General features: G+C 47.9%; 1 protein-coding gene and 2 long non-coding RNA genes across 3 annotated transcripts; 2 read left to right on the forward strand and 1 right to left on the reverse strand.

Moving 5' to 3' along the window:
• Nucleotides 1-13,487: 13,487 nt before the first annotated feature.
• Nucleotides 13,488-15,697, forward strand: LOC148109713 (uncharacterized). The gene is made up of 3 exons (XR_015725091.1): nucleotides 13,488-13,663; nucleotides 15,397-15,467; nucleotides 15,626-15,697. It is a non-coding gene; the product is annotated as an uncharacterized LOC148109713 (long non-coding RNA).
• Nucleotides 15,698-24,097: 8,400 nt separating this feature from the next.
• On the forward strand, nucleotides 24,098-26,719 carry LOC148109714 (uncharacterized). Its single transcript, XR_015725092.1, has 3 exons — nucleotides 24,098-24,293; nucleotides 25,733-25,911; nucleotides 26,612-26,719. It is a non-coding gene; the product is annotated as an uncharacterized LOC148109714 (long non-coding RNA).
• Nucleotides 26,720-97,138: 70,419 nt separating this feature from the next.
• Nucleotides 97,139-236,461, reverse strand: PLB1 (phospholipase B1). The gene is made up of 59 exons (XM_087863204.1): nucleotides 236,297-236,461; nucleotides 233,733-233,940; nucleotides 195,454-195,521; nucleotides 194,105-194,177; nucleotides 192,935-192,993; nucleotides 189,892-189,932; nucleotides 189,259-189,302; nucleotides 186,283-186,373; nucleotides 185,896-185,947; nucleotides 184,068-184,151; nucleotides 181,257-181,319; nucleotides 180,403-180,482; nucleotides 180,061-180,136; nucleotides 179,068-179,163; nucleotides 177,920-177,976; nucleotides 172,560-172,631; nucleotides 171,683-171,757; nucleotides 169,615-169,678; nucleotides 162,555-162,613; nucleotides 160,813-160,886; nucleotides 159,267-159,310; nucleotides 153,658-153,766; nucleotides 150,919-150,970; nucleotides 150,519-150,599; nucleotides 147,668-147,733; nucleotides 147,237-147,337; nucleotides 145,177-145,258; nucleotides 142,608-142,712; nucleotides 142,414-142,509; nucleotides 142,130-142,201; nucleotides 141,049-141,087; nucleotides 140,439-140,499; nucleotides 139,457-139,515; nucleotides 138,461-138,534; nucleotides 135,863-135,906; nucleotides 135,128-135,236; nucleotides 133,627-133,678; nucleotides 133,151-133,231; nucleotides 132,594-132,659; nucleotides 131,724-131,824; nucleotides 130,406-130,487; nucleotides 129,637-129,741; nucleotides 128,434-128,529; nucleotides 127,863-127,934; nucleotides 121,961-122,026; nucleotides 118,407-118,467; nucleotides 117,813-117,871; nucleotides 116,482-116,549; nucleotides 116,197-116,240; nucleotides 115,892-115,991; nucleotides 112,338-112,389; nucleotides 111,088-111,168; nucleotides 109,664-109,729; nucleotides 109,058-109,152; nucleotides 107,751-107,832; nucleotides 106,685-106,789; nucleotides 106,206-106,301; nucleotides 99,739-99,813; nucleotides 97,139-98,365 (listed from the first exon to the last, which is right to left on the reverse strand). The coding sequence occupies exons 1-59, from the start codon at nucleotides 236,459-236,461 to the stop codon at nucleotides 98,162-98,164; spliced, it is 4,704 nt and encodes a 1,567-aa protein (XP_087719330.1). The 3' UTR covers nucleotides 97,139-98,161.
• Between the last annotated feature and the right edge of the window lie 51,897 nt (nucleotides 236,462-288,358).

A 288,358-nucleotide genomic window follows, 5' to 3' on the forward strand; every position in this document is an offset into this window, starting at 1 on the left:
GGTAATGTTGAGATTCCTGTATGTGCTCTGGCCCTGTTTTAAGTGTTTAAACATTATCTTTTTAATCCTTAAACCAGCTGTATGAGGTAGGTACCATTCTCTTTACTTTGCAGATGGAATTAATTGAGGTATAGAATGATTAGATACGCAGCCCCAAATCACACAAGCAACTAACAGATCTGGGATTCAAACCCAGGCATCTAGTGCCAGAGTTTGCACTAACAATTGTGATATACTCCCTCTCAGTATATGTAAGCTGAGATGCTTAAATATGCATGTGCTATCTCACAAACTTGGAAAGTAGAAACCATAGGGGTTTTGTTTTTGTTTTTGTTTTTTGGAGGGTCAGGGAGGAAGCGTTGTCCAATCAAGTGCTTTATAATGGCCCAGGTGACTTACAGAGCTAGGATTTCCTTACGCCTTTTTTTTCCCCTTCTAACTTTTTCTCCATTTTGGGATTTAGCTTGTACATTGATGGTGAGCATAGAACAGGTGACAGTTATAATGGTGATCCTGTCTGGAGTAGTTTTCACAGACTCTTATTGTCAGTTCATCTTGGGGCTTTTAGGGGTGAAGAAATGGCTCATCACATTCTTGTTCTATTAAAGTATATTTTTTATACCCTGTTTTATTCCAAAAGAAGGGATTTAGGGTAGCTTATGAAAATACATACAGTAGGATAAATTAAAAAATAAGTACAGAGAAACATAGGACAAAAGAAAACAAAGTGGGAAAGATAAAATAATGCCAGCAGTTTTGTATGCAAAGTGCATGGTGTAAGGTACTATTGGTTTGCTAGGGATAAGCCACAAATATAATTCTAAGCTTTTTAGCAACCAGGGAAAAGATCAGTTGCAAGTGGAGTCAGTATTCTAGCTGAGCTGTAACTGCGACTTGAATACACCAGCTGTGGAGTCGGATGCCACTTTGCCAGATCTGTTCCATGAACCTCTTAAAGAGTAACAGGATCCTTGGGAACAATTAAATAAGTGACTGCTTATCTTCCAATTTTCATGGGGCTTATGAATCCCATGAAAAAGAACTTTGAACCCTGTCCACAATTAGGGTTTAAATATGTACAGATATATTTAATGGACATAGGACACCCAAAGGAAACTGTTGCACAAAGAGAAAGTAAGCATCTGAAGAGAAATCACAAATGGGGCAGAGAGAGGCCAGTCTCAGCAGAGTTGTGGAGGTCAGAAGGGATTGAAGAGTGGTCCTGAGTACTGCTTGCAGACATCCCCTTCTCCAGGTTTTCTGGTGCTTTGGAATCCTGGGAAAGAAAGGACGAGTATAAAAAATGAAAGAGCTATATCCTTAGAGGCCCAGCCAACTTTTCTGTGGGATCTCCTTCCAAAAGAATTATATAAGAATTCAGATTCAGAATTCCTCAGATTTTGAAGTTTAACTGGTGCATATACTATATATTACTTAACACCCCAGCAGCTTCTGGGGCAGCTCACTATAATCTGAAACATTTTTTTTTTTAAAGAAAATCATATGAATATTCACATCATGTAAGATAAATAAAACTACATTATGTCTCGTATCAGTACAGGTCAGATTTACCATTAAAGTAGTCCCCCCCCCCCCGCCAAATAAAATGTATTTATTGAAGGAAATTTGGAAAGCAAAGATAAAATATATAAAAATCACATATAATTTCACCAGCTAGAGATAACCACTTTCCTGTCTTATACCTGAATATAATCCTATGTTATAAAATTGGAAAAATAAAATAAAATTGGGGTCATGCCTCACTTCCATTTCATCCTACTTTGTTAAATGAGTTTTGGTGCCACATTTGTGTGAAATTCAGGTTTTGAAGTCTATTTGGATTTTCAAATGTGGATAAGAGGGACTTCTAGGTGATTTGGTTGATTAAGCATCTGACTCTTGATTTCGGCCCTGGTCATGATCTTGGGGTCATGGGATGGAGCCCCACATAGGACTTCGTGCTCAGTGGGGAGTCTGTTTGAGATTCTTTCTCTCTCTCCCTCTGCCCCTCTCCCCATTTGCTCCCTCCCTCTCTCTCTCTCTTTCAAATAAATAAATCTTTAAAAAATGTGGATAAGAGATTGAGGACAGAGGAAGAGGTAAGAAGTAGAGATTTGGAGGCTGGAGTAGCAACAGAGGCAGTTGGAGCCACCATGAGGTTCAAGGGTAGGTGGGTACCAAGTAGAGAGAAACCCCATGTGGCAGATATTGACACAAGGGAGACTCTTGGCCTGAATGTGAGCAGTGTCCTGTTGGCAGAATGGGCATGATTGGTTAGGGAAGCCAGCAGCTTGGAAGCAGACGCATGAGAAGGCTGCCAGTGGTGTAACAGACATTGGTTGGACCAGGCACTGTGGTGGGCAGCAGCCATTTGAGCACCCACACCTGGAAACCAGAAGACTTTAGAACAGGGAACGGACAGGTAATGGTTCTGATTGCATGTAGGAAATCGCCTCTTGGTCTTTTTGAACATGTGGCAACACTCAGGAGAGGGATCACGGTAATTGTTAGATCAGGATTGTTAATCTCACAGACCAAAGGGCAAACTGTTAGCTGGGACTCCCAACCCAGTGGGGCTTTAGATAGTGGTGTGCTGGAGCCTGCTTACACTCGCTCATGAGAGTCAGTTGTTAAACTTTCAGGGATTCTGCAAGCCAGTTGTTAAACAGAGCCATTATTTAAAAATTGAATTATATAGACTTACAAATAAGTTATGCTAAAAACAAAGGTAATGATTACTCAAAACTCATAATGTCCCATTTATTTTGCTATGTTTAACTATTATGTATATTCTAGTGGTTGTTTAAATTTTATTGTATCTGTATGGGGGAAATAATAAACAATGATATGCTACTATGTATCTCTTTCCAACTCCATGTTCAGCGACATCGCGTTGGTCATGGTAGGAATATTTACACCAAGGAAATTATCAAATGCTGGGAATCTATAGGTATTTCTGCCACATAGCTTTTTGTTAAACATTTACCAGTACACCACTGGGCTTAGGGAGACATTTGGGTTATACATGCCAAAATCCTTGGGTAATTCCAGGAATGTCTATGGAGGGAAATGAGACTTCGTGAAACAAGGGATTGGGAAATCATAATTTGGGGTATTAATAACATTATGATCGTATATGTACTTACTAACAGAAAATGCCTGGGACCCATCAGGGCCCATTAGACAAAGGCAGACCAGTGCTCAGAGAACCCCAACCATCATTATGCTGAGACCAGAGAGATGTCCCTACGAATTGTCCTCAAAGAAGGACATAGTGAACAGCAGCCTCATTATTCCTTTTAGTAAACACAGCACAGACTTTCATAAGGATGTTTTATATGCCTTTCAAAATTGGCCAATAGCCAATAAGGTGTGAAAGTAAGTAGGTTTCAGGAGCAAAATGTGGAGCCTATGATAGTGATGTATGGCTCTTTGCTGCCCTGACGAATCCACAACAGCTTTATAAATGAATGAATTGACAGTCATTGGACTTCCTTCCATAAATACGATTCTTCTTAATCAGGTCCTTAATAAGTCTAAAGTGGCAGCAAGTTCTAAATTTTACTGGATATGGCTTGAGGGCAACCATTCTGTATATCAAATATTATAGGCTTTTGTAGTCAGCTCAATCCAAGGATATTGAGAAACCATACAAGGACACATGCATCAGGAGAGGAGCCACCCCTTGCAATATGGAGCCAGGCTGAGGTGGTACACCAGGTCAGGGCCGAGATTTTTTCTTAAGATTTAGTTTTGGTTTCATTTCAATACACATATGAGAGAATAACCAAGTACCAAAGTTATCAGCCAAGTCATAAGGCGTGTCCTCAGTCATTTTAGCCCCCCAAATTATAAAGCCAGATATAACCAAGTGGTTCTTCCTCTGCCCTTAGCCAATAACTGCTCTCCCTCCCAACTCTGACCCCTCAACACACACATACAAACTCTCGGTGGAGCATTGTCTCTTAAGCTAAGTTTCTGGTATAACATTCATGATAAAATGATTGAAAATAAATCCCTAGTAATTGAAGGAGTTAACTGGCTATACAGAACCGTTAACTATAAGACAATGAGAGTTGGATTGTCAGCTACCACAAGCAAAGACTATTTAATTTTTGAAGAATTGATCTGTGGTCCTTATTTTTCTCTTGTAATTAGATTACAGGGCCAGCTGTCTATTTAGGTCACTCCTACTTTGTTACAATAAAACCATGTCATCTGCCCGTATGAAACTGTTTCTCTTTAGGTGTTCTCCCCTCCTGCTCACTCAATATACCAGGAAATAACTAAATGTGTTTGTAGGTGAAGAAAAATATACAAAACATGTGAAAGTTTGTTTCAAGTAAAACAATTTAAATGTGTTTTTTTTTGTTTGTTTTTTGTTTTAGATTTTATTTATTTGACAGAGAGAGAGAGAGAGAGAGAGACAGCCAGCGAGAGAGGGAACACAAGCAGGGGGAGAAGGAGACGCAGGCTTCCCGCTGAGCAGGGAGCCTGATCCGATGCGGTGCTCGATCCCAGGGTCCTGGGATCCTGGGATCATGACCCAGGCCGAAGGCAGACGCCTATCGACTGGGCCATCCAGGCGCCCCCAATTTAAATGTTTTATTTCTAGTGATGGCTGCTCTCCTCATACAGCAAATCCAAGTTATGTATGAGTCACCTTTTCAGTTGGAGAAAGTTTACTTCTGAATGGTTTCACAAGTCTGTTTCAGTTGGTTTTGGTAAATAAAACAAAGCATTATTAAGTTTTCTAATGTAGGTATAAAATGAGTAGCTCTCTCCTAAAACTATGTTAAAATTAATGGCATGTATCTCTTAAAACTAAACCCAGATGTGTCTGTGAGCTGTAAAAAATATTTATTGATCCAACACTAACAGGTCCTGTTACACAGGAAATGCTGGTTAAATAGAATATTTATGAATTATTCAAATCTTGATTGAAACCAAATCTGATCTCTTATAAATACTGTAAATTCTTAATTGAAATGTCCTGATGGTACTTGTTATTTAAGGAAATCTTATAGTGAGTGGATCTCTAAAGCAAAGTGAATAATGAACCAATTAAGTATTTATGAATCATTTAGTATATTTGATTCTCTGCTGAAGACATGATCTTCCCAACTATGAAGTAGTTTACTGACTATGTGGGGAAATGACCACAAAATGATTTGGATAGTGGGAAAAGCATTGGCTGGGAGGTGGGAGACCAAAGTAGCTGAATAACCTGAGACAAATCTTTCTCTTTCTGAATCTTGGCTTTATTACCTACAAAATTAGTTCATTAACAAATGATCAGCAACATTTCTTCTAGCTCTAACAAGTCTTTGATTCTAAGACACACAAATGAAACGGAAAATGTAACATAATATTGTACAGGCCGTCCCCAACTTAGGAACTGGATCAACTCCAAAAGGTCAATTGTTTGGAACACAGAATATATTTTCCCACAGAGACTGTGGTACAAATGGTGGTTAAATTCCCAGATCAGTCTGCAAAATCAATTTAATCCTTAATGTAACTGTAGGAAAGTATCCATGGTAATACAGACTCTAACCACCAATTATAACAAAGATTATGGGGAAAAGCCATTGAGGATTCTAATTTGGCATGGCAGAAAACATCTATCAGTGTTTTCCACCACCCTGTGCAATAGGCACAAAGAGAGTTCCTGTGTAATTCACAGACAGACCTGGGCCCTAAATGTGAGATTGACAGCGTGGAGAGTGAAGGAGCCTCAGATACCTGTGATCCCATAGTGGGGGGTGGTCTGAGGACAGTTCATGGTGTCTAGGGGTTTGGTTGCCAGGAAGGATTTGTTTCCAAACCAAAGGACAGGGAATGTAAGGGGAAAAGGGAGTGAACGTATGTGCTGGGAACTTTTTAAAAAAGAATATTACTTTTGATCTCACTCACTTTGTGGTTGAGGAAGTTGAGCTCTGGGAAGGTTAAATTGCATTGTCTTAATAATGAAACTAAAACTCGAATCTGAAACTTATGATTCTTAGCCCAGATAGCTATCTACCTCTCTCTCCCTCCCTCCCTCCCTCCCTCCCTTTCTCCCTCTCCCCATCTCTTTCCTTCTCTCTCTTTCTCTCTACCTCCTTCTCTCTACCTCTCTCTCTCTCTCTCTGATTTTTACTTGAAAACAGTGGCCTTGTGCAAGGACCTGCTCTTTTCATCCCCTCTTTCCTGTGCAGGAATTGCCTAGAACCCTGCACCTTCGTGCCCATTCTCATTTAAGTGTTCATCCTCTGGTCTTCCAGGGCACCCTGGCCAACAATCAGCACAGCAGTTTTCGGTTTTGCCCCAATGTGTTTTTTTTTTTTTTAAGATTTTATTTATTCATTCGACAGAGAGAGACAGCCAGAGAGAGAGGGAACACAAGCAGGGGGAGTGGGAGAGGAAGAAGCAGGCTCCCAGCGGAAGAGCCTGACGTGGGGCTTGATCCCAGAATGCCGGGACCATGCCCTGAGCCGAAGGCAGACGCTTAACAACTGAGCCACCCAGGCACCCCTGCCCCTATGTGTTTTAAATAGTGCCACCAGCTCAAAGAATGACTTTCTAGTTGCTAAACAAAACAAAACAAAACAAATTGTTGCTCTGACCCCTAATATTCCAGTCCAAGAATGTGATTGTGTAAACCTAAATCCTAAATTCCAGTAACATTAGGATACTTCTAATAGTGCTACTTCTGCTAAGACAGAACCCAGACTGGCTGGGAGAGCCAGGGTCCCAATGCTTAGGTGACAGGCATGGCTCCTTTGTCAGAAAGAAGGCTTCTGGCCAGCAGTTCCTAAGTGTACCATGTGCTGGGAATTTTTACTGGCGTTATCGTATTTAGTCTCTCTGAAAATCCTGTGAAGTAAGTATTTTCCTTTAGAGATGTGGGGATGATGTCTCAGAGGCTTTGAACAACCAGGCAGCGGGACTTAGAGGTTGGGGCTATTTAGGGACCAGCTTCGGGACACTTGTGACAGGAAGTGGGAAGACATGAATGGAGGGGTGGGCTTGCTCAGTGGCTGCCATCTGCTCTGACGGCAGGGTGAGTTAGCTCACGGCAGACTAGGAGTGAGCAGAAGGTGGGTGATTTCACAATGGGTGGTAGTCTTCACGGATGAGAAGAAAGGTGGGGTCATTCTCAGCCAGGGGAAGGCTGGAGTGCCTGTCCTGCACACCTGAGAGTGCCCCCATAAGCGACCCTAATGTGTCCATATTCTTATGGTAGGCCTGCAGGCCTAGGGCTCAGGAGAGTGGTCCAGATCCTAAGCCTTCTGGAATTCCAAAGAGGGAGAGCAATGAGGTCAGGTAAGATCTTTATAGAGGTGATGCAACCAAGGGACATGAACCGGGTGTGAAGTATTATGGGGTTAACTTCAGTGTCTTTCAAACAAAGTGGCTATGTGCTTATTGTCAGGATCATCTGGGAAGCTTTTTCAAAACACCACTGCTGTTTGATCCCCCTCCTCCTACCAAGGAAGTCCTATTTCATTCTCAGCATTGGGAGTGGAGGGGTACGTATTTTGAAATGATGCCCCGGGGGTATTCTGATAGGAACCCATGTGTAACTCCTCCATTTGTATTGATCTCAAAAAATTAAAACAAAACATATCAAAGAGACTGACTCAGTTACAAGAACCAAGGGAGGGCTCTTCAGGCAAAGGGATGATTTCTACTGAAGCTTGTGGAAGTATAGGGAGACTGGCGTGCCCAGAGCAGAGGGGTTGTAGTAGTAGGAAAGGTAGTAGTGGGAAACAGCATGGGGTAATTAAGATGGGCCAGCAGGAAGGAACTGGAATGCTGGGCCAGAGAGTTTAAACCTGAAGCTGTTTGAAAAAGGAAATGGTTTATGTATTCACATGTATAATAAATATCTATTTAGCACCTTCTCTGTACCAGGCACTATGTTATATAGGCTGGCTGTACAGCAGAGAACAAAATAGTCTTTTCCTCATCAAGTTTATATTCTGGTAGGAGAGCTCTAGGGTGATCGATCCATCCTAGTTTTCCTGGAACTTTTTGGATTTTAGCACTGAGAGTCCCTTGGCCCAGGAATCCCCTGGGCAAACCAGGATGGTTGGTTCCCTAGGAGATGGACTGTGTGTGCATGTGGTGACAAGGGTCAGAATGAAAAACAAAGCAGGGAAAGAGACTGGGGATAAAGGAGAATATACTTTAGATAAGGCGGCCAGGGAGGATCTCTCTGTAGATGTGACAAATAAGCAGTGATCTGAACAGAATGAGAGAGAGAACCATGTGCCCATCTCAGGGTGGGTTGTAGAGGGGTGATTATTTCTCGCAGAAAGAAGCACCATGTAAGGGCCCTGCGGTGGGATGTGCTGAGCATAGATGAAGAACAGCAATTTTGGCAGAGGGATTGAGAAGAGTCAGAAGCAGAGAAGGGCCAGATAGAGTGAGCCATGTGTAGGACCTAAGATTATATTCCGAATGTATTGGGAGCCACTGGAGAGTTGAGAGCAGAGGCATGACCTAATCACTCAGAAGGTGGGGATACAAGAGTGGAAACAGGAGGAGCATTTAGGAAGCAACTTCATTCAGAAGTCTTGAAGAGTTCCTTCTCAAAATGTTTGATCAGACAAGGAGCAGGATATGGTGCCATTCAAGTAAATGAGCCTGCTTTCATAAGACCAGCCTGGGCAGGATTGGGCTGACCCTGGCTATACTACAGTGATGGCACCAGGAGTGAAGAGGAGGAAGCATCTAGAGTTACTTTGGAGGTGGGATTAGCAGAAGTTGGTGGTGCAGGATTTACAGGGGGATGAAGGAGAGTGGTGGATCAAAGATGATTCCTAGCCAATCATTCCCATGCTAGTTTTCCAGGTTTGAATTTCTCCCTCAGTTGTCCAGATCCAAACTTCATGGAAGAATGTGTTATACTCTTTTCTTCCAGAATGAGGAAGGCTCTATGATAGAGTAGCAAGAGTGGGAACTTGGGATCATACAGACCAGGGCTCACAACCCAGCTCCACCACACACAAGTCTCACCCCTCAGGCAGCTCATCTAAGTTCTGGGGACCTCAGTGTCCCTGCCAGTAAAATAGGAATAATGATGCCTGCCTGGCAGAGCTAGTTAGGAGCACTGAATGATGTCACACTCATAAAGAACCTAGTTCAGGACATGGCGAGCCCTCAATCTGGGTTCATTCTCTCCCCTTGTTTGCACCCTTGGAGTTGAGTATGTACACCCACCCACTTTCAGAGGTGATCAATATTTTATAAGCCATTTTGTGCTCTTTGCCCCCTTGCCTCTCCCCAGCCCACTTATTCCATAAACACATTTCTGTGTATTGGCAGGGCCCAGCCCGTCATCATTTGGTCTCCCTTCTTCATCCTCACTGATACTGTCTCTGTGCAAATTTGCCTCTCTTTTCACTTGGGCAGCTGCAGAAACCTCCCTGGTCTCACCCTCCCATCCACACCCTCCCATCCTTCAGGCCCTGCACAGCATCTTCAGGGTAAAAACTAAACACTGAGCAGCACCTTGCACAATCCACTTGCCTCTGCCCACTTTGCCATATTCTGTCCTCCCTGATTTGCCCCCGCCTTTGGCCTGCCCTCCATCCTCCATCCCTGCCAAGTGCACATGTTCATTCTCAGTGCTCCCGTGGTACTTTGCACCTACTGCTACTTATCTCTCCATTATTTCTATATAAAAGGGTGGTGATATTTTGTGCAGGGGTTCAGAGTTCGTGCTCTGCAGCCATCCAATCTCCATTTCATTCCCAGCCCTGTTACTTATCAGCTGCCCCTAAGGAGTAGGGATTAATTTAAAAGATGATGATATTTCCCTATACTGGAATACTTGAGCAAGGTATTTCATCAGTGTGCTTCAGGGATAATGATAATACCCACCTCACAGGTTGTTGTGAATAGTAAGAGTTAATACATCTAAAGCACTTAAATAGTACCTCCTACATAGTAAGCCCTCAAGACACGTTGCCTATAATTATTACATCTATCTCCCTGAATTTGAGTTCCATGAAGGATGAGACTAGATATATCTCTCCTTAAAAAATCCTCTGTCTCCTCTTAATAGTCATTCAAATGTTTGTTGAACAAAGACCTAAGCAAATCTTTTTTGAAAGACTTTGTTCCCCCTTTACTTAGCTGTTTCTTGACTGCAACATTTGGGCTATGTCCAAACTTTTGTTAATAAAAATGAAGTTATTAATAATTGTAAACTTTTATTTTTCATTTCTATTATTTCCCTGTAGTATGTTTCCCAAAGTGGAATTTTCCTTTAATGAAAGGAACAATTTTATATCTCTTACATGTATTTACAGAGTGTTCTTTGGTAAGACTTCTTCACTGACAACTTAAATAGGAAACTAGTGAAACAATGGTTTTATTTTTCTGTACAGAATACTATGCAGCCATCAAATAACATGTTTCTCCACAATTTAACCTCACTGGTTAAATTCATTTCCATTTCCATTTATTTTTTGCTAGTTTAATAGGTAGTGATACATTAATGTCATTTTAATTTGCATTTTTAATAAGCCTCTTCATTTTTCCAGATGGTGACTTATTACAACTATAATCAAATGTGCAAACTTTTGATTCATTCCCCTAGATTTCTTATGGAATATAATTAGATACTGGTCATACATATTTGAATCTATATATTTGCATTAATTACTATCAATATCTTTTGGATGGTCAGATCCTATTGTTTACATTTAGCATAGATATTTTTCTTCATTCATACTTTAAATATATATTTTATGTTCTGATGTATTTTGTTTGTTTAACTTCATCTATTTTGTCTCTATCAATGGCATCCATTAAGTAAAACAGTAGAATGTTAGGGCTTGGAGGAGCTTTACTGTCATGGTTCTTATTCTTTATATGGATGAGGGTTCTGAGGGCCCAAGAATCTGACTTTCTTATGCCACAAAATTGTCACTTTTTTAGTAGATGAAACCTAATTTTCTTCAGTAGCTGGGGTCAATAGAATGTTTTCTAGTTTTAAATAAAATCCCAGATACTCCTGTATAGAATGGGATTTGCTTGAGCCATGAGAAATGTAAATGTAATGTTTAAACTACTCAGAGCATGAGAAGAAACATTTGTTTAACACCTTCAGTCAACTATGTATTGTAATGTGTGTGTGTGTGTGCACGCACGCACAAGCGTGCATACCCCACATGTGTTGATGGATATCTGCAAGTGGTAAGGAAAAAAGCAAAAGAGAGAGAGAGAGAGAGAAGAAAACCTTTGACTCTTCTCCTCAAAGGTCTTCCTAAACAGTGATTCATTTGTTCTGATAGGTGTCTACAATGATGATTATCACAGGTTTTTTTCATACAGTGAAAAATTAGAAATAACTTAATGCCTAATGATTAAGAGTTAGTTTAACTATGGTGCTTTCATAGCGTGGAGTACTATGGAGCATTACAAATCACATTGTAAAAGAATATTTAGTGACAGTCTTAGATATACATAATCAATTGTTAAATTTTTAGAAAGTGAACAATAATTAAAGAAGTTAAGTAAATGAAGTTATATATCATGTTCATGAATTGGAAAATTCTGTATTAAGATATCGATCTTCTCCAAATTAACCTATAGATTCAATGGGCTCCTAATAAAGATCTCAACTACTTTTTGCTTGGTGGGGGGCATTATGGTGGTCAAAGTTGACAAGCTGTCCCTAAAATGTATATGGAAATGCGAAGAATTCAAAATAGACAAGAAAATCTTGAAGAGAAAGAACAAATTTGGTGGGTTTTACTGTCAGATTAAAAGACGTAACATAAAATTACAGTAATTAAGATATTGTGATACTGGTGCAAAAATGGACAAACTAGTAGAAGAGGGTACAGAGCCCAGGAACAGACTCACACATATGTGGTGGAGGAAAATTGTCTTTTCAATAAATGATTATGGAGCAATTAGATATTTTAATGAAAAAATAATGAGCTTTGACCTCTACTTCATGCTGTGCCCAAAGGGTTAACTGGAGATGGATCACAGACCTAAATGGTAAGACAATAAAGCTTCTGGAGAAAGCAATAGGAGACTATTTTCATGACCTTAGGGCAGTCAAAGACTTCTTAAACAGGATACAAAAAAATAAAGGAAAGATCGATTAAGTTGGACTTCATTAAAATTAAAAAGTTTTGTGAAAGCGTAAGTCACAGACTGAGAGAAGATATATATTTATAGATATTATATATATGTATGTGTGTATATAATATACAAATATATATGTATCCAACAAAGAACTTGAATTCTATAGACCACTAAGAAAAAGACAAACAAGCCAATTTAAAGATGGGCAAAAGACTTGAACAGGCATTTCATGGAAGAGGATGTCCCATAACGTCTGAAAAATTGTTCAACATATTAGTCACCAGAGAAATGCAAGTGAAAACCACAATAAGCTATCAACTCATACTCTTCAGAATGGCTAAAATTAAAAAGACTAAGAATGTCAGTTGTTGGGAAGGGTATATACTGGAACTCTCACACGTTGCTGATTGGGACTGTAAAATGGTACAGCCAGTTTGGAAAACTGGCCCATCTACAAAAGCCAGATCTGACTACCCTATGACTTAGCAATTCCACCCCTAGGTGTATACCCAACAGAAGTGAGTGCACAGGATCATTAAAAAACATGGACAAAATGCTCACAGCAGTCTTATTTTTAATAATCAAAAATTGGAAACAAGCTAAATATCCTTCAACAAGGGAACTGATCGATAAATTGTAGAGTATTAACTTTGTGGAATTTTAGACAGCAAAAACAAACAAAAGCCAGTCCACTGCTACATGTAACAATATGGATCAACCTCACAGACATCATAATGAGTGAAAAGAGGAAGACATGAAAAGTGTTTACTGTATGATTCCATTTCTATGAAATTCAAAAACAGATAAAACTAATTAAAAGTAATACAAGTCAATATAGAATTTACCTGTGGGGTACAGGGATACTGACCAGGAAGTGGCAAGTAAGAATTTTCTGGAGTGCTGAAGTGTCCTTTATGACATCTAGGTGGTGGTTAAACAAGAATATACTTAAATAAAAATGTATCGGTATGTATAATAAGATTAGTACGCCTCATTCCCTCTCTCTATATATTATGCTTCAATAAAGAGTATTACAGGACGTTGAAACTTTCTTCTTTTTGCTCTGTGTTCTAAATGCTCTCACCTTTTTGTCGCTATATTTTCCAAAAAATCAAAAGTGAAGACACGATAAATTGTAACGAGAAAAATAGAAGTTATTTTTAAAAGCTAGAACTGAATCTCAGCTACCTATCCAGATTTGGTGCCTTGAGCCCTGAACCCAGCTAAAAATAGCTCAGGGCCTTGCCAGCCTGTGACCCGACAGCCGGGCAATGTTTAGCAGACCCAGCAGGGCAGTAAAATGGGGTGCGGCCAGGCGGAGCCTTGTGGGTCTGGTAGGTGTGGTTCTCAGCAGGCCGTTTAGGTCACACCTGCCATCAGTAACTGGCTGTTTCTTCCACTGCAGACCAAGAGCGTAGGCTCCCAGGTTACTGCAAAGAGGAAATGAGAGGGAGGAACAAGAATCCATGCTGATTAGAAGGGGAGAGGTCCAGCACTGTAAGCAGATTGGACATGAAGGAAGTCAGAGTAGCTAACCCAGGGTATACCTTCCTTTGCTCTTTGCCAGGTTAGACTTTTAATTTTTATTTTTGCAAATATGCTTTCATTTTTCTAAGTTCTAAGTATTTCTCAGTTCTAAATATTATGCTTGAGTTGAGGAAATGAGTTGCAGAACTATTTAGATTGCAATGATGAGAGAAGCTCCCTGAGTGGTTTTGCTGCTGAAGCAACTTACCCTGGAGAATTTACATCATTTAACCTCTTCCTTTAATGTGCCCATTTCAAATGCAGGAACGACTAGTAATTATCTGTGTCACAGGGTTGTTTTGAGGTTTAATTAATGTTTATAACCTGCTCTAAAGTATTCAGATGAAGAGAGAGTTGATAGGAATGGTGCTGTTCTAAGTTCCATTTATAAACTCTGACAAGTGGCAAAAATGGTGTGTGGTGCTGTGCTTCCAAGTGAGCCAGCGTGGTGGCTCCAAGATTCCACCTTGTTTAGTAAGAATCACTATCACTCGGCCCATATGACTCAGGAGGACTCTGTTTCTATATTTTGTTCATTTGTTAAAGGAAAGTGTAAATATGAGGGTAATTCATAACAAGTGACAACATTTAGGGAGATGACTTTAAACAAGTTGGTATGTTGCTATTGTCAGTAGGCAGAGAAATTTTAGCCCCAAAGTAAGAAGTAAGATGCAATCTTTCTTTCTTTCTTTCTTTCTTTCTTTCTTTCTTTCTTTCTTTCTTTCTTTCTTTCTTTCTTTCTTTCTTTCTTTCTTTCTTCCTCTTTCTTTTCTTTCTTTCTTTCTTTCTTTCTTTCTTTCTTTCTTTCTTTCTTTCTTTCTTTCACAATCAATCACATAAAAGCTTTAAGTCAAACACTGTAGGTGCCATTGGAAGCCTTTCCCAAAATAAATCCATCCTGCTGCATGATTTGAAATGGCTTAGGATACTACCTTTTTCATCCTTAAGAGGCAGACACCCTGAAATCTCATCTATGAAAAACAATCTGAGAGAGGCTACTAAGACTCCGTCAAGAGCACACTCTTCCTTAATACAGTAGCCGGTAAACTTGGCTTTGCTTGATAAAAAAAAATTTAAATCTGTGATCAAACAGGAATGTAGTGGCTGAATAAGGACAGTGAAGAAGGAAACAATAATGTTTGGGAATAATCATAGCAAGCATGTATTGAGGGCTTACCAGGTGCCAGACATTGTTCTAAGAGCTTTGCTTGTCTTGACTCACTTGATCCTGACAATAATCGTACAAGATAAGACCTATTATCATCTCTATTTTACAGACAAATAAACTGAGGCTTGGAGAAGGTAAGTTACTAACTTGCTTGAATTATATAGCTTAGCAGCTAGCAGTATTTTCAAAACATCAGTGTGCTTACAGTTCCCCAGAAAACTAGTTAACATTAATGTTCCCAGCCCAAGACCAGAGATTTTGATTCAGAAGTGTGGGATGGGGCCTAGAAAAATGCATTTCTAGTGAACACCCAAAGCAAATTTACTGTAGGTGGCCTTTTGACCACCCTTTGGGAAACAGTGGTCCAGACTTAGAGAAGTGAGAGTCTGGGAGTCAAATTTGCCAGTGTTTCTCCAGCACTGGCCTTCCTTGTTCCGCTGAATAGATCATTCGCCCAGCTGGGACTGTATGTCCTCATAGTGAAAAAAAGGCTGTATCAGGCTGCCATTGGTTAATGAAAATAGCCCTTCGACACATCTAACTTGATTTGATCAGCTTCCATATTTAACATTTAACCTTCTGACTTTAATTTGATTTCTTAATAGATTTTCCTACCAGGAAGAGTATGTGCCAACCAACAGACATGAATTTCAGCAGGCAGTTATAGCTCTCACAGGTAATAAATAAATGGAGTTATGCTTTATTAATCAATCTATTATAACTCTGGTTAATGTGAATCAGTTCTCTCCTGAATGAATTGAGAACAATGAGTTTATGAACCTGCAAACCTCAGAGCCAACATACATTTTGAGGCCTGATTTATCCTTTCCTTAGCACACATGCATGACTGAGCTGGAAGATACATTTTGAGACTGAGACTGTTGATACCCACACCTCTCCAAAAGGGTAAGTTTATCAAGTTTAATAAAACGATTCACAAAAAGTCATTCACGTGGCTTGCATCTTGCAATTCATCAAAAATAATTCACGTATCCTTCTATCCTTGGCTTTTAAACACCTGACCACTGAGATATTGAAGGGTGTGATGATAAATATTCCACATCCTTGCCCTTTTGCTCTTCTCAAATGTCATTTGTCTGAGTTGGGACACTTATCACCTGGTAAATTTGGAAAAGACACACAAATGAGCTTGGCCCGAGACAATGCTGTGGAGACGGAACCAACCTATATTACATACCCACTTTTCCTTATGATGTATTTTTAAAATAGAGCAAAAACATGGGAATAACAAGATCTTTGCCTCTCCCTACATTCCACATCCTATGCTCTGGATAAGACATATTGCCACCCTCCTCCTTGCTGGCCACACTCCAGCTGCACTGCCCTTCTCTTCCTGCACTCACCAAACCCGCTCCACCCCTTTGTCCCAGGCCTCTTCTACCTGTAATGTCCCCCCGTCTTGTTATGATTGGCTCCTCTGACTTTCAGGTCTCAGCTTAAATGTTGCCCTTCGGAGAGGCCTTCACCGACGTCCCATCTAAAGCAGTCACTGTTGCACTATTCAGTCTTATTCTCTGTACAGCACTTAGCAGTTGCTAATATTTTTCTTGTTTATTCATTTTTTGTTTTTTAAATAGTCTGTCTCCCTCAACTAGAATGTAAGCCCCATTGGGTCAAGAATCTTCTATTAGGGGCACCTGGGTGGCTCAGTCGGTTAAGCATCAGACTCTTGATTTTGGCTCAGGTCACGATCTTAGGGTCATGGGATCAAGCCCTGAGTCAGGCTCCGGACTCAGTGCAGAGTCTGCTTGTCCCTCTCCCTCTGCTTCTTCCCCTGCTCTCTGTCTCTCTCTCAAATAAACAAATAAATAAGATCTTTTTTTAAAAAAGAATCCCCTATTAGATCATTTTTTCATTCTTGTATCTACAGTGCCCAAAACTATGCCTAACACAGGAGAGCTGTTTGGGGAGGAAACAAAGGAAGAGAATGGGGAAAGCCATTTCTTTTTCTTTCTTTCTTTCTTTTTTTTTTTTTAAAGATTTTATTTATTTATTTTGACAGAGAGAGACAGCCAGCGAGAGAGGGAACACAAGCGGGGGGAGTGGGAGAGGAAGAAGCAGGCTCCTAGCGGAGGAGCCTGACGTGGGGCTCGATCCCAGAACCCCAGGATCACACCCTGAGCCGAAGGCAGATGCTTAACGACTGAGCCACCCAGGCGCCCTGGGAAAGCCATTTCTGATCTGAGGCTGATTCCAATTGTCACAGGCATCCAATGGCTATTTCTTTGCTTAAGAGTAAAATATTTTTATCTACCTCCTTTGGAAACAAATCAGAGATCTTAAAGATGTGTTGACTTTATTGCAGAAGGCCTTTTAACAGAAGTTAAAAAAACATGAGTTACACTGAGAGTCTTTGCTAGATATTTGTCAACATTAGATTTGTCTCAGTAGTTATTGCAATATGAGATCAGGTGCTTGAATTCGGGTAGTTAAGTGTCAAAGTATAATAAAAAGTGTTGTACTAAAAGGCTTTCTTTCTAAAGAACTCAAAGATACCTTGTTGGCAATCAGTGGGGTAATAGTAAAGTGTCTTCCCATAGAAATAGGAAATTAGGGTGCCTTCTAAGAGTTAAATTAGTAACACACACACACACACACACACACACACTCACACACTCAAACAGATTATAAGTTGACTGGAGGAGTAAACTGACAGGTAACCCATGTGTAACTGAAGACTTTGGGAACACCCATAACTTCAGCCAAGGTGACCTGGGGGTAATTTTAGGTTGGCAAGCACCAGAATGTGACTGTTAATTTAAAAAGTGTAAAGCTAATCAATTGTTTGGAGAAACCATGGATGAATGGAGCAGAGGTGCTGTCAGCCTACAGCATGGAAGACCTAAGCCTACGAAGCCAGAAGTTGAGAGCACCTTCCCAAATACTGTTTGGGGAGAAGGGGCCTTGGCCCAAGGACTTGAGCTCTCAGGTCTCTGTGGCAAATGATAACTCATCTACCTATGTCTCCTTACTCAAATTTCATGCTTAACTCCTGTCTACAGGGAGCAAATGCCCCCTCGATATGCTGCTATGAGGGTCAATCTGCTAACTGGTTGCATTTATCATTAAAATGGAATACACCTTATTTATTTATTTATTTATTTATTTATTTATTTATTTATTTATTTATTTATTTATTTATTTATATCATTTTTTAAGTAAGCTTTAGGCCCAATGTGGGGCTGGAACTCATGACCTTGAGATCAAGGGTCCCATGCTCTACTGACTGAGCTAGCCAGGCACCCCCAAAATGGAATATACTTTAATTTTGGCTATCCAGCATTCTCTGTGAGCTTGGGTTAGTGAGATGCTACCCCTGAGATAGAGCTTGAGAGAGAGGGACTTGTGTTGGCTCCATACAACATGACAGAGAATGGACCAGAATTTATATTGCCCGTGATGGGCTGGCTCTGAGAAGATGAGGGCTGACTTAAGCTCAGTTCTTTTTCTCAAGGTCACCAATTTTATATCTCACATGACTTCTTGAGGAGATACTGAGTGAGGGAACGATGACAGGCCAGGAGTGTATTCCAGGGGGACGCATCCCTAAGAACTGCACGTTCTCAGTGGAGGAGCCACAAGTACTCTAGTCTATGGGGTAACAAACTTTTTCTGTAAAGGACCAGATAATGAACACATTAGGCTTTGCTCCTTGAGGAGACAGGTGAGCCCAGAAAAGGTAACACAGATTGGAGGGGCTGGACAAGAGCTATTGCCTCCTAGAACACTTGGGAGAACTAGGGTTATCAGAACTCAAGTTGGGGGTGGGGTAGGGCAAGATGAGGCTTTCTAGAAAACGCTAAGGAGAAAATACCCCTCGGCCAGGAATGAGATGAGCTCAGGTAATTAACTGGTGGAAAGTAGCAAATCCAAGGGGTCTCTGAGACATCTCATAAAGGTCTTCAAGCTACACACTCACCCTTCTATGTTTCTGTAACTGACTGGTTCTGTTGGGTTCTGTCAGTACTCTCCCATTTATCTGGGCAAAGGGATCTTCCCCAAAATTGGGTAATGCACCTAAATTGCACCCCAATGAATGAATGGACATCATTTTTAAACAGGATCCTCCATCTACAAATGACTATCTGTTTCCTTGAGAAGGGACCAAGACTTAATTAACCAGCTTTGCTGTTTGGGGTAAGTTTAGAGACAGTCTAAATATATATTTTTTCCATGATAGCTTTTTCATTATGTGTTTTATTCTTTGGAATTTAAATCACTTAAAAAATTCTCTATGCTGTACTTTTTATCCCTGTGACTTATTCATTCCATAACTGGAGGCCTGTACCTCCTACTCCCCTTCACCCATTTTGCCCATGTCCCTACCCACCTCCCCTCTGGAATCTATAAATACATTCTGCAGTTAGAGCATGAAATCTGAGTAAGAAGAGGTAGGTAGATGATTTATCAAATTCAAAATATGCAGATGAACATATAAGTGTAATTGACCGGAGGGGAAACCAGGATCACAGAGCAGTTGGGGAGTTGGTGGCGGCAATGTAAATGGAGCCTGGGTTCCAGGTTCTAATCTTCTATCGTCACTCTACTCAAAAACTGCAATGGACAAGGATGGGTGCAAGCAGTTTTTCAAGCCTTGTGGTTTGAAAAAGCTCTTATCCCTCCTTACCCCCAGTTGACATTCGCTGATCTACAATTCATCTTATGTTGCTTTGGATCTTGAAACCTCTTCAAATAAAATTTAAAAAGCCAAACCAAACCAAAACAAACATGAGTTTTATAACTCAAGCTGGAGAATGGTGCCCCTTATTTAGAAGCAGCCAACAGAAGAGCTATAAAGAACAGAATGGTTCCTGAATCAGCAAACCCCACAAGCTTGGATGATGCAAAACCAAGAGACTGTGGCTGGGATCAGCCTCATTCACTGGCAAGAAGCCGCCCAATAAATCACAAGATAGAACCATTTTAAGGCCTCGCTCTTCTAAAATAGAAGAGGGGAGTGTGTCAGACTTGTATTTATTCCGAAAGGAATAAAGACAAGTAAATTCTTTTAGAATTTCAGTCTGTGGCAAGGAAGTAACTTGAGTAAAATGACGAAACCATTCTTCCCCAAATGAGGGTGAATTGAAGGTGTACTGCACCTGCAAAACACACCCGTATTAACACCCCTCCCACCAAGTGTAAGGGGTAGCTGCCGGGCTTTCGGTAGGGTAATAACATCAGGAAAACATGAAGAGGAGCCTGGAGTACACAAGGGCTGATCCTGACATCAGCATTATAGGAGTATGGTGGCTGAACGAGTATAGCTATTAAACACCTTATTTGAAATAATATGAAACCTAGAGGCACCAAGTAGAATCATGTACGTTTTGAGTTTGAAGGGACCCCAGAGATGTTATCCAGATGGAAAAACTGAGTCCCTCCTCAACTCAAAGTGTTACCCTTGAGTAGCCCCATTGTCTGAATCCTCTAGATTGGGCTCCTGGACCGCAGCGACTATATTTTTTATCTTTGAATTCCTAACCCCTAGCACAGTATCTAGCACTTCGTAAGTGTCCAATAATGTTTGTCAAACCAATCAGAAGACACAAAGGTGTAAATCCTAGGGCAACAGGAAATAAAAATGTAGAGGGAAAAATCCTTCTCTGATTTCCTAGGGCATGGCAGGGCAAAATCATCCCAAAAAACAAAAGTGAGCTTGACCTCGGTGTGTCTTTTTTTAGGTGAACACCCCAAGTCACACGAGCATTTGCTAGATTTCCCAGAGCTATCACTTCTATCATTGCTACTAACAACAGGGCTTGGTGATTTTGTCTTATTTGAGTATCAGGATGTGTTCATTCACAATGAAGTGCCCTGCTTTAATTACGGCAGAAATTAAAGTTGGGCAGACTAGTGATTTCCATTCAAGGATCTCAGAAATGTTTCACTCTTGAAACCTGAAGTATTAAGGGAACATCGACACAACAGTGTCTGAAGTTCAAAGTACAGGTTACCTCCTCATGGAAAAAGATTAAATGTAATTTTTTTTAAAGATTTTATTTATTTATTTGACAGAGAGACAACCAGTGAGAGAGGGAACACAAGGAGGGGGAGTGGGAGATGAAGAAGCAGGCTCCCAGCAGAGCAGGGAGCCCGATGTGGGGCTCGATCCCAGGACCCTGGGATCATGCCCTGGGCTGAAGGCAGATGCTTAATGACTGAGCCACCCAGACGCCCCAGATTAAAAGTAATTCTATCCACCTTATGATTATAATCGTTTGTCAGATTTAGTAACTGTTGGGAAACAATCATGTCTTTTCTGTATCTAAAGTATTGGTTCTTTTCTCTGAAAAGACTGAAAATACTATGAGCCCTTAATTTCAATAGCACAAAGAATTGTGCATTGCCATATGTCGGCCACAGGACAAAGGGAAGCCAGAAAGAATTAAACATTACATTCTCTTAAGAAATACTTTTTTTTAGTATTACATAAATATCTTTGCGCTTTTCCATTTTCTCTTTGAAACCAAGTAACCCTGTGACATTTCAAACTGAAATAACTACACATGCAATTTTCATATAGAGGCTAGGATGACTTTTTTTAGAACCAAGTGTAATTAACCACACACAGCATATTATTCATTGTCCTATGACCTTTGTTATTTAATTTCATATTCTGAAAATGTTTGTTTCTAAATTTAGTCAGGAAAACGAGGGAATGTCATGGTTGCTTTGTCGGCTGTACATTACAGGGATTCTACGTAGAATTTTCAAATGTGGATGTTTAGAAAATATATACTGTTTGCCTGCTTTGGCATGTGAAAGGTTTAATAAAGCCTGGTAATTTGGATTTACAGAGGGACTCCCCAGCCAAGGTCCAAAAAAATTCCAAGTAACTGTAAAGAGCAGTGCCTGGTAAGGTTGAGAGGAGGGGCACGTCTGTTGCCATGGGGGCCAAGAGCCAGGAGCTGTTGATGTCCCCCGAAAGCACCACTGCACCCCCTCAAAGTCCCTCCTCTCCCATTGTCTCCAGAGACCATGATGTGGCTGGTCCAGATCTGGAGTTTGAAAAAAAAAATTTTTTTTTAAGTTGTACAATCCCTTCTTTCAAACAAAAACAAAACCAAGAGCACAGCCTACACTATACATCAGGTGACGGGGGGGAGCTGCTGTGGCTGATATGTGGTTTGTGGGGGGGGGGTCAGACACACCTCAGTGGAACCTAGGGGTGCATGGAATGGCATTTTGGAATCACTGCTGCAGGGTGCCACCACCAGAAGTCAGCTCACCTTCCCTGCTCTAGGGTGGCTGCCAGTGGCCAGGCCAGAGGTGCGTGAATGGTGGGACAAGTTGTGCCCTGTCCTTGGTACCCGGACAAGGGGACTGCTGGGGCCTATGGTGCAGCCCGGATCCTCCTGCCATATCCAGTTCCTTGGTTCAGGGCGGCTTCGACAAGGAGGAGAGGGTACGTTTCGTGTTTCATTTGCCTGAAGAGGATATGGTTTTCTTCCTAGCACGAAAGTCTTAGGAGCTGGCAAGGCCCAGGCCCAAGGGTGCAGATGTTCTTGAGAGAGCTTCTGACTCCACTCCCGTCCTGATATTTCTGGCCTGCCTGTCCTTGGGATGGTAGTGCTCCCACGAGGGTGAGGGGCCACCAGATCAGCACCAATGAGCAATATCTCCTTGGCTGTCAGGTCCTGAGCGGGAGACTGTCTCTCAGCTCGGCAGCTTGGCTTCTACCCACTTCCCCTCAGGCTCACTGTGGAGTGGGATGGGAGGCTCTTAATGGGCCCCGCCACAAGCACAGGGAAGTGTGAGTGCCTGGGGTCCTTTTCTGCTTTGGGCTCGTTCCTGCATCTCTTCTCCCTCTTCCTCCCTTCTCTCCACTCCTTCACTCCAACGGAAAAGACTCCTAAAACTTTCCCTTCTCCAAGGGTGTAGGGGCATGGTTCATTTTCCTTTTTAGGTAAATTTTAAGTGTGCTCAGAGAATTATGACCACCCAGAGGAATTCCTGAAATTTTTATTTTTATTTTTGGAGAGAAAGGCATAGATTTGGGCCATCCCTCAAATTCCCCAACTCACCTGTTATATTTGCCTGGATAACCTGGACCGCTCAGGAAGAAGGCCAGGTAAGGGCACAGACGGAGGCCCACATGCCCTATGTCTACAAATTGAAAATTTGTTAAGAATGCTAAAAGATGTTAGCTAAAATGTGTCATATCTTTCTGTCTTCACAAATCAATGATGAAATCCCAAAACATTTACAAAGCTATGGTCTTTATATGATGGAAGTTGGCAATAGACCAAAGATGAGTACATTTAGTTATTTTGCACATGTTTGAATGAGCTAGCAACGTTTTGTATGAGTAACAAAAGACGTAAATAATTCACAAATCATCTATTTATACATCTCTTTTATTTTCTTCATTTCAGCAAAACCACTAAATGTGTTGTTACGTAGAGATTTTCGTGTCATTTGTGTTCAACTGGTAGTAATAACAGATTAAAAATAAAGTGTAATTGTTTTCACAGTGTTTAAAAATTGAGAAGGGGCGCCTGGGTAGCGCAGTCGTTAAAGCGTCTGCCTTCGGCTCAGGGCGTGATCCCGGCGTTCCGGGATCGAGTCCCACATCGGGCTCCTCTGTTGGGAGCCTGCTTCTTCCTCTCTCACTCGCCTGCTGTGTTCCCTCTCTCGCTGGCTGTCTCTCTGTCACATAAATAAATAAAAATCTTAAAAAAAAAATAAAAAAAAATAAAAATTGAGTATACTTTCATCAAATTGTCAAAGCAAATGCCCACTTTGAAGTTATAACTACTTCGTATATTTTCAAGTTATTATTTAAAGATATTCTTACTATCTATTGCAATTAAAAGACAAAATAAAAAAAGAATACATGAATACACCAACGTTTTAAGTAAAAATTATTTAAATATGGCTGCACTTTTAAATTTAACTCTGTGAATATTTGGTGGAATCTTATGAAATACATCTATATACAAATTAAATTCTCACCATCCTAGTGTTGAATAGCCATCTGGTTGTCAATATAAAGAATCAGCCTTATGTTTCATGCATGATATGACTACATTTATATGTTTATATCTGAAGAGTAATATAAATTGTTTGCTATTGCAAAATATCCTGTCACTGTGTACACATGTTGCGAATGCCATCTATTGTCCCATACCTGCAAGAATGTGAGCTAGAACACAAAAAGAAGCAAGAACAGGGTTGCTCAGCACCCCTAGGTAGTGGTACTTTGTTATGCAAGAGTGTATTACATTCACTCTCTTTGAGAGAAAGGATTTGACAGCTCGATTAATTTTCTTCTCTTACCTTCTCTTCTGCCACTCAAATCTTTCCAAAGCAGTTTTTATTTCTAATATCACCAGCAACACAGCCCATGAACCTTCTTTTGCTTTGAAGACATAGGGCAAGAGGGAGATGCAGCAGTGTTTCTGTTGAGTCCTGGATGGTGTTCTCTAGGGTCCTGGGGCGCACTGGGCCAGCGTGGCGTCATGGATCCCAAGGGCCAGAGGTATGTAGAGATGTCCCTCAGTCAATCTAGAGTGTGTGTGGTAAACATGCAGTGCAGAGCAGGGGTCTCTGTGGTCTGGCATCAGGGTGGTACTGTCTGGAAGTTTGGGAGAAATTATCCTGAAAACATCCTCCAATGTCAGATTCAGAAGTAGATATACTTCCATGGTAGAGATCCTGCTGTCACAAGGAAATTGCAGGGGTCCCTGCGTGGCTCAGTCAGTTAAACATTCAACTCTTGATTTTGGCTCAGGTCATGATCTCAGGGTAGTGAGATGGAGCCCCACTGCAGGCTCCATGCCCAGCATGAAGCCTACTTAGGATTCTCTCTCTCCCTCTTCCTCTGCTCCTCCCCCCACCCTAATTCACACACACATGTGCATGCACACACACCCTCCCTCTATTGGAAAAAAAAAGCAGATTACACATAACAGTTACGCTAAAATTATACTTTGCATTTTGCTGTGAGCGTAGTTCTTTTTTTTCTTGTTCCTTTCTTTTCCTTTTCTTTTTTGAATCTTTTCTTCCCTTCCTTTCCCTTTCATTCTTTCTCTCTCCCCTCAACTCCCCCCCTCCCCACATTGCCAGCACAAATCTAAACTTCTCTGGGATCTACCAGTCAATTTGCATTCTGACTTTGGTACCAGATTCCTTCCCTTCCCTTCCCTTCCCTCCCCTCCCCTTCCCTCCCCTTCCCTTCCCTTCCCTTCCCTTCCCTTCCCTTCCCTTCCCTTCCCTTCCCTTCCCTTCCCTTCGTCCTTTCCTTCCTTCCCTTCCTTCCCTTCCCTTCGTCCTTTCCTTCCTTCCCTTCCCTTCCTCCCTTCCTTCCTTCCTTCCTTCCTTCCTTCCTTCCTTCTCCTTTCCTTTCCTTTCCTTTCTTTCTTTTTTCTTTTCAGTTAACAGTCCTGTTGAGATATAATTCACATACTATACACTTTATACATTTCAAGTATACACATCAATTCTTTTGTATGTTCACAGAGTTGTGCAACTGTCATCACAATCAACTTTAGAACATTTTCACCATCCCAAAAGAATGATAGTCATAGTCATTAGTAGACACTCTATTTCCCCTTGAGCACCTCCCTGCTCTTTCCCCTCCCTTCCTTGACCTCAGACAATCCCTAATCTTTCATCTTTATAGATTTGACTGTTATGGACATTTCATATAACTGGCATCCTACAATATGTAGTCTTTTGTGACTGGCTGCTTTCACTTATAATATTTTCAAGGTTCACGCATGTTATAGCAGGTGTCAGGACTCCATTCCTTTTTGCTGCTGAGTAATAATCCACTGTGTGTGGTTAGACCACATTTTATTTATCCATTCTTCAGTTGATGGACATCTGAATTGTTTCCACTTTTTGGCTATTGTGCAAAATGCTGCTATGAACATTCTTTTTTTTTTTTTTAAAGATTTTTATTTATTTATTTGACAGAGAGAGACACAGCCAGCAAGAGAGGAACACAAGCAGGGGGAGCGGGAGAGGAAGAAGCAGGCTCCGAGCAGACAGCCCAATGTGGGGCTCGATCCCAAGACCCTGGGATCATGTCCTGGGCCAAAGGCAGACACTTAACGACTGAGCCACCCAGGTGCCCCTGCTATGAACATTCTCGTGTAAGTTTTATGTGGACATATGTTTTCGTTTCTTTTGGGTGTATACCTAGGAGTAGAATTGGTAGGTCATATGGTAACTCTATGTTTAACTTTCGAGGAATTACCAACACTGTTTTCCAAAGAGGCTGTGCCATTTTACATTCCCACCAGAAATGCATGAAGGTTCCAATTTCTCTATATCCTTGCTAACACTTGTTATTATCTGTCTTTTTTATTTTAGCCAGCCTAGTTGGTGGAAAGTGGTATCTCATTTATATTTCTCTAATGGCTAATGACGTTGATAGTTCTTTTTAAGTGACTATTCCTGATGAGAGAGAACAAAAGTCTTTGCGAATGCCCTCACTCAGTGCCTTGCTTATGATATTTAGAAATAGATCAGCTCTTAAGACAAACGTACTGGAAGGGACCTGGGACCCAGGGCGGGCTCCTGCTTTGCCACACAGCTCACTTGCAGTGCGGGCTGTTTATTTCTTCCACTGTCAGAAAGTCCTGATCTTTAGTGAGAACTTTTTTTTTTTTAAATCTGAAACGTTTAATCACTGGGTCTAGCTTTGCTGTCTCCAGCAAGCCAAGCTTTCTCTTCACCCTAGCACCCTTCTCCTTCACTTGACTAAATCCATCTACATAATTGTAAAGACAAGTGTTGGCTGTCCACTAAGCTGTTAACTTTTTCCTTTCCCTTTTGGGTTCCTGAATGCAGCTGGGGGCTGGTATGCAGACCCGTCCACCGTGCCAGGCTGTGTGGCAACTTCTGAAGGGAAGTCCCGCAAGTCAGAGGGTATAGAACAAATGGGAAGAGGGAGTGGAAGTAAGTTGAAGAAACATTCTGAAATCGCCTTGCTTTTGGTTTTCATGACTATATTGATTTTGAAATTCCAAAGAACTTTAAAAGAGGGTATGTGAATTTTATGTTTACTGAAAGGGACACATGTTAAGAAGGTGTTAGAATGCAGTCTATAAAAACAGGGTTGGTCATCCTGTTTCCTGCATAAAAAAAGACACAGTTAGCTCATTTCCCTCAACCTGGCACACTGAAAAGGCAGCTGCCGCGGTTGTGCTTGTGTGTGTGTGTGTGTGCGTGTGTGTCTGTGTTCGTGAGTGCCAGTCCACCCGACTCCCCTACCCCTCTGTAAACCTGATGTTCCCATTCCTCTTCCTGTCCAGTTCTTTGTTCTCCCTCCTCAGACCTCTGATGAGGATTCTCTCTCCTGCAAAATGCAAAATTCTCTCTCCTATTTCCCATTTCTGAACCCCCATACTTCCTCATCTAAACTGATGATTTTCTCTTGAAGGCTCTGTGTCCCATTCCCCCATCTTAGAGAGACCCCATCCTCCTCTTGCTCTCTGCCACCAGAGAGTCTGGACTGTTGTGTGGGTCTCTTTTCCCGTCTCCTCAAGCTCCAGTCTCTTTCTGCTCTGTGCCATGGCTGCCATGTTGATTTTCTGGAATCACATACCCTCTCTCCCTATGGAATTAGAAGGCTTTTTATAATCTGAACCTCTTACCTTTGGCAGGGGCACTTCTTGGCGTGGTTCTAGCCCAGCGACCTAGTAGCTACAAGTTGCCTTCGTGTGTGGGTGACTAGACCCTAGGAATGGCTCACTAAGTTCCTTCCTTTTCCTTGGAATGCACAGAGCTAATGCTCCTCTCACAGCCTTTGCACGGGGCTGTTCCTTCTGGCTGGAACACCCTTCCAGGTGTTTTCCTTGGGCTCGCTCCTTCCAGGACTCAGATCGCAGCTCAGATACCAATTCCTCTGAGGCCCTTCCCTGATGGCCTTCAAGTGTAGCTCAGTGACAGAGGGATTTCTGTCTGCTTTGCTCCTTATTGTATTCCTAGCACCTAGAACGGTGCTGGCACACGGCAGGCGCTTGATAAATACCTGCTGAGTTATTAGAACAAAGCAGCTTCTACAAAAAGTACGGGGTTGCGTAAGTTCTGCCATTCTGTGGGCAAGAAAGACAAGAACTGAGGAATGAACAAAGAAGGGAGGAGCAAAGAAGATGAGAGAGGATATGAGCTCTTGCAGTGTGGAGGACAAACGTGGCTAGCTGGAGGCAAAATAGGGCACAGGGTTTTGGACCTTTTCTCCACCTTCTCTGATGTGGAAAATAATCTCTGTTGTGATTAAAACCAAATGCAGGTTTCACTTAGAGACAAGGACATTTTTGAAGACATCAGAAAAGGAGACAATCTCTCCCCCAGCCCTCCAGCCGCTCTTCCTCAGTTTCCAGGTTTAATCACCAAAATAAAAAACGGGCAGATAAGCATTGATTCCCACTGCATTTTAGGTGATTCCCTCGCTAAAAATATCAGCAAAAATGGGATCCAAATTCAAAGGACACACATTGTCTAACTGGTCTGAAATTTTGAAAAGTAGTTTCTTCTAAAGTGCATGTTATTTCCTAAGACTGTTTGGCTACTCAGTAAAGTGTTTTTGTTCACGACCGAGCAAATTACCTGTCATGGTAGAAACTTACAATATATAAAGACGCTCCCACCTCAGAACCCCATTGTGCAATCGTGCTTGATCTCTTTGGTCAAACTGGATCTTCTGCTTCCTTTGCCAGCTGAAATCAAATGGATGCATTAAGTCATGGCATTAATATGAAAGTTTTCACACTTGTTTTTCTTTCTCCTTTCTTACCCCCTTTTTGTTACGTGGCACAGGTCAGATCCTAATTATGAAAGTGAGGAACTCCAGCAGCTTGTTAGCACACGGAGGCTGAGCAATGTGGCCCATCTTGTTTCGGCCTCTCTGGGTGAGAGCCCAGGGGTGTTAGTCACATGATTGTTCAGGATGTGCAACCAACCAAGGCTCAAATGACATCATCGGAGTGAATTACTCTGGGACTTTGCAAATCTACAATGAAGGATTTGCCAGGGAAAATGAAACCATCATCTTTTATTTAATGCTTCCATCCCCACTGCCCCCGCCCCACAGGCATGCAGTCTTTTTTTTCTAGGGGCTTTGCTTTTATGCCGAAGAGGAACTTAGTCTAGTTTTTCTTTCTGGTACAGGAAAGTGTCGTAGAAACTAAGGCTTCATAGATGTGCTATTGTTGCCACTTCAAATGTTTCAATTTTTGTTTCTCAATATAATTATCCAGTGCTTTAGACATCTGTTTGTGCTGTTTTCCCATGTCTCTGGATTTTGGTGTGTGATGTCCTCTGTCTCTCATGAACTTCTCCCTGGCTTTCATTTCAAATGACTCTAGTCACGTGAATTTTATTTATTTATTTATTTATTTATTCATTTAGATTTTATTATTAAGTAATCTCTACACCAAAAGTGGGGCTCGAACTCACAACCCTGAGATCAAGAGTCCCATGCTCCACCAACTGAGCCATCCAGGCATCCCTCCTCCTATGTGAATTTTAAATACCTATGTTTAGAGTTGTTACATATCCCTGATGAATTAAAACCTTTATCAAAATGTAGTGACTCACTTTATCTCTAATAGTCCTATTTTTGTCTTAAGGTCATTTGTTTGATATTAATAATAGCCACATTAACTTTTTTTCTGTTGTTTGCCAGCTCTGTCTTTTTACATTACTTCTATTTTCTGTCCTTTTGCATCCTTAGAGTTCAGCAAGTCTCTTATAAAAAGAATATCTGGATTTATAACGTTTTTCAATCCAACATTTTCTGTATTTTTAATAGGCCAGTTTTGTCCATTTACACTTATTGTGATTATTGATCTTAATAATCCAATTGATTATTTGGATTTATTGCTATAATCTCATATTTTGTGCTTTCTATTTGTACTGCTCTTTCTCTGCTTTCTGATGTCCCACTTTTTCTAATGTTGTAAAAACTTCAACTCTGTGATTCTTTCATTTTCGTGAACAAGTTGGATGTTCTACCCATAGGGGAGGATTGAACTAGCAGTTTTCTGTCTTCTTGATTCTTAGAATTTCTCCTTTTAACTAGGCAAATGAGAAAATTCTAGAGGATGTGTATGACTACTCATTGTATTTTCAAGAAAGAAGAATAGCTAACAGAAGACTCAGAGAAAAACTTTATTTCTTAACAATTCTCACTGGGGTCTAAAGCAGTTTAATAGCCAGGTAGCTGGTTCTCAAAATGATGTGTCAACATGGTGTGTAATGCTGGATACAGAAAGATGGGATCTGTGTAATGTGTCTTCTTCCAATGTGAGAACGGTAGGTAAGGGCAATCCTTGAGAGTTTGCCGTGCCTGTCCTATCTGCTGTGTGACTGCATGAAGAAGCAATTCTCCCATGATACGGCTCTGTTGAATCTACTGCAAAAACCTTCATTCTTTCAGTGTGCCATAGTGGTATTTGGCCTTCTCTTGGCTAGAAATCCATCATAAACAAACAGAAAAGGGAGCTATTAAATTGTGACAGGACTTCATTATAACTGGACTGCTCAATCATCCAGGATATGCTTACATCACTTTTTAAGATTATCATTTAAATATAAATACATATTTTTAACATGCTTATGTTAAGCTTTTCTTTGTGGTATCTTTTTTCTTGGATATTTTTTTCTGGAAAAACAAGTATATCATAACATTTTAATAGCCTAGAATCTAGGGTTTGAATCCCGATTCTTCCACAGACTTGTCATGTGATCTAAGGCAAGTGACTTGATCACGCTAAACTTCATTGTTCTTGTATTCCCTGTGAAGCTAATAATAAATCTACACATAGGGTTGTTGTGAGAATTTGATAAATTAAAACATGGTAAATTATGAGGGCTTTGGCATAAAGTTAGTACTAAAAATAGTAGCTATTATGATTTAAAAAAAAATAAATACGGAACTTCTTGGCGTCACTCCTTCTTCAACCCCCTGTCTCTCAGCATGGAATAATACGTCTTGGGTTGGAGCTGGAACTAAGGGATGATTGATCTCTTACCTTCAGGGATTTACTAGGCTGAGTATGGTGGAAATCCCTTTGAAGTTTAAGATGCTCTGAAGGAGGTCAAGAGTGTGACTTATACCCTCATGTGTGCTCTCCTGAGCCAACAGATATCAGGGGTGTTGGTAAACTCTCTGTTACAGCAGATGTGTCTTCCTTGATAAGGCTGGTATGACCTTATGCCCTCAAATCTTGATTTCCTCTCCAAAATCACTTAAAAGATTATCAGGTACCATAGTGACCAACCTTCTCATTCTCAGGAATCCCTATTTCAAGGACTAGAGGGAGTCCTGTCCTAGCATGCTGAGTTAGAATTGGGAATTAGTTTTCCTATAGCATGTAATTATTTGCAGGTGATCTGTACTATCAGACTCAGTATCATTAATAATGGGTAGAAAAAGACCTTTAAGACCTACCTGAGAGTCTAACCTCTTTAAATAACATGTTTCCTTACAGGAAATGTGTTTTCAGTTCCAAATAACTGATTTACAAATAAAATATTGAAACATAAGGCATTAGGAAAATGCGGCTGCAATCCTACACATCTTTTTTTTTTTTTAAGATTTTATTTATTTATTTGAGAGAGAGAGAGTGTGCACTGGGGGAGGGGCAGAGGGAGAGAGAGAAGCAGGCTCCCTTGCTGAGCAGGTAGCCCAAAGTGGGGTTCGACCCCAGGACCCTGGGATCATGACCTGAGCCAAAGGCAGACGTTTAACTGACTGAGCTAGGTACCCAGGCTCTCCAATCCTACACATCTTTAGTGCAGGAAAAGGAAGGGAAAATTATGCCAATCACATGAAGTGTAGGAAAGTTGAGCATTGTGCATTTCTCTAAGCTGGAATTCAGACAGGACAGCAGATGAGCAGTTTCTTGCAAAGAGCAACACTGGCTTCTTAGTGGCCACCAGTGATGGGGACATTGAGTTAGGTTTGATCCCATAGCCAAGTCTGTGGTCTTGCTGTATCTGGATGCCTCGTTATTCCTTGGAGAGTCTTCCTCGGAGGAGAGAAGACCTCCTTCCCTCTCAAGGCTTTCTGGAAGTTTCTGAGTATTTCCTAGAGAGGGCCATGGTGTCTATACTCCTTTACCTAAAATTGCACTGGCTCTAAGCAGCTCCCTAAACTCTCTTTGCAAGATCGTTCTGTGTCCTTCTGTCATTCTTATCTTTGGTGTTTGACTGCGCGGGGCATGGATCTCTCACCAATCTCAGTTAGCAGGTAGATGCCAAGAGTCCACTATTGCTCAGGATTCCTCTAAGCTCTGTGAGAGTACAGAAGAGAAAAAGACAGGGTCTCTGCTCATAAGGAACTCACAAACTAATTCAGGAAGCAGAATATCCTAGGGCTTAAAACACAGGATACAAATCAGGCAGCCCTGATCTGTGTCCTGGGTCCACAATTTCTTAGCTGTGTACTTAGGGTCTCAGTTTTTTCACTTGTACAATGAAGATGATAAAAGTAGCTATCCCATAGTGTTGTCATGAGGATTGTGCTGCAAGATAAAGCACTTAGCAATGCCTGCATAGAGTAAGTACTCAATGAATGTCAGCTGTCATCACTGTTATCATTATTCAGAAAGTCTGAGATGTGGTATAGACTAGTCTGGGCTATGGAGGAACCTAATAGCACTTTCCTCAGAGCCCTCCTTAGTCTTCCCAGACCTGGGGGAGGGAGTGCTGCCTTGTGGCTCACAGAAGTGGACGGGGATGGATTGGTGGGAGAGGGGCCTTGTGGGCACAGTGAAGAGCTGCTGTTGACTTCCTGGCGAAGGCAGTCTTCCTGTCTTGGCTCATTTCGGCACTGGGCATCTTGTTGGGCTTGGAAACCAAGCAGGTGGAACTTCCTCTGCCTTTGAAGAACTTGCCAGCCAGGTAGGGATTCAAGATGTATATGCAAGATGCAGACTTAACATAATAATGGAGCAGCATCTTAATTAACAATATCTTAATTAAGGCAAGAAATTGCTTATTGGTGAGTCCAAATTCTGGGCTTCTGGGTAAAATTTTCCAAACACATGTTAATAGCACCCATAGCTCTGTGGCAAGCACAGCAGAGACAACCTTTTCTTCTTGTCCTCTCCCCCCAGAACCTTGCCTCTTTGTCCCCCTGTGTATGTTTGTGTTTCTCTCCCCAAACTATAGTCTGGACCAGCCATGAAACACAATTCCAAGTCTTGCCCACAGCTGTGGTGATTTTGGATGGGAGTGGGAGTGATCTGCTAGGGGACCCCTGTGTCTGTTTTCATTTTGAAAGCAGGGACTGGCAGAGTTTTGACCCATGCAAGCTCTCCCTTTCAAGGAGTACCGTTGACTTTAGGTGACTGCTAACTCCAGCCTTTGCAGAGGAGAATGTTTACTTTGCAGGTTTAAGGACAGGGCTGGCTTTCTGGGAGTGTTGCAGCAAAGAGATAGAGACAGAGGCCTCTGCGGACCTCCTCCCTAGCAAAGCTGCTCCAGCCGACACTGTAGTGAGGGTAGTTCCACGGAGTTTAGGATTTGGGTGTGAGACAGAGCTCTTGTCTGAAGGTTTTTAGCCAAATGTCTGTGTGGTTTTGCCTTCTGGAGAAATGGGTGTGTTCAGCAGCAACCCTATCTCCTGAACTCATTCCCTTAGTTGTTTATGAGACTGTGAGAAGAAAAGCAAAACCAAACTAAAAACCACGGTCATGATTCTATGGTAGTTAAAAATGTCCTTATGGAATTTGAAGGCACCACAGAAATCATCTGCAGGCAGGAAAAACTGAAGCCCAGAGAAGGGAAGTGGCTTCTTCAAAGTCACACAGCAGTTGAGGCAAGAGCAAACCCTGAAACCCAGGTTTTCGGCCACTGGTCCTGTTCTCTTATTATTATCCTACTTCTGTTGACAGCCATGGAGAGTTCTTCCTTTTGTTGGACTCTTCTTCCTTCCCAAACCCCTCAAAGAGTCAAGATGATCCAGGAAATCCTAACTCACTTCCAAAGGCACGTTGTTTTCTGTTGGCGAGGCTGCATGGCTTGCTGTTTCAATTAAGTTTTTCGACATTTCATAAGAAAGTATGCAAATTACCACTGACTCTAAATAAATCAGAGTTTATTCAGGGTTTATAAATATGGGCAATCTCGCTTCCCTCTCATTCTCTCTTTTTCCTTGGCTTTATTCCCTCCACTCGCCTCCATGAAGATACTTTCTTTTTTCAAGGCTTTACTTGGGATACATATTTTATTGTAATCCTTAACATTTTCCTTCCATCCCATCTTTCCATTACCATCATTAATAATGACCAATGTTATCACAATTTATATTGCAGAATTTTTTAGTATATTAATTTTGTGGTGTAACTCTCAACTTTTCTAATGAGGAGGAGGGTGCAGATAGGACTAGGTAGAGAGACTTTTGAAGATGTGGGCAGGGTGTTTGTGAATGTCTGGGCAGTGGAATATTTTTGCGGCATGGTGGGTGTTTTGAACTCTCTGGAAACTAACAAGCAAGCTCCACACATACGCTTGATGGAAGTCCTCCAGGCTTTGGATAACACAGGAGCCTTTCAGAAGTCTGAACCGAGTCCAAGTCAAATTACAGCCCAGTGTGCTTGTGCGAATGGGAGGCAGAGCAGATCAGAGGGAATGACACTGATCTGGGACCCCCAGGAGCCCGGTGCTGGGTCTACCACTAGCACTAGCTTCCCTGTCTATACAAAGGGATAAGAATAGCTCTTACCTCATGGAGTTCCTTTGACAATAAAAATATAATAACGTCTGTAAAGTGCTGAGCACAATGCCTGGCACGTAATAAGCATTTGTTATTTGTATGACATGCCGATAGGCTTCTGGGGGAACTGAGCGTCAGCTAGAGAAGGCCTCTATTTAGGCAGTGAGGCACCAGGGCTACGGCCAGAGGCTTTGAAGTTAGACAGCTGGGTGGAGATCTCAGCTCCAGCATTTTCCAGCTGTGTTATCCTGGACAAGTTACCTAACTTCTTTGGGCCTTACTGCCCATCTCCTAGTGTTATCGCATTGAGTAGTGACAGCCCATGAAGCTCTTGGTTTAGTGCTTGCCACATAGAAGATGCTGAATAAATGGTGGTTTTGTTCCCGGTCCTTTGAGAAAGGGGCCATGAGAAACTGAAGGCATGAGGCAAATGAGACAGTTGTTAAAGTGGGAGAGGGGAGGGGTTAAAAGAAACTAGGAGAGCAAGATCAGCTTCTTTGGGGCCTATATTAGTCTCCTGTGGCTGCTGTAACGAATTTCCACAAACTTGGTGCCTTTAAACAACAGAAGTGTGTTTTCTCCTAGCTCTGGGGGCCAGAAGTCCGAAATCAGTCTCCCCGGGCTGAAGTCAAGGTGTTGGCTGCAGGGGTTCTAGGGGAGAATCCTTCCTTGCCTCTTCCGGCTTCTGTTGCCTCTTGACATTCCCTCCTTTGTGGCTGCATCGCTCCAATCTTTGCCTCTGGCTTCACATGACGCTCTCTCTCTCTCTCTCTGAAATCTCCCTCTGCTGCTCTCTTACAGGGACACCACAGTGGCATTTAGGGCCCACCTGCAGAATCCAGGATAATCTCTCCATCACCAGATCCTTAATTGAATCACACCTGCAAAGACCCTTATTTTTCCTTAGAAGGTGACATTAAGTTCTCGGGATTAGGACCTGATATCTCTGTGGAGCCATTATTCTGCCTTCACAGAGTCTAAAGCACCCATGGCTGGGTGAGGATTCCAGCTGGCCTTCCCCTGGAGTGATGGAGCAGGGACTGCAGCATGATGAGGAGGGGAGGGGAGCTGTCACCAGGGCAGAGGCAAGACGAAACAGGGCAGAGCAGGGACCTGGAAGAGGCTGGCGGGGATCGCATGGCCCCGGGCAGGCTGACGTCAGCGAAGCCATGGGGCAGAGTGGAGCTCAGCACCAGCATCTGGGCAGGGGCATGTTCATAGCCTCCAGGAAAAGGCATGAGTCATTTGGACTCCCGGCCAAGGGAAGGAGGAGGCCAAGGCCTGCCTGATGGCACTGGTGGGTTCAGAGCCATGGTGGATGGGCCGAGGGCCCTTGTCCCACCTCCCTCAACTGGGCCCAGCTGGGCCACACCGACGAAGACACAGTCCTGCCCTTGACGAGCTCACATCCTGGTGGGGGAGGCAGGCCTATCTCCCTTGTCATAGGACTTCACAGCTCTTCCCCTGTATTTTCTCTGTCTTCTTCCATGCGTACCTCTTACATGGACACTTCTTGGATTTAGAGCCCATTCGAATAATCCAGGATGATCTCATCTTTGGATCCTTGACTTGATTACATTTGCAGGGACTCTTGTTCCAAAGAAGTCATATTCACAGGTTCTGGATGTGAGTATATCTTTTGGAGGTCATCATTCAAGCCACTACACTTCCCCTGTCAAAGTTCACCTGCTCTCTGCTTCATTCCTTCAGGTTCTGAGATGTTAAATATTTGGAGCAACAACGTTAATGACTTCATTTTTGCCTCTCTGCTTTATCAGAGAGCTCCTACAGATTGAATGCCAAGAGAATTGCTTTCTAGGAGCTGGAATATCAGGTTCCACTTGAGCCTCTGAAAAAGATGGATCTAGGAAAAGTCTCTTGTACTACCCGCCTTCCCAGGAGATCACAACTCACTGGATTTGCCCCTGTGCCCCAATTACGGGAAATCATGGCAGAGTGGGAAGTGTGGTTTCACCATCCCATCTCCTCCTGGCTTTCTAAGTATTTGCTTCTTTCTGTTCCTAACCCTACCCTTTCAGCCCAGTTAACAGTAGCCCTGCACTGTGCTCAGTAATTTACAAGTGTCTTTGGGGGCGGGGGGTGTTCTCATTTATTTATTTATTTTTTATTAATTAATTACTGATTGATTAATTTATTTATGGAGAGTATGAGCGAGGACAAGCTGGGCAGCGGGGTGGGTAGAGCAGGGGCAGAGGGAGAGAGAGAATCTTAAGCAGGCTCCACGCTCAGCATGGAGCCTGACGCAGGGCTCAGTCTCACGACCCTGAGATCATGACCTGAGCTGAAATCAAGATTTGGAAGCTCAACCAACTGAGTCACCCAGATGCCCCAATTTATCAATATCTTATTTACTCCTTTAAAAATTCCTGTGAGTGTTCCTGTGAGTATCAGTATTGCACTTTACGGAAGATACTGAGGTTTCGAGGTTCAATGGCTGAGCCAAGACATAAACCCAGGCTCTCTCTTGCTCCAAATCCCATGCTCTTAGCTACCGCCCTGAGGAAGCTCCTGCAGATCTTTTCATGGCGTTGCTCTTGGAACTGGGCTGTCAGAAGCATGATGGAGGTGGTCAAGGGGGCCACGGTGGAGGGCACTGGCCCTGCTTCCAGAAAGTCAGGGTGACGGAGTGTGATCGTTGATCCTTGAGGTCAAGAGTGTGTGTGTTTATTTATTAATGCCACCATGACAGAGAGACACCCTTCTTTTTAGGGGTGAGAGGGACGAATGTGTGAAAGGACCAAGCAGAATCCTCCCCAGTGGTTTCCTGTGAGCATGGGTAAAGGCAAGAACAAGGAAGAACGTACCATTGAGAAAACAAGTCCGAGTTTATGGTAAGGTGGGATGTCTTCAATGTCCATAAAGGTATTAAGTAACCCCATTGTTCCAGGCCAACCAGGAAGAACGTTTGCCCCGGTGATGGTCTGTTGGGCTTAACTGCCTTACCTCTCAGGAGGGAAGGAAACCAACATTTATTGGATTTTCAGACTATTTCCCTTGTGTTATTTTACTTAATCCTGAAATGATCCCCTGAGGAAGATGTTACTGCCCTCATCTTACAGATAATGCAATGGGCCTCAGAGGGCGTTTGTGGTTTGCCCAAGGTCACTGGATGAGTCAATGGCAAAACCACGATTTGAACTTATGCCTTCTCACTCCAATTTCAGAGTTCTGTTTTATATTGCAGCTCCACGGTGATTTTAAAACCCTGGCGATGCTCGATTGCCTGTTCAGATGTGAGGAAGAGCCACTTGTCTAATAGTAAGGTGAAATCAGGAAACATGCAAAGTCATGACTGGTTTCCCCAACTGCCGTGTGCCTCCTTATCCCCTACTGGACTTTGTCCACCTCTGCCTAGAAGACTCCTTCTGGAACTCTAAGACCCATCTTAAATGTTTCATCTCTTCAAAACTTTCTAGGTCTACCACTCTTTGGCCCCAAGTAGAATAACTGTTCTTTTTACATACATTCCCTCAGACCCATATAGATATGTGTGCATTACTAATAGGGCACTTCTAATATGCCTGCTTCCCCCACCAGGATGTGAGCTCGTCAAGGGCAGGACTGTGTCTTCGTCGGTGTGGCCCAGCTGGGCCCAGTTGAGGGAGGTGGGACAAGGGCCCTCGGCCCATCCACCATGGCTCTGAACCCACCAGTGCCATCAGGCAGGCCTTGGCCTCCTCCTTCCCTTGGCCGGGAGTCCAAATGACTCATGCCTTTTCCTGGAGGCTATGAACATGCCCCTGCCCAGATGCTGGTGCTGAGCTCCACTCTGCCCCATGGCTTCGCTGACGTCAGCCTGCCCGGGGCCATGCGATCCCCGCCAGCCTCTTCCAGGTCCCTGCTCTGCCCTGTTTCGTCTTGCCTCTGCCCTGGTGACAGCTCCCCTCCCCTCCTCATCACGCTGCAGTCCCTGCTCCATCACTCCAGGGGAAGTCCAGCTGGAATCCTCACCCAGCCACAGGTGCTTTAGACTCTGTGAAGGCAGAATAATGGCTCCACAGAGATATCAGGTCCTAATCCCGAGAACTTAATGTCACCTTCTAAGGAAAAATAAGGGTCTTTGCAGGTGTGATTCAATTAAGGATCTGGTGATGGAGAGATTATCCTGGATTCTGCAGGTGGGCCCTAAATGCCACTGTGGTGTCCCTATAAGAGAGCAGCAGAGGGAGATTCCAGACAGAGAGAGAGAGCGTCATGTGAAGCCAGAGCAAAGATTGGAGCGATGCAGCCACAAAGGAGGGAATGTCAAGAGGCAACAGAAGCCGGAAGAGGCAAGGAAGGGTTCTCCCCTAGAGCCCCTGCAGCCAACACCTTGACTTCAGCCCGGGGAGACTGATTTCGGACTTCTGGCCTCCAGAGCTGGGAGAGAACAAATTTCAACTGTTTAAGCCTCCAAATATGTCGAAATTCGTATGACAACCGCAGGAAACAAAGCAAGTACATGGAAAACACAGGGCAGCCCAGAGGCAAGGTCCGAGGCCTGTCCAACTACAGGTGTTGAGCACCAGTCCCTGGCGACCGGGAGAGGCGCTCCTGGAGAAGGGGCCGCTTTCAGATGCTGTGGCCTCAGTTTACTGCATCTCTGAGCTCTCTCACCTTGTTCATCCAGGAGCTTCTGCCAGGGCTGGCAATGGCAAGGACAAGGAGCGTTTATGTAGCCCTTACTGGGTGCCTGCCAAAGGCTCTGAGCTGCAGGCCGTGAACCAGGCAGGCGGGATCCCTGCTCTTGCAGCGTTCCCAGCCCGGTAGGAGTGCACTGGCCGTGGGCCCGAGTCATGGCCTCTGTTCTTGCTGTGGCTTAATTTGGCAGTGGGGTTGTAAATGTGCAGTTCTGACCTTAACCTGTTGCTCTACTTGTTTTCAGCTTCTGCTACTTCCTGGCCCCTGCCCCTCTTCCATCGGCTCCTTTCCCTTCCCAGGGTTGGCCCTGGGCTCCCGCTGTGTGCCTGGCCCTGCCTGGCACTTCCGGATCAGATGACGCTGACTGCTCTCTCCAGCCAGCACCCCATCGTGGACCCATCCACAGTTTGTGAGTCTGTTTTCTGGCCTGGTCTCCTAACTTCCTGCTTCGCCTCCTGAATGTAGCTTCACATTCGGTCTTTGGATTAAGTCACTGCTCTTGCTCTCCTGATTTCCGACCCCGAATCAAAAGGGTGGTAGCAATGTGCAGTTATGGGCCTGCCCCACCTACCTGGACCCAGGATGCTGGAGCAGCCAGAGCAGGTTAAAGAAGGTCAAAACGAACTGAACAAGATTTCTGTGTTGTGATCTTGAGATGAAGGCCAACTGCGCCAAAAGGACAGTTAAATTGTCACAGTGCTTCCCAAGGAGGGAACACTTGGCTGTTTCTTCCTTATGTATTACAGTGTAGCTCATGTTAATAGCTTTGCTGTGTAGACAGTAAGTGATCTCTTTGTTCAAGGCAATCTGTTTATTTTGGCGGTGTCTACCACAATGACCAGCACATTCAGCTCTCCCCAGCTTTCTCTTCTGTTCATGCTTTACTCTTTTTTCTCTCTCTCTTTTTAAAAAAGATTTATTTATTTGAGAGAGAGAGAGAGAGAGCAGGAGGGAGGGGCAGAGGGAGAGAGAAAGAGAGAGAGAGAGAGAGAATCCCAAGCAGACGCTCCACACTAAGCATGGAGCCCAATGCGGGTCTCAATCTCACCACCCTGAGATCAGGGCTCTGAGATCATGCCCTGAGCCACAAGCAAGAGTCAGAGGCTTAACTAGCTGTGCCACCCAGGCGCCCCTCCCTCTTCTCTTTCTTAGCAAAGGCCAAGAAAGGGTGAAGGTGAACATTTGAAGTCTTTCAACAAAAGGAGTGTGTGTCTGAGGGTTTTTTTTTTTTAAGATTTATTTATTTATTTATTTGACAGAGAGAGAACCAGCGAGAGAGGGAACACAAGAGTGGGAGAGGAAGAAGCAGGCTCCCAGCAGAGGAGCCCGATGTGGGACTCGATTCTGGAACGCCAGGATCACGCCCTGAGCCGAAGGCAGACGCCTAACGACTGCACTACCCAGGCGCCCCAAGAGGTTTTTAATAATCAAACTGCACTTCTTTTTTAGAACACATGGTTCTGAATGTATCTTTTTGTTTATTTCCTGCAGCCAATGTGGCAATGGAGTGGGAATGTGGGGAGGGAGGGGGAAGGGAACTGACTTTTACTGGGTGCCTCTAAGTACCAGGCACCTAGGTAGGTACTTTGTAGATATTATCTGACCCAAGGCTTACAACAATCTCCAGAGAGGAGGTCTATTATCTCCTTTTATAGAGAAGGAAATCGAGGCAGGAAGCCCACAAGACTTGCCGAAGGTCATACAGTTGAGATTGGGAGCTGGAACTTGAACCCACGGATGGACGTAGGTGCCCTCACACGAAAGGAGTCATAATAACAAAATGATTTTTAGAAATCAGCTGGGAACATAACTCAAACTGTAGTCCAAAACACTCGGGGGCCTGTTATCTCTTTGCTGGAAGGAGGACTGACATGGGTTTTCGAAACCTTGAATTTCTTTCTTAATGGAGGCTTGTAAGTATAAAAGGAACCGCGGTTGTAGCTGAGGTTGCCGTCTGCAAGTCTGCTTTTTTAGACTCTGTCTTGCATTAATTAACATTCCGAGAACTCTTTCAGATCCAAAGATAAGAGATGTCATAGACATGACAAGTATGACTGCAATACTGCCCTCAAAGCGAGGAAACATTCCAGAGACATCGCCAGGGCCCGGCCGATGTGTAGGTGGGCCCCAGTGGCCTGCATGGGAGGGGAAGGCCCTGTGCTTGGAATCAAACATCTTCTCTTTGGAGATGCATGAGAGGTGAACTTCTGCAGGGAGAAGTTCAGTGCTTGGGCAGAGGGTTCTGACCCTCCCGAATGTATTAATGCTCTGTGGGAGGTATTAGTGCTTATCTGTTACTTTCACCTGAGTGGGAAGGAATTTCAGATTCGGTCCAGACATCAGGTTAAGTTAGGAGAGAAGAGCCAAGGACCTCATGCCAGGGTCTGGGAGGAGGAAGTCTGCAGTGGGTCGAGTGGACAAAACTGAAGTCGAAGACCAGCTCTACCCAATCCTGCATTTTGCTTGGGGTTGGTCCTTCGAAGGAGGCAGTTAAGGGCCTGGGTATCAGCCCACATCTACTTACTAACTGCAAACAAAGATTAGAACCTCTGAAGTAGTTGGAAACTGCAAGAGAAAGAAAATAAAAGCAGAGTGAGTGAGTCAAGGACAGAAAGGTATTTCAGAACTTGAGGTCACAAGGGGGCAGAGGGTGAAGACAGGGACCCAGAAAAAGCAACGAGAGATCCACATGTGGTGGGAAGAAGATTTGGAACCATCTAACATGTCTTGATTATCTTTGACAAGACACAGAAAATGCTCTGTGTTGCTGTGTTCGCCACGATAGCTTGACCCTCCTGACAACACCCCTCAGAGATAGTACTGTCATCCATTTTACCTGGGGAAGCCGAGGTCCAGAGAGGAGAAGTAATGTGTGCCAGGTCACCCAGGTAGGGTAGGACCCTGGATCCCGGTGTTCTCTCTCCATGGCCGTGCTCTCCCCGCCAGGCTGCTTCTCCCCACTGCTTCCCGCAAAGGTCACTAACAAGGATGTGAGGAACCAAGAGACATGAGGGGACACGATGTAAGGAAGCCGAGCTGCAGAGCCAGCTCGTCTGAGTTTGCCCTTGGCTCCAACACTCACTTGTTGCGTGGCCTTAGCGAGCACTTGACCTCTGCCTTATTTTCCCTAGTTGTTGAATGGGCTGGGAGCTCCTGCCTCTTAGATTTTTAGCGCCCCATTCATCTCACACTGAAAATAAAATGCAGGTGGTGATGAAAAGCGTTGCAGTCCACACACTGAGTAATTACTATGTGCCAGCCACTGTTGGAAGCAGGATCCGTATATTAACTGCTTTAACCCTTCCCATGCTCCGTGAGATGGGGATTACCTCGGTCCCCATTTTGCAGGTGAGGACACCGACGCACACGGAGGTTACGTTGCAGAAGGCCCCTGGGGAGTAAGTGCAAAAGTTCAGTAAGAAAGGCACAGATAAACCCCTGGGACTGGAGATAAGGAGATCTGTGAGGACCGAGGAAGTGGCGGCCTTGTGCCAGCTTTGTGCCCCTCACAGGCTTTGCTCAAGTGGCAGCTCAGTGGGTAACGCCCTCAGGGATCCATTTCTTCTTCCAGGTGCTCCCTGCCCATGTCATTTCCCCCAGTGGTGACTATCTCCAGCCTATTTCCTCCATGCTGTCAGCTGCAGACCTTGTGACTCAGTTTACCTCTCCTGTTAGGCTTTGTCTCTTGCATCAGGTCTTGATGCCATCATCCATCACAATCCCCACCCTTCCACTGGCCTCAGCTCCCTAAACCTTTACCTCCAGGAGCACCACCTTCCCGCCACCCCTCCTCTACCGCCATCAGAGGCTCTAGGGAGTCTGTATGCCAGAGTAGAGGAGGGAGGTGGATGTGATTGACCTTTCAGAGTACTCTGCCTCCAGGCAGTTGTTATTATAAAGGGGCCCAGAGCTGGCACATGCTGCGCCTGGCCCAGGGAAGCAGAGTCCAAGCGCTGCGCCCCTGGAGCTCCTGGTCACACGCTGCCCCCAGACCCAATAAGGCAGGTGGCTTCAAGGTTGAATTCCAGGGGCAAAGCCGTCAATCCAAGGCCTTGCAAAGTAAACTGAGCCCTCATTGCTGCCCTTCTTGTTCCCATGCAGCTCTCTCCACTCCACCCCTACCCCCGGCTCAGAATTTGTTTAAGAAGTTACAGGTGGTGGTCGTCAAGTCATTGGATGATGGAGTTAAAAAAAAAAAAGCCACTTCGATTACAGGGGGCAAACCTGGAAGAGGAGAGATCCCGAAAGCCCAGAAGCCACGCCCTTAGGACAGGTGAAAGAGTGATTGGAGCTCTGCGCACTGCACCGCGAAACAGCGCGATGCTTCCAGCTTCCTGGCCTCCGAGCGCGGGCACTGGCGCCCTGCGCGCTGCCGCCGCCGTGACTAACGAAAGGTGCCCTCCCAGCTCCGCCTCAGAAGTGGCCGAGGCCCTGAGGCTTCCCTCCTGGCGTCGCTGCTGCCCTGGGACCCCCGGGGCCTTCCTGGAGGTGGAGCAGCGCGCCTGCTCGCCTTCCCCGCAGAGGCCAGGCAGGGCGGGCAAAGGCTCCGCGTTCTGAGCGGGAGGAGGGAGCGACCTGCCTGATCACACCCACGTCCCCCAAGGCTCCTTTTAGTGCGGGCTGTTCCACTTTCCCTGTAGCTTAGCAACCTGAGCCCCTGACAACTGATTTACTGAAAAACAGCTTGACTTTCTTGGAGCAGGTTTTCTCTTTTCTTTTCTCTTCCTCTCTTCTCCCCTCTCCTCTCTTTTCCTCCCTCCCTCTTCCTTCCTTCCTTGGTTCTTTTTTTCAAATCATCAAAACCTTGACTATAGCAAGGTCCATGTGAATTCCTCCTAGGGATGCTGATTTCACTCTTTCCCTTTCTTTCTTTCTTTCTTTCTTTCTTTCTTTGTTCTTTGTTGCGTTCGTGGTCTCCTGCACGTGGTCTCCAGCTTTCTCCCTGGACTTCCAACCTCACATCTCACCCCAGTCCTTTCTCCACACTACAGCCAGATTGATCTTTCTAAAACTCAGTTCTGACAAGCTTCCTCTCTTACTTAAAAGCGTTCCATAGCTCCCAGGAGAAATATTCTCGCATGGCGCTCCAGCAGCCCGCCCTGTCTATCCATTCGATGTCACCACATCCCCTCACTGTCACACCCTCTCTGCCCCACTAGATTATAATTCTTTTTCTTGCCTCCGTGTCTTTGCATATGCTGTTCCCTCTGCCTGGAAAGCCTTATGTGGGCTTTCTTAGCTGTGAGATGTTCAAGATTCAGCTTAAACATAGGCTCCTCTGTGAGCCTTTCCTGACCACCCCCAGGCAACACTAACCATCTCTTCCTCTACTTTCATGGGTTACATACGGACCTGCACTAAAAATGTCTTTTTTTGCGGAATTGTCACCATCCTGTGAGCTCCTGGATGGTGGGGAGTATTTCCCATCCACCAACATGTCCCCAGTGCCCAGGCCAGGGCCTGACACATAGCCAGTTATCTATACGTGATCGGATGAATGAGTGAGGAAGGAAGGAAGGATGCAGGGGAAGATGGAGAGAAGGAAGGAGGGAAGGACGGTGGGAGGAAGGACAGTATGTTGGAAACAAATGACTGAGAATCCAGAAGCACCATCCAAGGGGGTGGAGGAATGAAGCCCAGGGTGGCATCTGGCCACTAGGATGAAAAACCCACCAGGCGACTTCTCTTTGATTCCCAGGCTCCAACCCTGCGGATCAAAGGCGAAGCAAAGTGGGCTTCTGGAGGCCTGGCTGAGGTACATGGTAGGAGGAACTGAAAAGCCAAACCAGCCTGTTTGCTCCTGGATCCATTCCTTGCCTGTCTCTCACTTTGCTCTGAGTCACCAGGAGCCTGACCACAGAGGCTTCGTGTCAGTGGCTATTGGCTGGGCTTGGCCACTGGACATGTTGGTGGAAAACTGGAGGGCAAGAGGAGGGGAAGTGACGGTATCTCTCAGCCTCGTGGCATTTCTTGCAGTGACCTTTTGAGTCTCTGGTTCTTGCTGGATAGGCCTGCTCCTATTCTGCCTTTGGGAAGGTGGCCCTGGCCCCTGGGCTCAGGTAACACTGGCACTCCATCTTTTTGTCCCTCTGGTCCTCAGGGATGACAGTCACTTCCAGCTGCTGGAGGATGCGTCATCGCCCTGTGGCAGAGCCTCAGCTCCTGTCATTCATGTGACTAACTCCCTGCGCTGCACCCCTTGTAGATGTTCACAGTGGTTTCTCTTGCTTGGACCCTGATACACCAGTTTTGTTTAGTGACCACCCTAGGGGGTAAGGTCACCGATAGTGCGTTGGAGGAGGCGGTGTATTTATTTTTGTCTTTTTCTAGTTGATTATGGGGGTAAGGTTGTATGCTGTATCTGTTTAAACCAGATGGGCAGAATTGAGCCGGCCAGACCACATTGCTGCAGAGTTCGAGCTCTGAGGGCCCTCTGTGTAAGTTCTGTATAGGTAACAGGCCCTTGGACTTCAGCGACTCTGCGGGAGCCCTGTCCCCAGCACCCTGCCCCTGGGGAGAAGATAGGGGTGGGGCCTCAGCTCCTGAGTTCCCTTTGGAAAAGTGTCATAAAGGGGGATGTCAGGGAAGCAAGGAGTTGGTGAAGGAAAGAGGGGTGTGGAGAAGGCAGGAAAGGAAAGGGCAAGATGGGGGAAGAGAGAGAGGAACAGGTGTATTTGTTCAGCAGTGTCTTATGTCGTAGGGCTCAACTGATGTTTGTTGAATGAATGAAAGAATAGGGGCAGGGGAAGAACAGGTGGAGAGTGTGTGGGTAGTACTGGCAAAGATCCTTGGACCTCTGTCTCCATTCCCACTGCTGTCACCTTGCTTCAGGGCTATGACATGTGACAACAGCCTCCCTATGACAACAGCCTCCCGACCGGCCTCCTGGCCTCCAGGCTTCCTGACCACTGCTTCAGGGGACTTTTCCAAAATCACAATCTCAGTTGCTTGAGCCAAATGCTTTAGTGGCTCCTAGACAGGCAGTAATGAAATTCTGTTGAATCCTTCCAAGCCCTCACCATCTAGTACCTACTTTCAGTCTGGACTCTTCATACCATTCCCTGCTCCTAGCACATGTGGGGGAGGTGGTTTCCCTATAAGGGATGGTCCTTACTCTCAGCCCTGTTCCCTAAGCTTGCTTCCTTGGTTTCTATTTTTGTCCTTTAAAAAAAAAAAGATTTATTTATTCATTTGGGAGAGAGAGAGAAAGAGAGGGAGAGAGAAGAGCCCAACGCGGGGCTCAGTCTCACAACCCATGAGACCATGACCTGAGCTGAAACCAAGAGTCAGATGCTCAGCCGACTGAGCCACCCAGGCACCCCATTGTCTTTGTTCTTTTAAGGCCTGGGATCCAACTGTGATTTGAGACAGGGTTGGAGAAAGGCAAGTTGGTAACTGAGCTCAGATCTGGCCCTTGATCCCACCGTCTGCTCTTCTTCCTCCTATAAATTCCTTTTGGCTCTGGAAAAGTCTGGAATGGTGACCCCCAAGCCAGCAGCCTGGAGGTCACTCACAGTGTTTCCTACTCTGGCTCCTGAGAGAGAGTGCACGGGGAGCCAGGTGCACAAAAGGGGCAAGCCCCCTTCCCTCCCCAGCCCCCCTCCCCCCGGCCCTGGGCAGGCTTTGCTCATGTTCAGAGCAGTCTCAGGATGCCTGCTGCCAAGCTGTGTGTGCCAGACCAGACCTGAGGTCTGGCTCCGGGCAAGTGAGGAGGAGACAAATGAGCTCCATGCGCTTCCCCGCTCCCAGGTGAGGTAGCTTGTGACTGCACGGGAAGCCACGTTAGGACTTGAAGATCCTTTTGCTGGCTTTGCTGGAAGAGCTAGAAGATACCTAATTCAACCATACCACTCAAATTCAATCCAATTAATGTTTGCATGGGGGTTTTGCTTTGCACAGACCTGGGTGTGAATCTCTGCTCTCCTACTTACCAGCTATGCAGACGAACTACTTAATCCCTCATTTTCTTCATCTGTGAAACAGAATGATAAATACCCACCTTATAGAGTTCTGAGTATTTTGCATCTAATAGGACTTCAATCAAAGGATACTGTTATTATAACTGCTATTTATTAGTTTATTAATTATTTGGGACCTCTTGGGGCTGGACTCTGAGCTTGGCCTCAAGGCCACAAGTGAAGGCCAGGGATAAATAGGATCTTGTTAGTATTTTAGGAAGCTGACAGTGTAGAGCAGGGATGGGCAAACTATGGCCTGTGGGTCAATTCTGGCCTAGTGTCTGTTTTTGTAAATAAAGTTTTATTAGAACACAGCCATGTCCATTGAGTTTCATATTGTCTATGACTGCTTTCATGCTACAAAAGCAGAATCAAGTAGTTGCAACAGAGACCAGATGACCCACAGAGCCCAAAATAGTTATTTTTAAAAATGTTTATTTATTAGAGAGAGAGTGCATGTGCATGAGTGGGGGGGCGGCGCTGAGGGAAAGGGAGAGAGAGAGAATCCCAAGCTGACTCAGCACTGAGTATGGAGCCCAGTGAAGGGCTCGATCTCACGACCCTGAAATCAGGACCTGCGCCAAAACCAAGAGTCGTCCGCTCAACAGACTGAGCCACCCAGACACCCCCCAAATTGTTATTATCTGAACCTTTATAGAAAAAGATTGCTGACCCTTGGCCTGGAGGAGAAGATAGATATATAATCAGGAAGAAGCCAATTGCAGGAACGGTGTGAATCGTCTAAACTGATGACTCAGAAAAAGAAAGAATCCATTCTGCCTTGGGTAGGCATCAGGATTCTTAAGCCAGGCTTTGAAGGCTGAGAAGGAAATTGATCCTCAGAGCCTCGGAGTGGGGAGGAGTGGGAAAGCATGTCAAGTTGGACCACAGAAATTTTACAGGAAGATCATGCATATGAGGATGGAAGAGACTAGAGAGTAAATGGCTAGCCCAAAGTCAGACAACTTGGGAGTCAGAACTTGAACCTGGTTCAGTGCCTTGCAGAGTTTACATTACCTTCTATTTGTTTATTTATTTTGATTATTTATTTATTTATTTGACAGAGAGGCAGCGAGAGAGGGAACACAAGTAGGGGGAGTGGGAGAGGGAGAAGCAGGCTTCCTGCTGAGCCCGGAGCCCGACGCAGGCCTCGATCCCAGGACCCCGGGATCATGACCTGAGCCGAAGGCAGACGCTTAACGCCCGAGCCACCCAGGTGCCCCTACATTGCCTTATATTTAGATAGCATTTCATAAAATACAAAATACATTTACACATATTGTCTTATTAATTCTCACCCCATTAAGAGTAGGCATTACTAGTTGGATTTTACAGTTGAGGGATACTTAAAGGGATCAAGAATCACTCAGCCAAGAAGTGACATTGCTCAGCCTTGAACCCAGGGAAGGGGTCTATGACTGCGGCAAGGGTACAAAGCTCGTGCAGGTTGGAACTCTGTCACAGCAATATGTCCTGGTTAGCTGGTGTATGATGTGAACGACAGACCTAAAAATACAGGCAAGGTAACCTTAGCCCTGCACGCCCTGCAGGTTATTCAGAATTCAGTGTCTTTAGTAAAGATCTCTTGTGAGCGTGTATGGAGCTAGATGTTGGAGAGAAGCCCAGAGAGGTAGAAGACAAGACCGTTTTGGCCTCCAGGGGCTGTGGGTTTAGTTGAGGGCACACCCTCAAAATGCCACAATATTATGAGGCTGTGTACGCCAAGTGCCCGATGTGTGGTGAAACAAGGGCACGGGAGCTAGAGGCTGTATCAGGAAGGCTCTGGAAAGGGTGTGGGGCCAGAGCTGGGGTTTGGCTGCTCCTATGCCATGCGTTTATTCAGGCAGCTATCTTCTCACGTCGCAGAATCCTCATAAAACCATGGAACTTCAGAGCTGGAGGGGACCCCAGTTCTACCAATTTACAGATGGGAAAACTGAGTCCCCAAGAAAGGATCGAGTTGCCTCAATCAGTACTGAGATAGAATTCAAACCCGGTTTTCCTTGGAAGTCCAGGGCTCTTTCTCACCATTGTTTTGCCCTTTGCCTCTGAATTTACTCCATAGACTTTGGTCTTCCTTTTCAAATCTATCCTTGGAGTGCTCGTAGAAGAACACGCCAAACCTCTGATGGGTCTGTGACGCCCTTTTTTCTCTCCTCTTCCTGCTCGCCCATTTTTAATATCCCCGTGCTTCAGTCAGGATAAAGACCAAGTCTTATCATCCTGAGAGGCCTTTGAGGATAACAGATAAGAGCGTGAGATCTGGCCTCAAACTCTCTGGGTTTGAACTCCTGCTCTACCACTTAATCACTGTGTGACCCTGGCAAGTAATATTCTCTGCCTTTGTTTCCTCATCTATATAATGGGTATCATCACAGAAATCACCTCAGAAGGTTGTAAGGAATGAATGAGATAATTCACGAACAAAACAGAAATTAGCACCTAGTATCTAGTAAGTACTCAATAAAAGTTAGCTAAATTATTGTTATCAGCCTGGTATTCATCTGCCCCTGCGGTTGGACTCCAGCCCATTTCTCCATCCTGGCCTCCCCAAACAGGTCTACTTACTGTCTTTTATTAGCCTTGTGCCATTTGCCTCCTGAACTCTCCTCTCTATTCCCCTTCTCTTCTCTGCATTAACTTCATACTTTTTCTCCTTAACCATTTTACTGGATGCCTCTGAAGCCCCAGCCTCTGGCTGCCTCTTCTATCTTAGAAGTCCTCCAGCACTCAGTCTGGAATTCTCCCGTGGTGTCCGGCTGCTCTCCCGCATCTTGTAGGTCCATATTCAGCCATCCCAAGAGGACAGGCGTCCTGGGTTCACCTGGTACTTCACACCTAACTTTGCACATGGAGGAGGGCAGGCAGTCATTCAATATGTCTTCATGAATTGAGCACCTGTGATATGAAGAGACCTTTACCGAACACTCGGGACACAGGATCTTCAGCCGGCAGACATACCCATGCCCGAAGCTGGGACCCAGCAAGCAGACTGACAGCCAGAGCAGAGGGGCGTCTGTGCCCAGTGCTGGAGGACGTGGCCCGAAGAAGAGCGATGGGTGGCAGCATCCAGGCCAGAGGGGACACAGGCACCTAGGGGGAAAGGGTGGCTCCAGAATGGATTCTGAGAGTGCCCACTTCTGAGAGGGCTCTGGGCACTGGAGGACGGGAGTGGGGATTTGAAGGCCCCGCTCACACTGGGCAGTTTCATTGGTGGAACAGGGCGGTACAGGAGGAGGAGAGGGGGTTCATTTTCGGACTGAGGTACTTTGGGGCAATAGGAATCTGAGTCTGAGATGCTATCGCAGGTGCAAGCACCAATGCCCAGAAGGCTGTTGGGAGACAGGAACTTGAGTTTTGGAGGTTTGGGGGTCAACAACTTTGAAGAGGTGGCTGACGCTGAGGGTGTGGGTCTATCCTCTGAGGGAGAGGCCATCAGGGAGGGAATAGGGCTGAGGACAAAGGGACTTGGGGGCTGGAGGAAGAGGCCTCCGGAGAGAAGTCGGAGTGGAGGATAAGAACCAGAAGAGGTATCTCGAAAGAAAAGCCAGGGTTAGACAAAGCTTCCTTGATTCGGGAGTGGGCTTATTTCCTGTGGCAGTTCTGAGCGGGAAGTCCACATTGGAGGAATGCCCACACAGGCGCCCTAGTCCATTCACTTTATACCAAATGATAAACCAAGCTTTTCAAGGTAAGGAGGGGTGGGAAGGGCCTGCTAGGACTTCATAGCAATTTAATTTTGTGCGAATGTCGGAACTGACTGACAACACCACCATTAAGAAAGAATCTCCCCAGCGTCTTCCAGTGGCCCTGACCCCTCGCCTTGTGAGAGGGAGCAGATGCAGATCGTGGAGGAGAGCACAGACAGCGAGAGACTCCGAGGGAATGACAGCACAGTGAGCACCTTTAATGTGTGTGGGGGGTGTCTGGGGATGGGAGATACAGAGAGACTGGCCTCAGGGAGCTTCCAAGAGAATGCAGTGAGTAAGGAAGGCCCAACACCAGGTGGAATGGGACAGGTGACACTGGACGGGTATAAAATACCGGGTTGTTCCAGGAGGCAGGGTGGGGTGGGAGGTCGTGGGTGGGCCAGGGAAGCCCCTCTGAGGGCAGGATTTTCACAGCTGCAGCCAGGGGAGGGCGTTGTAGGTGGGGGACCAGCACGAGTAGGGGGGTGACACCAGAAAGGTAAACTGCACTCAGACGGGAAAGGGTACCAGACGCGGGGCGGAGGAATTCAATAGGAACTTGGCAGTGGGAAGCAGCCACAGAAGGTTTAGGGCAGGGGACACACTGACAAGGACATGATTCAGACTGGCTTTTAGAACTCAGAATGAAGTCCTATCTACCGTGGACTGAGGTAGGGAGCACCTGGCGCCAGGGAGCCTTCTAGAAGGCTGCCGCTACAGTCTAGTGATAGCCTGAGCTTAATCATTTTCCTGAAAAGGACCTGGAGCCACCTTGCCACCCTCCTCGCCGTGCTGACCCTTACTTGCTGTGGCAGACAGGGCTGCTGATAAGGTGGCCAGGTTACATAGGCCGGCCGGGCCACAACTGCGGTGGGGTGGACATGTCACAGATAAGCCGGATCCTCTCTCCTGCCCTGACCTTATCCACTGTGGATCAGATAGCTGCCCCTGGCTTGTCCCTTTCCAGTTAGCCCTCTGCTTCAAACCTCGGGCTTTTTTTTTTTTTTTTAAAGATTTTATTTATTTATTCGACAGAGATAGAGACAGCCAGCGAGAGAGGGAACACAAGCAGGGGGAGTGGGAGAGGAAGAAGCAGGCTCATAGCAGAGGAGCCTGATGTGGGGCTCGATCCCACAACGCCAGGATCACGCCCTGAGCCGAAGGCAGATGCTTAACCGCTGTGCCACCCAGGCGCCCCTTAAACCTCGGGCTTTTTATGAGTGCCTGATGGTCGAGGGGTCACCTTCCTTGCAGATGACTTATTTCTCTTTTCTAAAGCCCGTGATGTTTACAAAGTGACTTGTGTTTTTTTATTCACCAGTATTTGTTTACTTTCTTGTGTGAGGAACTACCTGGAACTCAAGAATTTCGTCTTTTCCGCAACCTTGTATACCTCACACCATGTTTTGTACATAGGAGGCGTGCAACATTCTTGTCAACTGAAAACCCGACGAATCAAACTCTCCTTAATGACCCCCAGATCCTTTAGTCCTGTCCCCAAATGCTCAGACGGATCCCCCCGCCCTGGCTAACTAGTGCCACAGGACCTCAGCAAGAGGAGACGGGATACGAATCAGATAAAACCTTCTCTTGGCCTCAGCATTTTCTGAGGATAGTGGAGGAATTGTTCTCCCTTATGGGTTTTTTTGTCAAGGTATGTAAAGAGTTAATTACAGCTCTGCCCACCGGACCTGGCCATATAAAGGCATTCCACCCAGAAGGAATGTGGGAGTCCTGCTGGGAAGCAGGTTTCTCTTTAGGCTCCAGGGCCTGGAGTGTTTGAGCCAAGGTTAATGTCTGGGGCCCTGGGGCCACAGACGCAGGGAGACCGCGGGTGCCTGGGGCCACTGAGAGGGTGAGCGTGCCCGGTTTCCTGGGCCTGGCCTCTGCCCACAGCAGAGGTGCCCGTGTGAGCCCAAACAGTGACGCGGCTGCTGAGTGAGGAAGACTCAGAATAGGGGTCATCATTACAGCAGCCGCCGTTTGCCCCACCGTGAGCCAGCACACTGCCAGGAGCTCTTCCCGTGTGACCTCACGGCCACCCCTCAATCTGGGAGCTGCTGGCTTCGAGGACAGATGGCCATGGCATCCACCTGGAATGCTGGCCTTCTTGGCCTGTCACCTGTCCTGGGCCTGCTGCTCACCTTCTGTGTCTGTGTTGTTCTCCGCTGAATCCCCGGCACCTAGTAGGTACTCAGGAATGACTCATGTTAGGGTCTTGTCTTTGCTCCAATTTGAGCATACAGGACACAGCCCCTCAACTTCTCTGGCTCCGTGAGGACTGGTATCCAGTGGCTTGCCAGGGAGAAATGTTTGTCTTTCTTTTCCTCTCCAGTGATGGATGTTTAATTGCTTTAAGACCGCCCTCAAAAACATTTATTCTGTGAAGTCTTCCTAAATTCACTCTCTCAGATCTCCTTCAATATGTATTTTTTGTGTGTGACTCCAAGTTCTTTGTTTTTGGTTTTCCCCTCTCCAGCGATTTCCCTCTCCTGCTCTAGCGCTCACTCCCCGCAAGCAGCCTGGCTTTCTGAACCTGTCACCTCAGGGAGGGATGTGGCAGGGCGAAGGAAGAAACAAAGGTCTCTTCTTGTTTTGGGGACACCATAAACTTCAGGATCCCTGAGGGGACTCTGGGCACAGAGGGTTTGGGAGAAATACCCGCATAAGTGCAAGAGAACTGAGCTGGGGGGTGAGAAAGAGGAGCCCTGGGCGGGTGGCAAGTCCTCCTAAGGGGGACAACCTCATGGTGAACCTTGGCCAGTGAGGCTTTGAATGGCCTCACGGAACTTCCTAGGCCCAGGGTGGCACAGAATAGGGCAATGAGCCCCCTGCCCTAAGCATGGTATGACAGGAGCAGAGAACAGCTCGGGGAGCCTGCATAAGGCATGTCGACTGAGGTCTAGATGTGTCAATGAAACCCAGATTAACCTGTGGTTAAACCCCCCAGAACTTCTGGACTCCTCAGAGAAAGGCAAGGGGACTCATGAAGTGACAGAACTTAGGTTTCTTGCTTCCCCAGGGAGAAGACTTGGTGTAGAAATTAAGTTCTTACAGGGAAGAGAGTAGTGGTTAAGCCTCTGGAACCGGACTGTGTGGGTTCAAATCCCAGCTGGCTGTGTGACCTTGGGCAAGCCATTCCACTTCATTTCTCTGTGCCTCAGTGTTTTGTTTTTATTTTTTAATCTGTAACTTGGCTGACTCTAAAATGGTGTTTCCTATAATTTGTGAGACAGACATGGGTTCGCGTCCTGACTCAGCCACTAACTAGCTGTGGGACTCAGGGATAGTCACTTAACTACTCTGTGACCACGTTTCCTCCTTGTAATCCCTGTTGAACTCATACGCTTGTCACGAAGATCACACGAGATGTATGATATTCCTTTGTTGGCGCTCCGTTGTGGAGTTAATGTCTAAATTCGCATGCGTTTTATAAACACTGATTATTATGATGGTTCCTATGACTTGTAAGTGGATTATGAATAATTCGAGGGCAATACTGATTTTCAGCTGTGCTAAGAAATGGACGGGCCACTCCTACGTCCCGTCCTGCCCTGGCCTAGCTCAGGGCCTCATCACAGGGCAGTTCAGTAAATGTCTATTATTAAGGGGGATTTTTAAGAAATAGATGTCATTTTGTTGGCAAAGGAGCCGAACATAAGGTTTGGTTCTGAGGGTCCGAAGAGGGGATGTGGGCAAGGACGGCTTGGCGGGGGCCAGTACAACTTACAGTGTTGGCTTTGCTCGTGCTGTGGCTAGTTTTCTAAGTGGGCCTGACCCCAGGCAGTGGTCCCAGGAACCCACTGGGGGTGTGGGGATTTCTCCCCTTTCTTAGCTCTTATAACCTGAGCGGTGTCGGCAGAAGCCCGTGGCTTTTAGACGCAGATGTAAGTCTCAGCAGCAGCCTGGACAGGTGTCGTGATCTGGGGCTACCTACTTCACCCCCTTCATCTCTAAACTGTAGCCGGCACCGCCCACTTGATGGGGTTCCTGTGGGGATGGAGCCTGATCACACAGGCCAGGCCCTTTGCTGGTGCCACGCGCAGAGAAGGGGCTTCCAACATTCCTTTTCATCTCCTCTGCCCTTCCTGGGCAGCTGGGTTAGCAGGCAAAACCTAAAAGGCAGCGGAGCTTTCGTCCTGCCCTGAAAGGGGAGGCGCGCGTGATGTTGGCCCCTGACGATTTACTAGACGTGTAGCCGCTTAAGGGATGTAAAAAGCCATCCCCCTCCTCTGGGGTCAGCGAAGGTCAGGCTTCTGTTTGCCAAGCAGTGTATTGGGTTCGGAAGACAGTATACGCTGCGTCAATATTTGATGAGGCCTCAGGACCCGCTTGGCTGGCTGACTGCTGTGTGACCGCCTGCTGTCCTGTGCCGGACGTGGCATGCCCAGGACCTCCAGCCACGGGGAGGAGTGGCCCCTTTGTCCTTCAGGGAAGGGAGCAGGGCTGATCTGGCTCCCCACTGGCCCTTTCATTTTCTTGCTCCCATTTGAGAGGAAAATAATGGTAATACCTCCCAATTACTGACTGCCTCTGTCAGGCACTAATAAGTCTTCTCCCCTTTAGTCCTCAGGAGGGCTCATTTTACAGTTGAGAAAACTAAGGCCTGGACAAGTAAGAAACCTGGTCAAGATCAAGTAGTGAGCCGTGATCCGAGGAGGGCCAGCTAACCAAGGAGAAGTGGTATACGGGTCAGCTCGCCCTCAAGAACGGGGGGCCGTCCGAAGGGCTGGGGCTGGGAGGGCACTAGAAGCTGAGGGAAACAGAAATAGGGTTGAGAAGCCTTGTTCCCAGACACCCGCAGGCCTGCCTCAGTCTTCCCACGGATCGTGGGATCAACCTTTATGACTCCTTCCGTTTTAGCTTCCCTTTCCCCACTACTGCTCTTGGCCTGGCCCAGAACTTTCCCTTCAGCAGCAAATACGACCCAGGAATTTCCAGTTGCTTCTCGTGAGCTTGGGATAGTGTTGGAACTGCAGGCCTAAACAGCTCCTCCCTGCCTGTAGCCTCGGCTGGAGGCACCCACCGTCCCCTGGGTCTCTCACGCAGCCTCCACCACTCCTCCCTGCCCCTCAGGACGGCTGCTGCCGGTGGACTGCGGGTCTCCTCGGATCACGGAGGCTCCCCCTGGATGTGCATACACTTGGCGTTGCACCATGTTCAGTCTGGCCATCTTTGGGATCTCCAGCCTGGGCACAGCCCTTGTCTGACTGGGAAGGGGGTGTGGAGTGTGGGAATCACGGATTAAACAAGATCACGGGTGCAGAAGCACTCGCCACCATGCCTGGCCTATGGTACGCACTCCAACCGTGTTACTAGAATTCACTTTAGAGTGGAAGCATAGGTCGTTCTGTAAAGGAACTTAATTTTTGACTCAAACCCCACGTTTTACAGATGAAGAAACGGGGCCCCAGATGGTTGAAGCAGCCTGCCCAAAGTCATATGGGGAGTGACCTGCGCGAGCACCTGAGTTCCAGGATTAAGGCTTTACATAACATAACAATAACGTCAGCCTTTTTCAACTGAGGTATAATCGACATACATTATATTAGTTCCAAGTGTATAATGTAATAACAAGCAGCTGCGTATGTTCCTAGCGATGACCACGAAAACTCTAGTTACATCCTCTGTCGCCACACACAATCATAGAATATTTTTCCTGATGAGAACTTTTAAGATTTATGCTCTTCGCAACTTTCAGACAGGCAATGCCGTGTTATTTACGACAGTCACCGTGCTGTACGTTCCGTCCGCGTGACTGACTTATTTTATGGCTGGAAGTTTGCAACCTTCTGACTCCCTTCACCCATTTCACCCACCTTGCTCCCCACTGTCAGTCTGTTCTCTGTGTCCATGAGCCTGTTTGTATTGTTGTCTTTTTCTAGATCCCACATATACGTGAGATCATAGGGTATTTGTCTTTCTCTGTCTGACTTATCTCACTTAGCATAATGCCCTCAAGGTCCATTCATGTTGTCACAAATGGCAGGATTTCCTTCTTTATCATTGCTGAGTAATAGCCCACTGTGTCTACGTGTGTGTGTGTGTGTGTGTGTGTGTGTGTGTGTGTGTGACATCTTCTTTATCCACTCATCTGTTGATAAACACTGAGGTTGTTTCCATGTCTTAGCTATTGTAAATAATGCTGCAGTGAACATGGGTGTGCAGGTATCTTTTGAGCTCATGTTTTCACTTTCTTCGGATACACACCCGGAAGTGGGATTGCTGGATCGTATGCTAGTTCTATTTTTATATTCTTGAGGAAACTCCCTACTGTTTTCTGTAGTGGCTGCCCCAATTTATCCTCCCACCAACAGTGCGCAAGGGTTCTCTTTCCTCCACATTCTTGCCAATGTTTATCATTTCTTGTCTTTTTGTTACTAGCCATTCTGACAGGTGCGAGGTGATAGTTCATTGTTGTTTTGATTTGCATTTTTCTGATGCTTGGTGATGTTTTCCTGTCCCTGTTGGCCATCTGTATGACTTCTTTGGAAAAAGATCTATCCAGATCCTCTGCCCATTTTTCAATTGGATTTTTTTGTTGTTGTTGCTATTGCTTTTATGAGTTCTTTATTTATTTTGAACATTAACTCCTTATCTGACATATAATTTACAAATATTTTCCCAATCAGCAGGTTGCCTTTTCATTTTCTTGATGGTTTCTTTTGCTGTACAGAATCTTTTTAGTTTGAGGTAGTCCCATTTGTTGATTTTTGCTTTTGTTGCCTTTGTTTTTTCTGTCAAATCTAAAAAAAAAAATCATCACCGAGGCCAATGTCAAGGAGCTTACTGCCTATGTGTTCTTCTGGGAGTTTTATGGCTTCAGGTCTTATGTTCAAGTCTTTAATCCATTTTGAGTTCGTTTTTATGTGTAGTGTCAGAAAGTGGTTCAGTTTCATTCTTTTGCATGTAGTTGTCCAGTTTTCCCAACAGTATTTATTGAAGAGACTGACTTTCCCCATTGTGTATTTTTGGCTCCTTTGTCGTAAAATAATTGACCGTATATGGTGGGTTTACTTCTGGGCTCTCTATTCTGTCCATTTCTCTATGTGTCTGTTTTAATGCCAATATCATACTTTTTAAAATATTTTTTATTTTGAGAGAGAGAGAAAGGGAGAGAACATGAGTGGGGTGGGGGGAGCAGCAGAGGGAGAGGGAGAGAGAGAATCTTAAGTAGGCTCCATGCTTAAGGCTCCAGGGCATGGAGCCTGACACAGGGCTCGATCTCATGACCCTGAGATCATAACCTGAGCTGAAATCAAGAGTCGGATGCTTAACCTACTGAATCACCCTGGTGCCCCAATACCATACTGTTTTAATTACTATAGCTTTGTAATATAGTTTGAAATCAGAGAGCATGGTGCCTCCAGCTTTGTTCTCTCTCAAGATTGCTTTGGCTTTTGGGTTTTTTTGTGTGTGTGGTTCCATACAAATATTAGAATCAATTTTTCTATTTCTGTGAAAAATGTCATTGGAGTTTTGATGGGGATTGTGTTGAATCTGTGGATTGCTTTTGGTAGTATGGGCATTTTAACAATGCAATAATGCCCTTAGGTGCCCTCTCCTACCCTTGGCTCTGGAATTTAGAGGACCCCCACTACAACCCTCCTCCAGCCATGCCTCTCTTTATGAGTAAGGAGTCCGCAGGCCCAAGAAGATGGGACTAACTAGAATCCATGCCCCTTTTTGAGAATGCATTCTCTAGATATCTAGGGAATCTTTAGGGATCTCTCCAAAGGCAGAGATCAAAGCCAGTATGGCCAGTCTGTGCACCCCTAGGGTCAAAGAGTGGAAAACTGGATGGCTGTTAGTAAGGTGTGTGGATGGAGCTTGGACATGTGGTTTGGGACATGGCAGGTGGAATGGGGATAGGAAGAGGAGTCCATGAGCCCAGGGCTGAGCGTTTGGGGGCAGGCTCTCTCTGTACAGCAGAATTCCAAGGAGGATAAGATTTCTACATTTGAACCTGGACTTCTAAGTCATTGTGAATATGTATCTGTCAAGATAGGATGGTATAATGTATTTTATTTGTTAGCTTGATCTAAAGTTTTCAATATTAGACCTATGTATATGGGCCTCCATTTGAACTCTTGTGCTGGGCCCCACAAATGTTAGGGGGCCCGCAAATGCATCCTGGTGATGTGTACTGAGAGCCTCAGAACAGATTAAAAAGCCAGAGAATCACTCAGATGACTGGAAGAACATGGCTGAGTGTTTCTTTTTCCTAATACCTTGTGGGTGTTCAAACATATCAAAAAGCACAGATACTAGTATGAGAAATGTGAACAGGCTGTAAGTAGGACTGGAAGAATCATCTGCACTGTTGTGTTAACATAATATCTGTTCTTGAAAACAGCTGACTCTTTGGTCTTCAGATCAATTTTGCTTTAAATTAAAAAATTTTTTTATTAATTTTAGAGAGAGAAAACCCACAAGGGGGGTGGAGGGAGGGAGGGAGGGAAGGAGAGAGGGAGAGAGAGAAAGAGAATCCCAAGACGGCTCCACACTGAGTGATGCGAAGCTTGATCTCATGACCCTGAGATCATGACCTGAGCCGAAGTCAAGAGTCAGGTGCTTAACTGACTGAGCCACCCAGGCGCCCCAAGACCAATTTTGCTTTAAAATTGAAGGAACATTTGAAACTGCTGTAAAGGTTTCACTTCTAGGCCTTCATCCAGACCAACAAGGCCTTTTATAATAAATAGCCCTTTATTCCCCATTCCTCAAAACCAGGGGTTCAGGGAGGGTGTGCAGGTTGCCCTATACCTCTCTCCTTCCTTTGTCTTCTCTCCATGGATAGGTTTCTCAGACTCCAAAGGTGAGGGGATGGACACCACAGGGCAGCGTGAGGTTAAAGCCCTTTCCTGTGTCCCATCAGCTTGTCTAGAAAGCTGGAGAAGCTTCCTGGCCGCAGACCCGCCCTCTTGCTGTGAGGTGAGTGTGCCCTTGGCGGTGAGGCCGCACTGCCAAGGTCTGTAGGAAGCTACGCCCTGGGCTATTGTGCTGCTAACCCTGAAGGAAAAGCTCCTTCCCTCCCCCGATGGCATGTTCTCTGTCTCTGTTTATTGCCCAGCATCCAGTTCCCAGAACTCCCTGGAGGATTCGTAAGCCTCAGACAATGAGGTGTCTCATCTGGAGAGAAAGGAGGGGCACGGAAGTCACCAGAATCCACATGGACACTTTGACCTTGGAGTGGCTATAGCGGCTTATTCCTGTTGAATAAGGAATAGGGTAGCTGAAGCTACCCAGCTCAGGGTCTGACCGTGTTGCCAAAATGGGGGTGGGGTGGGGGCGGGTAGTGCTCTAGCAAGCAGTTTGGAGGAAAGCTGAGGGCTCATCTCAGAGGTCAGAGGTGGAGCCCTGTGACTCCTCATGTAATATCACACACCGTAGTTATTCCCGTAGCCTGAGCCGGAAGGCCTGACCTTCAGCAAGAGCTTGAGGTCAGCCAAGTTTGTGTTGGTCCAGTTACTCTTCACTGCCTCTTCCCCCTGGAAGCCAGACGAGTGCCTGCTCTGCCCTCTCATCCAGCACGTGCCCATGCCCCTCTGCTCCCGGGGCTAATGCCAGGCTTCCTGGTACGACCAGGAACGACCCTGGTCCGACCCTCTCCGGGATGACGGTTTCTACCCTTGAGGATGAAGGTTTGCACATACCCACAGACAGAAGTCCCCGGTTGGCATTTTCTCTTCCCAGAGCTCTAGTTACTAATGGGAGGCAGGGGAAGAGTGACCCTCCCGTTCCGGGGAACAGTTGTTCATTCAAACCCTGATCTCTTGTTTCCTAACCTCCAGGTGAGGTACGGGCTGGTCCATATGGCAGGCTGTCCATGAGAATTCGAGAATACTCCAGGCAGGCATAGGCCCTGCTGGGTGGAGTTGAGGTGGGATTCCAGCCTTTCCTTGCCCGTTGCCTGGACGCCTTTGTGCTCTGAGTTATCTCTTAACTGAATGCGCCCACAGGAGTGATTCTAACAGGAAGGGTTCCAGACCCGGGGGGAGAGGAGAGTTTTAGGTGCAGATGAGACGGTAGAGTTGTCCACAGATCCTCTCACGAAGGTGTCTGTTTCAACGACTCCGAGGCTGAAGGCTGATGTGTCTCACTGGCTCAGTCTCTGCTAAGTACCCGACACCGCGCAGTGTGTGTGCCCCTTTACCGCAGGCCACATTTTTAGGAACATGACCTCATTTGATCCAGTGACAACTTTGGGCAGTAGGAAGGGTAAGAATATTACACCCATTTTATAGATGAGGAAACTGAGACTGAAGCGATGTGTACAGAGTCACTTGGCTAGTAAATGGCAAAGTTGGAACTGCGATCTTCCCATGTCACTGGTTCAACAAGCACGCCATGTTGTTTCTTACCAGACGGGCACACAAAGACAAGCTTTCTTCTTAATTTTCTAGAATGTACGAGTGTTTCAGAAGTCCTTCGTGTGTCTATGACTATGGCCCATTTGCCCCCCATTTTCTCATGTCCTTCTGGCCATTTTGACTGGAGTGTCCTCACAGCATTATGCACCTGTTTAGCCCTTAATGTCTTGGAGAGGCCTTTTCCCAACAGTCTCAGGAGGTGGGCAGGGCAGGTTCTCTGTGCAGTACAGACGAGCAAATGGAGACACCACGCTCACACGCCTGGCTTAGCACCAACATCCAGGTCTTCTCATTTTCCAGCCCAGTGAGTTTCGGCTTCGTCATGCTGCCTTTTCTCCAGAGGGCCAAGGAAGCATAAGCAACTGCCTACAGGAAATATGCTTCCCTTCCTCCACAGACACAGCGTTCCGGGAGAACCAGACTCCATGGAAACAGATCAGAGAGGGTGTGTATATGGCATTTCTTCTAGGCCCACTCCACTTCTCCTTAGAAGCTGGCGAGCCGCCGCCTATCTTCCTGGCGGGTCAATCCTCATCTGTAGCCTCCTTCACAACAGACCAGAATCACTGAATCACGGAATTATCAGGAAAAAAAGAGAACCGCAGAGTCTTCTTTCCGGTCTACTGCCTCCCTTCTACAGAAGAGGAAATTGTTTTTTAGTTTAGTTTTTTTCGGCTTTCCTGGCAACATAAAAATGGTGAAGTATCTAAAGTTACAGTGTGGTACTTTGATATAGGGATACACTGCGAAAGGCTTTCCCCCATTGAGTTAATTAGCATAGTCTTCATCTCATGTATTTATTTATTTTTGTAAGAACGTTGGAGTTCTGCTCTCAGCAAATTTCGCTCATACAGGACAGTGTCATCTATGTCACCGTGTTATGCATTAGGTCCTCAGACCTTATTCATCTGATAGCTGAAAACTCTTACCCTTTTACCAACCTCTCCTTATCTCTCCCACCTCCAGTCCCTGCCAACTACATTTCCACCCTCCCTTTCTAGGGGGCTCGTCTTTAAAAAAAAATTTTTTTTTAGTTCCCACATATAAGTGGTATTATGCACTATTAGTCTTTCTCTGTCTGTTTTATTTAAACTAGCATGACTCCCTCTAGGTGAATCCATGTTGTTGCAAAAGACAGAATTTCCTTTTATTCTTTTTGAAGGCTGGATAATATTCTGCTGTGGATATCAACCACATTTTCTTGATCCATTTATCTACTGACAGACGCTTAGGTCGTTTCCATAACTTGGCTATTGTGAGTAATGCTGCAGTGAGCATGGGAGTGCAGACATCCCTTTGAGATAGTAGTTTCATTTCCTTTAGATATACACCCAGAAGTGGGAACCAGAGGGTAGTTCTATTTTTAACTTCTTGAGGGACCTCCATACTGTTTTCCATAGTGGCTGCACCCATTTACGTTCCCACCAACAGTGGACAAGTGTTCCCTTTTCTCCACATTCCTGCTAGCAATTGTTATCTGTTTGTGTTTGAGACTAGCCATTCTGACTGGTGTGAGATGTTATCTCACTGTGGTTTTGATTTATTTGCATTTCCTTGATGATGAATGATGTCAAGCACCTTTTCATGCACCTGTTGGCCATTTCTATGTCTTCTTTGGAAAACTGTCTATTCAGATCCTTCCCTCATTTTTAAATTGGGTTTGTTTTTTTTTTTTTTTTTTTTTGCTTTTGAATTGTGTGAGTTCCTTGTATACTTTGGATATGAACCCCTTATCTGATATATGGTTTGCAAATATTTTCTCCTATGCTACAGGTTGCCTTTTCATATTGTTGATGGTTTTCTTTAGATATTCTGTGTTCATGGACAGGAAGAATTAATACTGTTAAAATGTCATGTGACCCAAAGCAATCTACAGAGTCAATGCAATCTTTATCAAAATTCTGATGGCATTTCCCACAGAAATAGAAAAAGCAATCCTAAAATTTGTATGAAACCACAAAAGCTCCCAAATACCCGAAGTGATTTCAAGCCACCTCTCAAACCCATGGTAATTAAAACCATATGGTACTGGTATAAAAACAGACACATAGACCAGTGGAATAGACCAGAGCTCAGAAATAAACCCATGCATATATGGTCAATTAATTTTCAACAAAGGAACCAAGAATATACAATGGGGAAAGGATAGTTTCTTCAATAAATGGTGTTGGGAACACGGGACAGCCACATGCAAAAGAATGAAACTGGATCCCTAGCTTACGCTATACACAAAACCCAACTGGAAATAGATTAACACTTGAACGTAAGACTGTTAACAGCCTCTAATGATGAAGGAAACATCAGGGGTAAGCTCCTTGACATCGGTCTTGGCAATGACTTTTTGGATTTGACACCAAAAGCACAGGCAACAAAGGCAAAAGTCAACAAGTGGAACTACATCAAACTAAAAAGCTTCTGCCTGGTACAGATGAGGAAGAAATGTGAGGCTATAAGAGGTTAAGTGACTTGCTCAAGGCCACCCACCTAGCTGTGGGTAGAGGAAATATTTCACAGTCTCATGTTGAAGTTGCTAGCTTGGGTTCTGCCTACACATATCCGCAATCTGGAGATCAGTCCCTGGGAAAGGTGCATGGCTGCTGTCGTCTGAAGGAGACCCAGGAGAGACAGGGTGAGGAATGTGACGATAGAAGGTTGCTCGCTCTCAGTCTGAAGTCCGGGCTCGGTTGGCTTGCCCTGATTCCTTTCCACCTGGAAGAAGAACATTTCTACTTTTGTATTGACTCATGCCTTTTGTGTCCTAGACCTGTACTCTACCCCCTGCAGATTCCCACTTTTTTTCTGGGAAAAGTGGTTTCCTCAACACACATTTACAGGGCACTTATTTCATACAAGGCCTTGTGCTAGAATGGGATACCCAATAAGCAAGACAAATCTGGATCCAGTCCTCAGCCTAGCAGAAGCAGAAAGGCTGCTTCAAATGATTAATCCTAGAATTACTAGAAGAATCTAGAAGAATCTAGAAGAGCTGGCTGTAGTCTGATAATATGTTCCGAGAATACCTCGTTTACTCCTATGCTTCTCTGTGCTCTTGAAGTTTAAAAGAAAGCAAAGAGAGTCTCATGGTGGGTGTGAGTCAGGGGGAGATGAGAAATTCTTCATCCAGAACTTGTGTCTCTAGAGAAAGCTGGAAGCCTCAAGCCCAGCCACCTGGGGGGCCTTGACAGCTCCAGATATTGGAGGTGTGGAACACAGGTGCTGCCTGTTACTGGCTCATCGGGGGAGTATTTTCTTCCCCTCCACGCTTCCTCAGAACAGGTCTGCCCACACAGAAAGCAGAAACAAAGCTGACCTGTGAGCTGCTTTGTTTTCTTTGAATGCCTTTTTAGAGTTTTGCATGGGCCGTTCCTCTGGATTAGAAAGCTTTGTTGGCATTCGTGAACTTTCTTCATACCCACGCAAGGTAGATGCAGACAACTTGCGTGGGCACCAGAGCTAACGCCCTATGAAGCAGATTACCGGGCCTCTGCTGAGGGGCAGCCGTTGGCAATTTTTTTGTGTCATCTGGCTCAGTTCAGCCACTGGGTCACTAACGAGCCTATTCTAGTCCCTGCTTAAAGTGAGCTTGGAACTTCTCCCAAATTCTGTTTCTCTTTTATTGATTTCACCCCCAGGGTGAAAGAAAGATTTTCCCTTCTATCTGAGAGAGTGGTTGAGCCCTTATATCGTGATAGGCAGCCTCCAAGGTGGCCTCCCATGATCCCCATCTCCTAGTATTCATACACTTACGTAATCCCCTCCCTTTGAATGAGGACTGGACTTACCTGTTCAAAGAATCAGAGTCTCCCCTCTCCATCACTTCTTTTTTCTCCTCTCCCTCTTGAATCATTCACATTGGGGGAAGCAAACTGCCATGTTGTGAGCAGCTCTATGGAAAAGCCCACGTGGTGTGGTGCAGACCTGAGACCCTCAGCCCAGCAGCCCGTGAGGAACTGAAGCCTGGCAACTTCCCATGAATGAGCTTAGAATTGGGTCCTTCAGCCCCAGCTGACAGCTTCACTGCAGCATTATGAGAGACCCTGAGCCAGAATCACTCCCCGAAACTCCTGGATTCCTGGTTCACAGAACTATGAGTGAGGACACGTTTGTTGTTGTTGTTGTTGTTGTTGTTTAAAGATTTTATTTATTTATGTGACAGCCAGCCAGCAAGAGAGGGAACACAGCAGGGGAGTGGGAGAGGAAGAAGGCTCCCAGCAGAGGAGCCCGATGTGGGGCTCGATTCTGGAACGCCAAGATCATGCCCTGAGCCAAAGGCAGACGCTTAATGACTGCGCCACCCAGGCGCCCCCACGTTTGTTGTTTTAAGCTGCTAAGTTTTGGAGTCATTTGTGATGCAGCAATAGATAAATAACATGCATCTCTGTACAGGAGCTCCAAATACAGGGCTTTCATACAGCAACTCCTTCATAACCTTCTTGCCACCTGCTGCCTCTGTCCCCACCAAGGCTGCTGCTAGCCCACCAGGCACCTTTGTGCCACTTAAGAAGAGGGAACCATTCCTCAAGATACTTTTCTCTCTTTGGCTGGACAATTGTCATGAACGTCCACTCTGTGATGCCTGGGAAGAGAGCCGTGCCCCGCAGATGGGCTGCCTATGTGCAAAGCCACGTCGGCATTATTACCGGTGGTGAGCCTGCTGAAAATCCTCTTTCCAGGGTCGTCAGTGCCTTGCTCTTTTGCATATCTGATGACCTTTCCTGAGTTCTCCTTTTCCTTGATCTCTCAGTTTTACGTGACATGGTGAGCCGCTCCCTCATCCTCACAACTTGTTATGTAAGCTGGGAGGAGACAGGACCGGACAGAATAAGGATGGATACAAGTGGTTTATTGACAAAGAGACTGATTGGGTACTGTGACAAATCCAAGCCCCCCCCTCCACAGCTGTTCCCAGAGTCAGTCCTCGCTGGTAATTCACCCCAGATGTTGCCTGGGGGTCTTCCTGCTCTCATCCTCTTGGTTACTTCCGGTTCCAACTTCCTGTCTCCAGTGAGACCTCATTCTCTGCTCCGGCTGTGGGCCTCTCCCTTTGTGGCTACCCTGGTGTGCCAACATGGACTTCACCCTCTGTTCCTCACTTCTTACTCAAACCTCCCTACCTTAATGTTTGAGGAGACAGAAGGAGTGCGTCTTCCTTATAGAGTTGCAAACAACAGACTGGCAGAACCCTCTATGCTTAGAAGTTCCTTGGTGATTCTGTAGTCCTGGTTCTCCAGCTCTGTCCTCTCCCCGGGCATCGATGTAGCTACACTTAACTTTCTCTTTTGTTAGCTTGTCTCCTGCTAACCTGTGCCTCCAGTCATACCCGCCACCTGAAGTTTTATAAATGTACTTTCCTATGGAAAACGGATCCCCCTCACCAGGGGGAATTTTGTTCCTGGAAATAAAGCTAAGGGTTTCTGTTTGTTTGTTTTGTTTTTCTTCATGTGCCTCAGTTAGTTCTTAAAATGACCACAGATGAATCAAGTGTTAAAGGTCATCTCCCCAGACTGACTCAAAGTCGAGTGAGCAGTTTTAAGACAGTGAAGATCCTTTTCTAGAATTTTCTGCCCTCTGGGACCATTTATAGCCCCTTCTTCCTTGGCATCCCCCATGCCCCCAGCATGCTGGAGGTACTTTTTACTCTGCATTTCTGAGTTTCCACAGTAGCCCAGGAACTGCCTTCTGATTTGATGGATTCTCCATTGTACCCACACAGGCAGCCTTTTACTCGGAAATGATTACAGTGGAACGGGGGCCTGGGTTCTTCACTCAGGCTTGGTCTTGTAGGACATGACACCTGCTTTGAGCAGCTTGGAAATACCCAGTTTAGATGGTGGCCACCTGCAGCTTCAGGCTCGCACTCCGTGCTCACTCAGAGACTCCCATGTTATCAGAACAATCGGGCTAGACGTCGTTGAACAATCTCTCTCCGGCATTGCCATTCTCCAGAAGTGCCGCTCGTGTTGCAAATTCTCTCCCTCTTTCCCGCTTGTGACATCAAGTCCTTCCTTCTCTTCCCGCCTCTCAAGGCAACGGTCTCTTTCTTTAGACCAGCTTCCTTCTTCTGTTCCTCAAAGGTAAGCCCTTCTGGCTCACTTTTTCCTCTTTCTCGGGAAACCTCGCCTACTCTGGGGGTTTCGGCTATTACTCTTATGAGTTACTAGAAATTTCCTTCCTTCCTGTATTTATGTATGTATTTGGTTCTCACCGTCCTCACCATCTGTATGTGAACAGCTCAGTGGTGTCGAGCACTTTCATGCTGTTGTGCAACCATCACCACCACCCATCTCTAGAACTCTTTTCCTCTTCTCTTTTTTTTAAGATTTGACTTTTTTTTTTTTTTTTTGAGAGAGCACAAGCACATGAGTTGGGGGGTGGGTCAGAGGGAGAAGCAGGATCCCGAGCCCAATGCGGGACTCGATCCCAGGACTCTGGGATCATAACCTGAGCCTAAGGTAGCTGCTTGACCAACTGAGCCACCCAGGCGCCCCTCTTTTCCTCTTTTTAAAGCTGAAACTCTGTCCCCATTAAATCCTGACTCCCCATCCTTCCCTCCCTCAGCCCTGGCAGCCACTGTTTCCCTTCCAGTTTCTATGAAGTTGACTACTCCAGGTCCCTCATCTACATGGAATTATTCAGTTTTTGTCCTTTTGTGCCTGGCTTATCTCACTTAGCATAAGGTCTTTGTTGGGGAATGTTATCAAGAAGATGTGGCCGCCGATTGACCTGTGAGCTGGACCCAGGCACTGGCAGGCTCCTCACCCCTTCCCCTGTCCTCGGAATGTGAGTTTCACTCGCCTTTCCCACTTCCAGAGGCTGCTCCAGGGACACGGCCTTGACACAGTGACGTGGTGTTGAAAACACGTGCACCGTATACGTGACTGAGCCCAGTTAGAGCCTCTCTGTCAACTTCTAAAATGTGGAGGGTGGGTGCAGGGATCCATTCATCTTGCTGCTGCCCAAGCCAAACCTCGTAAGTTCCCTTTGCTGCTACTAAGATCGCCACCTACCCACACGGAGTGGCCTCTTTCTTCGGTCTCTCCCTGCCCTCTGTATACAGGGGTCAGTTTCAGATTACACCGGGGAAATTCCTGAGAGGTTTCTGAACCGACAGTCCTCAAGGTTGGTCCATGCGGTGCATGTCAGCTATTACTTCTATGCAAGTGAGTCCAGATCTATAGTTCCAGGCCTTATTTCTCTCTCAAGGTTCGCTCCTCCAGCTCCAGCTCCCTTTTGGATTTTTAAATCATCACTGTCACCTCAAAGTCCACACATCTAACACGGTGCTCATCTGCCTTCTCTTCAAATCAGGGCTCCTCATTTCTAGCGATAGAAATAAGCCTCGACGGTCTCCTTAGTTCTTGGGTCATTTCTTTGGCTTCTTCCTCTGTTTCTCCACATCAAGTTACTTCACAGTAAACCGTCTATAGCTCCTTCTTGCCCATATAATGAAGTCCATAGTCCTCAGGCCACTCATGATCTGGCTTTGAATAAGTGGGGATTAGGTTCAGTTGTATGTGTCTGAAAACCCAGAATAGTAGTGGCTTAAAAATGATATAAAAAGTTTACTTTCTCTCATGTGAATGAATTCTGGAGATAGGCAGCCCAGGACTAGTATATAAAGTGGTCAGAGATCCAGACCCCTTACAGTGCACTGCTCTGTCATCCCAAGAACATCCCCATCCTCATGGTTTAAGATGCAGCTGGGGCTCCAGCCATCACATCTGCATTCCAGGCAACAGGATGGAGGCAGAGGAAAGGGCACATGCCAATTGCTGTTTAAGGAGGTCTCCTAGAAGTATCCTCACACCATTCCCAGTTATATCTCCTTTCCTAGAACTTAGTCACATGGTCACATCAAGCTGCCCAGAAGGATGGAAAATATACATAGTCTTTATTCTGTGTGGCCCTACATCAGACTGAAAATTGGGAGTTCTGTTACTAAGGAAGAAGGAAGACTATTGGGTAGGGGCTGTCACAGGCACTGTCTCTGCTTCAGAGTACCCTCTGCACACTCTTGTGTCAGCACAACCTGCTGGGATGGAATCCTTTGACACCTGCTATCACTCCCACTAGGCTGAGAGCTCTTAAAGGCAGAGGGGCTCAACAAGTGTTTGATGACTATAGCTGCCAGTGGGAAAAAATATAGGAGGAAGGAGGGGCTCAGGAAAGTGTCCTCAAGGGGGGCGGAAGCTGCTTGTGGGTAAATAATCCTGTCCTAGAAAACATAAAAGTAAATGTTAATGAATAATGTCATAAATAATGTCATCCTACATCATCGTGCCATTGGTGATAACCTTATGAATTAGGACAGGATTTTTTTCCCGCTTTAACAGAAGAAGCAACCGATTCAGTGATGTGGAGACACTGCTGAGGTCACATAGGCAGTGAGTGACTCGTATTCCTTCACTCCAAGCCCAGCGTCCTCTTCCATAGAATGTGGAGGGTCAGCGTTGCTGGCCCAGCCAGGCTGCCTCCAGTGCATAAAGCTCCATGGGTTTTTTGCTTTGTAAATGTCTGAGATACTGAGGTCCACTTCAGGCAGAACAGCAACTCTGGAGGAGGTCCGAAGAGGAACTTCAGAGAGCGCCACCCCCCCCCCCCCCGCCGTGGGGCCGCCCCCATCAGGCGGCCTCACCCCCGTCAATCGCCAGCCTTGTAAATACATGCGGGGCTAAGCACCTGGGATCTGTGGCTGCCTGGATTTCATGAAGGAGTGTGTCTTGCATCCGTGGTTTGCTGTTTTCAGAGTACAGGTGTTCTACCTCTTTGGTTAGGTTTACACCTATGTATCTTATTATTTTGGTAATAATTGTAAATGGGATTGTTTTCTTAATTTCTCTTTCTGTGGCTTCATTATTAGCATGTGGAAATGCAGATTTCTACACATGGATTTTGTATCCTGCAACCTTACTGAATTCATTGATTAGTAGTTTTCTGGTGGAGTCTTTAGGATTTTCTATATATAGTATCACATCGTCTGCAAATAGTGAGAGTTTTACTTCTTCCTTACCAATTTGGATGCCTTTTATTTCTTTTTGTGGTCTGATGACTGTGGCTAGGACTTCCGGTACTATGTTGAATAAAAGTGGTCAGAGTGGACATCCTTGTCGGGTTCCTTACTTTAGGGGTAAAGCTCTCGGTTTTTCCCCATTGAGTATGATGTTCACCGTGGGTTTTTCATATATGAGATCTTGCCATTCACAACAACATGGATGGAGCTAGAGAGTATAATGCTAAGCGAAATAAGCCAGAGAAAGACAGATATCATATGATTTCACTCCTATGTGGAATTTAAAAACAAACAAAGAAAAATAAGCAAAGGAAAAGAGAGAGAGACCAAGAAACAGACTCTTAACTACAGAGAGTGAACTGATGGTCACTGGAGGGGAGAAGGGTAGGGTAGGGGTGAAACGGGTGATGGGGATGAGGGAGGGCACTTGTGATGAGCACCGGGTATGTATGGAATTGTTGAATCACTATATTGTATACCTGAAACTAATATCACACTATGCTAACTACAGTGGGATTTTTAAAATAAATAAATCAATCCAAAGGCAAGAAAAACAAAAAACAAAGAGAAGTTTGTCTTAGGGCCCATCCTACATGGTATGTTCTTGAAGTGCCATAAGGTCTCATCAATTCTCAATGGTCCCAAAATAGTACCCCAAGGACACTATTAGAGCCAGATCTTTGGGGTGGGCAGTGTCTTGTATCGGACAAGAGCCTAGAGCTGTTGGTGTTTTCCTGTCTAGCTGCATCTCGGCTCAGGAGCGGCTGGTTGTGCAGCTGGGGGCACGCGGGCTGTGTCTTGCACGGATTCCAAGCACTTGGGCACTTGCGAGCACAGCGCTTCTCGGAGGTAGTCCTGGGGCCAGCAGCAGCAGCATCACCTGGGAACTTACTAGAAAGGCAAAGTCTTAGCGTCCCTCCAGGCTCACTAATTCAAGTGGATCCCAGCAGTCCGTGACTTAACAAGCTCTCCAGGTGATTCTGTGAAGCACTGTGCTGATGCGTGGCCAGGTGAGAGTTAAAAAGGGCAGAAAGCACGAGCTGGCCGTCTCTCTGGGTTGCGGGGAGGCTGGTGTGTCCTGGCCTGTCTGCACTGTCGGCTTTGAGGAGGCATCAGGGGTGTCCGTCTGCTGCATGCTGATTCCTGGGAGCAGGAGGTCCAGCCCGAAGGAGGGAGCCGGGGCCAGCCGGGGCCAACAGGTAAGGACGCCGGCGGGGCCCCACGGAGGAGCAGAGCAGAGCGGCCGGTTGGGACGGACCGGCCTCTTTAGGTAGCCAAGGCCTAAGGAGCAGGCCGGGCCAGAGCAGATGCCGGTCTCTTGGCCAGCACGCACTTGCGCTCTTGAGCGTGGGCCAGACATTCTAGGCTGCCCGGCTGTCAGTGTTACTGTTTCCTGCCCTGTTCCTTGGCCGTGTCCTTCATAGCTGCCTTGCCGAGCAAACACTGCCAATGAGCAATGCAATTCTCCCTCTTTCCCGGTAGGCCTGATACCTCTTCTACTTCTCGTCAGGCCACCACCCCGCACCGGGGGACGCGGCTGGATGTCCGGTCACAGGCACTGTCTGCTTGATTGGGCTTCTGGGCTTTCGTTCGCCCCCCAGGGCTTTGTCATTCTGGGGATGGGAAGATGAGTAGGCTTTCACTGGGACATGTGTTAGAGGCGTCCTGTTAAAATCAATAAATCATTTTATGACGAGGTATTGGTGAAAAACCCTAAATTGTCCTAGTGCGGTAATTAAATCCCATAACTGTTTACCGTTGGGCAGTGAGGCTCTGTCCTGTGTGTTTTACTCGTCGACCCTAGAGAATGCCTCTGTCCTCACAGCCCCATCACCACCGGCGTCTGCTGCACCTGTGAGTGGTTCTGGCTCGGGTGCACTGGCCTAGGGGGCACGTGGGGACCTCAGTGGAGGAAGTGGGCACCGGAGAGGGAAGGGTGACCCACTTGTGGGGTTGGATTCTGAGGGAGGTGGCCAAACACTTGCTGTGCCCACGTTAGTGCATTTGACGACTGAGGAGGGTCCGCAGGGCCCACGTGTGGGCCGCACAAAGGGGAATCTCTGCACTGGTGAGCGGAAAGGGTAGGCGGGTAGCCACGGGGAAATCCATCAGGTTTGGAACTGGGTGCGGCCAGGCCAGGGCGTCGCAGCTAGGACGGCTGTAAGGATAGGGGCTCCAGGCCTAGGAGCTAGGGTGGTGACTGGCCGGCTTAAAGAAGACCGGTGGACGAGCAGGTGTCTGTCTTGGGCGGTGAGAGGCTGGCAGGGCAGCTCTGGGGAGGGTGGAGGAGAGGCTGCTCACCTGCCAGGATTGGCCCCCGACGAGGAGAGGTGTCCGGGCCTGCAGGAGGCGGGAGCGCCAGTGCCTGAGCCCCAATTCCACTGCCTGGCAACGTGGGGTGAGTTATCAGTTCGGTTCCCAAGGACGTCATGGATTTTCCAAGCTTTAATTACAAGCCTACCTTCCACCTGTATGGCCCCACCTCTGCCCTCCCTGGGGGAGGTTTCTGGAGTTTTGTTGGCTTCTGGAACACAGCAGGCTGTAGAGAAAAGCACTTTGGAGTCAGGCCAAGCAGACTCTGAATCCTGGTTTTGCTGGACGAATCTCGGTGTTTCTGGGGAGCTGCTCTTCGCCTTACTGAGCTTGGGTTTCCCCATCTCTCTCTCAAATGGGATCCATCGCGCCTTTCTCCTAAATATATATCCTTGCAGTCGTGAGGACAAAGGAGGGGGAGGGCCTACCCCCCCCCACGGAGCTTCTGAATCGATGCTAGTTCCCCCTCATTCTCTGCCCTGTTCCCCACTCCCAGCCTGCACACATCCCAGAGTTCTCAAGCTCCCCTGTATTTTGAAAATGCAAGTGCCTTGGGTAAACACACACGAGCTCGTTTACGTCAGCTTTGTTGTAAACAGGGACTTGGGGAGAAGGAGTTTGTCTATATTTCTTCTACTGGGAAAGCCAGAGGCAATTTTCTTTTCCTTTTAGTAAGACTGAATCTATGCCAGATAGCCTATCCTAGAGATCAGGTTCGGTCCTCTGGGGATGGAGTCACATAACCTCACAATCACAGGGAAGGCTGGGGTCTGGGCCGCCTCTGCAACGCTGGTCGTGGACGAGGAACCTAGCTCTGGCTGCGTGCTGGGGAGAACCAGGGTGGGGTGTGGGCTCAGGCACTTGGACCGGCCATCTGTCCTGTGCCACCACAACCCAAAGGTTTATTCTCTTCGACAGTACTGAATTCCTAAAATTCCTGCCCCCTAGCCTGGACGTGAATTCGGATTATACCAACAGCCCTGCTTGATCCGTGTTCCCTCTGCTTCTCCCCTGCTCCCCCCGCCCCCAGAGTTTGAGCTGTGTTTTCTGCTATTGGCAGAAAGGGAGGGGTCCTTGGACCTTCAAAATCTCCTCCGGCTGCTGGGCCGCCTGGCACGTCAGAGCATTACAGCTGCATTTAATCTCCCGGGAGCGGGGCTGCTGGAGGCGTCCCAGCGTCCTGGCGCCTGTGGGCGGGTGATCGGCTTGCCCCAACTATGCATTTGAGCTAAAGAGTCTTCAAAAGGAGGAATCACGTTACAAAGCTCTACATGTTTCTAAGCTCGGTATGTCAGGGGTATACGATGCGTGTTTGTCATCCTGGCTTAAAACAAGCTCTTTAGAGCTGCGGGATCCCCAGTTGTTGTCTGCTACACAGACTGGTATAATGCACATGGAGGTTTTTGGAAGACCTAGGGAAAAACGTGGTAGGAAAGAGTAAAGGAGGCCTCTTCAGGGTAGAACAGTTCTAGAGGAAGAAGAGGGGAGGAGAGGAAGAAATCAAGGAGAGAATAGAGAGGCGGTTAGCCACAGCTGAGCAATTCAGCTCGACGTACGTACAGTATGTTCCAGCTGTATGCACAGTACCGATTTGAGCACCTGCAGTCCTACCTGCTCGTTGTGCTCTGCTGTCAACAGCAAGAGGAGGTATCTACCGGGGAAGGTAGCTCTGGACATCTCCCTGAATGTGGCTGGGGAAGCATCTGCCCCCAAAGACTGGCTATGACCGTGGCCTTGACTTCCATTTCTTTGGAACACCCGCTATAAGCTCTTCAGGACCCAGACCGTGCCACATTGTTTCCTGCACTGTCTCCAGGGTCTAGCACGACGCCTGACATGAGGTGGGGGCATACCGAATAGCTACTGAATGAGCAGGAATGGATATTTAATACTGGGAAAAGCCACACCAGGGACAGAAGGACTGTAAGTCCAGACACCCATTATATTCACGCTCTTCAATTTTTTTGAATATTCTGCTGTCTTGGAAGGTAGAGCAAGGAGTCTAGAGCCCAGGAATTTAGGTGGACTTTACAAATTGGAAAAGGCAAGGAAATGGATCCCCTCCCTCTCAGAGCCTCTAGAAGGAACACAGCCCTGCTGATACCCCCAAATATGTTCTTCAAATGCTGGCTCTGATTCATAGATCTGGGGTGGGGCCTGAGACCCTGTATTTCTAACCAGCTCCCAGGTGATGGTCCTCGGACCATACTTGGAGCAGCAGAGCTCTTTGTGTTTCCTAAGAGCTGGCCAGTTGTCATCTGATCTGACCTGGCCCTCCTCTGAGGTCAGAAAGGATGCCTGCCACAGGGGCCTCACTGAATGGTTGTTAAGAAAGGCTAGAGCCGGCTTCACCAGAAAGTGGAAGAATTTCATTCCCAGCCTCGTCTGCAGCCTGCTGAGCTCTGCGGTCCAGTGACCCAGGACCACACAGAAAGGGAAAGCAGGCATTTCCGCTCCTCCCCTCCTGGCCCCCTGGGTCATTCCTGCTGCAGAGAGGTCTGTGCCCTCCTGCCTCCACTGAGCACCCCTCGTGACCAAAGCCTTCCTAGACTCCAGAAAGGTGATCACTAGGGTTCCCACGGGCATATGTGGCCAAGGGCCATTTAATTTGGGGTCTTTGCTGTGGTCTGGATTCTTTGGCGTTCAAGATTCTCTTTCTAGCTTGGACATGGGTCTGTCCAAAATCACTAGAAGCAAATTATTCTCTTCTGGAATCCAGTTCAGCTATATACAACTACCTGCATGTCCGTCTCCACCAACGTTACTACCCCGCGCCCCCTGCCACTTCTGTGACCCCCCCCCCCAGCAGCCCCATGACCTCACCTCTGGCTTGCACTCCCTTTGCCCCAGTAGTTTTGACAGTGCTCACCCGTCAACCTTATACTTCTCTCCAGCTAGAAGTATAAGGGTTAAGTTTAATGTCTGAGGTCACTTAGTAAGGGACAAGGCTGGGACTCCTTGTCCTCTGATTCCAGAGCAATTGTCACCTGCCATTACTATCCCCTCCGAGGGGTCCCACATTCTCTTCTACTTTGTCAATAGACCTGTGGCTTTTACCCTGGCAGGGAGAAGCCTGGTCTATGGAGAAGTGAAGACCCGTCCTGCCCTGCGCACAGCACTTATCCAACCAGAGAGGCAACTTCGGTCTTCCTGGCGGCAGGGGCCATCTCACTGGGTTTATGGCCACGCTTCTGTGCCAAAGCAGCAGGCTGACCGGGTCACTTCACTTAAACTCTTAACTCAGTGGGGTGGCTGGGGACGTGGTCAGCGATGTCCCTGTCTGTTCACAACTGAAGTTTGTAAAGTTAACCTTTGAAAGACCTTTGTGTCTTAAAAAAAAAAAAACAAAACAAAAAACCAAACTCTGCCCCACCCCTGTCCTGAGCCTGTGATGTGGGCAGGAAGACGCCAAGTCATCAAGTGCTGGTGATAAATGCGTTATGTTGTTATGGCAATGAAAACTTTCAAAGAGCACGGAGTACTTTACTTCCTCTCCATCCTCTTCATGCCTCCTTTTAAGGTAGGCAGGACAGGTGTTATTCCCATTTTATAGATGGGAAAGCTGAGGCTCAAAGAGGTGAAGGACTTGCTTAAGGTCACAGGTGTAGGTCCCGAATGCAAATTGTCTGCTCCCAATTCTGGTGCTCTTTTGGTCCTGTCCATGTACTGTAGCGGTCCCCTGACTTAGATACAGTGTCCCCATCCAGCAGAGACCTCACATGGGACATTCTGTCCATGCCATAGCAGATTTATTATCAGTAACTGTCCTTATTTTATTACCCAAAAGACAGCGTTTCAGAGGAACATCTGAAAATTACCGACAAAGCGCTCTGATTGCTGAGTTGGCATCTGAGCGCGAACAGGACATGGAACACTCAGGGGAGGGGCAGGAATGCTTCTAGACAAAAGGGCACAGGTACTGGGAACCAGAGGGTCCAAGGTCACGCCCAGAGATAGCTGATGTGGGGAGCAACAGGCAGGGGTGTGCCGCTTGGCAGGTTGGGCCCAGGTCTGCAGGAGGCAGGTCAGGCCTTGTGTCTAGGTTTTAAGAACCCAGGCCCAGAATTCTGGAGGAAGAATGTCAAGGACACACGTCTGGCAAGAGAGTCTGGATGGGAAAAAAAGTGCCTAGGCAAGAGACCAAGAATACCAAGAATAGAGCCTGACACTTACTAGGGTTGCATAAAGCCGAGGCTGTTTTTAGACTTCCTGTTCAAGATGGAACTAGGTTTAAGTGTTTAGGTTGGTCTGAATCCACGGGGGAAAGGCAAGCCGGCTGGTGGACTGCACTGGGAGAACCAAGGTGAACATCAAGGAAGTCCCAATAGACCATTTTGGTAGAGCTGTGTTTTCTAAGCCAACATTCTGCAGAATGCTGTTCCATCTGATGCTTTTGAGTGTGTCAAGAAGGAAGGGTCTGTGCCCAATAAAGATGGGAAATCCTGGATCAAATGAAGCTAAACAGGTTCCCCTTATTACAGGACTTCTCAGCACCTTTAATATACAAATATGCAATGTGAATTTCTAGGTGAGAGCTGTTGAAAGCAGTTTTCCAGACATTTTTGACCACTCCCCCTTCTTTTTGACCTTGGCACAACTGTTACATCTCCTGGAACACAGTTTGGGGAAACTCAATTGGGCCGGTGGCCACACCTACAACACTCTGCTTCCCACACTGGGGTCTAGCACTTTCCCTCCTCTTGAGTGTGCTAGAAGGAGTGGTTAGGATTAGGAACCTGGACAAAAACAGCATTGTGATTTTAAGATTAGCCCACCCTTTGGTCTCTAACTTAGCGTGTTTTCTTCCTGTACTCCCCCACCCCCACCTACACCTTTTTAAAGCTTGGTTATCACAGTCTGATATATTTTAGACCAGTGTTTGGTGTCTTGTGCCCTGGGGTTGGCACCCAATTCTGACCAATGTGCTAAACTATACTGAAATTCAGAATAAAACATCAACAAAGCTCAGGGACCTCAACTTGTTTCTGACCACTAGGATAGAAGCTGCCCACCTTATTCACCCCAATGAGCAGGAACCAGAGGGAAAGAGTGGAGTAGGGGGCAGGCAGACCCTGCTGTCCTTTTGGATCAGTCTTTGTCCTATGTTTGACCACAGCCATCTGGCCTGGACCCAGTATTACTCCCTTATTTTTCTCTCTGGAAGCTGCTCCCTTCCTGTTTCTCCCACTCTGGGCTCAGCACTTCTCTGTATTGGGAAGGTCCTTGAGGGTCACTGGCCTGCTAGATTTTCTCCAACTTCGACACAGATCAGAATTAACTGGAGGGCTTTTAAAGACACACATTGCTGGGCCCCACCCCTAGGATTTCTGATTGAACAGACCTGAGATGGAGCCTGAGCATTGTCATTTGATTAAGTTCACATGTGATTAAGTTCTCTGCCTGATCTTAGGCTGTGGTGAGTCCATGGGCTTCAGGCACCTAATTTCAGGTAATTTTTGCATGAAGACATCTTAATGGGGCTCTTAAATTAGAACTTCCGACAAACGGGTCTTCAGAATCGAGACTAACTGAATAAATACAAAGTGGGTGTAATTAGGTGTACTAAGTAATTGAACACCTGGTTTTCATTTCCACTTGCCACATAAAACTCCATTGTATGAATATTCTTTTTTAAAATGGGGAAACTGGACTCAGATCAGATGACTTATCCAAGGGTTATGGATTTAACAAGTGGCAGAACTAGAATTTGAGGTCTGACTTTAAAACTTGAGCTTGTCAAATTAAGACTAAGAAGTGTTGGTGAGGATGTGAAAAAAATGGAACCCTCATACATGGCTGGTGGGCATACAAAATGCTCCCACCACTTTGGAAAGAAGCTTGGTAGTTTCTCCTAAAGTTCAATGTACCCTTATTATGTCACCTAGCAACCTCCTTCCTGGGTATTTACCCAATACAAGGGAAGCCTGTACACAAAGACTTATGCACAGTGTTGATAGCCGTCTTGTTCACAATGGTCCCAAACTGGAGACCACTGAAATGTCCAACAGGCGAATGCGATCCATCATGGTCTATTCATATAACGAAATTCTACTTAGCAATGAGAAACCACAACGAAAAAGAATCATAACATGGATGGATATAAAAATAAAAACACCTTAAAGAAGCCAGCCAGACATCAAAGAGCACCTACTCTATGATCCCATTATGTGACATTCTGGAAAAGGCAAAACGAATCTGTAATGGTACAGGTGCAAGAATTTGGGTATAAAACTGTTTTTTCATCTCCATTTTAGAGCTGAGAAGATGAGAAGGTAAAAGGATTAGACCAGTCTCTAGCCTGTTCAGGATTACACAGCCAGGAAGCCACCCTTCTCTTCTCCATCCAGGCTGTCGTGCTTGACCCCGCTGGTCTTGCTGGCTCCCTCTTCTCCTTGGGTGTGAGCCTGGGCTTACTGCACCCTCCATACCCTGTGAGGTTGGCCTCACCTGGACTTTTCTGCCCTGCTCTTACATCTTCTCACTTCATTTTCTTCAACTTCCTGATGCTCCTGCTTGCTCTCCTCAAACCCTCTCCCATGTTTCCTTCTGTTCTCAATATGCCTGTATCAGCCTCTCACTGCTTGGGTGGGAGCTTTCTGTTTTGTTTTCTTTGGTGAGAAAACTTAATTACTTGCTCCACCTGACGTTGATGCATTTAGGATGACAGGATGCTCAGTTGAATTTGAGTTTCAGATAAGCAGTGTTTCTTGGTTTTGTTTTTTTAGTCTAAGTATATCCCAAATATTGCATAGGACATACTTATACTATAACCTTATTTGTTGCTTATCTGAAATTCAAATGTAACTGAGTGTCTTATAGGTTATCTGGCAACCCTAGCCCCTCCTGACATGCTACCAATTTTTTAGGGAGGGGTCATTTTGAGAGTACCTCCAAGCAGACTGTCTTCCTGGGAAGCAAAACAAGACTGGCCCTTCAGGGTCTCTCCACCGTGTATTAATGACTCCTGCTCCTTTTGCTTAAGCTTCTATTCCGAAGTGTCTCCTCCTGCTTCCCCTTGCTCTGCCCTGTCCTTCATGTCCTAGCTCTGGTCACCTTGCCTGTCTCCAGATTACCCACTCACTGGTGTTCGTGTCATGTTGCTTGATGCAGCTTTTCCAGCCTTACCCCTACGTCTCTGCTCGGCTACAACTTGCCTTTGTTCTAGGTACGTCCCCTGCCCAATCTGGCCAGGCCTGGGCCTCTACACGCCAGGGTAAGAGCCACAGTGCATTCAAGACATCAGTGCATTCCAGAGCCCTCTTGGGTCACAGTAGAAACAATGACTTGGAGTCTTCACTCCTCTGTCCATCTCTCCCCCTTACGTGTGAGTTACACAGAGTAGATTCAAATTCATTGCCAGGATTGAAATAGGGTGTCTGATGTCTGATTCAGTGTGCTGTTTTCCAGTCACTGCTGGATAAAAGGACTTAGAAATCTAGCCTCAGTTGACAAAGGGCAAAAAGGGCAAAAAAACTACATTTAATTTATGTCAATAAGATATTGGCGATTGTTCCAGGAAAGAAAAAAGGAAATCTTATGTTAAGCTCCCTGGTGAGACATTTCGCAATTCTCCCCTTTGAGATTTTGCCAGTACGAAACACACACAAACCACTTGGTCTCTAGAAAACTAAAGGAGAGGCTGTCTGGCAACGGTTGGTTTATAGTTACCGCATTTTTTCCCCCAGATTTATTGAGCTCTAACTGACAAAACTGTAAAATATTTAAAGCCTACAATGGGATGATTTGCTATTCATCATTGTGAAAGGGTTCCCCCCATCAAGTTAATTAACACATTCATCAACTCACATCTTTATTATTTCTGATGAGAACATTTAAGTTCTAATCTCTTAGCAAATTTCAATTACACAACACAGTGTTATCAACTACAGTCACTATGTTATACGTTAAATCCTCAGACTTTATTCATCTTCTGGCTGAAATTTTTTACCCTTTTACCAACTTCTCCGTTTCTTCCACCTCCAGCCCCGGGTAATCACTTTTCTACTTTCTATGAATTTGACCTTTAAAAAAAATCTTTTTCTTTAAATTCTCCATTAAGTGATACCATGCAGTATTTGTTTTTCTTTGGTTTATTTCACTTAGGATAATACCATTTGGATTCAGCCGTATTGTTGCAAATGACAGGATTTCCTTCCTTTTTAGGGCTGAATAATATTCCTGTGTGTGTGTGTGTGTGTGTGTGTGTGTGTATCTGTATCTCATTTTCTTGATCCATTAATCTGTCAATGAACACTTAGGTTGGTTCCATACCTTGGCTATTGTGAATAATGCTGCACTGAACGTGGGAGTATAGATCTCGCTGTTTGAGATAATGGTTTTGTTTCCTTTGGGAATACACCCAGAAGTGGGATTACTGGGTCCTATGGCAGTTCTATTTTTAATTTCTTAAGGAAACTCCACATTGTTTTTCATAGTGGCTGCACCAGTTTACTTTCCCACCGGCAGCATTCAAGGGGTTGCTTTTCTCTCCATCCTCACCAGCATTTGTTAGCTCTGGTCTTTTTGGTCATAGCCCCTCTGACAGGTGTGAGGGGATAGCTCATTGTGGTTTCATTTGCATTTCTTTGATGAGTGGTGGTGTCCAGTGCCTTTTCCTGTACCTGTAGGTCACTTTGGGTACTTTGCCCACTTTTAAATTGGGCTATTTGTTTTGTTTTGCTCTTGAGTTGGAGTTCCTTGTACATTTTGGATATTAACCCTTTATCGGCTGTGTGGTTTACAAATACTTTCTCCCATTCCATAGGTTGTCTTTTGTTGGTGGTTTCCTTTGCGGGCAGCTTTCTAGCTTGATGTAGTTGTACCTGTTTGTTTTTGCTTTTGTTGCCTTTGCTTTTGGTGTCCAATCCAAAAAATCATTGCCGAGGCCAATGTCAAGGAGTTTACCTGCTCTATTTTCTCCTACAAGTTTAATGGCTTCCAGTTTTCAAGTCTTTAATCCACTTTGAGTTCATTTTTATGTATGGTGTAAGATGAGGGTCTAGTTTCTTTTTTTTTTTTTTCCCCTTTCTTCTCTTTTTTTTTTTTTTTTTGCATGTGAATATCCCATTTTCCCAACATAATTTTTTTAAAAAGAGGCTATCCTTTCCACTTTGTATATTCTTGGTTCTTATAAACCGTATATATGTGGGTTTATTTTTAAGCTCTCTATTCTGTTCCATTTCTCTAGATGTCTGTTTTTATGCCAATATCATACTGTTTTGATCACCATAGATTTGTAATATAGTTTGAAGTCAGGAAGCATGATGTCTCCAGCTTCGTTCTTTCTCAAGATTGCTTTAGCTATTCAGTCTCTTCTGCGGTTCCATGAAAACTTTAGGATTGTTTTTCCTATTCCTGCGAAAAATGCAATTGGAATTTGGATAAGGCTTGCATTAAATCTGTGGATCATATTGTAGGGTATGAACATTTTAACAATATTAACTTCTCTAGTCTATGGGCACGGAACATCTTTCCACTTGTCTCTAATTTCTTTCATCAATGCATAGTTTTCAGTGTATAGATCTTTCTTTTTTCTTTTTTAAGATTTTATTTATTTATTCGACAGAGATAGAGACAGCCAGCGAGAGAGGGAACACAAGCAGGAGGAGTGGGAGAGGAAGAAGCAGGCTCATAGCAGAGGAGCCTGATGTGGGGCTCGATCCCACAACGCCGGGATCACGCCCTGAGCCGAAGGCAGACGCTTAACCGCTGTGCCACCCAGGCGCCCCAGTGCATAGATCTTTCACTTACTTGGTTAAATTTATGCCTGAGTATTTTATTCTTTTTGATGCTATTATAAATGTGATTGTTTTTTTCTCTTAGTTTGTTGGCATGTTGAAACAACTGATTTTTGTATAGTGATTTTTTTTTATCTTGAAACTTTACTGAATTTGTTTAACAGGTTTTGTTTGTTTTGTTTTTTGTTTTTTTGTGTGGAGTCCTTAGGGTTTTCTATGTAGACGATATACATCTACAAATAGAGACAATTTTACCTCTTCCTTTCCAATTTTGATGTCTTTTATTTCTTGCCTGATTGCTCTGTCTAGGACTTCAGTACTATGTTGAATAAAAGTGGAAAGAATGAACATCCTTGTCTTGTTCCTGATCTTGGAGGAAAAGATTTTAACTTCTCATGGTTGAGTAAGATACTGTGGGTTTGTCACATATGGCCCTTAACTTTATTTTTGAAAATATTTTGAGAGTGAATGCAAGCCGGGGGAGGGGCAGAAGGAGAGGGAGAGAGCATCTCAAGCACACTCTGCACTGAGTGCGGAGCCCAATGCAGGGTTCAATCCCATGACCTGGAGGTCATGACATGAGCCCAAATCAAGAGTCAGACACCTAACTGACGGAGCCACCCAGGCACCCCATGGCCCTTGATTTTATTTTTTTTATTTTAAGATTTATTTGAGCGTGAGAGAAAGAGCAAAAGCAGGGGGAGGGGCAGAGGAAGAAGCAGACTCCCTGCTGAGATGGGAGCCCAATGTGGGGTTTGATCCTGGGGCTCAGTATCGAAACGTGAGCCAAAGGCAGACGTTTAATTGACTGAGCCACCCAAGTCCCCTAGCCCTTAATTTTAAACTATGTTTTCTTTATACCCAGTTTGAGAGTTTTTATCATGAAAGGATGATGAATTTTGTTAAATTCTTTTTCTGTATCCATTGAGATGATCATAGGATTTTCATCCTTCATTTAGTTAATGTGATCATTGATTTGCAGGTGTTGAAACATCCTTGCATTTCTGGAATGAACCCCACTTGATCGTGGTGTGTGAGCATTTTAATGTACTGTTGAATTACGTTTGCTAGTATTTGGCTAAGGATTTTCGCATCTACATTCATCAGAAACATTGGCCAGTACTCCCCTCCCCCCGCCCCCCATATTGCAAGTGTCTGGCTTTGGTATCAGGGTGATGCTGGCCTTGTAAGAGGAGTTTGGAGGTATTCCTTCCTCTTCTTTTTGAAGAGTTTGAAAAGGTTTGGTGTTCTTTAAATATTTGGTGGAGTTCCCCAGTGAAGCCATCTGACCCTGAACTTTTCTTTGTTGGGAGGTTTTTGATCACGGATTCAATCCCCTTACTAGTAATTGGTCTGTTCAGATTTTCTATTTCTTTACGAGTCACTCTTGGTAGGTTGTGTGTCTCTAGGAATTTATCTGTTTTTTTCTAGGTTGTCCAATTTGTTGGCATACCCAGGTGTCCCTCTTCTCCCCCTCCCCAACCCCTCCAGAGTTTTGAAAGTTTGCATTATGCCACTTTGCTTTTATGAGAGACCTACATCAGTACCCTTTTTGTTCACTGACAGAAATCTGAAGAGGAGTTTCACTTTTGCAAAAAGCAAAAATAGCATTCAGTGTTTGTTTTGTAGCAAGCCGTTGTAGAGACTGCATGTATCCCAAGCAGTGAGAGCTGCACTGCCAAGCCCCTTCCCCGGGAACCGCACTCCGCACCCAGCCTGAGGCAGCCGGAGCTTAGAACCGTGTTCGTGAACATCTGTGCTTCCTCTCGATTGATTTCGTGTATCCACCAGCAAGATGCGTTCTCGGGTATTCGAAAAGCCTAACAGATGTTGTTGTTGTTTTTTTTTTTTTTTTGGGGGGGGGGTCTGGGAATGCTCAGACCTTTTTCTAAATAAATTAATGGTAACTCAACTTTTTTTCCATATAAATTGTAATTCTTTGCTTTAGATCATTTTGGCTTATGAAAGTTTTCATAGGAACACTCTCCTTTTGGGTAGCAGAGGAAACCTGTCATTGTTCATAGTGGTGTTTCATGATCCTTTGTTTTTCTATGGTATGACTATTTTAGGGGGGACAAACATGAGTACTTGGGGTATTTTTCCAGGGGTAAATGTGGGATCCATTAGTCAGTCCATTGTTATAGCACCATTGCCTTGCAAATACAGCAGCAAAACAAAACAAAAAACTATCCTCTTGGTGACATTAGGGAAGACACACAAAGCAATTAGTGAAAAGACAGTATCATACACAGTATAATTAAGCTGTTCATCAGAAGTCAAGGAAATAAGCAAATTCAGAGGCTGAAAGGGGTGCAGGCTTCCTATCAGGGAGAAACTGGAGAAGGAGTCAAGAAGGGGCTACCCGGGGTTGCCTCTGGATGGCTAAGAAAGTGTCGCATTTCAGAGAATGGAGGATATGCCCTCCTCCTGCCTTCCAGAGGCCCGTTCCCAGGCTGGGAGGTACTCAGAAGGAGGCTAGTGTAGACAACAGCTTTGCCATTGTTTTTTGGTTTGGGGTGCCACTGGAAGGTTTCTTGGCGGGAGGCTGGGAAGGGGCAAGGGAGCAGCAAATTAGCACATCTCTCTGAGAGGGCTGCCCTGTCAGCCCAGTGTGAAGACGTTTCCAGGGAACTCTGCCTTTCAGTTCCTTGGCACACATAACAAGGAACACAAAGGCAGCTCCTGATGGGTGGGGGCCCAGGCTAAGCCACATTTAGAGCTCCATAAAGAAATAAACCTGGGCGTGACCAAGTTTGCTTTTGGTGTAAGATTATCGGGGCAATGTGCTCTGCGGCCTCCTGGGTCTCCATTGTAGAGGCTGCGACACACCACACCATTCCCTCAGCCTGTGGGTGGGGTGTGTGATTCAGGGTAGAGTGAGAAAAAGAGGCAGTGTGGTCAAGGGAAAGAGCACCAGTTGGGTTTTTAAATCTACTCTATTGAGGTATAACCTGTGATACAACGAATCCATTTTCAATGTACGATTTAATCATGAGTTTTGACACATGTCACCCCACCATAATCAAGACCTAAACCAGCCCCATCACCTAAAAGGTCTCTCCCTCATGCTCTTTTGTACTCGGGACGCCTGCCTCAGCCCAGGAAACCTGTAGATGTCTTTTACCTTTCCTTGAATTTCATATAATGGAACCACAGAGTGTGTTTCCTTTATTCTTTGATTTTTGGCTGCTTTAATGTTTTTGAGATCCATCTGTGTTGTTATGAGGCTCAGTAGCTCATTCCGCCTCACTGCAGAGTAGTGTGCCGTTGTACGGATATACTGTAATTTTTATCCCATTCATCTATTGTTGGACAGTTTGGTAGTTTCCAGTGTTGGGCTGTTATGAATAAAACTGATCAGAATCACTGTACAACTCCTTGTGTAGATGCAGGTTTCCTTTTCAGGGGCGAGTACAGGAATGTATTACCGGATCATACGATAAGGGTACGTTTAACCCGAGGAGAAGCCATCAGACTGTTTTCTGAGGTCGTTGTGCTCTTTGAACGCCCATCAGTAATGTACGGGAGTTACAGTTCTTCCCATCCTCGCCAACCCTTGTGGTGGTTAGTCTTTTTAATTTCAAGAGCACAGGTTTCTAAGTCAGACACATCTCAAATCCTGGGTCTGCTCCTTGCTAACCCATAACCTTGGATAAGCCTTCTGCTCTTCTGTGGTCCAGCTTCAGTGTCATTTAAACAAAACAAAACAAAAAAACCCTTCATGATGATGTCATGAGGATCAAAACGTTAAAAGGTAAAGCACCTGGCCTTGACCACATGATGTAGGTAAAACCTGGGAACAGGTAAAGGAGAGGGATCGAAGTTTGGGAGGGCAAGAACTAGACTGTTTTAATAATAATAGGCTGAAATTTGGAAATGGAGTCAACACGGAGTTTAAACCTCAGAGTGGAGGTCACGATCAGGAACACTAAGTTAGAAACGTAGTAACCTGCTGATACTTTCTATCTCAAACCAATCAGTTATTTCATAAAACCAATAATTACTTGTTCTTACTGTTTAATATGTGCCTGAATCATTTGTGGGGGGGGGGATGAGGCAGCGGGATGATAACAGGGAGAAAAAAGTGGCTTGAGAGTCTGTTGAAATGCAAATTGCTGTCTGTGTGCAGCCCTAGAAATTCTGATTCTAAAGAGGGAGGGTGGGGCCCAGTAATTTGCATTTTTTTTTTTTTTACAAGCTTTCCAGGTGATTCTGATGTTCAGGGAACTTGGACTGTATTTGAGCATGTCCTCAAGAATGCTGCCTCACCTCTACTTAAAAACAATCCTTCCCTACCACCTATAAGACACTGTCAGATGTGTCTTGGACAAAAGTCCAACTCTTTAGCATGGCTTCCACGTTTCTTCACAATTTCCAGACTTGAGCGCTAAGGAGGCTAACACTAGGAGACACCGTTTCTTACCAAGGAAATAATAAAAAGTCTCCCATTCTCTTTCAAGAAAACACGGTACAATGTTAATGTAGGGGAGTACATTCTAGTTCCTTAAGGGAAACCAGTTTCACCTTCTGTTCCTTTTTTGAGGGGTGAGGGGCTTGAACTCACGATCCTGAGAGCAAGACCTGAGCTGAGATCAAGAGTCGGATGCTTAACTGACTGAGGGACCCAGGTGTCCCACCTTCTGTTCCTTCTGATCAGTTCTGGACATCTCCATGTTCCCCGAACATCTCCCCATTTATCCTGCAATTCTACCCCCATTGCTTTCTTCCTCCTGCTGAAATTCCACCTTTCTTTCCAAGCTTGCTCAGAGGTCCCATTGCCTCTAGTCTTAATTTCTCCTTATTTGGTCTGTTATGAGTCCTTGTGTGCCCTTTTCTCCCAGCGTTCACTACATTTATTTATGTGTCTTCTCCATCTGCCTCAGGAGTTCTCCCGGTTCATGACCACTACCTCAGACCAACGACGTGGGGGGCCCTCGGTGGTCGTGTCCCATTAAGCAGGAGTCCAGAGACCATTTCTCCCTCACTTAGGAAAGCACATCGGATTGCAAGAATATTTGAGAAATGTAGTGATAACTGTGGCTCTCTGATAAATTGCTCCCTGGGACACAGTACATGTCATTTGAGGACTGTCCCCAAAGTGACATGACGTACGTAGGATGATCCATTAAGATGTTGGGGGAAAAAATTAAAATTTCTACTTCGATGCCTTTTATCATAAGCTATCAGCCTTCCTAATATCTTATTTGTGGCTCTTCCCCGGTTCTCAAGCGTCACACGTCACATACTGTAGGAGTGGTGGCAGGTGGGGGCAGGGTGCACCGAGCACAGAGGGGTTGAAAGTGCTGGGATGACTGTCCTCCCGGGTTAGAGACTCGGCAAGTAATAGGATGAGCATCGAAGTCTGCCAACAAGCTGTCAGGCAAGTTAAAGCAACAAGAAAAATGTCAGTGCCGAGAGCCCCTGAGAGTAAGGGCTCTCCAGAGCATGTTATGAAATACGAATGATGATCTTCTCAGACCCGACAAGAAGATAAAACACTGGAATTATCAAGAAGCCTGTATTGAGTATGGATTTATATTCGCCCCTCCCTAGCGATGCTAAACCCATCCCTAAGTGTGTACGGTGCTTTCAGATACAGCCTGATGCTGTGAGCCGTATGGACTAGCAAGATATTTAGAAATGAGGCATTTGGTGTATGTCCGCAAACCACCACACTCCTTGAAAGTGATACGTGAAATCCTAGGTTCTGAATTCAACACCTCACAAAATTCACTAAACATACAATGAAAAACACCTAGAGATATTTTATTCCCCCTTTAGTTTTCTTACGAGCAGAGACAGGGAGCCACATGCCATAAGGACTAAAATAAAACCAGGGGAACCACACAGCAAAAAAGAATAGGTACTCGTCTGCATACACTGCCGGCAGTGCTTTCTCTGCGTCTTGCAAGTGTTAGGACAATTTATGAGGCGTTGGGCATCTGGATAAAATATGGATTCAAAAAAAAAAAAAACACCCCAACCTGTCTTAGCCTATGGTATTTGTCGGATTGTCTGTTATGAGCCATACATACAGTTGCTGGGTGTGACATTTAAAAAATATAACTGGCGAAGATCTATTCTCAATAGAAACGTACTTAACAAAACAATGCTTTGGAAAAGCCGTGGAAGCCTCATGAATTGTTACTGCTTTGACTAGAACAGAGATTCCTGGGTAAGAAGCACAAACACAGCACCATTGATGAAATTCTTTCGCCCTATGGTCGGCCAGCTAGTGCAGCAGAGCCGGGGGCGCCCAAGATGACCTAGCATAGCCTCAGTGTGATAATTGTTACAAAAACGAGGTTTTAAAGTATAATGGAATCCTTACGTTTTTTTATGAGCTGGGAAGTCACCATGAGAGTATTCTGGCAACCTGCTTTTAAAAAGCCATCAAACTTGAAGTGTGCATTTTTTTTTTAAATTAATAGGCAACTGTTTCAAACTTGCTGGCCTTTTGTGTGACGAAAACTGGTTCTCAGTAATAGGTGACCTAACAAATATTTTAGAAAAAAACTTTATGGATAAGGGGAAGAAGGGATTGCTTTTTGGGAGTAACTTGTAGAATACGGCGTGCTAAGGTGCTTTGTAAAAACAAAGGTGGGCTGGAAATTGATTTTGAAAACAGACGTTTGGAAATGTGGCGCGCTTCTGTAGCGGACTGTGCTGAGCGTTATAAAAACTCTGCCTTTGTAAATTAAACAAAGACTACGAAGTAAACTTTTTAAACCTGTTTCTGAAATTTCAAAACAAAGAGTATCCGCGTGGTTTTTAAACCCATTTGTGAAATAATGGAACACCTTAGAAGTTGCTAAATACAAAGATTGACATCGGGGAGAAGGATCTTTTATTAGTGACATTTCGACAAAAATCTTCATAGGACCGGATGAGAGTCACGATTTAGTACAACTAACAAGGTCCGTCTTCCGTTTGGAGCTACCCATCCTTGCCGGAAATCTCTTTTTAGCTATGACAATCTTTGAGAGCAAGTTCAGTAATAAAATTCCAGGCCTATGAATAGTTACATTACAAAGCTTTAAATCAAGATTTTAAAAAGTAGTGGAACCCTATTCAATCAAGACGTCCCCCCTTCCAAATATTAGTACGTCCCCAAGAGCAAAATGGGTATTTATTTCATTTTTATCTTTAAAATTTTTTATTTTTGTGGATGTTATAAGCTAGGTAGAGGAGCACAGTTACAGCTTTAACTTAGAAATAAGTGCGTGTATATTGGGGTCCCCGCGTTAACTTTTGCAGGTACATAGAGTATGCGAGCGCTTTAGAAGCCTGTGAAAACTTCGAAGGTGACCTGTGTCTTCCTCACGAGGCTTCCGAATGCCCTGCTCAGGACACACCAGCATGAGGCTCCGTCCCATAGGCTGACTGGCTGGTTGACAGATGTAAATGAATGAGACCCTCAGAGGGAAGGGGGGTGGGGGAATGGGATAGACCGGTGATGGGTAGTAAGGAGGGCACGTATTGCGTGGTGCACTGGGTGTTATACACAACTAATGAATCATCGAACTTTACATCGGAAACTGGGGATGTACTGTATGGTGACTAACATAATATAATAAAAAATCATTAAAAACAAAATAAATGGGGGCTCCTGGGTGGCACAGCGGTTAAGCGTCTGCCTTCGGCTCAGGGCGTGATCCCGGCGTTATGGGATCGAGCCCCACGTCAGGCTCCTCTGCTGTGAGCCTGCTTCTTCCTCTCCCACTCCCCCTGCTTGTGTTCCCTCTCTCGCTGGCTGTCTCTATCTCTGTCGAAGAAATAAATAAAAAATCTTAAAAAAAAAAAATAAATGAATGAGACCCTATTGGTAACGGTGTTCCTGGCCTAGGAATAAGCTAACCATCAACTCAGGGGGGAAAAAGCCGGGATAAAGAAATAAGCATTTGGCAGAGCAAGGAAAGCAATCAAATGAAATATGAAAACAGAGGAGCTTCATATGAACAATAGCTGGATTTATTGAGCGGTCCCTCTGTGCCACGTGATGCTCTGGGCTTGGCGCCCGGCCCCTCCCCGCACTCTCACAGCAGCCCGAGCAGATACGGAACCCGCCCGGGACTGGCGTCACAGGTGCCCCTGCCGCCTTCTGGAAGGAGGACCGCCCTGGGGACAACTCAGGAAAACTGCTTCTGTTCTTGTCTCCCCAGGGGTTCTCAGACCCAAAGAGATCCTGAGCATGTCCCCTGCCGTGTAAAATGAGTTACAAAAATAGACCCGGAAAAAAGGTTGAAATTGAGCCTCCATCTACAATGACGTTATCATCGATCTACTGGTCACAGGAGATATGCTCTGAGCTATTTTTCTACCAAGTGGAAAAAAACCAAGCTGCCCTGTAGGCCTCCCTTTGTGCAGGACCTCCCCCGCTCTGCCAAGGGCCCTGGGCGCCTTCCTCTCTGGGCGGTTGACACCCCGTTGGCCATGTCCTTTCCCCTCCCCCCGACAGGGGACAAGGGTGCAGTGATGGTTTGTCACTCTGGCTTTTGAGAGCACAAAGCACTACATGGTCTAGGGGTGGGGACAGCTTTGTGGGCATGTGACCTGTGAGTCACAAAGGACCCCATTCTCAGAAGGGCCCATGCTGCTTTTAATGCTCTATCAAAATCTTAAAATTCTTAACTTTTCAACAAGGGGCCTCATGTTTTAGTTTTGTCCTGGACACCGTGAAATACGTAGCTAGCAATGTATCTGGGCCAGGATGGGGTAGTCCTGGGGAGGGCTGGCTTGGGGGATTTGCTCCAGCTGCTGCTGCCGTGGACCCCAGGCCCATTTCTACCTTTGAAATAGAGGTTAGAAATAGACTTAACGTAAAACCGGACTTTGCCAGGGGACTCTGTAATAGGGCGGAGAGGGCAGAGAAGTCTCGGCTCTCAGGGGATTTGGGAACGGGTCCTGAGAGCCTGCTCCCCTTGTATCCCGGATCCTGGGATATTCCCCAAGTTTAGGGCCAACCCAAGACGATAGCACTTGAGAGGACACCATACTATCAGCCTCTTATGGAGGCCTTTCGGAATCTCTGTAAAGACTGACAAGTTAAAATTGAATTTAATAATGCTCAGAAAGGAGCAGTCCGAGGCCCACTCTGTGGCTGCCTTGCTCACCTCGGAGTGTGGGACCCAGGGCTAGAGCCTCTCTTCCATCCGGGGGAAGGGCCTCCCCTTGGGTGCCAGCTCGAGCCCGAGCCTTTGCCAGGAGACGGATCATTTTCTTCTAGGCTCGGGTTGAGGAAGTACAGAGAACCAGGGTAGGGGATGTGCTGCAGAGGGCGGGGAGAGGAGGGCTCAGGGCAGACCCCCCGGCAGGTTGTACACGGAGCCGAGAAGCAGTGCGGCTCCCGTGTACCGAGCAGCAAGTCTGGCAAACCCTTTCCCATAACGTTTTCTCATTTCGTCCGCAAAGGGCCTTTCAAAGTAGACATGACCACTGTTCGATTACAGCCGAAGAACTAGGCTGGTTCCTAATGATCCAGGATTAGATCCCCTCTTCTCCTGTCTGATCTCTAGCTCTCCTACCCGGGGCTTGGTGTGGACTCCGTCCCCGAGCCTGGCTATGCTCGAGGCTTTCATTGGTCGTGGAGAATGAAATTCAATCGTGGAAGCACCGTCCGTGAGGAACATATCTAGGGGAAGCCTCTGTTCTCTCCTGTCCTCTTCCTCCCTTTCTTCCCCCTACCTCCCCCCCACCCGCCACCCAGCACCCTGCGAGAGCACCCCGATGGCAGCGTGCTTGTCCGCTTGTCGCTGGGTGGTGCAGCCGGGGCCCCATAGGGGTGGACTTGGGGCCTCTTCGGGAAGGCACGCATTCCCTTGGCATGTCACAGTGCCGGCTGCCAGAGTCGTGGGACAAGGTCCTCCACAAGCCTTCTGCACGTCGCACAGAGCTACGGATGTGTGCCCTTGAGCGGCTGCCCTCTGCGGCACCCGGGGAGCGCTTGCTGCCAAGCACGAGCGCCTTGTCGCTGAGCTGCTGGCCCCAAACCCGCCTGCGCTTGGGAGCCTGGTTCCGTGGCCGCTGGATCTGGGGCCTGCCCCAAGGCAGGCTCCTTTTTTCTGAGGTCAACTTTGACTTAGGTTTTCTTTGCTGTGGCCGCTTTGTGACGAACACTCGTCCAAGTTCTGTATATGGCCCTTGGGAACAGCCTTTCCACGCTGGCTCGGGAAGTGGGAGGTTTTGCTAGGCATATCCTCAGGCTCTCCCTCCAACTGGTCACTGAATAAATAGGCAACTTAATTTAGCTCGGTTCTTGTATGAAACCTCTTCAATTTTTTTTTAACTTAAAAATATGATGAAATATATATAGAGAAAAAGTCTGAAATGCATGTAAATTCAATTTAAAGAATAGTTCTCAAGCAAGTTCATGTTAAGAAATCACAATTCTAGGGGAGCCTGGCTGGCTCAGTCTGTTAAGCATCTGCCTTGGGCTCAGGTCATGATCCCAGGATCCTGGGATGGAGCCCCAAAACATCAGGCTCCCTGCTCAGCGGGGAGTCTGCTTCTCCCTCTCCTTCTGCCTGCTGCTCCCCTTGCTTGTGCTCTCTGTCAAATTTTTTTTTTAAATCACAATTCTAGTGTCCCTGAAGCCCTCCATGCATCTGTCCTCATCACCATCCCCTCCTTTCAAAGGTAACAACTTTGCTGATTTTTATATTGTCACATTGATTTCCTTGACCACATTCACTACCTGTCTCCATATTTAAATAGAATTGTGTTACGTGTATTCTTCGTAAACTTTCAACATTATATGTAAGATTCATCCAGCTTGATGAATGCAGCTGTCATGATTCATTTTTCGCTGATGCATGGGTGCCCCAGTGTATTAACATACCGTAAGTTACGTTCCCCATCAGCTATCGATGGACACGGATCTCCATGTTTCCAGTTTTGTCGTATTTATGACACACTGCTGTGAATGTTCTTGCACACGTTTCCCTGGAGAGATGCGTTTGCAAATGTTTTCTTTGGGAGCTGTCACCTAGAGATGGAATTACTGGCTTGTCCAGTCCCACTTGTTCAACTTAACTAGGCTTTTATAAGATATCCTTAGGTTTTATATACTTTCTCATAATTTTTTAAAAATTTGTTTTCTCTGTGGTTATTTTAAAAGTCATTCCTTTTTTTAATTTTTAACAAGTTAAAAACATGATTTTCATATAACAATAGGATTTTCATACAGCAATAACACAAGACTTCAACTCAATTAATGAGGGAATCAGTGGGATGGTTAAGTTTGGTTCGAGGGAGAATGTGAAGACTGGAGATTTACACTGTTGGTCACAGGAATGCTGAAATGATGCTAATAGACAACACTGGTTAATGTCTGATAGGGCGATAAAACTGTAACCTTGAGGTGAGCTTTCTTTTTAATCAGAAATCCACCAGTCAACAGAGCTTCCTAGTGTGTGGGCTCTAATCAAATAACGACCAGCAAAGGCAAACGCAGATAGCTAAATAGATCCCAGATGAGCTTGTTAATAAAATCGACAGGTCACTCTTCTGTCTTCTTTCCAAGTTGGGGATATTTTTTCTTCACAATGCTGTACTTCGCTTCCAAGTCTTAGGGTCAGAGGAGAATGTATTGAAGTGCTTTGTAAACTGTAAGGTGTCAAATATGTTTTTGTTATTATGGTGGTTTTACAAAGCCCCTTGAATAATCTTTTAGAATGAATGCTGATATGGGAAGAGAGTTGATTATTGAATACCTATTTTTTAAACTATTAGGGTTTGTTTTGTTTTGTTTTAAAGATTATTTGAGGGGCGCCTGGGTGGCTCAGTCGTTGGGCGTCTGCCTTCGGCTCAGGGCGTGATCCCGGCGTTATGGGATCGAGCCCCACGTCGGGCTCTTCCGCTGTGAACCTGCTTCTCCCTCTCCCACTCCCCCTGCTTGTGTTCCCTCTCTCGCTGGCTGTCTCTCTCTCTGTCAAATAAATAAATGGAATCTTTGAAAAAAAAAAAGATTATTTGAGAGAGAGAGGGTGAGCGAGCACAAGCAGGGGGGAGGGGCAGAGGAAGACTCAGACTCCCTGCTGAGCAAGGAGCCTGATGCGGGGCTCCATCCTAGGACCCTGAGATCATGACCTGAGCCCAAGGCAGACGCTTAACCAACTGAGCCACCCAGGTGCCCCTTACACTATTGTTTTTAATCTCATTTCACCTTTACAAAAAGACAGAAAAAACACAGAATCTACTTTAGTTACCTCTGTAAGACTGGGATAATAGTCGTGCCTACCTCACTGGGCTGTTGCAAGAATTACTGAGTAATACAGACTGACTGCTAGAAACAGTGCCTGGTATACAGTCAATACAGAAATGGTGGTTCACTGAGTGTTTGATCTGTTATTTGAATACTTCTACTGAAGCTTATTTTTCTTTAATACCAATATATTCGATTCCTAGAAATTCTCTTGGTTTTTAGTTTCTGCTTTTTAAAAAAAAATATAATGCCTTGTTCTGGTCTTATGTTTTAAATTCCTTTGCCTTTAATCTTCTAAACATGCTTATGGTCTTTCTTCAACACTATTGTTATGAAAATGTCCAGTTGTGTCTACAGCTTCTCACAGCCCTTGTTTAATTTTTTTTTCCTAATTAAAAGATTTGCTCACTGCTATAACTCCATACATCCTCAAGCAAAATAAGTCTTAGTCCCTACAGTTAATTTTTAAAACCCTAGATTATTAACTGGAAATGGCTGACTTCTTCAGACCAGTTGGAAACCGAGAAACTCATGGTGGCCTTAAGAGCCATGGGAAGATAATACCCCCCTGTCTAGCTTTTTATTTTACAACACATGGATTTGCAACTTGGCCTCCTTCACTTCTAGAATCACCTGTCTTACGTTTCCAGGCTACCCCCCCCACGCTGGACACCAGTATTCATTGGGATGGATGTCCACTCGGTAACGCAAGTATAACTCTGGGCCAGTTAGCGCTTCCCTGAGTCTGGGTTTTCTTCTCTGTGAAAAGAGGATAATAGGGATGTGCAGTTTAATTACTGTGTGCTGTGGCGTCTGTCATAGTGTAAGCACCCTGTCAGCTTTTACTGGTATTATTTTTCTTTGTACTACTCTTTTATACAAATCCAATGCAGCCTGATAGTACAACCATTGCAACAGCTGAGTCCCTATGAACTCCCTGCCCTCTCCACGGTGTCCCCTAATCTGGCTGTGTCTGGCTCCGCCATCTTGTTTTTCCAGCTTGCTTGTTGACCCCTGTGTACACCATGCTCGTAGATGGAGTTTGCCTAGTCTCAACCACCCCATTCTTGGTGGCCTCTGACCAAGTGCTCTCGCCATCCTTCAGAGCTCAAGGTTCCATGTCCTTTATGAAGAAGGCTTTTGACCAAGTTTAATGCACATTGATCTCTTTTGAATTCAAAGCCCTCCGTGGAGAGCACCGTGGAGCATAGCGTTCTCAGGATTTGGGGGCTTCATTCATGGCGTGGTTATGGGTGTCCACCTAACTAGACTGACCATTTTTCCATAGGAAAGGAACATGACATGAATCTAATGTGTATATGTTACCACCAGCTATAAGTAGAGACTCTCACATATTTAAAACTTTTGCCTTTTAGTATGTATTTAGGGGAAATTTAGGGCCTGGCTTATGCTTGTGTCTCTTGGTTTCTGCCAAGTATTTCCTTGGTCACCAGGCTGGGATCACTTCATTTTAAAAAAAGATTTTTTTCAGACTGGGGGCTCCTCGATTATTCAGGTAGCATACATAAATTCCAACCCAAGTGATGCTAGACTTGTGGTCATCAATTCCAGGATTCTTTGAGGTGGGAGCTATTGAAGGAATGAAAATTGAGGAATAAGGGGGAAAAAAGGGCATGGTGGTGCTGGACTCTTGGAATTAGTGGGTTATCTTTGCTGTTAACCGTGGTTAGCCAGGCGCTCAAGCTGGGCGGTGGCGGGTCTTTAGGACACGTGTGATTCAGTCACTGTGTTTTGGGGTCCATAGGAAGAATGGGGGGCAGGTATGCTGTTTCCAGAGTACAGACACAGAAATTGAAGCCCAAAGGAACACTGGGCCTGGATCTAGGTTCTCTGGGGACTCTGTTCTGCTTGCCAAAGAGATAAGATGATGGAGGGAGGGGTGCCTAGGTGGCTCAGTCATTAAGCGTCTGCCTTCGGCTCAGGGCCTGATCCCAGGGTTCTGGGATCGAGGCCCGCATCGGGCTCCCTGCTCTGCTGGGAGCCTGCTTCTTCCTCTCCCACTTCCCCTGCTTGTGTTCCCTCTCTCTCTGGCTGTTTCTCTTTTTTTTTTTTTTTATAATATTTTTTTTTTAAAGATTTTATTTATTTGACAGAGATAGAGACAGCCAGCGAGAGAGGGAACACAAGCAGGGGGAGTGGGAGAGGAAGAAGCAGGCTCACAGCAGAAGAGCCTGATGTGGGGCTCGATCCCAGAACGCCGGGATCATGCCCTGAGCCGAAGGCAGACGCTTAACCGCTGTGCCACCCAGGCGCCCCTGGCTGTTTCTCTTTCTGTCAAATAAATAAAATCTTTATTAAAAAAAAAAAAAAGATGGAGGGAAGGCAGGCAGTCTTCACTGGTACATTCCTGCCCATTCCAAACCCATCTCTGGACCTCTCTGCACTTCCCTGAAGACCTGGATCCTAGCTCAGTTCTTCAGAGGAGAAACCAGTCCCCTTTTATGTGTACAGTATTTTCAAATTGCTGAGCATTTTTGAGGATGTTGTTTTCCAGCAGTGCTGTGGGGCAAGCAAAATGAGTAGTCTGATCCCAGTTTTATAGATGACATATCTGAGAATCTGGGGCTCTGGCTGGTGACAGGGTTTGCTCTGAAGGCCACACCTTCAAATGGTATGTCTGGGTTTTCTAACTTCCGTTCTTTGTCATCCCCAGCTTTGGGAGCAGAGAGGTACTTAGAATGCAGACAATAATGGATTCTCTTTTGGTTTTTATTAAGGTGAAAGTCACAGGACATACAATTTGCCACTTGAGAGCGGACGTTGCACGACTAACACGTCTACTTTTCCTCACTCTTTGCCTGGGATTTTTGTGCAGAATAAGAGAGAATCTGTGTAAGACATCCAGCTCAGGGCCTTGTGCCCTCACAGGGGCTCAGTGCATGTAGCCTGTATTACTGGGCTCTCTCTAGGGCGGGCTCCAAATTCCGGGAGTGTAGAAAGAGGAATTCTCCCCTGACGTTAGCACTTTGAGAAAATCAGGTTGTGGATAAATGAAGTATTCATGTCCCAATCCTTTTTTTTTTTTTTAATAGACATTTCAAAATTTCTCTCTTCCAGCTAACTTTCCTCAAGGAACTCCCATTCTCGGAGCATCAGACACTTGTACCTACCCGTGCACCAGAACAGAGCTGGACCATGTCGTGGAGTTTCTCGTTTCTTTGTAGGAGTCTGTCTTCTCACCCAGGTGGTGACACACACAGCCTTGGAGGTGCCACGATGCTCCACGCTGTCCTGGGCACAGAACAGCTGTATAAAGGCCAGGTGTTGGATTGTATCGGGATGCTGGTCAGCCCGCTCCAATATTCCAGCCACCGCCTGGTGGCCAGCACTTTCCCCTATTTTTTAGATACTGGGTTCGGTGACTGAGGATCTGCCCCTCAGCCTGACCGAGGCCGGTCCGTGCGCGCGCGGTTGGCCCTCCCTCGGGCAGCTCTGGCTGAGACAGGACACGAACGGCTCCAGCTCCCACCCCTGTGTCGCGCAACAGATGGAAAGCGAGAGCTTCAAGCAGGCTGACCCAAGAATAGAATGGCTTTGGCCTTTATTTAAATTTAGCAATTCCAGGCACGTAGGCCCCAGACCCCTGGGAGTCGTGACTGTCCCTTTGGCTTCCAGTGTTGCCGGGTGTTGAAGCAAAGGCTCTCTGCGGTGGCCAAGGTGGCCGAGGTAGAGGGCTGGTGAGGAGTGTGGCTGGGGATTTTCGGGTGAGTGCCTGCACGTGGCGGGAGGCTTAGAAGCTCATCGTGTTCAGGCTCATTGGAGGAGTTTCCTGCTGGCGACCTCTGACGGCTCTCCAGACCATCATGGTGCCCACCCCAAGGACAAGGCCGCCTCCTGCCGCCACTGGCATGGCCCAGGAGAGCACGCTGGGGTCTGCTTCAGACCGGTCTTGGAGGAGCTGACTGTTCCTCAAGGTGTGGAGGTAAGGGCTCTCCTGGGGGAGGAGGAAGAGAGGGTCAGGGGCTAAGGGCCTCAGAAAACCATCCATCTGCTCACCGTAGGCCCGCGTAGTCCCTACCCCAGTGATGGCGCGATAACCTTGTGCACTTTTACAGCCCATCCCTCTTTGAAAGGCTCCTTCGTCTACACTGTGCCCAACCCTTCTGAACGAGGATGGGTCTCCGGAGTGGCCAATATCCCACTATAACCTCCTTTCGGTTTCTCACCAGCATCCCTTCTGTCAACCTGATTTTGAAAGATTGGGAACAGATGGGCAACCAAAGGAAGAGAGTCCTGGGGGCTGCAGAACCCCCACCTCTGCCTCTTCTAGGCCACCACTGGACAGCTGTCCCCATCCTCCAACCTCAGGAGTGCCCGGGTCAGTGTTAAAGGACAGCTGGGCCTGCGGTAGGTTAGAGAACCGAGCATGAGGAGGGCTAGGACAGGAGATGTTTGGGCCTGCCTCCCTGGAGTCTCTCCTTCCTCTGAGAACACGAGCGTGGAGCCCTGGGTAGGAGCTGGGAGAGTGCTGAAGGGTTCAGATGTGGCCACTCTCTGTCCTGTCGGCCAGTGGGCCATGTTCAGAAACAATCACATCACCAAAGAGCCTGGGTCGTGTCTTTTGAGAGGTGTACACAGAAAACAGACCAACACAGGTGTGTTCGGAGGTGGCCGCAGTAGGGTGAGGAAGGCAAAAGTAGCCCAGGGAGGGCCGCCCCTGAGCCTTGAAGGAATATGGCGATCTCCCGTCAACAGTGGTGGGGGTGACCCTCCGGGAGACCCAGGCTTGGCAACTGCAGGCCTTGCCTGGGGAACTGAGCCTTTCTCCAGGAACACAGCATGTCTAAAGCTGTAGAGGGAGCTGGGCCTCCCCTCTGGGTGCTCCAGGGGGCAGCTGGGCCCGGGGAAGGGTTTCAAGCGGCCTCCATAAGTGACTTTCCATGTAGGCTGCATGGCGCCTGGTAGCGGTCCCAGGCTGGACAAGGAAGGGAGGGAAGAGCTGGGGAGCATGTTAGGAGCCTGGTCAGCAGTCCAGGTGAGGGCAGTGAGGGAGGAGACAATGGGGGGGGGGAGGGAGGCAGAGGAGCACAGGCCCCCAGAACAGGCATGGTGTCTTCTTTCTCTCTGCACACCACCACCCATCCCCCAACCTGACCCCTGCCCATTCATCTGCCTCCCCTGAGCGCCTCTTGCCTTCTCTGTCCCATACCCTAAGGAGCTGTGATGTCTCAGGGGCCAGGTGAGATTTGAGGGTGGTGGCAGGGAATGAAGGTGTGTGATGATTAAGCTCCCAGGGACCTCCTTTGTGCCCCCCAAGCATCCGTTTCACACTGGCCAGGACAGGGGGATGCGAGGACAGTTACTCACAGGAGAGGGGCACCTGAGTTTGGTTCGGCTGTGGGTGAAGTTGTTGGAGGTTGTCTTCTGGCCCACCGGCTCCAGCTGAAGAGAGAACGGAGACCGTGATTTCCTCCACAGTGGGCGAGACCTCCCTGTGGGACGAGGATCGGAACCGGACTCCCTCCCCCTGCCAGTGGGGGGTCAACACCAGCAATAAACGCAAGATGCCCGGCAGATCCCCGCCGCCCGGGGCCGGAGCTGGACCTGACTTCGGACTCCGAAGGGGCAGGTCAGAGTCCGCCAGGCAGCGCGGAACCCTGGGTCTGTGCCCTGGCTTGACCAAGGAGGACACTGAGGCCCAGCAGGGACCGATGGGTCCCAGCACAGTGAGTGGGAGCAGGGGCCTGGCCCAGAACCTCCATTTCCTGCTTCCCCTCTGGGTGGCTGTGATCACAGACGCGTCGCATTTGTAATTTTATAAAATGGGGAGAATCCTATTTACCACCTTCAAGTGTGTGGGGCTAGTGGGCTTCAGAAGAACTCTAAGAGCATAGCGGGGACCATACTTGGCTTGTCAACCTCAAGAAATGGAAGTTTCTCCCCGAGCTACTTTGTTGTCCACACAGACGTGGAGGTTTACTTGGAACATCCCGGGAGCAACTGCTGTTCAGAGAGGTTCTGCTTTTAATACTCTTAATCCCGAGACCCTCTGAAAGTGAGCTAGAAGCTGCTGTAGCCCCCTTCCCAGCATCTTCAGCCCACAGCCTGCCCCCGACACGCGGCCAGCACGGAGGACGGTGGGCCCCTGGCGCGCTCACCCCTCACACATCCTGACTGGGTAGCCTCTGCCCTTAGAATCTGCTTTCCCGCCGGTCCTGAGCCCCTCTGCTCCTGACCCCCAGGTCGGCCTCTGAGGGAAGTGCAAGGATGCTAGGCCAGCCAACGACCACACCTTGACCATGACCTTGCTTTCTGTTGTCCTCCAGCTGCTCTGGGCCTGACAGCGACCCCCCGGTGACCGGCAGAGCCCAGTGGCCACACCCCGTGGGGTCCTGGCTCTGCTGCTGGGAGCTGTGCGCTGCGAGGCCGGCTCCCGAGCTGCCCGGACGACCCCATTCGGCTGTTGCGAGCATCAGAGGAGAAGACGAAGCCGAGCAGGAGCTGGTTTGCTCATGAGTCGTTTCTACGGCTTAGAGCTGAGGAAGCACAAGCTTCTTGTAATGGACGACCACTGAGAGACCGTACCCGTGCTCAAGGTTGGGCTGGCTGATTCCCTGACCTTCCAGGAACCTGGGAACTAACTGGCACAGAACAAGGTAAGGGTCATGTGGGGCTGAGGACTGCATTGGCTTCTCCCTTTCTCCTGGCTCCTTGTCATCCAGGCACAGTCTGTCTCCCAGCATCCTCCGCGAGCCCGCGTCCCCTCCAGCTACCTTCACCACCCCTCCCTGTGCCTCTAGGAAGACTCATTTGTGGTCACTGGCTGCACTTGCTGACCTCCCGTTCCAATGCCCACTCCAGTCAGACTTTGGCATTCTCCATCACTTGACCAAAATTTTCTGGTCAAGGTCACCTTGACCTCCATCTCACCAGACCCGGTGCTCACTTTGTGGTCTTCATCTTGCTTTTCAGAAACATTTGTCAAAGTTGATGCCTCCCTCTTGAAACGCTTGTCTGTCTGGGCTCCCGGAACAGGGCACTCTTCTCCTCTCCTGCCCACCTCCCCCTTCCCCCCTTCTCATCTGTCGCTGGGGTCAGAAGGTGGAGTGAAGGCCCTGGGGCTTGGTGGTTGGTCCCAGTTCTGTCCCACCTATTCTTCTTTGGGACCGCCTCATCCATCCCATGGCCTCGAATATCCCCTCCCACGAACGACCCCCACAGTTTTTTCCTAAATCTCCATTCCTGACCCTGTCTCTGAGCTCCAGACTCATAGATTCAGCAGCTTACTTCATGCCTCCAGGAGGATTTCCAGAAGGTGGGTCACACTTATTGGGACTAAAAGAGAACTTTGTTTTTTTCTCCTCAAGCTTATTTCCCTCCAGCACCTCAACCATCCACCCAATTTCCTTGACCCCAAATGGAGGAGTCCTCTTTTGTTCCTTTTCTCTGAATTTAAATTCCAGTTAATATACAGTGTAATATTAGTTTCAGGTGTGCAATATAGTGACTCAATACTTCCCTACAACACCTGGGGCTCATCACAAGTGCCCTCCTGAACCCCCATCACCTGTATCACCCATCCCCCCACCCACCTCCCTCCCGTCTTTGTTCCCCTTCTAACCTCCTCCATCAGCCAGTCCAAAACAGATCTCAAATTGGACCCCTTCTCTCCGTCTCCACTGCCATCATCCTGGGCCCATCCGCCTTCCTCTCTCACCTGGGCTCCTGGTCTAATTCCACTCTTCCTTCCCTCTAGTCCAGGGCTACATGGCAGCCAGAGGGCAAACCAGATCCTCTGGCTCTCCTGTTGAAGCCATCCAAGGACCTGGCCCTGCTCTCGCTCACCTCTCTGACCTTGCTCACCTCCCTCCGGTTACATTGGCCCTTCTGCTGCTCGGACACTTCAGACTCATTCCTGACTCTGGGCCCGCACAGGTCCGATTTCCTCTGCCTGGAACACTCTGGCCCTAGCCCTCTGCATGCCTGGCGGCTCGTCACGTTCAGTTCTCCGTTCACAGGTCACTCCTCGGAGATGCCTCCCTCTCCCCCACCATTACTCTGTCACATTACCTGGCTTTATTTATTTTTTAAGCCCTGAACATGGTCAGAGAGTCTTACTAATTTGTTGGGTTTCGTCTGTCCTTTCCCCACGAGTGCGAGGATGTTGTTTTCCCCAGCACCTGGGGGAGTCGCCACTGCACAGTGGTGCTCACTACACAGTTGTTGAGGGAATGCGTTGATGAACTAGCACAGAATCCTGAGTGCAGCAGCTCAGGCGAGAAGGCCTGGGGCTGGCCATGGGAAATGAACTTGTTTCCCTAGAACCCACCTTTCCTAAGCCAGATACTGCAGATAGCGAAGATGGGGCAAATAACCGGGCTGGGGCAGGCTGCACGGGGCTGCTTGGGCCTCTAGTCTGTTCTGGGGATTCAGGGAAGGCTTCCTGTAGGAACTGGCATCTGAGTTGAGTATCAAGGGGGCTATGGGTTAGGAGAAGAAGGTTGGAAGGGCAGTCCATGATAAGGCGATGAGCCAGAGCAGACACACAGAAACATGAGCTATACCATGGGTGGTTCTGGAAACTGCACTCCTTACCAGACTGCCCAACGGCCAGAGGGTGGTGGGAGTGACTGCTGGAGAGGTTAACTGGGGCCAACTCTCCGAAGGCCTCATGTGCGGTGCTAAAGGGGCCTGGCCTTGGAAGTTTGGTCAGATTTTCATTTACACAGATTCCTGTGGCTGCCCTGTGGCAAAGAGGTCTAAGAGAGTGGTCTGCAAACCCTGTATAACAATGTCACCTGAGAGCTTCTGAAACCTGCCGAACCCAGGTGCTACCCCAGACCGATCCAGAATTTCTGGGGATGAGGTCCAGTCCCTAGTGTTTTGTTTGGGTTGGTTATTGTTTTCAAGTCAACTTTTAATTGAACATACATATAGAAACAAGTATAAATCATCCGTGAACAGCTGATAAATGGTGGCAAAATGAACGAACTCCTATAAACAGCACCCAGATCAAGGTACAGAATATTGCCAGCCCTCAGGAGCTTCCCCCACTCTCTTCCAGGACTATCCTCCCCCGGTCCCCTAAAGACCATATATTGTTCTTGTTTTTGAAATTTATAGACTCAGTTGCATGTGGCTGAAGGTTGCTTATTCTCGGTGCTGCGAGGTATCCCATTGTATGAATGTGCCACACGTCGATTATCCATTCGACTGGTGCACATTTGGGAAGCTTCCTGCCTGGGGATCATGAACGGCACTGCTGTGAAAATTCTCGCACGCATCTTTCGGTGAGCCCACCGGTATGTTTCTGTTGGGGCATATACATGGGGACGGGATCCAGGGTCAGAGGGAATCCAGATGTTCAGGCTCAGTGCCCAGTCAAACCGGCTGCAGGTATCAGTATTCCCCCAGATTATTCTAACCTCTGGCCAGAGCTGAGCACTGCTGTCCTCATGGGGGTGGTAAGCCCAGAGCCAGGCACACCAGTTAGGAGGCTCGTGTGGTCACCCAGCACCCGGGGAGCTGCAAATGTTGGAGGGGAGCAAGATTTCTAGGGAAGAGGGAGTGGGCAGCTGTAGGGGAATGGGGTCAGAAAGAAAGAAGGAAAAAATGGTAAGAAGATGAAAGAAAGAAAAAGGAAGAGGACAGTGCTCCCTCGTGCTGCTGGTGTTCCTGGTTTTGCCTTTGCAGAGGTCCCTGGAGGAGACATGGTCTGTTGAGTGTGGGGGGCAGGAGATGAAAGAGGCTAAAAGTGTGTGTGTGGCTGCGGTAGGGTAGCCTGTGAGCGTCGGCCAAAGCCTGCAGACGCTATGTCATCGGGCTCGGAGTGAGACGTGAATTCACTGGCTACATATGTGCTGACCTGGTTGGGGGCGGGGAGGCTGGCTGGTGCCGTGGCCAGGACACTAAAAAGAATTAGACGTGGGTTCTAATCCCTGCTCTGCTGCGAATGGGCTGTGCGCTCTGGGGCAAAGTGCTTCCTCGCCGTATATGCCAGTTAGAGAGCATTCTGGCTCGAGGACCTGCCAGATCTTCTCGAGTTCTAGAGGCCTATTATCTATGTCACTCTAGGGGTCACCAGAAGGAGGTGAGCTGAAAAGTTGGCCTGACGTAACGGGTTTATATCTGAGATGGTTTGGGATGAAAACATGGAACTGTATCATTACTTCCCCAAATTACATAGCACAGGATAAGACGCTCTTAGATGATTTCAGTTTTGTTTTGCTTTGTTTTGTAAAATTAGGGGCATGGCTGGGAGCCCTGGACAGGCTGGTAGTGTTGCCAATATGGCTCCACGGCAGTGCTCACCTTCTGTTTTCCTACCTAATCCCCTCCCACTTGCCTTTATGTATAAAAGCCTCTCGCCTGGGCCAACGGGGAGAACCACGGAGACGCTTTGGAAGAGGAGGCCAGAACTGTGTTGTTAATTCCTGCAGAAAGAGACCAACAGGCCTCATTGTGTTCAGGTCCTCGATCTGGCCATTGTGCCCCAGAAACTCCCAGAGCACCTGGGCATTACGCAGGCTGGGAGTGCCACCAGGTAGTAAGACCACCCATCCCCTGACGGAAATGCTGGTCCTTCTTAGAATCTGTGGATTCCCCTGAGATTTCAGGGGGACAATGGGACCGTGCACAGATACCTACCTATTCTTGGGGGGGGGGAATTTAAAAGGAATGAAGTCATGGGACCCCACCCGTAAAGGACAACTGGACTTCAGAACTGCTCTCCGGAATTCTATTGTGCAAACTTTGGTGCACAAGATTCCCGTGGAGGTTGGGTGGGAGGGAACTCAACCGTGTTTTGACTGTAGTTCCGAGTCCTGGGCTGACAGCGTGTGACGAAAGCTTTAGGAGTGGGCAGAATGTGGTGTCAACAGCAGGAAAACAAAGGCAGGAGGAAGGCTGAGTCTGTGATTAATTGGGCCAAGGATGCTGGCATGCGGCTGGGGGAGAGGAGGTGGGGTGGCGAAGGGGAAGGCGGCGCTGGGCACGCCGGGCGAGGCGGCAGGTGTGGGAATATTCGCACAGAGGAATCCTGGCAGAGGCAGCCAGCCCAAAACTGCAGTAAAAGCAAGAGTGCGGATTTGTTTAGTCACCATGGGAGAAATGGGGGAATGCAGGTTGGGGTGGGGATTGGGTTACCCGCTGAGCCAAGATCAAAAGAAGCCACTGGATTGGAAAGGCATTGCATTTGCTCTGCACAACAGGATATAGCTTTTGGGGTTACTGGTCAAGCTCTGTGCCAGCAGAGCGGGTTGTAGAGGAGTGGCTGGCCCTAAGAGGCAAGGCACACGGCCAGGTGGCCCTGGGGCCCCCCGGCGTTATGCGCATTTCCTGAGGTCCCCATCAGAAAGGACTGGAATAGGTTTGACAGCCTGGGGAAACAGGCCGGGTGGCTCTTTTCTTTTTGATGCTTCAATAATCCTCAGGAATGTGTTGAGACTAGAGTAATGGGGGCTGGCATTCTCTGAAGGCTAATGATTGTGCTGGGCCTATGGGACCTTGATTTTCTGAGATCTGTGTCATTTTCATTGTTCTTTATGGATATCGACACAGAGGACCAAAGAGAGAGCATTTGCTCAAGGTCACACAGTAAAGGGTTGAAGCCGATTTCATCCTGTTTATCTGATTACAAAATTATAGCCCTCCCATCCCCCTGCCAGTACTGGGAAATTGCTCAAATAATCGAATCTGTCAGGACAAAGAAGTTGTGCCACCGTTTTGAGCTCTGGGGAGAAAGGAGCTACGTCCACCAGGTTTTTTGTTTTGGGCAATGGTCAACCCCCTTGGGTGGCCCCTGGACACAGTCCACCAGGCGCTCAGGCACTCACCATGTTGTTCCAGAGTGCGATGGCCATCTCGGCATGGCCGCGTTCTGAGAAGTGGAAACAGTCCTCGGAGAAGAAGGTGAGGTCAGCGCCCCCTCTCTGTGACCAAAGGCAAAGGGGTTACATTCCTGGGGAGAAAGGTACCACGCCCCTCTAGTTCTGCTGCCACCTGGCTCAGAGACTGATGGAGAAACTCCCCTTTAGGAACTTTTAAAAAGACCTGAATTGTGGCCACCCACAGTCCATCCCTTGTCGTTCCACATGCCTGCCCTCACCGATGAAAAAAAAATTGTTAGGAAGCTTTCCATTCTATCCCAACCTAGCAAATAGCAGGGCCAGGCCTGGGGAGCTTGGTCACTGATAATTTTCTCCTTTTCTTTCCAAGTATATCTAAGTTCCACTCATACGGAAGGAAGGACATCACCTTCTAATTCAGAAGAAGAGCCCCTCCACACGCGCCTCCCAGAAATGCCCGCACTTACGCTGTTCAGGGGGACAAGAGTGTTTTGGAAGAAAGGCTGCACAACCACAGTGAAGTCCTCACGCTGCAGGTACTGGGGCCCGTAGGACAACCTGGAGATGCCACTCTGCGAAGGGGGAAAAGGTTCCTCAACCTTCCTGGCAGGGCTGGCCAGACGAGCTCTAGTCCTGCCACCTCGGGTTGGCTGTGATGGGGGCGACCACACCCCCCAGTCCCCCAGCCAGAGGTGACTTCAAGGAAAACTCTGGTGCACGTGCGTGTGCTCACGCTGTCTGCACCCAGGCCTGAGCACCACCCGTTCTGAAGTCTCTGGGAGGCTGGGTCCGAGCCTGCGATCGGACTGCGTGGGCCAGAGGCCTCCCCTAGTCTCCCTGCACGAAGAGCTGAATTAGAACACGCCGTTGCAGTTCAGATCCAGCTCAGATGGGAAGCATTCCAACCCCCGCTCCCAGCAATGCCTGTGCACTTGGGGGGTGAAGGTCCACGTCCCAGGGTTAGATGTGCTTCTCAAGAAGCTAACGGTCTGTCTTGCAAAGTGAGACAGGTGTAAAAAAGCATGAGAACCAGCTGGGGCTTTCCGGGTCCATGAAGGTAGATGGAAGCCGATATGGGGAGACACCTGAGGGTCAAGTTTCATCGGGGGACGCTTCTCAGAGGAGGTGAGAAGACGTGCCCTGTGCGGGAGGTGGAGAAGTTGCGGGAGGGCGTGTCGAGAGGGGACAGCATGAGCAGGGGCAGACACAGAATTGGGGATGGAAGCAAGCAGGGCTGGGCTAAGCCTTATGTTCTGAGGCGGTGGCGGGGGGAGCCCAACAGGGCCGTGGACGCTTCCCTTTCCCCCTGTTGGGCCCATGGAAGCTACTCCAGTCCCCAGGGCTGGGAGGCAGGGCTTCTCCCAGCTCCCCCTCGGAGATTTCTCCCTCCCCAGCTTGGTGTTCGTTCCGCCTGGAGAAATGTCTCAGGGGCTGTGATCTGCCGTTAGGGAGCAGCCTTGCTCTCAGCAAACCCCTGCTCTCTGGGAGTCGAGGGGCGCCCAGCCGGGACAGGAGGGGTGGGTGCAGCTTCACCTGGAAGTTCCAGTTCACTTGTTTCAGTTCCTGCAGCTCTAGGGAATTCTCCTGGGAACGACTGAGGCAGGTACAGTTGCTCCTGCAGAGAGACGCCCGGGTGGCTGATGGCAGCCTCCCCCCCCCCAACATATACAGGTACCCCCACAACAAAGCTTGGGAGACGCCAGCCCCGGTCACAGACTGTAATTCAGGGGCACTAGGGGTCACAGGTGCTTGTTTAAAGAGAAGGGGGGAGAGTTGGCACCTGCTAACTTGGTCCCCTTGCCACCTGGCTGCTCCTGCCCCAGCCCGGGCTTCCTCCAGGGAAGGGCAGGAGTTTTGGAAAGACAGCCATGATCACCTTATCTTTCTTCTTCCCGTTCCTGAGCCCTCCCAGCTCCACCTCCAGCAGCTCCGGACTTGCGCCCCCCCCCCCCCCACGCTGCAGAGTGGGGAGTCTCTTGGGAAGCGGAGGAGGGGGGTCGCCCAGTTTGAGACACACTGACAAGGTAGAATGTAAGGCCTGAAGTTTTGGGAGGGGCCCTTCACACCTCCCAGCTATTGGCTGTTCCACCCAGGGCCCAGCAGGCCCAGGAACCAGCTGGTTGCCTTGCCAGCAAACCCATTCGACCCCAGCAGAATCTCTTCTCTCATAGCAACAGTCACAGGAAGTCTGGGTGACCCTCTTGCCCAGAGGACGGCAACTTCCTGCTGGGGTCACAGCTGAGCTTTAATATGTGCCAGCCCCCAACAGAAAGTTGTCTCTTGGACCCCAGACCTTAGCTCTAAGTCTGGCTTTCAAGGATGTTCTAAAAGCCCCTCTTCACTGAGCGCCTGCCCCACGGGGGCCCAAGCACGTGACATACATTTATTTCTTCCAGACCTCTCACTACTTTGCAAGATTTTACAGATGAAGCGTAAGAGGCCCAGAGGGGCTACGGAGTTTGTGCACGATCCCACGGCTCCTCGGGGGCAGAGCCAGATACAGATGGACAGCCGTCTTGGAAGCGCCTTGCCCGGTGCTGCCCCTCAAACACCCAGCGATCCCTGCAGTTTGGAATCACACGCCGTGTTCAGCACCTTAAGGATCAATGGTCTGGGTCTCTCGCTTTGCAGCCAAGCAAACTGGGCTCCGGAGAAACAAAGTGACTTGCATACAGTAGGCGTTCAATACTGTAGCAGTATTTCCAAATGATTTTCCAAGCCCCTGGCTAATCGCTGATCTCTGTCCTCGGGACAGGAGCGTCTGGCTTGGCCGGCACAGGTCTCCGCGGGTGGCGTCTGTGAGTCCTGCCCTCCCCAGGGGCCCGGGCCTGTGTACTTACCGCGCAGCCAGGAGCATGTCACATTTCCCGCCTTGGCCCTCGTGTAGGCCAGCCAACTCCATGACCTCCACCACGTTGATGAAAGCCCTTGGAAGCTGTGGGGAGCAGAGGGAGGTGCTGCGTGAGCCCCAGGCAGGTGTGGGGGGGATGCTGGTCCCTACTGGAAGGAACCCAGGGGCTCATCTACAATCACACTTCCACCTCCCCAGTTTTGCCAATAAAGAAACCGAGGCACAAGGAGGGGATGTGGCTTGTATTCTCTCAATCTTCTTTAATGGCCCCACCTTATAGCTTGGGAAGCTGAAACAGAAGTCACTTGTCCCAAGTCGCACTGTTAGTAAGTCCCCGTGCCTGGCTGTAGACTAGGCCAGTTGGCTCCAGAGGCAAACTCTTTGCCAGCAAACCATACAGGCTGGTCCCCTTAGACTTTCCCTTGCAGGGGAGCTTTGTATCTACCCCCCACTGCCTCCCCTCCAGGGGTCTGCTTGCAGTGGCACTCCGCTCAGCGTGTATCTCACTGAACACGGCTTGCCTAGATGCACCCAGGGAGGGAGGTGCTGGGTGGCTGGAAGGAAATGGAACCCAGAAACCTGCTGCTCTCCCTACCTCTTCATAGAAGATGTCCAGGGCCTGGTGGATATGCTGGACGTAGTCCCCAGCTGAGTGGGCCTCCTGCAAAGAGAGAAGGGGACTCTTGTCACCCCTGGGTTCTACTCTGAGAGGAGGGCCTGGGGTGGTGGTGCAGAGGGGCAAGAATGGTACCGGACAAGCTGAGAAGCCCAGCCCTTGTTGCCGGGGGACACAAGTCTTCCTTTGACCCCTACTAGACACCATGAACAATCCCCACCCCACCCCGATCCACGTATCTCAAATGTGGAGGCAGAATGATGGAGCTGGTCCCTGCCCTTTCTCTGGTCCCATCTGTGGCCAGCCTCAGGCTTCTGAACCACATCTGTGCCCTGAGGACCACACTCTGTCTTTCCTTTGGTCTGTGGCCCATGCTGGCCCCATTGCCTCCCCTAACTTCTCTTTGACTTGGCCCGGGAGTCTCCTCCTCTGACCCATTTCTCCACTGGAGGCTCATTTAGCCCCTTCCTCCAACATGGCCTGAGTTCATCCTGGTGGGGGCCTTTAGGTCTCTTCCACAAAAGGGCTTTCAGGAGTATAAATCTGAGTTTGCAAGAGGGGCAGGTATTCTGGGGATAGGAGAGGCATTTTCCTGGACCAAGGACCAAGAGTCCACAGAGAGGTCTCGGGTCCCTCCTGGCCCCCTGGACCCTGTTGAGTCCAGGACACAATGGCATTGAATCCCCTGGGGTTGGGTCACTTCTGTCTCTGGAGGCTGGGCAGTAAGGGACAGGGTGGAGGGGAAGAGGCTCAGGAGAACCCACCCAGGTGTGGGGGAGGGTACTCTCCTCCACCCTTTGATAGGTGGTCTGAGCCGTGAGGAATGATACGGGCTTTCTCCCCCTGCCTGTGACTTCAAACATTGGTGTCCTTTTCTGGCCAAATAAAATACAGGACATCCCCAACTTAGAACAAGACGTATTCCCAAAGTTACAGCTCCCCAAAGACTTTACGTCTGGACCTATTTCCCCATAGAAACAACATCAGGAGCAGGCTGGGTTCCCAGACCTGCCAGTGAGGTGGGCTTACTCACAAAGTCCTTGGGGCAGCAAGCTGTCCTATTGGGACTGGCTTAATTTATCCAACCTCGTTGATGACATTGTTTCAGCCTCCCTTTGCCCACATGTGCACACCCCCCCCAAAATCAAAAAATGGGTAGGGATTTCCAAGCACATGTGGGGTGAGGCTCAGTTACTCATTTGATTCCAAAGAACAGTATTTGTGTGCATAAGGGCAATGCCTGAAGAGTGGGTACATTTAGACACTTCTGGAATCAGGGAACCAGTGCACCTGCTGTCCCAGGGGCCACTCAATGGTGGGAAAGGCCAGGGTCTGCCTGGGCAGGCTGGGGTGCCTGGGAGAGCAGGCCAGCCTGACGCCCATGGGGTTGGGCAGGGACCTACCGGATTCTCGCAGTAATGACATATGTCGTTGCTCCCAATGAAGAGCGTGATCAGCTTCCAGTCACTCTCTAGGTCGATTTCCTGAAGGGACAGAAAGCCCTGAGTCTGGGGCGCCTGGGTGGCTCAGTCGTTAAGCGTCTGCCTTCGGCTCAGGGCGTGATCCCGGCGTTATGGGATCGAGCCCCACAACAGGCTCCTCCGCTGGAAGCCTGCTTCTTCCTCCACCACTCTCCCTGCTTGTGTTCCCTCTCTCACTGGCTATCTGTCTCTCTGTCAAATAAATAAAATCTTTAAAAAAAAAAAAAAAAAAAAAAAAAAGAAAGCCCTGAGTCTAAACTTTGGTAGTGGGGGCGGGGAGCACATGCAGGGGAGGCTCACCAGGCCAGATAGCACCCCTTCCCCCCCACTGCCTTTCACCTTCTTTGCACCCCGATGGAGAGAAGATGCCGGGTGGAGCCTCCCTGACCTTCACCTTGGCGCCTGGCAAGGAGTTGCAGAGAGCGGACTCTGTGTGTGTGTGTGTGTGTGTATGTGAGTGTGTGTGTGCGTGCGCATGCTGACGCAGGGGAGGATGACTATTTTTCCCGTGAAATCCTAAGACAGCCGCAGTGCCCATGGAGTGTATTAACACACCCGTGAAGTGGGATCTAAAGGCCTTCAAAGGAGCAGAGGGCAAAAGATGCAACTAGAAGCAAAAGCCCAGAGCTGCCTCTTGGGCAAGCTCTGCTGGTCTGGGTCCAGGGACAGGGGACCGGTGGGGACTGGTGGGGACTGGAGGAAGAGCCCAGCCTGGATGAGAGGGGAGGTGGGGGCTGGGGAGGCCCTCGAGGAGCCTGTCTTGGGCTCAGCCACCACCACAACAGGAGTCCTGCCAGGAGCTGAATTCTGAATTCCAAGGCCAAAACAGAGCGTTTCAAAAAGTGCCAGTGAGAAGTTTTAGAGGGGCCGGGTGAGCGGGAAGGAGGAAGGATTGGAATGAGAAGCCTATTTTTAGAACCCAGGGTTTACATAATAGGGCTCTGCAAAGCCAACTCTTGGGTAAGGTGGGAAAGTGCCAGAGGCCAAGGCCAACTCTGCACCCTCATGTGGTGGGCCAGAGCAAGGGTGCCTTGGTGGTAAGGCCTGCTTCTCCTATCTCACTTGACCCCTCTTTAAAGACAAGCAGCGGCTGAAACGGTGCAGAGCCCCGGCACCCACCGCAGCCGGCTGGAGGCCACAACTTTCAGGGTGGCCCAGGGCCCTGTACTCACCGGGTGGTTTTTCATTCGCTCCACCAGGTCCCGGGCCTGGGTTGGCATGTCCCTAGATGGGGAAGAGAAAGGAGCCTGAGTGCTGGCCGAGGAGCAAGAGCTCACACCGCAGGATTTGGGCCTGGCAACGCAGGTGCCTCGAGAAGAGAAACCTATATAAAGTTTAGTCCTTCAGAATGTATCCAAAGGCTTTTTGAGTCTCAAGAAATCTCAACCTAGTAAAAATCAAAGATCTGACATGGACCTCAAAGCCACATGGATGCAGACTGCCTCCGGCCACCTCCTTCTGCAGGCCTGGTTCTGTGGCCATGGCCAACTGGGGGGTGGTGTGGAGGGGTGGGGAGGGTGGGATCTGGTCAGCTTTCCCAGAGGGCTGGTCCCTGACATTCCCCTCAGCTCTTTCACGGCAAGCTGAGCCTGTTCAGATCTCAGTCGGCTGCCTGTTTTAAAAATAACCTTTTGTGTATTTGAAAAAAGTCACAGTCTTAAATTATCTCCCTCTGCCTTCTTTCCAGGCATCATGACTCCTTAACCTTCAGTTCTAAATCCCACTCTCCATTCCTTTAATCCTTTTTTCTTCTCTGTAGTTACGTTGGAGTTCTACACCATTCCCCATCTCCTCGCTTTTTCCTCCTGCCAGCGCAAGAGGACGGGGGAGACAAATCTGGACAGGATCAGATTTCCCTTCATCTTCCAGATGTCCGCCATGAATAAGGAAAATGAATGCTCTGGGTACGAGCTAAGCACGTCGATGGAACAGTACTCAGCGGTAAAGAGGAACGAACTGCTGGTCTGCACAGCATGGGAACGTCTCGAAATGCCCTCCTGGGTGACAGAACTCAGACAAGAGTACCAGTGCAGGATTCCACATACCGTTCCAGAAAATGAAAACTGATCCCTAGAGATAGAAAGCAGGTCAGTGGCTACCTGGGGCGCAGGGAGTGGGGTATAGATGGGAGGCGCAGGAAGGAGAGAGGGATTACCAAGGGCACAGGGACACTTTTGGGTGTGAGGGGAGTTAGCTGGATTCCAGTGATGGTTTAACAGCTATGAACATACGCCAAGCTTATCACAGTGCATACTTTAAATATGAGCAGAGAGCTGCATGGCCATTACACTTCAATAAAGCTGGTTTTTAAAAACAGAGAAGTATATGAAAAGCTATGTGGGCAAAGGGACACAGCCAATGCAGCCTTCCGTGGAAGAAGTTGTAAGAGCAGTAACAGGTCGGGAGGGCCTGTCCATGACGAGCTGGGCACGGGGCCAAGTCTCGTTTATACGCCCAGGATCATAGCCCATCCATTATAGGTACTGACGCAAGACATCGGAAAGCTACAAAGCAAGCCTGTCCTAGGTAAAGCGGACTCCAGAAGGGTCTATAACCTTCCAGTAGGCTCCAGACGTGAGTGGGGGAAGTCATGGGTGATAAGCCCTCATGGGCGTGAGGGGAAGTCAGGAGTGCTCACTTCCTCCCCTCTTCCAGCCACGTTCCTCGCACTCTTCAGGCTCAGAGCAAGTCCTACCTCCCCCCGTGAGCCTTCTCTCCGAGCACCTTTATCCACACCTTCTGCCTCCTTTTCCAGTCCTGGAGTGAAGAGTCCCGCTCTGGGAGTTACGGGTCTTGGGTTCTCCACCAGCTCTGCGACTAACCTGCTGTGTGAGCTTGCCCATGTTACTGAACCCTGCTGGGGTCAAATTTCCTCATCTTTTGAAAGAGGAGGTTGGACGAGATGAGTCCTGGGGTCCCCTCCTCTGGGTCTGCACCTGCAGCTGGGCTGCCCAGCTCCCACGTCACACTGTTCTCTTTCATGGGACTCGGAAGTACAAAGTCATTGCACTCTGCAATGTTGTCATATGCAACATTTTTTTTTCTAGAAGTTATTTCCTGTTTGTTTAGCCTCCTTGAGCTAGACAGCAAGCTCGTTGAATAGGCAAGGAATTCACCTTTTGATTGTTTTGTATCTTTGAGCCACTACCTTGGGGATCAGTCCTTCCCAGGCGTCCCTTGACTTCTTGCTTATTGATTGATGGAAAGGGAAGTTAGAGGTTGAATAAAATTTTGAAACTAAATATCCTAATAATGGCAAACTTTTTTTTGGGAGGGGGGTGTACATATCATATACTCTACTAAAACCATGTTTTCCATGGTTTATTCACCTCATTTAATTCTTCTGACAATGCTGAGACCTAGGTACTATTATTATCCCGATTTATAGATGAGGCAGCTAAGACCGAGACGATAAGGGACTTGCCCAAGGTCAAACAGCTAGCAAGTCTGGGAGCTGGGATGTGGACACAGACGGTCTGACCTCAGGTCTCATTATCCTAGTTGCCCTGCTGTGGTGTTTATCTTTCCCTTCAGGTGCGCTCCTCCTTATCCGCCGCCAGAGTAAGTGACCCTGCAGATAAAGGACAGGCACAGAGCAACTTTCCAACCCTGCTTACTTAAGTCAACGGCTTACTCTCCTTTCCCTTATCACGGGACATCAGAGATGCTAACAGGAGGTGCCCGTCTCAGCTGCTCGCCCTGCCACAGGCTCCTGGTGGAGGCACGGAGGAGCAGCGGTCTAAGGAGAAGGCAGTAGAAGGCGGGCAAGAAAGGGCTGGAACGTCAGCAGCCTGTGAATCAGCTCCTGGTTACAGGAGGCGGGGCTGGGCAAATAATAATAAAATGATGAGGATGGTGGCGACAATGACAGCAACAACAGCGATGAGATGTTGATTTTAGGGCCCCACGAAGCCCAGCTCTTTTGCAGAAAAGTAAGTGCTTCCTGCTTGTGACGTTGAGGAACTGCCGTGGCTTCCTGTGGCTCAGAGACTCAAACCGAGCATGGGGCCCTCCTTACCGTCGGGAAGGAACGCTCCGTGTAAACAGAATGAGTCAAGCCAGAGTCGTTTCCCTGGTGATCTGAACGCAGCAATCCTTCTACAAAGCAAATACCCAGCACACTCCGTGCAGAAAATCAATGAACTCCGTCAGGCATTCCAGCTTTAATTATCTGGGCTGTTGTCAACAACAGAAGTCAGAGTGAAAACAAACAGCCACCACGCTGTTTTGGGGGCCTTCACATCGAACTCCCTGGTGTCAAAATACAGCCTTCTCGGAGTCAAGGACTCCAGGTTCTGAGGGGAGGGGGACTGTGCGTGGGGCCGTGCGGTGAGTTCTCAGCACTTCGCACGTTTGCTCCGAGCCTCCCACGGCAGGGAGGTTGGCCAGAGTCAGCAGGACAGGGCCGGGCCACCCTCAAGTGCTCTTGCTGCCCTGAGAGGTTGTGACAGCCCAGTGGGTCTGGCCTGACCCTGGCCCCTCTGACAACCTTGGGCCATCTGGGAAACTTTCTAAGTCTCAGAGTCCTCACACTGGTATCCCCCTCGAAAGGCGTGAGGCTTACAGGAGGCAATCCACGTGAGGGATCGAGCCCGCAGAAGGGCTCCGTGCGCATTGCCCATTCTGGGGCCAGGCTCCCAGACACCACCCTTCCCTAGTCCTCCCATTCCCCACCCTGATCTCTCAGCCTTGCCCTCCATTCCCTCCTGGACCCACGGCTACTCACCTTGCTCTGGCTCCTTCCACGGCTACATTCAGCCCTGCTGTCTCCTCCAGGGTACCGGTGGAGAACCCGAGGATGTGAGGGTTGAACTTCTTCAGAATGTCTTTTAAGAGGGGGAAGCAGACAGCACAGGTGAGAGGGGATGGGGGCCCATTCTTGGGGCCCAGGTGTGGGGCAGGGTCTCTTCAGGGCTGGCTGACTTAGCTCCTTGCAGATAACCTTCTCTGCCCTTGCTCTGGGAGAGGCCCTGGCCTCAGCCTGGGCTTGTTACGGCTGTAGTGCCCGTGCTTCTCTGTGTTGCTGCTTACTGGGCAGTGTGGTGTGGGTGTCCAAGATGCCATCCCCTCCAATGCTGGGGAAGAAGAAGCACACTTGTTAAGATCACCCCGACCTGCTGCGCCACCAGTCCTCATATTTCCAAGTCAGAACCAGAGTGTCTGCCCCTGGCTCATGACTCCCCCCACCCTCAGGACTGACATGAGCATCAGGGAGCCTCCTCATATCTCAGGGCCAGAGCCTGGAAAGCCAGGCTCATCTCTGGAGGGGTGACGGGGGAGCATCATCAATAGAAAATGAGTGGAGAATATCCTCACCTCCAGGAGAGTCCCCTCCAGGACGTGGGTAGGTCGCTGGAGTTGCTCGGTCGGGCTCCCAGTGCTGTCTGTGAAAGGCAAAGAGAAGGTTCCAGAACTGTGCTGGGAGCAGGTGCAGGCCAATGGTGCTGGGAAGGGCCCCCAATGTTCTGAGGTCATCATAATCTGTTTTCCACTTCCCTTCCCTCGTTCACCCCCTGCTTTCTGGTCCACACAAACCCTCAGGTGTAAGCAAATCACTCCGAAGCAGGAGGGCTTTGGACCAGTCTGCCCAGTTGCCACCCATCACAGCCCTTTTGGGAATGCCGAACTTCCTTCTTTCCAGCCCTTAAATCTCTAATTCCCTGTCTAAGACCCTTCTCAGTTTCTACCTCCTATATGTAGCTTTCTCCAAATGCCTTATCTTAAAAAAAAAATAAATGGAGAAAGTCCTCTTTGAGATTTAGAAAATACATATTCAGCTTAACTAGTGAAATGATAAAAAAGATTCTTTAAAATTTAATAACCTACCCCCACCTTATAATCTTGCCTCCTTGCCCCAGGTTCTATTTCCCTTCCTTGCCCCTTACCCACATAATACACGTTGCTAGAACTAATTAACGGTTAAGACTCTGGGGTACATCCTTCCAGAGCTTTCTCCATGTTTATATCAAAATTAACCACATTCACACGCACACGGGGATGTTGCTTTTCCAGAAGTGAGTACTTGATTTTAAATCCCGTGTGTCACCTACACGATTATGTATATCCTTCTGTGTAAGTTGCTTATTTTCCCAGCTTGACAAGTTTCTTAAGGGTTATGACTACACCTCAAAATTGTTAGCAGAGTATGTTGTGTAGAGTAATAGCTAAATACTGGGCTAATACAATTCCTGTAGAGAAACTACACTATACGTAGGAATTGGGCTCCCTCTGCCCTAAAGAACACCTCTTGAAATGGGGTGAGGGGGCGCTGGACAGTGTGTGGGTAATCCCCACACCCCACTGTGTGAGTCTGGGTGGTTGGAGATGAGTTCCCCGATAAAGACAGGCGTACTCGGATAAATCTGCCACAACACGCAGATGAAATGCTTGGGAAGAGTGGGGAAGGGGGAATGGAGGGCAGCCTCATGGAAGAGGTGGTGTTTGAGCAGGACTGTTGAAGGGCAGGGGGCGGAACATTCTAGATTGCCCAGTGAGGTCTCGTGGCTGCCTGGCTGTGTTTCAGTGCCTGCCACAGGTAGGTTCTCAATCTTGTCAGCTAAATGCTGAATGCAGAGCCAGTGTGGAGGAAGGGCACATTCGGCACACGGCCTGCCTGGCGCCCAGGCCCATCCCAGCTCAGTACTCACGGTCAGCGAGTCACCCATGGCGGCCACCACTTTGATGTCTCCTGGCCGGAGCTCATGGACTAGGAGAGACAGGAAACAAGACAGATGGTCAGGGGGAGTCTTTTTTTTAAAGTAGAAGCTTGACGAGGAGTCAGATTCTGCTCCAGTCCCACAGGCCTCCGGTACACTTATTCCCAACCTAAGATTTAGCAAATTTGCCTCTTTCATCCATTTGGAGCAACCAAGGCACCGACGATAATGGGCCTGATGGCTCTTGTTTATCCTGAGAGGAGCCACATTCCTGCTGGGGTAGTCCAGGAAAGTGCTGGCTGTGGGAGTCAGGGTCATAGGCAGAGAGGGCCCCCATCCCTGGCTGTTACCTTTCCTGCCAGGCGGGGAGGCCTGCCACGGGGACTAAAGGGAGACTCAGTGCGAGCTGTGGAGAGCCCGGTGGTTGTGGACTTGCTTCTCGTGGGCCGCCCACGATCTAGACTGCATTGCACAGGAATCTGCAAGGTCTACTCAGGGCTCCAAGGTGTGTTTGTCGGGTGTCCCGCCAACCGGACGCTTAGCCAAGTCCTTCCCTGCAGGGGTAATGATGATGTTTGCACTCACCTGAGGTGGGGACACTGCTGGAAGGATTCCACTCTGAACACAGGAAGTCGCTGCCCCAGTTCTAAATCAACAGGAGGAAAGATACAAGGCCCAGCACTCATTGCGCAGGAGGGTTAGCTTTAGTGCAAGGAGAAATAGCTAAGGAATTTTTGGTGGAGGCTAGAACTCTGCCCTGTGGGGGGTCACGCGTGGGCAGGAACGGTTCATTGCAGACGGTCCAAGAGGGAAATGAGAGAGCAAACCTGGGCGTCTGCCCACCCCTAAGCACAAAACACAGAATGCGTGGGCACACATGCTACACACACAGCTTTTTCCAGCTCAACTTACCCGCACTCGAATATGGAGCCGGCAGTCAGAGCGGGGGCGGGGGCGGGGGCGGGGCGGGGGGGACAGCGACCTCCCAGAGAAACATAGATTTGGATGTCTCAGAAAAGATCACACGTAGGTTCTGGTGTGGCTGTTTAACATTAAGCTAATGGACACTGATTATGATGCTGGGGCGTTATAGGAAAATACTATGAAATGTTTACAATTATAAAATTCCTGGTTTCTGCGTATCTTTTCTGTACGTGCATCTATGGTTTTGCATATTTAACTTAATAGCCAACCACTTCCTTGCGTGTGTATAGATTAATGCCTCTGTAACCTGGACGCCCTTAGTCAAATTCCCTAGTCTCTGGAATACAGAGCCCGTTTCCCAGGTGCTGGAGGGAGGGATGGGGTGACAAGCAGAAGGTACAGAAAGGACTGGTATCAGTAAGTTGGAGTAGAAATAGAGTCTCTTTCCCAGAGCTCCAAACACTTGCACGTCCCCAGGAGGGTCTGAGAGGCAAGCCCAGTGCTGAAGGCACAGTAAGGCTTTGCAAGCAGTGACAGTTGGGTGACCAGTTCTCTGGGGGACGTGAAAGCCAGAGGCTTTGGAAGCTCCTCTCTTCTGTTTAGTCAGAAGATGGTAAAGACAAGCCTTGTTAAAAAGTCTCCTCTCCCAAGGGAGCCAAAATGAAACATCTAGTAAATATTATTTGCTTAATCTAAAATAATCCAGTTTACTCCAAGAGATTGCACAATTCATCACACTGATGTGGAAATTCTTTTGAAATCAAGAACACACTTGTGTGCAGATGACAAGTACCCGGGGAAAAAGCAGTTAAAAAGTTTTATAGCCGTGACCACTTGAGAGGTAGCTCAGATATCTGGTGAGTGGGAGACAGGCGCGTCCCCTGCGGATTAAGATACAGTTTGAACTTTGAACACGCTCCTCTGTCACAAGGGGAGAACCCCATGCTGTGCCCTATACCAGTTCACCTGAATCCCCTGGGGGTCTTGTTAAATGCAGATTTTGATTCCTTAGGACCGGGGGTGCTCAGGACTCTGCGGGTTTTTTTAAAGATTTTATTTATTTAAGGGCGCCTGGGTGGCTCAGTGGGTTAAGGGTCTGCCTTCTGCTCGGGTTGTGATCCCAGGGTCCTGGGATTGAGCCCCATGTAGGGCTCCCTGCTCAGTGGGGAGTCTGCTTCTCCCTCTCCCTCTGCTGCTCCCCCTGCTTGTGCTTGCACATGCTCTCTGTGTCAAATAAAATCTTAAAAAAAAGCCTTTACTTATTTGAGAGAGAGAGAGATTGATCACAAGCAGGGGGAAGGGTTAGAGGGAAATGCAGACTCCCCGCTAAGCAGGGAGCCCGACGCAGGGCTTGATCTCAGGACCCTGGGATCATGATCTGAGCTGAAGGCAGATGCTTAATGGACTGCGCCACCCAGGTGCCCCGGGACCCTGCATTTTTAACAAGTTCCCAGGTAAGGTCGATGCTACCTGTTGGGGGCCACTTACAATGGCAAGATGTTAAATGACACCACCTTCTCTTCCTGGGTTTTAACTCTTAGCAGCAGAAGTAAAGGTCCGTGAGACTGTAAGATCTAAGAGGGTAGGCAGAGACCTGCTCTGCTCACCTTGGATACCCAGCACTTAGCACAGTGCCCACTCCACTTAGGAACCCGATAAATAAATAAGTGGTAAATAGGGAAATGCCTGATGGACGAGATGCAGGTGACATCTCAGTCCTAGTGGATTTTGGTCCATGGTTTGCCTGGGATAAGCCTCCCTTTGGCTAACTGAGCCTGAGAGAATCCAGAGAAGACAGACTGTGGTATTACGCCAACCATGGAACCGTCATGGCTCATTCCCCAGCAGTTAGCATCTAAGAGTCCTTCAATAATTTCATATAAGTTAGTCTCAGTACTTCAGCTGGCTTATAAAAGGTCTTTCCTCAATCTTTCCTGCTGCTCTCAATCCATTTGCCATATAGGGAGAGAGGGTCAGGGAGATCTTTTAGTAAGGTGAACCAGATGGTATCCCCCTCTCCCAGAACCTCCAGTGGCCTCCCATGTCTCCACCTAAAGCCCCATCTTCTTCCTCAGGGATTTGGATTCGGTGTGACCTGGGCCCTGACAACACCTCTGATCTCATCACCCCACTCTTCACCTTATTTACATGCCCACAAGCCATTCTGACCTTCTGTTTCTTCCTCTAATACCCCCAACTCAGCCCCACTTCTGAGCCTTTGCACTTGTGGTCTTGCCTGGGACTCCAGCTCTGGCTCCCCAGATGACCAGAGTCTTCTTGTGGTGCATGTCCCAGCTCATGTCTGCCCTCCTCAGAGAGGCCTGGCCTGCATAGCTCATGGGAACTTGCCATCCCTCCCTCGGCCCATCATGCTTCCTCATATCACCTTCCACAGAACTGTCCCCACAGCTGACGTGATTATGTTGAGCTATTTTTTGGATGCCTCTTTCCAGTAGACTGTAAGCTCCTCGAGGGGTAGCACCCATCTGTCTGGTCTCCTCCTCTATCTCCCTGGAACACTGCTAGGCACATAGAAAATGCTCAGTATAGAATGACCTCTAACTCCCTGAGGACAGGGCTGAATTCCCTCTGGCCCCTAGGACAAGACAGCAAATATCATAGGAGCTCGGCTGAAACTGGTGGGGGAGCCCCTGTTCTGGTGGCTGACAGATCTTGTCTGGACCGGGCCTGCGCTAGGATCCCCCAGGCCATCTTTGGATGGCTAAAGCCACAGGCTTTGAACACTTTGGGGTTCCTCAGAACTGGAATGCTTGACTTGAACCAGACGAGCCCTGGGGACCCACCTGGGTATGTGTCAGCTTCCTGTTAGGCCCAGCCCCTGGAATGAAGATTCTTCCCGTCAGCTTCCACCTTACCGGGAGTCTAGGGCACGTCACACCCAGAGCCTCCCCCTCACCCCTTCTTGAATAGCTGAGCTGCCTCATCAGGAACGAGGTGTGTGCAGAGGATGAAGAAAACCCATCCACTGACAGCTCCTCTAGCTGGTTGCTGATGTCAGGAAGCACTTGAGAACATGTTAGGACAATCCTGGGATTTCATGGTTCAGGAACTTTTTTTCTTTTTTTACATTCCAATTTCTAGTATGTAAGAAAGTACATTTCTGCTTAAGCTCGTAGTCTGACACGGGTGCCCCACCCTGAGTCACCGGCAGGTAGAAACATCCCTGAGAGAGGCAGACGTGCGTCGGGAGTTACCTCAACGGCCGGCTTGGTGGGGTAGGTATAGTTACTGTTCCGGAACGTTCTCAGGAAGGGCTCAGTCTGCAAGAGAACAGAAACCACAGAGAGAGGTGATTGGACAGCACTGAAGATTACTTAGGGAAGAGGACCTCTAATCCCCCCTCCGGATTGACTGAACGCAACTCTTCCGCATGTAAATAGTCAGAACCCTACACACATAATTTAATTCATTCTCTCAAGGGTTTTACGTAGCCGCAGCGCTGGCAAGGGGTGCACAAGAAAAGGCCTCAGGAGGGTTCCATGCATGCTCTACTGCGAGTTCGAGGGTTCTTTTCACCTTAGCCAAGGAACATCCACCCAGTCCTCAAATGATCCATTTTCTTCCCTTTGTAATCTCACTGGCGGGCGATTCACAGGATAGCATTTTTTTCTTTTCTGGGGAGTATTGATTATATATTTGATTGATTGTCTTAATCCCTTCAGGTCGGCTTCACACATTTCAGCCTACTTTCATCCTGAAACATCCTCTTCCTTCCCTACCCACCTCCTTCACAATCGGTTTGCTCACGAGCCCAGTCAAGATCCAAGTCTGTTCAGTTGCAGGTGAGGTTAACTGAAGCAGGGAGGAGGACACGGACCAAGGAGAAACAGGGGAAAAGCAAGGTAATGAGAAAATGTGAACATGACATGAAGCAAGAGCGAGTTAGTAAGACTGATATCGGGAATCAGCCAGTGGCCCCAGGCCCTCCACGCTTCCACCAGATGTGCTCAGTGGAGTGGGAGGGCCATGGTCTAAACATTTGGGAAGAAAATGCGGGTAAGAAAGAACAAGAATGTTGGAGGGGGAGGCTCACTGGGGATCAGTTCCAGGGGTTGCAAACTGTCTGCCTGTGGGCTAACTCTAGCCAGGAGACATTTTGTCTTGTTCTGCTTTATTTGGGCCTGAACGGTGTTAAAAAGAAGTGGGGGAGGGGAGAAGAGTCTGAATGTTTTAAGAAGAGGTGCACGGTCTCCAGTTCTGGCCCTACCCCTTCCTCTTGTGCCATACATGGTCCCACTCACCCAGTCGTGTTCCTGCCTGGCATGGCATCAGAGTTTGCAACCCCGGAAAGCCCCCATTTTACGGATGAGGAGCAAGGGAGGTCTGGGTTGGGTGGGGGAGGGACCGGGTCCAGGCAGAGAGCAGGTAGTGAGTGCCTGTCAGGTCAGGCCTTTCTGGCTCTATTCCTCACACCAGGGTCAGGCCAGTGAAGGAGCGTGTGGGTCAGGCAGGGAGGAAGAGGAAGAGGGGGGCTCAGAGCAGCCTTGGCACTCCCAGCCCCTGGCACAGACCCTGGCGCCCTGGACACCATGTGTCTCTCCTTCCTTCCGAGTCTCCGAGTTCCTAGCTGAAGCGGGGGCCTGAGGTGCACTCAAGAGCCAAGGGCGGACGCGTGCAAGGCCAAGGGGGGCTTACCAGGGCACGTCTCCGTGGCGAACTGGGCCTGTCCCAGCAGCCCCTGAGCAGGGCAATGTGGGGGCATTCTACACACAACTGGCCCCTGGGTGTAAGCACCCCATGGGTTCGGGGCCCCGCTCCGGGTGCTGGGATGAGGGGAGGCTGTAAAGAGGCTCACCAGCCAGTCAGGCAGAGAGCAGGAGACGCTAGGAGGCAGTGAAGCCTCGGGGGCCAGTGTGCCCAGTCAGTGCAGTAATCACGGAGGAGCGGCTGCAAGACGGGGGCAACGTAGAGACCTCATCTAGGAGACTGCTGTGTGGAGCATCGCTACTTACTGTCGTCCCCCTGTCAAGGGAGTCCTGGCGGGGAACAGGGGCCGGGGCCCGGGGCTCATCCCAGGGCGGCCAGTACCAGAAGAACCAGAAGGCAAAGACTCACCCTGCCCTTCTGGGAGCGCTGAAAGTCAAGCTGGAGGGTCTATTTGGTCACCTGACCCAAGGGCTGGGGGAGGGGCCAGAAAGGGGAGAGGGAGTCAAAGGCGTCAGAGGTCAAGGGATCCCCTAGAATGCAGTGTGGGAGCAAAGCCAGAGCAGGAACCATGAGAACAGGTCCAGGCTGGGGGCAGAGAGGTAGCCTAGGGTGCCCGGGGCTGGCTTCATTGACCACTGACGTCATAACGCGTGGTGAGGCAGAGCGGTTTAGAGGCCCGGAGTGGAGTAGATCATGTGCAGAAGAGGTCCCAGTTAGCCTGACTGCCCTCTTGGGCTAGACCTGTAACACCAGTAGCTGGAAAGTGAAGCCGATTGAATGCCAGCGCAGGGAGTGTTCTACACAGACGGCGTGGCCGGCCTGGGAGGGCAGGGGGCAGTGCCCGGACAGCCACCTGATGTGAGTCAGCCCGGTGAGTCAGTGGCCTGCAGGGAAGGTCGTGTTCCTCTTGGCCGTGTTCCTAGGTGTGCGGGTCTGCGGGGAAGGAGTGGCAGTGATCTGTGCTACTCAGACCGCACCGGGAGCGTCCCAGCAAGCCAGGCGCCAACCCCAAGCGGGCATCCATTCCAAGGGGACATGCATAGTGCACGAGGCAGGCTTTGCAAGGCTTGTCTGCCAGAGACAGCTGAGGGAAGGGACGGGAAGGCTCAGGGAAAGGGGGTGGTGGTGACGGGAAGGAGGACGTAACAGAAGGACATGGAATGCCCTCTGACATGTCTACCTGGTCCCATCCCAGTCCACGTGTGCTGGCTCATGACCTACGAGGCTCATTTCACAACCCGTCAACGGGCAGCCACTTGGCAGTTGGAAAAGCTCTGCCTGGAGACTATAGAGGCGAAGGAGAGGCTGGCTGGTGCCTCGGGAGGGGTGTGGGGGAGCGACTCCGCTATCACAGGACACGGGGACACAGGACTCCGAGGCCCTCCCTGCTGAGATCCTCAGGTTATAGAATTCTCTGTTGTCACGATGGGAAGGGCCCTGTGACCTCTAGCACACAACGGGGCGAAGGTGTGAAGGGGGGTGGTGGCAGTAGGAAAGGAACAGGGGGCTGGGAGGGGCACGAGGGGAAGTCCTGTCAGACAGGGCACCTCATGTCTCGCACCCTCAGAACTGTGCAAACCAGCACGATGCCGACACAAATAGGGAAGTCCTAAGGGTCAGACAGTTGGGGGACAAATACTCGTTCCTGCTTTGACATTTCTTGCTCAAAGATTATTTTTTGAACGGATGTGTACTGAGTTTGGGGTGATGGTGGGGTGAGGCAGGATAGATTTAGAAGCCCACAGCCTTCAAAAGGTAAGAGTGTCCTCCATGTGTAATTCAAAATACAGTTGAAACCTTGCTAAACAGTAAAGTAAGTAGAAGGAGCCCAGCAGATCTCTGCTTTTTCTCAAAACGAAAGACTGGGTGAACTAGCCCTTAAATTATTCCAGTTTCTCTCTTTCTCTGTGCCCCCCTCCCGGTGTCTCTCTCTGGTTCCCTGCTCTTGTTGATACCTTGATAATACATTTAAGCCGCCTTCTGGGCAACCTGATACCGTCCAGGGCATCCCAGGGGGAAAACCTCTCTTCAAGCTTGGAAGAACAGAGCTGGAGTTTGAGAGAGGAGAGATGAAGACACAGGTCGTCCTCTGCACAGATACTTACCAGGAAACCATGGAAGTGAGGGGACAAACCTCAGAGTGAGGAGATGCGGAGAGAGTGAAAACAGAACAGAGGTGGCCCATGACCGTGGGAGAACGTCCCCATTTGCTAGACAAGAAGGGACAGCCACTGGAACGACAGCACCGTCAGGGAGGCCCTGCGTCTAGGAATGCAGGCAGAGACGGTTTCGGGGGGAGGCGGTTCACACCGACAAGTGTTCAGAGCGGGCCGGGGGGTAAGAGCGGAGAGAGAAGCGTGTGGGTCTTTCAGTTGCCTTCTGCAAAGCCCGAGGAGGAGCCACAGCGGGCTGCCCCGGGTTAGGGAAGGGAGTGAGAGCCGAAAGGGGACAACGGTCACAGTCCACAGGGCAGCTAATCAAAAGCCGGCCGGAAGAGCGTCCCTCCGACCTGAAAGTCTAACGAAAATCCAGGGAGTGCTGTTAAGGGCCCTGTGTGGCCTGGCAGAAAGCACCTGCGGTTGGCTGGGGCAGGGGGAGGAGCTGCGAGGAGGCCGAGAAAGCTCCTCAGTGCTCCCATCCGTCCAGGCCCCCTCCTCCCCGCTGGGTCCTGCCTATTGCCTCTATGTTTAGACACAGCGAGGACTAAAATATGTGCCGCCTGGCCCCTGTCAGCTCACACGGAGAGGCTGGTGGACGTTTATAGAGCTCTAAGGCACACGGGCGGGGGCAGATGGGACGTGAGGAACACGGAGTGCCGCTCTGCCTGGTGTGGTGACGCTGGGGCTGGCCGACAGATGGATCCTTTTGGAATGGGGTTGCCTGGCAACCGCTTCCCCCAGGCTGGGCTTCTAGGGTTCCAAGAGGCTGGCTTTGCTCTTGTCTGCTTACCAATGGCTCAGCCAGGCTCTGTCCAGAAGGAGGAACAGAGCCCGCGGTGGCTTGAGATGCTGCTTGGAGTGGCACCCTTTCGGCGCTCCCTGCCTGGTCTGGGGCAGGGAGGGGCACAGGTCACCTTGAGGCCCATGGTGACAGGACCCTCCCTGACCCAGTGCCTAGGCTCCAACCCGGTACTTAGTACATGTTTGTGGGGAGGGAGAGCACAGGACGGCTCCCCGGAATGGGTTGTTATTACTTTTACTATTTAATGGCAGAAAATTGACAGATTGGAGAGGATTGTCTATGACTGGTTTTCAGTATGGCCATATAGGTCGTTAAAAACACTCAAATGCTTACCTCCAGTATGGTTTCCAGCCCTTGCTCTGAGTCCCCAAATGCCCCCACTACCCAGGTTGCCTGGCCCTTCCCCAAGAAACTCCTGGACATGCTCAGCACCTAGTCCACACCTGGCACAGTAGGGCCCCCTAGCACCTTGCCGCGGCCCGCCAGCCGGCATCTGACCACCGGGCTGGAGGCATCCGTGTTACGTCATTTGACTGTTCCTTCGCTCCCAGCACTAGACCCAGCAACGGAGCCCTTTGCTACCACGGCCTTCACTACTCATCCCTTCCTCCCACAGCCCTGGCTCTCCTCATGGGGCCTGAGGCTGGGCTCGGGGAGGCAGCAGACAGGGAGCACGGGTGTGGGCAGGGGTGCCCACTGTCTTTGGAGCCCTGGCAGACACAGGGGGGAGCTGCGGGTCCATTTTCTGCTCAGCCCGGAGGGTGGGAGAGGGTGAGGCAGCCTGACCCAGGGGGAATCCCAGCCTCCCAGACCGGGTCAGGTCCTTCTGCTTTTACTGCTGCTGAGGGCCCTCTGGCTTCGGCCTTATTTGGTTAAAAAACCATTAAGACGGGGCCTAGGGAAGGGAGTTGAAAGCAGTGGGAACGCTAACCTGCCCCCACCCAAGGCCTGAAATCAAGTTCAACAACCACTTACATTTTCCTCCTTAAAAGGAGCCCTGGGCTGCTTCCTTGCCCCAGGGGCAAGGCTGGTCCTCCTCTCCCCTCCTCCACACAGCTCCCTGGTGCCCTTTGCTGCTCTCCTCTTTGACCCTATCGCTGCTGGAAACTCGCACTCCAGGCTCTGAGACCACTGACCACGACTTCAGAACTTCTCGCTAAGGCTGACCTGCAGTCAGACTTGCCCATCGGCCACACGCACTGCTGCCGAAATGAGCCTTCTTGCCACACGTCCTGCCCCCGCCGCCCCGCCAGGAACCCACGGCTCTCATCCTGATCCACTGCCTCTGCTTGGGCCCAGGCTTCCCTTCCCACCTGCTTCTCCCATTCTCAAAGAGGTGCTTCTGCACCATCTCCTCTCCTGTCAGTGCCCATCGACGTCCTCCCAGCCTCTGACGTTCTCCTGCTGTGGTGCAGGACCGGGGGAGGGGGGAGCTCTGGTCTGAGCTCTGGTCTCTGGAGAGGGGCAGGGCACGTCCTCCCGCATTACCTGAGTGGGGCAGGAGAGGGCTATATTTGCTGCCAGGTCCAGGGTCTCCGTTTTCCTTCCTAGCGGCTCAAGCTATGGCGGAAGAAAAGACAGACCCGCTGAAGTGAGCATTCCTCGGCAGCACCTTGCGGTGGAGACAGCTCGCAGCCTCATGTCAGGGGGGTTGGCTTCCTCTCCTGGCTCTGCTGCGGGATGCTGGGCAAGCCTCTCTGCTTCCTCACCAACTCCTGGGATTTGGCTGGCCGGGCTGGCAAGGAGCTTAGATAACATAGCTTATGCGGCCTCGCCCCGCGGCTGGCACATGGAAAATGTTGAATAAGCGTGAGGGGCCTGCCTCGCATTCTGTGGAGAGCCCCTCTGCCCAGTTCAAAGCACAAAGGAGAGGGGGGAGTTGATGCTGGGATCCTAAGGGCTCCATAGTTTCAGTTCTATGGACTTCTACAGATGTGCCAGCCGTGGCTCCTTCACGCCGTACTTGCAAAGGGAGGCCAAGAACAAGCCTCATCCTGTAGGGGCTGGTGCTTTGCTAGACTTGAGCCCCAGAAACCCAGGGATACCCCACTTATTTTACCATATTGACCCAAAGGGCTCTGGAGAGCTGAGAGTGGAATTTCTGACTTGGGTGGAGACAGTCCGGAGCGAAGAAGGACATATCCAGGCGCCCATCCTGAAAGAGAAACGGATTTCTTCAAGATCCTACTGGTGCAGAGGGTAGAGAGGAGCCGCAGTGGTCAGGTGCAGCTGCGACCTGGGGTTGGCCACTCAGTGCCCCCTCCCTCTGGAGAAGCTCCGAGACATTGGCCTTCTCCGGGGCCAGATCACTTCAAGAGGGAGATAAGAGCAATCCCACAGATTAATAGCCTTGGGTGACCCCAACCCCCACCCTCCTTTCTGGCCCCATAATTCCCCTTATTTAATGTGTTTAAAAAGCATCATATTTATTTTTAGGCCCAGTTGTGTGATGCCCTAGCCCATGCCAAGGTCCAGGGAATGAGATCCGAGTCCCTGAGGAGGTCTTGGCCAGCCAGCCAGGAAAAGCTACTTTCCAGCCCTTGGCCAGCTGGTTCCGGTGGTCTTGGTGGGGAGAATGGGGCAGAGCTTGAGGCGCAGGCCTGGGCAAAGCCAACACGGGGGCGGCCGCCACCCTCCTCTCTCTGGAGGTGATCAGGGGTGCCCAAGGCTTCTTCCAGCTTCCCTCCATCTAGGCAAGGAACTCAGCATGGAGGCCCAGGTGGACAGAACTGAGTTCCCGTCCTAGTGAGCTCACGGAGCTCTTCTGCTCAATGCGTCAGGGGGACAGCATGGGCGGGGTGGGGTGTGGAGACCCCAGTACCCAGCACCCTCCTTTAGCACGTCAGTGGTATGTGGGTGGCAGAAAGAGAATCATCTGAAGTTAGATATGTTCAAATCATGCTCTCTGTCCCTTGTTTCCTGTATGATTTTAGGAAAGATACTTCACACCCCTGAACCTCTGTTACCTGGGGATGAAGAAACTCATTGCAAAGGGCGTTGTGAAGATTTTACCCATGGAAAACACAGGGCTTGGTACAGGGTAGGTACTCAGCAAAGTGGGGGCTGCTCTCAGTGGTAATGAGCATGTCCCACATCAGGCCGCCTGTAGGAACACGGCTCAGGTGTTCAGGGAGGCCGTGCCACCAGACCAGCCTCTGGAGGGCCACCTGTGTCTTTCCCATCGTCTTCACAAACCCATGAAAGCTCTTGGCATCTCTGCCTTGAATTTCTTCTTCCTCACCAGGGAGGGCAGGGGGCGTACCGCCAGGAGGGGGAGCCGGATGTCATGGAGGAAGGGCTGAAGCACCACAGAGAAGTCCTCCCGGGTGTCGTAGCGGCCTGACTCCACCAGCTCCTGCATGCTGCTCTGGGGACACACGCAGGCTGCTCTCAGCACAGGCCCTGGGTTGCCCAGTGGGGACAGCCAGGGTGTGGTGGCTGGCATCCCTGCCCCCATCTCCCTACACAAGAGGGTGACTCAACCCTTCCCTTGAGAACACAAACACATGTGATTGCAAATCTCTTTCCAGAGAATTGGAAACAGGTTGGTTCACCTTTTGGTTTTGCTGTTAAGTGAACTGTAAGCTCTGAAGGGCAAGGCAGGAAGTCGCACAAGGGAGAAGAACCTGGGAAGAGTCTCCAGAGGCCCCCAGGGGCTCAGGACCAGCAACCTTGCCATTAGTGGCCTGTCTCTTGAGGAGGGGAGGAAGGGGGCAGAAGGGGAGCAGCCAGGCCCCCAGGGTGCAGGGAAGGAAAAGGCCCACCCAGGGAGCACCCAGAGCTATTGACCTCTTTAGGCCAAGCATGGGGTTAAGCCACCGAGGGCGGGTGGACCTGGAGGGCTGTGCCACCTGGATTCCTCTGGGATGACTCTAACCGAGGTGCCCGAGACCCTTCAGCCAGGTGGGGCAGAGGAAGGGGCCCAGAGGGTGACGTCCCTCCAACCCGGGCTAGCCCTTCCCTTCCCTGAGTGTGGGTGTGTTGACTGAGTAGGGGGAGAGCGCCCCAAATGGCGCCCTTCTTGGTCTCACCTGGTAGGCTTGGGTGATGGCCTCCAACCTGGCCAGCTCTTGGGAGCTCTCCCGCGGGGTCAGAACACAGTTACATAACACGCTGCACAAAGAGGGGGAGGCAGGAGGACCCAGAGCGGACGCTCTGGTCAGAGCTGGTGCTGCGGCGGGGATGGCTCCTCGAGCCCTGGCTGAGGCGCACACGTGCCCTTGGGCAGGTTCCAGGCCTGACACCCGGAGGGCAGGTTCCAAAGCCCCAAGGCTGTGCGAGCAAGCACCCTCTCATACTGAGGGTCCGAATACTGGCCTGCAGGCACTGGGCCTACGCCAATTATGCAGAACGAATGAACTTAGGCAATGAAAATCCAATGTTTAAGTTTTAAGAATAAAATTAAAATGAGTCCTGCGGTATCGGGGCTTGTGTTTGGGGGTCTCTAATGCCCATGCCCTCAGATGCCTCCTCAGTTCACACTAGTGTCCCACAGTGGCCCCCTTCATTATGAATTGCGCATTCGCAATGAATCTGGATGAGTTTCATCATGAATTATTTCATGCTCGTGAAATATATTTAAGACAGATATCATCGCTAAAGCACTGACAGTTGCCGGGTGCACAGTGGGTTCTGTAAAACTATTGGTTAAAGAAATAAATGTACCCATGAGGTATGAAGATTAATAAAACACATACCTATGGACCTCTCACCCCACTTAAGAAACAAAACACTCCCGGGGGGTGGGGGAATGGGATAGACCGGTGATGGGTAGTAAGGAGGGCACGTATTGCATGGTGCACTGGGTGTTATACACAACTAATGAATCATCGAGCCTTACATCGGAAACCGGGGATGTACTGTATGGTGACTAACATAATATAATAAAAAATCATTAAAAAAAAAATTTAAAAAAAAATTAAAAAAAAAAAAAAAACACTCCCGTTCCGAAGTCCCTCAGTGTGCTCCTTCCCCATAAATTTACTGAATAATGCGGATCGTTTCTCCACTTTCTGTTTCAATCTGACCGCATACGTATACAGTGCCACACGGTTCCCCTTTTCACTGGCTGGGCCATGCTGTTTCTCAAACACCAGCCTTTGTCCCAGCCCTGACCCTCTCCCCGGGGGCTCCCATGTCACAGAGCTTCCTCCTGGCATCCTGAGGTTGGGTAGGGCTGAGGCCCATCTCCAACTTCTCAGAAGGGGGTGGTCCTGACATAAGACCCCCTTGGCAGACTTGGACATGTGGACACACCAAGTCCCAGAGACCCCAAGGAGTCACCACTGGGAAAGCAAGACCCGGGAGGTGAGTGCCTCTCTGGCCCTGGGGCAGCCAGCCCCTGCCTACCTGGCTTGCTGCACAGGGCACTTGTCCGGATTGCCCAGAAACACCTGCCGCAGGACACTGGGGCTCAGGAAGTCCACGAGGTTGACCAGGGCTCTGGGCACCTAAGGGCAAGGCTGCAGGTGAGAGAGGGGCTCTGGGGGCTTCTTCCTCAAGCTGCCCTGAGAAGTGGCTCTCTACAGGACTCTGGTTCACTTTTCCCTGAGTGGAGTTTTGGGAAGGCGTCATCACAGGATCACTGCCTAGGGCCCTGCAGGCTGGGCCACCCACACCGGCTGTGGCGTGAGTGGCGCCTCCTGGCATGGGACAACATGGCGGACCTGAGTTTAAATGCCGACAGTTCAGCTCTGCTCAGCCATCAGTTACTGAGCTTCAAATCTGCTGAGCTGGGTGCCCTATTTGCCACCTCCCTCTGGCCCAAGGTGGACCAGCTCTGCTGCGCAGGTCTGGGGACGCGGCCACCCAGAGAAGCATGCAGTAGTTGGAGGGCTCGCCCTGGGTAGCTGGGCCAGCTTGTCTCTGTCAGGGGGTGGAAAGACAGCAAGCTCTTGGGAGCAGGACCAGAGGGGGGTTGATCTAGAGACAGCCTATGGCTCTGCGGGCAGGGCCTCGCCTGGGAGCCACCCCGCTGTGGCCTCAGGTGTTGGGGGGGGGGCAGTGAGCACACCAGCTGCCTTCTCTTCATCAAGCCTGAGATCCTTCTGTGCTGATTCCAAATGGGATAGGTTTCCTCAGGGGTAGGCCCCAAACTCCGGAAAGGGAAGGCGCCCACACCCTTGGCTGTCTCCTTCGGGGGAGGGGGTATCTCGCCTTCTTTTCCCCAACCCCCCCCCATGCTTGAGCCGTGTCCGGCTTGTCAGAGCCTCCACCCACCTCTCTGTGCAGGACGTCCAAGGCGTTGCGGAGATGGTCAAAAAAATTGGCTGCAGAATACAGATTCTGGGAAGACACAGGAGGGAGAGGGGGAGCTGGTTCGGGAGACGCGGCTGTGGGGCAGCTGAAGGCCCCCCTCTGGCTCCACCCCCAGGACTTCTTCTCCCTCTGGCTTCTGGCTGTGACCAGGTCATCATGTCAGACTCTGAAGTCGATTACTTGCTATTATCAGAGATGGGCCAGCCCGAAGCCTGGAACCTTCAGGCAGAGCTTTCATTTCGGAGCTGAACGTGCGGGTCCTCCTTCTCCACTTCCTGAGTTCTCAGGGATTGTAAGAAGCGAGCAGAAGCGCCATATCCGGCACCTGCTACCTCACACCACCTGGGACATGGAGGTGGGTGGGGCCAGAAACCTGAGGGTAAGAGGAGGCTCCCACAGGCAGGTGTAGCTGGACAATCCTAGGGTTGGTTCTAGGGACTGTTCTCAAAGAGGACTTCCAAGGCCTCCCGGTCAATGTCGGGAGCAATGAGTAGGCCTGGCTGCCCCCCGCCCCGTACCGAATCCGTGCAGTAGTCACACAAATCACTGCCTCCGATCAGCACTGTGATCGTCTTCCAGTCCTCGTGGAAATTCAGTCTCTACACGGGAGGAGGAAAGTGCTCGATGATTTCCCACAAACAAACAAGGCCACAGCTCTAAGAAATCCATTCAACCCTCTAAGACTTCCTTGCCCACTCAAGATAATAGAATCTGAATCTCAGAGCTAAAAGAATTTTAGAAGCTTATTTATGGACCACAGAACCTTAGCATCAGGAGGGACATTCAAGATCACTGGGATCGGTGACAGCCAACCCACCCACCCCCTGCCGCCATGGACATCATCTCCTCCAGAGCCTTGGACACTGGCCGTCCTACCACTGCTTAAACGCCTCTATAGGACCGTGGCTCACTGTTTCCATGGCAGACCATTCCATTTGGGGACGTCAGTGGGTTAGAAAATTTGTGTTTAAAAGTAACTGTAAATCCGACTCACGGGGTCGTCTTTCATCCTCTGCACCAGAGTCTGGACTTGGCTCATAAGTTCCCTGAGGAGAGGAAATCAGTCCTATGGGGGAATAGTGCCTGGAGTTCTCCTCCTAAAGGGGCCTGCACTGGACGTTTCCATGGCATTATCCCCATTGCCTGAACTGCCAGAGACCCTGAGGCTCACGGACAAGGAGCTACTTGCCTGTTCTGGAGAGTTATTCCAACGAACAACCCTTTGAAAAGCCAATTGTCTGTTTGTCCTAAAGCTGCAGTCGAGGGTACTGTCAACTGTATTTGTTACTCACGGTCTCCTTTCTAGGACTCCACACGCAATGTGTCTTTTAGGATTCCATGCTAGGAAACCATTTGTCTCCTTTGAAAGGCTGGTATAGATATGAAATTAGATCTGTGAAGGTTTTAGCATGCTTCCCCTTTTCCCCCAGGCTGCCAGGAAGCTGAGAGTTTGACGTTCAGGCATAAGAACTGCAAAAATGCTCATCTTGACCCAGTCGCCTCTTCCACACCCCCCTCCCCCCAGCCACCAGTGGCTGTGATTTTTCTCACTTACGTATGTGTTACTTGCATTATTTCTTCAGTAAACTGAGCCAGAGGCTTCTTTTAGAAAGAGGTGGGGGAATAAATATATGCTGTATACATGCCTGGGTCTATAATTCATGGACAGACTAGATTTCAAGCATCCTGAGCTCCCCAGTAGTTCGGGCCCCCATTACAGGTCTGGGTGAGATGGGTCCACAGCGTGGTGATTTCCTAGGACCTGCTGGTGGGCCCATCTGTCCCCAGATGTTTCTGCTACCAAGAAGGGTCTTCCCAGGATGGATGAGCAGGTTTGAAGTCCGTGCCCATCAGCTAGAAGGGTGTGGGCCTGAGCTGGAAGGTGACAAGGTGTTGGAGGCCCCGATGGCCAGGGCAGGACCAAGGAAGCCCGGGCTGCTGGGGCCACTAGGAGCAGGGCGAGGGGCCTCCTGAGATCACTCTGCGGGGCTGTCTCTGGCTTCTCAACTGCATTTCCTACTAGCTCCAGAGCAGGCTAGGGACAGGCCATGACATGTTGCCCCGGAAGCCTCCAAGACTAGAGATTCCGGCTTGTCCATTAATTTCTTTGCACTCCCTGATCTTTTCGGGGAGCTGCCACTTGTGAGACTTTGGAGAAAGCAAATCTCTCTAGCACCGTTACGCCACGGTGAGTGTTAAAACTTGGATAAGGTTAGTCAGTTAGTTGCATGATTAAACCGTGCCACCCAAGAAGCAAGGTCAGGAGTTCAGCCTCTAGGGCCATGGCTCCTGTCCCAGCCCCAGCCTCTCTGGCCTCCCTGCTGCAGCCTCAGTCACAGCGGCGGCCAGGGAAGAGAGTGGCTGAAGACCTCTCAGGTCATTGCTGCAAATGGAGCAATGTCTCCTTTGCACACGGAGGTCAGGATTACAATCTTAAAGGGGACTACATGCCTCCCACTCTCCCCCCCACAGGCCCTCCTCCCCAAACGCCGTACTCAGCCTTTGCTCCAGGAACAGCCTGATTGAAGAACGCATTTGCGTCACTGGCATCACCCGTGCCCACCGCGTAGCCTGTGAGGTTTCCGTTAAACTTGCGAAGGATATCTGAAAGAGAAGGGGGTGAAGGGGACACACAGAACTTAAGGGGGAGGGGCAGGGTGTCTTCTCAGTTCTAGGCTCCCCAGAGTGGGTTTTGTTACCAACTTCATGCAGCCAGGCAGGGTGGGGGAGGGTATGCCTGGCAGGAATTGGGGCTCTCTGAGTGGAAATGACCTGATGACAGGGTGGGCCAAGGCAGCAAGAGCCCCTCCCCTCCCCCTTCCTTCCCTTCCCTTCCTTCTTTCCTACCTTCCACCCCCCACCCCCCCCCACCCCCCCCCCCGCCGCTTCCTCCCTTCCTCCCTCCCTCCCAGGGCAGGGCATGTTCACTATCTCGCTGGATGGTCTCTGTACCTCTGGGCCAGTTGAAAAAACCTGAGACTCAGAATCTTGGGTGATTTGCTCTAGGTCACGTGGCAAGCACAGAGAAGAGCCAGGGCTTGAACCCAGGCTCAGGGCTCCAAATAGAGTATTTATGACACCCCCTTCAGCTACCTGCCCATGGGCCTCTCCTCCCACTCAATGGCAATAAGCAAAGATGACTTCCTCCTTTCTGAGCTGAGGGGAATTCTCAGGAAGCCAGGGGTCAGGTGGACCCAGTGAACAGACTCCAGCCCCTAGTGGTTACTTACTCGGTAAGGTGGTCACAGTCTCCAGGGAGCCGTCCCCTCCGGAACTGTAGGGAGTGAACAAACAGGTGAGAGAGAGTGAATAAATACTTCGGCTTTATGAAAGCACGCCCCACGTTTCTTAGTGCTCACGCCACTGGCACCCGTAAGATGTGCCAGACCCATTGGGCTCTTTGTGTTGAAGAAACTCAGAGAAAGTCTGAATTCCCCAAAGGGTTGGTTCCCCCCAAAAACCAGGATTTGAAGGCAGAAAAGAGCTGTTTCTTTTCTCCACCAAATCAGGAAGGCAAGCACTTACACCACGTGCCCAGCAAGCACTAGATTCTCTACTCCCAACAAAACCAGCTCCTGATACAGATGCGACTATCCCCATTTTACAGAGGAGGAAGTTGAGGTGCATAGGGGTTAATTAACTTTTGAAAGGTAACTAAAAACCAGCTGGAGCTGCAAGCCTTTGGAACATCGATTAGCTCTTCTCTACCCAGTGGGGAGGTAAATTCCACTGGGAGGTTCAGGGGATGGCCTCTCACTGCCTTCCAAAGCCCAGTCTGACTTTATCTACTTGAATGTAGTTTCATGGTGTTCAATCTAACCTCAAGACGCACTCAAAATTACATTTCCTTTCGTGCATTAAAATTGAATACATGTGGGAGGCCAGGAGAGAAGTATTTCTCTTTTAACAAAGTCCAATGTTCAAATGCACTGTATTTACTGTCTTGGGTTTTTCCCCCTGCACTTCCCTCCTCCATGCCAGCATATCGTTCCAGGCCAATAGATTCTGAGAACACAGTGTTAGTGTCCAGCCCAGCAGTACAGACTTCCAAAGGACAGTCTGGGCATCAAAATCATGGCTGTTCTTCATTCAAGGAGTGGCTTGGGATGAAGAAGACTACTTCATATGAGGGGAGTCAAGTCAGAGGCTCGGCAGCCCCAGGTGATGGAGAGAAAGAAGCCGGGTGAGCCCCAGCCTCTACCTCACTCAGGTATCTTTCTCCCGTCTCCCATCTGACACGGAACCTAACTTGGCCAGTGGCTGGACCTTTGCTCGAGCTTCTGATTCTATCCCAACTGTGCATGAAGCTAACGGGTTCGGCTGCTACCTTGATCCTTCTCTCTTTCAACTAAAACCATTTACTCAGAACACTTTACACTAGAAAGGGACTTAGAGATCCATATACCTTCTCCAGTCACTGTGTTCTAACTCTGCCTCCTTTTCTTCTTCAATAAACATAAACCCAAGCATGGAGATATACCTACACACGCCATCGAGTACTTCCTATTGTAATTTCTTGTCTAAAAGTATCTTTGCTCTAAAACAAGTGCCATAGCTGATCAGGACCAACAGGCTACAGAAACCACGGAGTGAACGTTTCTAGGAGAAAGAGAATTACACAAATAAATATGCACAGACAAAAATATTTAAGCCTTCATTTTGATTAGAGCTATGTAAGAGAGACCCGTATGAAATAGCTAGTTAGTGTGAGATCCTTCCGATTAATGTAATTTCTATTAAACCATGAGCGCAGAGGTTGGGTTTTGTTCATGTGTTGTTACCCACAGTGCGCAGAGAATTACAGAGTGAATGCTCAACGACATTTGTGGAAGGAGTTTCAGTGAGATTGAACACCTAATTAATTTTTTAAAAAGCATTTTTTTTTGTAAGCAAATTTTATTTTGGTCCTTTGATACCAAATAAGCAAACTTATTTCAACTGAAGAAAAAGCAATGCTCCAAAGAGCTCTGGGCCTGCCACACCGTTAAGGTAGCCAAAGCCGGCACCTGTCCCTGCCGTATGGTTCTCTCAGGTCAAGGGCTTTGGAAATAGCCATGGCCAAGTCTCGACTTGCAGGTCCCGCTCACGGCAACCCACCTCCCAAGAATTCTGGGTCATCTTCCCTGACTCTATGAGGCCCCCCTCTCTCCACTTCATCTCTGTGGAGGAAGAGGCTCAAATTACATTCTTCATTTACCTGGAACCATACTGCCTACTGTTTCTAAACCAGAAGCTTTAATGGCTCCAGAAAATTGCTTTTCTCAGGTCAGCCTACTACACGGACATTGCCCAGGGATACTGATAGGTTTTGTGAACAAAGAAAGGATTCTGGGATTAAGAGAAACATTGGTGAGTCTGTCTTAGTCCTTTCCTCCTGAAGTGGTGTGTTGCATTTCAGAGTTTTCTGGACAGACGTGGACATATATGTCAAGGCAGAGGTGTGAGTACAGAACGACATGAATACATATAGACAGCAAACAGACGGGGATCTCCACGTGCGCACAGACATGTAAACAGGCAGGGTGAAGAGTCAGAGTTTTGGTGCTTTTCGGGCGTGTTTCTTGTTGGATTTTCTGACCCGGGAGTCTGACAAGAACCCTGGTTTTCTTTTTCTGCACAATTAAAAAAAAAAAAAGTTATCAACAATAAAATATCCTCTCCACTCACCATATGGTCCCATTTTGCAAAAATACACCTGTTTTCCTTCTGAAAGCCCCTTCCGGACCTGGTCCTTGCTCTGCAGTATTTATGCATTTACAAGAGACAACTCCTTCACCCAATTTCTGGGGGTGAGCGTGGGGCCGGAGGGGACGAAGGGTTAACATTACCTGTATGACAGCCCCCGGTACTGAGTGGTGACATCAGAAAGGTCATCTGGTTTGGAGCCAATTCCATTGCCGGCCTTTGAAAACACACCAAAATCCATAGGAAAATGAATTAGTCAGAGGAAAGGGATGCGGGCACTTCCCAACACACTCATCATGAGGCGTGAGCAGACCCTGGATTGGGAGTCAGAGACTCGGTTTGTGTTCTGCCACATTCCTTTCCAGCTCTATGCCTTCCCTGAATCTCAGCAGCCTCCTTACTGAACTGAGGACGTCATCTGCTGATCTCTAGGATTGTTTTGATGACCAAATTGGGTCATGGCTGTAAAAACAGCATTGAAGACTCCAAAGTGCTTTGCACATGTGAGACACTACCATATCATTTACTACCAGCATCGTGCTCCGAAATTCTCTTATGAGCACGAAGAAGGAGCCTTAGATTAGAGTGGACGCAGCGGGCAGGCTTCTCATGAACTTCGCATTTCTTCTCTTCCCCTCTGGGGCATTCTGTAAGGCAATCTTATGGCCACAGAAGTGCTGCCAGAAAGTGGTCATCTGGGAGGGTCGGAGCCCTGTTTCTTGGAACTTCGGAGCAGAGCTTAGCCACAATTGTGGAGTCTGTCGCTTTCCACGCAGGTGCAAAGACAGAATATACGTGACGGTCTGAGTTACCCCTAAAGCATAATCCAAAGGGAAAAGAGAACCCACACAGGTAGGTTTAGAAGATTATTTTGTGTTGAAATGACATCTTTTTTGCAATTGTTAAACAAATCATTGTGAGGTGTTCCAAACCTCCACTATCTGAGACAATTCAGTTCGCTCCAGAGAAAGAGTTCCCTTGGCACACCTGATTGAGAAAGCGACTGCAAAATCGAACCATCGCCACGCTCTGGGATGGACAGAGGCAGGCCTGAGGGGCAGGGGAAGGCAGAGGTCGGGGTGCAGGCCCTCGAACTGGTACACCTTCCCCCACCCAACTTGGGGCCCAAGCGTGCTTACGGTCAGAGAATCCCCCAGCGCAGCCACGACTTGGATATCTGCCGGTCGCAGGGTGTGCACTGGAAAGACAAGTGGACACACTTGAGTCGGGGAGCAGGAACCTGTAGTCAGGTCTAGTGCTTCCGACCTGAAGCAGGACCAGAGGCGCGACCTCCGTGTGTTTGGGCCACGGAGGCAGAGGTCCTATGACGGGTTTCCCCGTAAAAACCCAACAAACCAACCCTGGGCCTGTGGGCAGACAGGTGATGAGGGAGAGGAAGGGGAGGGGATGGATGGACGGACGGTAGGGAGGGCAGAGTGGAATCGACCACGTCAGCGCCAGTGGTCATGTGGGAGGCCAGCTGTGACCCGAGGGCTGGGCCGCCTGGGCGTGGACCATCTGAGATGAGGTATGGGGTCTGAGGCCCAGCTCATTTAGACTTGCGTTCTGGATTTCCAACAGGAATCTGAGAACTAGTCATGTCAGGCCTTGACCTGTCCCAAATCTCTTTTGAAGACGCCAAGGAACTTTTTGACCCTACCACAGCAGCAGAGCCTGGGGCCGCAGGACACCCCGCAGAGCTGGCTCGCTCTTGGGACTCCCTGGGCACCCCACCCCCAGCTCTGGCCTCACGCTGCTGGGCTGGGCCATTAAGATGGAGCCCCTGGGGGTCCCCTGGGCACCCCACCCCCAGCTCTGGGCCTCACACTGCTGGGCTGGGCCATTAAGGGGGAGCTTCTGGGGGTCCCCAACTGACAGGCTGAATTGAGAGGGCAGCAAACAGTTCCTGGCCTGACCACCTTGGGTCCTGTGGGGTAAAGACATCACTATAGGACAGAGGGGGACAAAGCAGACCTGTCCCAGGCAACCACCCAGACAGGAAGCAAGCACTAGCCCTAACGGTGTCGTTTAGTTATATATGCCAAGTCCTTTCGGACCACTCATGGGCCTCTGAGTCCTTGTGGTGGGGCCCTGGGTTCTGGTATATCATAACAGGCTTACCTGAGGTGGGGGTCGAGGCAGAAGGAGCTCTGTCCCTGCATGGCAGCTGGCTCCCATGACTCTAAAGGCATAGAATGAATCGTAGAATCTCAGAGTTGAAAGGGACCAGAGAGGCTGGTTGGGCATCAGACTCACTGGCAGAGCTTTATCAAACACAGATGGATTCCTGGGTTGCACCCTGGGGAGGGACCTGGACGGGGGCTTGTAGAAGGCTCTCTAGGTGATCCCAGGCTGGGATCTGCTAACCTAGTTCAGACCCCTCCACCCAATCTGGTGCGGGAATCAGCACCAACACAATGACCCCACCCCACCCCCGGCCACCTCTGCTTCTGCTGCAGCTTTATGAGGAGGAAAACTATATTCACCTGGGTCTTTGAAGAGGTTTACTGGCTGGTCCCACCCGGGCTGTTAGCAGCGTGGCTTATTTTGCCCACCACCCCGTCCAAAGGTGCAAGTGGGTGGGCCTTACAGAAGAGTCTTAATCCCCCTTGGCTGCCCAGCAGGACCCTTGCCCACATCCCCCCTCCACCCCACCTTGTGGGGCTAGTCCCTGCTCAGGGGCTGCCCACCGTGCTGGCTGCAGGGCCACAAAGAAGAAACAAGCTCATACCTGCACTCCGTTCTTGTAGGTGCTCAGAAACGGCCAGAACTGTGAGAAGAGGGCGGTGAACAACTCCAGCAAATTCCGCTGGCTTCCTGCACAACACTTTCAGCCTCCCCTGCCCACATTCCCAAGCCCCTCCCTGCCAGGCTGACTGCTGTGGGCTCCCTCCCAGGATGCACTGGGCCTTCTCGGCAACTCGAACTGGTAGGAACAATTAGAATAAACCCCGCAGTGGCTCCCAGGCGAGCAAGTCTGCTCTCCGCCTCCCACCCAGCTGCCAGGGGTAGCGGCATTCCCTCTCCTTCCTGCCCCTGCCCCTCCCAGCAGAGCACCACCTTCTGCTTCCCTAAGTGCGTGTTCCCTACTCCCCAGCCCCCTTGCCACCCCTTGCCAGGCCACTCCCACCCTGCCTGGGCAAGAAAGTCAGGTGCTTTGAGGTCCTGCTCCATGTAACCCCAGCTCAGAGGTTCCCAGTCTAGACCTGGTGCCCCTCTGGGAATACGGAGGAATTCGTAGAGGTGAGGGAACGGCAGCAGAGGTCCAAGTATCTCTCTGGCCATTTGTGAGTGAATGCGGGAGTCTGGTTCTGCTTTGCCTTCCCAGGAAATGTCTGCTTTTCTAGCTCCACCTCCATTTGACCAGCACCCTCCGCCCCATTGCCCTAGCAGATATTAGTCTAGGTCTTGGGTCCTCGCTCTTTCTATCCTGCCATGGAGGCAGTGGCTAAACGGAGACAGGGTATCCTTCTGCCCCATCCTGGCCTTGACGCTCTCCACTGCCCCCTAGCCTCCAACATGAGAGCTGGATGGGGCTGCCATGTTCCTCTCCCCGGCTATGTGCAGCGCAGACTCGTGCTGGGGCTCCCTGGGACATGGCGAGACAAAGGGACACTAGGGACCCCTGGCCACAGGGGGCTGTCACCCCTTACGGTCCAACCAGATGGGACTCTGTGGACGATCACCTGAAGTGTAGGCTGGGGGTGGGCACTGGGGGCGACACAAGCTGAGAAACCTGAGAGACGCTACAATCCCGGCCAAGATGCTTCAGATGCATAGACGTGTTGACAAGGACGCGCTTCTCACACTACCTGGTTCGGACAGGTGATACTGATCTCCTGTTCAAACTTGTGCTGTGTTGTCTTCTGGCCGACAGGTTCCAGCTAAAGCAAGACGTGGAAAGAGGTGGCAAGAATGCAAAGGTCAGGCGGCAGGGCTGCGGAAGGGAGGGAGGGCCACGGGCAACGGAGTTTGTCACCGTTGCGGGGCGGGGGATCACACAGCCTGAGTGATGGGCCTCTGAACTCCCTCAAAAGCTTGCCAGAGGCTTTCTCCTGCAGAGGGAGAAGAGGCTTCCCCGCCTGGGCCATCTTACCATGTTGTTCCAGAGGGCGCTGGCCGCGTGGGCGTGAGCTTTGCTGCTGAAGTGGAAACAGTCGGGAGCAAAGAACGAGCTGTCGGGCAGTCCCTCCTGCTCACAGGGCACAAGGAGGGGCCGTGTTAGAGGGGCGTCCGAACCCACTGCTCACTCCGTGGCTCCCCTTTATCCACCGCGCGTGCTTTCCCTACCGACGTCTTTGGCATGTCCACTTTTTCGAAGAATGGCTGCACCACCACCGTAAAATCCTCCCTTGTGTCGTACCGACCGCTCTCAACCAGCTGGTGAGTCCTCTCCTGCAGGAGGCAAAGGGGGCAGGGGTCAGGGGATAGGGGGCAGGGGGCTCCCCGCATCTGCTTGGGCTTTGTGCCATCTCTTTCTCTGCCATAGAATTAAACAGAATCTGCCCCTGGGGCGAAATCAATCTGGAACAAAATCTCAACTGACCGGGAACCAGCTAGTTACTCTGTAAATCAGCCTTTACCTCAACCCCTGCCCCCAACCCCTGCTGCGATTGCACGTATTTGACCTAGGCTGCGGGGTGGGGGGAGGGAAAGGCAAGGAAAAACCTAAAATCATCAGCTTGATCTCCTTTGAAAGCTTCTGATGAAAGACTGGAGCAGAGGGTGGGGGTGGGGGACGGCATGAATTCGATTTAATGACTTTTTTTGAGTAATCCTTACGTTTCATTTATTTCTGCCCTACATTTGTTCAGAAAATCAAAGGTGAATCAGCAATGATATTTAATGCCCGTTTATATCATGTGTGCATGGTGTGTGTGTGTGTGTGTGTGTGCATGGTGTGTGTGTGTATGGATGCTCCCGTGTATGCACACTCCTTTGAGACTCTCAGGGCTGTCCAGGAGGGTAACAGAGCGGTTGCTTTCATAGCTCCCACTTGGGCTTGGCTCCAGGAGGACCAGTGATCCCAATTCTGGCTCCAGGTTCTATCAGCCTCTGCCATTTCACTGCTTACCAGATTTCTATCATTCGGGGCCAGGACCCTGGCTGGAGAAGGAAGTCAGGAACATCAGTGGGGTCATTACAGAAGGCGTCAATGTACTTTTCCCAGGGCCAGCCAGAAAGAGAGTGCAATGCCACTAAGTAGCTGTGTGACTTTCGGCAAGATGCTTTCCCTCTCTGGACCTCTAGTTCCTCATCTGTAGATGGAGGATGTTGGGCCAGGCCCGGACCATCCCTAAAACCCCTTCCGATGCTACTGGTTACTCTGTGGATCAGCCACAATGGCTTCACAGTGGAACCACATACCTCTCGAGAAATGAAAGAAATAGTATCTAGAATGCCTGGCACATGGTGGTCATTAATAGCAATGATCACCTCCATGGAGAGCGATGGAAGCCATAGCTTTTGCAGAGAGTAGGAAGAAGATTCTGACAGCAGGCATGATGGCCTCCTGGGGCTGACCGTGAACTTCTCCTGGATCTCAGCGGTGACCAAGATTGCACCTGGGAACAGCATCTGAACCTGCTTCCTATTCTGGAAAACCTCCACTGTATTAAGAGCAGCCTGCCTCCCACTGTACAAGGTGAGAAAGACAAATGCGGGCTTTCCCAGAGACCCTCACGCTCGGGCTCAGGCACATGCCCGGCGGCCCGCCAGCGCCAGGAAGATGGACAGCACAGAATCCGTTCTGCTGAGGGTGGCAGCTGCGTTCGGTCCCTAGAAGCAGCAGTGACAGTGGTGTCCACAGTGTCTCCACTGAATGAGTTCTTTGGCCTGATTTTGATCCTTATGGCTTGGCCCCTAGGATTTCATGATGCTGTGATTTCTGGTAGCCCAGCCTCAGATCCTAGCTTTTTACCTTTTCCAGACAGTCTGCTGAAATAACACAAGTGCTTAAAGGAGCCAGCATTGCTTGCGCCCAAGAACCTGGTCTTCCTGGAACAGGTGTGCTCGCATGGCCATAACCTTGGCTGCCTTGCTTCTCCTAGTGCAAGCCATGGACTTGCTCGCCAGAGGCAGGGGGGCCTGCCCACAGCAGAAGGAAGTGCAGCTGGAGAGTCACCCAGAAGACGACAGATAGAAGCTTGTTCCCCTGAGCCCTCAGAGTCCTGACAGGCATGGTTGCCTCAAAGCAGGGAAATGGTTCTGCTCCATGGAGTCCAAGCATTTGAAGGACGGCTCCACCCTGGGAGCTGTTTGCAGCCTATTCTAGAAGGGCTGGAAGGCTACCATTGTCCTCTTGAGTGATTGGATGATTATTCTGGGGGAAACTCAAGATCGTCAAGGGAGCCAGCAGCTCTGGTCAAAGATTGGATGGGAAAAGGCCTAAAATGAATATCCCACAGGATGTCTGGAGATCACCTGCTGACTCTCTTTCTCCCTGTGCTCCCCCAAAACAGCTGCTTCCCCAGGAGAGGAGGGCAGAGGAAATGCATGTTATCTCACTGAATCCTCTAGACTGTCTTAGGTGGAAAGGGTTCCCCAGCCAGGAATCAGAAACTCACACACTCTCCATGGACAAATGGAAATTCTTTGTGTGTGTGTGTAAGGCCAGGAACTGAGATTTGGTGAAGTGTGTTCAGTGACTTGGCTCTATAGCTTGATGCAAATAAACCAAATCACAGTCCCTGTGGCCTTGCAGAGTGTTTTTAAGTCTGCAGCTTGGTCAATGGTAACCTCACACCCTCACACCGGACAGCTGGGGTCCTGATAATGTAAGCATGACCTCATTTGCTAACCAGAGCAATCCGACCACACAGCAGTTCCTGTGTGGTCTTAGAGCCCTTTCCCGGCTTACCTGGTATTTCTTATTCACTTCGATGAGGGAGGCAAGCTCTGCTGAGTTATCATCAAGCTTTAGGACACAGGGGCACAGGTTGCTGCGGACCAAACCAGAGAGATGCCTCACCATCCGAATGCATGACATTGACTCGAGATTCAGAATCTATTTGACTTGGAGGTGTCGGAAGTCTGTGCTAATGGAGGCCCCAGCTGGTTAACCTGCCCACTGCATCAGATGAAGCTGGAGAAAGTTCCCCAGAGCCGCATTTTCACATGCAAATGGAAGTTGCTTCTGACATCTGCAGGAGTGACTTAGGGAGCCGGGTTACCTTATGACTGTCTGAGGACAGACCGTGCCGCAGAGGTAAGGCACACTTACTTTTCAATAGTAACAGTGACAGCACCACTCATAATAAGGGCTCATGAATCCTAAAGCTCACGGTGCCAAGAGCTTTATGGGTATTAACCCATTTAATCCCCTAAGCAATTCAAGAAGCTGTACTATCGTCCCCATTTTATGGATGAGAAAATGGAGGCTCAGTGTGGGTAAGTACTTGCTCAAGGTCACATGGAGACTACGTGTGGGAACCAGGACTTGAACTCAAATCTGTCTGCTCTGAACCTGACTCCGAATCCCTAGCTAAACTGCTTCTGTCCTGCCTGTGCTTCTGTTCTGGTTGGCCGTCTTGCCCATCTGGGCTTTTTTCCAGGGGCTGAGGGGATGAGAGGGTGGACGACTCAGAGTAGGCTGGCGCCTCCCAGGAAAGCACAACCACTCAGAGAACAGCAGGGAGGCAGCAGGACAAGGTGACCCCGAGTCTGCCTCACCTGACAGTTTCAGAGCTGAGAAGGGACCTGGCAGATGCCTGCTCCGAACCGTGAGCCTTAACTGTCTAAAAACCCTGCAGCGATGGGTAGCGAGAGAATTTTGGGTAAGCTGCTCTGAAACGAGTACACTGAACCCCCCATGTGGCCCAGTGACTGGAGAAAGTGGGAGCCCGGGGATGAGTCAGCAGCTGGAAATACAGCACGCCTGACACCAGCTGCGTTAATAGGCGTGTGTCATGTGGCAGCCATCCCCTCGCGGCCAGTGCCCCCAGGCCTTCCCCGGGGGGACCTGTGCCATCTGGGCCCCCGGGCGAGGTCTGGCAAGCAGCTTCAGGCTAGCAGCCAAGGTGCCCCTTGATTTGCAAGAGCAAACCTGGCGCCTGTGAATTCTTCATTCGCTCACTCAGCAAAACAGCCACCGCGCTGTGCGAGCACTGACTCATGCAGAGGGCAGGGCTATGGGGGGGGAGGCCCGTGAGTCATCACCACGTGCTATGCTCGGGGCTGTCGGCGGGGGGGGGGGGGGGGGGCGTCATGGGCTCCAGAGCTGGGGAGGAAGATGGGGGAGGGAGGGGTGCAGCCATCGGGACCAGGGCTCAGGGTTCAGAGGAGGTCTTTGCAGGAATGTTCATGCCCAGGTTAGAAGGAGGTCTTAATCCTGGAGATCATGGAGATGTGACATGTCAGAGAGGGAGCCACCTTTGTTTGGCTCTGGAGATGGGGATGAAGAAGGCCTTTCAAGGGCCTTCCCAGGACCAGGGCTCTCTGTGCTCGGGCAAGACTGTTCCCTGATTCTCATCTGACCACCCTCTTCTCCAGCAAGTGACCGTAGCCCTACAGTTGTGAGTGCCCAGGCCCGGACACCCACACCAGATAGAGGCTCCCTCTGTCCTGGAGATGGGCCTCTAGGGGCGGGGAAGCTCTGGATACACCTAGTGGTGGCCCGTGAGCCCGGCCCACATAGGTCCACTCCATTCCTCACGCTTTACTCTTCCCTCCCGGGAGGACTGAAGGGTGTCCTGAGCTGCCAGGACAACCAGGAGCATGGTCGGGCTGCGACGCAGACTCTCAGGGTAGTTGAGGCCCATGCTGGGGTCACAAAAACCCATCAGGCCTGTCAGGTTAGAAAATGGGCTGGTCTTAGCCCTCCTCACACATCTGCTCTTGGACTTTCTAACGAATCAGAGTTACTTTCTGCTAAGGGTCCCCTGGCGCTTTAGGGAACAGGAGGAAAAGCTTCCTTCTCACCTGAGGATCAGCCTTGGGCAGCTGACTTTCTTCTCCTGGTACAGCTCCCTCAGGCTGATGATCTCCAGGGCCTTTACCAGGTTCACAAATGCCCGAGGAACCTGAGCAAAGGTAAGCCCAGTCCCCAAGAGGATTCAGGATGGCGGCCCCAGTCTCTCATCTGGGTCTGGGGCCAGCCCCTCCTGCCGGATACCAGGTCTGTGGTCTTTCATGCCCCATCCACTTCCTTCGTCCCTCCTGCCCTGCCTCTCCCTCCCCCCTCCCACTGACACCTATGTGTTCTGGCTTCTGGGACCAGGACAACAGCATGGTCAGCGCTGCCTTCCAGGGAAAGGCAGGCAGGAAGTCAGAGGCCCCTCCAGGCCAGTTCTGAGGCCCAAGAAGGACCTCTGGTTGAGCTGCTCAGAGGCCCCACAGCCCAGACTACACACCTCAGCATGGAGGATGTCCAGAGCCTTCCCGATGTTGTCCACGAAGTTCTGGGGAGAATAGAGGGCCTGCGGGAAGAGGGAAGTTCTGACACCATCCACCACCCAAGCTCTCTGTGGATCAGGCTCACTTTATGTCTTGGGTCCCCTCCTTCTTGTGCACTGGCCAGAATGGGTGACATTAAAACACAACGGGGCCCCCAGCCTCCGGACCAACCCCACTGTCCTTAATGGCTGGTCATGGCTGTGACCTCCAGGGAAACCTTTTTTTTCTGCATGGAGTTATGGAAAGCTCTGGATTCTCTTTGCATTAACTAGATGCAGGGCCTTAGCTAAAGCATATCACATCTCTGGGTTCCTCTAGAATGGGGTGTTGGAGCATGGGACCTCTAAGGTCTCCTGCAGTTTGAATAGTCTCCGGTCCTGTGACCCGGCTCTTCTGCCTTAGAGCCTCAAGTGCCCGGGGACCTGTCACCCCATCAAATCACTTAAGGAGACAATCGTAGGGGAAGGGGGTCCTATGAATCCCCTCCCCCAATCATAAACACATTCTAATTATTATTTCTTCTGATCTCCATACTTGGTGGTTTTTAATTTTTTTTTTTTTTTCAAGTGGAGCCCTTTCCCTGGCTGAAATCTAACCCAGAGCCCTGCTCTACCAAATGAATCAGAACTAGCAAGAAGTGGGGCAGGGGCCACGGTCCAGCTGCCCTGCCTGCCTCGCTGACAGCCCCAGGCCCACTGTGAGCCTGTCACATCACAGCCTGGAAACCCCAGACCCTGGTGACTTTCACGCGGTGATGAGTCTGGGGGGCAGGGTTGCCCCTCGGGGCAGAAGCTCCCACGGCTCAGCAAGACTCCCCACTTCCTTAATTTTGCTCTGCTGATCCTCTTTCTGCCTGACAAATGTCATTTTCCAGCCCTAGCCGGAAGGTCTCCTGCTCTGTGTACACCCTGACTCTCCGCCCTGGACAAAACACAAATTCCCATGGCGATTTTTACTCTGGGGCCACGATGTTGTCCTTATCATGTTATGGTGAGTCATCTGTGCCTCCCTCCCTGACTGGGAGTTCCTTGAGGACAGAGCCGCGATGCTTAGCTCCTAGTGCAGTGCCCGGCATATAATACACGCCCCGCAAATGATACTGGACATTAAAAACCTTCTGATTATCAGAAAACACTATAAACAAAATTAAATGGAAGACCCCAAATAGGCAACATATTTGGTAAAGCGTTAGTATACTTAACATAAGGGGTTTTTAGAAATCAATAAGAGAGGGATAAATACCTTAAGAGAACATAGCCAATAGGCATCATATAGAATTTATCAGGAGGAATTCAAATGAGCATTAAACAAGCGAAATACAGGTTTATTCCTCCCTACTAATCAAATAAATGCAAATTTTGAAAACAAGATACACTTTTCTCATGTATTAGATTAGCAGCTATTAGAACAAATAACATACATCGACAGATGGAACGTGAGGAAGTAGACATACTGATACCAACATTCTGGAAGCAATTTGGCAATCTGTATCCAAAGCCCTGAAAATGTGCAGAGTTCCCCCCAGAATAAGATGGGTGCGTAAATGCATGTTAAATTAATATGGCAACATAGTAACAACTGTAAAACCTCGGCGGTGGGTATATGGGCATTTACTACACTATCCTTTCCATTTCTCAGTAGGTTTGGAAAATTTCGTGATAAAACAGTAGGGGAAATGTACATATCTTCTTGCCATAAAGTCTTACTGCTTAGAATATATATCAGGAAACAATTATGGATGCACATAAAGATGGATGTTTCTCCTGGTGTTATTTTTAACAGGCATAATTAGAAGCAATAGAAGCTAAGTATGTAGTAATTGGCGACAGTTAAGTAAAGTACAGCCAACATAGGTTATGGGCTTCTCATACAGTCATTAAGAATTATTTTATGGAAGACTACTGGCATAGGAGTATCTTCCCAATGGATTACTACTGAAAAGAAAGCAGATCACCAATATTTCTAGAATGATGCTATTTTTAGCAAATAACAATTTCTCCATTTTCACAGAAAAATGCCAGAGACACATTTAACAAAATGGTAGCACTGGCATTTCTGGATATTGTAATTACAGAAAATGTTTTTTTTCTTTGTGCTTTGATGTGTTTCCAGTGTGTATTGCCTATAAAATAATTAAAAAAAAAACCTATTATTTTTAAAGTCAGCTGAATTGAGCGTAGAAGAGGTGCGGGCATGCCCAGCATAAGCAAGAAAAGGTGGAAGTTATAAGAAGGCCAATTTGGCCTTAACACAAACACTACCAAAAAGTTGCTAGGTTCTGTGGAAGGCATTCCTGACGCAGGTGGGAGAGTGGTTAATAGGGTTTGTGGGGTTTCTTCCAGCTCAGAGATTCTGAGGTTCCAGGAAGAAGCACCACACCCACAGGGCAGCAGCCTGGCTCTTGGGGTTCCCATCAGCTTGGAATGACTTGGCTCTGAACCATGCCTAAATGCTTCATTAGGAAATCAACTTTTCCCTTGAAAATAAAGGCGGTAAGGCCATTCGATGCTGGAAAAAGGAGCTGACCTATAATGATTTATATGAAGATACGCCTGAGTTTTCTAGATCCTTGGAATGTTATCTTGGTTTCTAGAATGATATGATCAGACTCCCTTGTTATGAAACCTAATCAAGACCAATTTCATAACAAGTTCCGTTGAATCTCTCCCTGGAGGTGAATGCACTCTTGGTCTCAGGGTTAAGCCCAGGCTACAAGCCCCAAGTCCCAACCCCGCTCCACTTGCTCCAGCCATCTGGTGTGAAAATCTCCCCCTGGGGGAGTCTTGAGTTAAGGGCCTGGAAACTCACCGGGTCCCTGCAGAAATCACACAGATCATTGCCTCCTATGAACAGGGTTATTATCTTCCAATCTTCCTGAAAATTTATGCTCTGAAATGAATGGGAAACAAACAAGTAAGTGCCTTGCTCCAGAGGCAAGTCAAGAAGACAAAGTGCCGAACACTGGCAGGGATGGGTCCTCACATACCAGAGGGTTCAGTGAACATTACTATTTTCTGTTCTGTGGTTCTGGGGTCCTGAGGTCATAGGTCACCCGTTGTAGGTGCTAGATCACTTGTGATTTTTAAAGGTGGATACTCTGGACTTCCATGTGGTCCTGACCTTGACCCTCTGTCTCCACTCCGGCTCACTCCCTCTTCCGGGGAATGCTAGCTCAAGCGGTCCCAGGTGGCTCTTCCCCCAGAATTACCGTGTCATTCTTCATCAGGTCCACCAGCCTCCTGGCCTGAACAGGTAAATCCCTGCGGGCACACACGGACAGAAGTCATGTGAGGAGCAGGGACCGTGAAGCTGGGGCAGGGAGGGGACTTTGAGGAGACAGAAGGAATCGAACACGCAGCGGGATAGTTGGACTGAAGGGCATGCTCTTGTCCCAGATCACCTTCCCCATTCAGTTCCCTCTGGAGGTAGAGGGCTGGGGGGCGGGGGGACTGTGACCTTGCTTCGGGAAGGGCAGAGCACTCCACATATGAGGGCGTGACTTAGTGGCATGTTTCTCTTCCAAGCCAAGCTCATCTGGAGCAAACAGAAGGCTACATGTGCATTTCATGTCACGCATGGCTTGGTACGAGCCTGATTCTGTGGGTGCCGTGAGCTTCGCCTCCACGGTACCCTCACCCTCAAGGTGATGTGCTTGAGTCAGACACACCCAGGTGTGACATGTAGTTGCCTCCTGCTAACTGTGGGAATGTAACTTAAGTTCACTGTCTCAAAAGACTGCAACGTGGAGGTAAACCCCCCTATCTTCAAGGGTCCTTAGGAGCAGTACTGAGATGAGCAAAGTGGCCTCATGGGATGGGAGCCCCTCTTGGAGTCAGGCGGCACGGGGCTGAATCCTGGTCCCACCACTGACCAGCCGGGAGAGCTTGACAAAGTGCTTAACCTTGCAAACCCTCAGTCTGGTCCTGTGTAAGACGGGGATGGGAAGCACACTTTCTTCATAGAGTTGTCGGATGGATTAAATAAAGGACTTAGAGCAGCACGTGGTAAGCATCCATATTGGAAATAATCCACTGCATTACGTCTCCTATCACCACTACCATCATCCCCGGTCTCTGGCCCCATCCCAGCAGGAAACAGTGGTTGTCACGTCTTCACTATTAGCCCCGCCGGCCTGGTCTTAGTCACAGGGGACTAGGTACGTGTCAGATACCCTGGGGATTTGGGGTAAGCCCCGCAACCAACTTGCATCTCGGTTTCCTCATCAGTAGAAGCCATCAGGCACCTACTCTGAGGACCAGAGTTTGATGATTGCTTGACCTCTCTGAGCCTCGATATCACCGTTAAGGAAACCTGGGTGTCTGACCTGCTAACAGGGACTGCACAGAACACGGAGCTAGTAAGCGGGAAGGTACCTGTGCTGTTGGACACTGTATGATGGGTTATTACCAGACCTGGGCTGGGGCCTGCTGGGCACAAGGTCGACAGGCCACGTGGTCGAGATGACACATTTGTTGGCCACTTAGCCTCTTTGTGCTACAGTTTCTTCATCTGTAATATAGGAGTAATAACCACTAACTCCTCCCTGTGACTCAGAATGTGCTTGGACAGATGGATTACTTATACAAAAGGGCCCCATGGCCTTGAGGAAAGCAGGGGAGAAATCCAGGGTCATATGAATCATGAACTTTATGTTCTCCACCAAGGTTTCCTTCTCAGATGCCTCCCTGACCTAAGCATGCTCTCAAATGCCTCTCTGGATACCACTAGCTGACATATGCTTGTAAAAAAGCAAAACTCTGGTAATATTAATGCCAAATTTTTTAGGCAGTCAATTGGTAGTCTTTTGCCCTTCTCCCACCAAAAGGAAAACAAAGCCACAGAATTTATTATAAAACAGATTAGGTTTTGCAAAATCTCTGATTTGGAAGACTCCTGTCCTAAATAAATGAGAGTTACTCAGGTGGCTTGTCGATTTGGGATGGTGTTGAGAGCCGGCCAAATGATGTCAGGGAATCTGGGAAGCAAACACAGAATCCCTAGGAACTACATGGTAAAGAAGTTTGTGATTATCCTGGAAGAAAAATAGGATTAAGAAGCAGAGAGGATCTTTCCATATTTTTCCTAGATTCGGTGTGGTATTCACTTTTCTCTGATCAGGTAGCAAGTCCGAGGAAGCACCCCAGGCTTGGGGATCACGGACAGAAATGGAGGCGCAGGACCCACAAAAGCCTACCCTGTTCTCAGGAATCTGCCATTCAGTATGCATGGACCACGATACGATGGTCCGCTTGCTCCCCAACAGTTCACCCGGGCAGGTGCCGCAGCCCTGCTGCATTGCTGCTGGGACCACCATCCTGACCCAATATGTGTGTGTGACTTATAGCCTCCCAGAACTTTCACCATCAACGTGGCATCGAGCCTCATAACCAGCCCATGGGAGAGGCTCACCGCCAGCCCCGCCTGGGAGGCTAAGGCTTAGGGAGGCGGGGGTGGGGTGGGACGTGTGTGCCAGGACTCAGACACACGGCCTCCCTCCCACGAGTGCTCTTTCAATCACCCAGGAAGGAGGCAAAGTGTAGAGCCCGCGAAGACTGCCTAGAAAGCATGTCCCCCCAGGAACGGAGGGAGAACAGGACATGGAAGATGGAGCATGAATGGAGTCATAAAAAACAGAACTCAGAGTAAGCCCTCTTACCACCGTCTTCTGTGGACGTGAGCAAAGGGATTTGCTCCAAGCCTATATCTGGCATCAGAGTAAAGTGTGACGAGTTCCTGGGGTGGGGTTGGGGGTGGGCTAGTAGGTTTCTGGGTCCCACAGTGAGGGACACCCAGGAAAGCTCCCCCAGTCCAGTCTTTGACCCCCAGACCTCTTCCTCTGACCAAGCCCCTCACCCCCAGCCTTCAGCCATACACCCCAGTCCAGGCCAAGCCCCTAACTAGGTCCCCAGAGGATCTGTGTGGTCACCCCCCAGGCTCCCCTGCTCACTGGGCTCGGGCTCCTGCCACAGCCTGATTTAGGAAGGCTCCAGGACTGTTTTCGTTTCCAGTGCCCACAGAGAATCCCCTCAGGGAAGGGTTGAATTCCCGGAGGATGTCTGGAAATACAAGGAAGAGAACACTTAGTCATTATCCCAAAACAACCTTCAAATTCCTTTGATACGTGCCGGTGCATGTCAGGGAAAAGGAACCCTCACCCTTAAAGCTCTTCACCTTACCCTGCATGGGAAGAAACCACATGGACAGCGCACACAGGGGCTTAACAAATTATTGTTGAATAAGCATGAGTCTGGGTTTGGTGCTTCTCTCATGCATTTTTCTGTTTTCTTTTTCTTCTTTTTATATAGATTTCATGTATTTATTTGAGAGAGAGCGAGCAAGCAAGCACAAGCAGGGGGAGAGGGAGAAGCAGGCTCCCCACTGAGCACAGAGCCTGATTCAGGGCTCGATCCCAGGACCCTGGGATCATGACTTGAGCTGAAGGCAGACGCTCAACTGACTGAACCACTCAGGGACCCTCTTTTCGTTTTCTAAGCATACAATAGGTTTTTGAGATATAATTCACATACCATAAAATTCACAATTTAAAGTGCAGTTCAATAGCTCTTAGCATGTTCACAGAGTTGGGCAACCATCACCAGAATCAACTTTAGAACATTTTCATTCCCCCAAAGAGAAACCCTGTGCCCAGGAGCAGTCCCTCCCCCTTCCCTCCAATCCCATGGTGACCACTAACCTACCTTCTCTCTTGCTTATTCTAGACATTTCATATAAATGCAATCATGCAACATGTCTTTTGTGGCTGGCTTCCTTCACTCAACATAATGCTTTCAGTGTCCATCCACGTTACAGCAGAGATCGCACTTCTTGCCTTTCTTTGCCAAATGACATCCTGTCGCACGTGTGTACCACATTTACCCATTCGCCATTTGAAGGATTTGGATTGTTCCCACTTTTTTGTGGCTAATATGAATAGTGCTGCTGTGAACGCTTTTGTACACGTTTTTGTGCGAATCTCTCTTGGGTGTATATCTAAGACTGGAAATGTTGGGTCGTATGGCAACTCTGTTTAACCTTTTGAAAAACTTACAGACCTTTCCCCAAAGGAGCTGTGCCAATTTACCTTCCCATCAGGAGCGTAGCGGGGTTTTAATGTTCACACATCCTCACCAACTTTCATTTTTTAAAAGAACCATGCTAGTGGACGTGAGATGGTATCTCATTATGGTTTGGTTTGCACTGATGGTTACTCACGTCGAGCATTTTCTCATGTGCTTGTTGGCCACGTGTATACCTTCTTTGGAGAAATGTCTATTCAGAGTCTTTGCCCATTTTTAATTGGCCCAAATCGAATTGTCTCATTACTGAGTTACAAGAGTTCTTCGTATTTTCTAGATACAAGTTTCTTGTCAGAATTGATTTGCAAACATTTTCTTTCACTCTTTGGGTTTTCTTTTTACTTTCTTGATGGTATCCTTTGAAGCTCAAAAGTGTTTAATTTTGTCCAATCTATTTTTCCTTTTGTCACTTGTGCTTTCGGTGTTATATCTAAGAAGGCTTTGTTTAGCCCAAGGTCATGAAGATTTGCTCCAATATTTTCTTCTAAGGGTGAATTTTAGCTCTTACATTTAAGCCTCTGATCCATTTTGAGTTAATTTTGTATATGGTATAAGGTAGGAGTCCAACTTCATCCTTTTGCCTATGGCCATATAATTATCCCAGCACCATTTATTGAAGACTTCTTTCCCCGTTAGTTTTGGCACTCATGTTGAAAATGAGTTAACCATGAGTACGAGGGTTTAGTTATGGACTCTCAATTCGATTTCATTGATCTATATGCCTATCCTTATGCTAGCACCACATTGTCTGGATTATTGGAGCTTTATAAGTTTTGAAATCAGAGAGTATGAGTCCACTCAATTTGTTCTTTTTCAAGATTATCTTACCTATTCTGAGTCTCTCACATTTCCATATGAATTTTAGAGTCGGCTTGTCAATATGTGCAAAGAAGCCAGCTGGAATTTTGATAGAGATTGTATTGAATCTGTAGATTAATTTGGGGGATGTTGCCATTTTATCAATATTAAACCTTATGATTCATGAACATGGAATGTCTTTCCATTTATTTAGGTCTGATTAAGCTTCTTTCAGCAATGTTTTGTAATCTTTAAAGTCTAAAGTAATCTTTAAATCTAAAAGATGCACTTTGCTTGTTAAACTTATTCCTAAGTATTTTTTTTGATGCTATTGTAAATGGAATGTTTTAATTTCATTTTTAGGTTGTTAATTGCTAATGTGTAGAAATACAATTAATTTTTGCATATTGATGTTGTTCCCTGCAATCTTGCTGAACTCTTTAGTTCTAATAATTTTTAGACGATTCCTTGGGATCCTATATGTAAGACTATATCACCTGCAGATACAGATAGCTTTACTCCATTTCTAATCTTGATACATTCTCTTTCATTTTCTTGCTTAATTGTCCTGACTAGAACCTCCAGCATAATGTTGAAAAAAAGTGGCAAGAGTATACATCTTGATCTCAGCAGGAAAACATCTTGCCTTTCCTCATTACGTATGCTGTTAACTGTGGGCTTTTGCAGATGTCCTTTATCAGATTGAGGAAATTTCCTTCTATTCTTAGTGTGTACAATATTTTTATCATGAGAGGGTATCAGTTTTTGTAAAATACTTTTTCTCATCAATTGAGATGATCGTGTAGTTTTTGTTCTTTATGCTTTTGATGTAGTGTATTATATTAATTTTTTTATTTGAAACTAACCTTGCATTCCCGGGATAAATCCCACTTGGTCATGGGGTATAATCCTTTTTTTATGTTGCAGTACTTTGCTTGCTGGTATTTTGTTGAGGACTTCTGCACGTATATTCAAAAGAGATACTGGTCTGTAGTTTTATTTCCTTGTGATACCTTTGTCTTATTTTTGTTATTAAGATAATATCAGTCTCACAGAATGAATTGGGTAGTATTCCCCCCGTTCCATTTTTGGGAGGAGTTTGTGAAGAATTGATGTCAATTCTTCTTTCACTGTTTGATAGAATTCACTAATGAAACCAGAAATGCCTGGGCTTTCTTTGGTGGGAAAATTTAAAATTCAATCACTTTTTTGTTATAAATCTAATCAAATTTTCTATTTTGTCTTGAATCCACTTCAGTAATTTGAGTCTTTCTAGGAATTTTACCTTTTTCTCTAAGTTATCTCATTTATTGGCATACAATTATTCAAAATATTCTCATAATCCTTTTAATTTCCGTAGTAACGTCTCCTCTTCCGTTCCTGATTCTGAGGCTCTCTTCCTCTCTGCCGCCTTGGTCAGTCTGGTTAAAGGCTTGTCATCTGGTTGATCTGTCAATCTCACGCACTCTAACGCCTTTACCACACTGGATCTATGCTTGACTTTCCACTTTTCCATCTCCCCCGCTTGGCTGTGAACTCCTGAGAACAGGGTCTGCACACACCCCAGACTCTCACATTTGCTCAACAAATGCTTATGGACTGAATGAAGGATGACCTGAAGTTGAGGAAGGCTGGGAGATTTGCTAAAAGTCATGGGGTTACTGAGAAAGAATTCCAGGCCAGAACTCTACTCTCTCAGCTCCAACACAGGGCACTTTCCCTTGTCTCACAATGGGCTAGGTACCAACCAGTACTCTCAGGCATCATGCCACCCAGCAGAGTGCTCTCTAGAACCAGGCCCTGCAACAGGACCTACACAACACATGTGCATTGAACTCCTTCCTTGTGGCTTTGGGGACATTGTACCTAATGGATAGAAATTACTCTGATTTCTACAAAATAGGAGGAAGAACTGTGAGATCACTAGAGCCATCTGCAAATAGAAAGGATTGTCCTCGGTTCCCCATGACTGGAGGAATCCAGCACAGGCCAGTAACTACTTACCAGGAATATCATAGTGAGACACTATACACTGTTGAGAGCGAGAGCTTGCTGGTGTCTGTGGTTATCTGCACCCGGAATGTTCCATCTGCTTTCCTTACCTGATGAATTCCAGTTCTTAAAACCCCTTTGCAGAAGGCAGAGTTAACCGCCTTCTTATTTATCTTCCCGTAAACATGTACATAGCTGTAATGGTTGGTACATGTGTACACGTGTACACGTGTACCATTTAGGGAGACACGTCCCCCAAAGAAACTGTGATGATGGCATGAGGCAGGGAGTTTGCTTCATTCTCCTATTTCCCAAGAGAACGGAACTGGAGTCTTTGCTGGATTAAATTGAAGAGGGAGTCAAACTGAGCTACTGTTCTGACCCTAGGTTCTTGCTAAGTTTTCTAACACGTTTTCACGTAATTATTTCCCTGGGGATTATCCGGCCCCTGTAATCAAACTGTCTTCACAATTCTAGTAAGGAAGAGTCTGAACAGGCAATGACCCATTACTGGGCCAAGTGTGTCAGGGGAGTCAACCTGGGGGTGGCACTGGCTCAGGCATTTGTGAATCACTGCAGTGAAAGGGCTTGAGCCATTTGCCGTCATCTTATTCAGACAACAGCAGGGGAATCAGCAAGCTGTTGCAGATGCTGGGCGGGCTCCCAGCCCAGTCAGTCACACCCAAAAGCAACCCAAACCACCTCCCCTAGCAGTAAAGACAGGGAGGACTTGTGTCACAGGACTGCACCTACTGACATTCAACGGGATTTGCAAACAGCAAAACAGATAACCATGCATGAAGCCCAACCAGTCCTGCCCGTGTGGAGATTAAGCCATCTCTATCATCAAAGTCTTGGGGCCTTAAACTCAAAATAACTGCTTAGCTTCTAAAGATATATTACAAAGGGATAATTACAAGAAAAGTAATAGAGAATGGGACCAATTAAGTTTCTTAGGCAAAATTATCAGCTAGAAACTGTGAAGGGAAAATAATTGAATGATAACATTTCCTGCAAGCGAACGTTAAGAACACGCAGTGTGACGTGTATGCACTAAGGAGAAGAAAAAGACACGTTAAGAAGACCATTCGGAGAATGTAGCTCAGGCTTAAAAAAAAAAAAAAATCATTCCCAGCAGGCAGTTGGTGAAGTAATTTAAGGAAACCGTTGGGCTCCAAAGCCCGCTGTGTTTGCACAGCCTGCCCAAGGTAACTTTAGCTCTCACTGCGGCAATAGCGGGGTTTCCTAAAGCCACACACAGGAATTCAACGTATTTGTATGCAGTGGTGCTTAATGCAGCCCAAACCCAGATCAACACCTCCCAGGAAGGTGCTCTGCTCAGAAGACGGGCAAAGCGGAGGTGGGTGCCCTTTCCTTCTTTCTGGACTCATTTCCTGATACTGACTTGTACTAAGATTTGGCCTGAACTCTCTTCTCCTCTCTCTCTTCCTTCCTTGGGCAAATACAATTTCTCTTAAAAAAAAACATCTCTCTGAGGCTTTCCTGACGCTCACCAAGCAGAGCTGGGCCACCGCCTCCTCGGGGACACAGCGCCCCCTGGCGAACGCGGCGGAGTCGCGCCGCCCGGCTCCCTGTTGAGCCCGCGGCCACCACCGGGAGGCGCTGCAGAGCCGCGCAGGGATGCTGCGAGCCCGCCCGCCAGCCCGAGCGCGAGGGAGCGCGTACTCACTTGCGAGGGTGGTGACGCTGCTGAGGTTGTGATCGCCTCCGATGCTGTGGTGCGGGAACAGAAAAGAAAACAGACGTTGAGAATGCCAGAGACGCCCGAACAGCTCCGACGCTACCAAGACAGGCCTTTCTCCTTCTGAGAGACACCCCAGGGGCTTGGAGTTTATGATTGCAGTAGAAAACCAAACCAGGATAGAGCAAATCCTCTGCCTTGTCCCCACAAACCGGAACACCCAGCCAAGAAACGGATTCACAGGGCAGGCCGACTTTGTGAATTTTTAACTTGAGGCGTTGACATTGGGGCAGGGGAACCCAGTGGGCCCCTTCACCCCTCTTTTAAAGGGAAAGTGACCCTTCCCGGAATGCAGAGCCCAGTCGTGCCCCACTAGCCGCTGCAGCTGGGCATGGCTGTTATCGTTGCAAACAGAGAGGAAAGCTTTGCCCTCATCACTCTCTTCCTATTTGGCTTGGGAAAACCTGCTGTTAAAGGGTGTCTTCTAGGGTGCAACCCGTCTTCCAAGCTGCTTCTAAAATTCCAAGGAAATCAGAGTTGGATGGGTCTCTAGGCATGAAAATATGCAACATTCCAGAGTTTATTGGATTCCCTGCTTTTCCTTATCCCCTCGTTCTCTGCCAAGTATGTCTGGGAACATTTTAAAGGGTCTCAAAATGTTTGGGTTTATTTCTGTGCAGCGTCACGAGGGAGGATGCCAGGGATTCAACACTCAGGTTCAGTCTGGGGCCAGAGATGCCAGATTCCCGGCTGAGGAAACAGCAAACCTGCCCTCTGACGCTTGGCAGGAGTGGGGTGTTCAAAGCATGAATCCAGCTCCCTGCAGCCTGTGGCAGCCTGGATTTGATTACAGCCGGAGCAGGAGCAAGCCGGCAGGGCATGAGGCAGTCACGATGGGGGAATGTGCCAATTAGGGGTCAGGAACCATCTGCTCTACCTTTTGTTCTTTTACCATCTGGCTGTGTGACCTCAGACAGGTTACTTGCCCTCTCTGAGCCTTGCTTTCTCATCTGTAAAATGAAGGCCCTTTCATAAGGATGCCAGCTACCATTTAGATCTACTTTGTGTCAGGCACTGTGCTGGATGCTTAAACTCTCCCTAATAACTCTCCCTAAGTATTAGTATCCCAGCATTGAAGGTAAGGAGACATGCTCAGAGAGGTTAAGTAACTTGCTCAGGGTTGCACAGAGCTGGGCAGCTAGGATTCAGGCACAACTCTGGTTCCAGAGGCTACTGTTTCCTTCTGAGCTTATGCCCCAGAGGGAGAAATGAAAGCTAGGGAAGACTTTCAACCCATTTAGGTAGTTTATCCCCCGATTCCTCCTGCTCAGGTCTCAGTTCCTGTCCTGGGGAATGTAGTGGTTTGGGGAAGCTTTGCATTCCTTCCTCAAAGTAAACCAGAAGTGTCTCATCGAAAAGCCCTAACCAGGGGGCTCATCTTTCCGCTAGAGGAATGGTTTTCTGTGATGGTCAGGGGTCCTCCCCCACCCTGCAATGAAGGGGTCATTCAGGGTCTTGTCACATCTTCACTCACCTCCAGGACAGGCCTCGGTACTGAGTCAAGACATCCAAGACTTCCCCAGGCTTGGATCCGGCCCCATTACCTGCCTGACAGGGAATATCAAAGGGCGAGTCTCGCTGCCTGCTGGCCAGGAAGTCCCTGCCCTGGGTCTGGCTGGGAACGCCTGGGCACTCTCTAGAATCTCGAGTTGAGACAGCCCCCTGTCTTAATGTCCATCTTGCCTTGACAGAGATGAGTGAGAGCTCCTGCTGGGAGTCCTGGCGCTGTCCACAGCTTGGCCTCGCCCTCAGAAACCCTGCCTGACCCAGATCAGGTGACACTAGGCTAGCAAACTTGCTCTGGAAATTAGACAGCAGTGTCCATTTTTCTAAAGGACACATTTCAGGGTCCCATTCGCCTCATTTTTAGAAGTTGTGTAACATAAGTATATCGTAGTCCTTTTAGATCAATATATCTCATGTACACACAATTTAAAAAATAGTAAGAAAATAAAACATCCCTACCCCTCAGTTGAAAAGGGAGCACGGTCTTTTAAAACCTCAATCTGGACACACGCTGCAGGTGCACGTCCCCTGCCTTAAGTGTGTTAGTTCTAAGCAGGGCCATTGCAAAGGTCATGCTGAAGACTGGCCTCCTGGACAGCTTGTGGGGGGTGGGGGGTGGGGGGGAAGACTGGCCTCCACGAGAGACCCCCCTCCCACTGCAGGGGTGTGACCCCTGCTCTCTGGTGCCCAGTTCCTCTGGCACCTGCCATGCATGTCACTCTCCAAATGCTGCCTCCCAGGAAGTCCCGAACAGCTGCGCTGATTCTCGATGAGTCCTTACCCCGAGAGCCCTCCAAGGACACCAAGGGATGGGGGAAGCAACACCGGGCCACCCCCAGCAGGAAGCGGTTGGGATAAGCTGTGCTAAGGACCGGCCTGCCTGTCCTGCTAGGAAGTTACGAGCTGTAGGGCGTTTGGGGTGGAGAGTCGTGTGGGCACTCAGTTCACCTGCCCAGCTTCACCTTCTTTATGGGTTAAGTGTAAGGAGAGTCATTTCATAGGATTGCACGCATCATGCCAAACAAGACAGATCAAAGGCTTAGCGGCCACAGATGGGAAAGTTGTCTGCTGGCCTTTGAGGAAGATTCCGCTGGAGGCCCTGAATTCTACCGACCCAGAGAACAGCAGCTGGATATGTCTGTAATGAGCCACGACTGAACGGAAGTGTCTGGGAGCTTCTGGGATCCTCCACCCAGTCTCTCGAGGGCCTCATTTTGCTTTTTGTGGACAGCACTTTGCAGGCCTGAGGGGTCACCATGGAGTGGCTACAGAGGGGCTGGGATCATTTTGCGTACCTCCCTCTCTTCTACTCAACCCTCTCCCCACCCCATTAGCACCCGCTCCTGTCTCATCCTCTCTTCACCCTCCTTTCACTTCCTCCATGACAAGCACCAGGTCTTTGAAGGAGCCCCACACCATGAGGGAGACCTAGTCCGATCTGCCCACCCCTGCTAGGCTGGGAGATCTGGGTAGAGTCCCTTCTGTCACAGCTGCTCCCTCTGAGGTCCCCCCACTTCCTGCTCACTCCTTCATCCCAGCGTTGGGAGAGGAATACGAGGTTAGGATGGACGTGGGGAAATGCGATGGGCAAGGAATGCTGGGTCCAGGGCAGGCAGGCTGGAGAGGGGCCAGAGATGGCCACTGTTGAGAGTTCCTCTCTCCGGGTTCTCCCATGAATCCAGATCTCCTTCCACAGTGGGGGCAACTCACCGTGAGAGAGTCACCCAGGGCTCCGATGACCTTGATATCAGCTGGCTTCAGCCTGTGAACTGAGAATGCACACCCGAGTTAATGGCAGACAGGGGTTCTTATCTCCTCTGAAAATAAATGAAGACCTTCCAGGAAAACGGAGAGAACATTCCATTGTAATAGCAATTCGGCTTGGATGGAGATATTAACAGCCCAACCTTGGGGCGCCTGGGTGGCTCAGTCGTTAAGCGTCTGCCTTCGGCTCACGTCATGATCCCAGGGTCCTGGGATCGAGCCCCGCATCAGGCTCCTTGCTCAGCAGGAAGCCTGCTTCTCTCTCTCCCATCCCCCCAGCTTGTGTTCCCTCTCTCGCTCTCTCAATCTCTGTCAAATAAATAAATAAAATCTTAAAAAAAAAAAAAAAGCCCATCCTTGTCATAAGGCTCCATGGTAGCAGCCACCGAGCCTGCCTGCCCTCTCCCCCTTGGGGCGGCTGCACACACGCTCCGGAGCTGGAAGGCGCACCCACCCTGCAGAGGGGGGTCTGGGGCCTGTGGTGAAATCTGATGGCACAGGTGTCTGCGACAGCCCCGGCAGTGCGGTCTGGGAGTGCGGCAGGAATTGTGGTGCAGATGTAACCAGCCTGAAACCTACTCTAGGATCTGTTGATAATGGGGATGCAATTCTATATCATCCTATTAAAAAAATCAGCTCAGTTTTTCTAAAGTGGAAAAGGAACATGCTTTTATACCAGTGACGGATTTTTAAAAATCCAGGTGAAGTTCATATAACATAAAATTAACCATTTTTAAAAATCAACGAATCAGGGGCAGTTAGCACATTTGCAATGGTTGTGCAACCATGACCTCTATCTGGTTCCAAAACATTTTCATTTTAGGGGAGCCTGGGTGGCTCAGTCGTTAGGCGTCTGCCTTCAGCCCAGGGCGTGATCCCAGGGTCCTGGGATCGAGCCCCACATCGGGCTCCCTGCCCCACTGGGAGCCTGCTTCTTCCTCTCCCACTCCCCATGCTTGTGTTCCCTCTCTCCCTGGCTGTCTCTCTCTCTCTGTCAAATAAATAAATAAATAAAATCTTTTAAAAAAACAAAACATTTTCATTTGACCCCCCCAAGGAGACCTGTACTTATTAAGCACTCACTCCCCACCCCACCCCCAAGCCCCCGACAACCATGAATCTGTGCTCTATGGACTTACCTATCCTGGATATTTCATATAAATGGAATTATACATCATTTGACCCCTTTGTGTCTGGCTTCTTCCCCTTTGCATAATGATTTCGAGGTCCATCCGTGTTATAGCATGTACCAGGATTTAGTTCCTTTTTGTGGCTGAGTAATATTCTATTGTACGGACATGACCATATTTTGTTTATCTGTTCATCTGCTGATGGATATTTGGGTTGTTTCCGTCTTTTGGCTCTTATAGTAGGGCTGCTATGAACATTTACATGTAAACATTTATTTAAATGCCTGTTTTCAGTTATTTTGGGCATATACCGAGGCGTGGAATTGGTAATCCTACGATTATCCTGTGCTTAGCTTCGTGAGGAACCACCAAACTGTTTTCGACAGCCCGACTCTATTTTGTTCCTCTTTTGAGTTTGGCCATGTACTATACCGTAGCCCACGAGCTATGCATCCTCTGACAAACGTACTGACCACCGAGCAGTGGCTGGGTGCTCGGGGGAGGACAGAGGGATCAGAAATGGAGAGAGCTCTCCAGAAACTAACAGGCTAAAGAAGAAGTGAGAAATGTCCAGTTACAATTATTTATAAGCTGATAAACCCTGGGGGAGATATAGAGAGACATGAAATTCTGGAGTTGCAGGAATGATTCCCCCTAGAGGAGTGTGTGTGTGTGTGTGGGGGGGGGTTCAGAGCAGGCTTCATGCAGAAGGTAGTGTTTGAACTCACAACATGATGAGACAAGGATGGGGGAGGGAGGGGAAAAGCATCAAGAATGCCTGTGGTATGGCAAAGTGTGTGATGTCTGTAAAGAGCAGATAGTCATAGAGTTTGGCTTAAGCGAAGGATCTGTAAAGGAGATTAGCACAAAGTAACATTGGAAAGATAGGTTAGGGCCACGGGACTTTTATGTCCGGCCAACAGGCTAGGAGAGTAACATGGCTATCGCTACATGTATAATTACTTGCGTATATACACCTGTACGATATCTATCTACCCCTTTACCTGATACACAGATGAACCTGAATCCAAGTGCATCTTGAGGACCACACCCAAATTCCTACACTGTCTGTAAGACATCCTGTGAGACACGGAGCACCAGATGCTTTTGACCCACCGGGCTACACAGAGCCCACTGCACCCATCAACACCCAGATCACGGTTGTAGATGATACCTGCCCAAGAAGCTACATTAACACTCAGCGGAAACAGTATCCAAAGGATCTGCAAGTCTTCTCTCCTTCCGCAGAGACGTCTTTTCTACCTGACTGCTCTACCGTCTGTAGAAGGGGAGCTGTCATTCGCACCGAGGATCTGCTCTCACTGGAAAAGTAAAAGTCCCTGCCTCTTCTGTGACAGCATGCAAACCGACACACGCATGATTGTGAATGTGTGTATGCAAAATATATAGATTAGTGGTCCTCAAATTTGAGCCTGCATCAGAATCATCTGGAGAGCTTGTTAAAACACAGATGGTCGGTTCTCACCCTCAGCGCTCTGCTTTAGTAGGTCGTGGGAGGGGCTGGGCTGAGGACGTGTGGTTAGAACAATATCAAATCACAAAGCCAGCTGCGCACATTAGCACACATCCACGGGGTTGAGCCTGAGAACTTTCAAATGACCTCTTCTCAAAGAAATTGGGCTATGGGTAAAAAAGGCAACAAAACAGAAAATAAGACCTCCTTCCCTCAACTCCGGAGGGCTTATTTTAGTTGCTGGTGATGACAGTCAATCACTGTATTCTTGTTGCCATCATGTATGATATACGCAGTGAATACTGTGGGCACCAGCTAGTGGGCAAAGGTTAGGGGAGATCTTTGAAGCTGGTAAAATGTGGAAGAGATGGGCAGATTTGCTTCGAAAGTACGTTACGGTTTGCTAGAGAGGCAGCTGAAACTGGTCATCCCACCATCTAGATTTGCAGCGGACAAAGGAAGCATACACACATACACATGTGCATGCACGTCCCCATCTAGGAGTGTGTACATATGTGTAGATAGATTGTTGGGGGGTGGGGGTCCTCCTGTTGGTTGTTCTGAAGGATTCCCTGGGAGAGATAATAAATGGGCCAAGCCTAAATGGGAGGAGTCTGACTTATCTGGGATTTTATTAAGATAGAGCCCGACATGTTTCATTCGTTTAATATCCTGCAGACCTTGATTTCAGCTTTGTTACTATCATCACGTATGACAAAGACACAGCATGCAAACCCAGCAAAGCACTTTAGCAATTGCTCTCCTTGGACAAAGAACTATTTAGAGATAAGATTAAATTTATGTGGGCTGATTAGCTAAACATTATCTGGTACAAACTGTCCACCACCCTGAAAGGAGTTGATAAATACATCAATAACTCGTCAAGATTTCTACAGAGGGGGCCTCTTATCAGAAGGCCATCCAAGCTATGACGAAATGTCCTGAATAGCAAGGAAATGCGGACTATAGAACAGGGAAAAGACTGGACGCTTTGGAGTTTTGCCTTGTACAACCCAACAGCTTAACCCACCCGGGGCCATCATCTGAAAAACCAGCTTTCTCTTAATTGTGAGCTACGGCTGCCCAACCCACGTGCTCTCTGATTTAGGGACTTATGTGAAGACTTCTGCAATGGTTAGTAAAGTGCTGGCACAAGGTGAGAACCTTGTCTCTACCTTGGAAGTGCTTCAGTGTGGGTTTATCTGAAGAAATATGCGCCTTGCACACAGGAGCTCAAGCAATGCGCTAAGTTGAATTACAGGCTACATTAGGGGCTCTGTGTCAGAGACTTTGCAGCTCTCAAAGCTTTAGATGATGGAAACTGCGGGGGAAGGAGATACTTATTCATCCAAGTGTCTTCGGGTGATTTTGAACTTGCTCAGCAGACTGGTCCCACCTGGGGACAAGCAGGCTATTAATCCCACTGGGGCATCATTACTTTCTTCCTAGTCCCAGGTTAAAGTCCCAAGACCCGTGAGCTGGTGGTGATGAGAGAAACATCTCCAGAGTCTGCATTGCACCTGACACGGTCGGCTCACAGCAAAGTGAAACCCTTAGCGCTCAGCGGGGGCTGTAACCTGGGCATTTTTCATATCAGCTTTAGAATCGCTGGTTTTTGTCAAATGGGTACAGTGCATGACATCCAGGACTTAGAAAGGAATTAATGTCTTCAATGAATGTAAATGAACTGTTCTGACTTCATACGGTTGGTGACAGACGCACCTCTATTTGTGGATCTCTATTTTCAAATACTATGAAGTTTCCCCTCTGCATGGAATTAGCAGCTTGACCTCAAGATAGCCAATTTCAATAGAGAGCCAAGAGCCACCGTCCTCCTGGCTCCTTATTGCTACTCTTTTTGTTTGCAGAATGCTGTTCTTTTTCTCCCCGGGAAAGCCTCAGGTCAGCTGCCAGGCCCAACATATTTTTCTTAGGCATCCCAACTATATTAGGGGCAGGCCGTGGAGTAATACAGAATGATGCAGGTACGTACAAAGTTACAAAGCGCACAGGAGCTAGCTAGCACTCGGCCAAAGGCACGTTCGCACCGGGGAGGAGAAATGGGCGGCTTTTATTTCTCTGGCTACCAAATACCAATTGGTTATAAAAAATTACATCAACTTTCTATCTCTCATTCCAAAGCCACACTGATTGGTGGCAGGGGTTCATCACCTGTGGGCTCCACACGGCATGAGGAAGACACCCAGGTTGCTGGGGGCTGTGGCCTGTTGATAAAGGCAGTCCCCGATCTGTGGTGGCTGGGGAGAAATGCTAGGGAAGGAGAGGACAAGGGACGCTTTTGGAAAGAATAAGGCAAGACAGTTATTTTACACAGAGTCTTAGCGAAATATTGTTGTAATGGACGGCACTTTGGTCTAGTTGGTTTGAAAGCTCTTTTTCAACTTAGAACTGTTGATTTGCTGAATTAAAAATACTCATTAAGATGAACTCGGTGAACATTTCCTGGGCTCCTACGTGTGCTGAGTCATTGGAGGCATAAAGATAAGATGGCCTGGTCTCGTACGTATGTACCGGGTGCCTTCAACTCAATTAGAGATTGCAAACATGATCTCCAGAGGAGTGAAACTAATAATGTGGCCCCATGCTAAGGCTTAACTACCCCAACAATCACAAGGATGCTTAAAATGTCCAATCGGAGATCATGCACAGTAATGAAATGTGTTTTTCATTATCGTCCAGTTGAGCTGTGGCATTTTCTTAAATGACAGCTTTCAGGCCGGACTCAGAAGGGCGGCCGTCCAGCTGGAGCGAGCCAGCGTTTTGGTTCCATGCCCACTTGGTTAGATCAAGGAGACCTGAATCTATCCATTTGCTTATTCAGACAGTCCCTATCACCAGAGTATCTTCGATCTCAAGGTCTTAAAATTTCTTGTGCTTACATCTTCAAGCGCCAATAAACACGATAATCTTTGGGGTCAGGGAATAAAGAAGAGGTTCACATTTTATTTGGTTTTAGATGTGGAGATATGTTCTAAGGGATTGGTTGGTTATCATCGACATGACAGGAACATAATCTAAGCAGATTGCAAAATGCTTTCGAGTTGTTCCTCTCAGAATGATAAGATTAAAAAGGAGATGGCTATCATTTCTCTGTAAAGACTATAGTGACTAAAACATTCAAGTTCTGTCTCCCTATACGTGCATACGTCCGTATATACCTACATACGTACATCTTTGGGGTTTTGCTATAGGACGGCCGATGTAGGAAGCTAATAATTTGTTTCTGCTGCTGAAGTTCTGCCAGCAAACTAAGCAACAGGAATGAGTCGTCTCCAAGTACGAAGGAAGGAAAATTCTCAACACTAAATGTACGTGTGCGTAAGAACCTTATCACCTATTCCATCGTTCTGCAACTTAGAACAAGAGCCGGTTATATACTGAAGCTTTGGTACAAACATTTTTAACTAACTTGCCAGTCATATGGCTTAATTTGAGCGTGGAGAGCTAAGGCGCGCGTGAAGGGGCAGGCTGCTAGCTAACTGTGCGAACACTCAGCAGAAGGAAACCGTCTCACTACCAAGATTTGCATCCCTGAAAGAATCCTGCTAGGCGTGGTGACATTTCCAAACCTAATTTTCTGTCTTGGAAGGCACCTAGGAGGCATTCAGCAATCATCTAATAAATGAATGAACACACGAACGAATGAGCGCACAGGTGAGTCGGCCCCTAGGACCCAGCAGAGGAACCTGTCACACTGTGGCAGGAAGCTCCTTCACCACTGTCCTGAGTCCTGCAGTTCAACACACAGCCTCCCCCCGTGACCGCCCATGGTCATGTGCACATAGCCATCACTCTCAGGCTGGCTCACCTGGAGGAAAAGATTGAACCCCGAGACAGCCCCTTTTGGGGAGGGTGTCTGCCTGGAACATTCCACAAGTCTCATTTTCCTGGCCCAGTGACAGTCATTTTGAAAATACTGAGAGGCGGTGAGAACAGCATGTTTATAAGATGGCATGCTCACAGGGTCTGTGCAATGTTTGAGTGCATCCTGCATACGGTTCTGATATGCAGGATGGACTGGTTATTTTTGCTTTGTGCTTAAAGGTTTGCTTTTTGGAGAACAAAGTCACTTCATCAAGGCTGGAAGCCCAGGACAATGACAGCAGCTCACTCAATTCACACTGGGCTCTTTGCAGGGTAAGGCCTGGCACACAGTTAATGCTCAGTAAATGCTTTCTGATAATGGTGTTACCCTGGTTTAGTTAAAGGATAATCAAACACAGGCATGAACTTGCCCATCTGCACCCAGAGCGATCTCTATTGCCCTTGGAGCAAACCTCTCATGTGGATATGACTGTGGGAAAGCCTGTTGTGGTTGCCCTTACGTCGATGACTTCAGACCTCAAATCGGGTTAAAAACCACTCGATTGGAGCCACGTACCTGAGGTGGGAATTGTGTCCGAGGGGTCCTTGTCGGGGCACGTGATTTCCATTCCATCTCTCACCTGCAATGAGATGCACAGGGAAGGAGTAGAAATGGATCTTGCAACGTAGGAAAGTGGATGAGAAAACACTAGTCAATAGGGACACGTAGGTATCACTTAAGGTCCCTCCCCCTCCTTCAACAGTCCTATCCGAGTGCCCAGGACATCCTTTCCTAAATGCTCCCCATCCTGTCCCCTCTCCTCGTCCCTTCACCTGGGCCTACGCCCGGGCCTGTGTTCCTTCTTGCCTGGAATACTGCAGCAAGAACAGCCTTCGGTCCCGTGGGCTCCCTTCCCAGCCTCTGAGCCCAGAAAGATGACGGGCTCTCTCTCTCTCCCGCAACATAACAGACTTGTGTCACTCCCCTGCCCAAATTCGCAGTGAAAGCAGGGATTTTTGTCTGTTTTGTACACTGTATCCTTATAGCCCAGAACAGTGCATAGCAGATGCTCGATAAATATTTGTTGGTTTAAAAAAATACATTTCTGCTGCATTGACATCAGCATGAAGTCTATCCTCCTTCGCACATCCCAAGAAGACCCTAACATTCTAAACCATCGGCTCTCGACTCAGTTCTCATGCTCTCCACACCTCTGCCCAAGTTTACCTCCATTCCCCCTGACCTTTCCCTCCCTCTGTGTTCCCACGCTCCCACCCACCTCGTCACCCTTAGTCATCCTTCAAGGCTAGGGTCGTTTGTACTCTTTGGGAAGCCTTGTCAACTCTCTCTGGTCGCTTGCTTCCTCTGTGTTCCAGAATACCCATGGAAACTTTAATTATAGGACTCACTCCACCATGCTACCATTGCTGGTTGGTTCCACTGGGCTGAGTTCCTTGAGACACGCGATGTATTTTATTCGTGGTTTTCTCTCCATGCCTGATAGTCCTCCATCCACCCACCCATTAGTCATTTGACAAGTAGTGACTAGGCAGCCTCTCTGGTCCCTGCATTCTAGCGGTACACAGAAGGTAGTCAATAAATGTATCTGGAGAGAATGTGTTGCTCCCTCTTATGAGATGACAATAATAGCAACACTTCTGTAGAACTCAGGGCGTACCAGATACTAGCACACGTGCTTTATACTTACTAGTGTATTATAACTTAATAACAACTCTCTGAGATCGGGCTGTGACTATCATTTCACAGATTTAAAAAACACCAAGGCACAGAGATGGTAAGTGCCTTGCCCAATGACACAGAGCCAGTAAGTGGAAGAGTCTGGATTTGAATCCACAGCCGGTTCTCTCCCCATGCTGCCTCCCGGATGTATCCTCCCTGCTGAGGTATTGGTTAGAAAGCATGGGACACGTTGCTAAACCAAGGGTCTTTCGCACTCTGCCTCTCAGGCTCTGTGGTGGGTCAGCTTTGCCTGGGCCGCCTGGAGTACATGTCACCCTCTTCATACAACAGGGAGGCCGGGATGGCGCAAAGTACCAAGGTTGTCTCAACTCGTATTGGCCCCCAGTCCTCTGAGAATGAGGGCGTCAGCCTTCAAGTGTTTCCCGGCTCCCCAGAGGAGCGCAGGGTGCCCTATCTAATCTTGACAGGAAATAACAGGGAGACTCATGAGATTAGCACCCAGTGAGATGTGAGTAAGTGTGAGGCGGCCCCCACAGGTAGGTGCCAACTTCAGAGGCCCTTGGGTCTCCATGCTGTCTGGTTTCAGTCTTCACCACATTACTCTGCTTTTTCTTAACTTTCTCCTCAGATTAAGGGCTCGGATGAGTCTAAGAGGTCTGTCAGAGATTTGGGGAGGGCCTGAGGATTCTTGTTTTACTCAGAATAGAGAGGCAGGAAGCAGGCAGCCCTGACGCCTCAGGATGCTGGTTGCTGAGGCGGAACATAGGGCAGACCTGCTTCAAGCACCCAGGGGGGCAGCCACGCACCTGACCCTGCACCCTTTCCATCCTGCTCACGGGGTTCCGGGACCTAGAGAACTGTGTCGAAGGTTCCAAAGACCCAGCAAGGGGTCCCGCCCCCGGTTCATTTGCACGTTTGTCAGTCACAGGAAACCTCCGCCTACCTCAAGCTTCTCGTGAGAGTGCGGCAGCCTGGGCAGGTAGTCGCTGTTCTTGTAGGTGAACAGGTAGGGGTTCTCCTGCAGAGGAAGGTAATATATTGTAACCATGACCCAGACATCTGTATCGTTCATTCGTCAGGTTGTATCATCCAGCCATGCCTTTGGCCAATTTGGAACTTTCATACCAGCCTTGAAATGATGAGAAAACCATTCTCTGGCTTTTCTTCTCTGCACTGCTCATTGGTTCTCTGAAGGAGCTCATTAATGCTCTGCGACTTCCCATTGCCAACAGTCAGCATCTCTTGCTACCTGAGCTTCATGCTACCGGGCAAAGTACATGTATTTCTATAAAAAGAGAACTTAGGCTTAAGCTTCCTGGCAGCCCAAGCAAAGAGGGGAACGGTTGAATTATATAGTTCTTACAGCCCAGTAATAAAAATCTTACCAATTTGGTAAGAAAGCCAAACATTTAACTAGTATTAAATGATAAAAAGGAATTCTCCTGATTTATGTTCAGTTTTTTCTTTTCTCATTCATTTATTCAGTGGCATTAATTCTATACCTGCTGTATCTTAGGTGCATTATTTGAGACACCCATCCTCACATTTGGGACCAGATAAGCTGTGGCTTTGGTCCTATGCCCTCCACAGGCGAAGGGACCTCAGTTCTGCTAACATGGCTCCCCTGACCCACAGGTGTAAACCTGAGATGCGTCAAGTACGCAAGCCTATGCCCAGCCTAGAAGACCCAAGCCAAGACTCTACTGGGGCTCATGTCTCAGCCAGGTAAGACCCCACGTCACAGCAAAGCCCACCTCTTCGTGACCCCATCTTTCTCCCCAACTCAGCCAGAGATGCCCCACCCCCAAGTTCTGGCCTACCTGAGAGGGACAGGTCACTGGCCTTGTCTCTCTTGCACCGAATGGCTCATCTTTCTGTCCTGCTGGCTTCATCTGGAAAAGGAGGTGATCTTTAGAACAGAGAAGTCTTACATAGGTGGCCACATACTGGGGTATCACTGAGAGAGGCACTTCTCCGAGTGTGACCCTGGGCCAGCAGGAAGCGTTAGCATCATCTGGGGACCCGTTAGAAATGCAAATCTCCAGTCCCATCCCAGACCTACTGAAGTCAGAAACTTTGGGGTCGAGTCCAGCTCTGCATTTTAACAAGCCCTCCATGAGATCCCGGTGCATGCCCGTGGCAGGAGAGGATTCAGTGATTCCTAGCCCACCCCTCCTGATGTTCCAGAAGGAGACACAAATACCAGAGACAGTGAGCTGGGACGGGGACCGCATCACTAACCAAACTTCCCTCAGAGAGGAGAGCAGGAGGGGAAGGAAGGGTAAACACTTGGCTTTTGTGTAAGGCATGCACCTCTCCCCAGGGCTCCCCTTCCCTTTGTGTGCATGAACCCCCGTCCAGGAGGGAAGGAAACCCTCTGGTACCTGAAGACGGCTTTCGTGGCTGTGAGTGAGGCCAGTGACGGGCTCTGCCTCAAGTCCCATGCCTTTAACTGGGACCCAGAGAAACAGCCACGAGGCACAGCATGGCCCCCACTCCCAAACTACTTGAATGTCTAGCGGTTTGGGAATGAGTGATGGTGGGGTCAGTGCTCATCGAGGCAACTGCTTAAATGATTAAGAAGCCTATGGAACAGGGACAGAAAGCGTATGGTGTGCCAGCAGGGGGCGCAGCAGGTGATAATCTCAGGTAAACGCACCGAGGGGCAGGCGGGGAAATGAAGGCAGCTGAAGAATTCAGTGGGGAGAGGGCTTTCTTGTGAAAGAGAGGGATGGGGGGGCAGAGAGAAAGAGAGAGAATCTCCAGCAGACTCTGGTGAGCGCAGAATCTGACACGGGGCTCAATCTCACGACCCTGAGATCATGACCTAAGCCAAAATCCAGAGTCAGACACTTAAGTGACTGAGTCACTCAGGTACCCCAAGGACTCTTTTTTTTTAAGTTCCTTTTGTTATTTTTACTTTTATTAAAGACTTATTTGAGAGAGAGAGAGAGAGAGAGAGAAGAAGAGAGCAGGGAGAGGGAGAGAGAATCCTCAAGCAGACTCCCCCCCACTGACCATGGAGCCCAATGCAGGGCTCGATCCCAGGACCCTGAGATCATGACCTGAGTTGAAAGCAAGAGTCAGCCACTCAACCAACTGAGCCACCCGGGCGCCCCTAAAGTTCCTTTTGTTATCTTTAAATGGTCGTTACACATGTGTGAACCCTTGAAGGATGAGGTGGCTTTGAGAGAAGACAGGTTTCCTTTTGCACCTGCTATTCTGCCATTTGGGAAACTCATGTTCGCTGTCAGCCCTACTGCCCACAGGTACTGGGCAGCTTTGTCCCTCGCCTCCCTCCGATGACTTGACAAAGGACACAAAAGACAGGAGGCTAGCCGATGGAGTGCCCTATCTGGCTCAGTCACGGGCTCTGCCATTCCCCGTGAAGATTTTAGATTCTTCAGCAATATCTTATCCCAGCATCTGTGCCCCATAAACAAGAAGCAAGGAGAGACCTTTACCCTTCTTGGGATTAGCTCTTCACCCAAATGGGCAAAGTCAGATAAGAGAGTGTAATTAACTTAACCTTTTGGTAAAGGAGTGGTAACGCTTTAGCTCGACGGCTGGAGGAGGAACTGGGGTTCCCACATTCTTTCAGTTTTATTCTGAAGGTGCACATTGCTAGAAATGGGAGGTCACACCCAAAAAGTTCAAGGCAGCTCTCTGCAAGGGAGTGTTCAGTGGCCTGCCTTCTTCTCTCCCCCAATCTTTCAAGAATTTAACCAACAATAGAGTCTGGAAAGAAACTTTGAGCGAGTCATATCTTACTAATTCTGGTGGAATGGACATAGCAGAGCTTGTTTCTTAAGGACCTTAAAGAAGGGAAATCCATAGGGTCAAGTCAACACTTTAAGAGCCTTTCCCCAAATTCTTTTGGTTGGCCTACTACATCCTTCCTGCTCCTTTAATGCCCTTTACACCCGCTCAGACCCTCTACCCTCCTCGGGGCTCAGAGAGCATGGAGAATGGTGTGGCTGGTCCAAGCGTCCCCTCCCACTGTCCTTCCTCCCACTACTCTGTACCGCGCACAAGTGCGCATAGGCTCTGGGGACGGCGGGGGCTGCTCTTTGTGGTCTCACTCCTCTTCTCATCCCAGAATCACCCACATCTCCTCTCCACGGCCTCCCTGCCACACTGGAATTAACTGGAACGTGGGAGGGATGACCTTAGACATCTTCTCCCAGGAGCATTTCCACTCGACTGAGCAATCCTTGAGGGCTCTCCCCTGCCCCACGGCCCCAGCCCCTCGTGCGGGGCTTGGCAGAGGGTGGGGGTCTGCGATTGCTGGAAGGATCTGGGAATCGAGTTCCCCAAGGGTGGGTCTCTTCAGAACTAGGGTTGCACAAGGGAATGAGTGATGTCTCCCACACAAAATCCTCCAGCTTCGTGCCAGGAGCTCAGCTCCAGTCTGGGGGTGTGTTGTGCTAGGGCGGTGCCAGGGGTGTTTCAGAAGCAGGGCTGACCTCTCCTGCAGGTGTGTGGAACCTTCCTTTGCCGGCCCTCAGAGCTTATGTGTACCCTGGGGGAGGACAGATACTGGTGTGTCCCGCACAGCCGCCCCTGCCGTGGTGTCCTGGGGCACAGTGGGGGAGAGACACAGCAGAACTTGAGCCCCTGTGGTCACAACGATTGTGTTGGCCGCTCTGTGCTCCCCACAGAGGAGGGTGGCCCTCATTCAGGGCTGTCTGTGTCTATAAACATCGGCTTGGATGGGCATACCTCGCTTTCATCTCTGTGGTTTTCATTAAGCCCAACATAGCAGAGACTTAAGGAGGTAGAGGCAGAGACACTCCTGCCCTCCTCACGTCCCTAGGAAGACACCGGAGTGAACCCAAGGGGGAACCACTCATGTGTTTGGCCACAGCCCTCTGAGGCTGCCTGAAGGTCATTACACCCTTTTGGCAAGTAGAGAAAAGAGAGGCCCAGAAAGACCACATGACTCCCCTCAAGAAACACTGAAAAATACTGCTGGAACCAGAACTCAGGTTTTCTGGCTCTTTACCCAGTATCCTTCACCCTCACCCTTTCTCACGGACTAATCCATGCCTGCAGGAGCAGCCCAGGCGTTCTAGCAGCTGCACCCACTCCGGGAGCCGTGGACGGTCTGCATTTCACTGCTGAGGAAGCCAGGGGACAGACACCCCCGGGGAAACCCGTCCGTCTCCGCTGGCCTTGCTGCAGGGACCTCGAGAACGCTCACTGGGAAATGACTCGTGGTTGGTTGGACAGGTCTGGAGACCGTGGGGGTAACTGCCCACCCAGGAAAGCTGCCAGCTCTTCCTCTGAGCCCTTGTGACCCCTACTATGTCCTCATCCTTCGGCCTTGAGTGTGAAACTTTCTGTTTCCATCTGTGAGCCTGTTTAGGCTCGTCCTCGTCCTCGCCCTCAAGTGGGTTGTAGGGCACCGTGGTGCCGTGTGCCTGCGTGAACGGGAACGTCAGCGGTCGGGCTCACTCAAGGCCGTTCGTTATCACTGCTGCCATGGCCACCAATGACAGTCCACAGCGAGATGAAGGCATAGAGGGGGAGAAGGGTGGGGGGAGAGATGTGGGAGGGGAGAGGGGGGAAGGGAGGGAGAGAGAGAGAAGGGAGAAGAGCCTTCTCCCTGGATCTGCTCTCTCTGGCATTCAAGGTTCGTCACTCATTCTCAGGGCCTCCTGATGCCCACGTTTCCTCTCCAGCACACCACCCTCATACCGCCCTTGTTAACACATCAGCTCCTTCTTTTCTCCATGCCTTTTGCTCACAAACGTCCTCTTGCCTGGGAATACCCGCCCTGACCTCCTCCGACACATCCAACAAAGCCAATTGGAGTCCCATCCCCATGGGGCACTCCGGATCTCTCCCCCATATCATTTTTTGGGTGCACAGTCTAGCACATCACTGCTGGCTAAGTTCAAGGTTACTCTTGTTCTTCTGGGTTGCCTGACCCTTCTAGCCACACCCTGGGATCAGTGAGGGCAGAGGCCATTTGGCATGTCTTCTACTATCTTCCTCGGACCCAGCATTGGGCAGGGCATGTTGTAGGTGCCCTTCTGTTGCTTGGGAGAAGGTTGACATAGAAAGAGAGAGGTTTGGCTGAGCTGGAATCAGCCCTTCTCTCCCAGAGAAAGGGTGGAGGGAGGACAGCGCTTGTAGGAACGGTCCCATTCCCTTTCTCTGCTCATGCCAGCAGCAGAGTGGGTTTCCGGGGAAATATCCCACCCAAGGATCAGACCCACTAAAGGGTCCTTATTCAAAGAAATCAAAAAAAGCAAATCACTGTCTTCTCTGAGGGATGGTGTGAACCCATTGCTGTGGACCATCAGGGGACCCTGCCTGCTCTCCATGCTCCAGGCTAATGTGTGCTGAAAGCAGCTGCTATGGTTCTCAGCACAGTGCGTCAACCAAGGAGATGAGAGAAATTTTTCAAACCAAGGAGGAAGAAAACAAAGTTTCTATCACTGGAATTCTAAAAATAGGGTAACCTGGATGGGGAAAAAATGGCAAAATCAGGTCTCTGTCCGGTGCCCTGGAAATGTTCACAGCTTTGATGTTCTATCCCATCCACGGACTGATCCCAGCTGGCCCTGGGGGACCCCCGTAGTCTGGGGAAAGCCTGTCATAGGTATGGTAAAAAGGGCCCACATGTGGTGAGTACTCACTGAGGACCAGGAGTAAGCTGCACACATGACGTGTGTTGGGTCGGGGGTTATGATCAGGAGTTTGCAGAAGGGATGTTGAGACCCTACATTCACACAGCTCATGGGGAGTGGAATTGGACTTGAACCCAAGTCTTCATCATTCAAAGTCCATGCTCAACATGGGCACCACCCTGGGCCTTTGAGCCACGTGATGGTGGAACTGGTACATGAACCTGATCCCCAGTGCCTCACTCCAAGCCAAGTCACCTGCATAGACTCAGAGGAGACACCCCACCTCTGGAAAGATCAGGACTGTAGTGGCCCAGACCTGAGATAAGGTGAACCTCCCAGGAGGTCAGAGCTGGGCTGTCACTGGGTATGGGAAGGCTCCCTGGTGGCCCAGAATCGTTGTCCTGGGGTCCTGCAGGCAACCCACAGCCCCTCCATCAGAGCAGGGGGCACAGTGGGTGTGCAGGGTGGAGGTCCTACCTCTCTTCTTGTGTGCCAACCCCCCAGCTGACAGAGTGAACCCCCCGGGGCCCCCAGCCACTCACCATGCTGTTCCAGAGATTCAAGGCGAAGGTGCTGGGATCCTGGAGTGGTTGCTCCCCCTGAAAGAGAGCCAGATAAGAACCACTGTGTGCCCCTAAGGATGGGGTGACCTGAGGAGCCCTTTGAAGCTCTCCCGGGCAGAGATGGGCTGGTCTTCAGCTGTCCAGACTCTCTCTCAGCCCCACCCCCACCGATAATAGTGGGCACTTACAGGACCCTTTCCGGGGCCAGGGCTCAGAGGTGAAGGCCTGCAGGGGGAGGTCAAATGTCTGGCTGCTCTTCGTTATCATAAGGCCTTACATACGGAGTTAAACAGGAGCAGGTGATGGGGAAGTGAATCAGGTGTGGTCTGAGTGGGGGTGGGAAGGGTGGGACCAATGTTCCTCCTCCTCCTTTTAAACCACTATTAGAACATCACTGAGGTCCTAGAGGGGACACCGTGACCCCAACAGGCAGGATCCAGGAGCCTGGAGGGAGGGACAGTCCCGGATGCACAGTGCGAAAGCCTCAGAGAGAACGTGCGGAGCATGCGTGAACCCACCATTGTGCTCGTGGTCTGGGGAGCCCCAGTGGGGCCAGAGGCATTCGCCCGGTGATCTGGGGGGCGGCTGGGGGCAACTCCAATTACCCTCCCTCCGAGGGATGGATGTAGAGGGTGCGGAGGGAGGACCGTGGTGCGCGGCCCTGGAGATTCTATCCTGAACAGTCACAAGAGCTAGGAGGGACTGAGCGCTCCCAAGCGCCAGTACTGCTCTGAGTTCCATACATGTATTTATTTACTCACGTAATCCTGACAATCACCCTAGAGGGAGAGAAAATTAGTAACAGCCTTGATTTCACAGATGGGGAACCGAGGCACAGATAGTGCAAACAACTTGCCCAAAGTCACACAGCTGGCCTAGGCCAGAACCTGCCCGGGTCGAGTCCATGCTCTACCTTTGGGCTCCTTCGCCCCTAAGAACATGCCTCATGGGGCTACCCAAGCCCGTGGGGGACGCTGTCAAGAAAGGATAAGAGAATCCCGCAGCCCTTCTCCCCTAACACCACAAATGCTGGGCTTAGGGAAGCCCAGCAGGGCTGGGGCTTCTGTGCAGATGAGGGTGGCAAGGGGGAGGCTTGGTCCAGGCTCCTCACGGCAGCCCTCACTCACCGAAGGTAGGGTCTCGTAGAAGGCAGGCTGGAAAACCACCACGAAGGACTCCTGCTCGTTGTACTTGCTGGAGGCCAGGAGCTGGTCCCAGCTCTCCTGAAGAAGGAGCAGAGAGGTGGGCGCCCAGAGCACGAGCAAGACCCAGCCTGCCCCACCCTGTGACCAGGGAGCTCTGAGTGGCCCCGGGGTCAGGATCGCCCATCTGCGCTGGTCAGAATTAAACGCTATTCGGGAGCTCCCCCTTATCTTGCACGTCAGGGCCCTCTGACAAACTAAATCAGGTTTTCATTTTCCTGAAGCCCCAGCATCAGGCAGTACGTGAGATGGACCTGAAATATATTCTCTGGGAGCTCAAGAAGTACACGTGCGGGGGACCCATGCTCTCCTCAGCGCCTGGGTTCTGCAGAGGGGGGTGCTATTTCCCAAGTGAGAAGAGCCGTATCCAGCTTCACATAGGACTTGCTCCTTCAGTAGAAACCGTCGTGGTAACACAGGTCAGGAGGAACCTGGCCTTTGAGCTGCTTGCTGACAGGGATGAGGGTGGCCACTGAGCCATCCACGCTCACTTGGGTCCCTTCTCTAAACCGGAATGACTCATCTTCCAGAATCCTGACTTGCCCAGGGGCTGTGGTCTGGGAAGCAAGCCCAGCCTGGGCAAAACCAGCTCACCAGCCACGGATGTGTGGTACAGGCGGTGATGGCGACCCAAAGCAGTTCAGAACGAACCTGCCAGGGTCTTCTTGATCGTTGACTTTAGCTACCACGACCCCCCCCCCCCCAGTGTTTAGTCCCCACTTCTCACAAGGGAATTCCAAAGCATTGCCAGGAAGGGAATGCAGAGGAGCTCTCTTCTGTCCCTGACTCTCAATCCTGAGTTCAGTGGAAGAAGTCTGACATTAAGAAGCTTGCTCCCTTCTTGTTCCTACCATCCCTGCTCCCCTCCAGAACCACCTGCCCCTGGGGGTCAACAGCCAGCCTCCCAGGTGGGCTCACCTGATAGGACCCCTGTGTCACCACCTTGGAAAGCTTCAAGTTCTCCCCTGAGTGCCTGCCGGGCTCTTCTGTGGGGCTGCCAGTTAAAACAAGCCAGAAATGAGACCATGGGTGCTGTATCGGGACGAAGGGGGCTGGAGGGACCCTGGGAGCTGCTTAAGGAGTGTGGAAGGAGAAGCTGGAAGTCTTAGAGGTTCCAGAGAAGGAAGGAGGCACACACTGGGGGAGAATAAAGGGTAGGGTCGACCTCACAGGACTGATGCCTTCGAAGTGCCCTACACCGTGCCTGACACATGGCGGTCGGTGAAAAAATGCTGGTTTCATTTCACTTTCCCTTTTTACCTGAGTTCAGTCCCTTGGTCCCAGTGAGAGAGCACCAGAATCTCAGAGAGATCCACCAGGTTCACAAATGCTTTGGGGACCTAGGAGAGGACAGGGGGAAAGATGAGCATTTGCAAGATCACCGTGGCTACCCAGGGGCTTCTCTGGAGCCCTGGGTTCAAGCCTTTTTGGCGTCTGGTTGAACATGGTGGCCCTCACCTTGGTTGAAAACCTCCTTTGGGAGGTGTGTGGTTGGGGTCTGTCCAAAGCTGCCAGCACAGCCAGCTCTGCCATTCAAGAAAGGCATCATTCACCATCCATCACAGGGGCAGGGCATCTCCCCACCCCAGCGTCAATAGGAGAGCAAGACCTCGGTGGCAGTGGGGCTGACAGAAAAGCTGCCTCCCCAGGGAGCAAAGGGTGGGGGTGAGAGCTCCCTGGTTCTCAGAACTGCAGTGCTCATAAAGGTCTCTTTAGAAAGGGAAGGCTCTTGGGCTGTCACTGCCCCACACTTAAAGGCCTCAGGAAAGAGGAGGGTCACTGAGACCCCAGGAGGCACTGTGCTCTATCCCTTCTTCCTCCCCAGAAGTCTTGCTCAGAAATATTCTTTGATTATAAAGAGCTCTGTAAAGAGCTCTTTTAAGGTTTTCCTTAAAAGGTGAGAAGGGCTCCTCCACACCCTTTGCTTTTCCCTTGGGTCCTGGCTTCCCTCCCAAGTCCATTGTCCCCATCTCAGTGGAGGCCACTTGAGAATAAACTGGAACCTGCCCCATCAACCCCTGGAAGAGCAGTTTCCTCCTCACAGCCCAAGATGTCGGCGGGGAAGGGCCGCTCAGGGCCTGTGGTCCCCGGGCACTGGGGGCCGCACATCTCACCTCCTGTTGCAGGTAGTCCAGAGCCCCGTCTAGCCGGTGCAGGTCTCCTGCCGCGTGCCTCTGCTGGGAAAGGAGAAACGTGCTGAGTGCAGGTGGGGGTGGGCACGTGGGACACTCCTGCCGGCCTGTCCCCTTCTCTCCCACCCCCTATCTGAGTCCTTAAATCCAGGCGTAATTGAGTTCCCCCTTTGGACCTGATTTTCTTCAGATAAAAGTGATTCCATTAGCCTTTCGAAGTCTGGTCCCAGATTTTTGTCCATTCTCTGACTTCCCCAACCCATCATTCACCAGGAAAAACCAGACTCTCCCAAATGGGACGTTCCATGTCAGGGAAGGGCAAACCAAGGTCAGGGCCGGTCCAAAGCTCACAAGGAGGGAGGGAACCCCTGACTACTCCCAAAGGCTGATGGAATCACGTTTATCTGAAGAAAATCAGGTCCAAAGAAGGAACACAATTACCCCCGAATTTAAGGACCCGGATGGGCCTCAAAACTTTGACAACATGCCCCCTTTTGATCAGACCTCCCCCTGCCACTTGGGCCACCATGGAGGAAAGGGCTCAGGGAGAGAATCTGAGCCGGCTCCTGTTACTGAGTATTTAAAGACACCTCCTACCCACCCAATTCTTTTTTGGTCATGAAAATAAATAAACAAAGGAGAGGACCTCAAAAATCACCCTGGTTTACCTTTTTAGAGTAAAAAAAGAAAGAAGGAAACTAATAATAAACTTTACAACAAGACGAACTCCTGAGCAGCCCACAAACCAGCTGTCCCCTGAGGCGACTTGGCTCAGACAGGAAGACACGGGAGGCCCAGTTGCCTTTCTGTCTCCTGGGGGGACACAGGCAGGGACTCTGGAGACAGCTGTCAATCACCGAGGCTGGAAGAGCCCTGAAGGGGAGCTCCCACTCCCGCCTCCTGGCTTGGATGCACAGTTGTCCTCTCCAGGCCTGCTCAGTCTGCTCTGTCGCCATAGCCAGAGGTAGTCTTTTGTCTGTTTCCTGCAGTCTCAGCGAGCCCCTCCTCAAGCATGACATTCAGCATCTCACTTCCCCTTCTGAGGAGTCTTGGCAACTCTGCCTAGAAAGGTCCTTGCTGCCCATCTTTACCACATTCAGGGCATCCGTCTTCCCTAGGGACCCCGGGGGATCCCTGTGTGGTTTGACCCCGAGAGCAAGCCCTGCTGTAGAAACCCCTCAGTCGAGGTGGGGGCAAAAGGATATTTTAGCTTTGACTCTAATGTTTCAGTTTTTTTTAAAGGCAAAAGTATTCATGCATTGTTTGTCCAACTAAAAATAAAAATGAATCGTGCGTAATGGATACGTACACATAGAAATGCGCTGTGAAGGCGAGAACGCTTAAAAGCACACACACATGAAAGGACAAGAATCCACATAGGAATGCTTGAATGCAAGTAATGTGTATTTATCTTTAAGGAATCACGAATGAGTGTAAGCATCAATGAATGCATTCAAACATTAAAAAAAATCAAACCAATGCTGACACAGACAAACTCATTATGAATACAATAGCACATGCCTGCATGTAAGAAGAGAGGGTGGATATGTGCATGACAAGGTAACTTATGGATGGATGAATGGATGGACGGTGGATGGATGAATGGATGGACGGTGGATGGATGGATGGATGGATGGATGGATGGATGGATGGATGAGTGGATATGCAGAGGAATGCATTAATGCCTAGATGCTCGTTTGAGCACTTCAATGCATGAATGCATAAATTCGTGAATAAATGTTGGTGTGTATAATGACCAGAGCAGAGAATAAACGGGGCACAGAAATTTCTCTTGGTGCTGGAGAAAACAGGGAGTAAAGTAGAAAAATAAGCCTTAAAGATCTATGTGCTACAAACCCAGGAGATCTGCAGGAATATGGTTCCACGAAAGCTGGTCAGGGAAGGTGGGCCTCCATCAACACTCTCCCAGGGCCCAACATCAGTAACGGAAGAAGGGGAGGGAGTTGATGGTGGGCTAGGAGTCAGCAGGAGCATGGGACATTTGGAGGAAGGCAAGAGCATGTGTTATGGGAAAGGGCCACAGGAAAAAGGACAGCACCTCAAGAAACCCCACGCATGCCCATGCCATGGTCTGGTGGCAGCTCTGGGTGGTGGCTGAATGCACAGTGGGCAGGTAGTTGGTCTGCTGCAAGGGGCTTACGTGCCTAAGGCTTCAGTTCCAGAAGAAGAGTCTGTGCGCCATTTATGTCACCGTAGCCTGGGTATCTAAGCCACCCCTTGTACTTTCCATTGATCCTAACCGGGACCCACCTCCAACAAAGACTTAAATCATAGACAGTCACCTACATAAATAAAAAGCACAGCCACACATTTTTTGTCCTGTTCCCAGGAACGCCAAAGAGCCCGGAAGTTACCATCTACCTACATGAACTAGCTTCCCGTTATCATGAGAGGCCATGGGCCAACAGGTGATAAGAGCACACATATCCCGCTTTATTTCCCAAATTCAGTGCTTAAGCACAATCAGAGCCACAAGAGGCAAATGATTTTTAATTAGGAAGCTGATTTTCCTTAGTCACAGAATGATCATTGACTCAGCCTCTCTACACCTCAATTTCCTTTTTTTGATATGAAGGATGGTATGTTAAAAACACTCCTCCTGTATACGGCTCCTTGAGCCCTTTGATATCGACACCCGTTAATTATCTATCTGTTTGCCCAAGTTCTGAAATAGCTACTAGCCTGACAGGTGTAGACCAGCTGGGCTGAGGGTCATTCCCACTGCCCTCATCCCCGCACCCGCAACCCTCTGCCTCCCAGCCTGCAGTTTACCTGTTGGGCGGAGGGACAGACGTAATCCTGGCTTGAGTTGAAAAACACATTGATGAGCTTCCAGTCATTTTGAAAGTCAAGTTCCTGAAAAAAAAAGGGCAAGAGCATAAAAAGAGAGAGTGGTGAGACCTGGCATCAAAAGAACTGTTTTCAAGTTGTTCGATTTTATGACCCACGCTCATGAAATCATATTTATGATTTTTTTTTCAAAAGCAGCACATGATAGGAATCTAAAGTTGTGTAACTGTACTAAAAGGCAATTTGGCAAAATGTATCAAAAACTAGTTTTAAGGGCACACCCCTTGATCTAATAATTCCATTTCCCAACATGTATTTTAAGGAAACTAGGATACATGAGAGATTTAGTTGCAAGGATGAAGCCTTGTTTATAAGCATGAAAAATTGGAAACAACATAAATGTTTAAAATAGGGGACTGTTGTGTAAATTGCAGAACACTCATAAGATGTAGCCATTAAAAGGAGGCTGGAAAATGTAATTATTGTCATGGGAAATATTACATGGAAAAGAGGTTACAGAAAGTATCTACATCTAGTAACATGCTTGTTTAATAAAACATATACAGATATATGTGCTTAGAAAAAACATGGAAGGGAATATACACCCAGTTGTTAACAGTAATGCTCTCTGAGTCTCAAGTTGAAGGATGGTTTTAATATTCCTTTTGTTTATCTGTGTTTTCTGATTTTTCTCTAATGACCACGTATTAATTGCAGAACAAACAATAAACCTTCATTTTGTGTTTTAAGAGGCAGTGCAGCACATTCGAGGAACCCTGGACTGTGGCTGCGACACTTCAGATTTTAGCTCTAACTAGCTGTATGGACTTGGGCAGGTCCCAGGACTTCTTGGGACTTCAGTTTCTTCATCTGTAAAATTATGGGATTGGCTTCAGGACCTCCTAACCATTCTCCAGAAGGTTAGGACTACTCCAGAAATTCTGGAATTCTCCTGGTAGAAGAAGCATAGCTCCTCCACCTGGCACTGTTCCTGTAGAGCTTGGAAGGACCTAGCTTTAACCCCCGAACTCTGTAATGAATGCACAGCTGGCTGAGATGGCATCGTCCCCTGGCTCCAGGGGTCCAGGCTCGGGGCCCCGGTGACTGCCAGCTGGGGAGCCAAGCTTGTCTTGATTTGGTACTTGCCCATAAGGAGGGCACAAAAGATCAGAGGATGCTTGTTGCAAACTTATATGAGTTACCCAGTAAAGAGTGTCTGAACTGCTAGGTTTGCAGGTACCGAGACCCCAGCCTCTATGTCACATGACTTCCACCCAAGAACTAAAGCGAATATGGTAATAACAGCAATCATCACCCCCAATGACATTGACAACTACAGGCTTTCACTGAGCATGAGTCTGTGCCGGGCACATCTGACACCCCCATTGAATCCTCCCTAAGCCTGTGCTGCAGGCTCTTTTATTACGCCCATTTCATAAATGGGGAAACTGAGGCTTAGTGAGGTTAAGTGTCTTACCCAACATCACACAGCTAATAGGCCAAGAATTCAGGATTCTCACTCACACCGTCTCCCCCTGGAACCCAAGCTCTCCACTATCTCCGTAAGTGTGAAGTCATTTTCATCCACTGATGTCGGATAGCCCTACGCTATGAACATAAGGAGTGGCCCTGTGTTTTAGTGGACTCCAGAGACTGGCCACAGGAAGGGCATCTTTGGAGGGTCCCGGCCGCACCGCTTGCTGGGTTCAGGGCACAGTGGCAGCAGGGTCACCCTCCCCCCTCTGTGCATTTGGCCTGATCACCTCGAGCAGACATGGGCAGCCCCAGGCTCCATGAGACGGGTCCTCACCTGGTCCTCTTTCATGCTCCTCACCAGTTCTTCGGCCTGCGCCCGCCAGTCTCTGCACAGAGGGAGGGGGCAGAGAGAAAAATCAGTTGGCGAGAACTTCGCTGAGGGCCGGAAGCTTGCCCCTGGCCCTAGCACAGGGGCCTGTCTCAGAGCCTGAGGCCACATTCTCGCCCCTGGCTTCCGCCGGGCAGACACTGACCTGATTTTTAAAACAAAGCCCATCAGGCAGACTGTAGTCCATGCAGGAGACACATTCTGACTTTGATTCAATACAGACCTTTCTTTCTAAGCCTCTTTGACTCTGCCCACACCCACCCCGCAACTCGCCCAGGTGCCCAAGACAGGCAGGAGGACGCGGCCCCAGGGAAAGCCAGAAACGGGACTTACTCAACACCACTGTGGGGTACCGCTCTCTTCCCAGGGACGCATAGGGGCGTCAGAACAGAGGGGTTGAAATATCTGATGATGTCTGAAAGGACTAAAGAGAGAGCTGCTTTGAGGCTGTGGCCCTGCCGGCTGGAGGGGACCCGTAAAGTCCGACCCCCACGGGCTGAGCCGCCAGGGTGGCCGTCGCTATTCCAAAGCACGCCCTTCTCAACCATCACCCGCAAAGTCAGCCTCCGAGTGGGCCCCTGGAAGCGAATGGAGCTAAAAGCTAGCATCAGTGCTAAGTGCCTTACATGCGTGAAGGGGAAACTGAGTCTGGGAGCAGCTAAGCAAGCTACTCAAGGTCTCACGGTAAACTGAAGCTGCTGAGATTTGAACTAGAGCTTTCAAACACCAAGGTTTTCACTGTCGTGCGCCATAGACTCGTTAGGGAAAGTGTGCTGGGATGGGACCCGGGGAAGGCTGCCTCCCAGCCCCCTTTCTTCCTCCTGAGAGTGACAGCAGGGCGGGAAAGCTCCAGGGAACACACGTCCCAGAGCTGACAGCCAGAGGACCGCTAAAAATAGCGCTGTCAGGAGCAGTTAAGTTGTGTCTTGCTCCCGTGAGAGGAGAGGGCAGAGCCGGGAGAGTGTCATGGGAAGGAGATGCATCCCCCCACCCCGGGCCTTCTTTCCTGTTGCCCCCATGCAGAAGCGCCTGGGGCCTGTGGGAGCAGAATGCGCTGGCACAGTGCAGGCAGCAGACAGGGCGGCAGTGGCAGAGCTGGCCGGGAAGTCAGGAGACCAGTCTCTTGGCTTTGTCCGCCTGGGCGGCCACGTGAGTCATGTGTGACTCGGGCTTCGTCCTCAACCCCAGCTAATGAGCTTCCTTTTCTAAGTCCTGACAACTTGGGGGAGGAGCTCCTTCCCACATGTGGGGAGAAAACAGGAAGCTCGGAGGCCAGCTGTAGACGACAGGGACAGTGTGTGCACCTGCCTGTGAGTGTGCGTGCGAGTGGGCGGCCGGGGATGGAAGGCACTTTCCCTCCCTCACGGCAGGAGGGTCTGTGAGAGCAAATGACAAAACACGATACCTGGCGCTAGGTCTCTGAAAGAGAACTGCTTTCCAAAGTAGAAGTATTGGCACTGTGTTACTCCTTTGTGATCAGATGTGACCGTGGAGCTTTTCACACACACCTTCCTGTCATTTTGTTTTAGGTCTGCCGTGAGCCTCGTCTGTCCTTGCTACCCCTCTCTTGGTTTCCAGTGGGGTCAGAACAGAAGGCACAGGCTGTGGGTGCCTGTGTTCAAAGGGACTCTGCCACATACTGATCGTGTAACCTTGGGAAAGTCTTGTGTACCTCCCCGAGACTCAGTTTTCCCATCTGCAAAAAGGCCACGGTGGGCGAGGGCATGGCTAGATTTGAAGAGCTCAGAGGTTCTGGGATAGAAGGACAGGTGGGCTGAGCCAGAGGAAGTTGGGGCCAAGCCCAATGTAACACCGCACTGGCCTGGGTGTCCCTGGAGCTCCTTCTCCTCGGCAGACTCTCCTCTGTTGGCTCGGCCACCCCGCTGAGCTCCCAGGTCTGGCCCTCCACACCCCCACTTTCCCCGTGCGGTAGGTGGGCCGGATGCACCGGCAGCTACGTGGGAGTTCTGCCTCTGGGGACATTCAGGTGCGAAACCCGCCCTCACCGCCCTGCCTTCTGTGGCAGCTCTGGCTGGTGGGACTCCTGGTCACTCTCTGCTGATGAGGGGCAGTTGGGACTTGTGAGCACGTGGGTGAGGGACCAAATGGTGGCAGCAAGTTGAGACATCAGGCAAGCAGCGACAGCTGGATTCGTGCTTCAGAGTCTAAACTACATTCCGTCTTCCAAACCCCCCAAATATACCACGGCATCTTTTTTTCTACCATTTAAAGGAAAATAGGGCTAAACTGAGGCAGAGCTGTGACAGTCTCTAAGTCAGTGGGGGCCAACTCTTTTGGAATGCTTTGATCTTCTGCAAGGGAACTCCCCCGCAACTTGGGCCCCCTAATATCCCTTCACCTGTCAATCAGATCCTGGAGGGCTGGACACCTGGCCTCAACCTTCCCTGCTGGATGGTGAGTGCTGAAAGGACGGGCAGTATCTTATTCCAGAACACCTGATAATTCCCAGGCCCTTGGAGAAACTCGCCGGCTGGATTGACAGGGCGCGATCTACCTTACTTGTCATTGTGCCTGCTGGGGTGTCAGCTCCAGAGGCTTTCTGCTCTAATTAGGAAGTGAAAGGTGGGTTCCTTGTTCTTGACTCGTGAGCAGCAAGCTAGGCGACTAACAGCCTGGGAGGCTAATTCGGCTGGCATGAGGGACTTGGGCACTTTCAAATGACTTAATAAACTTGTAAGGGACCCGGAGAGTAAATGAAAACAACCAGGCCACAGATGGCACATTCATAAGCACGTGCATATGTAAAAAGGCCAACATGTTAACAATGATCATCTCTGGGTAGCAAGACTGCGGTTAATGTTTATTTTCTTCTTTTCATTGTCCTGAACCCAACTGACATATTTATTTTACAAGTAAGGGAGTTATTGCAAAATGAAATGGGCTGAAAACGAGCCCTGGATCTTCTTGGTGCGGAGAGAGGGGAGTGAGAATGGTGGACAGTTTCCCCCAAGGAAGTGCTCTCTGTCCAGCGCTGCGGTCCTGGGGGAGAAGGACCTTGAGGACTCTGCTGCCCCCGATATCTCCCCTGGGGCCTTTAACCTAATGCCTCCTGGCTTCTCTTTGCTCAGAGACCCTTGGACACATTTCTCACCCCCGCCCCCACATTTTAGGGCATGTGACTTGTCATATCCTGGCTCCTTATCTGTCCTCTCAGAATGCCTCCCTGTGTCCCCTCAGGCTCCACGAGGGAGTGGCCACTAGGGCACGCTCTCTTCAATAACAGAAATGCTGCTGTGTTGGGCGGGATAGGGGCCATCTGGAATCGGGCCATGAAGACACAGGACTCACCTGTCACTACTTCCATGCACACCTGCTCTGGCCTTTGGTCAGTCCTGCAGGTAGAAGCAAACACGCAAGCATCAGACTGCATTTGCCAACCTTTTCCCTCAACCGGGATGGTCCCATTCATAACAAGCTGAGGCTCAGGGCTGCTCTGGTTCTGGATTTATCCTTTCTGGAGCTAGGGACACACTGCAGATGGCTATAGAGCCACCAAAAAGGGATGAACAGCTTTGTTGGACCCCCCTCTAGTCTGGGCCTTGTGGAAGCTGGAAGAGGATGCAGCCCCCCATGTGGAAGGAGACAGACCCTGGTCCAACAGCACCTGCCTCCCCCAGAGCACAGCAAGGAGACAGGTGGTGGGAAGCAAGAACTGAGTATTCAGCCCTTCCCACATTTCCTCCCTAGTCACCCAGGGGACCCAGGGGCCTCTGTGGGTACAGGAGTGCTGGACTGGAAGGCAGGAGGCTGGGTTCTTGTCCTTGTTCGGCCACCTGCTCCCGAGGGCGCCTGGAGTAAACCATCTCCCTCCCCCCACCCCTCGACCCTTGGGTTTCCCCCATCAGTGAAGCCAAGAGCTGAGAGCAGATCCTATGCAAGGCTCCTCTCAGCTCGAGGGCTCTGTGGAGCCAGGGCAGTTACCATTTTTGCTTCTCCGGGTCAACGGTCCCTGAGTCTGGAAGCTGGAAAAGATAGGAGGTATGAACAACCCAGCCAGGGAAGGCGGCAGAGCCTGTCCTTGGGAGAGGCCAGCTGCCTGTCAGACACCCCCTCCCACCAACAAAAGGGAACCCGTGGATCCAGAGAACGACCGAGTCTGCTCACGAATGTCAGGCTTCCTCCGCGGCATGGGGGTCAGAACTCAGAGAAACCGAAGGTGTGAATGTTTTCTTCGGAACCCAAGACAGGGACGGGAGAGCTTAGATTTAAATGCGGCAGTGTAGACTGTTAACCTCTCCATAGACAAGGGATTGTTTTATTGTGTGACTACTTGAATCTAAAATTTGATTTATTGCCTGTCCCCCCTGACTCAAATGGAAGTGGCACGAGGGCAGGAGTTTGCCCGTTTTGCTCTGGACTGTATTCCTTGGACCTAGGACAGCGCCTGACACACCCTAAGTATTGAGAAAATATTTTTTGGCTAAATATCATTTAAATGAACAAAGTAAGTTTCCGATTTTCCTCTCGGTAAAATGCTGGACAACCCAGGACACGGTCTGCCGAAGACGTTCCCTGGCTGGAGGACTGAGGTGGGGCCGTGGTACCCCACCTGGGAATTGTGTCCTCTTCAGGGTCCTAGGGAACTTTGGAATTGTGCCCAGTAAATAGAAAATACTCGGTAAGGATTTGCTATTGGCAGTAGTAGTATTTTCACAGGTTCTGACACAAATTTTCTCTCTCAAAATTCCTTGAAGACAGTGTCTCCCGGTGTGGTGGTGACAGGTGACAGTTGTACCCACACTGCCTACACCCAGTCTGCTGCCACTTCTCTTTAAAGAGTCTGTCTTTAACCACCCAGCTCGAATGACAACCAATCTATAAAACTGGGTCATCTCTCTAGAGCCTTCTTGGGAGGGCAGGCTGACCGCAACCCTCCTCTAAGTGGGACTTTTGGTCCTCAATAGGGAGTTTGAAAGGCGACATTTCCAGGGAAAGGCAGCAAGTTAAGCAAAAATCACACTGCAGTGCTAGTCAGGAATCATAACCCAGGATGGCAGGCAGGTGAGGTCAGGAGGGGAGGCGGCTCCTGGGCTGAGGCAAAGTGGACGGCCTGTGCCCAGCTGAAGGGGATCTGAGTGATAGCAGAGCTCTTGCCTCGAACAAGCTTGTTGGGGCTGCTGAGGGGAAGGAAAGGAAGAGAACAAGAGGAACAAAGTGGGGAGGGCAATGATAGTTGTATCTGTGTTTTGGTTACTTTCTCTCACCCTATATATTGGTGTGTGTGTCTGTCTGTCTGTCTTGAGAATAGGTGATCAAATGAAATTTTCAATTTTTTATTCTATGTAATGTGTTTTGATTTTTTTTCTTATACTGAACACATATCACGTATGTTAGCTTGCAAATAATTTTTACAAGCATTTGCAAATCTGATCTTTAATGTTCGGCGAGGAAAAGGTTGTCCGGAGCAATTCAACAAACACATGCTCCAGGCACAGGTAAGGAAGATTGTGCCTTGGTGACAGAAAGCTCCAGGAACTCGAGGAAAAAAAAAAAGTACCAGCATTATGAACTCTTTTCTTGCTAAATTCACTGCTTTCCATGATTTTTCCCAGGCCTGATACTTTCTATAAACCAGGCTAAGTTCACCATCGTGGGCTCTGGGCACCTAGGAAGGTTGCCTCCTCGGACCCGCACTCTCAGGTTTTACCCTGGAGGCTGGGGTGCCTGTCGTGTGAGGGTAATGATCTGGGATGGGGGGCCAGGCCAGCGCACAGGAGGAGAAAGGGAGCGGAGTGACAGGCAGGAGCCCTGGGGTCTGCATAATTCATGAGCGACAGAGCTCCTTCGGAACTGCCACCGCCACCGAGGAAGGAAAGTCCCCAAGGGTGGATGGCTGGACCTTTAGAAGCCTGACCTGCGCTCCCTCCAGTGAATTTCCCCACCCAGATGGGAGCGTGCTCCAGTCCTCCAGCTAGGGTCACTTATATCCCGGGCACGTGGGCCCAGCAAACGCCAGGTGCTCTCCATGACATGAAGCCTCTTTTCTCCTTTACCTGCCCTTCCACATCTCTCCCTCTAGGAGACCTCCACCTTCACCCCCATCAACACATCATTACAGGCACAGCCAGCACCAAGAGGGCAGACCAGGGCGGGAGGCCCTGCTGCCAGATCCCACCAGCCCCTGGTCTGTTTGCTAATGCCAAGTCTGGTTCTTTCTGGAGGGCTGGCACGGTGCCTGGGGAGGGGGCAGGGGGCGGAGGTTGCAGCAAGGACAGCCTGCCGCAGGGACAGTGGAGGGCCGCTGGGAAGGAGCCTCGGTAGGTGAGGGAGGGAGGAATACACAGAAGGGGATAGAGGATGGGGGGATGTCTCGGTTCTGCTGCAGCGGTGCAGCAGGCAGAGCAGAGAATGCTGGCCTGATGGGAGTTCTGTTCAGGGGTGCTGCTGGCCCTGGGGGCAGGACCCTTCCTGTGACCAGGCCAGGCGGGGCTGCGGGAAGCCAGTGCTGACTAGGGAATCACATTGGCATTCCGCGCTGCTCTCCAACCCCCTTCTCTCCAGACCCTCTCTTTATGCTTATCCCTCTCTCCTCATTCTTTCCACCTCTCTCCTTGCTTTCTTTCTCCTTTACCCAACCATATAAAATATACCACTTAAAATCTATTAGCAAAGCTGGGTAGATTTTTTAAAAATTTACCAAGCACGTAAGGACGTTTTTTCTTTATCTCATAAAGTTTAAGAAATGATTTTTAAAATTCTGTGTTATTTTTGACTTAAATTATCAATTGATTTAATTTATTAATGAGAACCTCTGAAAGTTTCCTCATCCTAATGTAAAGGGAGGCATTCATTTGATTTAAAAAAAAAAAAAGGAGGACACAGACACTCTAGATTTTAGAATGTCCCCAAGTCAGAGAATGTTCTTCTCTCCCAAAACGAAACATCTTCCTGGCTACCAGGAGTTCATTCTGAGGCTCCTGGTCCCAAACCCTGACTCCCATCTCCGTCTCCTTGAAATACTCACAGTTTCCACATTGCCCATGGCTGCCACAAATTTAATATCAGAAGGTCTCACAGAGTGGACTGCAAAGACAAGAACCCATTTAAGAAGGTCAGATCTACCTTCCCCAAGATATGAGCCAAAGATGCCAAATGGAAGGGGCAGAGCCACACCCGCCAGCCTGAGGTGGAAAGCTGAAGACCAGGACGTCACTGGGACCCACAGGAACCCCACTGGAAAGAGGCTCATTCTTCTCTGCAAGCCAAAGGCGTCCCACGGAAGGTCACTCGTGGCCCTCCTTTTCCCTCCTGCCTGGTCTTCTTTCTGCCTCTTGCTTCCCTCTATCCCTTGGCTCTGCATTTCTGGGCCCTCATCAAAAAGTAAAGGGTAACAAGTTAAAATGCAAACCACTGGGGTACAGAAGGGATCATGTTAGCTTGAAGAGTGTCTGGGAACAGCACTCAAAGTCTGTGAACACACATAAACACCAGACGCAAGCTATATGCAAATGGTATACCAGGAAGCCTCCATGACCCACCTGGGCCACAGGTATTTTTAGGATTAAGTCTCCCTAGAAACCACTGACCTCCTGATCTTGTTACAGGGCCATTAAAAGTAAACCTCCCAAAGACACCATTTCCTAAGAGGCATATCGATTTCTTTTTCTAGCTACACTCCTTAGACAACGGAAGAGTAAGAATAGCATGCTTCACTGGAAACTCTGATATGTTATGGTAACACAAACACAAGCAAAACCATTAAACACGGCCTGTAATGCAGCCATTTCATAGCATAAAGCCAGAGAAGACAGCCACCTCCAGAGCAACGCTCATACCATCCAGGTGTTAGACAAATCTAGCCCGTTATAGGAGAAAAATGTCTACAGTGGCCACTGCAGCTTACATCCACGAGGGCAGGGAAATGACCAAGCTCCAACCCACAGCTCCTGTGGCACTGTCCACACCCCCGGAGGCAAGCTCCCGGAGGTCACCCTCACCCGTGCGGCCATGTTGGTTTGATCTCTGGTGGCCCCCTACAGAAATGGCTGAGGGGAGAGGAGACGGTGTGAAGGACGGGGGCTGGAGAAGAGGCCTGAATGGCCAAAGGATGCAAGAGGAGTAGGGTCAGAGCCTCTGCTGGCCTCACCAGGGAGAAGATGCCAGCCTTCCAAGCTCCTGGCTCAGGGCCACATACCTGACTTAGGAGGCCCACTGGATCCTGACTTCTCTGAGTTGCATGGGAATGGAAAATTCTTCAGGATCTGCAACTGAAACGAAATATCAGAAACATCAACTGCCTTGTAGAGAAATATTACAGGTCCTGAAAGCTCGGTGTACTTAGACCATGTACTTGTTCTCTCTAGGCTCAAAATCCAGAAGCAACTACAATTACCCATAGTCACGTTCATCTAACTCCATACGCCGGTCACCTAGTAAAAGGGGACATGCGTCTATTGACAATGATCTTAGCAAGTGGCAGGTAAGGATGCCTCAGAACAGTTGGGATGAGGTGGGGGGCAGGCAGGAAAGAGAAAAGAATAAAAATCAATTCTTGGGATGATGAAAAAGATCCGGAGACAGAGAGTGGAGATAGTTGCACAGCAATGTGATTGTCTTAATGCCATTGAACTGTACACTCGGAAATGGCAAAAATGGTAAATTTTATGTTATGTGTATTTTCACAATAAAAAAATAATTAAGAGATCCAGTATATAGAGACTAGAAAGTTAAAAAAATCCATTCTTTGCTATATTTTTTTTATGTTATCTACTTTCCCTCTTTTAATTTGATTATCTACACAAAAGCAGGTATAGGAGGCATTATTTTTATTTGCTGCTGGAAACAGTAAACTGGAAAACTCTTGAGTCCCCACCGCACTGGTGTGTTCTAAGCCCAGAGGAGGTGCTGAGAGCACAGGAGGGACTGGGTGCCGGTACTCAGGTCCTCAAGTCCACCCGGGCCTCCGCAGATCTCCACACAAACCCAGAGCAGCCTCTGCTTCTGTGAATCGTATGGAAGGCTTTGTGAAGGGAGATCCTGTTTTCTCCCCAGAATCAAGAGAAGAAAGGGGAGATAGTCCAACAGGGGAAAACAGGCAGTACATAAGGTGCTTGACCACATCTTGCTGTCACAAAACACAAGTTAATTTCTCTTGAATTACTAATTTCGGTAAGAGATAAAGAATTTATTCTCAACTCTTATCTTGTGGATGTTCTGGGAAGACTTCGCCCAGATGTCTTCAGATAATTCACAGCATCTGCTTCAAAGTTCACAGAGATAACAAGCCCATTTATAACTCTTTCTGGCCATTTCTGGGAACCACCAGCTTAGTCCGCAGGGGTGATGAGCCCCAAATTCCAGGAGCTACAGTTGTACCACCTCTGCCGTGCTGGGCTGCCCGACTGCCCCTGGGAGGCGCCGCTCATCCAGCCCAGTCCCTCCAGCCTTCAGGGAGGGACCTGCCAATGTGCATCAAGAACCGGATGCACCCACTAAAATCAACCCCATGCCCCCCAACTTCTCCCAACAGGGCAAAGCCCTCACCTCTGGTGATAGTTGCTCTTCCGATGTGTAGGCCTGGGTGGGTGTAGGGGGGTAGGCCTGGGTGGGTCCTAAAAGAAAGCAAATATAGCTCAGATTACTTAGCTAGAATTAACACCGACCCAGATTTGCCTCTTTCCTTCCCCTCCTCCCAGCCCTACCTACATGCCCAGCTCAGTAATGTCCCTTGTGTTAGGAAAGTCCAGATCCAATCCTCCAACTATCACCTCTGTTGTCTGGGACACATGCTCCCATTAATGCAGCCTATGAAGGGAGAATCCCCAGGTTGAAAAGCAAAAGTGTTATCTGGAGGGGTCGGTAATAACCCTGTATCACGTTGTTATCTAGCACGGTATCACAGATACCTTTATTGGTTCTTTAGCAAAGGGCAGAACTCTTGAGGAAGGGAATGGACAAATGCCTGCTGTTGTTTGGGGATCTGGGCCAAAGCAGGGAAGGCAAAGGACGTTCTGGAATTGTCTGAAGGTTTATGCGAATTTAAGAGCTAACTGTGGGATTCCCAGAGGCTATGACTGTACATCATGGCTGGACAGGAGCTGTCTCGAGGGGTCTTGCTGAGTGTGAGGGGGAGGGGAAGAAAAGGCAGGAGAGGAACTGCAAAGACACCATCCTCATCCCAGCTTCCTTTGGGCCAGTCTTTTAAAATATTTGCATTTTCTTTACCTTTTAAAAATATAATTTACATTTGATGAAAGACTCATCTTAAGTGTCTAAGCCAATAAGTTTTCCCATAAGACATCTTAAATACACAAAAAGAACAGTATAGTACAATTAACAGCACTCTAAGCAACAAAGATTCACCCACAGTGCCGCTACCCCAATAACCAAAAGTGATCTGCTCACCCTCTCGGGTCCATCATTAGGCTCTGGGGCAGGCACACTGTGCATTTAGTTGTAATCAATGTGGTTGCAATCTCGTATCCTGCAGGCGCCCCTTAATATTGTATTGTAAGCATTTTTCATGTTGCTATGACATCTTGATGTTTACTTTAATAGCTTCATGATACGTTTATGATACTGATACATAATCGGACATCCCGGTCCCTGGCGTCCTCAGACTTCTCCCTGCCCAGTTCTCTGCCCAGGGTGCACACTCTTTGTCAGGGCATACCTCGTGAGAACTCCCAAACGGCATTAGTGCCAAAGGGAGGGGCCCGACTTGGGGAGAGGGCTTGGTTTCTTTTCTACCTCCACCCTCTTCTGCAGCTTTCGTTTTTGACCCTGAAAAGAATTTATCTGGAATTTCGCAAGCAGCGAGAGTGTATTTCATGGCCTGCCTGCTGTGAGATCAGGAGCTGGAGCTCGTAGAGGGAATGATGGCTATAACTTGCCCCCCAGATCTCAGCGGCAACTTTTAAATTCCCAGAAGAAAGCTTTCTGGGCAGCAAGAGGCACGTGATGGGAAGGCACAGAGTTGTGGCTAAGCATGGCGTGCTAGCAAAGGCTGGAGCAGGACTGTAACTGGAGAGAAGGGGAGTGGAAGACAGGTAGAGGAGGGTAGAGGAGGGCAGCTGGGCTCTGGAGCTGCAAATGCCAGGCTCCTCTATGAGCAACAGGGAATCATGCTGATAGTCAAAGAGATGAGTGTTAACATATATTTAAGACGATTGTCACTCTGGAGTAGTGGGGTTGTTGAATTAGCAGGTCAGAGACGTGAAACTATTTCGGTAATTTTTTTTTTAAACTAGGCTAAACACGTATATACGACAGCTAACAGTTCTATGTGCCAGGCTTTCTAAACCCTTACACGGAATAATTCACTTAATCCCCACAACAGCTCTGTGAGATAAATCCCATTATCTCCACTTTGTAGATAAAACAGGCTCAAAAAGATTAAGTGACATTTTACAGGTGACACAGTTAGCAACGGTGATAGCAGGATTTGAAAATGGGCAGCCTGGCTCTGTAGGCTGTACTCACCGCCAACAAGCTAAGTGTAAGTCACAGCCTAAGATTCAGATCCGGGGTCGGCAAACATTTTCTGTAAAGGGCCACATATTCTGTATTTTAGGTTTTGCAGACCATACCGTCTGTCACTACTCAGCTCTGGAATGGTGTGAAAACAGCCACAGACAAGATGTAACAAATTAACTTTATGGAGACTGAAAGTTGAATTTTATATAATTTTCATAGGTCATGAGACACCCTTCTATTTTTCCCAACCATTTACCTTTTTAAAAATCTTTGTGGCTATCAGTGAACTGATTTTTAAAAAATATTTTATTTATTTATTTGTCAGAGAGAGAGTGTGCAAGGTCAAGCAGGGCAGGCAGCAGGCAGAGGGACAAGCAGGCTTTCCACTGAGCAGGGAGCCTGATGTGGGGCTCGATCCCAGGACCCTGGGATCGTGACCCGAGCCGAAGGCAGACGCTTAACCGACGGAGCCACCCGGGTGTACCTCAGTGAACTGATTTTAAAGTTTATAGGAAAAGGCAAAAGACCTAGAATGGGCAACAGAATATCAAAGGAGAAAAAAGCCAGAGAACTGACATGATCCAACTTCAAGACCTCCTATAAAGCTGCAATGTGATATCGGCGGAAGAGCAGACAAATAAATCCATGGGAGAGAATAGAGAGTCCAGAAATAGAGCCATGTAAATAAAGTCAACTGCTCTTTGACAAAGAAGCAAAGGCAGTACAATGGAGAAAAGATAGTCTTTTCAACAAACGGTGTTGGAATAAGTGGACAACCACATTAAAAAAAAAAATCTAAAAATGAAGAATCCATTCTTAGCTCACAGGTCATACAAAAACAGGCATGAGGCTGGATTTAGCCCATCGGCCGTTATTCGTCAACCAGCGTCTGATCTGCACTGCTACTCTCAACAGACCACGGCGGTTAAACAGGAAAACGGCATCTCTGGTGATTAGCAATAACCTTTAGCCCCAGGAACCCCAGATGGGAGCCTGGGACCTACCTCCAGATTGCCAGGTAAAGGAGCACTGGTGCTGAAAGACAGCTCTCCCCTGGTCTTTGAGAAGTGTCCTATTCCACACATGTGCCAGTCCTCCAGGCTCCAAGCTTGCGACACACACACACAAAATCTCTCCCCAAAGAAAGCCTTTGGTTCCCTGCCATAAAAAGTAGTTTCCTTTTAAAAAGATTTTTATCACTGTGAATACACTCATTACTCTGTAACTTCTTAAAAAAAAACCAACTTTAAATCAAATAATAGAAGCAGAAAGTCTAGCCTGGTACCTGCACAAAGTATATACTGAAATATGTTCATTTTGATGAAAGGGGCTGTTCATGATCAAAACAGTCCAGAAAGACATCATTATTAGCATCATTTTGAATTAGCAGAAGTTACAATTTTTCCTTCAAGAAGTAGGACTGGATTGAGAGCTTCCATCTGCTAACTCTAGATCTAAAAGGTTTTAAAGGGGCTCAAAGGAGACTGTTTTTGAAGAAATAGATGGATCCTTACATCGTTTCCTGCAACCACTATGGAATCTTCTGGGCCTTAGTTTTTTCCTTTGCAGACATGCTATTATGCATTTCCACACTCCACGTGTGTGTACGCATGTGTATACATGCCCCTCCACTGGGAGTCATAAAGGCCCCAAGAACTCGAGAGGTCAAAAGCCAAAGAGAAAGGAAGTGAAGAGTATGGGCCCAACATTTGATGCTGGTTTTACCCTAGAAACATTTACCACATCTTGGACAAGAGACATCAGCAGGTAAGAGGCCAACATACAGTACAGAGCTTTGGGCGGTTCTGTGGAGCTAGAGAGAAACACTGAAATTTAATGCCCATCAAGGAAGAGGGGCTTAGTAAATGTCCCAGGTTTCAGTTGGTGCTTCAAAGAGTTAGACCCTTTGAGGAGGAATAAACTTGAGATTGACCATCACCCAAATAGATGGAAGTTGGCTTTGAATCATTTTTATTCCTGGTTAGATTAAGGTGATCTGCCCCTACCTGTCTGCCCTTATGAAGGGAGATAGCACCGTCTACAACACGAAGTTATACTTCTAATGCTTGGCTTTCAATTTAAAAAAATTACCAGGAAACAACATCAAGTAAACAGAAACCAAGAGGATTTAAAAAAACAAAACAGGGGTGCCTGTGTGGTGCAGTCGTTAAGCGTCTGCCTTCGGCTCAGGGCGTGATCCCGGCGTTATGGGATCGAGCCCCACATCAGGCTCCTCCACTAGGAGCCTGCTTCTTCCTCTCCCACTCCCCCTGCTTGTGTTCCCTCTCTCGCTGGCTGTCTCTGTCAAATGAATAAATAAAATCTTTAAAAAAAATTTTTAAAAATAAAAAAACCCACACAAAACAAAACAGACAAGAGACAGTGAAAAGTGGTGGACTGATAAATGGGTAACATCCACAGCTCTGTTAGCCTGGTATCTTGTTCCCACTTAGAGTGGGGGGTGAACCAATCAGATATTTAATGGGGCAATTCAGGAAATGAGAAAGCCTGAAATACGCTCTTCACTTACTCCTGGCTCATGGGAAATCTACATATGTGCTAGAAAGACCTGAAAGAACCCTAAGTGAAGAGAAACTTGAGAATTGATTGACTCTCTGTGTTCCTTCCCAACCCACACACAGACCAATAAACAGAGCCTTACAAATCCAAGGCATTTGAGCATGACGTCTGTCCGAGTCACTGACTGACCACTCAAGCGTGCAGACCCAGGCGGGCTACTAGATTGCCAGGTTAAAGAGATAAAAATTAGAAATAAAAACCTGATCAAAGACATCAGGGGCTATACACCTTGAAGGAGACCAATTCCACAGTTTAAGTCTAGGCAAGTTACTAAAAACCCAACAACCCTCAGGAAAATCAAATGAATCCAGACTTTTGACATTTTACTAAATATGTCCAATTTACAACCAAAACTTACTAGACCTGCTGTGAAACTGAAAAGTGAGTCTTGTACTCAGGAAAAAAAAAAACAAAACAAAACAGTCAATGGAAATCAGTTCTGAGTGGGCCCAGATGTTGGATTTTGCAGGCAAAGTTTTCAAAGCAGCTATTGTGCATATGTTCAAGGAATTAAAGAAAAAATAAAGACTAAAGAAGTTATTAAAAGAAAGGAAATCTAGAGTTGAAAAATATAATACCGAAACATTTACTGGATTGGCTCAGCCACAGACTCGATATGGTAGGAAAAAAGAATTTGTAAACTTTAAGACAGGTCAATAGATCAGAAGGTACATTTCTGAGAAGTACAGAAGAAAAAAGATTGAAGAAAAATAAACAGAGCCTCAGAGATCTGTGGCTACTGCCAGACACATAAACATATAGGTAATGAGTCCCAAAAGAAGCAGAGAAAGAGGCGGAAAGGGATTTGAAGAGATTATGGCTGAAAACTTCCCACATTTGAAGAAAAATATTGAGCCACGGATCAAAGAAGCTAAACAAAACAAACCCTCAAAAACATTTAGGTAGGGAAAACACAAAGAGAGTCCTACCTACATACTTGAGCTGTAATAATTGATGTGTCTGGGCATAGTTCTAAAGCCAAGGAAAAAATTTCAAGAATAGCAGAAGAAAATCACATACAGGAAACCAACATTATGATTAACAGCCCACTTATCAGAAACAATGGAGGCCGGAAGACAGTGGAATGATACATTCTAAATGTTACAGGGAAAATGATCCCAAGCAGAAGCATAGCGATGTGAGAAGGACTGAAGTACAGAGAGAGTGAACATGTAGATAAATCCAAAATAACACTGACTGTGTGAAATGGAAGCCAGCAAACTATGGCCCGTAGGTCAGATCTGCCCACAGCCTATTTTTGTATGGCTCTCTAAAGAAGAATGGTTTCTACGTTTTTAAAAGTTAAAAAAACAAACAAACAAGAATATGTGATAGAGACCATGCATGAGCCACAAAACCTAAAGTATTTACCATGTGGCCATTTATAGGAAAAAAATCTGCCACCTACCCCCAATATAAACAATAATGTAGTGTGGAGTTTAAAACATACGTAACATCTTGCTGTGTGGGCAGATTCGGGTGGAGTAAATTGCAGTTACACTGGTAAGGTTTTCCTTTATCTGGGAAATGATGAAAGTACTCATTTCATTAGATTTTAATAAGTCAAGGCTGCATGTTATGATTGTAAATGCCACATTAACAACAAAACACACGTAATCAGCAAGCTCACGTTGGGCAGGGTAGGGTGGTGGAACTGAGACCGTAAAAATATGTAACCCAAAGGCTGCAAGAAAGAAGGAGGAAAGATCATAGAATACATAGGACACATTGGAACCGAAATAGTTAGATATCTAATTTAAACACACTTTGGAAGACCAGAGAAGAAAAGCTGAAGAGGGGTGTAGGAGACCTTTCTTCAGCATCTAAAAGGGGGCTGGCCTTTTTCCTATGTGACCCCCAAACCAGGAGTGGACCCATGGAGATAGGTCGTCCTTGGTAGAACAGCCAGAGCTCCTGGAACAAGGAAGGGCCACTCGGGGCGCTGGTCCAAGCAGAGGTGAGGGATCGGGGCAGGCAGGTGGCACACGTACCAGGCAGACATTAGGAGCTTGCTCACCCCTGGCTTGGTCAGTCTCTCCATGCCTCCATGCCTCACCTAAAGATGAGGCTGGATACTAGCTGCCTTGTGGTCCTGCTGGAAGGATTAATGCACGCAAACATAAAACACGGTATCGGACACTGGTAAAGGTTCCATGGTCTTTTCTCCTTTCTTGCCTTCTTTGGACTACATAGTTTTACTGCCTCAGTTTCACCACCCTACCCTGCCCAACGTGAGCTTGCTGATTCTACATGTTTTTTGGAAGGTTGTCTTAGCCTCAAGCTCATGGATCTACAAAGCACTTCGAGCTCCCTGAAAAACTCCCATCTCAATACGGTCAGTAAGGGAAAACGACATGTACTTTTCCACCGCGATGGGAATGGAAGAGAAAGACATCTGTGCGCCCCGGCAGAAACAGGTTCGGCTGAGATCAGTCATCCAAGTAGGAAGAGCCATGACCACTGGGGTTCTGGAACCAACAGAGAGCCACAGGAGCATCAGATCTGCTAGGGAAAGTCACACAGGAGTCTCCTTAGGCAAGCACCTTCTAAAGCAGAGGTTCTCGACCCAACACCGGCTGCCTACCCCCCCACACACAAGACAGGCACTCAGGTTTGATGGGCCTGGGGTGGGGCCTGGGTATCCTGGGCACCAGCAGTTTTTAAAAGTCCTTTGAGTCATGTGCCTTTGAGGTTGAGAGCCTCAACTCTTTGGGGAAACCCAAAGTGGGTTAGCCCAACAGCTGGCCAGGGGTAAGTAAGGTGATTTCAAAAGCAAAAGTGAAAGAGCTCATGCTCTCTTGATAGATTTCCTTCATGTTTTTCCACTTACACTGTGTCTGAGGCACCATTTTCCACCTCCATCCCTGCCTTGAGGAAAGACAGCCATTTTGTGACCTCGATCAAGAATTAATCTCTCTGGACTATGGACTATGAGAAACAAACTGAGGGCCTCAGAGGGGAGGGGGGTGGGGGATTGGGATAGACCGGTGATGGGTAGTAAGGAGGGCACGTATTGCATGGTGCACTGGGTGTTATACGCAACTAATGAATCATCGAACTTTACATCAGAAACCAGGGATGTACTGTATGGTGACTAACATAATATAATAAAAAATCATTAAAAAAAAAAAAGAATTAATCTCTCTGAACCTCAACTTCCTCACCTGTAAAATGGGGATATGACTAGTTTCCTGGCCTTCTTCTTGAGCTTGTTTTAAGGATCAGAGAACAGAAACTGCTGTGTGAATAGGAGAGGGCTATACCCATGCTAGGGGTGACTTGTCTCCCTGGATGAAAGGGAGGCACTTGCCCTGGGCAGTTGGGGAGAACTGTCAAGGCCAATACTTATGGAATTAAGGTCACTCTTAAGTGTACATGAAATTCTCGGGCTCTTTGAAAAGTGTAATGTCCTCCCAGCACCCCTAAAGGGTAAGTAGTGGCAGGATTTATAACCCTATTAACATTTTTACAGGCTCAGAGAGGCTAGGTGACCTCTACCAGCACACACAGACCACACCAGGAAGGCGGGGCGGTGCAGGCCTTGGCTAGCACTGCCCTCCACCTGGGAAGGGGAGGGTCCAAGTCAGCCAGTATTTGTCCCCTGTACTGTTTGGACTGTAAGCAGGTCTTCCGGGCTTTATCTGTCATCGCATGCAGCCTTCATTCCCATTCACACCCAAGGGCCTGCGAATGCCCAAGTGCCACACGTGACCACCTTTGTGGTGGGTGCTGGGTCCCAAACCACAAGTCACGCTTGGCTGCTGCTCCAACCAGAATTCCCCGCGCTCTGAGGGTCACAGGGTGTCGTCATCCTTCCCTCAGTGTGGTGCTTTGGTGGTCCCATGCCATAACCTGTGGAAGGTGGCATCGAGGACCAGAGAATCTTTCTAGGGTAGCTATACGAACCTCTGAATGTTTGTCTTAGAAGGGCCAAGGTGGGCAGTTCCCTGATACCATGACGTGTAATGTCTCAGGAAACTAAGACCCAGAGAGGTGAGCAAACTTGGCAACGATCACTCAGCAAGTTACTAAAGAGGCCGCGGTGTGGCATGATCTCCCTTAACCAGGTCTGATATGCTTTCCTTGGGACCAAAGTCTTTTTGAAAGAAGATTCTAAAAAAGGCTGATTGTGTGTGTTGTTCTGTAGCCTGAGTTCCCAGCGTATGGAAATTTATTCTGTCCTGTCTCTAAGGCCAGTTTTTTTTAGCTGCCCTAAGTCATCAGTCACACTCAATTCATCATGAGGGTGCCAAAGAATGGTACAGGATTAATGCTGTCCCAACCTCTGGGCAGACACATCCTCTACCCTGATGATTGCACAAAACACATTAGAGAGGATTTGGGAAGTCCCAAACCAGCATTCTCGGCATACTCCCTGTCCTGAGCCGATGACCCCAGGGAGATGCCACCCTTTGGGACAGAGTCCATCCCGGGCAGAGGCCAGTGCACCCGCCTGTCCCCATCTTGTGAGGTCCACCCAGTACCCAACATCATACACCCCGTGCCCCAGGAGAGGGAAGAAGGCTCTAGGGAGCAGTTCTAACAGGAGAGAGCAGAACCCAGCCGACCTGAGGTTTCGCCCCTGGCTCATTGTAGGACCTCAGACAAGGAATACTTGGCTTGTAGATTGTGTTTTCCTTGGCTTCCTCAGGGGAACAGTTGAGGCAGGCTGAGAGCCAGGAAGGACAACCCGAAGAAGAGGGTCCCCTAGTGAAGGTGAACGAGTGGTCTCTCAGCAGCCAGAGCCCTGACTCCTCCTCCCACACTCACCTCCTCCATGATCACTCCCGGCTCCAGCGACCCCAGCCAGAGCTTTAAAGGGGACCGGGGACCGTCAAAGCCAGATGTGGGGGTAGCAGTGATTAGTACGCTCCAAAAGGAAGGGAAGCTCAGGGAGCTGTGTGGGGGCCTCAGGGTCCCCCAGCCCCACCCCCGCATTCAGGAAGGTCTCCTCCCAGAGACAACTGGGAGGTTCTCGTATGAAGAATAGCACATGGCCTGAGGAGCACTGTTCTTACTGAGATGCAAGAACACAGAAGATGCTTGCCTAAGGCAAGAAAAAGCACTTGGCCTTCCCAGAGCCAAGCAAACTCCCTGCTGGGCCTCTTTCTTGGAGCCAGGCACACAAATTCACCAGTGTGCCGCCTCTTTCCATGCCTGACCTTTTATGTCTGAAGCTGGCAGATTCATCTTGCCCAAAATACCACTTGCATTAGGCCACCGCCCTGCTGAAGAACCTTTAATAGCTCCCCACTTCCCACGAGAGCGAATCCAAATTCTAGGCTTGCTGTGCGACCTTGGGCAGGTCACTTAACTTGATCTGCCTAAGGGTTCAGTTTTTGTTAATGTTAAAAAAAAAAAATTGGGACAAATCCTTTTAGAAGTCTCTTTAAGCCAAAAGACACTAGGATAATCTTTATCGTTCTCGGAATTTCAAAATCCTCCCTCCCCAACACCAACCCTGCCCTCGGCTCCTCCGAGGACCTGCTCCCTGCTCCCCACACAGGGCATTCTGGGCCCCGCCTTTGCCCCTGAGGGTGCTGCTCCCAACTTTTGCGTGCCCTCCCTGCGCCTGTGTTTATCCCACGCAGCCCTCAGAGCTGCACCGAGTTTCCCTCCCACGTGAAACTTCTCCAGCCCACGTTCGCCTCTCCGTTTTCTGAAGCCTGTTGCTTTTATCACAGCTACTTCGCCTATTTCGGTACTTAATTCTTCTCCAGTGATTTTATGCAAATCAGTTCTCTCTCCCTCTCCAGAGGGTTCCTCCCTTTGGTGTATATTATCTACCAGCCAGGCTCGGCTCAGCTCAGGTTCTTAGAAGGGTTCTCAGACACTTAACTGACAGTAGCAAAAATGCAACTTGATGAAAAGGATGATTGACAATAAAGTCCTCAAAATCTGCAAGGTACAGATGACATCCCAGGAAAGTAGGACTCCTGAGCCCCCCCCCCCCCCCCGAGAAAACCCCTTGGCTGGCCAGGCTGCTCAGAGCAGGGAGGTAGAGGGACATGAGTGGGTTGGAGCAGGGGTGGGGACGGGGCTTGAGCCACGTGCTGTAGACGAGAGTCTGACACGGGAGTTCCAAGGATGGCTGGGCCGCCAACTACATAATGGACTCGAGCAAGTCCCAGCCCCTCGCTCCTCAGTAACTAGAAGAACCTAGGCTACCGGAAGTTCTCCAGGGTTGCTTTCTGCTCTAGAAGGCTGGGCTGGCAACCTCCAGGAAGGACTCTAGGCCCCCATAAAACAAACGACTAGTTTTACCTGTTCTAATAAGGGAGCGGGTATTCCTTTCCTCACACGATGGGTTCACCCAGCTCCCACCTTTGGCTTTACAGCGACAGGCCTTGGTGTGCGTGCAGACCAAGGCAATGAGTTTTCACTCCCCAGCCTGACAGTCTCCCCGGGGAACTGCTGACCCATTCCAGGGAAATGGAATTCTAGCAAAAATTGTGCTTTATTAGATACAGTGATTTCTTGCCGACTACAGTTTTGAGATAATGCTGTTTCAGGTTTACACACCCGAACTTTCAGAACGGGAACCTGTTTCCATGTGTGTTGTTTGTTGAGCCCATTCAAAGCTTAAATAAAAGCTGAATTGTGATTCGTCCCTCCCTTGGGCCGGCCTGTAATGCAGGGTGGTGGGGAGAAGCCCCCCTGGCTTAGGGCTCCATCTCAGGACTGAATTCTGGCTCCTGTACTTAGAGCTAGATGACCTTGGGGAAGTTACCTAATTTCTGAGTCTCAGTTGTCTCATCTGTAAAATGAAGCTAACAGTATATCCGTCTTACAGGGAAGTGGCCATATACGTATAGTGGTTACTGTGGGGCTTGACTGGCTCTTCGAGGGAGCCTCACGCTGTGAGTCTAGTTTGAAGTCAATGTCCCCAGTGCTCGCCAGAATGACATTTATGTGATTTCTGAAGACAGGCATCTTCACCCCAGGCCCTGAAGAGTCTCACGAATGACTTTTGGAGGAGTCTGAGTAGCACATAATAAAAAATAACTAAACACAGAGAGAAACAAGGTATCCAGGAGCAAGAATTAGCAGGGGGGAAAAAATAGAACAGAAACAGATCTAAGACTTTGGATACCGAAATCATCAGACCAAAATTATAAAACGACTATGTTAAAAAAAAAAAAAAAGGAGAGAAAACTTGATATTTATGGGAATACAAAATGATTTTTCAAAGTAACATTGTAAATTTGGTACAGAACTAAATGTAAATTAAATTTGAAAAATAAAACCAATTTTCAAAATCTTCAATGATCGGATTTAATAGCAAATTGGACACAAATTGTCATATGTGTCATAATAAATTACTCAGAATGCAGGATAGAAAGACAGGAAGATGGTACAGTTGGATGAGAGGCTAAGAGACATGGTATATAAAGAAAACCAAACAAACGTCTAATTGGCACTCCAGAAGGAAAAGACAGAAATAATGGAGTCGAAGCAGTATTTCAAGAGACACTGGCTGAGAATTTTTCAAATTTATAAAAGCCATAGGCTCAAGATAGACTATAAATGCCAACCAAGATTAATTCATGCAAATTAATAAAGTAGGAAACATACAATTTAGACTGTGGTATATTTTTCCAAAGATGGCCACGGCATTTCCTCCCGTCCTGTACACCCCTTTGCAATGTGACTTTTGCCACTCCTCCCCACCAAGAGGTGAAGTCTATTTCCTTCCCCTCGTGTCTAGGCCGGCCCTGAAACTTGCAGGGCCAGAAACCTGACCAACAGAAGCAGCAGAAATGACTCTTGGGCCTAGCATTAAGAGGCCCTGTGGCTTCTGCTTTTGCTCATCTGGGACCCTGAGTCACCAGGTACAGAAGCCCAGGCTGTCCTTACAGGAAGGCCGTGTGGAAGGACAAGTCCCCAGACACGTCATTGGGGATCCTCCGTGTCAGTCCCACACAATACCATACAGAACAGGGACAAGACATCCCAGCTGAGGCCTTCCCAAATTGCAGGTCCACTGAATTGTGAGCAGATAAAATGGTTGCCATTCGTCAATAAGATTTACGGTAATTTGCTCTGTAGCAATAGACGACTATGACATAGATGATCGATAAAGCCAAAAATTCATTCTTTGAAAAAAACTAATCACATAGGCAAACCTCTGACAAGAAGAATCAAAGAAAAAGTCACAAGTAGCCAGTATGAGAAACAAAAAGGGGGCATGAGTACAGAAATTACAGATATCAAAGAGATAACAACAGAAATCCTATATAAAATTTACTTGAAATAGACACATTCCCAGAAAAACAAAACTTTGCAAAACATATTTACAAAAAATAAAAGATATGATTTCTATAACCATTAAAAAATTGAGTCAGCAGTCCAAAGTCTAGCAAAAAATAATACTCCAGGCCCAGATGGCCTTATTGGTGAATTCTGCCAATAAAAAAAAAATTCCATATATATAAATTTAATAAATATATAAGAAATTTTTTAAAGTAAACTCTATCCTCAACATGGGATCGAACTCACAACCTTGAGATCAAGAGCCACATGCTCTACCAGCTGAGCCACCCAGGTACCCCTAGTTCCATTCATATTAAAAACTATTCAAGACAGAAAAGTAGGAACACTCCCAAACTCATTTTATGAGAATGTAAAACACTGGTATCAAAATCAACAAGGGCAGAGGGGGAAAAGAAATGACACTTCAATCTCCTTCATGAACATGTAAGAAAAAAAATCCTACACAAATGTTAGCACACGAAATCCAGGAGTACAGTTGACCCGTGAGCAGCATGGGGCTTGGGACACAGACCCTCCCCACAGACAGAAATCCATGTAAAATTTTTGATTTCCCCCTAAATTTACTACTAATAGCCTACTGTTGACCAGAAGCCTTACCAATAATACAGTCAACGAACATATGTTATATATATTCTATACTGTATCATAATAAAGTAAGCTAGAAAAAAGAAAATGTTAAGGGGCGCCTGGGTGGCTCAGTTGTTAAGCGTCTGCCTTTGGCTCAGGTCATGATCCCAGGGTCCTGGAATCAAGCCCCACGTCGGGCTCCCTGCTCAGTGCAGAACCTGCCTCTCCCTCTCCCTCTGCCCCTACCCCCTGCTTGTGCTTGCTTTCTCTATCTCTCTCTCTGTCAAATAAATAAAATGAAATCTTTAAAAAAATAACCAAAAAAAGAAAATGTTAAAATAAGGAAGAGAAAATAAGTTTAAAGTACTGTACTGTCTTTATCAATACCATAAGTTATCATCTGTTTACGCAATGAATCATCTGGCAGTACCTACATCAATACTGTCTTATAGGATACAAAACACTACAAATGATATATGTTTTACAAATACCAGACATCAAGAATGAAAATATAATGTACAGCCTGTAAGTGTTGATAATTTTAAACTTTTTATAATAGATTTATATATATATTTTAATGGTAGTAAATGAAAAAAATAGGCTAGTATCTACATGTAATTAATGCATTCATGACATTCCTAACTTTTTCTTAATGTTTTTGATATTTCTAGGCTGTGTGGTTTGTCTGTGAGTTTTCTCAAATTGTCTCAAATCTCCAAAAAATTTTCCAAAAGTTTATCGAAAGAAATATTATGTAAGTGGACCCACGTGGTTCAAATTCGTGTTGTTCTAGGATCAATGGTATATAAAGACAAAGTACACCATGACCAACTTGATTTTATTCCAGGAAAGCACGGATGGCTCGATATTAACAAATCTATTACTATAATTCAAAATAATAATAAATCCAGGGGGGACTATGACTATTTCCATAAATGTTGAAAAGACTTTCAACAAACTTTCACATTCATTCCTAATAAAAATAAATACACTCAAGAAAATAGAAATTTATGGATACTTCATTAATGTGAACACACACACACATATGTACGTATGGCTTTGTGTATGTATGTATGTATGTATGTACGTATGATTCCAAAGGCCACCATCCAACTGAGTAGGGAAACATTTGCTTCCTACCAAGGTCAGGAAGAAGGTGAGAATCCCCACTATTACCACTGCTACTTAATACTGTATTGAAATATTAGCCAATGCAATAAGGAAAAAATAAATAAAGGCAGAAGAATTAGAAGAGAAGGAACACTATCTCTATTATCGATGCTGTGGGTGTATACTTGCTCCAGAGAATCAACAGTAAAACTAATTCAACAGTGTAATCTAGCAAGATGGAAAGTAGAAAATTAGCGTGCAAAAAGTAAAAGCCTTTGCATAGATCAACATATGAGCTGGCCCAGTTAGAAGTATAGTGGAAGAGAAAAAAAACCATTCATAATGATAAAAAAAAAGTAAATGCTTCTGAATAAGCTTAATTCCATTATACAAATCTAAGGCAATTTCAATAAAAATACTAATGGATTTTTTTTTCTAAAGCTAGGCAAATTGAATCTAGAGTTCATTTGGAAAAATTAACATGCAAAAATAGCTATTAAAAACCCTGAAGAAAAGAGCAATGAAGGTAAGTGAAGTAGATTGCAAAATGGTCACAAATTCCTCTTAACGTTGAATGCATGTCATTTTGCAATGTAACCTTGCGGTTTCCAGCAAGAGGAGACATCTATTTCTCCCCCCGCTTAAATCTGGGGTTGGCCATATGAATTGCTTTGGCTAATGGGACATTGTCAAATAGTACTTTGTTTTATTTATTTATCGTATTTAAGTAATTTATGGAGAAAGCGTGTGAGCATGTGCGCTTGCAAGCAAGCAGGGTGGGGTGGGGCAGAGAGAGAAGGAGGGAGAATCTTAAGCAGGCTCCACACTCAGCGCAGAACCCCATGTCAGGCTGGATCTCAGGATCCTGAATTCATGACCTAAGCTGAAATCAAGAGTGGAAAAACTGAGCCCCCCAGGCGCCCCACAATGGGCCATTATCAAACATATTGCAAGCAGAGTCTTGAAGAGTGCTGGGGCTTACCCTTTCTCATTGCTTTTTTGGAACCTGAGACCACATGGTCTTTAAAAATATGAAAAGAGGGACACCTGGGAGACTCAGTCAGTTAAGCATCTGCCTTCGGTTCAGGTCATGATCCCAGGGTCCTGGTATCGAGTCCCACATCGGGCTCCTTGCTCGGTGGGGAGCTTGCTTCTCCCTCTGCCAGCTGCTCCCCCTGCCTGTGATCTCTCTCTCTCTCTGACAAATAAAGTCTTTAAAAAATAAAATGAACAAAAATATGAAAAGATACTCAACTTCTTTTGTTAACCAGAGAAATTAAAATTAAAATATCATTTTGCCTGTGACCTTAGCAAAAATTCTAAAGCTTGACTATATACTCTATTGTCAAACTACTGGGGAAGAAGACATTTTTCACAAATATTGCTGATGTGAATGTAAAAATGGTACAATCTTTATGGAGGGAAATTTGACAATATCTAACAAAACTATGTGTATTTACCCTGTGACCCAGAAATCCCAGTTCTGGGAACTTATCCTAAGCTATACCTCCACCAATATGAAAAAGACATATGCACATGATTGTTCACGACAACACTACTTATGAGAAAATATTGGAAACAATCTAATGCCTACATTAGGACACTCATTGAATGTATGGTAATAATGGAATATTCTACAGTTGGAAAAAAAATGAAAAAGATCCAAATGGATACAATATAATTTCAGAATATATTAAGTAAAGAAAATTAAGATAGAAAAAAGTGTATAGTAGGTTATCATTTGTTCAAGAAGGAAGAAAAAATAAAGTTTGTTTGCAAAAAGAAATATAGAAAGGATATGAAAATAATAAAATTGATTACTTACAAGAATAGGTGGAAATGGGATAGAAGAAAGGGCTAGAGAAGGGGATGGGACTTCTTTGAGTATATTTTTTCACATTAACATGGTTCAAAAGTCAGAACTATGTTTTATATATTCAAAAAATAAAGTAAAATCAACAAAAATGGGAGAAACCCTATAGCTGAATATAAATAGGGACAAACTTACCTACATGTCAAATAGCATAACCATAAAGAGAGAACAAAAGAAAAAGAATTAATTCAAGTGATTCTGAGCATAGTATTTTGATTATATACACCCTGAGTGGGATATATTCTAAGGACAAAGGAATGGCAACAAAATTGTGGTGGGGCTATTGTTAGAGCTTTTTTTTTTTTTTTTTTAAAGTAGGCTCCATGCCCAGTGTGGAGCCCAGGGTGGGGCTTGAACTCATGATCCTGAGATTAAGACCTGGGCTGTAATCAAGAGTCAGACACCCAACTGACTGAGCTACCCAGATGTCCAACTGACTGAGCCAAGCAGGTGCCCTTATTGTTAGAGTGATTCTGTTGTTATGCTGTATGTATCACAGGACTCAATAAATGAATAGATTTATTGATGTTTTTGTAACCTTGGTTTGCACTGTGGGAGAAGGACAAAACCAATCTGAAATGGAGGAAGGAGATGAGAGTCCAACTCTAAATGAAGTTAGAGATAATCTGTATACATTTATTTTTTTTCTTTTAAAAAATTTAAAATCAATTAATTAACATATAATGTATTATTGATTTCAGAGGTAGAGGTCAATGATTCATCAAACTTACATAATACCCAGCGCCCATTACAACACATGCCCTCCTTCATGTCTATCACCAAGTTACCCCATCCACCCACCCCCTCTCCTCCAGCAACCCTCAGTTTGCTTCCTATGTTAAAGAGTCTCTTGGGGCACCTCAGTGGCTCAGTTGGTTAAGCATCTGCCTTCAGCTCAGGTCATGATCCCAGAGTCCTGGGATTGAGCCCCGTAGCATCAGACTCCCTGCTCAGTGGGGAGCCTGCTTCTCCCTCTCCCGCTCTCCCTGCTTGTGCACATGCTCTCCCTGTCAAATAAATAAATACAACCTTTTTTTTAAAAAAAGAGAGAGAGTCTCTTATGGTTTGTCTCCCTCTCTGGTTTCATCTTGTTTTATTTTTTCCTCTCTCCCCCCATGATTCACTTTTTGTTTCTTAAATTCCATGTATCAGTGAGATCATATGATAATTGTCTTTCTCTGATTGACTTATTTTGCTTAGCATAATACCTTCTAGTTCCATCCATGTCATTGCAAATGGCAAGATTTCATATTTTTTGATGGCTGAGTAATAGGCCATTGTATGTATGTATGTGTGTGTGTGTGTGTGTATATATATATATATATATATATATATATACCACATCTTTATCCATTCATCTGTCGATGGACACCCGGGCTCTTTCCATAGTTTGTCTATTGTGGACATTGCTGCTATAAACACTGGGGTGCAGGTGTCCCCTTGGATCACTACATTTGTATCTTTCATGCATACATTTATTTTTTAAAAAAGAAAATTGTACTTCCTAGCTCTGTCCACTGAGTGAACTTGGACATAATGACATTCCAGCAGCAATCAACACCCCTACCACCTAGATCTTGGTTTCTAAATAAAAACCCTCAACAACTGGAACCTTGAAGAAATGGCTAATTGCATGGCTCAGATGGGAAAACTACAGGATTTGTTGGAATAGGCTTGTTTCATAAAGCTAAAAGTTGCTTAAAAATGGATGGGGACATGGGAGGCAGTGTGAAGGGGGCTTACTGGCCAAATCCATAATTACTTGAGCATCGAAATGAATAATGACTTCAGATTGTAATACCCTGATTAATAAAAGAATCCATAGATCCACTTTATATTAAAAAGTTAAAAAAAAAGAGTGGGATAATTTTTTTAATGGGGGAGTGCCAACTAATAATATTAGAAGGAATGAGAGATATTTTTAAATTACCATTTTACAGTCACCCTGGTAATAATTAATTCAGGCAAGAATCATCAGTGAATGGGAAAACCATGGAGTATAAGAATAGTCACATGGTATCAGAGTATCTCCTTACAAACAACTTGTAAATCACATGGGGTAAGGCACCCTTACAAGGGAGAAATATGGCAGACACACTTTAACAAAATGACCAAACTTAACGTCACCAAGTAGGGTATTTACCAACATCACATGTATCTCCCAATGGAATACATCAAGGACACAACATCATCTATTTTGTATTTCTGCCCAAAGAGTTTAATCTGATTCCAGCAATAAAGAAATAATTTGGACAAATCCAAATTGAAGTGCACATGCACAAAAAGCCAGCCTGAAGTTTCAGTGACACACAAGAGCAAACGAACCAAAGGCTAAAGAACTGTTCTAGATTAAAAGAGGTAGAAAAGGCAGGGCAAGTAAATGCAATGTGTGGTCTTCAGTAAATCTAATAAGTAAGGGCTGAAAACATGAACAAAATAATGAAAAGTCAATTAACATCACATTAACAAATTTAAAGGAGTCAATCACATAATCATCTCAGTAAGTGCCAAGAAGTATGAGATGCAATCAATGTCCACTCGTGATTTTTTAAAAACCTCTCAATGAATTATTAATAAAATAGATCTTCTTAGTCTCATAAAGAGTATCTACAGAAAAGCCTATAGCAGACACCATACATACTAACAAAACATTGAACACTTTCTTTTTGAACTTGATAAGGATCACTTCCACCAAAAATGGTAGCGGAGCCAGCACAGGAAGACAAAAGAAAGAAAAAGTATATAGACTGAAAAGAGAGCAACCAAGCTGTTATTATTGGCAGGATTGAGTGCAGAGACGATCCAAAAGAATATACGGATAACTTATTACAATTTGTAAGAATTTAATTGGGCTCAAATTAATAGGTAAAAATCAATTCTGTATACCAAAAACAAACATTTTCAAAATAAAAATTTAAAAATCCATCTATCATACAACAAAATATCATATGCCTAAGAATAAATTAAACAAAATGTATGCAAGACCTCACCAGAGAAACTACAAAACTTTGCAAAGCATTAAAGAAGATAGATCTAGGGTGCCTGGGTGGCTCAGTCAGTTAAATGCCTGCCTTTGGCTCAGGTCATGATCCTGGGGTCCTGGGATCGAGTCCCACATCAGGCTCCCTGCTCAGTGGGGATCCTGCTTCTCTCTCTGCCCCTCCCCCACTTGTGCTTGCTCTCTCTCAAAAATAAATAAAATTTTAAAAAGTTAAGAAAGAAAAAAAGGAGATAGATTAAAACATGCTCTTGGTTTGGAAGGCTCAGCATTGTAAAGATGTTTGCTTTCCCCAACTTGATTCATAGAATTCAAAGCAAATTCTATCAAAATCTCAACAGGCTTTTTGAGGGTAGAAAGTGACAGATGGTAAAATTTATATGGAAGTTCAAAGTCATTTCTATGGAGAAAAACTAGGAAGACCTGTTTTCCCAGATAATAGAACTTACTATAAAGCTGTAGAATCAAGAAAAATGTGCTATTGGCACAAGGGTGGACAAATGGATGAATAAAGCCAAGTTTTGAAACAGATGCGAGTACAACCAAGCCCTTTATGTAGAAACAGGGGGGGCTCTTTCCAGCAGTAAGGAAACAATGGACTTCTCCATAAATGGTGCTGGGACAACTATATATTTTCATGGGGAAAAAAAAAAAAAGTCAAATTGGGTTCCTCTCTTCTAGTCACAAAAATCAATCCCAGATGTATTAAAGACCCAAATGAGAAAAGCAAATTTATGAAGTTTTGGAAGGAAATATAGGATAATATCATCATGACCTCAAGGTAGGAAAGGAGTTCTTAAATAAGACACAAAGGGCGCAAAACATGAAGGAAAAGATGAAAAACTTTTAGTAGAAGGTGAAAGGTTTATGTGATCTGAAAAGAAACCAGAGTATACGATTAAAAACTTTAGAAATGAAGAGATTGAATACCAAACAGACCAACCATCACCCCTACAGACATCAGCCTAGAGCAATGAGGATGTGGTCCGCAATTCTAGCTTCCCTACTTTTTGTCCCTGTTTCCAACTCAGGACCGGAGAAGGCCAAATATGTTCCCCAAATGAATCACATAAGATGCCTCGCTTCTCGTGAGCCTGCCTCCAGCTTCCCCATGGCACAGCCTCCAATCAGAACACACCCGAGGACTTCCCCTTTTCACCATAAGCTTTCTCACTCCCCTGCCTGCCTTGAAGTCTCCCTCAAACTTGAGTGATGGTGGCTGACTCCCCTGCTTCAGCGACCTCTGAATCACCTCCCTTTGTTCTCATTTGGATCATCTTCCTTCACCTCCCCCAAATTCAGAATTTTGCTCATCTAAAGTCTCCATAAAGAGAGCAGAAAGACAAGTTTCAGAATATATTTGCTGTACACATCATCCACAAGAACAAGTCCACACCCTATATGAAAAACCCCTAAAAATCAATGGGAAGAAAGAAAAGCCCATAGAAAAATAGGAAACACGCTTGAACAGGCACTTCACAAAAGAGGAATTGAAATGATTAAACCAAGAAAAAGAAAAGCTCGGCCTCATTTACAATCAGGAAAATACAATCATCCTGTGCATTAAGCATAGCTGGCATTAACATTCTCCCCACCCAGCCCCGCACTCCACACCCCTGCACATCATGCACCCAACCTCCTAAACCCCTCCCACCTTGCCCACCCCCAATCAGAGAGGGTAACTGACTTGTCCAAGATAAGCAGCAAGACTGGTGCTTGGACCCCACCCAGGCTTCTGGGGGCTCGAGAGCAAGGGCTTTTCCACTCTGGGCCCAGGTCTCTCATTTGGAGGCAGTGAAAAATCATCTTTATGGCTTTCCAAACGACGAAGGAAGAGCCAGTGGTCAGGAGAAGAGAGGCAGAGAGAAATGTGGCAGAGGCACACTCTTCTCTGAGTCATTAGCTCAGGAGGAATCCAAAGCTCTGACTGGTAGCCCACTCATTGAATCAGGGTCAGTAGCACTCAAGAATGTGGGCCATCCTTTGGAGTTAATCATCCTGAAGCCTGCCTTCCTCTGTCCTTCTAGCAAATACAAAGCAAAGCCCATAAACAGTAGTATCCCCATTTTAAGGATGAGATGAAATCAAGGTCCAGGGAGATAGAACTTGCCCAAGGCCACACAGCACAGAAAACTACAACCCAGGTCTTCGTGGCTCCCTGCATCTATGGCTTTTTTCCACACCACGCAGCTATTGCCCGTCAGCACTCTTCACCTAGCCCCAGACCCACAGCCATGGGCATGTGCACCTCAGCATTCCGGCCTGCCTGCATCTAACCTGTTCTCATGAGAAAGATCTATTCCTCTCTCAGGCTCTGTGCCGAAGCAACACGGGACACCCATTGGTCACCCTCTGAGCAGAAGGCAGGCTTACCTTGCCCCAGAAGCAATAGCAGCCCAAGGAGGAAGATGCGTGGCTGCAGCCCCATGGCAGAATCTTCCTGGTGTCCCAGCCTTGGACGAATCACTGGCTCAGATGGAGGCTGCCCCTCGTCCTCGTGCTTTTATGCTCCTCTGTGGTTCGATAGCACGCCTGTCATAAATTTTACTGTGTTCACCTTTGAAAGGGAGCAGTGGCCGGCTGTAAATGATAAATATTAACATTTAGGCAGAAGGTTTCTCAACATGGATAGGTCCAAGATGGGTAGCATGTTCTAGACAAAGGCATCAAAAGACTAGGACCACATAGCCCCCTTCATTTGGCCGCCCAGGATCATGGACATCCAAAACTCTCCAGTGTCGGGGCTCTGGCCTGCTGGGAGGAGCTTGGGATCGGAAATACAGGACTGGAATCCCAGACTGACAATAGCTGTGAGATCTTGGCTGAGTCCCTTAACCTGGCCTGTAAGCTATGGAAATAAAAGCCGTAAGTGGCGTGAAAGTCCTTTGTAACAGCTTTGTAAACCATAAAGCCCCCTCCGAATGTGACATCTCTTAGTGTGAAATGTGTTCCCACAGTGTGTGAGGGGCGCAGCTGGGTTCCCTGGTCTGCATGACCCAGAGAGGTTTGTTTCTGGCCCCGCCTCGGAAGCCATGGGTGGCAGGAGTGTTGGACTGGCATGCGCGCTGCACATTGGCTGTCTGCATGTTGAATTGAGAGATACAAGCCAGAGAGGTGAGCCGTGGGAACTCATTTGACAGAATTAGCATTTTGCTTCGGGCAATCAAAGTTGAAATGCTGGGCAGGGTCTAAACTGGGCAGACAGAGTTGGAATTTAAAGCCCGGGTGCCAAAATAGCTTGGCGGTGAAATTCAAATGTTTTCCACAAATATCAAGTAACATTTGCCTTTGGGTAATATGGACAAATATATTTAAATCATCGTTGGATTTTTGGCCACTGTTATGCAGCCAGGCCGAGAGCCAGACTTCTGAGCTCCAGCTAGGAGACTAGAGCTGGTTTCTATTGTTCAACCTCAGGTCATGATCTGCTGACATTTTTTCAGTATGTTTCAAATCACAGTTACAGGTTGGTTGTCTTGAGTAGAAAGGGAAATCTAAGTGGGCGGCACTTTGTTCCTGGCTCTGTGACATTAAGATGTTGTCTTCCTTTCTCATCTACTCAATAAAATGTGACTTGTGGGTAACCACTGATTCAGCCATGCCAAAGCCTCAGTGTCAGAGCTGTGCAGAGGGCTCGGGGCACACCAGGTGTGTGTGAGCACTGCTACAATGGGCCCGGTTGGCTATGGGCTGTTCCAGAGCCTGGAAGAGAGCAATACATACAGAGAAGGAAGAAAATATACCCAAGGAGGGGCTTGCAAGGGTGATTTGGGCATAAATGCTCCTGAACATCGGACACTTGTTATCTTCATTAACTGCCCATAAGCTCAACAAAAGACCCAAAGCTCAAAGCTACTGTCCCACTACTAAGGATGGCAGGAGTCCCTCCATGCCACCAGCAGCTTTGAGGAGCATCCCTGAACCTACTTGATCCGAATGAAAGGTCACTGGTCCCCACTCAGCTTGGGCCAGTTGAAGGTAGGGTGGGACACATCATGGCAAATGGGCAGAAATAACCTGGCTTTACAATCCATGTATTTACTTCCACCTCTTAATGCTTCTCCACACAACCACCCTGGCGTGGCAAACACACCATCTTCTAACCTCTTTTACATTTAGAAACGTTGAGAAATGACTTAAAAACACTTTTAACCTTTGTGAGGCATTTTGGTATAGGACAGACTGAATTCCCGCTTAGGTAAAAGAAATCTTGGAATTCTGTCAACACATCATCATCAGCTGTGAGGCGGTGGGGGAATACAATCCCTTGGGCGCTCTTACCAGGCGCGGTGGGTACTCTTCACATGCACCAGCTTAATCAGCACAGAGTGTCTCTGTGATCTATTAGCAGCTGTGAAAACACAGGGGCCAGTACTCATCAAAAGCCAGAGACAAGCTGCATCACTTCTTAATAAACTTTTCTCTGAGTTTTGCTACAAAAATGTCCTAAGAGGACATATCCCAGAGGAGGGAAGATGCTCCATTTCAAATGTTAGCAACAATTAGCACATGTTCCCTTTGGGAAAGGCACAGGCCCATGGATTCAAATCCTCCAGGGGGCTGACAGTCCATGCCTCCCTCAGAAGACATCTTGGTGACAGGAGCTGAATGCTTGCTGTTGTCCAGTAATCCACAAGGGGGTGCTAGACCAAGTCTCGGCCACAGAGCCCATGTGGATTAAAGCGGTACTGGCCTCAGAAGAGTGTTTTTCAAACTGGGGTTACGACCTATTATTATCCCATGAATTTAATTTGGTGGACTGATCAGTCCATTAAAAAAAATTAAATAGAGTATAAAATATCTGAGGGCATTGCATATAGTAAGGGTAATTCATGTTTTGGGAAACTTGTTTCAGTCACAGGGGGTGATGTGAAATGTATTTATTAATATGGGTCAGTAAAAAAAATTGAAAATCACTCCCTCAGATCAGTTCCACAAAGAAATCCCTAGGCTTCAAGAAAAAACAGGTTTGTTCTTCCCTCTGGTTAAGGATGCAGCTACACCAAATTCCCTGTGCTAGCAGCTAAAGACAATGCCTGTGATTGGCTCCGTGACTTGGGAAAAAAGTACAAGTCAAACTTTTTAGCAGTTGTGAGAAGAGAGTAAGTGAAATTGTCCTTTTTTTCAATAAGGAAAACCTAGCCCCTGACTCCTGGGAGAGCTCCGCCAATATGAGGGAAGAAGGTGTTGGCAGCCTATCATCTGGGACAGGATGGGTTCCCATTGGTGCCTGTTTTACGGAAGACCCACAGCTTGAAGGGGAAGTTACACACCAGAACTGTGGGAGGGGTGGGACGATCTGTCTCAGAATAATCTGCACTGGTCCAGTAATGCCCTGAGAATTGTCTGTCCCAAATGATGGCTTCTCTGAAGTACCTACTTGCCCTCACCATGATAGCCTTGTATCACTCACTCCTACTGTGTGGAAATAGTCCTATATCCCTGGTGGGCTTCCTGAGGGAGAGGCTGGGCCTTTTGCTTCTTGCCATCTGGGTACCTCCAGAACCCCTCCCTACTAGAGCACCTCACTCAGCGTCCTATGCCTAAGAGGACCTCACCAAGTCTTCATTCATTGGGTGAGTATTCTTCAGAGGTAAGAAGACAACTAGTTTAACCAAGCCTGTGTTCTCCAAGGCCCTTCCCAGTCACAGAAGTACAAGGGTTTGGCTTAGGAATCTCTAAACACAAACATCATCCAGATGCCGATGTTCCTGTGTTTATACAACCCAAGACTTGAGTGTACACACACGTGTAAAACACTGTCCAATGCAAGTAACTGGCTTATTTAGCTTCCTTTGGGGAGAGGCTTGCTTATAATCAAACAAGAAGTTTAAGGAGTAAAAAGAGACAAAATTGAGAAGGGACCAGTAACATACGTCTAAAAAAATGTCATTTTCAAATATCCCAGCCTTATTAATAAAAAGAGAAAGAACAACAGGGCAAATCCCAGGAAAACGTACACTCCATGAGACCTGGCCTTCTTGTTCTTTGCTATATCCCAGCAGCTAGTACATTGCCTGTGGTAGCAGGCATACACCTGATGTTGGATGAATATATACATGAAAAGCAGAATAAAAGGGAAGACACCAAGACTATTATAAAAAGATCAGCTCAATGAAACAGAATAGAAAAGATGAAAGGGGTAAAAATCATGTTTTAGGATAGAAAACTGAGGAAAAGGAGAGGCACGTGGCCCCACTATCATGAAGCGTGATTGGGGCGGGGGGACAATGGAGAAGCAACATGGAGGCTCACAGCTCATGGCTCTTCCCCCAGGTCACACTGTTATTCTCCTACGTAGTGGTTCTCAAGCCTGGCTGCAGATTGAAATCACCTGGGAAGATTTTAAGATAAATATGTCTGCCTGTACTTCCCCTACAGACATTCTGAATTAGTTGGTCTAGGGTAGGACTTGGTCACTGGTCATTTTTAAAATTCACTGATGGATTCTGATGTACAGCCAGGGCTGAGGGTTCTTGCCCTACAGAGCCTGGGCTGCCTGGTGCCCAGCACTGAAGGATGGAGAGGGCTGCTGCAGACAAGCCAGAGGTCCACAGGACATGGCCTGATGACTCAACAGGCTACTGCGAGCTGACAAAGTTGGACCGACTAGGTGGCCTCTCCAGAGAGGAACCCCACAGGAATATAGGGGGAGGGGAAACGCTGGGACTTATCTCCCAGAGGTCAGGGAGGAGATTGGGAAAGGACCAGATTCTGGTGCCTGGAAAGGCTCAGTCACTGGGCACCAGGATATGTGGGCCAAAACTCCGAATTAACCATGTAACCCATTATCATCTACAGCCATTTCCTCTTCCTCGTGTGTTAGTTTCCTGATTGGAGAGTTTGACAGCTAAATTCCATTCACTGCTGTGCACTGTAAAGAACAGGGTCGTGGAGGTTGGGGCAAGGGTAAGATGAGCTGCTACCACAAGCATACAGGGTACTCAACCTCTTGCCCCAGCCATTACTGCAGAAATGCCATTACTGCACTCACAGATGGGGAGCTCACAGCTTGAGCCTCCTCTCCCTTCCACCATCTCCAGACTCAGCCCTCCAGTGTTTCCCAACCTTTATGTCTCGCAGCACATGGATGATGGTGATATTCACACAGCATACAGGGTGAGCAGACAGGCCAATCTGTGGCCTGAGATGATCAGTTGGGGGTCTGGGACAGCCCCAAGCCCTGCCCCTGGTGGGCCCCTAGGGGGATCAATGTCTTTGCCCACCTGTACCCCTTAGTGCATTTACCTCCAGGTGAAGACTTAAATAGCATTTGGTGAGCACCTACTAGGTGCCAGGCATCTTGCTAATCGAACTCATTAATGTTATCTTATTTAATACTAGCCACATTCCTCAGGAGGTTAAAACTCTCAGCTAAGGTCACTCAACTAGTAGGTTGTAAAAAGGAGTTTCTGATCCAAGTCTTCTCCCTCTATATCGGTTAGTTTCTCTCTGCATGACTGAGAGATGCTCCTGGTGAAATGGCCTTAAAAGTCCCTTCCAGAGAGAAGCCCAGGTAAGGCTCTTCATTCTGCATTGGTGGAGGGCAGCCTAAGACTCATGCACCCAGCTGGGCAGGGGAGTCTGGCAGTGTGACTGTTCCCTGCTGGGAGATGAGTATGAGTGAACGACCCAGCCTGACTACCACCCAGCTGGGACCCTCACTAACCTGCAGAGGAAATGTGGCTTCTCTTGGTGGAAGTACCAGAGGCGTCCTTCTTGGTACCACCTCAAGAGGCCCAGAGAACCAAGCAGGGATGCTCTGCTCCATCCCAGCTGGTAGATCCCAGCCCTGCTGTGACCTCCTCTCCCCTCCTGGGGAGAATGCCACTCAGAGGCAGGAAAGCAACAGGGACAAGGTCAGAACTGATCAGAGGGCACCTGGACCTTAATAGCCATGCAGTCAGTCCCCTCCCACCCCCATTGCACAGAAGAGGAAACTGGCAAAGAAAGAGGCAGGGTCAGTCTGTAATGGGGGCCTGAGATAGGCTTTGGATTTCCTGATCCTTTCCCACTCATCATGTAGCACTGAATCACCCTGACCACTTTTAGCAATGGAGTTTTAGTCCAGTTTTACAGGTAAGAGACTAAAAACCCAGAGAGGATTAGTAACTTGCCCAAGGTTGCTTGACTACTAAGGGTAGTTTGCCCTCTCCATCACAGCCCAGCAGTGGTCAAGTTCAAGCCAGAGGAATTTGGCACAGACCTCACCCTAGCAGATACCACATAAAGCCCAGCGTCTGCATCTCCATTTTGGGAAGGAAGGTTCCATGGAGATAGGCAGGCTGGCATGGCCAATAGATACTGGATACAGGAGAAGCTCTCCCCTGGATCTTCTAGAGCTGAGACCCCACATGGAAGAGCTGGTAGAGTCCTCTGCCAAAAGGGAGATCCCAGGGAACTTCTGCTATGTGGCTAATCTTTCCCTTACTCAATTCCCTTTGCATCCTGTCCATGAGAACTATGATCTATTCTTTAAATCCAAAGGGAATTACCTAAGTCTCCCAGACTTTCCTGGGAATCTCGCATGTTTCAGACCATGCTGGGAGGCTCCTGGCTCCTGCAGCCCCAAACACCATGCACTGACCCCCATGCCTCCCTGGCTTGTGTTCAGAGCAGAGTACCTGCTTGGGAAGACTTCTCCTGGACTAGGGGTCCAGAGAAAGAAGACAGCTTCTCTACCACCTGCCAGGGCAGCTAACCGGCTGGGGACGTCCCTCCATCCACACTGCCACTCCAGAATGGGGCCCTCTGGGCCTTTGGCTGTGGGCAGAGGAATGCTGTGGCATGGCGTCACCTGCTTGCTACCATGCTGGGCTTTCAGCCCCACACCCACGCTGCACATGGTGTTAATAGCTTCAGTAATGATGATGATGCACAAGTGTGCTTGCTTTGCCAGCTCCCTGGGCAGGCCCACTGTTTGCCTTTGATGGCACCACCTGGGGAGAGGACCATGGCTGGGGAGAGAGTGAGGCTGGCCTTCCCTCCCGGGACCCTCATGCAGATGAGCTGGGCTGGGCTGGGTTCAGTGTGGGATCTCTGCTGAGCTGCAGTTGTCAGGACAGCCAGGCTGGTTCAGTAGCTTCTGTTTCCCAACTCCTCCATCCTGAGGGAATAAGTTTGTGCCTCTGCCTCCAGGCATTGCTGGCTGATGCGGGCCAGCCTATTGTTCCTTTCTTCTCAGGTTCAGGAAGGGCCCTGTTCATAACTGGAGGGTTAGCACCCAAAAGAGAAAACATGAGGAAAAGGAATTTTCACATTCCATATGCCTTATAATCCACAGAAATGTTTAGAAACTTGCCCCAGATCACACAGAGAACAGGTGGCGAAGCCAGATTTTTAATACCGGTTTTTCTGTTCCAAAGGCCAGTTCTCTTGAGATACTTCTTCGCTCTGTTCCAAAGGCCAGTTTTCTTAACTTGAGATACTTCTTTGCTTTTATTTATTTCAGTTTGTTCCTCCATCAACCCTGGGAGGCCTCTTAGGGGCATGTGTGACCAGGAACATGCAGGGATGTGGGCCTTGATCACGGGGTCTCCCATGGGCGGCTGGAATCTTGGCGTGGTCTCTGTGGGAATCCTGGATGGCTCTTTCCACTTCCCATTCCCTTTCTTCTTTGCTTCTGGGATCCACCTCGAGCCAAGTTTCCAAGTGTTCCTCTTTGTTGACATTGAGATCCATGTTTCCTGAAACTGATTGAGGCTCCACACTCTTGAAATTTAACATCTCTTCCAGGACCATTCCCTGGAGGGGATTGTCCACCCATCCCATCCCTGAGGTGACCTTTCAAAACACCTTCCGCTGTTTGGTCTCCATCCCCCACTTCAGTGTGGCTTCTCCTCCCATCACTTTGCCAGAAATGCTCCACAGTCAACAATTTGCTCAATCCCGTGGATAGCAAGGTCCTCAGATTTCATCTTACTTGACATCTCAGCGACATGTGACAGTTGAGCTCTATCCCTACTCTCAGAAAACTGCCCTTGGTCTCTATGTGTCTAGTTTCCTGGTTTCTTCTTTACAGCTGTGCCTTCTCAGCCTCCTTTGCCAGCCTCTCCTCTGCTGCTGGAGCTCCTCAGAACTCTGTTCTGGATCCTCCTCTGTCTCTCAAGGTGATCTCAAACTAATACACCCTATGGCTTCATTTAAAATCTATGTGCCCATAATTCCCACATTTCAATTTCCAGACACCCCTCTTTTCTAACCTTCAAACTATGCAAACCCATCTGCTGGCTCAGCATCTCCACTTTGATGTTTCATATGCACCTCAAACTTGAGGAGTTGAGAACAGAATGTATGCTCCTCCTCCACTCATCTGCGCTCCTACAGGAAAGGGCAGCAGTGGTCCTTTAGATAGTCCCAAGAACAATCCTGGGAAACTCCCTCTCCTCAGCCCCAACAGATCATCAACTGCTGAGTACTGTCAATTCTATATCCTAAATCACTTTGTGAATCCATTCACCATTCTCCATCTTCACTGCCCCAACCTGAGCCCAGGCCGCCATCTCTGCCTCCCCTGAATGGCTGCAAGAACTGTTCCCGTCTACTCTTTTTTTTTCCCCACACAGCATCCTGATGATCTTTTCAAAGTGTGAGCCCAATTGTCGCAGCCTTGCATAAATCCCTTTAACAGCACCCCACAGCCCTTTGGACAAATTGCAACCATCTTGGAATATTTTAGAAAGCCCTGATTTCCTCCTCCTCTCCAGCCTCAAGCCCCACTCCCCGCTTCTCTGACCCCAGACCCACTGGGCTCCTTTCACTTCCTTGAACATGCCATCCTTTTGCCACCTCAAAGCCTTGGGGTCCCTCTACCTGGAACTCAGTCCACGCCAATCTCCTCCCCATCTCTTGGCCTCACTGACTCCCCTTTCAGGCTCAGTGTAAATATTTCTTCCCAAAATGCTTTCTCAAGTCCAGTCAGTGTAAGACCTTGTCTCATTCTCCCCTGGCCTCCTGTGCTTCTCCTCCAATACTTTGAACAAGCATTTACAAGCGTGCTAAGTCTACCCTGTCTGTCTGACCATGTGTTCCATGGGAGGGCAAGGACCAAATGTTTCCTGCTGTGTCCCCAGGACCTTAGCACAGGACCTGACATCAGCAGGTGCTCAACAACTGCTGCATGAATGAAAATGCCGTCTTGCTCTAGTCACTCCTCTGGGGTCCCCAGCGAACAGAATCAAGTCCTACCTCACATTAGATGAACCGCTGCTGCCCTCTCTATACCTCCATTATACAACTTATTTCGCCTTGTCTGGTATCCAAAAACTGGCCAGTGGGACTGTCTCTTTTGCAAGAAAGGGTATGACCCATGCTTCATTTTCTTTGTAACACCAGAATGGTCCCTAACATAGTGGCTTAGCACACAGTATGAAACTGTCTCAAGAAGTTGCACTCTTGAGACCAAGAGCAACACATTGCTATAAAGGAAAGGGGCCCTGCTTGGCCTCTGCCTGAGCCAGATATCCTTCTATGCCACCCAGAGTTAAGAAATCTCTTAAAATAGTCCTCCTTTAAAAACAAACAAAAACAAAAACAGGAAAACCTGCAAATTTCCCCCAAGTCTTGTAAATTACCGATAGCAAACCAATCAAGGACTGCTAAATGTACTTGAAGGTCGGGTAGAGTCTCCCCTGCTTCCAAAAATTCCCCCCACGCACATTAGTAAAATGCTTGCTTGCCAATCAGAGACTGACTGTATTTCCTCTTTTTTTCCTCTATAAAACTTATTCTCCTTTCAGACACCTTTGAACCCCTGCTGAAATGTAAGTGATTGCAGATGGTTCCCTTGTGGCTGCGAGTTTATAAATAAACAGCCTTGGCTAATTTTGTCTCTGGTCTTGTTTGAGTTCAGGCTGTAATCTTGGTGCTGCGGCTCTGATGCTGCCTGACCTGCTTGTTGCTGTGGACCTTGGCTCTTATCCAGGTGTGGTTCCCACCAAGGCCTCTTCAGCCTCACTCTGCCCGTGGAACACTGTCCATATCAGCACAGAAGTCTGCCCTGCACTCAACTCCACTCTGAGTTCCTTGGTTGTTTTCTTCACTTGCCAAATCCTGGCTACTTATATTTAATTAATGTTCCCTTTGAGGTTTGTGTCCTTGGTGATTTGCTTCTGCCTATCCCCTTCATTTTGTCCTGGGTCCTTAAGTGTTGCTTTGTCACGAGGAGGAGAATCATATAGTGGCATACAGACATCATTCCTATGAACTGGCTGTTTAAGCTGGCCTCATACACGGGAGAGTTGGCAGTTCTCCCCAGACCAGCACCCTTTGAGGACAAACTCTGCTTCTGGGTCACCAATAAATCCAAACGAGACTGTCCTCTCATCCTGGCCATTTGTTCTGAGAGTTTGGTTTTGATTCAGAAGGGGCATTCTCTCTCTCTGATATATCCCACCTGCTGGGGGCTCAGATTGTTGGTCTGTGTTCAGAGGTGGCTGGCCATTGGGTCGGGGGGCCCAAGACACAAGGTTGTATGAACAACCTCAACGGACTGTAACTTTCAACAGACAGTGACCAAGAGCTTTCTTAGTCTAACCTGTGTCCTTCTCTGGGAAAAACTGCTTCTTATAGGTGCCTCCATTACCACTATAACCCCTAGGCTTCTCAGTGGCAGAACTCCACTAAAGGTGATTTGGCCCCACAACGGACATTTGGACATTAATTTAACTAGAACTGCTAGTTTGAGAGGTACCTTAGAACAAAAACGGAATCAAATTTCTTAGGCCCAATGAGCAGCATTTTGTGATTGGTACCCTGATGCTTCTAAACAGAATTCCAATTCTAGAATTCCAATTCTTTATTTTTTTTTTCAAGTCTAAAACAAGGAACTTGATGACCAAGTATAAAGCTTTCTGGAATAAAACCACCTCCCTCATTAAACCCCCACCCTCTATGACCCCCTCTTTAACATACCCTCTCTTCCACTTCCACGTGGATCTAACCTCAATCCCTCTAACCCCTCTACCTCTTCCTTCCCCTTGCCTAGATCCCTTGCCTTTCCTTAAGCCCCCTGACACTCCAAAACATCAGTTTCCTTTAAAAATACATCCTGATTGAGAATCTCAAATGCCTTTAACCATAGAGTTTAAACCCTGGTCCCAGCAGAACTAAGAGCTATTGTCTGAGATTTCCCAAAACTCTGATTAAGATGGATACCTCTCTACTGAATAATTCAGAATCTCCCAGGGGCTGATAATCCAATCTCTGCCAACTGACATGTTAGCAGGAAGATCAAATGCTAAATTATCAATGAGAAAAGCTGAATAGACCAATCCGGGGTCAGACCTCAGGGATCCCACCTGCATGCAAAACCAACAAGGTTCGGGAGAGCCCAAAAAATAGGTCAGAGTTTCCTAAAAGCGACTTCTGGGACTTCTCTGTAAAAATTGATTGGAATCAAGAGCATGAGAAGACAAGCCACAGACAGGGAGAAAATATTTACAAAAGACATGTCTGATAGAGGACCGTTATCCAAAATATACAAAGAACCCTTAAAACCCTGCAGTAAGAAAATAAACAACCTGCTTTAAAAATGGGCAAAAGAACTGAGCAGATACCACACCAAAGAAAACAAGTAGGTGGCAAATAAGCATATGAAAAGATGCTCACCATCATGTTATTAGGGAAATAAAATTAAAACAACAGTAAGATACCACTACACACCTATTAGAATGGCCAAAACCCAGGACACTGACAACATCAAATGCTGCTGAGGACATGAAGCAGCAGGAATTCTCATTCATTGCTGGTGGGAATGCAAAATGGTACAGCCACTTTGGAAGACAGTTTTTTACAAAACTAAACATATTCTTACCATACATACCTGCAACCACACTCCTTAGTATTTGCATAAGAGTGGAAAGCTTATACTTACACACAAACCTGCACATGGATGTTTATAGCAGCTTTATTCATAATTGTCAAAACTTGGAAGCAACCAAGATATCCTTCCGTAGGTGGATGGGGAAATAAATTGTGGTCCTTCCAGACAATGGAATATTATTCAGCACTAAAAATAAAGATGATATCAAGCCATGAAAAGACACAGAGGAAATTTAAATGGGTATTACTGAGTGAGAGAAGCCAATCTGAAAAGGCTATGCACTGTATGATTCCAACTTTATGACATTCTGGAAAAGGCAAAACTATGGACACAGTAAAAAGATCAGTGGTTGCCGGGGGAAGGGAGGGATGAATAGGCAGAGCACAGAGGGTTTTTAGGGCAGTGCTACTATAATGGTGGATACATGTCATTATACATCTGCCAAAACCCACAGAATGTACATCAAGAGTGAATCCTAATGAAAACTGTGGACTCGGGGTGATCATGATGGGTCAGTGCAGGTTTGTCGACTGGAACGGATGTGCCACTCTGGTGGGGGATGCCGATGGGGAGGGGGGCTGTGCGTGGGGGAGCCAGGGAGGGGATGGAAACTCTCTGTATTTTCTTCTCAATTTTGCTGAAACCTCAAACTGCTCTAAAAAATAAGGTCTATTAAAAAATAACATAAAAATTATTGAATCTTGGTTCGGTCTTGTAAGCAAAGAAAAGATGAATCAAAAGGAGATTTTAGAGACAAAAAATGACTTTCCAACAAGGTTCAGGAGTCTGTTTCAGAGCTGATGTCACAGCAAGCCTCTCATCTCATTTTGTAAACAGGTTAAACCTGAAATCAGAGATCTGGTTTGCAAGCAAAAAGCAGAATGGGGGAGAGCACCACTGTCTAGATTAAAACATCCAGCTGAATACTTTGAAAGGACTTCAGAACAGAAACAACATAAAACATACCCAAAAAATTGCACGATTTTGCAGATAAAGCAATTAGGTGGTTTTCTTTCTAATTGACCCCCCTGTTGATCAAAATGCCTGTAAATATTGTAAACGGCAGGGACACTGGGAAGGAAAAAAAAAAAAGGCTGAGCTTATCTACACTGTCTTGTTAAGGGAAACCCCCTTCCTGGTATTAATTCAGTTGCCTAGAGGTGGCTGTCCTCCCAGGTGACAGCTTCCTGCCCTAAATTCCTTGTAGTTTGACTCAGACCTGAAACAGATCTGGAGGCAGACTTGGAAACCACAACCTCTTGTTAGAAGCCCTTGGGCCAACTGTTGCAGAAATTATGGCTGAGACAGGAGCACCTGCTCTGGAGCTGGACCTCACAAACCCTGTCAGACCTCTGCCTGCTGTCTTCTGGGCTCAATACACTGTCAGCTGGGACCAAGCCCCGGGGCCTTCCTAGCTGCCCTGCAGGGCTCTGGGACACCAAACTGCTTTGCACCTGAGTTCTCAGGCACCTTCTAGTTGCCTAAAGGTCAGTATGGAAATAGGGTGGTCAGAAAGGACATTAGAATTGAAGAACAGGAAGGATCAACTGTTCAAAACACAGACCAGGAGTACTGGAGTCATCTGGGAGCTTCTCAGAAAGGTGGAATCTCAGGCTGTCTGAATCAGTTTTGTGTGCACATTGGAGTTTGAGAAGTCTTGGTCTGGAACACTGGATCTCAACCTGTGTTGCATATCAGAATTTCCTGGGGTGCTTTAAAAAAAAAAATGACAGATGGAAGAGCCTGGGCCCTGATGGAAGGAATCAGAAGCTGGAAGAGTGGGGCTCAGGCACTGTTTGTGTTGCTAGGGCTTATCTTTTGTTTGTTTTATTGAGAATTCCCCAGGTGATTCAGATGAGCAACCAGGGTTGAGAATCTACTGGCATCCTACCCATTTTGCTTTAGAGAAGGGGAAACAGAAACTTAGAGGAGGGAAGTGGGCTTGCCCTCAGAGAGCACATCTGCGGTCAAACCCAGGGCTCCTGCCTGCTAAGGCTCAGCCCGCCCCACCACCCTGGCTTGTCTCTTCTCATCACCAAGTAAACCCCTCTTGAGTACTGAGACCTGCCAGTGGAGATCCTGCCGCATTCCCGTCTTTTAAACAATGCCTCCCTTATTAAAATACTGGAAATGTTTAAATTGCCCATCAGTAGAGGAGTGGTTGAATGAGCTGTGGTACCTCCACACTATAGAATATTATATAGTAATGGAAAGAATGGGGTGAGCCACACCTACCAGCAAAGCTTTTCAGGGTATAACATTGAGTGAAGAAACGAAGAAGCCAAAAGCTATACACAGTGAGAGATCTTTCTTCTAAAAAGAACAACAAAAACCCAACCAATAAAAATACTCCATTTTTCCTATGGTGAACTACACGTGTATACGTATGAGAGTATGTCTACATGTTAAACATAGAGAAAAAGACCTATAAGGATATATTTTTTTAAGATTTTATTTATTTATGTGACAGAGAGACAGCCAGCGAGAGAGGGAACACAGCAGGGTGAGTGGGAGAGGAAGAAGCAGGCTCACAGCGGAGGAGCCTGATGTGGGACTCGATCCCATAACGCTGGGATCACTCCCTGAGCCGAAGGCAGACGCTTAACCGCTGTGCCACCCAGGCACCCCTCTATAAGGATATTTTAAAAGTCACACCAAGTTATCACAGTAGCACTACCTGAGGCTTGGTGATCCAAGGGGTCTTGATCAGTACAGTTTTATTTACCTTTTTAACATGAATAATGTATTCCAGTATTACTTGTGTAACTGGAAATTGTTCTTAAGGGGGAAAGAGAACAAATTCCCCTTCTAGGGGGACCTTCTAGGAGATATACTGACTTAGACACCTAAATTCTGCTACTTACACCACGAGTCAGCTGCCTTCGGGGAACTTCAGTTTTCCCACCTCATCTGTAAAATGGGACCATCTTCCCCCCCGGGTTGGTGAAAGACACTATGAAAGGACATGAGGCAGGAGCAGTAGGTTAGTTTGTACATATTAGGTTAATGACTTCTCCATGGCTTCCATCTGCACCTTCTCCCTCCCCAACCTGTTTGCATCTCTCATATTTCTCTACTCTCCTTACCTCCTGCCTCAACTTTTTGACACATCCTTGCCTTTTATGATGTTCACGAAATAGGAGGGTACTGGGGACTCTTCCTTTTGTCTTGGCATTTGGGCAGAGCCCCCAGTAGCCAAGAACAACTCAGCAGATGCCCAACATGCCGCTTCCTAACCTGGGGTGCTGGACCACCTCTGCTGTTTGAGAAAGAGTCTGAAACCAGGCCACTCTCAGCCCATGCCCACCTCCAGGTTCTCCCAAGACTGACAGGGCACGTCACCAGGCTTTCCCCAACGGGAGGTTATCTCTGGGTTGTGCATCCCCCTAACTTCCCATCCCAGGGTAGGGGGTCTCAAAGAGTCTGACAGATGTCCCCTGGAATTTGAGGAGCACGAGAAGTGGTATGCAACCCCTCTCAAGAGCCTCGGAGCAGAGCAGGAGTGACTGGGAGAAGGGAGGGCTGGCTTGGAAGGGTGTGAGCTTCCAAGGTATGGGAAAACCTCACCTCTTCCTGTGTCTCCTTCACCCACCATGTAACTATCCCACACTTCCGAAACCAGATGTGGGGCAGGGGCAATTCCATGACACCAGCTAGATGTCCTACCATCCAACTCAATTCTGACACTACCACCTGGAGACAGCATCAGATTCCACAGGTTAAGGGCTCAGTCCTACAGGACTGCCTCCCCATACACAGACCCGCTTCAGATGCCAGAAAGTGCTGTCACCTGTGTTTCCGACCCCAGCAACTATGGATTACAGGTTCCAACAACAACCTCCCTGGGTTCAATTAACTTATTAGCATGGCTCACAGGACTCAGAGAAACATTTAACTTACTAGAATTGCCAGTTTGTTATAAAAAGATAGAACTCAGGGACAGCCAGAGGGAAAAGATGTGAAGGGCAAGGTTTGGGGAAAGGGTGCAGAGTTTCTATGCCCTCTCTGGATGCACCACTTTCCCCAAATTTCCATGTGCTCACCAACCTAGAAGCTCTCCAAACCCCATCCTTTTGCTGTTTTCTGGAGGCTTCGTGATAACAGGCACGATTGATGAAATCATTGGTCACTGGTGATGGAACTCAGTCTCCCACCCCACTCCTCTCCCACAGGTGGGGCAGGGTGGGGAGGGCAAGGAGAGCTCCAACCCTCTGATCACGTGGTTGGTTCCCTTGGCAACCGGCCCCCAGCCCGTGGTGACCAAGGGGCTTTCCAGGAATCGCCTCATTAACATAACAAAAGATAACCAAGTCTCGCTCACGTCACTTAGGAAATTCCAAGGGGTTTAGGAGCCCTGTGTGGGCAACAGGAGCTGAACGCGAACTCTATCTCTTGTTATAAGTCACAGTATCACACGGGGCTTGGTGGAGCAGGGATGGGTGTGGGGGGGCAGATATGGACCCTGCAGAAGAGGACCGCAAAGGGATGAGGCCAGGACCGGTGGAGCCAGAGAGATCCTATGCGGGGAAACCATAGATAAAAGAGCCAAAGAGCCTCTGTGACAGGAGAGGCTCCAAAGTGACCGCAGACTCCCCTATAAGGGGACCTGGCTCTGCTGTCAGCCAGACCTGCGGGCGCTAACGCCAGACACAGCTGTGAAGCATCAGGCAGGCCCTTCCCTGCCCTTGCCCAGGACCCCCTCCCGCCCCCCAGGAACAGCCCCCCGTCTCCGAGAAGGGGGAAGGGGCTGGAGGGCGAAGACCGAGAACTAGACTCTACTCCGTTGTGCCTGCAACTAACTTCCTCTGCCTGATTTGCTGAGGGAGACGCTTTCCCCAGCGCAGGGCTTGGAGCTGTGACATCGCCCTGGCGGGGGATTTACCACCAGACACTGACCAAAACAGCGGTGGGGCTGCCTGAGCTTCCCCGCGGGAAGAACAGAGCCAGGGAAGGGCTTGCAGGGGCTGGCTTGAGAGAATGAAGGTACTTTCCGCCGGTGCCCTGCGTCCAGCTCGTCCAGCAAAGCACTGGGGTGAGGGGGGAGGGTTCACCCACTCGCGTTAGCAGCCGGTGTTCTACACGTGTGAACCGAGCCTCCTCTGGGTGTCAAACCTGGGCCTTACCTTTGCCTCTTGTGGTTTCATGCTGCAGCCCAGTGCTGGTGTCAGGAAAGCGCTTCACCAGCTCCCGTAAACCTTCCAGGTACCAGACCCAGTGTGCGGCGCTGCCTGAGAGCCCAGCCAGCCTCTGGGATAACAGCACCTGCTGATCTTTCCCTTCCCTACCCAGGCCGTGCTGAGCCTTTGCTCCTTGAGCCCCTCTCAGCCTCTTCTACCAGGAAGACCCCACCGGCTGAAAGGCCCCGAGGCTCCCCATAATTGTCCTAGCAGTAGGCAGGTATCTTGAAAGAAGGCGCAACTGAGTCTCCAACGTGTGGCCATAATCGATTTAGAGAGAACCTAGGGCTACCCACCTTGTGATAGGCTCAAAACAGACTTCCTCTCTTCCTTTCTCATCTTGCCAGGAAATAATTCTTTCCTCAATTCAAGGCTAAGTCCCTAGACCATCATCTTCTCTCCCTGGGACCATCAGCTCCCTGGAGCCTTGTGCTCCAGGCCCTCTTGCTCCCCCTCCATTGCCCCGGATGCTGGGCCCAGGTGCTCACACTTTGCCCATCACAGGAACGGCACCCACCTGCCCTGCATAGCTTGCTGACCGGAGCCCAGGAGCGTCATCCCTGAGAAAGGCCTGAGGGTCAGTGCGTATTTCCTGGGCTACTTCTATGCGCCAGGTGAGGCCCCTGACCCCGAGAAGCTTACATTCTAAAGGCAGGCAGGGCGAGAAACATTCGTTTCACAAGTGCATGTGGAACACCAGTGTGGAAATGCGTGCCCAGGTGCCCTCTCGGCTCAGTTCGAGGCTGTGTGGTTGGCGGGATCTCGGGGAATTCCAGCAAGGGTAAGGCCAGGTGGCCGCAATGCACAGGGACGGGCAGGTGTAGGCGGGACAGGTAGGCCTTGGTAACCTCTGGGCCTTTATCCTAAGAGAAACCAGAAGCCAATAAAGGGTTTTAAGGGATTGTTGGGGGGGAGATGGTGACAGGATCTGCTTGATGTTTTAAACAGGTGCCTGATGCTGTGTGGAGAATGGATGGCAAAGAGAAAGAGAAGCAGCTGGGGGCCCAGCCTGGAGGCGGCTTCCCTCCGAGCAGGAGGTGGAGGGGGCTCGAAGCAGGCTGGTGGCGGTGGAGATGCAGAGATGTGGGTAAAGAGGGGCTCAGGGAATAAAACTGACGGGTTGTGTGCAAGAAGGGAGGGAAGATGATGCTGGATTTCCAGGCCGGGACGGCGGTTTGTGTGCTGAGCAGCGATCACCACACGGGGACAGGTCTGGGGAAGAATGCTGAGGGAAGTCACAAACGCAGGCTTGGACATCCCGAGTGTGAGGTGCCCAAGAGGCAGGAAGAGAGACGGATGGGAGACCCGGGAGAGAACTCCGGCCTCAGAGCTTGGGGGATTCCAGCAAGGAATTCTAGCAGCTCTGGGCTGCTTCTGCCGAGGAGAGAGGGGGACAAAGAAAAATCCAGAGACTGCGTCCCCAGGAACTTTGATATAAAATGGGTGGATAGAGAAGAAAAACACCTGCAGAGGAGACAAGGAAAACTGGCTGGAGAAGTGGGTTTGTGTCTCTGACAGAGGCCTTTCTAAAATGGGGGCTGCTATGAGAGTACAGGTCTGAGTCCCGGGAAACTGAGTTGTAGCGAAGCAGGTCATAGCAGATCATAGTGGTGTGTCTCAGAGCCCCTGGGCGCCTGTGCCCACCTGGGACTGCTGTTTGCCCATCAGTGGGGTCAAGGGCTTGGATCAGCACAACGATCCCCTAAGCTGAGCCTCGCTCCGGAGAAGCATCGGGGTGGTTCATACATCAGCATCTCCCATGCCTGACTCCCTCCCTGCATCTCAGCACGGCCTCCCGGTAGGTTTGGGGGTCACACAGGGCCCATGTGAGGGTGGAAGGGAATTCCTATTACTTCACAAGTGTTAGGCCTTCTGTGAACCAACTTTAGGTGTTATGTGAGAGGCAGGAAAACATAAGATGTGATCCCGGTCCTCCAAGACCTTGTCATCTCTTTGAGCAAGTAAGACGAACATTACATGAAAAAGAAAATCTAGAAACTCGACGTGAGAGGAAAGAATATATAGAAACACACAAAGCCACCAAGTAAAGAGGAGGCAGCAGCCCTGTGAGGGAAAGCCGCTTGGGGTAGGCAGCCCTTGAGCCAGGTCTGGAAAAAGCCGTGTTTACCGACTGAAGGAAGGGGAGCAAAGGTGTGGAGGTCAGCCACGGTCGGTCTGGCAGGTCTGACTGGGTGGGGTGGGCATGGCTACTTCCATCAGGGTCCAGGGCACTGACCCGGTGCAGCCCCAGCCCCGCGGAGCCGCCCAGGGCAAGCGAAAGCAGATCTCATTCTGTAGCGACCTGTTTGCCCAGAGTCACTTCTGCTTGGACCAAGAAACACGGACTCACAGAGGCATCCCATCCTAGGCAGGACTGGGTCTGAGGGAAATACCTGAGTATCGATGGTCTGGTTCTCACCAGACCTTGTCCCTCCGTCATCCCTCCACCAGAAGGTCATTTCTCACCTTGACCGTGGACAGACCCTTCTTCCTCTTCTCCTCCGCCTCACACTCTCCTCGCCGAGGTTGTGGGTCCTGCGGGCTCCTCCCTGAGGTCGTCCTGCTGCCAGGACAAGCTTCTCTGGGCGGCTCTTCTCGAAGAGACTCTTCTTGAAGACTCCACTGCCCATATGAGGGGGCAGCTCCTCCCCTTTCCTCCTGACTCCAGCCCACATCTCCAGAATGTTCTCCTTCCTCTAGTCTTGGTTTGCTTCTTCCCTCCTCTGTCCTCACTTCCTCCCTTCGTCATCAGACCTCTTCCCTCCACCTGTTCCTGTGGCCTCTGGAAGGGGCACAAGCCCTCTGGCCCAGGCCCTCAAGGCCTTCCACAGTGAGCCTAAACCCTCCCTCTGGCCTTAACTGCAAAGACTCCCTTTGAACCACACCACACATTTCTGGTACCACGCCAGCCTCCGCATCTTTCCTCAGGCTGCACCTTCCTCCTGTCTTCATCTGACAAGTTCCTTCCAAACCTCCAGATTCATCTCAAACCCATCTGTCTCATGCGGCAGCCAAGCAAAATGCGTAAGGAGAATATGCACTTTGGAGTCAGAGCTATCTGACCTTAATCTCTGCTTGGCCATTTTCCAGCCCTGTACCCCTGGGCAAGTCGCTTCATGTCTTCTGAGCCTGTTTCACAATCTAGAAAAGGAGGGGAACGATCTGTTCCTTAGAAAGGTGAGGATAAAATGAAATCCTGTATGTGAGGCACTCAGCACAGCACCTGGCTCCTGGCAGGGACTCAGAAGTGCTTCCTCGGAGCTTGTTTCCAGTCCCCTCCCACCAGCTATGATCTCACTCTCCTTTGCAGCTCTAGAACTTGGGTCTCTCTGTCAGCACCCAAACTGGCAGCAAACTCCTCCAAAGCGAGAGCTCCTTTTTTGAGTCTTGCACAAAAGCTATTTGTTGGGGCGCCTGGGTGGCTCAGTCATTAAATGTCTGCCTTCGGCTCAGGGCGTGATCCCGGCGTTCTGGGATCGAGCCCCGCGTCAGGCTCCTCCGCTATGAGCCTGCTTCTTCCTCTCCCACGCTCCCTGCCTGTGTTCCCTCTCTCGCTGGCTGTCTCTCTCTCTCTGTCAAATAAATAAATAAAATATTTTTTTAAAAAAAGCTATTTGTTGAACGGAAAGGGAACTGTTGACAGACCTGTAATGACTTGTCCCTTGTCCCGAGAAGAACAAATACTCACCTGTGGTGAAAGATGCCCAGATGACAACAGAGGCCCGCACCTGCCTTCTAACCCCCGGACCAGCTCACCGTCTCACCCCACACCTTATCTCAGTGCACTGGACCACTTCGGCCACTTCCTGGTTCCTCCTGTCTGTCCAGTGCGATGACCTTGGGCAGAATGTGCCTGGCTGAGCAGAGATGACCTTCAACAGTGTCCAAAGAAGAAGCTGTGCCCCAATAGGTCCTGAGTATCGATGGTATGGTTCTCCCCAGACCCTGTCCCTTCGTCATCCCTCCAACCAAACCAACAGAAGGTCATTTCTCACCTTGACCATGGACAGGCTTGACCACTCACCAGCTTGACCACTCAACATGACCTCATCTCTTTACACTCTACAAATGGAATGCCATGTTCAGAGAGTTTCCTTCCCTAGACCCCTGACATTCTTTCCCACCAGCTGATCTGACAGGGAGCCACCTCTATCCATTAGAGATGTTAGCATTGATAATCCCCAATGAGCAGAGGGCAGGCTCCCAAGGCAGCACAGCGCCACTGCCCACTGCCCACCTCCTCCCAGCAACCTTCAAGCCTTGCCTACAAAGGAACATGTGGGAAGGATGGGCCTACACCCTCCAGTCACACCCTTTCTCACCCCAGGACAATAGGTGTCTACTTACAGATGTCCATACAACTCAAAGCAAAGAGAATCTACTCAGGGTGGTGAAGCAGAGTCTCTCCTCATCAGCCCTCTTCCTCTGAGATGAGAGACCAAAATAACCAGACTGACCAGGGGTGTCATCCACACAGAGACCAGGGTGAGCCCTCGTCCAAGGGAACTGGATCTTAATAGAAAGTTGAGTTGGGGATGAGTTAGTCAGCACGCCAGCAGGCTCCTCACCCTAAAGGATTCCCTAGAACCCCAAGATAAATTTCAATCTGTGTCCCTATAAACTATCCTGCCATTCCCTGGACCCTCCTTGGTGTCCCTTCTCTGGCCAGGAATGGTGGCACCCTGTGTCTTCCCCTGTGACAGCACTTAGCTCCAGTCTTTGGCTGATCACATGTCTGTCTCAACATGGAGGTAGGGCTCCTTGAGGGATTTGCCTCTCAACAGCCCCAGCCGCCTGTACGTACCGGCACATACAGCAGACACTCCATAAAAATGTGCTGGAATGAACAAAGCCATGGATTAGAACGTCGATTAAGACTTAGAATTTAAACCTCACCCATTGGCGCAAGGAAGAAAGAAGATGAAGTCTCACTTCCCTGACATCCCAAACTCTGCCTCTTATTCTCCCTGTCTTCTAGGCTCCAGACCTCCACCATCTGACTCCTTCGTCTCGTCCTTCACCTCCATGAAGCCCTTCCTGACTACCCTGGTCCCAGGGACCATTCCCCGGGCCTAGCTGCTTGGTCCCTTCACCTGGCATTTGGTCTGTCCTTTCTTGGTTCCTGATTATTTGCAGGCATGATTCCTCTCCCCATTGAGGACTGCAAGGTCCAAAAAGGCCACAAGCCTGCATTCTGATTCTTTGCATCTCCTGGAGAAGAAGCACAGGGTATGATCCAAAGTCAGCATTTTACAAATTAATAAAGTGACTGAGTGAATTGACGAATGACTTAATTTCCAAGGGAAGTTCCACATTATCACACAACTCCACGTATACCTGTGGGGCACCGCATATCTCTTGTGTCTTCTCCAGAGCGTACTTGCTATGGCACACGGCGCATGACGTGTGTGGTGTTCTACACACACCTCTCTGTGCGCATGGGACCCTCTGAGTCTCCCACAACCCCACACCTTCTGAGTGCCTTCTGTTCCTACCCCAACTACGTTCTTTCACAATCTAGCGTAGGAGAAAGAGCTCAAGGACTAAGAGTAGGAGCCTGATACCATCCCAGCTTAGGTCTTGGCTTGCTGGGAGGTCTGGCTCGATATGCCTCACCTTCCTGTGTCTAGGCCTTCTTCTCCTTTATCCCTTTTATCGTCACTGTGAAACACACGTTTCAGCCTGACATAGAGTAGGTGTTCTCGAGGATTCGCTTTGCTTTCCCTCACGGTTGCAAAATGGCTGCCACATCTCCAAGCACCCCATTTTTATATAACAACGTCCAAAGGTAGGAAGAAAATGCAGCTTTGTGTGTCTCTGTGTGTGTGTTTCTGTTTTTGTCAGAGGATATCATTCCTAAAGTTCTCCAGCCAACACTTTCTCACTAGGTCTCAAGGCAGAACTGGGTCACATTATCACCACTCCTCAACCAGTCATTGGCAAGGGATTATCATCACTGGCCTAGACCTAACGTGACTCACCTCCTAGGGCTGATACAACCTTCCTTGGGCATCTGGTAGATCGGTATCTAAACAAGACTGAGACTCTACTCACAAGGTAGGGAGGAGGGGTGGCTGTGGGGAAGGCGCCCGCAATGTCTCCCACGCTGTCCCAAGCTCTCAGGCCAGAGCAGCCTTCGTCCATGGGGAGGACAATAAAACCTGTTCAGTGGAGTTTTAGGCAGGTCTTTTTATGTAAAAGATGCATTTTGAAAACCTGTACATTTTAAAACTCATATAAATTGAAGCCAATCCTGACAACGTATGGTAGTAGTTTCTGCTTACTAGCTAAAGTTGTATCAACCATGTGACGATAGCATAAACAGTTGACAATTCCCTCAGTCTGCCAGAGGTTTCAAATTATGCGATTTGTGATGAATTTTTTAAACTTTTGGGGACTCACATTATTTCATGCATTGTTTATAAATGGAGGCTTTATTAATATTTTCATTGCTATTTTGAGATAAAATCTTAAAATTTTCATTAATATTTTATGCAAAATTTGCATTTTGCATAAAACACGATACTATCTCTAAAGTGAATTGATCAGGCCAGTTGTAAGTGTGCCAGTGGGTGGGTTGGGGTGAGGGGCCATTGTGGTTCATTTTCCCAGGGCGCTGGAAGGGTTATCTGAAATAGAGGAACCAGTGAACCAGCAGCAAGACTCCAGGCAAATTACTCTGCCTCAGTTTACCTCATTTGGCCAGCTAGCTGGGTGAAAGCTTCCTTCTTGTTCTGAAAGTCTGATTCTATGGATCCCAAGATAAGTCTAAATTTTATAAGCAACTACATTTTACTGCGTCCTTGCATGTTTTCCATCTGAAAACACAAAAAGCATTTACAGGTTCACTACTTTGCAAAGAGATAAGCAAGCAGAGTCTTTGGGAAGGAGACGATGAAGTCACCCAGGAGGCCAGAGACCAAGAAAGGCCTGATTTCCTCCTCCTCCAACAAGCTGGTAGATACTTCACCAGCAGTGACGTTCCTGCCCCGGCAGGGGGGGATTGGCTTCCACTCAAAGCTTTCTTCTACCTGGCACTGCAGGCTCCATTCCTCCTTCCACTTGCCCAGAAAACTCTAGGTGTGAGACACAGGCAAGCTCACTCTGGCCGCTTAGACAACGTAGCTGTTTTCCTGAATTTGGCCCCTGGCTGCCCCAGTGCCTTGAGAAATGTCTGGAGAGACTGGAGTAAGATGTGGGTGAGCCAGTCACCAGGCTTCACCTGGTCCCAGCCCACCCCCCCCCCCGCTCTGCAGGTAGAGAACAGGGGTCCAAAAGGAGAACCGAGGGTCACAGTGGCTTGGCTTAGCTTGGACACTGATGCCTCAGAGAATATTTTGGAGAAAAATTTGAATTAGTTGACATTTGAAAATGGGATGATTCTATATGTTATTTATTTTTAAAGATTGTATCTATTTATTTGACAGAGAGAGAGAGGGAAGGAGGGTGGGAGGGAGGGAGAGAGAGAGAGCACAAGCAGGAGGAACAGCAGGCAGAGGAGGGGGCAGGGAGCCCGATGCGGGGCTCGATCCCAGGACCCTGGGATCATGACCTGAGCTGAAGGCAGAAGCTTAACCGACTGAGCCACCCAGGAGCCCTGATGATTCTATATTTAAAATGTCATAATTCTGGCTTCTTTTTTTTTTGGAAAATGTGGATGATCTCGAAGTATTCAGAGGCCCACATTCCTGTGTGGCAGCAACGGCCTGAGCAGAGGAAATGCTTCCTTGCTTAGCTGGAACATGGGTCGCCCAGGGTCCAGAGCCCCTTCACTCCCTCTCGAGTCCCTATAGCTGCTTGAGTCTGAGATAACCTGGGGCAGCCATTGGCTAGCCAGCTCTTGCTGGCGGGCTAGCCACATTCCTGCAGGCCTGAGGCCTCCCGGGGATGCCAGTTAATTTCCCGCAAGGGATGCGCTCTGAGGGGAGGGACGCCACGCCTCCCACCCCTCCATTACATGTGCTTTCAGGTTTCTCTCTTTCTCCTCTGATGTGGACTGTTAATAATCTTGGGCAGCATTATTAGCCTCCAAGCACTCAGGTCATGGGAGGGGAGAGTCTCTTTTCTGTCCCAATGCCCCGTGTGAGAAGTCTTGTGTCCAATTCTGAGGGCTGGTGTTTTCAGAGAAGCCTCAAACCTGTTAGAGACCTTCCTGCGTCTGGAGGGGGGCCGTGAGCTCAGAGGGAAGGGTCAGGAAACCACACTGCAACAGGAAGGATTGATGGGACTCGGGATGTTTAGCAGATGAAAAGAAGCCCCAGGAGATATCATTCTTTCCCTTAAACATGAAAGGTGGTCATATGAGAAAGGGGTGATACTAGTTACTACTGTTAATAGCACAAATCTGACCATTACTAATAATACTAGTGAGAAATCCTTAGTACATACTATGTGCCAAGCATTGCTCCAGGTATACATGTTGACTCATTAATTTTGACCTAAAAACCAAGAAATGGAAGCCATAGGAAGACAACTTTTGGTTGTCTGAAGTTGGAAGGGATTGCTGCAATAAGGGGTGAGCTCTCTGTCTCTGGAGGAATGCAAGGAGATTCTACAGACTGCAAGTCATCGGAGGGGTGGTTGTATGAAATTATTCTTAAGGTCTCTTTCACCCCTGACATTCTTTGATTCAAATATTTTAACTTCAGGGACCTCCTGCAGGGACTGACTGATGAAGTTGAAATGCTGGGTCCAATAGACAGAGAACCAAGGAATGAAGGGGTGAGCTCAGCCCTGTGGCTCTCAGTGCACAGAAAAGTGAGTGTGTTTGAGATTAACTCCAGGAGGACAAAGTATACATTTATATAAATACACTCTGAAGTTTGGATATGCAGACCTATGGGAAGGGACAGGTAAGCTGAGATAATCAATTATGAGTGAGACTTCTTGGGACACTTACATGGCTCACCACCATGTGAGAATGAGACCCACCAAAGCTGACTAGCTTACATGGTTCAAGTGGTGTTTTCCAAATTACTGTTTAGAACCCATTAGTGAATCATGCAATCAATTCGGTTGGTTGTAACGAGCATTAACACACACGCACACACACGCACACTAGGAAAATACCAGCAGTCATCACAAGTAATCAGTACAAACTGTTTCATTAAAGTTTGGTTTCAATGATGTGTGAGTATCAATATCATAGGTGTGTGTGCACTGATGTAAAATTGGTGGAAAAAAGTGTGCAAGTTACTATATTAGAAACAGAATGAGGCTCAGGGAGTTAAGATGGCGGAGGACTTGGGGTCCCCTTTTTCAGCCGGTCCCCTGAGTCGAGCTGGATAGGTACCAGACCATCCTGAACACCCAAGGAATCAACCTGAGACGCAGGAAGATATATCTGGATCTCTACAAACGAACATCTCCAGCGCTGAGTATTGAGGTACGAAGCGGGGAGCCGTGAATCCGCGCACAAATATCAGAAGATAAACGGAAAGGGGAGGGAGCAGCCTCGTTCGGGCGCCGGGAAGTGGTAGCCACTTGCACGGGGGAGCGGGCGGACTCCCGGACCAGCACCCGCGAGAGAGCAGACTGAGACCATGAGCCGGGAATGCGCGCAACCAGACCAAAAACCAGAGCTCAGGAGTGCACAAACCACACTGAAACGGAGATCCGGAGTGCGTGGGGGCGGCTGGCGGTCTTAGAGACACAAAGGACAGAGATGCGCCGGCCCTGGAAGTGAGGGCTGGGACGCCGGGTGTGGGGCGCACATCCTGGGACGCTGCAGGGTTGAGCAGCACCAACAGTAACAGAGTTAAAGTGGCCAGAACATCAGTGGAGAGCGGTCCGCGATCCCTCTGTCTGAGACAGAGGCTGAGATTCGGCCACTGCTGCTCTGACTCTCAGAAGAGGCACAGCAAACCGCCAGAGAACAAAAGCCTGGAAATACCAACTCAGAGCGTGCCCATCCCCATCACCCCTCACAGGGGACACGGAGACTCTATCCAAACAGGGTTGCCTGAGTATCGGCGTGGCAGGCCCCTCCCCCAGAAGGCAGCCTGAAAAATCAAGAAGCCCACATGCTTAAGATCCCTATAAAACAAGTGCACACTGCATCGGTCCTGGGCAATAATTTGGGCTCCGGACAACCCCACAACCTCTCTTCATCAGAATGATGAGAAGGAGAAATCCCCCCAAGCAAAGAAAAGACAATGAGTCTGTGGCGTCTGCCACACAACTAATGGATATGGATATAACCAAATGATCAGAAATGGAATTCAGAGTAACAATGCTCAAAATGATGTGTAGACTTGAAAAAAATTTTAACGAAAATATTAATGAGAATGTAGAATCTCTAAGGGCGGAAATGAGAACAAATCTGGCAATAATTAAAAATACTATGAAACAAACGCAGTCAAAACTAGATGTGCTGTCAGACAGGGTGAATGAGGCAGAAGAACGAATCGGTGAATTGGAGGATGGGTTAGTCGAAAAGAAAGCTAAAACAGAAACTTGGCTCAAAAAAATCCAGTCTTGGGGCACCTGGGTGGCTCAGTCGTTAAGCGTCTGCCTTCGGCTCGGGGTGTCATCCTGGGGTTCTGGGATCGAGCCCCACGTTGTGCTCTTCCTCTGGGAGCCTACCTCTTCCTCTCTCACTCCCCCTGCTTGTGTTCACTCTCTCGCTAGCTGTCTCTCGCTCTCTCAAATAAATAAATAAAATCTTTGAAAATAAAATCCAATCTGAAGAATGTAGGTTACGGGAGATTACTGACTCAATGAAATGTTCCAATGTCAGAATCATCGGCATCCCCGAGGGGGTGGAGAAAAACAGAGGTGTAGAAGAGATATTTAAAAAAACTGTAGCTGAAAACTTCCCTAATCCAGCAAAGGAAACAAGCATTCGTGTCCAAGAGGCAGAGAGGACCCCTCCCAAGCTCAACCACGACAAACCTATGCCACGTCACTGCATTCGCAAACAATAGATCCAAGGATACACTATTGCAAGCGGCCAGGGCAAAGAAATTTCTCACGTACCAAGGCAAAGGTATCAGAATTACGTCAGACCTGTCTACACAGACCTGGAATGAGAGAAAGGGGTGGGGGGGCATTTTTAAAGCTCTTTCAGAGAAAAACATGCAGCCAAGGATTCTTTATCCAGCAAGGCTGTCATTCAGAATTGATGGAGAGATAAAGACCTTCCAGAATCACCAGTCACTGACCAATTTCGTAACCACGAAACCAGCCCTACAGGAGATATTAAGGGGGGATTCTGTAAATGTAGAAAAGGCCCCAAGAGTGATACAGAACAGAAAGTCACAATCTATAGAAACAAAGATGTTACAGGGAACATGGCATCATTAAAATCATATCTCTCAATAATCATTCTCAATGTAAATGGCCTAAATGCTCCCAATAAAACACCACAGGGTTGCAGATTGGATAAAAAGACATGACCCATCCATTTGCTGTCTACAAGAGACTCATTTTGAACCTAAAGATACATCCAGACTGAAAGTAAAGGGATGGAATACCATCTTTCATGCCAATGGACCTCCAAAGAAAGCTGGGCTAGAAATTCTCATATCAGACAGATTGGATTTTAAACAAAAGATTATAGTCAGAGATACAGAAGGGCACTACATTATTCTTAAATGATGTATCCAACAAGTGTATATGACAATTATAAATATATATGCCCCCAACAGGGGAGCAGCAAGATACACAAGCCAACTCTTAACCAGAGTAAAGAGACATATAGATAAAAATACGTTAATAGTAGGGGACCTCAACATCCCACTATCAGCAATAGACAGATCACCTAAGCAGAAAATCAACAAAGAAACAAGAACGTTGAACGCCATACTAGACGAGTTGGACCTCATAGATACATACAGAACACTATGCCCCAGAACAAAAGAATACTCATTCTATTCTAATGCCCATGGAACATTCTCCAGAATAGACCATGCTCTGGGTCCCAAAACTGGTCTCAACCGATACCCAAAGATCGAAATTATTCCCTGCATATTCTCAGACCACAATGCTTTGAAATTGGAACTCAATCACAAGGAAAAGTTTGGAAGAAACTCAAACACTTGGAGACTAAGAACCATCCTGCTCAAGAATGATTTGATAAACCAGGAAATCAAAAATCAATTTAAACAATTTATGGAGACCAACGAGAATGAAAACACAATGGTCCAAAACCTATGGGACACTGCAAAGGCAGTCCTAAGGGGAAAATACATAGCCATCCAAGGCTCACTCAAAAGAATAGAAAAATCTCAAAGGCAGTTTTTATATTCTCACCTCAAGAAGCTGGAACAGCAACAGAAGAACAGGCCTAATCCACGCACGAGAAAGCAGTTGATCAAGATTAGAGCAGAGATCAATGAATTAGAAACCAGGAGCACAGTAGAGCAGATCAACAGAACTAGAAGCTGGTTCTTTGAAAGATTAAATAAGATCGATTAGCCACTGGCAAGACTTAAGCAAAAGAATAGAGAAAGGACCCAAATTAACAAAATTATGAATGAAAAGGGAGAGGTCACAAGCAACACCAATGAAATAGGAAGGATCATTAGAACCTTTTGTCAACAGCTTTATGCCAATAAATTACATAATCTGGAAGAGATGGATGCCTTCCTGGAAACCTATAAACTACCAAGACTGAAAAAGGAAGACATTGATTTTTTAAACAGACCAATTAATTATGAAGAGATTGAAACAGTGATTGAAAACCTTCCAAAAAAACAAAACTCCAGGGCCTGATGGATTCCCCGGGGAATTCTACCAAACATTCAAAGAAGAAATAATACCTATTCTCCTAAAGCTATTTCAGAACATAGGAACAGAAGGAAAACTGCCAAACTCATTCTATGAGGCCAATATTACCTTGATCCCCAAACCAGGCAAAGACCCCATCCAAAAGGAGAATTACAGACCTATTTCCCTGATGAATATGGACACCAATATTCTCAACAAGATCCTAGCTAATAGGATCCAACAGTACATTAAAAGGATTATCCATCATGACCAGGTGGGATTCATCCCTTGGGTGCAAGGGTGGTTCAACATTCGCAAATCTATCAGTGTCTTAGATTTTATCCAGAAAGAAAAATTCAAAAATCATATGATCCTCTCAATAGATGCAGAAAAAGCATTTGACAAAACACAGCATCCTTTCCTGATTAAAACCCTTCAGAGTGTAGGGTTAGAGGGTACATTCCTCAATCTCATAAAAACCATCTATGAAAAGCCTACAGCAAATATCACTCTCAATGGGGGAGAAGCTGGAAGCCTTTCCATCTTTTCCCTTAAGATCAGGAACACGACAAGGATGCCCACTCTCGCCATTATTATTCAACATAGTACTAGAAGTCCTTGCAACAGCAATCAGACAACAAAAAGGGATAAAGGGTATCCGGATCGGCAAAGAAGAAGTCAAACTGTCTCTCTTCGCAGATGACATGATACTCTATATGGAGAGCCCAAAAGAATCCACCCCCAAACTACTAGAAGTTATAGAACAATTCAGTGATGTGGCGGGATACAAAATCAAGGCTCAGAAATCAGTTGCATTTCTATACGCGAACAATGAGACTGAAGAAAGAGAAATTAGGGAATCCATCCCATTTACAATAGCACCAAAAATCATACGTTATCTTGGAATTAACTTAACCAGAGACGTAAAGGACCTATATTCTAGAAACTACAAATCACTCTTGAAGGACATTGAAGAAGACACAAAAAGATGGAAAAATATTCCATGCTCATGGATCGGAAGAATTAACATAGTTAAAATGTCCATGCTACCCAGAGCAATCTTCACTTTCAATGCTATTCCGATCAAAATACCAATGACATTTTTCAAAGAACTGGAACAAATAGTCCTTAAATTTGTGTGGAACCAGAAAAGGCCACGAATCGCCAAGGAAGTGTTGAAAAGGAAAGACAAAGCTGGGGGCATCACGAAGCCGGATTTCAAGTTGTACTACGAAGCTGTGACCACAAAGACAGCAGGGTACTGGCACAAAAACAGACACATAGACCAATGGAACAGAATAGACATCCCAGAAATGGACCCTCGGCTCTTTGGGCAACTAATGTTTGATAAAGCAGGAAAAAACATCCAGTGGAAAAAAGACAGTCTCTTCAATAAATGGTGCTGGGAAAATTGGACAGCTACATGCAAAAGAAGGAAACTTGACCACTCTCTCGCACCATACACAAAGATAAACTCCAAATGGATGAAAAACCTCGATGTGAGACAGGAATCCATCAAAATCCTAGAGGAGAGCATAGGCAGCAACCTTTACGACGTCACCCACAGCAACCTTTATCATGACACATCTCCAAAGGCAAGAGAAACAAAAGATAAAATGAACCTGTGGGACTTCATTGAGATAAAAAGCTTCTGCACAGCCAAGGAAACAGTAAAAAAAAAACGAAGAGGCAGCCCACGGAATGGGAGAATATATTTGCAAATGACGCTACAGATAAAGGACTGGTATCCAAGATCTACACAGATCTTCTCAAACTCAATACACAAGAAACAAATAAACAAATCATAAAACGGGCAGAAGATATGAACAGACACTTTTCCAATGAAGACATACAAATGGCTAGCAGACACATGAAAAAATGTTCAAAATCATTAGCCATCATGGAAATTCAAACCCAAACCACCCTGAGATACCACCTTACGCCAGTTAGAATGGCAAAAATCGACAAGGCAAGAAACAACAATTGTTGGAGAGGATGTGGAGAAAGGGGATCCCTCCTACATTGTTGGTGGGAATGCAAGTTGGTACAGCCACTCTGGAAAACAGTGTGGAGGTCCCTTAAAAAGTTAAAAATTGAGCGACCCTATGATCTAGCCATTGCACTACTGAGTATTTAGCCCAAAGGTACAGACGTAGTGAAGAGAAGGGCCATATGCACCCCAATGTTCGTAGCAGCATTGTCCACAATAGCTAAATCGTGGAAGGAGCCGAGATGCCCTTCAACAGATGACTGGATTAAGAAGGTGTGGTCCATATACACAATGGAATGTTACTCAGCCATCAAAAGGAACGATTTCTCAACATTTGCTGCAACATGGGCGGCACTGGAGGAATTACTGCTAAGTGAAATAAGTCAAGCAGAGAAAGACAATTATCATATGGCTTCTCTCATCTATGGAACATAAGAACTAGGAAGATCGGTAGGAGAAGAAAGGAATAAAGAAAGGGGCGGTAATCAGAAGGGGGAATGAAGCATGAGAGACTATGGACTCTGAGAAACAAACTGAGGGCTTCAGAGGGGAGGGGTGGGGGCATGGGATAGGCTGGTGATGGGCAGTAAGGAGTCCCGTATTGCATGGTGTACTGGGTGTTATACGCTACTAGTGAATCATCGAACTTTACATCAAAAACCAGGGATGTGGGGTGCCTGGGTGGCACAGTTGTTAAACGTCTGCCTTCGGCTCAGGGCATGATCCCAGAGTTCTGGAATCGAGCCCCACGTCAGGCTCTTCCACTGGGAGCCTGCTTCTTCTTCTCCCACTCCCCCTGCTTGTGTTCCCTCTCTCGCTGGCTGTCTCTCTCTGTCAAATAAATAAATAAAATCTTAAAAAAAAAAACACAGAGATGTACTGTATGGTCACTACCATAATATAATAAAGAATATTGTTATTAAAAAATACTAGTTGGAGTTGAGTCTAGCAAATACCCATGTTAGATGAAAACCTATTTCACAGAAAGTCCAATGACTCCAGAGCCTGAGCATAGAATAGAAAACAGAGCTCATCCTTTGGAGTAAAACGTCATCTCTTGGATTCTTCTTCATAAGCCTGACTATTGGAATATTTTCAATGTGGAATATTTTCAACAGAAACTATACTGCTGATGACAAGGGAAATAGTCAATGTAAACCTCATTTCTGATGTGCAAGAAGTTAAGTTTTTAAAAAAATTTTTTATTATATTTTGTTAGTCACCATGCAGTACATCCCTGGTTTCTGATGTAAAGTTCGATGATTCATTAGTTGCGTATAACACCCAGTGCACCATGCAATACGTGCCCTCCTTACTACCCATCACCAGTCTATCCCATTCCCCCACCCTCTCCCCTCTGAAGCCCTCAGTTTTCTACCTTGAGTATATATGTCAAAGTCTCAGTGGATACACTGATAATCACTCAACTGTGTGTGAGGCAAGAGAGCCGTGGAAGGGCCTCACTTCACTGATCTTCCACAGTGAGTCTGCATCTTTACTAAATTAAAACCACAGCAGGTATTTGTACTGCTAATTTCCCCCCCCCCCACCCTAACCTTTGCATTCTTTTGAAGAAACTTCTCAGGCAGCATTTAGAAGTGTGGAATGAGAATTAGACTAGGGTCAGAAAAACACAGGCTCAGTTTCTGTTCTCCTGTTCATTGGCCATGCAACTCTGGATGAGAAACACATTTGAACCTCAATTTCCTCATCTGTAGACAGTAGTAACTCATATTCTGCCCAACAGGATTAAAAGGGGGAAAGTTCACAAAAATACCTCATCAAGGGGTTGTAGTAGTAGTAAAGGGGTTCATTGGGTGGAAAAGGGGAGAGAGAGAGAGACTTGGTATTTCACTTGCAGTGAGAAAGGTCTCCATCCTTTTGTTCTCTGAATTTTGTAATGTGTCCATGTATTACTTATTCCAAAAAAGTATAGAAAAGTGTAAGAGTTTTTGAAGCATTTGCTGATTTATTATCGGCATTTGACTATAAGACAAACCCATCCTAGGCTCAAGCTACAGGAGCTATATAGCATCCTGCTTTTTAATGCCCATTCAGGGAACTCACTACAAATCAGAGTGGGTAGAAATGGGCTTTTGACAGAACAAATTCAAAATGAAAGACAAAAGGCATTGCCCAGCTCCAGTTTTTGTAAAATGGTACCTACACAACCTGCTCCAGCACTTAAGTGAGCTACGACAGGGTACTGGTGCCGTACAAATACTGATGGTCAGGGTGTCTTCCAGAAGGCTCCTTGAGGGGCAGCTACTCCTGGTAAGGAGGGAAATTACTTCAGGGAGAACGGCTAAGCACAGCTCTGCCACAGATCACACCATTGTCCTTTTTTTGGTCAGTTCATTCAGTCTGCAGATAATAGGAAAAAAAAAAAAACAAGCCTATTCAACAGGTTAAGTAATTCAGCAAGCTGGATGGAGGGTATGAATTACGCAGCCAATTCATTGACGTAACTCAGGCGCTTAGGCAATCTTGGCCAAAAGGCATCAAGGGGCTGAGATGGAAGGGTCAATTTAACAGATCTGGTTATGAGCAGACTCTGTAGGCACAATGGGCATAGAAGCGTCTGGCTTAATCCTGGGGTGAGGTGAGGACTGTGGTCGATATGAAAGAACCAAGATGGTGGCTGTCATCATGATGCCATATCTCTACAAAGTGCAAAACTCTCAGGGAAATGATCTCATTGAAGAAGATTGGCAGCTTCTTCCTGAGGAAAGTCGAGGATCTTCCCCGTGTTTTCTGCCACTGCATCTTCGATTCGGAACATAACCCATCAGAGGTTGGTCCTGGACGTGGCTGTCACCTCGCTCCAATCAGGACTGCACTTGGTGGCCCTCTTGCTCTGAGCCTGACCCAATAAAATTAATCTGAGATAGGATTTGGCCCACACAACAGCCTTGCTCCCACTCTGTTTCTTTTTTTTTTTATAATATTTTTTTAATATATTATGGTAGTCACCATACAGTACATCTCTGGTTTTTGATATAAAGTTTGACGATTCACTACTTGCGTATAACACCCAGTGCACCATGCAATACGGGACTCCTTACTACCCATCACCAGCCTATCCCATTCCCCCACCCCCTTCCCCTCTGAGGCCCTCAGTTTGTTTCTCAGAGTCCATAGTCTCTCATGTTTCATTCCCCCTTCTGATTACCGCCCCTTTCTTTATTCCTTTCTTCTCCTACCGATCTTCCTAGTTCTTATGTTCCATAGATGAGAGAAACCATATGATAATTGTCTTTCTCTGCTTGACTTATTTCACTTAGCATTATCTCCTCCAGTGCCGTCCATGGTGCAGCAAGTGTTGAGAAATTGTTCTTTTTGATAGCTGAGTAATATTCCATTGTGTATATGGACCACACCTTCTTAATCCAGTCATCTGTTGAAGGGCATCTCGGCTCCTTCCACAATTTAGCTATTGTGGACAATGCTGCTACGAACATTGGGGTGCATATGGCCCTTCTCTTCACTACGTCTGTACCTTTGGGCTAAATACTCAGTAGTGCAATGGCTAGATCATAGGGTCGCTCAATTTTTAACTTTTTAAGGGACCTCCACACTGTTTTCCAGAGTGGCTGTACCAACTTGCATTCCCACCAACAATGTAGGAGGGATCCCCTTTCTCCACATCCTCTTCAACAATTGTTGTTTCTTGCCTTGTCGATTTTTGCCATTCTAACTGGCGTAAGGTGGTATCTCAGGGTGGTTTGGGTTTGAATTTCCATGATGGCTAATGATTTTGAACATTTTTTCATGTGTCTGCTAGCCATTTGTATGTCTTCATTGGAAAAGTGTCTGTTCATATCTTCTGCCCGTTTTATGATTTGTTTATTTGTTTCTTGTGTATTGAGTTTGAGAAGTTCTTTGTACATCTTGCATACCAGTCTTTTATCTGTAGTGTCATTTGCAAATATATTCTCCCATTCCGTGGGCTGCCTCTTCGTTTTTTTTACTGTTTCCTTGGCTGTGCAGAAGCTTATCTTGATGAAGTCCCACAGGTTCATTTTATCTTTTGTTTCTCTTGCCTTTGGAGATGTGTCATGATAAAGGTTGCTGTGGCCAATGTCATAGAGGTTGCTGCCTATGCTCTCCTCTAGGATTTTGATGGATTCCTATCTCACATCGAGGTCTTTCACCCATTTGGAGTTTATCTTTGTGTATGGTGTGAAAGAGTGGTCAAGTTTCCTTCTTTTGCATGTAGCTGTCCAATTTTCCCAGCACCATTTATTGAAGAGACTGTCTTTTTTCCACTGGATGTTTTTTCCTGCTTTATCAAACATTAGTTGCCCAAAGAGCCGAGGGTCCATTTCTGGGATGTCTATTCTGTTCCATTGGTCTATGTGTCTGTTTTTGTGCCAGTACCCTGCTGTCTTTGTGGTCACAGCTTCGTAGTACAACTTGAAATCCGGCATCGTGATGCCCCCAGCTTTGTCTTTCCTTTTCAACACTTCCTTGGCGATTCGTGGCCTTTTCTGGTTCCACACAAATTTAAGGACTATTTGTTCCAGTTCTTTGAAAAATGTCATTGGTATTTTGATCGGAATAGCATTGAAAGTGAAGATTGCTCTGGGTAGCATGGACATTTTAACTATGTTAATTCTTCTGATCCATGAGCATGGAATATTTTTCCATCTTTTTGTGTCTTCTTCAATGTCCTTCAAGAGTGATTTGTAGTTTCTAGAATATAGGTCCTTTACGTCTCTGGTTAAGTTAATTCCAAGATAACGTATGATTTTTGGTGCTATTGTAAATGGGATGGATTCCCTAATTTCTCTTTCTTCAGTCTCATTGTTCGCGTATAGAAATGCAACTGATTTCTGAGCCTTGATTTTGTATCCCGCCACATCACTGAATTGTTCTATAACTTCTAGTAGTTTGGGGGTGGATTCTTTTGGGTTCTCCATATAGAGTATCATGTCATCTGCGAAGAGAGACAGTTTGACTTCTTCTTTGCCGATCCGGATACCCTTTATCCCTTTTTGTTGTCTGATTGCTGTTGCAAGGACTTCTAGTACTATGTTGAATAATAATGGCGAGAGTGGGCATCCTTGTCGTGTTCCTGATCTTAAGGGAAAAGATGGAAAGGCTTCCAGCTTCTCCCCCATTGAGAGTGATATTTGCTGTAGGCTTTTCATAGATGGTTTTTATGAGATTGAGGAATGTACCCTCTAACCCTACACTCTGAAGGGTTTTAATCAGGAAAGGATGCTGTGTTTTGTCAAATGCTTTTTCTGCATCTATTGAGAGGATCATATGATTTTTGAATTTTTCTTTCTGGATAAAATCTAAGACACTGATAGATTTGCGAATGTTGAACCACCCTTGCACCCAAGGGATGAATCCCACTTGGTCATGATGGATAATCCTTTTAATGTACTGTTGGATCCTATTAGCTAGGATCTTGTTGAGAATATTGGTGTCCATATTCATCAGGGAAATAGGTCTGTAATTCTCCTTTTGGATGGGGTCTTTGCCTGGTTTGGGGATCAAGGTAATATTGGCCTCATAGAATGAGTTTGGCAGTTTTCCTTCTGTTCCTATGTTCTGAAATAGCTTTAGGAGAATAGGTATTATTTCTTCTTTGAATGTTTGGTAGAATTCCCCGGGGAATCCATCAGGCCCTGGAGTTTTGTTTTTTTGGAAGGTTTTCAATCACTGTTTCAATCTCTTCATAATTAATTGGTCTGTTTAAAAAATCAATGTCTTCCTTTTTCAGTCTTGGTAGTTTATAGGTTTCCAGGAAGGCATCCATCTCTTCCAGATTATGTAATTTATTGGCATAAAGCTGTTGACAAAAGGTTCTAATGATCCTTCCTATTTCATTGGTGTTGCTTGTGACCTCTCCCTTTTCATTCATAATTTTGTTAATTTGGGTCCTTTCTCTATTCTTTTGCTTAAGTCTTGCCAGTGGCTAATCGATCTTATTTAATCTTTCAAAGAACCAGCTTCTAGTTCTGTTGATCTGCTCTACTGTGCTCCTGGTTTCTAATTCATTGATCTCTGCTCTAATCTTGATCAACTGCTTTCTCGTGCGTGGATTAGGCCTGTTCTTATATTGCTGTTCCAGCTTCTTGAGGTGAGAATATAAAAACTGCCTTTGAGATTTTTCTATTCTTTTGAGTGAGCCTTGGATGGCTATGTATTTTCCCCTTAGGACTGCCTTTGCAGTGTCCCATAGGTTTTGGACCATTGTGTTTTCATTCTCGTTGGTCTCCATAAATTGTTTAAATTGATTTTTGATTTCCTGGTTTATCAAATCATTCTTGAGCAGGATGGTTCTTAGTCTCCAAGTGTTTGAGTTTCTTCCAATTTTTCCCTTGTGATCGAGTTCCAATTTCAAAGCATTGTGGTCTGAGAATATGCAGGGAATAATTTCGATCTTTGGGTATCGGTTGAGACCAGTTTTGGGACCCAGAGCATGGTCTATTCTGGAGAATGTTCCATGGGCATTAGAATAGAATGAGTATTCTTTCTTTCATGGAGTGTAGTGTTCTATATATATCTATGAGGCCCAACTCGTCTAGTATGGCGTTCAATGCTCTTGTTTCTTTGTTGATTTTCTGCTTAGGTGATCTGTCTATTGCTGATAGTGGGGTGTTGAGGTCCCCTACTATTAACGTATTTTTATCTATATGTCTCTTTACTCTGGTTAAGAGTTGGCTTGTGTATCTTGCTGCTCCCCTGGTGGAGGCATATATATTTATAATTGTCATATCCACTTGCTGGATACATCATTTAAGAATAATGTAGTGCCCTTCCTTATCTCTATTGCCTTTCGTTTAAAATCCAATCTGTCTGATATGAGAATTGCTAGCCCAGCTTTCTTTTGAGGTCCATTGGCGTGAAAGATGGTATTCCATCCCTTTACTTTCAGTCTGGATGTATCTTTAGGTTCAAAATGAGTCTCTTGTAGACAGCAAATGGATGGGTCATGTCTTTTTATCCAATCTGCAACCCTGTGGTGTTTTATTGGGAGCATTTAGGCCATTTACATTGAGAGTGATTATTGAGAGATATGATTTTAATGATGCCATGTTCCCTGTAACATCTTTGTTTCTATAGATTGTGACTTTCTGTTCTGTATCACTCTTGGGGCCTTTTCTACTTTTATAGAACCCCCCCTTAATATCTCCTGTAGGGCTGGTTTCGTGGTTACGAAATTGGTCAGTGACTGGCGATTCTGGAAGGTCTTTATCTCTCCATCAATTCTGAATGACAGCCTTGCTGGATAAAGGATCCTTGGCTGCATGTTTTTCTCTGAAAGAGCTTTAAAAATGCCCCCCCCAACCCCTTCTCTCATTCCAGGTCTGTGTAGACAGGTCTGATGTAATTCTGATACCTTTGCCTTGGTACGTGAGAAATTTCTTTGCCCTGGCCGCTTTCAATACTGTATCCTTGGATCTATTGTTTACAAAATGCACTATGACGTGGTGTGGCATAGGTTTGTTGTGGTTGAGCTTGGGAGGGGTCCTCTCTGCCTCTTGGACACGAATGCTTGTTTCCTTTGCTAGATTAGGGAAGTTTTCAGCTACAATTTGTTCAAATATCTCTTCTACACCTCTGTTTTTCTCCACCCCCTCGGGGATGCCGACGATTCTGATATTGGAACGTTTCATTGAGTCAGTAATCTCCCGTAACCTACATTCTTGAGATTGGATTTTTTCGAGGCAAGTTTCTGTTTTGACTTTCTCGTCCACTAACCCATCCTCCAATTCTCCGATTTGCCTTCTGCCTCATTCACCCTGGCCGTCAGAGCATCTAGTTTTGACTGCATTTGATTCATAGTATTTTTTCTATAATATTTTTTTTATTATATTATGGTCGTCACCATACAGTACATCCCTGCTTTTTGATGTAGGTTCGATGATTCATTGGTTGCGTATAACACCGGTGCACCATGCAACACGTGCCCTCCTTACTACCCATCACCAGCCTATCCCATTCCCCCACCCCCTTCTCCTCTGAAGCCCTCAGTTTGTTTCTCAGAATCCATAGTCTCTCATGCTTCATTCCCCCTTCTGATTACCGCCCCTTTCTTTATCCCTTTCTTCTCCTACCGATCTTCCTAGTTCTTATGTTCCATAGATGAGAGAAACCATATGATAATTGTCTTTCTCTGCTTGACTTATTTCACTTAGCATTATCTCCTCCAGTGCCGTCCATGGCGCAGCAAATGTTGAGAAATCGTTCTTTTTGATAGCTAAGTAACATTCCATTGTATATATGAACCACATCTTCTTAATCCAGTCATCTGTTGAAGGGCATCTCGGCTCCTTCCACGATTTAGCTATTGTGGACAATTGGGGTGCATATGGCCCTTCTCTTCACTACGTCTGTATCTTTGGGGTAAATACCCAGTAGTGCAATGGCTGGATCATAGGGTCGCTCAATTTTTAACTTTTTAAGGGACCTCCACACTGTTTTCCAGAGTGGCTGTACCAACTTGCATTCCCACCAACAATGTAGGAGGGATACCCTTTCTCCACATCCTCTCCAACAATTGTTGTTTCTTGCCTTGTCGATTTTTGCCATTCTAACTGGCGTAAGGTGGTATCTCAGGGTGGTTTGGATTTGAACTTCCTTGATGGCTAATGAGTTTGTACATTTTTACATGTGTCTGCTGGCCATTTGTATGTCTTCATTGGAAAAGTGTCTGTTCATATCTTCTGCCCGTTTTATGATTTGTTTATTTGTTTCTTGTGTATTGAGTTTGAGAAGTTCTTTGTACATCTTGCATACCAGTCTTTTATCTGTAGTGTCATTTGCAAATATATTCTCCCATTCCGTGGGCTGCCTCTTCGTTTTTTTTTACTGTTTCCTTGGCTGTGCAGAAGCTTATCTTGATGAAGTCCCACAGGTTCATTTTATCTTTTGTTTCTCTTGCCTTTGGAGATGTGTCATGATAAAGGTTGCTGTGGCCGATGTCATAGAGGTTGCTGCCTATGCTCTCCTCTAGGATTTTGATGAATTCCTGTCTCACATCGAGGTCTTTCACCCATTTGGAGTTTATCTTTGTGTATGGTGTGAAAGAGTGGTCAAGCTTCCCTTTTTTGCATGTAGCTGTCCAATTTTCCCAGCACCATTTATTGAAGAGACTGTCTTTTTTCCACTGGATGTTTTTTCCTGCTTTATCAAACATTAGTTGCCCAAAGAGCCGAGGGTCCATTTCTGGGATGTCTATTCTGTTCCATTGGTCTATGTGTCTGTTTTTGTGCCAGTACCCTGCTGTCTTTGTGATCACAGCTTCGTAGTACAACTTGAAATCCGGCTTCGTGATGCCCCCAGCTTTGTCTTTCCTTTTCAACACTTCCTTGGCGATTCGTGGCCTTTTCTGGTTCCACACAAATTTAAGGACTATTTGTTCCAGTTCTTTGAAAAATGTCATTGGTATTTTGATCGGGATAGCATTGAAAGTGTAGATTGCTCTGGGTAGCATGGACATTTTAACTATGTTAATTCTTCCGATCCATGAGCATGGAATATTTTTCCATCTTTTTGTGTCTTCTTCAATGTCCTTCAAGAGTGATTTGTAGTTTCTAGAATATAGGTCCTTTACGTCTCTGGTTAAGTTAATTCCAAGATAACGTATGATTTTTGGTGCTATTGTAAATGGGATGGATTCCCTAATTTCTCTTTCTTCAGTCTCATTGTTCACGTATAGAAATGCAACTGATTTCTGAGCCTTGATTTTGTATCCTGCCACATCACTGAATTGTTCTATAACTTCTAGTAGTTTGGGGGTGGATTCTTTTGGGCTCTCCATATAGAGTATCATGTCATCTGCGAAGAGAGACAGTTTGATTTCTTCTTTGCCGATCCGGATACCCTTTATCCCTTTTTGTTGTCTGATTGCTGTTGCAAGGACTTCTAGTACTATGTTGAATAATAATGGTGAGAGTGGGCATCCTTGTCGTGTTCCTGATCTTAAGGGAAAAGATGGAAAGGCTTCCAGCTTCTCCCCCACTGAGATGATATTTGCTGTAGGCTTTTCATAGATGGTTTTTATGAGATTGAGGAATGTACCCTCTATCCCTACACTCTGAAGGGTTTAATCAGGAAAGGATGCTGTGTTTTGTCAAATTCTTTTTCTGCATCTATTGAGAGGATCATATGATGTTTGGCTTTTTTCTTGTTGATAGAATCTATCACACCGATAGATTTGCGAATATTGAACCACCCTTGCACCCAAGGGATGAATCCCACTTGGTCATGATGGATAATCCTTTTAATGTACTGTTGGATCCTATTAGCTAGGATCTTGTTGAGAATATTGGTGTCCATATTCATCAGGGAAATAGGTCTGTAATTCTCCTTTTGGATGGGGTCTTTGCCTGGTTTGGGGATCAAGGTAATATTGGCCTCATAGAATGAGTTTGGCAGTTTTCCTTCTGTTCCTATGTTCTGAAATAGCTTTAGGAGAATAGGTATTATTTCTTCTTTGAATGTTTGGTAGAATTCCCCGGGGAATCCATCAGGCCCTGGAGTTTTGTCTTTTTGGAAGGTTTTCAATCACTGTTTCAATCTCTTCATAATTAATTGGTCTGTTTAAAAAATCAATGTCTTCCTTTTTCAGTCTTGGTAGTTTATAGGTTTCCAGGAAGGCATCCATCTCTTCCAGATTATGTAATTTATTGGCATAAAGCTGTTGACAAAAGGTTCTAATGATCCTTCCTATTTCATTGGTGTTGCTTGTGACCTCTCCCTTTTCATTCATAATTTTGTTAATTTGGGTCCTTTCTCTATTCTTTTGCTTAAGTCTTGCCAGTGGCTAATCGATCTTATTTAATCTTTCAGAGAACCAGCTTCTAGTTCTGTTGATCTGCTCTACTGTGCTCCTGGTTTCTAATTCATTGATCTCTGCTCTAATCTTGATCAACTGCTTTCTCGTGCGTGGATTAGGCCTGTTCTTCTGTTGCTGTTCCAGCTTCTTGAGGTGAGAATATAAAAACTGCCTTTGAGATTTTTCTATTCTTTTGAGTGAGCCTTGGATGGCTATGTATTTTCCCCTTAGGACCGCCTTTGCCATGTCCCATAGGTTTTGGACCGTTGTGTTTTCATTCTCGTTGGTCTCCATAAATTGTTTAAATTGATTTTTGATTTCCTGGTTTATCGAATCATTCTTGAGCAGGATGGTTCTTAGTCTCCAAGTGTTTGAGTTTCTTCCAATTTTTCCCTTGTAATTGAGTTCCAATTTCAAAGCATTGTGGTCTGAGAATATGCAGGGAATAATTTCGGTCTTTGGGTATCGGTTGAGACCTGTTTTATGACTCAGAGCATGGTCCATTCTGGAGAATGTTCCATGGGCATTAGAATAGAATGAGTATTCTTTTGTTCTGGGGTGTAGTGTTCTATATATATCTATGAGGTCCAACTCGTCTTGTATGGCGTTCAAAGTTCTAGTTTCTTTGTTGATTTTCTGCTTAGGTGATCTATTGCTGATAGTGGGATGTTGAGGTCCCCTACTATTAACGTATTTTTATCTATATGTCTCTTTATTCTGGTTAAGAGCTGGCGTGTGTATCTTGCTGCTCCCCTCTTGGGGGCATATATATTTTAAATTGTCATATCCACTTGCTGGGTACATTAAGAATAATGCAGTGCCCTTCGGTATCTCTACAGTCTTTCGTTTAAAATCCAATCTGTCTGATATGAGAATTGCTAGCCCAGCTTTCTTTTGAGGTCCATTGGCGTGAAAGATGGTATTCCATCCCTTTACTTTCAGTCTGGATGTATCTTTAGGTTCAAAATGAGTCTCTTGTAGACAGCAAATGGATGGGTCATGTCTTTTTATCCAATCTGCAACCCTGTGGTGTTTTATTGGGAGCATTTAGGCCATTTACATTGAGAGTGATTATTGAGAGATATGATTTTAATGATGCCATGTTCCCTGTAACGTCTTTGTTTCTATAGATTGTTACTTTCTGTTCTGTATCACTCTTGGGGCCTTCTCTACTTTTATAGAACCTCCCCTTAATATCTCCTGTAGGGCTGGTTTCGTGGTTACGAAATTGGTCAGTGACTGGCGATTCTGGAAGGTCTTTATCTCTCCATCAATTCTGAATGACAGCCTTGCTGGATAAAGGATCCTTGGCTGCATGTTTTTCTCTGAAAGAGCTTTAAAAATGCCCCCCTCAACCCTTTCTCTCATTCCAGGTCTGTGTAGACAGGTCTGATGTAATTCTGATACCTTTGCCTTGGTACGTGAGAAATTTCTTTGCCCTGGCCGCTTTCAATACTGTATCCTTGGATCTATTGTTTACAAAATGCACTATGACGTGGTGTGGCATAGGTTTGTTGTGGTTGAGCTTGGGAAGGGTCCTCTCTGCCTCTTGGACACGAATGCTTGTTTCCTTTGCTAGATTAGGGAAGTTTTCAGCTACAATTTGTTCAAATATCTCTTCTACACCTCTGTTTTTCTCCACCCCCTCGGGGATGCCAATGATTCTGACACTGGAACATTTCATTGAGTCAGTAATCTCCGATAACCTACATTCTTGAGATTGGGTTTTATTTTCAAAGATTTTATTTATTTATTTGAGAGAGCGAGAGTCAGGTAGCGAGAGAGGGAACATAAGCAGGGGGAGTGAGAGAGGAAGAAGCAGGCTCCCAGAGGAAGAGCATGACGTGGGGCTCGATCCCAGAACCCCAGGATGACACCCCGAGCCGAAGGCAGATGCTTAATGACTGAGCCACCCAGGTGCCCCGAGATTGGATTTTTTTGAGCCGTTTCTTTTTAGCTTTCTCTTCTACTAACCCATCCTCCAATTCACCAATTTGTTCTTCTGTCTCATTCACCCTGTCCGACAGATGCGTCCGATAGCGCTTCTAGTTTTGACTGTTTGATTCATAGTATTTTTAATTTTTGCCAGATTTGTTCTCATTTCCGCCCTTAGAGATTCTATATTCTCGTTAATATTTTCGTTAAAATTTTTTTCAAGTCTACACATCATTTTGACCATTGTTACTCTGAATTCCATTTCTGATAATTTGGTTATATACATATCCATTAGTTGTGTGGCAGACGCCACAGACTCATTGTCTTTTCTTTGCTTGGGGGGATTTCTCCTTCTCATCATTCTGATGAGGAGAGGTTGTGGGGTTGTCCAGAGCCCAAATTATTGCCCAGGACCGATGCAGTGTGCACTTGTTTTATAGGGACCTTAGGGATGTGGGCTTCTTGATTTTTCAGGCTGCCTTCTGGGGGAGGGGCCTGCCGCGCCGACACTCAGGCAACCCTGTTTGGGTAGAGTCTCCCTGTCCCCTGGGAGGGGTGATGGGGATGGGCACGCTCTGAGTTGGTATTTCCAGGCTTTTGTTCTCTGGCGGCTTTCCCTGGCGGTGTGCTGTGCCTCTTCTGAGAGTCAGAGCAGCAGTAGCCGAATCCCAGGCTCTCTCTCAGAACAGAGGGTCGCAGACCGCTCTCCACTGGGCCCCTCTGGACACTTTAACTCTGTTTCTGTTGGTGCTGCTCAACCCTGCAGCGTCCCAGGATGTGCGCCCCACACCAGGCCTCTCAGCCCTCACTTCCAGGGCCGGCGTGTCTCTGTCCTTTGTGTTTCAAACACCACCAGCCGCCAGCCGCCCCCCTGCACACTCCTGGAGCTCCCGGTATCAGTCCGGTTCAAGAGAGCACACCAGAGCTCGTTTTCAGTCTGGTAGCGCGCGTTCCCCAGCTCACGGTCTCAGTCTGGTCTCTCATGGGTACTGGTCCGCGAGTCCGCCCACTCCCCCGTGCAGGTGGCTACTGCTTCCCAGCGCCCGAATGCGCCGGCTCCCTCCCCCTTCTGTTTATCTTTCAATATCTGTGCACAGATTCACGGCTCCCCGCTTCATACCTCAATACTCAGCGCTGGAGATGTTCATTTGTAGAGATCCTGATGTATCTTCCTGCGTCTCAGGCTGATTCCGTGGGTGTTCAGGATGGTCTGGTACCTATCCACCTCCACTCAGGGGACCAGCTGAAAAAGGGGACCCCCTACTCCTCCACCATCTTATCCCATTCTTCTCAACTCCAACTAGTTTTGTTTATAGCCAACACCAAATCCACCAACAAAAGACCATGATTTGTTGTCTTTGAGGGTATTCAAAACATGTAACTCAGATTTTAAAAGCAATTCAAAGCAAAACAGTGTCCAAAAATATTTTGAATTGTGGCAACATTCTTTGAAACTGTTCCCCAGAACTAACTGAAAGAATGGCAAATACCCATTTGGACTCAGAATTTCCGGTCTATTAGAATGAAGGTTCATTACTTTGTAGTCATTTCTTATAAATAATAGTGCTCTGTTCTATTATAATTCATTTTTGAAACATGTATAAAACCCACATTTATCATTTAGGAAGATTTTGGTTCTAACCCACACAAAATCCAATGTAAACTGGTTTAAGAAATAAAGGAGGGGCACCTGGGTGGCTCAGTTGGTTAAGCATCCGACTCTAGATTTCGTTCAGGTCATTGTCTCAGGCTTGTGAGATCAAGAGATCAAGCCTGGCATTGGGCTCTGTGCTGGGCATGGAGCCTGCTTAAGATTCTCTCCCTGCCTCACCCTTTGCTCCTCCACCTCCCCCAAACACCCCCGCCCCCCTGCCTCCCGCACACACTCTCTCTCAAAAAGAAGAAACATAAAAAAGATTCTTTTTTGTCTGCTGCCTCTTTTCAGTGCCCCCTAGGTTAGGCCCCCTCATGGTCCCCTCCTCACCTCATCACATCCGATATGCAATAGCATTTCTACATGCTTCCTGCCACGGATGAGCTGGTCATAACTCTATCTAAGGACAACTCTCCACTTTTGCACAGGATCCTGCTTCCTCTCTCTCTCTCCCCACACCAGTTACTCCCTCTCAACTATGCCCTATTTTAGCGTACCAACGTGGTATGATTTTTCCCAATGTCAAAAATTAAAACAAAACTTCTCTTGACTTCATATTCCCCCTCCAGCTTCAATCCCATTTTTCTTCTCTCTTTGAGGCTAAAATTCCTTTAAAGAATCCTCCACGCTCCAGGACTCCAACTGTTCACTTCATTTCAGTGAGTTCTCACTCAACCACTTGAACAAAGCAAGTATTCTCAGGTTTACCAGTGACCTTCATATTGCTAAATCCAGTAGTCAGTTTTCAATCTTTATCTTAACCTATTAGCAGCTTTAATACAGTTGACTACTTTGCCTTTTTTGAAAAACTTTCTTCAGTTGGACTTCAAGACAACACTCTCTTGGGGGTTTTTGTCTCTCACTGTCCACCCTTTCTTGATCTGCTTTGCTAATTCTTCCTCATCATGCACCCTGGAATGCACCTGGGTTTGGTTCTGGACATGTTTCTCTTTTACATGGATACACCTATCTTGATTGGTTTTATCCATTTCTATGACTATACACCATCTGTATCCTGCCAAATGTGAAATTATTTCTCCCCAGAACTCCAAGTGCCTATCCAACTGGCTAGCAAACATTTCCACTGGGATATCTGATGGACATCTCAAACCTGATGTGTCCAAAACAAAAGTACTGACAGTTCTGGTTCCAGGGCAGCTCAGTAAGCTCCTAGAAGACAAATTCCTGCAAATAACAATGATGAACTCTGAACAAAACACAAAAAAATAACTACCTGAAGGCTCTGGAGAGTGAACAAAAACATGGAGTTTCTGGAGGTGAGTCAACACTTGGAAAAATGAATGCATGGGATGACTTTCCTTTTTTTTTTTAATGGCTTTTAAGTAAAGGCAGGCCACAGTAGATTAACACAGGACAAATAAAATGATAGAAAACCTGCAGTACTTCTGGCCCGAAGAATAAAAGGATAGAGTTTGAGGCAACCACAGACTTTGGGAAGTGAGAGGAGGGATCCAGGAAAAGAGAGCCAGAAAGGAAGAACCACACATTCTGTATATAAATGCTGTGCAAATCTCTGGCCAATTTCTGAACCATGCATGCATGAGTCAGGCTTAAGTGGCCCAGATAAAAATAAAAGTACTGAATTGAGATTTGAGCTGTGGCCCAAGAGACAATTTACAGTTTGATACAACCAAGTTAGTTGCCAGCTCAAACAACCCAAAAGTAAGCATTTGGGGGGAAACTATATAAGAGAATCCAGAGTCTCTACAACTTAACAATTACAATGTCAAGAATATCCCAAACTACTCAACATATGAAGAAAGGGAACTTGTGACCCATTCTCAAGAAAAAAGACAATCAAGAGAGACTGACCCTGAGGTGACCCAGATGTTAGAATTAGCAGATCATAATTTTAAAGTAGCTGTTATAACTATGCTTCATGAGGTAAGGGATTACATGTTTATAACAAATGAAATGATAGAGAACCTCAGTAGAGAAATCAACTCCATTAAAAAAAAAACTACATGAAAATTCTAGAACTGAAAAAAAAAATATTTGAAATAAAAAAAATTCAATGGATAGGACTGACAATAGAATGAAGACACCGGAGAAAAGAGTCAAAAACCTTGAAGTTAGATCAGTAGGAAGTATCCAATCTGAAGAAGAAGGAGAAAAAAAGCTCAGGAAAAAAATGAAGAAAGACTCAGAAGGCTAAGAAACAATCCCAAAATATCTAATACATGTAACTGACTCCTCTCTGGAAAGGGAGGGGCTACCAAACAGAAAAAAATTTTTGAAGAAATAATAGCCCAAATTTGGTGAAAGACATGCATGCATTTACAGATTCCAGAACACCAGTATATCCCAAGTAGGATAAATACAAAGAAAACTTCCCTTAGGCACACTAGTCAAGTTGCTGAAAACCAAAGATAAAGGGAAAATCTTGAAGGTAGCCAGAAAAAAATTACACTTCATATGGGGACAGGGGAACAACTGAACTGACCCTGACTTCTCATCAAACAATAGAGACAAATATCTGATAAAAGAGTGATATTCAAACTATACAAGGAACTCCTACAACTCAATAGCAGAAAAACAACCCAATTTTAAAAATGGGCAAAGGACCTAAATAGACATTTTTTTTCCAAAAAAGACATACAAATAGCCAACAGGTACATGAAAAGGTGTTCAACATAACTGATCATCAAAGAAATGCAAATCAAGACCACAATGAGATATCACCTCATACTTGTTAGAGTGGCTACTGTCTAAAAGACAAGAGAAAAATGCTAGTGAGGATGTGGAGAAAAGGGAACGCTCATCCACTGCTGGTGGAAATGTAAACTGGTACAACCACTATGGAAAACAGTATGAAGCTTTCTCAAGAAATTAAGAATAGAACTACCACATGATCTGTAAATCCCACTTCTGGGTGTATATCCAAAGGAAGTGAAACCGTTATCTCAAAGAGATATCTGTACTCCCATGTTTGTTGTAGCACTATTCATGATAGCCAAGGCATGGAAACAACCTGAGTGTCTGACAACAGATGAATCAAGAAAATGTGATATATTTATATAATGAGATATCATTCAGTCTTAAAAAGGAAATCCTGTCACTTGCAACGACATGGATGAGACTGGAGGGCATCATGCTGAGTGAAGTAAACCAGACAGAGAAAGACAAATACTGCATGGTATCACTTATATGTGGAATCTTAAAAAAAAAAAAAAATCAAACTCATAGAAAGAGGAGAAAAGTGGTTGCCCAGGGGCTGGAGGATAGGAGAAATAGGTTGATAAAAGACTATGAACTTCCGCTATGAGATGATCAAGGTCTGAGGATCTAATGTATAACATGGTGACTACAGTGGATAACACTGTATTGTGTAACTGAACTTTTCTAAGAGAGTAGAATTTAAATGTTCTCACCACCACACGAAAAGGAAATAGGTGAGGTGATGGATGTGTTAATTAACTCCGTGGGGGAACTCTTTCACAATGTATACAGATATCAAATCAACATGTTGTACACTTTACATATATCTTACAATTTTGTCAATTACATCTCAGTGAAGCTGAAAAAAAGAAAAATAACAATTGGGGCCAGAAACTGTGGACCAACATCTCTAAAGAACTGAAAGTATAAACTTTCGAACCAGAATTCTATATCCAGCAAAAATATCCTTCAAAAAATGAAGATAAAATAAAGACATTTCCAGATAAAGCGAAACGAGAAAAAACATCACCATTAGCAAAAATTTACACAAAAGATGCTAAAGAAAGTTCTCAGGCTGAAGGCAAGTAATATAAGGGGAAATTTGGACATTGGAAACAAATGAAGAGCATAGGAAATGGTAAACGACTGGGTGAATACAAAACCAAACTTCTCAGCCCCACTCTGCCCCACCCAAGCCTGCTTTTCCAGTAGATTTGCTTATCGCAGAGATAGAAACTCCATTTTCACAGTTCCCCAGGCAAAACAAAACAAAACAAAACAAAACAAAACAAAACAAAACAAAACAAAACACCCTTGGCATTAGCTCTTTCTCTCACACCCCAGCAAGTACTCTTGGCTCTACTTTCAAATCAATACATATTCAGAATCTGACCATTCTTTCTACCTCTATTTGTCTTCCTGGTCCAAACCACTATCTCTCACCTTGATTACTGCAATAGGCTGCCAATCAATCCTCCCTATTTTAACCCTTGCTACCATACCATCAATAGCATATCACACAGCAGCCAAGGGACCCTCTACCACCTATGTCACTTCTTTCACTCTAATGGTCAACACTCTCCATTGGCTTCCTGCCTCACCCAGAAACAAAAAAGAGTCCTTGTCACAGTCTACAAAGGTACTACGTGGTGTGGCCTCTGCTACTTCTCTGCTGTTCCTCCTTCCCTCTCTTGCTAACTCTGATCTGGACACCTTGGCTTCCTTGCTGTTCCCCAAACACATCAGCATGCTCCTGCCTTGGGGACTTACCTCTCACCCCGATACTCTGATATCCACAGGGCTCGCTAGCTCAGTTCTTGGTCTACATGATGCCTTATCTGTGAGGTCTTTCCTAACCATCAATAAACTAACAACACAACACACATTCTCTTCCTCCCTCATCTTATGGTAGTTTTTCTTCATAACACTTCATATTTAAATGTTTGTTGAATGAATGAATGAGTGGCACAAATATCTATATAATACAAGCTGCAAGCTCAGATAAAGGCCTATGAGAGCTCCAAGAAGGAAACTCGTATTTACTGAGCATCATCTATTTCTAACACCGTTGGCTATGCTGTATCATTTAATCCTCATGACCATTCTCTTAAATAATTTGCTGCCATTAATTTACAGAGTGATGTTGAGGCTCAGAGAGGTTAAGTGATTGCCAAGGTTCTGTGCATAGTAAATGATGGCAGAATTCAAACCTAGGTCTTTATAATTTCATTTATATATTCACTTCATCACACAGCTCCCCAAGCTCCATCTGGCTCAGGTGAAGGAAGAGGGAGGGAGTATCTGGAAAGGCTTTCTGGAGGAGGTGGCACCTTAGTTCCTGTAAAATAATAAAAAATGTCTATATTAGTCTCTACCTTGGTTCCTGGGATAGAACTCCTAAGACCCTTACAATATCCTAAGTGATAAGAGCACTAGGAGCATCTCTTGTTCTAATATTTGGTCTTTGACCCCGGTTCCTGACACAGGGTTCCTAAATCCCTTGGAATGTCCTGGGTGACAGCAGTGTCTTTTGTTCTATTGAGGTGACTTTTGGTGGGCTCCTGGATGGGGGCTAGTCACTAGAAAGACCAAGCCATGATGGAGAAGCTTGGAATTTTCAACCCTACACCCCGTTCTCCAGAGAGGAGAGAGGGGCTGGGAATGGCGTTAACAACCGATCACACCTACGTGATGAAGCTTCCGTAAAATCCCAATAGCATGGCGTTCAGAGGGCTTCCGGGTTGGTGAACATGTAGAGATGCTGGGAGAGTGGAGTGCTCAGAGACGACATGGAAGCTCCTTGCCCTTTCCCACGTGTCTTGCCCTACGCATGTCTTCCATCTGGATGTTCGTCTGTATCTTTCATCATATCCTTTTACAATAAACCAGCAAGCAGTAAGTCAACTGTTCTCCTGGGCTCTGTGGTCTGCTCTAGCAAATTAATCAAACCTGAAGAGGGGCTCATGGGAACCTCCAAATTATAGCCGATCAGTTCGAAGCATGGATGGCAACCTGGACTTTTGACTGTCATCTGAGTGAGGGGTGGGGGCAGTCTTGTAGGACTGAGCCCTTAACCTATGGGACCTGACGCTGCCTCCAAGTAGACAATGTCAGAATTGAGTTAAATTAGAGGACACCCAGCTGGTGTGGTAGAATTGCTCTGTGTGGGGAAAACCCCAGACATCTGGCATCACAAGTGTTCCAAGTGTGACAGTAGCAGGAGTAAAGGAGGCACACAGAGTTCTTCCTAACACAATTCCAAGAGCTAAGATACAGGCAGGAAGTTAGCACTGCTCACAATTACAAGGGGTAGGGTGCAGCATGAAGTTGCTAAAAGGAAAGGGACATTCTAAGACATGTAACAGGTAAAGTGATACCAAGAGCAACCTTTTCTGTTTCACAATTCTGCCTGAACTTCCCAACAATTAGAGCTGTCCCCAACTGGAGCCAATGACCTGGACGGTAAGGATTGCAAAACTGAGTCAAGGGAATCTCATTTTAAATGGAGCTAGGAGGCCAGGAGGGGGAGCTCTCAGGCTGTACTACTCATACCACTTGCAGCCCCGACAGGAAGAGATGTACCTTAAGTTCTGAACTAGAAGAAGCCTACTTTACCACCCTGGCAAGAGGAAGGAAGACTTTTCTCCTTGACCGGCAACAACCCGGCCAATGAGACACTCACAACTCAGCCAATGAAAAGGCACTACATTTCAAACTCCTAGTTGGCTCCAGTGGACTGTTCATTTATAACAAGCCCTTCCCAATTTTCCCCTCTTTTACTCTATAAAAGGGGGTTCCTCTCCTTGGTTCTCCCTCTTGCTTAGGGCTTTTGCTGTAGCTTGCTTGTCCCGAATTGCAATTCCTCTTCAATTCCTGAATAAGCTCATTTTGCTGGGAAGAAAACCTGGCTGTTGCAAGGTCAACAGGATGATAACATAATGATCCTTCATCAGTTCGGAGGGCTTTAGAGTTTACAAAGTACTTTCATATCTAGGACCTCACTGATCCTGTGGCAGTTCTGTAACGAGGATAGGGCAAGTATTATATTCCCCATTTATACATGAGGAGGCAAAGGCTCAGTTATTAGACACCAGTACAGGTCTTTCCACTTGAGGGTCGGTGCTCTTTCAAGGTAGTGAGATCTCCAGCCTTGAAGTGTTTGGTGGAAAATACAGGACTCCATGCCGGATTGGCGTGTGTGTGCTGGGGGGAGGGGGGTGAATGTGTGTGTGTGTGCATGCGCATGTGTGTGAACAATGGTGAAAGAACAAGATGAACTCTGGACTTTATGATCTTAGTTCAATCAGTTCTATAAAAAAAAGGTTTTTTTATGATAAAATATATATAGACAGTTCCAGACGTAACGATAGCTTGATTTATGATTTTCCTACTTTATGATGGTGTGAAAGTGATACACAGTCCGTAGAAACTGTACTTTGAATTTTGAATATTGCTCTTTCCTCAGGTCGGTGATACGCAGATACCCTCTTGTGAGGCGAGCACTGGCCGCGAGCTGTGGCTCCCCGTCAGCAGCACGATCGTGAGGGTAAAAAATCAACACACTTACAACCCTCTGTAACCATACAAGTGTTCTGGTTTTTTTACTTTCAGTACAGCATTCAACAAATCACATAAGATACTCAAGCCTTTATTATGAAATAGGCTTTGTGTCCATGATTGGCCCGACTGTGGCGGATGTTAAGTGCTCTGAACACACTGAAGCTCGGCTACACTCAGCTACGATGCTCAGCATTTTCTATTCAGGATATTTTTTTTTACCCCCAAGATTTATTTATTCATGAGAGAGAGAGAGAGCGCGGGAGAGAGCAGGAGTGAGGGGAGGGGTGGAGGAAGAGGATCTCAAGCAGACTCCACGCTGAGCGCGGAGCCAGATGCAGACCCAGTCTCACAACCCGGAGACCAGGACCTGAGCCAAAACCAAGAGTCAGACGCTCAATCAACCGAGCCACACAGGCGCCCCCTGACTTAGGATATTCTCGATTTATGATGATTTTTTTCGGGACATAATCCCATCATAAACGGAGGAAGATCTATGTAACATGACATTTAACCTTTTAAACATTTTTAAACGTACAGTTCAGTGGCATTATGTGCAGTCACAATGTTGTGCACCCATCACCACTGTCTATTTTCAAAACTTGTTTGTCATCCCAAACTGAAACTCGGTGCGCATTAAACAGTAACTCTCCATTGCCCATCCCCTAAAAACCACCATTCTACTTTCTGTCTCCCTGAGTTTAACTACTCCAGTTACCTCATAGGAATGGAATCATACAATATTCGTCCTTTTTGTGTCTGGATTATTTCACTTAGCAAGATATTTTCAAGGTTCATTCATACTGTAGTGTTTAACAGAATTTTACTCCTTTTTAGGGCTGAATAATATTCATTTTATATATATAGTGTATCTATTCTGTAGCATTTAACAGAATTTTATTCCTTTTTAGGGCTGAATAATATTCCTTATATATATAATGAATACACTACAGATACACTATATATATATTATATATATGTATAAAAAAGATACACTACATATATGTAGTGTATCTATTCATTGTTGCCATGGTTCAGTCTTGCTGACAAAAGACACCAGCTTCCTTCATCAGAAATATTTTTCCTTTCAGGCTGCCAGCCCCAAGATCAAAACACACCAGCATCCTTTCTCCTTACCCCAGGGAGACTACCCCCACGCCGTACCAACATGGCTGTCTGCACAGAGAACTACCTACTTGGGATCAGATCCCATTGTGAGGACCAGACTTCCTAGAAGTTTCTAGTCTTCTGGAAGACAGTACTGTGTGAGGGCCAGGCTCTAGAACTTCTCCTTTCTTGAAGAACAGAAATGGCAAAATGTTCCAGGTCCTCTTCCTTCCCCAAACTCAGAAATGTAGTTCAGCAGATCCAGTAGCCTGGGCAGGGAGGGGAGAGAGAGAGGTGGCCCATGGGGAGCAGCCACTGTTTCTCCCTCCTCTTCACTCACACCATCTCCCAAGAATCCCATCTTGCGCAGCCATCAGCTGCTAAAAGCCAAAACGGGGTGTTGTGGCCACCTGTTGGGCACTGGGGGTGGTGCAGCCTTGGGGCTCGGGGAGGCCACACGCCCCACCCGGGGAAGGAAAGGACTGCCAGGGTGAGACTGCTTCAGGAAAAGCTAGATAAAAGCCCAAACTGAGAGCTTCAGAGGGGAGGGGGGTGGGGGATTGGGATAGACTGGTGATGGGTATTAAGGAGGGCACGTATTGCATGGTGCACTGGGTGTTACACACAAGTAATGAATCATAGAACTTTACATCAAAAACTAGGGATGTACTGTGTGGTGACTAACATAATAAAAACATATTAAAAAAAAAAAAGCCCAAATAAACCCAAACCAAACCAAAAGCAGCCCCTATGTCAGAGGATGGAATTTTATTCAGTGTTTAAAAGAAATGAGCGATCAAGCTGTAAAAAGACATGGAGGAAACTTAAATGCAAATTAGCAAGTGAAAGCTGCTGATCTGAAGAGACTCCGTACCGTATGAGTCCAAGGATGGGACATTCTGGGAAAAGATCAGTTGTTGCCAGGGGTTGGGGGGGAGGGGGCAGGGAGAAAGAGAAGGATGCGTAGGTTGAGCACAAGGCATTTCCAGAGCAGGGAGATTACTCTGTATGCTGCTGTAATGATGGATATGTGCTGTCATACATCTGTCAGAACCCACGGAATGCACGGCCCCGGGAGTGAAGCTCAATGACAACTGTGGACGCGGGGTGATCATGATGTGTCAGAGCGGGTTCGCGGACTGGAACGGATGCACTTCTCTGGTGGGGGGTGCTGTTGATGGTGAGGGAGGCTGTTCATTGGGGGCGGGGGAAGAGGGGGAATGGGTGGGGCCAAGGGGTATTATGGGAGCTCTCTGTACTCGCTATGCCATTTTGTTGTGAACCTAAAACCACTCTCAAATAGAAAATCTACTAAAAAACAAAACAAAACAAGAGCATCCCCAGATTTGCTACCCGGCTCCTCACAGCAGCTACGCACTTCCAGGCTCAGAAAGCCCGGCTCTCCCCCAGGAGAGCTCACAGCCCCTTTCTCTCTTCGGAGGCTTCTTTTCCCCCATAGGCAGGAACAACGGAATTCCTTTGTCTTTCAGTAAAGTAGGGAGAAGCTCTCTGGAGTCCTGCAAGTCCTCACTTCCACTCCGGCTTCAGTGTCACCTCGTGAGGTCTTCCCTGACCACCCTCACCCCCAGCCTCTGCCCCGCCCATCACCCCATCTGGCTCTCTGCCCGGCCCTCGTCTCTACCTGCACTTAGCTACTTGCTTACATATTTCTTTTTTTTTTTTTTAAGATTTTATTTATTTATTTATTCGACAGAGACAGAGACAGCCAGCGAGAGAGGGAACACAAGCAGGGGGAGTGGGAGAGGAAGAAGCAGGCTCATGGCGGAGGAGCCTGATGTGGGGCTCGATCCCAGAACGCCAGGATCACGCCCTGAGCCGAAGGCAGACGCTTAACCGCTGTGCCACCCAGGCGCCCCTTGCTTACATATTTCTTTTACATTGCTGCCCAATGGAATGTAAGCCCCACCAAGGCAGAGACTGTCCCTAGCGCTCACAACAGTGGGGGGCACAGGGCAGGAGCTCAACACGTGTTTGTTGATGGACTGGATAATTACGTTACTGACTAGCTGCAGAAGCTGGGGCCAGGCAGTTAAACTTCTCTGGACCTCAGTTTCCCCATCTGTAAAATGGGCAGTTAGACTTCATGATCGTGCTCTCTTCTGGCTGCAGTGCTCCGGATGCTCTGAATGCAAGTGTCAGAAGGAACTTGTTAGACCACTCGAGTGCTTCTGCCAGGCCACTGGGTGGCTGCGAGGTACTCAGGAAGAGAATTCCTGGTCACCCAACATTGCCTGACCTCCTCGGCTGGGTTTGTGGGTGTGGGCAAGATGTCCGAATGAGTGCTGGGTGGATTGAGATGTGGGGGAACCCCCTTCCTAGAATGCAAACTCCAAGACAGCAAGGATCTTGGGTTTTGTTTGTCTATCCCACGTGCTGGGAACAGCGCCCAGCACACAGTAGGCTTCATAGTTACTGAGGGAGTGAAGTGAACGCGCTCAGTGCCTGTTTTTCCCTTCTTGGGTGAGTGTTGCTTGGGTCATGTGTGGCATGAAAACAGCAAAATCATCCCTTCCATTGGTGGAGCCCTCCACAAAGTGTTTGCACATGCATCATCTCATGTGCTCCTCATGACAACCCCATGAGATAAGTCCCATTAAGTGTTATTATCCCCAATTTACAGATGAGCTAACCGAGGCTCAAGGCGTTTGACCTGCTCAAGGCCACATAGCTGGTAGACGGCAGAGGCTGATCTCAGAGCCAGGTTTTCCTTCATGCCAGACGCAGTGCTTGTGTGTGTTGCTGGTCGTGCAAAGCTCTGAGTGTGAGCAGAAGGAAGCCTTGTGTTAGAGCCAGGCCCTGAGGAGAGAAAACGAGCAACAGAGAGGAGTGCTGCCTGTACCGGGGACTGCCTGGGGCTGATCCCATGCCTGCTGGCTGAGGGCACGGGCTCCGCGAGCAGCAGGGGGACGGGGCACTGCACTCCCACAGTGGCCGGGGACCCCGTGCAGGGAGCTCCTGGAGAGACAGCTAGCCTCACGTAGGCACCGCTGCCCCGCAGGCCCAGACACGCAGGGCTCCAGACAGGTCCTTCATAGGGCACAGAAGCCAAGGATGTGGGCAAACTGGTTTGAGGAACACAAAAGCCAACTGAAGGCTTCTTCCCTTTCCCGCACAAGGCGCGTACCTGCCCCACGCCTACGCCAAGAACTCTTCAAAATGACATTTGCCCAGCTCCAAATCTCACTGACTTCGCCAAAGTCAGTGTCTCCCGGAATCATACACACACACACACAGAGTGCCGCCCACATTCCTCCCCATGGGAGCCCCCAAGCAGAGCCCTGTCCTGTCCTCACCCACCTCCACCTGTGGAAACTTTTTGTACCCATCCTGCAGAATCTTCTCCGCTTTCTGAGCCTAAGTTGCCTTTCCTCTCCCCCACTCCAAAGCCTGCTGCCAGCCCTCTGCGCTGGCTCTGACCACTGGAGCCTTGTGACTTGTTTATGTGTATATGACCGCTTCCCCCGCAGCTGCCAGGTCCCTGAGGGTGAAGCTCAAGTCCGGGGCTGGGCCCGACCTGGTGCAGGGGTCACAGAAGCTGCCAGCTTGCATCAGCCCACGCCCACGGCAGGGAGCTGTCGGGGGGCAGCAGCCATCACACCTCCCCTAGGCCTTGCCCCCAGAAGCCACGAGGCAGCGATGAGGACATGGAGCAGGGAGGTGGGGTAGAGGCCAGGCCAAGGGGCGGCCCACACACTTGCCTGTGTTAGTCACCCAGGGTGCCCGGCAGAGCAGAGCAGAAGTCATCTCTAGAGCTGATGCAAGAGGGCCAGGTGGGAAGAGGGAGGGCCCATCTGCAAAACCAGTGGGAAGAGGCACGGGGTCAAAATGTCCTTCTCTTGCTGGAGGGGCAGCTTCCCTTCCGGACCCCCGGCGAGACCTGCAATAGCGAGAGGAGGGAGGTCGTGATCAAGCACAAGCTGATACTCTGGGTTTGCTCCATCCGTCAACGCGCGCAGAGCCCCACGACCTGCCCTCCTGCTCTGTGCCAGACTCTAGAACTGAGATTCTACCCTCCCGCTCCAGAAGGAGCTCCGGATGCAGCTTTCCCTGTCTACCCCTCTGGAAATGGGCGCCAGAGCTCAACCAAGCCGACGGTGATGACCGCCAGGTGTAGCTCATAGTTACTTATCGATCACGTGTTCGTTGATTGCCGACTCGCCCAGGCCGTGGGCTAAGGACTTCACACGTGTTCTCGCTTACGCCGTGGGCTGACTCCCAGAGATGATTCTGGTGGCTACTGTGGGGAGGGGGCGATGCCGACCACATGCCCTGACTTGCCCTGAACAGCCACATTATATGTCTGTTGTCCCAGCATCACCACCAACAGAGCCCCTCTCACTCTCAGAAGTGACCTGGCGTGGAAGATAAATGATGGGTCTGGGGGATTCTCCCCAGCCTGGCACAGGGGAGTGGGGTGGATGCAGAGGGGCACCTGGGCCTTGAGAGGCAGACACTAGAGGGCGCCAGTCAGTTGTGCTTGGCCTCCGAGCCTCGGTAGTGCCTGGCAGCCCTGGGCAAGGCCACTCCTCGAGAGCAGAGGCCACGGGTTGGGGGGAGCGTGGGCAGCGATGAGGTGGGAGAGTGCCCAACAGAGGCCTGGCTGAGGACTTTCCTGGCCTAGACCCAGCCTGGCCCACCTCCTCTTATCCCATCCACCCAGCAGAGCTCCTGAGCAGGCAGACCCCTCTCCCTCCAGGGACCTGGGAATCCTATGAGGGAAAAGAGGTCCTGGCACTGTTCCCTTCTCCTCCATTCTGGCCTGGCCAGGCCCTTGCCAGTCTCTCCCCCAGGATCTCGGGCACAGTATGGTTCACCCCGGGCTGGAGACCTCTCAGACCATGGGGTCTGCTGTCCTGATGGGCTCGGACTGGGCTATATGGAGGTGGCTGTTCTGGAAAAAACGATCAGGCCAGGTGTCAAGGAAACTCTACAGCCGAACAAGAGCTGGGTGTGGGAATGGCGAGGGCAGAAGGCAGGAGGTGAAGGGCTGATGGAGCCCTTGGTTAGGGGCGGGGACCTGCCTTCTCCTTGACCCACCCTCACCAGCCTTGAGAACTCACGCACAACGCTCAGGCTTCAGTGTCTTTGGAGGGGCCAGAAGGCTTGCGACCCACAAGGAGCCCACTTCTCACCATCCTGGCCTGGCCACTGCCCCCAAGCAGCACTCTGCCCTGCGATCACAATCGGATGCAGGATTGGCCTCCATGGGGGGCAAACTGTTCCCATCCAGACAAAAACCCTGGCCCTGGCCCGGATGACTCCCGTCCAGCCGTGGACCCGAGAGGACTGGGGCACCCAGGCACAGAGCAGGGGCGAGCAGGTCTGCTTCCTTAAACAGGACACCCCAGACATCTGTCTTTAGTCCTTTTCCCGAGAAGGCTGCACCGAGAGCAAGCCTGGGGACTATTAAAAGTGCTTGGGTGTCCAACAGACTTGGGCCTGGTTGCGGCTCTGACATGGGTAGCTGTGTGATATTGGGCACATCATTTAACTTCTCTAAGCCTCAGGTGACTCACCTGTGAAAGGTGGTAAGAGTATCCATTCCGTAAGGCCGGTGTGACGATTCAAGGCAATGAAGAACAGAAAGCACCCAGCTCCGCGCCCAGCGCCCAGGCGAGCAGTGCTCTCGGTGGGGGAGGCTCGGAGCAGCACCAGTGCGCCCTTCAGCCCCAGCTCAGCTTCCTCTGTCGTGGGAGTTCTTGTCTGCAGGAGAAAAGACGGAGACGGGCTCCAAAAGGCAATGTGGTCCACACGGTCCACGCAGCAGAATCTTCTATCGGACAGTGACACCAATGGATGTAGGCAGCCGTGGATGTCTCAGTGCCAACGGTTCGACCTTTTAAAGAACCATTCATTCATTCATTCATTAGTCCCAAATTACCACGGTTGTCCTGACATAATTATTAATCGCCTCCTTTCACTCTTGAAGTGTCCCGGTTTGGATGCTAAATTGTATGATCACCCTACTTCTCGGGCCAGATGCTGTGCCAGGCACTGGGGACCGGGAGAGGGAAGATGTGCACAGCCCCTGCCCTCCAGGGCTCCCCTCTGAGGAGGCACAGGAGTGCAGTGTGAGAAGGTGGGGCTGGGGGTGCTGCTGGGTGGCCAACTAGTGTCCCTGCCTCTTAAGAACCTAGCAAGAAACGGGGCGCCCGGGTGGCTCAGGAGGTTGAGCGTCTGACCTTGATTTCGGTTCAGGTTGTGATCTCAGGCTCGTGGGATCAAGCCCTGTGTTGGGCTCTGCGCTCAGTGGGGAGTCTGCTTGAGATCCCCTCTCTCCCCCCTCTGCCCCTTCCCCCATTTGCGTGTGTGCCCTCTCTCTCTTTCTCTCTCTCTCTCAAATAAATAGGTAAATAAATAAAATCTTTTTTAAAAGAAGAACCTACAAAGAAACATCCTTTGATTTATCTACCCTTCCTGGGTTTATTTAGTTTTACTTATTTACAAACCAACTTTTGGGGGTCAATTCTTGCCATACATTTCCCACCGGATACATGAAGTAGTAGTCTTTTTATTCGTCATAATATTATTTTTCTCCAGTCTCAGAAGCTGCTTTCTATTCAAATATTTGTGGTATTAAAAAAAAAAGAGTTACTAATATCCCATCTGTTCTATGATCCCATAAACACCAATTTTCCAGAAACAGGGTCCTAATTTATTTTTTCATTCTCATGGAAAAGTACATGAGGGGAAAATAGCAGTGATCTAGAGGCATGCTCTGCATGGCCAGTCCCTCATTACTTATGCCAAATACAGCCCAACAGTTCATGAAACGGGGGGAGTCTTAGGGAAAAGGAAAGGAGGGGCAAAAGGAGACAAAAGGAAATGAAAGAGGCAGTGATGTCCCTGGGGTTGGCCGGGGCTCATGGTTGGAGCAGTCATGTCTGGGCTCCTGCCCGATCGTCTGCGTTGGGTTAGGGGAGGGTGCTTGCCCTCCCCAAGGGATGGTAGGCAGCCAGGCATGATGGTGTGGGTGAGGGTGGTGCCCCCTCCACACCCATGCCGGGACCAGAGATGCCTCGGAATGTGACCAAAACCTTCTGCCAGGTTCCACACCCCATGCCAGACATCCCACTCCTTCCCCCACCTGTGTCCTCCCAGGTCCTCCCTCCGTTAGCCAGAAAGCACGAAAGTCCCACGTCTCCAATGGTCTCTGTGTCTGTCCAACCCTAGGTGTCCCACAGAAATCACATTTGTCCCACCTTTCATCTGGGGATAGATCTCATGATTCTCTCTCACCATTACCCAAGAGTCATAACTGCGTGAAAATCGTGACAATACACAGGTCCTGGGGGAGTGTTGCCTTATTTAGAGGTGCCACCCCCCGGAGGAGGAAGAAAAGGAAGGAGGGGGAGGGGCCGCGAAGCAGACAGGAGCGAAAGGAGAAGAAGAAGGCAGGGGTGATTCTGAGAATTGAGGGTAGCTAATGATGTCATCACGGGGAGTGTTTCACTCAGGTCAGTGGGTGGGGGCAAAGCATGGTGACTGGGGCCCTGTGACTCAGTTATGAGCCTGGTCCCTATATCCAGAAGTCATTCATTTAGTAAGTCATTAATTCCGTCAACACATGTTTATTGAGCTGTTATTATGTTTCAGACCCTGGACTTGGCAGCAGGGAGGGAGAGCGAGCAGGAAAGGAAGTTCCCCTGCAGAGTGTAGGTGTGCAGGGGACTGGGGGGGTAGGGGCAAGCCTCCTTTCAGAGGGAGCTGCCAGGGAAGATGCCTGGTGAGGGAAGGGGAGGATGGGGAAGGGACGTCTGGGATAAGTCCCCGTGGGAGGAGTAGGCAGGAGCCAGACAGAGGGAGGGGAAGGAGGGAGGGCAGGGAGTTTCAGGCAGAGGAAGGAGATTCGTGCTTGAAGGCACGGAGGGTGGGAGGGCAGGTTTGGGGAACTGTAAGTAGTTCCTAAGAGGGTGAAGGGAGAGGTGGCGAGAAAGGAGCTTGAGGAGGTAAGGGAGGCAGGTGCTAAAGGAGTTCGGAGGCTATTTCCAGGCAGTGAGGCCCCCCCCAAAGGGGAAAGCCCTGGAGAGTGTGGTCAGATCCCCCCCTTGGGAGAGGAGACACTTCATGTGGTTAAGCAAGTGGCTGACAGACCAAAGCCAGGTTTGCTCAGGAAACAGGATGGGTTTGGGGGATGGCGCTCTAGAGGGGTCTGGCCTGTGCTGGGGTGTTCCCACACGTCACCCACGCCACCCGCCAGAGCCCCGCAGACGTAGATCCAATGGCCCCCCGTGGACGGATGGAAGGGCCGGGTTGCAGGAGGCAATGGAGCTGGCCCCGGCTTCTCCGCCAACAAGTGGCAGAGCCAGGATCAGAAGCCCCAGGCTATCAGAGCTGCCAAAGCCACCAGCACGAGGCCTCCTTGGGACCTCCTGCTTGAACTCACTTGCTGGAGTATTTTGCAGCTCCTCCTCGGCCACAGCCCATGGCACAGGGTGCCCTTAAAAAGAGCCAGGCTTCACCGTGATTGGGCCCCCCCCAACCTGGACCCTCTCAGCCATGCCCTCTCTGATCCCATGCAGGTCCAGGAGCCCCAGCTCCCGGAGTCAAAGGCTGGGCAGCTCCTAGCTGAGTGCTGTCTCCCTGCCTCCAACCCCCATAATCTGGGCGAAGCTACCAGGGCTCCCTCTGCCTATAGGAGGGAATTGAAGCCAGGTCCTCCGATAGGCCACACAGCCCACCGAGATGACGAGGGCTCCCAGGAAGGATCCTCACCCCTGGAATTCTCTTTTGCCAATAGGAGACCCAGGAGAGAACCATGGGGACTGGTTCTCTGGAACCAGTCCCCATAGCAGAGATGGCTAACAGCAGCATGCCTGTCGTTGAGGCCCGCGGCGGTTCCTGCTCACACAGAAGAAAGGAAGACCATTTCCACCTGGTCTCCGGTGCCAGCATTGCCAGTATTTCCTCGCCGGCAATAAATCCGCAAATATATTTCTGCTTCTCCCTCTAACGTTTAACCTTGGGTATATTTCAAAGGAAACGCCACTCTGCCTGCTTCTGATTCATACCCGCTGAGCTCATCAAAACCAGCATTATTTGGTAATAGCTGTTGGGTTTACTGGATGTCCTCTGGGATCTGTAAAAAAATCTCTGTTCCTCAGAAACAGGAAGTTTCAACAGGAGGACAGAGGCTGGTTACAAAAATCAAAATTTGAATTCTCTCTGCCTATCGGAGAGGCTCGGTGTTCATGGCATTTCCTCCCTTCAGTCCATCTACACACAGGGGCTCGGAGCCCACTCTGTGCAGCAGCTGGGAACACAAAGGCGACTTTTAAAGGGGCTCTGAATTCACTTAAAGGGCTTCCACAATGGGCTGGACGGCTTAAACACGGATATATATTTTCTCACAGTTCTCGAGAGAAGTGTCCAAGATCAAGGGGTCTGCAGGGTTGGGTTGTTGCTGTTGTTGTTATTGCAAAGGCTTGCAGGTGGCTGCCTGCCCATTGGATTGGGGCCCCTATGACCTCGTTTTAACTTAATCACCGCTTTAGAGACCCTATCTCCAAATTTGGTCACATTAGGACTTCAACATATGAATTGGGGTGAGGGGGACGCAATTCAGCTGATAAGAGGCTGTGATCTCAAAAAGTCATTCTCCCATGACCATGTGCCTTTGATCTCTATCTGAGGTTAGCATCCGAGGTGAGGTGGTTGAGGATGTCCCTGGGCTGTTGCAGACTTCCTGAAGGCAGGAGGATTCAGGGCAGTGAGGCTGAGCTGCCTGATCTCGACTCGGATTCGCCACCCCAAGCTGGGGGATGTCGCCCAAGTTCTACAGCCCCTGAGATCCCAGCGTCCTCGTCTGCGTAGTGAGAATCATGCTACCTGCCTCACGGGGAGTTTTTGTGAAGAGCTGGGAAAAGATCATTTGTGTGAAACAGAGCACAGCGTCCAAGAGCATAGTAGGTGCTCACGAAATGGAAGTTTCTTTTCCCGGTGTGTTCTCGGCAGGGTTTCTTCTTCCAGGGAACGAAGGCCGTATTACAGCCGGTCTCTGGCAGGGGGAGTGCGCCAGGAGACGGAAGAAACTCCAGCCCAGGGTGCCTTCCACCCGTCACTCGCTTGGAATACATCCCCTCCCCCCACAAGGCAGCCAAGCCTCAGAGCCAGAGGAGGGGACAATGGTCTGGGATCAAATGTCCCCAGGAACCCCCACTGCCGGCACCTCTGTGAGAGCGTGCTGTGAGAAAGCGGGGGACAACCGTGGGGGCCAGGCCAAGCCTAGCTGTGGAAAGCGGATCTTGCAGAGAAAACCAAGTCCGAAGGCTGGCAAAGCCCTCCGGTCCCAGGAAGCCCTCCCGGTCCTGACGTGTAGGCTCTGGACTAGTTCTACTTCCATCCTTGGTATCTCCCAGTGCTGGGACATTAGCACTCACCCGACCTCTCTGCGCTTCAAGCCCCTTAGAGGGACATGTGAAACAGCATGTCAGACGAATGTGAGTTCACAGATTATTAATAAGCCCCAGGGACGCCGTACCAACATCCCTCCTCTGGGCTACCACACTTTCACAGCTGCCTGGGGCTGAAGGGGGAAGTCCCTGTTGCTCTGGTTTCCAGTTTCCTTAACCCCCAGCATTTACACACACAGTCCACACATGAAAGCAGATTAAAAAGAGGAGCCTTTCCAGCTTTGGAGTAAGAGGGATGAGGGCTCATCTGGGCCCCATTGCCTCTTCGACATCTCCCACCCCCACCTGGGAGCCCTCCCCCCTCCCCCACCCTCCCCAAATTACTCACACTCCTGGAAACATGACTGATGACTTCGGGATGAGTAAGAGGCCGAGCACGTCATGGTCCCACTGCTGGCAGGGTGAGTGAGTTCAACGCTCCCTGGAGCCGGGCCACTCCAACATGTGCTGGGAGTCCGCTCTGGGGGAAAGGGGCCGTGGGACCCTAGAGAGGAGCTAAGCTTTATTTAGCAATGAGCTAGAAGTCCTTGGACCATTCCCCCTTTTTCCAACCCCCGAGTGATGCTGGCCTTCTCAGCTCGGGGTGATTGCCCCAGTGCCTCTCTGGGAGGCCTGGACGGGGGGAGGGCAGGGGCTCTCACGGAGCTCCAGGACACTGTGTTTCTCTGACCCAAGCATCCCTGGCCTCACCCCAGCACAGCATGGCCCAGGGCAACCCTGAACTTGGCAGCCTAGCCTCCACGGCTTTGAAAGGGCCCCAATCCAGGGCCCGACCTGCAGGGTGCGTGTGTGTTGAGGGTGTGTGTGTTTACACTCTCCTGTACGCCCTAATCCAGGGTGCCAGTCAAGCAAATCTTTTCGGTCTGTTTTCCATTCCCCATGTGTCCCATTTCTGAGCATTTGGCGGAAATGGGATCACGGTAAAGGCGTGTATGAATTCAATGCGTTTTGAAATGCCTATCTTTATGTTCTTGGAGCTAAGGTGCGGGCTGAACGTGCTAACATAAGCACAACAGCACGCAAACTAGACTGTCCTGGCACTTACTAAATAGGGCTGAAGCATCAGTTTCCCCATACTTACTGTGGGCGTGGTCAGGACATGGAAGACACGGAGAGTAATGCTAGGACTCTGAAGCCCGAGGCAGCCCCACCTCAGTGTCCTCTGCAACCAGGACAAGACAGTGTCCTCACTCAGCCTCAGCTCCCCAGACAATCACTCCTGGGTGGGGAGCAGGCCTCACCCCCCGGGCTTTGCTCCATGAGGATACTGAGGCGTTGCTGGGGACCCGTCGTGACGTCCTTCAAATTGCTCAAGACAAGAGCCATGCCTTAAACGTAAGGACTTCATTAAGGTGTTTCAGGACAGAGGAACTAGAACTCTGGAGAACATATGGTGAGGATGACCTGTTTGATGAAGTCTGAGATCCTGAAGACGGGCTGGAACACAAGAAAAGCAGGCATCCTGACTGGCCGGGGCAACCCCCGCTCCCCCGCCCCCATCCCTCCCGGCCAGTCTTCTCCATTAGAAAGGATGGGTCCTCTACCCACCTACCCTCACTCTTTATTAACATTAGACTTAGTCACTCATTCTTTTTTTAAGATTTTATTTATTTATTTATTTATTTTAGAGAGAGAGTGGGGTGGAGGGCCAGAGAGGGTGGGAGAGACGGAATCTCAAGCAGACTCTGCGCTGAGGGCAGAGATTGAGCCCTGCCTCGGGCTCCATCTCACGACCCTGAGATCATGACCTGAGCCAAAATCAAGAGTCTGGATGCTTTACTGACTGAGCCACCCAGGCGCCTCATCATTAGACTTAGTCATTTAAATGTAGTTTGTTAGAAGATCCCTATTTAAAGCCAAAATACATCTTTAGCAGTAAACTCAGAGATATTTAAAAGAGATTTCTTTCTTTTCCTGTAACTCAGCTGAGACACCCTGGCCGCCGAGTGGCGGAATGGTAATCACAGTGGATTCATGACCCTTCCTCCTTAACATCGTGACTGATTTTCTGGAGGTCTACAGAGAGCCAAGGCACTTCAGTGACTTTCCTCAAGGCCACCTGGCCAAGCCTCTGCTGGGATGGCCATTGTCCCGGCCTGCAACTTCAGGATTCTGCTCTCCGCACGCCACAGGAAGGGCCTAACATTCATTCTGCTGCTCCTGGGCCATCAGAGGTAGGGGGGCTCTGCAAGGCTGCCCCATGCCTCCCTGAGGTCTCCGTGGCTCCTGAGATCCTGACCCCAGATTTAGGGGTGTACAGTTGCTCTAATTCCTTCTACACTGCCTAGGGGATTTTTCTCTAGTTTTAGAAGTGCTCTTAACTGGAAGTAGAGGGTGGGAAGGGGGAGTGGTGCTCTCTAGCATGCCGTTTTCCCCAAACTTTATGTTTCTATTCCCCTAAGGACTTAGGTTTTCAAAACCAAAGCCAGAAAGGCCCCCCTTTTTTTCCTGCCCTGCATCTCGGGATTGCGCTCACGTCCCTTTGGCAATCAGCAAATGATTGCTTGAGCAGTGAAAAGGGCAAAGGATAAATACTGGAGGGAATGGGTTGGTATTTCAAAAACTTGCTACCCCTTAGAGGATTTTCCCTGCCTGATTTAGGGCTTGCAGTAAAGCTACAGTAATCAAGATCATGCCGTACTGGCATAAGAATGGACAATGGGATCAAGGGAAGAGTCCAGAAGTAGACCCACACACATGTGGTCAACTGATTATTAATGAAGACACCAACATCATTTGATGGGGAAAGGAAAGTCTTTTTAATTTTACATGGTGCTAAAACAACTGAATATTCATATATTTAAAAATGAGCATTGACTCTTACCTCTCATCACACTCAAAAATTATTTTGAAGAGGATTACAGACCTAACCACACAACCTAAAACTATGTAGTTTCTAACAGGGAACAAAGGAGAAATTTTTCATGACCTCAAAGAAGGCAAAATTTTCTTGAACAAGTAGCAAAATTACAAACTATTAAAAAATTGATACATTGGACTTCATCAAAAAAATTTTAAATCAAAAGACACAGTAAAAAAAAAACAGACAAGCCAGTCTACAAAGAAATATTCACAAAATATGTATCTGACAAAGTTCTGGTATCCAAAATATATAAAGAATGCCAACAAATCAATAACAAAAAGACAAAAAAAAAAAAAAAAAAAAGAAAGAGAGCAAAAGACTTGACCAGACATGTCACAAAAGATTGCAAGTGGCCAGTAACCAAATGAAAATTGCGCAACATCTTTGTGTTAGGAAATGTGCAATAACATTTCACACCCACTGGAATGGCTAAACTTAAAAAGAGCAACAATACCAAATGCTGGTGAGGACACAGAGAAACTAGAACTCATGCATTGTTTGTGGGAGCATAAAATGGTACAATCATTTTGGAAAACTGTTTAGCAGTTTCTTATAAAGTGAAATATACAACTACCTCATGATTCACCAATTCCATTCCTAAGAATTTATTCAAGAAACACGAAAACACATATTCACCAAAAAAATCGTCCAAAAATGACCACAGTTTTAATCATAATAGCAAAAAACTAGAAACAACCCCAATTTCCATCCGTAGGTGGGTACATAAATAAATAATGTTTTCATCATATAATGGAATACTACTCAGCAATGGAATGAATAAACTATTAGTAGATGCTACGTGGCTGAATACATGTTATGTTGAAAGAAAGAGAAACACAAAGGAGTACATATGAGATGATTCCATTTTTATGAAGGTCTAGAACAGGCAAAACCAATCCATGATGATAGAAATCAGGACATTGGTTGCCTTGGGATGGGGGTGGGGAGACTGACAGAAAAGTTCTGGGGATCTAACGTTCTGGAAATCATCATCACATGGTGACTATGATTATAGTTAGCACTGAAAAATAAAAAAAGGGCAATACAGCAACTTCGTGGGTGAAGGGAACATGCTGTCACCATACTGGAGCTATGGTTACACAGGTGTGCGCATCTGTCAAAACTCGTCAGATTTTACACTTAAGATCTATGCGTCTCCCTGTAGGTAGAATACACCTCAATAAAAAAAAAAAAAACAGTCGCCACGGTTTGGGGAGAGGGGGAAGTGGGGAATTGTGTTTAATAGGTATGGAGTTTCAGTTCTGTAAAATGAAAAATTATGGAGATTGGTTGTACGACAATGTGGATATACTTAACACAGCTGAACTGCACATTTAAAAATGGTTACTAAGTCTGGCCACAATGGCCAACATCCTGCTCACTTTGCAGACATTCAGGAGAACGTGGAATTGGGGGAGGGGGTCTTGAATTTTCCAGAGGTTGTGACCTTGCTCTCTACTTCCATCATGGCTATACCTGTGCACTCAGCGTGACTCTCCTCCTCCCGCCCCAGCCAGGTGTCATGGTGGCAGGCACGGGAGGTGGCGCCAGTGGAGTAGAGAAGTGAGAGGGCGCCATTGTGGACGTGAAGGCTCTCTGTAGGGCGGCCTGGTTCTGGGGCCGAGGAACATTGTAGACCCTTTTAACTTCAGTCTCTGCCCACCTTGTGGACAGAGAGAGATGGAGCTGGAAGGTTCAGGAAGCCTCTCCCACGAGCCCATTTTCTGAGAACGGGGCCCTGCAAGCCCAGCTGGTACCCTCATACCAAGAGAAGGCCCTGCCTCAGGTGTGGAGGGGCCCAAGGAAGGAAGAAGGTGAGGGGACGTGGTGAGCCCCTGCACTGGGAGGCCTCAGCCCGCTAGCCTGGACTCCACAGATAATGCCCTACATGGTCTATGGCAAGTCTATCATCTGTTTAAAAAAAAAAAAAAGTGTGTAGTGCAGGAGCTAGCTCAGGGCTTTCTAGACTGAGCTCCTCAGCACAGGCTGGGACGCCCCTCTGGCTCTGCCTGTTTGGGAACCAGACTGGGGCAGGGCTTAAGGCCCAGGGGGCCAAGGAGAGCTGATCCCCCACATGTGGCTGCTGTCCAGGCCCACTGTGTGGCTGAGGAGTGATGCAGTCGGTGGAATGGGGGTGGGAGCAGCTGTGGGGCCCAGATGGGAGGAAGGCAAACAGCAAGGGCACCCTTGAGAAGCAGCGAATCATGAATCATGCTGTTCATTAACTTGAGCTAATTAAGAGGCAAGCATGAGGGCCACGGCGCTGGGCTATTTGCTAAACCCCTATTTTTACAGTCCCCGCCCCCCCTGCTGACAGGGCCCCCACCTCCTCCTCGGTCCTGAGTGCCCTGGGGCAAGTACATGTTTTGGGGGCACTTGCCTTGTGAGAGAGGGAAAGAGAGCTGGCATTTATGAAGCATCTCCCACAGGCCAGGTCTGCGTTAAAGCTTTCACAATGGTTGTAGCATTTGCTCCTCGATACCCTGGGAAGTGGGAGTCATCACTCCCATTTTGGAGATGGGGAAATTGAGGCTCAGAATGGGGAGAAGACTTGCCCAAGTTCTCCTACTAAATTAGGCACAGCCTCTGCCCCCTCACCTCACTGAAGTCACTCTTACAAGTAAGACTGAAGATTCTTCTAGATTTTCTATTCTGACCCCTCCAATTCTGGCTGTCACTCACCCTAACGACTAACCTCCAGGTCCTTCTGATAAACCTCTTCCCTTGCTGGAGATGGAAACTCCCTCCACGGAGACAGATTTCCAGGGCTTGGGTGAAGAGTGCTCCCCAAGAGAGGGAAGGTGGGGTTTTCATCTTTCTGAAATAAATGTGAAAAATAGAGGTAAGAACAGCAACCATAGTGTGTTGCAGAGATAGATGGAAGGATGAGCTTAGAAAGTACTAGAGCCTGAGGGGGCCATTATGTCTAGAGTACAGGGACCGAGGGAGGGGGTGGTGGAGACAGGGAAGAGGCACGCATTTTTTTCCACAGGCGTTTACAGCTGGGGCGATGGTGCCCACCAGCTACCCTGTGTCGGGGAGGCCGCTCAGCGGGTCTAGGCTCCGAAGAGAGATCTGGGCTGGAGCTAGACGTCAAGTGGTGCTGGCAAGAGCTCCCCCAAGGAAGGTTTGATCTCGGCACCTCAGAGCCCACCACAGGAAGCTGCGAAGCTGTTGGATGAAGGAAGTTGTAGCGGATGCCCTTGCTGGGGCCTGGGCGCTTGTGATATGGGGAAGAGAGTCCAGGGAACAACCTCTCTTCCAGGCCCCACCCTGTGCCGCGCCGAAGTCTGGGGCTTCCAGAGTCTCACCCAGGGCTGCTAGACCACCTGAGATTCGGGAGCTCTTTTTTTTTTTTTTTTTTTTTTAAACCACTGCAGCTCCTCAGGCCAGCCTGCCCTTGTCTTCCCCGCAGCCTTCCCATCGAGGCCTCTGATTCCCCAAGCCCATTTCTAAACTGGAAACCTCCCAGCAACCAGCAGGACCCGGAAGGTAGGACTGCAGGTGCACGCGCAGGTAGGTCAGCCGAGGTTCTCCTCGGACCCACTCCCACACGCCCACCAAACTAATCTGTGCCAAAAGGCACAGGAGATCGGAGTCTGGAAAACAGCCAAGTGTCCCCTGACTCAATGGCAAACGGACAGCACCTTGAGTTCACTTGGCTGTTCCTTGGAGGATTGATTTGGTCCAGAAGTCCTTGAGCCGCCAGAGAGCTTAGGTGACAGCCCTGTGCGGGGAAACCAGGCAGGCCCAGGAAGCCCTCTCTCCTGCCAAAAGGGCTCAGCCCTGGAATGGACAGGGCGGCTGAGCTGCAGGTGTGTTTGCACAGAGAGCCAGAGGTGTGGGGG

This window comes from Ursus americanus, chromosome 7 (assembly GCF_024610735.1).
Source record: "Ursus americanus isolate L20-20 chromosome 7, mUrsAme1.1.p, whole genome shotgun sequence".
Lineage (NCBI taxonomy): Eukaryota > Metazoa > Chordata > Mammalia > Carnivora > Ursidae > Ursus > Ursus americanus.

What these genes read in the sequence shown, in the direction of transcription:
- PLB1 (XM_087863204.1), bottom strand. Translation starts at nt 236,461, where the DNA reads ATGTGGGCTGGAGTCAGGAGGAAAGGGGAGGAGCTGCCCCCTCATATG. An exon ending in CAGTGGGCCTCCTAAGTCAG is followed by an intron (nt 192,994 to 194,104) that starts GTATGTGGCCCT and finishes TTGTCTTTGCAG; the next exon opens with TCCACTCTGTGAGACCTTCT. An exon ending in GTATCACCTGTCCGAACCAG is followed by an intron (nt 141,088 to 142,129) that starts GTAGTGTGAGAA and finishes CTCTTCTCACAG; the next exon opens with TTCTGGCCGTTTCTGAGCAC.